This window comes from Hemicordylus capensis, chromosome 1 (assembly GCF_027244095.1).
Source record: "Hemicordylus capensis ecotype Gifberg chromosome 1, rHemCap1.1.pri, whole genome shotgun sequence".
Classification (NCBI taxonomy): Eukaryota; Metazoa; Chordata; class Lepidosauria; order Squamata; family Cordylidae; genus Hemicordylus; species Hemicordylus capensis.
This window is the reverse complement of record NC_069657.1, coordinates 344212259-344446485: the sequence shown is the minus strand read 5'-3', so window position 1 is coordinate 344446485 and position 234227 is coordinate 344212259. Positions and strand designations below refer to the sequence as shown.

General features: G+C 43.8%; 1 long non-coding RNA gene across 1 annotated transcript; it reads left to right on the top strand.

The window, feature by feature from the left end:
- The first annotated feature begins 19964 nt into the window (after positions 1-19964).
- Positions 19965-148915, top strand: LOC128340505 (uncharacterized). The gene is made up of 5 exons (XR_008313762.1): positions 19965-20347; positions 117253-117348; positions 125583-125651; positions 127695-127762; positions 148203-148915. It is a non-coding gene; the product is annotated as an uncharacterized LOC128340505 (long non-coding RNA).
- The last annotated feature ends 85312 nt before the right edge of the window (positions 148916-234227 follow it).

Below are 234227 nucleotides of genomic sequence, written 5' to 3'. Positions count from 1 at the left end.
GATTCTGAATGGACTAACTCCATCTTTTTATGCATCTCTCTCTCTCTCTCTCTCTCTCTCTCTCTCTCTCTCTCTTTCACTCACTCACACACACACACACACACACACACACAACACATTTTGCTTCCACATGATAGGCTGTTGAAAAAGAAAAACGTTCCCTTTACACAGAAAACTAGTATGAAATTCATGCTAGCTTTCTGTATATAGAGATATTCAGATAATTTAAACAATTTTTTGTTTTTTTAAAATGCTGCAAATTAACAGCATCTCCCAAGAAGCCTTCAATAAAGATGATGAATTGAACCATGATACTAACCCTAACCCTAACCAGTGCCCCTGCATTGCTAACTGGGCAAAGAGGCACATTTTAAAAGTGGTGATTCTCTTTCTTTAGCGGGGGAGAGCAATTGGCCCTATCCCTCTCTGGTGGATGTTGCTGGTATCTACAGGGAGCCTTCTTTCTTTCTTTCTTTCTTTCTCTCTCTCTCTCTCTCTCTCTCCCCTCCCTCCCTCCCTCCCTCCCTTATCTATATAAACTGCTTTGGACACTTTTGTTGAAAAGCAGTATATAAATATTTGTTGCTGTTGAAATCATATGGGCAGCTGGCAGCTTGTGGCCATAATCCAGCAAAGGTTAATTATGACATGCAGCCTGCTCCTATGCATATTTTCCTGAAAGTAAGTCCCAGAGGTAAGCAAGCATAGGATTACATCCTAAAGCCTTTTAAAAGCAACAGATGAGGTTGCCATTCATCTGTCCTTTTTATTTCAGTGAAATCTAGGCACAAATAACTTTTGTAAGGTTATTTCTGCTTTCAGTAAACTTTGTTTAGCAATAAGGATTTTAATTGCCCTCCAGCCTTGTCACATGGGGGTACTTCATCTAATTGATTTCATTTTCAAGAATACCTAACCAAAGATCATTGTGTTTGTTTTCAAATTTAATATCCATAGGTTGCTTTATACTTTTCCTTACAAAAATTACCAGCAATTCCCGGTCCCTTCATGTTGCCTCATATGTACATGCAATTTTCTTCCAGATAAAAAGAAAGCACAGGTCCTTCTGAATCACACAAGACAAGAAGACTGAGAGAAGGACTGGCCCATTAAAAATTCAGACTCATTGCATTCAGTAAATACACAAAATCAGAACTGAACGGTTGCTTTATAAATGTTGCTTTATATAGAAGGTTGCTTTATAAATGACTGATATTAGGGCTTCCTTGTTCTTGAGACAGTATCCAAGTGCACAAAAACCCTTACCCCTAATACATGCATATAGAAGTCAAATTCATTTTAATCTATTTTCTTACTTGCCAGACTAATAACCTTCCCCTCTCACCATCACAGGAATTGTTTTGTAAGAAAAAAATGTTGCTGTGGCAGCAGTGAAGGAAAGCAAAATCACCCACTTTATTTTACATATTATCAACATATATTTTTAAAAAAATGAAAATACCTAAAACGACCCATTCTAGAGTATTGACTCAGGAACGGTAAAGTAATAGTCAGTTAAAAATGCTTATTCAGAGTTTTGCTTTCCCTTCTCAAACATCAGTATCAGAAAATGTGGGGGATTAAAGGTCTGTGGGAGGCTTCCTTTGAAAAGAACTCCAAGGACAACTTTTCTAATCCAGGATACTTGAGCCAGATGGGATGAAACTGCTACAAAGACATAAAATAAGAGGCAATTTAGCCTTCAGTTTTAAGGATACACTCATATACAGAAGAAGTCTGCAATTTTGGGGAGGGTGGAGTATTAGGGTGGGGTAAGGGGATGCAGCTTTCTTCAGTGGCAGCACCAGGGAAAAAAAAGGGGGGGGGGGTGGAACCTGAAGGGGCATAGAAGGGACAAAGTGCATTTATGTCTGGGCAAGCTGTGTCCCACATATTAGATTCTTGAAACAGAAATAGGGTGTTGGGGGGAGCCACTTTTTGGGAGGCAGACTTGCCCACTCATGCTTCCCGCTCTGGAGCTGCCCATGGGTGGGGTGAAGATCCTGATGAAACAAAAGGAAAAACTACACAAACAGCACAAATACATGCTCTCCAGTGATGAGGTGTTCCAAGCTAACCTTTGCCTACAGCAGAATGGACACATTCCACTATATTACTGGTAGATATACCTTCTAGTTATTATATAGATCAAAGAAAAGTTATCCTTCTGAGCTACTATCTATAATCACAGAACTGTCTAAAGCAGAGTACAAAGTAACTGCATTCTCCAGAGATATCAAAAGCGTTTCCTTCATTGGCTCCTCCTAGAATTCTAAGATGCCAAGAACTGTCTTTCTTTGTCATGTTGCTGATATAATTGGGGGTGGGGGGGATGGGTGCTAAAATTGGTGCTAGAAGTATTCAAAATCAGAGAAAAAGAAGGAGAAGGAACAGAAGACACCTAAACAAACTGGGTAACATCCAGACTAAGTTAGTTATAGCTAATTCCCATTGAAATTAATGGGAGTTGAATTAGTCATGACTAATTTGTCCCACTGATTTCTGTGGTGCTTAGTCATGATTAATTATTAGTCTGGATGTTGCCCATTGTTTCCAAACACTATAATTCCCAAACACTATAATTATAATTCACTGATTTCAAGATTTGGGAGGTCTTATATTTTGGTGCCAACATTAATGCTAATTTACAGAAGAAATGCAACAGTAACTTGGTGCAGACTTTGACATCCATGTATGTAACTGAAGTATGTAACATAGCTTTTGTTTTTTCATTTATGCCATGGATGCTGAACAAATTGCTCATCTTGCTCTGTAAATATCAAAGAAAAGCCAATTGATAGTGGCAGGAGTATGAGTGAACAGGGTTAATTGGGCTTTAATTTCTACAAGCAAAAAAATAAATTTAAATAAAATCTTGTGTTATATGACACCTAATATAACTACCTGTCTGAAAATCAGTAAGCCTTCTGCATTCATACTCCTTCAGTTCTCAGGCCTTAAAGTTTTTTTCTCTATAGAGGGTTTTTTAAAAGTATGGTAAGGAAAGAAGCTGGGTTTTGAGACATTGATTTATCAAGGAGAAGGTATATTACATTGAGAGGCTGATAAGGGAACTTTTGAACAAAACCAATTTTCCTGTACTGAAGAAGCTGTTCAACAAAGATCCATAATGTTGTTCAATGGTAAAGCGAGCAAGGACGTCCATTACTGTCCCTGTTAAATGTAAAAGTGAGAAGTTGAAGTTCAATATAGTCGTAGCCAGGCTATGGCATGTAAAAAGCTTGTTGCAGTAATCTGGTATGGGATCTGAGCTTTATGTCAGTTATTGTGATAAGATGCCAGTGACTTCTGTAATTTTCTTGGAGGACAAAGCTAAAAACTTTTAATTAGCTGACAACTACAGCCAGTACATAGCTTCAAGTCCTATATACTCTAAATAGCCATTAAAACTAGTTATGAAGGTAGAATGCCAGCAGGAGATGGGATGCTTCCCATGTATTGCACAGAGTGTCGCATGTATGACTATCTGCCTGAGGTACAGAAGTCATGGGTGTGTTCTCAGTGCAAAGAGCTCCTGGCTCTCAGAGAACAAGTCTGTTGCCACAAAGCTAAAGTGGCTGACCTGGAGAAGCTGAGAGGTGTGTGAATGAGACCCTCAGGAATGTGATATATGCATCTGACTCCGAGGCTGATGGCACTTCCACTATCGTGGAGAATGAGGGTCTCAGGGAAGGAGGACATTGGTCTGAGGAAGCAGGGACCCATATCCTCTTGCACAGGGGAAACTCCTCCGGGGGGGGGGGCTCCTAGTAGTGGGTGATTCCATCAGAGGCATAGAGAGATGGATCTGTGACCCACATGTAGACTGCACAGTGACTTGTCTGCCTGCTGTGAAGGTTGTGGGTGTCACGCTGCATCTAGGTAAACTGTTAAGCCATGCTGGGGAGGAGTCAGCTGTCGTGGTGCACATTGGCACCAATGATGCTGGGAAATGCAGTTGGGAGGTCCTGGAAGCCATATTTAGGCTGCTAGGTAGTATACTAAAGTTCAGGACCCCCAGGGTAGTGTTCTCTAAGTGCTGCATGTTCCACAAACATGGACAACAAGACAGGCGGAACTGAGGGGTCTCAATGCATGGATGCCAGGAGAAAGAGTTGAGATTTATTAGGCACTGGGATACATTTTGGGGAAAGTAAAGCCTGTACAAAAGGGACGGGCTCCACTTGAACCAAGATGGAACCAGACTGCTGTGCTTAAAATCAAGAAGGTCACAGAGCAGCTTTTAAAATGACGCCTGGGGATTGCCAACAGGAACTGGGTGGTATCTGCTTCGGCCAGCAAAAGTCCCTAAGGTGTGAGGATGAACATGTTTTGGATAAACCAGAAGGGAACAGAGTAGAGCCAGGAGTTGAGCAGAAGGAAACACAAGATAGCTTGCCAAATAGGTCAAATGATGGTAGGGGGGATAGCGCATGCCAACACCAGGTGAGGGACTTGGCATATAGTTGTCTATAATACCAATGCCAAGAGCCATCAAGCCAGGATGAGTGAGCTGGAATACTTGGTTACTAATGAAAACATAGATTTAGCGGGTGTAACAGAAACCTGGTGGAATGGTGAGAAGCAGTGGGACACGATTATTCCTGGATATAAATTCTATAGAAGGGACAGGGAGGGGAGGGTTGGGGGAGGAGTGGCGCTGTATATCAAAGAAGGGATCGATTCCAATAAGCTAGCAAACCTAGGTGGACCAGAGTCCTCCACAGAATGAGGGAGGGAGGGAGGGAGGGCCCCCCAGGGATTGGGACTGAAACCAGTGTACTTTAACTTATTCATAAATGATCTGGAAGTTGGGGTAAATAGCAAGGTAGCCAAATTTGCAGATGACACTAAACTATTTACTGTAGTGAAATCCACAACAGATTGTGAGGAGCTGCAAAAAGATCTCTCCAACCTGGGGGAGTGGTCAACAATATGGCATATGTGGTTCAATGTAAGCAAGTGTAAAGTGATGCACATTGGCCCCAACCACATATAGGCTGATGGGATCTGAGCAGTTGGTGACTGACCAGGAGAGAGATCTTGGGGTCGTGGTGGACAGCTCATTGAAACTGTGTGTGTGGCAGGTGTGGAAAAGGTTGATTCCATGCTAGGAGTAATTAAGGAAGAGATTTTATTATTTTTTAATCTCCCCCACTTTATTAAAATAAAATTTACAGTGCAGAACAAATTTAATCGAAGCTTAAACAGCAAAACATCATACAAAAAACCCTGATTCATCAATCTGTCCACATTCTAATATTATCTGGGGTAAGAAGACAACCATAATTCTCCCAATTGGTCAGAATGAAATCTGACCATATTACATAAAAAGAGTTATTTGCAGTCTGGTTTGCACGGGACCAAATAATATGGCTTAACCTTTCTGAGATTGCGATATGCCATAGATGCTTATACCAGATCCATCAACATGGTTTGATTTTTCCAGTGCTTGGCTATAGCTAACCTGGCAGCAGTTACCATAAACACCATTAATTTTTTTGATGACACATCTGCATTGACCCCAGAAAATATATTTACTAACACCAGCTGGGGCGTTAATTGTATTTTCTGATTTGTGATCTTGCTCATCTCCATGAATACCTCTGACCAAAAGTGAAAGACCCTTAGACAGGTCCACCAAAGATGAAAATAGGTTCCCTTCATCCCACAACCATTTCAGCAAAGCGGGGAACAGTCTTTATGAATGTGTGCTAATTTTACTGGGGTCAAGTATCATTGATGAAAGACTTCGAGAAAGTTCTCCTTAATTTGGGCAGATGAGGAAGTGACTGGCTTGCATTTCCAAATGTTCAACAACTCCTGGTCTTTGATTTCCTGTTGGAAGTCATTTTCTCAAAATACTTTGAGGCCAGATAGAGGGTTAAACATGTGGTTTGTAATCAGCTCATATAATTTTGAAACCACACCTTTAAGGGAGTCCGAGACTCCCAAAAGCAATACTTCATATTTAGGGAGGGGATTGAAAATAAAAATGCTAATATTATAATGCCCTCTACAAATCTATGGTGTGGCCACACCTGGAGTACTGCCTACAGTTTTGGTCACCTTATCTTAAGAAGGATATTGTAGAACTGGAAAAGGTGCAGAAGAGGACAACCAAGATGATCAGGGGCCTGGAGCACCTTCCTTATGAGGCAAAACTACAGCACCTGGGGCTATTTAGTTTAGAAAAGAGGAGACTAAAGGGAGACATGATAGAGGTGTATAAAATTATGCATGGTGTGGAGAGGTGGAGAGAGAGAAATTTTCTCCCTCCCTCACAACACTAGAACCAGGGGTCACCCCATTAAACTGAAGGTTGGGAAATTTAGGACTGACAAGAGGAAGTACTTTTTCACACAGTGCATAATTAATCAACGGAATTCCTTGCCATGGGATGTGGTGATGACCACCAGCTTGGAGGGCTTTAAAAGGAGCTTAGACAGATTCATGGTGGACAGGTCTATCAACAGCTACTAGTCTGGTGGCTGTGGGCCACCTCCAGCCTCAGAGGCATGATGCCTCTCAATATCAGCTATAGGGGAGCAATAGCAGGGGAGATGGCACGCACATATGCCTTGCCTGTGGGCTCCCCAGAGGCATCTGATGGGCCATTGTGTGAAACAGGATGCCGGACTAGATGGGCCTTGTGCCTAATCCAGCAGGGCTGTTCTTATGTTCTTGAGACACTTAAATTACTTCAGAAAACCATATAATTATCACCTAGTTGAGAGATATTTCACACATTACATAGTGACAAATGTATTTTATGTCACATATACATGCTATGGGAAGCCACACACAATCTGAGCTCTTGGCATCTGTACCTGTACAATGCAATCATAGAAAACACACATTTGTCACACAGAGTAGTTAGTGTAAAGTTAGGCATGCTTTGGTTCAAGTTCATTGGTCCTTCTGTGGTCCAGTGTTGGACTGTTGAAGTTTAGTGGTTCATAAGTGTGCATAAAACTATGCAGTGATTAGTAGAAACTTGCATGGATTTGTCAATGATAAATCCTGCAGTCTAATGCTTTTATTGAGTCACTAGCCTTTGTGGATTGTGGGGATGTGGTGGATCCAATTTATATGGATTTCGGTGAAGCATCTGACAACATTTCCAATGATATTTTGGTTAGCAAACAGGTCAACTGTGGATTGGATAATAATACCATGAGGTGGATTCACAGCTGGTTGGCAATACTCAAAGGGGCCAGCTTGTCACTGGCTCCTCATCAATTGCTCCTTGGGAGATTTCAAGTGGGTTGCCAAAGGTTTTGTCCTGGGCCTGGTACTCTTCAACATTTTTATCAATGATTTATATGAAGGAGTGGTGGGAATCCTCATCAAATTTGCAGATGACACAAAACCGAGAAGACCAGAGCTTTGACTTTTGCCATCCTCTGCCGGATGGCTGGGAGATTTACAGCAGCCTCCCCCACCCCCACCCCCCTTCATTTGCTGGCCGGGACAGCTTAGACCAGCACAGCTCTGCTGCCTTGACTGGGAGCCTTCCCTTCCCAAGTGCCTGACTTTTACCACCTGCAGGTGCTGATTGAAGTTAGTTTTGTAATGTGCTTGGGTTTGTCTAGAGATGGGGAGACAGGAGGTGCCTTCGTTGACTGTGGGGCAGCTCTTCTGGTGGTGGAAGGGAACAGAAGTAGTAACATTGGCAGGTCAGCAGGCAGTTCCAGGGGAAGGGGATCCATAAATTTAATAGCTGTCTTCCCCTCCGGTTGCCCAGCCAGGTCTTTGACCTTGGAGAGCACTGCCAACAACCACATAGCCTCACCTTGCTCCTTTGTAATGCCAGGCTGGTCCAGAATAAACCCGGACTCATCCATGATTTTATTGTGAATGAAGGGGCCAACTTGGTGTGCATCACCGAGACTTGGTTGGGGGAGGCTAGTGGCCCAGTTTGGTCCCAGCTTCTCCCTCCACGGTATTTTGTAGAGGAGCTGGGCCGGGAGGTGGAGTGGCTGTGGTCTATAAGGATAACATCGCCCTTACCAGGGCCCCTGTTGGAGTATCTGACCATATTGAATGTGTGTACTTAAGTTTGGGGACCAGGGATAGACTGGGATTGATGTACTGATCACCCCACTGTAGAACAGAATCCCTTATTGAGTTCATGCACTTGGTTGCAGAACTCGCGTTGGAGTCTCCCAGACTTTTGGTGCTGGGGGACTTCAGTGTTCATTTTGGGACCAATTTGTCTGGGGCAGCTCAGGAGTTCATAGTGGCCATGACAACTATGGGCCGATCCCAAGTGGTCTCTGGACTGACAGACATTGCTGGTCACATGCTTGATTTGGTCTTTTACTTTGATCAGGGTGGTGTTCCATGGGTGGGACTCCTGTGATTTCACCATTGTCATGGACAGACCACCATCTGGTTAAAGTTAAGCTTACAACCACTTCACATCTCCGCAGGGTTGAGGGGCCTATTAGAATGGTCTGCCTGAAGAGGTTATTGGATCCAATAGAATTCCAAAAAAACCTTGGAGAGATTTATTTTTGGCTCTGCTGGTGATCCTGTTGATCCCTGGTGGAGAATTGGAACAACATGCTCACCAGGGCAGTAGACACGATTGCTCCTAAGCGTCCCTTCCAACCTGCTTCAAAACTGGCCCCTTGGTGTATGGAAGATCTATGGGGGCAGAAGCAGCAAGGTAGGCGACCGGAGAGCAAGTGGAGAAACTCAAATCTGACAGATTCCAACTCAAATCTGACAGATTCCAACATAGAGCACATTTAAAGATCTATGCTCAGGCAATACGTGCAGCAAAGGAACATTTCTTTTCTGCCCATATTACATCTGTAAGCTCATATCCAGCAGAGTTGTTCAGGGTTGTGAGGGGGCTAGTACATGCCCCCCTTCCTTGAATCAGAATTTGGAGCCATCAGTTACCCACTGTGATGTTTTTAATTAGTTCTTTGCAGACAAAGTATCTTGGATTCGGGCCGACTTAGATGGAGACTCCACAATTACTGTGGTGTCTGAATCAGAGGTGTCCAGCAACTCCTCTTATGTGGTTTGACTGGATTGGTTTCAGTTTGTGACTCCTGAGGATATAGACAAGCTACTTGGAGCAATGAGGCCTACCACTTGTTCTCTTGAACCTTGTCCAACATGGCTTGTTCTACTGTATGTGAAGGACTTTCTCATAAAAGAGGGCAAAGACTTTTGTTTTCTCTAAAGGCAGGATTAGACCTAATAGGGTGTATATTTCATCTGAACATTTGACTTCTGAGTTGTAACTTCAAGTAAATTAGTTAACTTCTTAATTGTAAGGGCAGTTCAACAATGGAACCAATTACAAAGAGTGGTGATAGGCTGTCCCTCACTAGAGGTAACAAAGCCTTGGCAGCTAACTGTTGATGATGTTCTTGCTCGAGGTTTCCTGAACTGATCAGGGGGTTAGACTAGATTGTCTACAGCCTCCACCCCGCCCCACAAAATCTAGCCATAATTTTCTTAGGTGTACCTGTTTTACTACTAAGCAGTAAAAGCATATGAGGCATGATCCCATCAAAGTTAAGCAATTTTAAGGCCTATTGATTTAAATGGAAAGGAATTATACATATATTTAACTCTTCCACTGAAATGAATGAGATTTAAATATGCTTAACCTTGACTGGCTTGTGTCCCAAGTGAGACATAGCTAGGAGATTCTGGTCAATCATTAAAAGCAGCCACATATTCTAAGAACTTTGCATTATTTTCCAAAACAAAAATAAAACTATCAGGCAAAAAATATGTTGTGCCTCTTATGCATATGTATATGCATATCCTTTGATAAGGTTAAGACATCACATATCTAGAATAGGTTCTTGGTCCATGTCTTGCCACTGTGACTGAGAGGTAGAAATGCAATATTTGAACAATTATTTTGCTTATTGCTCCTGATAGTGGTACTCAATGCTCTACACTTTCCACATTTGCAGCTGCATTACTACTACTATTTTAGTACTATTATTATTACTACTACATTACTACCACCACCACCACCAACCCATTGCATTATTCTATATAACTGAGTTCCATGTTTTCATGCAATGCTACTATGATAAGATTTCCAAAAACACAAATAAGCTGGAAAGTATAAGCACTAGTATAAATACTAAATAAGAATTTGACATGTACCCTAATTCATTTTTAATAATACATTTCTCCACATTTCCCAGATTGCAATAAATGGTCTTATTTTTTAATACATGTCATCAATAAGAGTTGAGTTTATCATCTTAATGGTCATTAGGATAACTGTTTTGGTTTTTCCATGAAGCTAGACAAACATAAAAGTATTCTGATTATTCCTTATGACTAATCCTAACAGGACAAAAGCACCAAGTCCTTTCACTTTCAGGTGTTGCTAATGGTCAACATATGTCTCAGTTCTTACTCACAGAGTAGCTGATACATGGGAAGAAAGATGTTTGCCAGCCCGAGAATACGTTGCCCAGTCCACCACATCTATTTCCTGTAGGCAAGCATTCAGGGGAGTATCTAGGGTGGGGCAGGCAGGGCATGTGCCCCGGGCGCCACTTGAAGGGGGGCGCCATTTTCTAAAATTAAAAAAAATTGAAAAATGGCTGCCAAAAACAAAATGGCCACTGCACATGCTCAAATGGCCTCTGTGAGGCCCTAGGCCAGGCCAGGCCTCTCAGAGGCCATTTGAGCATGCACGGTGGCCATTTTGTTTTTAGCGGCCATTTAAAATATATATATATATTTAAAAATAGCCACGACACATGCTCAAATGGTCCCTGTGAGGCCCTAGAGGCCAGTGCGGGGAGGGGGAACCTTTGCTGACCTCCCCCAGCCTTTAGGAAGCCCCCCAAAGGGGCTACAGGTTAAAAAAAATAATATAATATAAGTCACTGTACACATATTTAGTTTGGAACTATGTACAGAGAATCAGGGCTTGTGAATACTGAGCTGAAGCTTATGAGCTAGGATTGTATTTATTTGCTATTACTTTGTTTCTTGTGATAAGTGAGTTAAATGTGATGTCTTAATAATATGGCTATTAATAGTGAGTTTGTCTTTGAATCAGTGTGAAATTCTTAGTATTAAGGCCCAGTGGGAGTTTCTTGCTCTCTTTCTCTCATTTTAACTGTCTTTCTGAAATACTAGAATATATTCCAAGCAGTGACACAGTTTACTCTGCATATCCTTTAATTATTTTTAGAGTATCTGGGAAAAGCCAAATTCTTCATTTATTTTTAAAACTTATGTAATAGTGATGCTACAATGCATAGTAGAGAATTAGACAGGCACTTCTGTTTAGTTTTCCAAGTACACCTCCACATAGTATTTGGGTATTTCATGAGCCTCAGCATCCTGAAATTGGTAGTTTTCCAGCATTTTTTGGTCTGGCTACGTCCACTGCTAAAATAGTTTTTGAAATATTAAAAGATTAACGAGCCTGACTTGTATTTTTCAGCTGACATTAAGGTAAAGTTATCTGAAAGATGGGTGTCAGATGTTTGGTCTGGGGGCGCAATTTCAGTGCTTGCCCTAGGCGCTATTTTCCCTAGATACGCCTCTGCAAGCATTACATTTCAAGTTAAACACTGATAATTCATGCCAATTCACAAAATACAAAATAATAATAAAGTTCTCTGATTTTTAAGAGACAAGACAACAACTATCAAATCTTAACTTAAGTCAGTGGGGAAACTGCTGAAATTCAGTATTGGCATCAAGATTTCTACGTGACATGTTAGCACAAGCTGAGGATAAGTAGGAAAGGTGCATTCTTCATAATATATACTCAGATTGCAAGTACTTAGACATCTGAAGAAGTTTGGAAGACAAATACAGACTTGTAGTTGTCCCACAACAGAAATATAGCTACTGAAGGACATGGTATAAGCCCAGAATTCTGAAAAGTCAGAAATATCTTCAGAATGGCTAATATACTGAAGAAATTTACTCAAAGTAGTTCTATTGAAATTAAAAGGAAAAGTTAGGCATTGCCTAACATTCTTTCAATTTCAGTGGAACTACTTTGAGTAACTTTCCTCAATATGTCAGTCACTATATTTTTATTTTATTTTATTTATATTTGTATCCCACCTTGAAGAAATTTTCAAGCTTGCATAATAAAAAATGAAGCCCCAACATGAATAATAATAATAAAAATAATAATAATTATTATTAATAATAATAAGTTAAATCACATTTTGCAAGGAGGTGATATTGAACAATGGCTAACAACTGGGAAAACTCATCTCATAATGAAAGACCCAGCAAAAGGTGCAGTTCCAAGTAATTATAGACTGATCACCTGCCTGCCAACCATGTTCAAATTATTAACTGGAATAATAGCAGATGAAGTGATGCAACACTTATTAACTAACAAACAGCTTCCAGTTGAACAGAAAGGAAATTGCCTGAACACCAGAGGCACAAAAGACCAGCTGCTGATTGACAAAATGATTTTAGAAAATTGTAAGAGAAGAAAAACCAATCTAAGTGTTGAATGGATTGACTACAAGAAAGCGTTCGACTCATTGCCTCATACATGGATACTAAAATGTTTAGAAGCAACTGGTGTCAGCAAAAACATTCAGATATTTATTTTAAAAAAGCAATGAGCATGTGGAGTACACAGTTAACAATCAATGGCGAGACACTTGGACAGGTTAGCATTAGAAGAGGCATTTTCCAAGGGGACTCACTATCCCCTCTGTTGTTTGTAATCACCATGATTCCACTTCCACAAATACTAAACAAAACAGGCCTTGGATACCAAACATCTAAAACATCAAGTAAAATCAACCACCTGCTGGACATGGTCGATCTGGAGTTGTATGGAAAGTCCCAGTCAGAAATCGAATCACTGCTAAACACTGTCCGTATCTTCAGTAGCAATATAGCAATGGAGTTTGGACTAGACAAGTGTGCTGCAATAATAATGAACAGAGGGAAAATAACAAAAACAGAAGGAATAGAACTGCCTAATGGAAGCAACATCAAGAACCTGGAAAAGAAAGAACATTACAAATACTTGGGCATTCTCCAGGCTGATAACATTGCACACGCTGAAGTTAAAAGAAAAATTGGAAGTGAATACATCAGGAGCATTAGAAAAATCCTCAAGTCCCAACTCAATGGCGGGAACACCATACAAGCCATAAACACCTGGGCTATACCTGTTATAAGATACACTGCAGGAATAATAGACTGGACCCAGGCAGAGCTAGAGACGCTAGATCGTAAGACCAGGAAAATCATGACCATCAATCATGCTCTGCACCCCCGCAGTGATGTAGATAGGCTATACCTCCCTCACAGCTCAGGTGGAAGAGGAATGCTGCAAGTCCATCAAACAGTAGAGGAGGAGAAAAGAGGCCTTGAAGAATATATAAAGGACAGTGAAGAAGATGCACTTAAAATGGTCAAGAACGAGAAACTATTCAACACCAATGAAAGAAAGCAGGCCTACAAGAAAGAACAAGTCAAGAACCGAGCAGAAAAATGGAAAAATAAGCCACTGCCACTGGTCAATATTTAAACAATGTAAGTGGAAAATCAGACATCACCAAGACCTGGTAATGGCTAAAGAATGGCAACTTGAAGAAAGAAACAGAGGGTTTAATACTGGCTGCACAAGAACAGGCACTAAGAACAAATGCAATAAGAGCAAAATTAGAAAAGTCAACAACAAACAGCAAGTGCCGCCTTTGTAAGGAAGCAGATGAAACAGTGGACTACCTAATCAGCTGTTGTAAAGATCGCACAGACTGACTACAAACAAAGGCATGACAAGGTAGCCAATGATACACTGGAACATCTGTAAAAAATACAAGCTACCTGTAGCCAACAATTGATGGGACCATAAAATTGAAAAAGTTGTAGAAAATGAAGATGCAAAAATATTAAGGGGCTCCCGACTACAAACAGACAAACATCTGCCACACAATACACCAGATATAATTGTAGTCAAGAAGAAAGAAAAACAAGTTAAAATAATCGACATAGCAATACCAGGGGATAGCAGAATAGAAGAAAAAGAAATAGAAAAAATCACCAAATACAAAGATCTACAAATTGAATTTGAAAGGCTGTGGCAGAAAAAGACCAAAATAATTCCAGTGGTAATTGGCACCCTAGGTGCAATTCCAAAACAACTTGAAGAGCAACTCAACACCATAGGGGCCACAGAAATCATCATCAGCCGATTACAAAAAGCAGCTTTACTGGGAACAGCCTATATTTTGTGACGATATCTATAATAACCAACAGTATTGATGATAAAATTCAGCCATCCCAGGCCCTTGGGAAGGACTCGATGTCTGTGCAAAACAAACCAGTCAATAACACTTGTCTGACTGTGTAAACAAGAAATAAATAATAATAATAAAAGAACAAAATGAAAAAAGCAACACAAACTAAAAGCGTACAAAACAATAACCACACTACAGTGCATGCAGCTAAAATTCCCTCAAACAGGAGATATAAATCGATAAAATGCAAAATACAGGCTGATATCCTGACTAAATTTCTCAATATTCCTACTCAGGGAGTAGTCTGAATTTCAGCAGGACTTCCTCTAGTAAATTTAGTCAGGATGTCAGTCACCAACTTTAAATGCCTGGACAAATAAACTGGTTCTTAAAGTGAATTATTGTGGGGTATACAGACCTATGATAAGAATTTGCAAGGCAGGACACAGTTGTGAAGAAAACCTGTTCTCCCATCCTCATCTTCCCTAACTTTGGTGGGAAAACCCAGAGAGGGGCCTTCCCAGAAGATCTCAAAACCTAGACAGGTTAGAATCATAGCTCAGGGTGGGTTCACATGACCCACCATAAGGCAGTAAGAAGTCCAGGAGAGGGAACTTAAGATTCATGTGGCACGCACTCTCCCATGCAATGTGTCATCCAAACCTGCTCAGGTCCAATGGGCAAGTGGACAACATGACTTGTAACTGACTATCAAGCTGACTTCAGCTTGAACCAGACCTCAAGTTCAAGGCAGTAACCAGTCAGGTTGGCCAGCTGCCAACTGGATTTGGGGACACTGGACTTGGGTGCATGATATTCCACATGGGAGTGCATGCACCGAGGGAGCTTCTGGTTCCCTCTCCTGGACTTCTTACCAACTTTCAGCAGGTTATGTGAGCCCATTCATTGAATCATAGAATTTCAGAGTTGGAAGGGACCTTGAAAATCCTCTAATCCAGTGTTTCTCAACCACCGGTCCATGGACCAGCGACAGTCTGTGAGGCATTGGGTACCGGTCCATAAGGCATCACTAATAAAAATCACACACCCCGCAAAAAATTTGGGCTGGTGGGGGCCACCAGAAGCTCTCTGGAGCCAGCTGCCCAAAATTGTTTTTTGGGGGGTGCCTAGGGGTGGGGTTGGGGTGAGGGGGGCAACCCCCTTACTAACTGCTGGTCCAGGAAACTGTACATGAATAATGTACCGGTCCATGACTCAAAAACATTGAGAAACAAGTCTAATCCAATGCCCTTCTCAGTGCAGAAAACTGCCACCATATCTCCGACAGTCATCTACCCAGCCTCTGTTTGAAAACCTCCAGCAAAGGAAAGCCTACCACTATGTTTCTATTATTGCAGCCTAAGATTGTATTCACTTGTTTAACAGCTGCACCACACTGCTCGCTCATGTCCAACTTATTATCTGCAAAGACACCTCCTAGGCCACCATGTGCTGCTGCCAAGCCAGGTTTCCCCCACCCAATACTTGTTCAGTCCTCCCAAATGCAGGACTTTATATTTCTATCTGCCAAACTTCATCTTGTTGGTTTTGGCCCAAATTTCTAGCTTGTCCAGATCGGACTGAATCTGAATTCTAAGGTGTTAGCTATCCCCACTCCCAAATTTTGTGTCATCTGAAAATTTGATTATCATCTGAAATAATCATCGGAATATTTCTCCTCTACACCTTCTTTCAAGTCATTCATTAAAATGTTGAAAGGTCCAGGGCCCAGGAAAGCCATGTGGCACTCTACTTGATACCTCCCTTGAGGAAGATGTGGAGCCATTAACAAGAGGGTATGGTCGTTCAACCAGCTGTAAATCTACTTAACAATAGCAACAGTAGCATTCACATTTTACTAACTTGTCAACAAAGATATCATGGGAGACTTTGTTAAATGTGTTTCTGAAATCAAGACACACTATGTCCACAGCATTCCCATGATCTACTCAACTAGTAACTCTCTCAAAAAAGGAGATGAAGTTAGTCTTTATTCTTGACAAATCCATGTTGGCGCCTACTAATTACAAGATTCTTTTCTAAGTGTATTAAGTAAAGTTAGTACAGAAGGAGGTAGTCTTTGAAATTTCCCGGTCCCAAGTTGTATTAGAGCTTTATAGACATATCAGAACATGATGGCTATGACAAAAGGTCAATTTATTGCTGCATTCTGTTTTGAGCTGTGCCAGCCAAGATGTCTTGGGAAGCTGAGAAGCCAGACATGAAGGTAACAGCTCTCTCCTATTGTTTGTCCCTAACATCTGGTGTTCAGAGGCATTTCATCTATGAACAGATTTCATCTATCCATTATGGGCTAACTGCTGTCTTTGAACTCTTAGATATCCTAGGTGTCATTATTTAGATCTAGATCTAGATCTGACATTTATTTTTCTACATTTTCGATATCCTGCTGCATTCCCACATGTTTCTGAATGTAGATGTTTGTTCCTGACATCCCGCATTTGAAATTAATCTTCTGTAATGTTAGAATAAATCTCAATAGATGTTAATTTAACAGCACAGAGGATTATGGTATGAATGATATCACAGTCTGAATAAGCTAGAAGAAATGGGCTATGTTTAACTTGCAGGGAATGCAAATGATGACATTTTGTCTGGTGTCCTTTTTAGATATAACTGCCTTTGAGTTATCTTAAATGATCTTGTGGTCATTAGTAAGCAGCTTATTCTTTAGATCTTTAACAATAGAATCATGTGATGTTAAAACATGCAAAACAATTTACGGAGGGAGAACAAGCATTTCTCATTTCTTACTCAGTAGATTTTATAAATGTATTCTAAGGTAATTGAAGAAAAGGAAATTTTGTCCAAAGATACTTGTAAAATCTGGTCCACACATCTAGCACAATGAGGTGGTAATAATCTGGGAGAAAACTGGAGTGACAGAATGGGTGATGCCTTTTTTTAATGTTTTCCTTCATTTAAACAAAAACAAACAAACAAAACCCCTCTCTCCCAGCAGAAAACGAATACTGTAGAGCAGGAAGTTTTCCACATAGGGCTTTTAAAGTCTTTTAGCTCACATCTGCTCCAGAATGGAGGGGATGCATTCACATATTGGGCTGATTTACCCTGAAGTTCCTGTGAGTTATCGGGGAGCAGTTCACACACAATTTGGGTTTTTCACTGCACATTAGAGTATAGCCTGACTTGGTCTTGAGAGCTGGTCTTGTGGTAGCAAGCATGCCTTGTCCCTTAGCTAAGAAGTGTCCACCCTGGTTGTATATGAAAGGGAGACTAGAAGTGTGAGCACTGTAAGATAATCTCCTTAAGGGATGGAGCTGCTCTAGGAAGAGCATCTAGGCTCCAAGTTCCTTCCCTGGCATCTCCAAGATAAGGCTGAGAGCAGGGCTGGATTAAGGGCAACTGATGCCCTATGCACAGCCCAACAATGGTGCCCTCCCTTGGCCCCCTCCATTGCTTAACTGACAAGACATTAAGATTCAAGCAAATTATTTACTTATACCTTAATATTTATTTAAATTTTAAAAAGTTTTCATCTAGATTTTTTGAGGTAAAACAAAACAGTTCCACTGCCTATAATTTATTATAAAGAGCCGCAACAGAAGGAATGATTGAGAAAAAAATTTCATCTTCAAGACATCATAACATACGACCATCTTTTACATGAAGTTTTATCAATATTTTGTACTGCTCGTTACAGTAATCTTTTGTAAATCCATGACTTTTTACTTCAGATACATAGTTTAGTAGTTTCTCAAAACTTTAGTCGCTCACCGAGCCAAAGAAAACGTTTTTTTAACAATGCAGAGTAAAGTCAAACATGGCAGATAAAAACAATTACAAAAAATCGACTAAAGTTGAGTCTGGCAGTGAAATGCAAGGTGGCAAAAGAAATGCAAGGTGACAATAAGGGAGGAGAAAAGAGAGTTTGAGGAACATTTAGCTAAAAGTATCAAGGAGAATAACAAGAACTTCTTTAAATACATCAGAAGCAGGAAACCTGCCAGGGAGGCGGTTGGATCATTAGACAATGAGGGAGTGAAAGGGATTATTAAGGTTGCAGAGAGGCTCAATGAGTTCTTTGTGTCATCTTCACAGCAGAGGATACAGAGCATATACCTGTTCCTGAACCAGACCTTTCAGGGATGGAGGCTAAACAACTGAGTCAGATAGAAATGACAAGAGATGATGTTCTCAACTGTCTGGAAAAACTGAAAACACACAAATTAACAGGGCCAGATGGCATCCATCCAAGAGTCCTCGAAGAACTCAAATGTGAAATTGCCGACCTCCTTGCCAAAATATATAATTTATCCCTGCAATCAGGCTCTGTACCAGAGGACTGGAAGGTAGAAAATGTAACACCTATTTTCAAAAAGGGATCCAGGGGCAATCCGGGAAATTACAGGCTGGTTAGCCTAACGTCCGTTCCAGGCAAATTGATGGAAAGCATCCTCAAGGATAAAAATGTAAAACACCTAGAAGAACAGGCCCTGCTGTGGGAGAACCAGCATGGCTTCTGCAAAGATAGATCTTGCCTCACAAACCTTTTGGAGTTCTTTGAGAGTGTCAACAAGTGTGCGGATCAAGGTGATCCAGTTGACATAGTCTACCTGGACTTCCAAAAAGCTTTTGACAAAGTTCCTCATCAAAGTCTCCTGAGGAAACTTAGCAGTCATGCGATAAGGGGACAAGTACATGTGTGGATTGCAAACTGGTTGAAAGACAGGGAAGAGAGGGTAGGGATAAATGAGTTTTCACAATGGAGAGAAGTAAGAAGTGGGGTCCCCCAGAGATCTGTACTGGGACCAGTGCTTATTAATTTATTAATAAATGATCTAGAAGTAGGGGTAAGCAGTGATGTGGCCAAATTTGCAGATGATACCAAACTCTTTCTGGTAGTGAAATCCAAAACAGATTGTGAGAAACTCCAAAAGGATCTCTCCAAACTGGGGGAGTGGGCAACAAAATGGCAAATGCAGATCAATGTTGGCAAGTGTAAAGTGATACGCATTGGGACAAAAAACCCCAACTTCAAGTATACACTGATGGGGATCTGAGCTGTCAGTGACTGACCAGGAGAGGGATCTTGGGGTCATGGTGGACAGCTCATTCAAAGTGTCGACTCAATGTGCAGCAGCTGTGAAAAAGGCCAATTCCATGCTAGGGATCATTAGGAAGGGGATTGAAAATAAAACTGCTAATATTATAATGCCCTTATACAAAACTATGGTGCAGCCACACCTGTAGTAGTGGTGCTGCTGCTAGGGGTAGAACTGGAAAAGGTACAGTAGAGGGCAACCAAGATGATCAGGAGCCCAGAGCACCTTTCTTATGAGACAAGGCTACAACACCTGGGGCTATTTAGTTTAGAAAAAAAGATGACTATGGGGAGACATGACAGAGGTCTATAAAATCATGCATGGTGTGGACAAAAGGGATAGAAAGAAATTCTTCTCCTTCTCACATAACACTAGAACCAGGGGTCATCCCATGAAATTGATTGCAAGGAAATCGAGGACCAACAAACAGAAGTACTTTTTTATACAACACTTAATCAACTTGTGGAATTCTCTGCCACAAGATGTGGTGGCAGCCAACAACATGGATGGCTTCAAGAGGGATTTGGATAACTTCATGGAGGAGAGGTCTATCAATGGCTACTAGTTGGAGGGCTGTAGGCCACCTCCAGCCTCAAAGGCAGGATGCCTCTGAGTACCAGTTGCAGGGGAGCAGGCGCGTAACAATGATAGGGCAAGGGGAGACAGTTGTCTGGGGGCCCCACTGCCTGGAGGGGCACCCCAGAGGCACCTCATGTGACTCCCCATTGCCCCCTGCCCAGCCCCATAGCCTCTCAGCCACTTGCCCTCTTCGCCGTCTCTCCTGCTTGTTCTGCTGGCCGCAATCGAAGCAGCAGGCAAGCTGCAAAGAGCTCCTTTTCTCCCGCCTCTCAGCTGATCGGCGGGTGGGCGGGGCTTCCACGGAGGCCTCCGTGTAGGCCGCAGTGAAGCCTGAACTCGAGTAGGGCCCAAGCAAGCCAGGAAGGAGGAGGCAGCCAGAGTGTCCTCTGCAGCAGAAGACCCCAGACCAGCATCTGCTTAACCCAGACCAGCATTTGCCAGGTAGAGTGTGAACTCCTTTTTGTGGTTACCTTTCCCGCCCCCCCCCCATATATAGGGATCTGCTTGCCATAGGGCTTGGATATGGGGGGGGGGGGAGAGACCGAGAAGTCTCTGAATATTTATTTTGAAAGAGCTTAGAAAATTTGCTGACTTAAAAAAACTATCTAAAAAGTCCTATAAGTGGTTTGTTTCATGGCAGAAAATTGCAGAAACTTCTGGAACAGTATTTTATTAATTTTATTTATTCATTCATTCATTTATAAATGCACTTATGTTCAAGTTGTTTTGCAACCCAGAAGGTCTGAGTGAGAACTGTGAAGCATGTGTGGTGCTTTTATTTTATTTTTCTTGTGTGTGAACTGCTCCCCAATAACTTGCAGGGACTTCAGGGTAAATCTGGCCAACATGTGAATGCAGCACCTCTATTCCAGAGGAGATGTGTGTTAAAGCGCTTTAAAAGTCTCCTGTGAAAAACCTCCTGCAATCAAACTTGACTGAATTTGTTCAGAATTCTGAGAAAACAAACATAGGTTCACCCTGTAGGGATGTGCACGGTCCGGAGAAGTCCGGACCGGCACCGAAGGGGGGCCTTGTTTTTAGGGCGGGGAGGGCTTGCTTAGCCCTCCCGCCTCCTTGCCCCCGCCAGCGCCCGTATTTAACATTATAGGGGCGCTGGAAACCAGCGGCCCCCCCCCCCCGCCGCCGCCACCGCCGCGAAATCACTCTTAAAAACATCCAGCCCTCCCTCCCTCCCAGCTAGCTGCCCGCCCACCCCCCCAGCCACCCACCCCCCCAGTCGCTCACCCGGTCGGTAGATACTAAGCGAGAGGAGCTCCGGCACAGAGCTCCTCTCGCTAGGAAGGCCTCCGGGAGAATGGTGGCTTGCGCGCGCATGCGCGCGACGCAAACCACACCGTTCTCCGGAGGCCCGGTCTACCCGCCGGGAAAGGGCCGGGTAGACCGGGCCTCCGATCGCTGGGTAGACCGGGCCTCCGGCGATCGGAGGCCCGGTCTACCCAGAGATCGGAGGCCCGGTCTACCCGGCCCTTTCCCGGCGGGTAGACCGGGCCTCCGGAGAACGGTGTGGTTTGCGGCGCGCGCATGCGCGCGCGCGCAAGCCACCATTCTCCCGGAGGCCTTCCTAGCGAGAGGAGCTCTGTGCCGGAGCTCCTCTCGCTTAGTATCTACCGACCGGGTGAGCGACTGGGTGGGTGGGTGGGGGGGCGGGCGGGCAGCTAGCTGGGAGGGAGGGAGGGCTGGATGTTTTTAAGAGTGATTTCGCGGCGGCGGCGGGGGGGGGGGCGCTGGTTTCCAGCGCCCCTATAATGTTAAATACGGGCGCTGGCGGGGGCAAGGAGGCGGGAGGGCTAAGCAAGCCCTCCCCGCCCTTAAAGATATACCCCCCACCCGGACCCGAACCAGCCCAGTCCGAACCGGTCCGGCAGTTCGGCCATTCTTTGGAATGGCCGCCGGACCGGTTCGGGCACACCACTATCACCCTGCATGGTTGAAAGTCTCCTTTGCTAATCTGCAGCGAGGGGCCCATTTTAATCATTCATCTTTCTAGTGTGTTCTAGGCATTAAAAGTAAAACAAATGTATAGTACTCGATGTATATCACTATATATTGTGACGTGTGTGTGTATTCAGTGAAATGTATTTGCAGGCAGCATACTTATTTTGGAATATCAGACTTAAATCCTTGGGGGCCTGGGGTGTGCGGAGGCCCTGGACTTGGGGGGGGGCATTTTAAAATCTTGTCTCTGGGCCCACTCCAACCTTGCTACGCCCCTGCAGGGGAGTAACAGCAGGAGAGAGGGCATGCCCTCAACTCCTGCCTGTAGGCTTCCAGTGGCATCTGGTGGCCCATTTTGTGAAACAGGATGCTGGACTAAAAGGGCCATGGGCCTGATCTAGCAGGGCTGTTCTTATGTTCTTAGGTTCAGTGAAAGAGTTAAGGGCATTATAGTTAGGAGGAAAATTCTGTGGTGCCCCCCCCTTCCTTTGATGCCCTAAGCACATGCTTGTTTTGCCTTATGGTTAATCCAGGTTTGGCTGAAAGAGATTCCTGCCTTGGCGAAGCTGCTGCCAGTCTGTGTAGACAATACTGAGTGAGATGGACCAATGGTCTGACTCAGTGTATGGCAGCTTCCTCTGTTCCTATGAGTTATATCTGGGGTTTAAAATTGTGTCGGATTTTTGGGACAACTTTGAGTTCACAGTAAAGCCTCGCAGAGAACAAACAGTAAAACCTGTTGTGTGGAGAACTCCCAGGGAACAGATTGGGCTAGAGCCCCCTCCCCCCACCATTCCCCATTTTTGTATGAGGATGCATAGAAATAAAAAGGCACCCCCCACCTGCCATCTAAACTGGTACAGTCCACTCTACCACCTCAGGAGTCTATCATACCATTTTGCTGCAGGTGGGGACCAGACCTGATCTAGAATTTTATGGCTGCAAATCTGTTTAACTTAGAAGGGAGCAAGTTCCACTTAGTTTTTTGTGGAACTCTTTACTGGTAAACATGGATGAGCTTCAGTTGCACATTACTTAATTATATTGTTTGCAAGAATTGTAGTTCAGTGTGCATATGCTTTGCACAGTAGGACTTAATGTTTGTTACCTGTAGAAGGAAAAAATAAATCTGAACACAATATGACAGGGTTCTCAACCAAAGGATCAAAGGCCATTGTGGTGGGGATGATGCATGTTATAGCTCAACATCTTCTGGGGACCAAAAGCTGGGAAACCCTGCAAGATAAGTTTGTACAGCCCCTAATGCTGTCTCTTAGCAGGTGGCAGATATTTCAGAAGGAAATGGAGCCAATAAGTTAATGACTTGGACATCCGAGAAATATGTCATACAGATGTGACAGTTGTTGCACACACAGTGCTTGCCTCCCAACACAGAACAACACATTTTGCCAAACACACAATCAAGAAATGGCCAAAAAAGAATGCCTGACCCAGAATCTACTGCCAGCCACACTGCCTGCACTAGTAGCATCACTGGCACAAGTTCTCTCTCACACAGTTATTACTCCTTACTCCAGCATTGGAACAGCTGCCACAGCAGCAGCACCCTTCGCAGCCAGCAAGCATAGGCATAAGCTCAACTAGAATGTTTTCAGCCACATTTTGACTGAGTGAGTAGACCTTGCAATGGAGATTGCAGAGTAGCCTAGAGCAGTGATTGTGAAGCACAAGTTAGTCTCAAGCCCAGACATGGATCTCATCATAGCAATCACCAAGAAATATTACACACACACACACACACACACACACACACACACACACACATGCGCACAGGGAGAACTGCCACTGTCCATTTGTTGCCACAACACTATCTCACAAGCAAAGCAAACCACAACTCACTGAAAGCAGACACCCAAGTTCTTTGCCTTTGTCTATTTGAGATCCAGCAAAACCAGATAGTTAACCACAAGCAATAGCACAGCAAGCATATTGTACTTACTCAGTGCTGAGAAAACCCCAAATTCAAACCTTCCTTCCTTCTTTACTGCCTGCTTGCCACAGAGAGACAGGAGGACAAAGCAGTCATGGCCTGATGGACCAATGGATTGAAGAGGGGGGAAACTTGCACTTTTGCTTGTACTCTTATAGTCTTCTTTCTTTTCTTCTTCTCCAGTGTACACCTTGCCTGCCTGCCTGTATCTGGATAACACCATGGCCTCAGATTCAGGGGTGTAGGGACTATAGAGTAAATGAATGTCCCCTGGCCACCAGGATTTGGGGGAGATGCCAAGGCTTCCACTCACCCTTGGCCAGGGTGCCCCTTGGTGCCTTCCACACCCAGTCGGTGAACAAAGTGCTTGCCAGCTTGGAGCGCTTGGCACACCCCTCTCCTCTCCAGCCAGTGTTTCACTGAAATGCTGGCTGTGCTGGGCACAGGGGGTGGTGGTGGTGGTGAGCCCAGCCAACCAGGGTTTCAATGAAATGCTGACTGGGAAGGGATGGGAGAGAGTCCAAATTGACCCTCTCCTGGGTATTCTCCCAGCCCTGTGTCTGATGTCTGATGCAAGGGACTGGGCCAATGATGAGAGTGGGGCTGGTCAGCCCCGGTAGAGTTTCCCTTCCCTAGTCAGTGGTTTGTGGAACTGCTGATTAGAAGCTCCTTTCCCTGCCTCCCTGACAAGGCAGGGAAAGGAGCTCCCAGTCAGTGATTCCATGAACTGCTGACTGGGGAAGGGAAGTTCTGTCAGGGCTGATGGATGCCGTTCTAGGCACTGGCCCTACCCCTTTGCATCTGATGTCAGATGCAGGGAGTGTGGCTTGGGGTGCACACACGGTTTGCATGCATGATGATAAAGCCTAGGGGACAGGGAAGCCACCAGAGGACTTTGTCCTCTGGATGCGGCCAAGTTCCCTATGCCTTTGCTCAGATTAGTGCTAAGTCCATGTGAATGACTCATGGCTCCGGCTGACAGCCTGACACATGGGTCAGAGCAGCAGTACATCATCTCATTATTGGCCATGGCAGTGGTGTGCATGCACCTCTGCATGTATTAGCAGCACTAACTGGCAGACTGTGACACATCTGGGTTTGGAGTTGGCCAGGGTGGGATGAGATACCAAGGGTGTTGCAGTTGGTGGGGGTGACTGTGAGTCATTCACACTCCATGGCCAGCTTGGGATCGCCCAGCAGATGGAGGCTGGCCTTTAGAAAGATCAGCCATTCCACCATGTCAGCATCCATGCATGTGTGATGGGGTGTCACCATGCCCCCAGTAATGGAGAACATCCTCTCGCTCTGGACGCTGGTCGGAGGGCACGAGAGGAACTGTCTGGCAACTACTGCCAGCCAAGTCCAGCCAGATTTGGTAAGGTGTTGCCCAAAACTGGATTGGCTCCATCTCCTTGGTGCCTTGCCAGGAGATCAGGAGAAGCCTGACCGGGAGAAGCCTGTCATCGGGAGAAGCCTGTCATCTGCTCCTGCAGGTACTGCAGCACACACTGCTCAAAACTGCTGCAGGGCTTGGTGGGCTTCTTCCGATCCCCTGGCAAGGCACCAAGAAACCTCTCCATGAACCACCAAGTGGAACACAGAGGCAGAACCAATGGCTCACTTGGCCCTGCCAGGAATACCACACTGCTGGACTGGGAAGTAGTAGTGCTGCTGCTGCTAGGGGTGGACTCCACACTATCAGTAGGTGCTCCAGCACCTTCCTCCTGTTTGCAGCCCAGCCTCCTCTCCTCTTCTTGCCTAACCTATGAAACCAAGAGCTCCCTCCCCCTGGGCAGCTGGTCAGGGGTGACTGCTTTGCCCTTCATTCTTGGGCAGGACAGAACATGTTCTGCCAATGCACCCAGTCCAATCCAACACTCCAGTTCTCAGCCGACCTGCCAAAGTGATTGCTTCCCGAGTGGTCAGCATGGTCTGGAGCTCACTAATCATCTTCTTGAGGAAAAAAGCAGCAGGCAAAGCCTGACTCTGCATTTCTTTCTTGGCATACAAACAAAAGAATAGGTTGCACACTTCCAAGCCATGCCTCATTTCCAGGGCATGGATGGCTGCCTCGTGCTCCTGCAGGCACCTGGAGCAACAAATAGGTGGAGTTCCACCAGATCAGAATATTCTGAAGAATCAGGTGTTCAGGTAGGTGGAGCTCTAGCTGCCTCTCCTTGAGCATCTGCCTATGCTTTTTGCTCTGGTGGAAGAATGCTGCTATCTTGTGGCACCTTTCCACAAGAGCAGCCGTGGCAGCAGCAGGATGGTGTCCAGTGCCTGCAGCTGGGATGTCTTACCTGGCCGTAGCCCTAGAAGGGCCAAGAGCATCCTGCATGACCAGGTTCATAATGTGTGCCATACAATGGATAGACACAAACTGACCCTGCTCGGTTGCCTTCATTATGTTGGCAGCATTGTCAGTGACCATGAACCCCTAGAGAAGGTTTGGCTGCCTGGACAGCCATCCCCCCACCTGGAGAGCCATGGCAGTTCATCTGTCCAGCACCTCCACATGCAACACAGCCCACCTGTGTTTTGCTGCATGGGAGGGGCTGTCCACACCACCAGCATCAGATGTCCTTTCACTCTCCTGCCCCCACCAGTGTGCTGAGAGGGACAGGAAAGCAACACACTTCCCATTGGGACCTGTCCACAAATCCACAGTGAAGTGCATGCTGGTGTCAGGGGCTGCTGAGCACAGAAACTCCAACATGGCATCCCTGCACACTCAGAACAGAGAGGGCACCACCCACCTACTGAAGGTGGTGCATGAGGGGATGTTGTAGTCGGGGGCAAGCAGCCCGAGCAGCTGGTGGAAGCCAGCATTCTCCACTTCCTGGAATGGCTGGTTGTCCAAAGTGATCATCTCCCCAATGGCCTGGGTGTTGAGATGAGGTTCTGGATGACCAGACCGCTTGCTCACCAATTACACCCACTACACAGGCAATTTCCCCTGCTTGGGAGCAGGAGCAGGTGCCTTGCCGCTAACCAAGGACAAACCAGGCCTATTGCTGTAACATCCTTGATGTCATAAGATGCTTGGAGTTCTTTCCCCTGCTCTCCTGTGTCTTTATTTGGGGATGGGTGGGGTTTTATTTTGGTTGGGGTGAGGCTTTGTTTTAGGGCACTGAGCAACATTAGGGTAAGGCTAAGGATGAGAAGGCAAAGGGCAGGGGATTACTGTGGCCTGTCTATCCCAAACCCACCCCTCCTGTCCTACGCTCCTGCCACTACTCACCTCCCCTTCCTCAAACTAATTTTTAATATCAGCCTCTGATCAGCCCCTTCTTTCCCCTAAAGAGTGAACTGGAAGTGAACGCTGTCCTGACTGACAGGCTGGTAAAGTCCAGGGATCAGCAATCCACACACCAGGTGGGTGGGACCTAGGGGACCATGAGAAGGAAGAGAAGGGTCCTTTGTTAGTAAGATGCTAGGCTGGGCTTGCTGCAGGATGTGTGGCCATGGAGTATGGCTGAAGAAACAACTGCAGATCCTTGAGACATAGGATTGTAGGAAGCTTGATTCTCATCGGGTGATGGGTGAGTTTTCAAGGAAAAGGGGATTCAGCCTAGGGAACCATTTGTTGGTCAGTTTGCATTAGACATTTATTTTCCTTTCATGTACTTTGCATATCCCTGATATTGTTCTAGGACTGTCTATCTGTAATGCAACTATGCTAAGAAAACGCTAGCCTGTGCCCATCCATCCAGTAACCACGATTTTTAAAGTGTGTTGCCCCAAATATCATCTGCGGGTGCTTTTTGAAATATTCTTGCAACTACAGAGCATTTCTTTTACCAGTAACTAAAAGCTGTGGGAGCCTCAGACCGAAGCTGTCTGTAGTATTTTGAAAAAAGTTTATTTTTCCTTTTGTTCTTTGCAATTTTAACTAGCCTCTAAGGGCAAAAGGGGGCTGGAGAGGGGTTTTCTCTGAGATGCAAAACACGTCTCAGATCATTCAGCAACCTACCAGTTTTCTCATCATACGTAAGCTTGCACGTGGAAGGCTTTTATACTTTTCCAATAGCAGAGGAAAGAGTTTCCCTGGGAATTCCACTGAAGCCCAGTGGGTGTGTGTGTGTGTGTGTGTCAAACTCTGTTCATGCTTCGGGTGGTGGTAGCAGTGAATAAACTATCAGAAGTACAGGAACGTTTTTGAGGAGCAGCCTTTGTTCTGGAAAGCATGGAGGGGATGATTCTCCATATTTCTTCCCCTCACATGGGCTTGCTCTGAGACAAAGGTTTAGTCATTCTGCTACATAAGTCCTATTTAAATAATTTTGAGTGCTAGTAACTTAACCATGGGGGCTCTCACCTTCCAGCATCTACAGCTCGGGGCTTCCATTCCAGCGCCTTTGGCTGGAGTCTGCCAGGTGCTGCTCTTGGAGGCAGTCAGGGCTGAGCAGACAGACACCAGGACTCAATAGCTGGGGAGGTGGGTGCCAGCAGGTGGCTGAAACCCATCCAAACAATCAAAACAAACAACCCACCACCCAAAAGGGAAACAGAGAGAGAGTGGAAGACTGGGTACCAGACAGAACACACCAGCCTACAAAAACCAAACATTAATCCCCAGTAGCAGCAAAGGTGCAGCTTGGGGCTGAAAAAAACAAACATACAAAAAACCAAAAAACAACATCCCCCCACACACAAAACCACACACACACACACACACACACACACACCAGTTATTAAACCACTGGGGGCTGGCTACAAGCAAGAATAAGAAATCCAAATAAAATAAAATTCCAAGCAGCACCCAGTTAAGGCCACTAAGGCTGGTACAATTTAAAGAAAAGTAGAAAAAGAAAGAAACAACTGTATATCAAAAGGAGAAAAAAGGAGGGAGGGAAGGAGGGAGGGAAGCCAAGTTGACAGGCACTCTCTGTCTCTCCACTCAGTGGGGCAGGTAGGCAGGCTCAGGCCACCTTTGCTCTCAGTGCTGCTGCTGCACTCTCACTGATCCTTCTCTCCTGAAGTACAAATAGCTCTCTGTCTGCCTCCAGGCAGCCCCTTAAATACATTTTGGAACTCCCCCATTTGGCCTCCCCACTCCCTGCTCCTTCCCCCATCCAATGGGGGCACAGTTGCCCATTACACTTGATTTGAATTATAACAAGCCAACCAAGAAGCAAGAAGATCTCAAGCCAATGGGAAGCCAGTGCCAGTAAAACAAACAGCAAGGGAAAAACAGCCCTCCAAAATGGCGCTCACCACTCAAACCACTCCAATAGATTCAAGCTCAAATTGGGGGTGATTCAATTTGAACTCGAATCAGGCTCTTTACTCTCAGAGGTGATTCAATTCAAGTTTGAATCACTTGAATTAAATCACCCCAATTCAAGTTCAAATCAATTCAACTCAAATCGATTTGCACATCTCTAGTATTTAGTCCCAAGCCACCTAATGGTGCAGCTGGGAAATAACTTGACTCGCAAGCATGAGGTTGCCAATTCAAATCCCCACTGGTATGTTTCCCAGATTTGGGGAAACACCTATATCAGGCAGCAGTGATATAGGAAGATGCCGAAAGGCATCATCTCATACTGCATGGGAGATGGCAATGGTATACCCCTCCTGTATTCTACCAAAGACAAGCACAAGGTTCTGTGGTTGCCAGGAGTTGACACCGACTTGACGGCACACTTTAGTATTTAGTCCCTATTGTGTCATATCGGTTGTCATCTTTTTGTCACATAAGACCAGATAACGTGGTTGTACAATTTTTATTTTTATTTTTATTTTGCCCATAAACAGAACAAGGGTGGGGAAATTTTTTTTCAAAGGTGTGTAATTCTGTGAGACCAACTTTAGTATTGGGAGTATCTATGCCATTGCTTCATATTTTCTAAGGGTAAGAATCAGGATGATCACATAAGCTGTATGCAGGCATTGTACTGGATGTGCATACAGGTTTCTGTGCAGATGTACATGTTCTTCTGTGATAGACTACACATGCATCCATCTGAAAAGTGAGGCTGATTACAGGCCCCCTCAAATGCAAGGAACACATGAGAACTGTACTACTATATGCCCATTGTATGTTCAATGAACAGAGTCAGCTGGTTTGGATGATACTTTTCCCCCAGGTCCTAGCACACATGATCAGGATATGCACACAACATGAGTGCGCATCTCCCGCCTCCTCCCGGTGAGTCAGAGCACCTTTTCCTCTACAAGTGCCACAAATATAGAAACACAAATGTAGCATATGCAGAGGGGTGGTTTGGATGAACCAACCCCCTCCCCATCATTAGGGAAACATGTCCCAGGAAGAAGTAAAGGACTGCGTATTCATGGGACATGCACAACCGTATCATGTACATTAGGACAGTGGACAAAGTATCACCTGAACCAACCAAATAATTATATGGACTATATGTGTGTAATGCACAGGGCTATTATGTTCACATTCCAGAGTCAGAACATTTTGATCACTGATTTCTATAAACTGATCTTTTTCATGGGCACAATCACAAAACTTGACTTTCATTCCTATATTTTAAAAAAAACACATACAAAAACATCTCACCAGAGATGTACAAATGAAATACTTTAGAATTCACTCTAATTTACTCCCATAAGTATTTCTTTTAATCAAGCTTCCTTTCAAAATCTAGTTCTGGTCTCCAAATTACTAATTACAGTCTTGCGAGATTCAAACAGTACAAATTCATAGAAGTCAACTGACTAATTTAAAAACAATACTGCTTACTAATTGGCTCCACTTAGTGAATGGCAAGAGAATGACAAAACAAATATTTTTACTTTAAACAAGGACCACACATCATTAATTACTAAAGGATCTGCAATAAGTTCAATCCTTATCCTGGTTAGAGTTAGATACTTTCCCTCTCCATTGTGGAGAGGTTATAGAGAGGCTTGGGATAAGATGGTGGTCTTGACCTATCATTTGCATGTCTGGGCAATGTTACCCTGGCAAGACCTTCAAGCAGTTGCAAGTTCCACTCTTTACTTCTCAAAGCACCACACATTCCAAAGACGGGCAGAGAGAGAGGCCTGGCCAAGTTACCCTCACCATGAGCCAATAATTATTGGGTAGATGAGAGAGGCAGTCCCCATGGGAGTTTTAGTCCCAGTTTCCCCAAGCTGCATAGGCTGTCTAGGAAGCTAATTAGGCTGGTCTTGGTGAAAATCCCTTCACACTCCCTTCTGAAATGAGACATCGGATTTCTTATCAAGACCATTGCCACGGTGGGCTCCCTTTCACTGGAGGTTTTCAAACAGAGGTTAGACAGCCATCTTGTAACTGATGGCTGTCTGCGAAGGGGGATTGGATTGCTTGCACTGAGAAGGGGGATTGGAATAGAAGATTTCCAAGGTCCCTCCCAACTTCAAAATTATATGATTCTATAGCCCTATTCAGACATTATGTTGTATATGGGTACAGATGTCTGTACACTTGTACATGTGCTTGTGTGTACAATGTACAATGGCTGTGCCTATGTTCCTTTTAAAAGTGTACCTGGGCATTTCAAATACCGTATTTTATGGACTATAAGACTCACTTTTTTCCTTGAAAAATATCCACCAAAATTCAGGTGCGTCTTATATGTTTTAACAGTTTAATATGTTAAAACTCTGAAAAACTGGATTAAAATTAAGATGCGTCTTATAGTCCGTAGCGTCTTATAGTCCGTAAAATACGGTACATGGTACAGTTAAAAAGTGTACTGTTGTACCCAGGGGCGTACCTATAATTGAACGAAAGGGTTCAAAGAACATGGGCCCCTAGCTCCTGAGGGCCCTCCAGCTCCACCCCTCCCTATTTTATTCATTATCTCCCTCACTCTGGAGGGGCCGCCAGAGAGAGGGATGAACACAGGCCCCCTCTCCCCTAGCTACGCCCCTGGTTGTACCTGTGTTCAACACCAGAGGTACACCTAGGTAATTTTGGAGCCTGGACCTAAAGGCCTTTAGAGCCCCCCCCCTTGGAAATTAAGCATAATTATGCACCACTGGGTGACCAAAACACCCTGGACAGACTAAAGAGGATTTGGGGGGCCCCAGTAGCTGTGGAGGCCCTAGACTTCAGCCCCAAAGTCCAGGTGTAACAGCACCTCTGTTCAACATAACATATGAATAACTGTACCTGTGTACAGATCTGTGCCTGCATACACTGTATATACACTGGACACATGTTCAACATAATGAGCCATTCACATGATCCCTGCTGGGGCAGGAAAGGCAGCAAGGGAGGTCGGGGGAGAGGCAGGGTTTTACCTACCTTCTGTCCAGATGATCCTTTGCCGAGTCTTTGGCGTGCCATCGTGTGCCCAGACAAGCCGTGCTGCTCCATGCAGTGCAGATTATTTGAGGGTGGGACTTGTTTCCCCATATTGTGTACACAATACGTACACAAGTTGGCAATTTTTTTAAAAAAGTTTTATTGTGCAACAAATGTACATTTGGCTGTCCTTTGTTGTTCAGACTCTTCACATCATATCACAAAGCATTATACTTGCTTGCTGGGAAAATGTAGAGCTTTTGCCAGACAGTACAAGATGTTGCAGTTCTGATGGCTGGGTAGAATGTGTGTGGGGTGGGGTGGGGGGAGCACAGGAAACTAAAGTGTGTGTGTGGATATAATTTATAATAAAAGGTACAACTCTGACTCCTCTCATGCACTATTTTGTGAACCTTCTTAAAGAAAAAATATATATTTAGCTCCAAAAGCTCTGCATGTTGTGCAGCTCCAGTGTGGGTTCACTTACCTAGAGACTTTTGGTAACTGTAATTGATTTATTTTTTTAACTTAAAAAAACTACTTTGGGGACTGTGCAATCTCCCTTCTACTAGTAGTCTTCTGCTGAAGCAGGCTTTTATCCATCTTTTTCTCTTTTTAAAATATCAACACAAGGATATAGCAAGGCTGAAGTGGGTCCTGGGATAAGAAGTGAAGATGGGTCCCGGACCGCCCCCTGCCCCCATTATCTTTGCTGCAGAAGAACCATAAGGACTGAGTGATCAACAACACATTCTGGACATGCCCTTTCTTTTGCTCCTCCGCAAATAATTTCACACACTCAGGTCCGTTGCACCCCACTGCTCTCAGGGCCCAGGGCCATTTGTCCCACCTGGTTCAATTATCACTTTGGCCCTGGATAGGCAGTATGGCTATCTCCCACTGCATAATTACCTCTAGGGGGTTGTTTGTTTATTTATTAGTTTTATATCCTGTTCTGTCCCATGGGTTCAGAAGGGGGTGCTATGCTTCCATCTACTAGGGATGAGTAGGTAAGGAACTTGTGGTATTGCACTGAAAGGGGACTTTGGTGATAGTGCACAAAGATTAAAATGCAGCTGGGCCCCCCCATGGACTGAGGTGGGTACAAAAGTTCTTGGTGCATTTGTGTTTCTGTTTACAGGGATTGAAAAGCCTGCTGTGTTTCGTGGAACCAAACAGGGCATATGGCAGCTAATCATCCCCTTTAACACTCTAACACAGGATTGTGATCTCTTAACAAAGACACTAGAATTGCAGAACAGCTTGACTTCGCTTCAGTTGGTAATTAATGAGGTGCTAAGAAGGGCTAAGCAAAGCATCCCAGGCAGAGACTGCTTGACTCAAGAGGAGAAAGAAACCCCTCATCATTTCAAACAACAGTGTCATTTAAATAAACAGAAAAGACAAGCCACTGAGACTGGGGTGGGTGCGGAGGATCTATTAGCATTAGTAGACACCACACAGCTCCGAAAGTATTCAGCATAATAGCATTTACATTATGTTAGCACATTCTGTAATTTGTGGATGCAGACCGATGCTTCCTCCGAAAAATGCCAAAAGCAGAGGCTGTTCTAATCTTTGAATGAAGTCGCAACTCTAGAAATATGTACTATGTTGGGTGGTGGGGGGAGTATAAACATTGTATTACACCCAGTTACTTAGAATAGGGATGATGACCAACTTCTCTAGTCTTGAGGGCTGTTCTGGTCTCCAGACGGTGGCCCGGCAGCCAGGAATGGTCAGCTCTGCAATAATGTATCACAGGGGAGGCAGATTGCGAGAGGGAGCAGACCCTGGCCTGTTGCGCTTACAAGGGTGTGACAGGGTCTGAATTGAACTCAGAATGGGCTTGGAATGAACGGAACCATTTCCCCAAGATTTTGGAAACTTAGAAACATATTGCTCTTCAGAGTGGTCAAAGCACTTCATGTACACAATCTTGTATTCTTACAATAACCCTGTAAGGTAGGCTCATGTTATTACATATAGAGGCTGTTCACACAACCGAAAACTGGGTAAGAGAAGTGTCCTACCCAGGTGTGGGAGTTGTGTGCACTCCCAATTTTCAGTTATCAATCAATCAATCTTTATTACAGTCACAAACCAGCATAAAGTACATTTTAAAACCTAACTAGCAATAGATTTTATACTCTAAGACTATCATAAGATGATTTAAAATATACAATAAGAAATAAAATATACAATAAGAAATAAGAAATATAAAAGATGCTAAAATACATTACTGACATAAAATGATTTAAAATACTGTATAAAAAATAGGCATGTGACTGCACTAAAAATCTAGCTATGACTCTAATAAGAGACATAGTAGACTCTGGGCTACATTTTGATTTAACTACAGCTGCAATAAGAAGCATAGGAATAAGATCGTGTTGCATGCTTATAAAGTAAGAAAAGGTTTTAAAAGATTTAAAACATATAAAATCATGACAGTCATCATTTAAAATAATAAGAGCTAATATGCATTCAAAGGTTAACATATAATATACACAAAAATATAAGTAAGGAAGTTGTGGGTCTATAGGTTGTTGGGTTGCCACACTAAGGCAGCAGCCATGGCTGTCCTCTAGTTCATAGATGTGGGCTCTGGGCATGCGTGATCATCGTCCGCTGGATATTAATTGCTGCCACACACAACCTGGCAACACTGTAGGTGGCAGAAGGGCTGCTATCGGGGAGCAGAAAAGAGGTGTAAAACTGGTCCGTTCACCCAGGATAGCCATGTAACAGTGGTAAGATGAGGGAGGCATGGATGTCCCTGTAGAACAGGCACTGCAGAAAAATATGTCCTGCTGTTTCTGACTGCCCTGAGCCGCAGGGGCACTCGCGCTCTGAGACTGGGATCTTCCTATAGCGACTTTCAGCCACGACTGAGGGGAGCACATGGGAGTGTGCCAGTGTAATGGCCCTCCTATGCTTTGGGACCTCCAATTGCATTAGGTAAGGCAAGGGCATGCTGACAAACCTGAGTCCTTCACTTACAGGGAAGTTAGGGACCTTGCCTATATCAGATTGGCGCTCTATATCCGTAATATGTTGTTTGATGAGTGCCTTGGCCGGGTCGTACCCCAAGTTAACTAAGTGAAGTGGAGATAGGCCCAGGAACTTTATTTTATTCATAGATGTCTGTTTCCAACTGGATTGGAAGTCATCACATAGCGTTAGGGGGGCTAGGCCTGAGAGGGAAAGGGAGAGCTTTAGCCACTAGTTCAGTATGGTCATCCATACCCTTGCCTCCACTTTCATTAGGCCTGTCTCTAGTCACAGGATAGCGTTAGATACACATCTTGGTACTTGAAGAACTACTCTTAGGAACTTTGATTGCACGTGTTCCAGCATGGAAAAGTTGGGGAAGGGGCCGAGCTGGGCACCATAGAGTAACTGCGCTATTGACTTGGCTTCATACAGTTTTAGCACTGTGAGTATATAGTGGCCACCTCTTGTTCGGAGGAACTTAAGAATAGTAGAGGAGCTCCTCTGTGCATTTAGTGCTACATATTCCCCATGTGTCTCCTAGAGCCAGAGGAATGCAGGACTACCCCCAGATATTTAAAGCAAGGGACCTGTTCTATCTTGTGCCCATCTATAAACCAGGAGTGGGTTTGGGGCCTTTTTGCAAAGGCCATGGTTTTGGTTTTGTGGTCAATAAGCTCCAGCAGATCCTTGCAATACTGGGCCCAATGCCTTCAGTGCTCGTTTAAGGCCAGTTGGGGGTCCTTGAGAGTATTGCATCATCATCCACACATAATAGGGTGGAGATGTGGGCTCCTGCAAGTTTAGGGGGCTGGAAGTCTAAGTTGCTAATTTGCCTCATCATTGTATTGATATGGAAGTTGAATAGTAACGGTGCCAGATGCAGCCTTGTTTTACACCCTTTCGTGTAATGATGGCACTAGTGAGATGTCCCTGTTGGTTGCACCTTACCTTGAGTGATGTGTCAGTATGTAGCATATGTATTAAGTATAACAATCGCTGGTCTATCGAGGAGGCCTCTAGCTTCTCCCATAATTTATCTGTCAAGATGGAATCAAAAGTCACTTTAAAGTCAATGAAGGCTACATACAAGGAGGATATGTTGGAGGAAGAGTACTTTTCAGAAAGGTGCTGGAGTCCTAGGCACTGGTCGATAGTAGATCGGCCCTCATGGAAGCCAGCCTGCTCCTCCCCTAGCAGATTTTCTTGCTCCAACCAGTCTCATAATTTCCAGTGCAGGTGTCTCACATAAAGTTTGCTGATTGTGTTGAGCAGGCTAATAGGCCTGTAGTTGGCTGGGTTGTTTTTGCTGCCCCTTTTAAAGAGGGAGACAATTATTGCTGTCCCCCAGTCCTTGGGGATGCAGTCATGTGTATCAATGAAGGTAAATAGTGAGGGCAGAACGGGGGCCCACCATTCCAGGCTGTTTTTAATGGCCTCAGGTGGAATCAAGTCCTCCGCAGGGGCCTTCCCGGCTCTCAGTTGGGAGACTAGGTTCTTGATCTCAGTTGTTGTCACTGGTGTCCACGCAGCCGTGTCCTTTAGATCTTGTCCAGAGTGTCCACTTAATGCAGAGAAGTCCTCATAGAGCTCCTGGAAATGTTTTTCCCAGTTCCGTATGGCAATCTAGTAGATTCGTGCTGTTGCTATAGTTGCACGTGGTGATGCTCCAGAAGGCAGCTGAGTCATTTGAATGGGCTGCCTGGATGAGTCATGACCAGTTGTCTTTCATGGCTTCTTTTTTCTTATGCACCACTAGTCATTTGTAATGACTCTTCTTCTGCAGTATGTCCATCACTGCCTTTGGTTCACTTCTGGCTTTGTATTCCTGATAGGAGGAAGTGAGGGCTTTCTTGGCATTTATGCAGTCCTTGTCAAACCATGATTTGGAGTGATGATGTTGCTGCTGTACTATTAAACTACTTTCCCTCTTTAGGTGCTGTTGTAGCTCCCCGACCAAAGAGTTGTAGGCCTCCAGGAGTGTTCCAGGGTGCTTGACTGTTACTAGGGCCCATTGGAGATGTTGAAATCACTCCGGGGCAAGCAGTCCAGGTATAGCATAGTCTAATTGGGGAGCCCATTCGGCGTGGCAGTGGGTTCTCTCTGTCGTGGATATTGGAGGTTGGTAGCAATCGTCAATGTGGGTTGGGTAGGGAAGAGACTTTAGAATGAGGAAGATCGGTAGATGATCACTATCAAATTTTGGGACAACTCTAGGCTCTCTACAAGAGCACCAATTTTTGGTTGTGTGGGAGCAAACAACTAGGTAGGAGGAGGGAGAAGTGATTGTGTGGGAGACAGGAGCTGGGTTGGACAGCTTTTGGCCCTACATTGGTAAAATGCTGGGCATGATAGCTGGGTAGGACAGTGCTATGCTGCCCAGCTCTTGTCTCCCACACAATCCCTCCTCCCTCCTCCTACCTAGTTGTTTGCTCCCACACAACTGAAAATTGGGAGCGTACACAGCTCCCACACTTGGGTAGGATACTTGTCCTATCCAGTTTTCAACAGCTTCACAGTATTGCAGATGACAGCTAACAGATGAGAAAGAGTTGCTCATATAAGGCTATCATGACAGAAGTGAGACTGAAGCGAGGGACTTTATGATTTGTAGGTCTTTTATCCAGCACATTTCCTCAGGTGTGCAGACAGAGGGAAAGTAAGAGCAACTGCTCACTTAAACTTTTTGGGGGGGGCAGGGGGAGTTAGGGGTTATTAGGTTTGGTGGGGGAGTTAAGTAAAATGAAGGGAGAATTCACCACATGTATAATGGGGGATCTGCATTTCTAAAGCTGTCCTCTTGGGCAGTCAGGATAATAAACAAATGTGCCAACATTGTCACCCTGGTTATTAACCAGTTTCATGAATCAAACACCAAACCCTCCAAAATAAGGGGTACTATTGCCCCAACAAACAATAGAATATTAGGCTTTTGTTTATAAACGATGGTTTCTATTTTGTAGAAATGCTATCATTTCTAGAAACTACTTCAAGAAATGCTATCATTCTGCTGTTTGTGCCAAGTCTATTTCCCCTGAAAAATATTGCTTCCCGCTTCAGCATTGAATAAAAGTTGCTGCTTGTTACACACTGTTTATCTTATCTTTTAACTTCACATTTATAATTTTTAATGAAAAATAGCATATTTCCAAATAGCTGCAGTTAATAAATGACCAGATGAAAAAAACATTTAAACATAAAATCAACATTTGTTTCCTTGGAAACATGAATTCAGCTAGTCCTAGGAGTCATAATCAGACTAAACACTGTTGGAGGAGTTATGTGATTTGGTTATTGACTGGTCTTGTCGCACAGCCACTGCAACCTGAATACTCTGCCAATTTTCCTGAGGGTTTTCCCCATTATAATTCTTAGGGGGAAATTGGAGGGATATTTCTGAGATGGTATGTAACAGAGGACCACCCCTCTATTATTGCCTGCTTTTCCCTCTGAACTTTCCAATGGCAGAGCTCCTGCCTACTGCCTAAATGTATTCAGGTAAACAAACAGGATGACATTTGCTTGCAGGTATTAGGAACATTATGCAGAAATTATTTCAGTTCCTCACAACTGCACTTAAAAAGAAAGTTTTAAAGAATTGTGACTTGGATGCACTTGCCACATTGTTTGCAGAGCATAAAAACCTCTTCTAAACTACCTTTGTGCACACACAGGCTGCAGTCACATGTAACACAAAACCAGAGTTGAAGGGGCCTCTGGCTGAAATTTTGTACAGCTGAATGCTTGCAACCGCAGTTCGGACGGAAAATGTACCTGTGGTTTCTCTCCCCAGACTATGGTTTGTACCTTCGGTTTATAGTACATTTCATCACCTGTACCTCCAGTTTTGAGGTGCCAGCATTACATCCTAACACGGCATCGCAGTCTCACTCTTCGGTAACTGGAGTTTAGAGAGGAAGCTCCTCCCTGACACTGGCTGTAATTGGCTGCCAGGGCTGTCCTTCAGTCAAGAAGAAAGTCCATGCAGCCAGTTTCCCCTCCTCTCTGCAATCTTGCTGATTGTAGAGAAGGTGCTCTCCATTACGTCCAAATTCGGGTGGGAGAGCAGGGGGAAGGGGAGCAGAACCACCGTCCATTGGACCCATGGTTTTATTTATTTATTATTTATTTATTCAATTTTTATACCGCACTTCCGAAATGGCTCAGGGCAGTTTAAAATTAAAGTTTTGAGTTTCATGTGAATGCATCGTAGAATGTTAGGGTGCTATCCCAATCATATACTTTTGTTGAAGGTTGAGAATAGTTGGGTGCCCAGCACAGCTATGCATTCATCCAGTCAGGCATTGACCATTCAGCCAATCAACTTATAGAGTGTTTGCCAAACAAAAGACATGTCTGACCATTCCCATGCTATGAAGACACACATCTTCCAGTCACTTTCCTACTTATGCTTATGTTTCAGTATGGTATAGTGGTTAAACTAGGACCAGGGAACCCACAACTGAGCTATGAAGCTCATTGTGATGTTGCATTGGTCACAGTCTCCCAGTCTACCTCACAGAGCTGTTGCAAGGATACAATGAGGCTTTGGAGACCATATATGCTGCTCTGAACTCCTTTGAGGAAAGGCAGGATAAACATGAAATTAATACTAAAATATTCATTAAGGGACCATATAGAGAAGAGAAATGTGACAAGCGATCCTTGGTGACAGAATCAGACAGTTTCTGTGGGATCTCAGGTAGTTATGTACTGCACTGTTACTTATGTCCCTAATCTAATGTAGAGCTAATTGCCCTTAATTGATTTCAGTGGACTTAAACATGGCTCACTCTGTGCTGGACTGTGGATCAACTCAACTGCTTACACGTATCCTTTCAAAATAGCATCATTACCATAGTGTGTGTATTGTTTTTTTGCAGATTATTGTTGAAATTATCAGTTAGGGCTGTCTATGCAGAATTTGAATGACAGTGAATAAAAATAATCTTATGGGAGAAAATCACAAGAGGAACATTTTTGTGCATTGCTGCTAAAATGTTCCTGTAATGAAAATGAAACCTTTGTTATGAAACTTTTCCCTTAAAAAGACTCTAGAGGGAGTCAAATCTTAGAAAGTTTATTTATGTTTCATGCATTTCATTTCTAAAACATTCTATGTGCTTCCTGTTTATCTATTTTATCCCTGCCTATTAATAAGTAGCCTTTGTTTGTACATACTTGTACATGTTCAGATTGGACAAGTACTAATGACACTCAAAAAGGCATTTATTTAAATGTGTCTTTGTTGCAAGATTAAATAGCCTTTGGAAAAAAGAAAGGATTGGTCTTAACTTTTAACTAAACAGAGACATTGCTAGCTAAGGACTGAGAGTAAAAAGGTTTTATAAACCAAACAAACTGAGGGGAGTACAGTTTTCAAGTTGGGTCATTTCCTTGGGTACTTCGAACAATTTTAGGATGTCATGAAGATCATGTTTAGATCTATTAGGTGCTTGAAAAGAGACTTTAGATATTTTTTTTAATAGTTAGAATTCTCCCTGTGCTGCCAAAACTAACTGATGTAGATTTCAAGAGATCAATGGGCCATCCAATGGTCTTCCTACACCTTTTGCGAAAGTTATCAGGTGTATGTTACAATGTGAGAACAGTATTGCTGATTCAGACCCAAGAGCATCTAGTCCAGCATTCTGTTTTCAGCACTAACTGGGCAGGTGGCTCAGGCCAGAGAAAGGGTATGATGGCTCTTTGAATGTCTTCTGTATTTGGTATTCAGAAGTCTATTTTCTCTAAACATGGAATGAATTGGTGGATATTATTAGGTGCATAGCTATTAGGCATGGCCTCTTCTTTTTTAAAGGCCATCTAAGCTAAAGGCCATTCTCCAAACATGAGCTATGTTTCCTTTTCCCCCCATTCACCTAGTAACTTTTTCAAAAGATTAAGGTAAGAGGCTATGGTGATGAATTCTACAAGTCATGAGTTGCATGAAGAAAGATATCCTTTTGTCTGCCCTAAGCCTACAACTGCCAATTAAGTTAATTGGGTGACCTTCAATCTACTGGTAGCATTATAAAAGGGGTTTATGAACTTCTTTCTGTTCACTCTTCACACACTTCATAATTGTATAAATCTGTAGTGTGGAATCAGACTGGTTAATAGTGGAAGAGATCAACAAGGCATCGGCAAGAGTCCAAACACTGATCTCTGGGCAGGTTCCAGCTGGATGAGGCATCCACAAGCAGAAAGGATGTTGCTCTAGCCATGATTTGGATCCCACTGAGTTCAGTTCTTTTAAAGACTCTGAGAAGCCTGGGGGGCAGAATGTTCATTTGACTCACCCTCCACTTTCCTTTCTCTGGTTGACATACTGTGAAACATTACGCATGCAATGGAATATAATGTTTGTGCAGTCGCACACAAGTGCAAATCAAGTATCATGCCAGTGTGGCCATTGTATATAATAGCCACTGTCACACAACTCCATTTGCACTTGTGCAACAGCAGTCTTGCGCAAGTGCACAAACATTATGCGCCACCATGTGCATAGTACTGTATAGATTGTCAGCATTCTGCCTCAATGTAATAACCCCAAAAGTACTGAAATAACTCTTGATCCTGGGTTTATATTATAACTGGTCACTTTCACTGCCTTGAATGAAAAGGATTGCTCTGGTCATTTCAAATACTGAACCATACCCTTTGGATGGGGACTCTCCATGTGTGAGGCCTGGGGAAATTGCCCCTCTTGCCACCCTAAAAAAGGCCATGCATTGAGTGCTGCTCATTCCAGCACTGATTCTGGTGGATCTTCTTGCACTGCTGGAAATTCTGAGGAATTGTCCTTGGAGTCAGCAGAAGGCAGCAGTGCAAGAGGCTCCACCAGCTTGCCACCCTCTGAGGTTATCCTGGAGTGGCTCCAGAGTCTACCTACCTAAGGCAGTAGATTCTGAGACTCTTCCGGTGATTGTTTCCTATCTCTTCCCCATCCTCTGTGTTCTCAGACCACTCCTTTGATAAAAGGAGGCCGCCTAACTCCTGGTCCATGGCACCGACCTTTTCTTAGCCATTATCTCCTACCTTTGTATTAATTAATTTGGGGAGAGAAGCTATTGGGAATGATAAAGCCAAAGATAAGCATTTTTAAGCCTCATTGACTTTGGTGAGGGAGTTAAATGTGTGTTTATACCTTTCCTAACTTTGCCTGGAACTGCACCCAAGTTTGGCTGAATCATGCCTTTCATGTCATGTTAAAGACACTTGTGTGTGAATTTCCTGAATGGCTGCATGATTTCACATTGATCAATATAAATCCTTCAGAGGCAAAGAAATGTAGTGTTCTAGAAAGCTTCTTTGTCACTTTAAATAAATAAATAAAAGGAGGAACTAAGCTCTCACAAAGGAAGTGAATACTATGAGAAAAAGGAAGAAGATGTTGCTTAATGGACTTTGCGGTTAATTCCAGTGCATGAATTAAAGAAGCAGGGGTGGAAGAGGTCCAGATATTCTGTGATGGCTCCTGAGTACTTGTTTTTACAAGCCAACCATGATTTGGTTAAACCTGGGAGAGTTATAGGATGGGCTATAGGAGAGTTATAGGACAGGGCTTGTGAATTTTATTAAGGGCTTCATTACTTCCCCCCACCATAACCTGAACACAAATTTACACAATAAAGTTACATTTGAAGCACTGGATTGCATCAGCTGGTACATCCTCTCAGAATCTCATATAATTGTCTAATAAGCCTCAGAATAAATAGCTCCTTTTCAAGGGGGGGAAATGGGGTGGGGATAGCATTCTAGTTACATTTCAGCACAATATTTTGATTGCATATAAACACAGTGATGGTGAGAAGTCAAGTGCACAATACATACGAGTGGCATAATGTGTATGTGTGTGTGCACATGCACGTGAATGTGCATCTTACAAATGTACCAGAATCAAAATCAACTGAGAGCAGGCACTCACTAGAGTAATTTTTACTCAGATTCCAAAGTGCATTAGATGGTGATAATAGTTTTTCTTCCTTTTTCCATAATATTTGGAAATCGAATTTTATTAAAAATGATTATGCTTCAAGTGCCTGACACCCATGTATTTTTTCAGTTGCAAATTATGAATTGCATGTGACCACCATGGTAGCCATGAATCTAAAAATTTAGAAAAGCAACAAAGAGTCACCTTAAAGACAAACAATGTATGGCATAAGCTTCTGTAGACTAGAGTCCACTTCATCAGCTGCTTAAAGCAGTATCCTTAGTTTGTAGCTAGTAAGGCTAAATGGCCATGAAATAAAGAGGTACTGTCTGTGGCAATTCTATAAATGCTTAAATGTATGCAATGGGAGTGGCCAACCTAAGGCTTTCCAATTGTTGTTGCACTACAATACCCATAATCCCCAGTTATAATACATTGCACCTAGCGATAATGGGAGGTGTAGTCAAACAACAGCTAGAGAGTCTCAGGTTGGTCATCTCTGGCATACAGGATAAGTCCTGTGACATTCACAACAGCAGTCATAGTCATAGGTAACACAATAATCCTAGCTTTGCTATGTTAATTGACACCTTTAGGAAACACACTGGCTGACATTCAGAGCAAGGAAGCACTAGTACAGTGACAGAGCAGCACTTCCCAACTAACTGCACCAGTGCACCCGGAAAGCAGCAATTTTTGACAACTTCCCCTATGCCAGCCAAAAATATGTCCCCAAGAGCCATACAACCCTCAGGGACATATTTCTGAGTGATGTTGAGGGCTTCAAAAATTGCTGCTTCCCTCATGCACCACTACAGCTAGTTAGGAAGTGCTGTTAGGCTGCTCTCTTGCTGCACTGGCATTTCCTTGCTCTGAGTGCCAGCCGTTATTAAACCATGTGGATGGCTGCAGCTCCCGCAGAAGCAACAATTGTGCTCTTTTCAACTGTGATGGGTAATCTTCAAATGTTAACAAAAATTTCCTGGAAAACAGATATTATTCACCTTGGATCACATTATTTCCCTTGCCCCCCAGAGTAATATTAAGAAACATGGGGCATGATGCAGATGATAAAGTTTTGTTTTCTCATTCGGCAAAAGATATGCACATGCTTAACTTTCCCATCGATATCAGTGGGTTTAATAGTACTTAACTTCAGTTGGATTGCTTCCAGTGGGCCAAGGTTATTTCATTTGCCCGGTTAATGAAAAGGCTCTCAAGAAATGTACTCACATTGGCAGTAACAGCAGCTATGCTAATGCAGGCAGGTACCATAAGAATCAGGTCAGTGTGCACTCTGTGCTTTAAGAAAACAGCCAGTTCACCATGGAAACCTAATTCCTGTGCTTGAGTTGGCAAACATGTCTGTGTGGTTCTGGCCCCTTTCAAGTAGCAATTACTGTGGGAAGAGCCAGTGTGGCCCAGGATTCCAATTCCCATATCAACCTTGTGTTCACTGGGTGGCCCTGGGCAGGTCATTCTCCTGGCCTCACTTCTACACCTGCAGCATGAGAATAACAACCAGTACCTCATAATCTTTTTGTGATTCTGGATGACTTGAGGATTGTAAAACACGAGGAAATTCCTACTGGCATGATGATAAAGGCTCCTGACAGGATTTAATAACAACAGTGGTCTTTTAACTACTGTAAAAAAAAATGTGTTGTTGAATTGTTAATTAAAATTCATCATCATTCTAGACATAATATGCCATGCTTTAAAGATCAGCAGCTTCTGAGTCACTATAGCTGTCTCCAACACCCTATTTATGAATGCGGTGCTTTGAAAATGTCTGTTGTAATTGTTTTGTAATCCAGCTCTGCAAATAATCCAGTGGCTGACATACTGAGCAAACCTCCATGCAAATTGTAACACATTGGACATAATGGCCATACTGTTGTGCAATTGCAGTTGCATAATTTGTGCATGTGCACAAGAGCATACTTGCGCGACTGCACGGCATGCACACTGCAATGTGCATGGACGTTCTTGCATTAGGTCAGCCAATATCAATAAGATAACTTTCTTCACTTTTGTAGTGCAAATGCCGTTTGTCAGCCACTTGTGAGTGTGCTCTCTGTTCTCTGGACATTTTGCTGCCCTTACATTTTGCCTAATGCAGATTTCTGTGGCACCAGGAATTTGCAAATCCCTACACCAACGTAAATTGGCTTTCTGGATCTTAAAAATTATTACTGCATATGGGTTCAAACTGTTGTCTGCTAATAGTTGTTAAAGCTGAATATATTCAGGACAAAAATAGGCACTCAGTTCTAACATTTCAGCATCAATACACAGTTTTAAGAACATAAGAACAGTCCTGTTGGATCAGGCCCCAGGCCTATTAAGCTGAGCACCCTGTTTCACACAGTGGCCCACCAGGTGTCTCTGGGAAGCCAGCAACGTAGGGAGGCTGGCGGTGGACCGTGTGCAGCTGCAGCAATGGCCCCTTGGCCCCACGCCTGATGTCAGACTCAGGGGCCGGCTAGCCACACCCCCGCATCTGACATCAGATGCAGGTGACATGGTCTCCCTCCCCAATGGGGCTGTGCGGCCCTGTTTGGAAGGGAGATCGGCCCACGTTGTGTTGGGCACTGTGTCCCGGAGCGACTCTCCCTGACTTAAAGGCAGGGAAAGCTGTTCCAGCCGCGCTGCAAATGCAGTGTGGGTTGATCTCGCTTCCAAATAGGGCCACACATCCCTGTTTGGGAGGGAGATCTATTGGCCCCGCTGCATTGGCAGCAAGACCAGGAGTGGCTTTCCCTGCCTTTAAGGCTGCACACTGCCAATGCAATGCGCGCCAATTTCGGCTCCAAACGGGGCCACACGGCCCCGTTTGGGACCAAAATAATGCCCCCCGTGTCTGATGTCAGAGGGCGTGTCTGGGGTGTACCCGTTCACCCAATGGTGGCTCCACCCCTGTGGGAAGCCCACAAGCAAGAGGTGAGGGCATGCCTTCTCTCGTACTATTGCTCCCCTGCAACTGGTATTTAGAGGCATCTTGCCTCTGAGGCTAGAGGTGGCCTCACATATTAGCTCATGGTGTATATGGAACTGTAACCAATGAAGGTTTCTCCATTTGTTTCACTGGAGAACACAGCTCATTCTTTTGCATGCACAAATCTGTTTCTTCATTTTGTTGAAAAGCAATGAGGAAGGATTTCTGCATATATAGCCAAGAACATTTGTGAAGCAAGGAGTCTATTAAAGTATTGTTACTATTGTTAATGATACAACGAGCTGCATTCACCATATTGCTGTGAAAGAGCACAAGGCAGAGTAGAACACAGACCTTATGGGGGCCAGCAGGTTTTGCCCAGTACATTCCCATATGGGGAAGGTAGTCCATAGTGCTGTCCTTCAGCCGCAATACTTTGCCACTCCTTCTGCTCCTAGCTTAAAACAGCTAATTCTGTCCTGCAATGGGGCAGTGGGACTGGTGCCACTGGACTGCTACTGCTATGTGACAATGAATACGAATACAACAAATATTTATATTCCGCTTTTCAACCAAAGTCTCCAAAGTGGTATACAGAGATACAAATGAATTTTAAAAATGGTGGATACTGATACTGAATGTGTAGTTGGGACCAGGACCAAATGTTCCCTGCTCAGTATTAGTTCTAGGAAGATATCAGGTTTACAGTGGAACCAGCTGATAAGCTAGATTGGCCCTCTAGCCTCATTTTGCATGAATCTGACTTTATTAGTTAGCAGGAGGCAGGCAGGCAGGAAGGCATCAACAACAACACTTCTGAACTAATTGTGACAGGGAAGGAGATGCTGATGAAACTGATGAAAGCATTTGTTTAGACTGGTTTAGACTGAAGGATCTTTTACAAGACTTTCTTTTTCTTGTCTTAACCAAACATAAGATGATAAATTCAGAATAGTGAAAGTGAGGATGACATGAATGAGATGCTACACTGAAATAAAGCTAAATTATTTGAATTATTTTTGTGGTTGCATACATAAAGTATTTCTCTGTAATTAAGTCACACTGGATGTGTCTTAAATTACATTGGTTGTAATCTTCATTAATGGCCTCACCTCCACTGAATTTTATGGACAAGGCTTGCATGCATGGAATTCAAAGGGATTTACTCTAATGTAATTTTGCATGAACCTGACTTTATGAGTTAACAGGAGGCAGACCAGCATCAGCAATAACAATTCTGAACTCAATGTGAAAGGGAATGAGAATCAGAAACTGATGAAAGCATTTCTTTTGAGGGAAGCTCACTTAAAATGTTCTATAGCTTGTGCATAAGTAGAATCCTGCTGGGGTGAGCATAGCAGGTTAATGTTTTAACCTTTAACCTCAGAAAACTAGTTTAAATTTTGCGTAAGGGTAATAAAGGGAAATTGAGTTTGATGGTGTCAAATTAGTCTCTAGTGAATGTCTCTCCACATCACAAAACCTACCACACATGTGGTTGAATTTATTTTGGAAAGTTCTAGGGTGGGTTTAGAAGGGGTATTGGAGGCTAAGGTAGTTGTGCATTGATTTTAATTGTTTAATTGATTTAATGTTTTAAATGATTTTAATTGTAAACTGCCCAGAGATTCAAGTTTTGGGTGTCATAAAATATATGAAAGAAAGAAAGAAAGAAAGAAAGAAAGAAAGAAAGAAAGAAAGAAAGAAAGAAATCCATAAATACTATTAGATTTGCACTAGCATCAAAAATAGCAAGTGATTCTTACTAATTGAAACAGAAAGAAAGGTTACAAAATAAATAAGCTTGACTGCTGTTCTATGAGGTTCTTTTATTCTGGGAGTTTTAAGGTTTGAGTTTGGTCAACATTTGAACAGTGCAAGTTAAGGCTTCTGTTTATTTATTACGCTGAAACTACTCAAGCTTTGGAATGTCATAGACTCTTTGGATTTGTAATAAAATTTGAAAACAGGATTCCCCCCACATTTATATCTTTCACATTTTACAAAAAATGAGAACATTATTAAATATGCTTACTACAATTGTGAATCTTTATATGGAAATACATTATTTTCCTTTGTTTTGGCCATTGGCCGTAAATAAAGTATCTATCTATCAATCATAAAGAATAGTTCACCTTTGAATTATTCTTCTAAAGCTAATTCTATATTATTGCTCTTGTACCTCTTATTATTTACATGCATAATTACAAACATAAAATAACTGGCCAGAATAACAAGAAAGAAAGTCCAATACATAATTACTTTTACAATTCTGTGAATATGATTTGACCTACATTCTACAAAATTGCATTATTGTACTGTATCCAATAAAGAGCAACATTGTTAAAGCAACAGATAGACAAAGTACTCTAAAATGGTCCATCCTGAAGAGTAGGGATGTGCAAAACCAGTTTGAGTGCAAACTGGACTGCAGCAAACCGGGCTGGTTTGAATGGTTCGATCGCGAACCACTTCTAACCGGTTTGTGCTGGTCATCAAACTGACTAGCCCAGCTGATTGATCTGACCAGTCCGCAAACCCACAGTTTGGTCCACATTCTGTTCAAATTTGGACTGAACCACTCCAACCAGACTGTGCACACTCCTACTGAAGAGCAAAGATGGCAAAAAAAAACAAAAACCAACCCCAAAACCCCAACCATTAAAGGGGCAGTACATATTACAACAATAATCCACACAAGAGAGATAAACAAGTTGATAAACCATTTATTTAGCATATTGAAACTGGGCATGCCTGTTGTGGATAGCAGCAAATTTGTCAACAACTCTCTTTATATTCAGATAATTTGACCACTTTTAGCAAGGATAGGAAGAGTGCTTTAACTGGCTACTTGTCATGTGGTTCCTCAAATATTCCTCATAATGGACTGCTATAACTATTTAAAAAGTGGGAAATCCTGATCATGGATCTTCTGTGCCAAATCTAGTTACTCCCCCAAAGTAACCTCTGATGTGGCTCCAACAGCTGCCTAGGTGGAGAAACCAGTTAAAGTGCAAATGGTCTCAGACTAGGAACTGAACTATCTTCCTTGTGCTCTTACTCATCCCAAATCAATCCTTATAGTTAATCAAACCTGATCAGTGATTTCCATTTATCTGGGGCATGCAACAGGCCATATAATACCACAGTAGATCTCTGTGAAACTCACAGGTGAGTCAGCAGTCTAATTATCACATGTCCTCAAGTTGCCCCTGGATCCATTGTTCGGATGCTTGTGATGTCAACTAGTATCTTGCAAGACCTGGGCCTCGAAACTAACTGCTCAGGAAAAAGTGGCTACTACCAGATTCCATACTGCAAGGTCTGTATGCAACTTTGGGCTAAACTAAAAAATGCTGCAGGAAATTTAGACCAAGCACTGAATGACTCTCTTACTCTGCTTATATAACTAAAATGTCTTTCCTCTCACTCCTTTTCTTCTTCCTAGACTAGTTCTTTATATTCCTCCCCTCCCCCTCCCCTTCTCCAACTTCTACTACTAGCATTTATACTTTTCTCTCATTGATATACCAGATGACTAAATAGTAATTGAGCAGAAATATAATGCAAACAGTAAAATCAAAATAGCATCCTTACAATTAATTTAAGAACAACCCAATAATTATATAGAGAAATGAAAACAGCAGGAATCAGAAGAACTCATGAATCATTTAAGAAGCTGCTTCAGCAGTCTCTAAAAAAGCTGCTGAAACAGGAACAGAGCAGTAGCTTTTTTGAGATGCTCCTTCTACGTGATTAAGTTATCCAATATATTCTATTATTATTCTCTAGTACTCTCAGGTTAGCTCTTCAACTTAGAGGTGCCAGCACTCCCCCCACCCCCGCTGCAACAAAACAGAGAGCCATTTTGTGATGGATTGAGGCAGCAATCAGAATGAACAATTTAAAATCCTAACTTCAAAGCAAGCTGAAGGCTATTACGTACGCAATATGTATAACAATTCAAAATGAAAATCAGCCACGGCAGACTGCAGTTATGAGTGAGGGAATGGTGACAGTGGGTGGGCTTCTTAACCTTTCCCCCACTGGCCTTTTTTTCTGCTCAGAAATCACACCCTCCTATTTGGTGGTCCCGAGAAGAAAGAGTTAGGAACATAAGAACAGCGCTGCTGGATCAGGCCCAAGGCCTATCTAGTCCAGCATCCTGTTTCTCACAGTGGCCCACCAGCTGCCTCTCAGAAGCCCACAGGCAATTGGGAAAGGCATGCCCTCTCTCCTGCTGTTGCTCCCCTGCAACTGGCATTTAGAGGCATTTTGTCTCTCTGGCTGGGGGTGGCCTATAGCCACCTACTGGTAGCCATTGATAGACCTGTCCTCCATGAATCTGTCCAAGCCCTTTTTAAAGCCATTCAAGTTAGTGGCTATCACCACATCCCATGGCAGAGAATTCCATAGATTAATAATGTGTTATGTGAAAAAGCATTTCCTTTTGTCAGTCCTAAATTTCTTGGCAATCAGTTTCATGGGATGACCCCTGGTTCTAGTGTTATGAAAAACAGAGAGAGAAAATTTTCTCTCTCCACTCTCTCCACACCATGCAAAATTTTATAGACCTCTATCATGTTGTCCCTCAGTCATCTTTTTTTCTAAACTAAAAAGCTCCAGATGCTGTAGCCTTGCCTCTTAAGGAAGGTGCTCTAGGCCCCTGATCATCTTGGTTGCCCTCTTCTGCACTTGACCAGAACTGTACACAGTACTCCAAATGTGGCCACACCACAGATTTGTATAAGGTCATTATTAGTAGTTTTAGGGAAGGGAAGGGAAAGGAAGGGAAAAATCAGGTCAAGGTGCTGTTACATCATTTGGTCCCTAAAACAACTGAGATTCTTTCAAAGCTAGAATGTAAATAATATCCTGGGTAGAAATGTGTTCTGGCTGCTGAGTGTCTCCTAACAGTTTGTGATGGAAGTGAATGGGTTTAGACTTCAGGGGAGGAAAAATGAGTTATCCAACTTACTACTGCCACATTGTTGCTGCTTGCAAGCTTGCTGCAAAATACATTCAGCTAGGTGGAAAACATGTCATCTCTAGCATTCAAGCAGCCACAAAAAAGGATGCTCATAAAAGAACATGAAAAATATGCATATAGTAGATATGCCAAAGGGGAACAATATCACACGGGCAAACCAACAAAACAAAACAAACAAACAAACAAGCAATCCAGTAGCAAAGCAATGGAGTGAAATCCAAATTCCTGCTGCACAGAATAATACAAGGTTTCTATGAGTTCAAATTCTCATCAAACATGATGCTCCATAAATGTGCTCTATATATGCTCCAAAGATGCTCCAGCCTCAGAGGTATGATGCCTCCAGCCTTAGATAGATAGATAAACTTTATTATGATCCTAGATCAGACTGTACAGCAAAAAAAATTACAAAGAAATAGAGCATATAATACAAACAATGTAGCAAAACCTATCTACCTTGAAAGTGATCTCTTTACAAAAGTAAGATAACAAAAATTCTAAATAAAATTCATCCGAGTGACCTGGAAACTTCCCCAAAAGGGGAGTAATTCTCCAGCCTCAGAGGCATGATGCCTCTCAATACCAGCTGCAGGGCAGCAACAGCAAGAGAGCAGGTGGGTCCTCACCTCATGCCTGTGAGGCATCTGATGGGCCACTGTGTGAAACAGGATGCTGGGCGAGTTAGGCCTTGGGCCTGACCCAGCTCAGCTGTTCTTTTGTTCTGTTCTTATGGACTTTCTGTCTTTTTCTTTCATTAAAGGCAACTGTGGAAGACCCAGTTTGGGTCAGAGCCAGGGCAAAGAGGAAGAAGGGTTTTAGCCCTCCCCCCGCTATCATTTCCCTAGCTTAAATCATTCCCCAAAGCTGCTGCCATTCCCCAGTAGAAAAAGAGAGATACCTTTATTGTACCTCTCTTTCTTACCATTTGTGGTTAATAGCAGTTTTGGAGATGTGGGGGGAGCGGGGAAGGTTAATCGTCTCCCGAGCTCCGGAACCGTGATTCAAATCAACATTTTCCTCTTGGCTGCTTTAAATGATAGAAAACCCCCTGCTAACTGAGCAAAGAGGCCTCTTTTTAAAGTGGTGATTCTCTTTATTTAGCAGGGGGAGAGCAACTGGCCCTATCCATCCCCAGCACAGCATCTCTCCAGTGGCTGTTGATGGTGCAGAGGAGAGCTGGTCTTGTGGTAGCAAGCATGACTTGTCCCCATAGCTAAGCAGGGTCTGCCCTGGTTGCATCTGAATGGGAGACTTGATGTGTGAGCACTGCAAGATATTCCCCTCAGGGGATGAAGCCGCTCTGGGAAGAGCAGAAGGTTTCAAGTTCCTTCCCTGGCTTCTCCAAGATAGGGCTGAGAGAGATTCCTGCCTGCAACCTTGGAGAAGCCGCTGCCAGTCTGTGAAGACAATACTGAGCTAGATAGACCAATGGTCTGACTCAGTATATGGCAGTTTCCTGTGTTCCTATCTTATGTTTCTTTTTTAGATTGTGAGCCCTTTGGGGACAGGGGACCATCTTATTTATGCATTTATTTTTCTATGTAAACCTCTTTGGGAATTTTGGTTGATGAGTGGTATATAAATATTTGTTATCGTCATCGTAATAGAAAAAGATTTTGAGAGATCTGATCTCCACTTTACCTGCCATTTGGTCCTAAAATGCTGTTCTGAGCACTTGAGAGGAAGGGACAGGATACAAAATAAGTAAAAGATCATTTAGATTTTAATCAGTGGAATGAAGAAAGGATTTTCCTCATACTTTTTTTTTCTTTTGAAAAACATTAATCAGTAGCTTATGAACTTGGAGTGTTTATGCAAGCAGCCTCATTGAAATCTTTACAAAAATATAAAGGAAGTCAAGTGAAAGGCTTATATCTTGCACACTTCTCACTTACAGGGAGAGAAGACAAACCACTGTTTTATTGAAGCCTAGGAAAATGTGAGCTACACACAGTGTCCAACTACACTAATTAGAAAACTTAAATGCCATCAGGAATGACCCACAGAGAGGACAATTTGTTGCTTAAGACCATATGGCACTGACTGACTCCAGGAAATATTTTAAGAGTGCATACATATTTCTCCAAGATGTTTAACTTCCCAGGGGAGGGGGAGAAATAAAAACATGACAGAAAGTAATTTAAAATGGCAGGTACTGCATTTTTCTGTTTCTTCAATGGAAATCTGATACCTGATATTAATACAGACCATTTTCTCATTATTATGTAAAGAAATTGCTACCACCAGCCATCTTTCAGTTTGTGGATTTTTAAAAGTATCCCCCCCACCTTTTAATTTATTTTATGTTTTGTTAAATTGCTTATGCTGTGAGAAATTATTTGAAGCATGTGTTTTTCAACCCCACAATTAAAGAACAATTCAGTGGAGATTTTACACAACAAACAAAAGTACAAGTTACTTCATTAACACAAAGAGTTTTCAGATATTTGGAACGGACTTAGTTTAATGGTTTGGGAAATGTGGCCTGAGATCTCAGTTTTAGCAATGACTCTTTGGGCTGATGCACACAGTATGGACTAGCAAACCCGAGTACACAATAGAAAGCTGTAGATAATTCTGTCTTTTTGAAGAGGAGACCTGTATGATACACAAGTTTGCAAAATGCATGTTTGTTGCAGTCTCATATTATCTATATCTATATAAGCCTCACCCTCGACTCGCAACCAATGTAAATGTGGTGGCGGGGCTTTCACATACAACCTGGCGGGCCCATGGATGGAGTTTTCACTGTCCTCTCCACTGCCAGTGCCCTGTCATCACCCCTCTTCTCTGCTGCCATGGGGCAGGTTAAGGTGGGAGAGGCGGGGCAGGGGGCTGAATCAGCCGGGGGGGGGGAGGAGGTTTTGTTGCCTCCGCTGCCATCCCGAATGGCAGAGGGTGGCTGGGGTGGGGGGAAGCAGGTGGCAAAAGGAGCTGGACCAATGGGAGGGGGCAGGGAGGAATGTTGAGACAGAGAGAACAAGAGTGCAGATGTTCTGCACAGGGCCAGCTAGTATTTATTATTATATTAACACCCAGAAAAATCTTAGGGGTATACCTAAAAATATGCACGAAGCCCAGGTTGTTAAAATACCTGGGCACATGTCTGCCTTTATTCTGTATCTCTAACTGGAATAATAATAACCTGTCTCAAAGGATATTTTGCAATGGTGAATGAAACAGAATGTATACAAGACTTTGCAAAGCAAAATTATTGTCTTAATGATAAGCTAGAAAGTCTTGCTTAAGAACTATAAGTCCAAAGGTTTTATCAATGGAAATACATTATAATAAAGTCAACCTTATTTTGGTATTCAAACAGAATTTTTGATGTAATTAATTCCCCATATTCATCTGCATCCTTGTATTTGCTACATGCTCCTGCCCTATGCACTATCACAGGGGTTTCCACACTTTTTAAACAAGTGTACTTGTTTAAAAAAGTACACCTTCTGTTGCAAACCTGCTGCTCAGGTGCCCCAGAGAGAGAGAGAGAGAGAGAGAGAGAGAGAGATGCACACACACACATTTAAATCTTACGGTTATGAGACAGGTTACTCCAGTAACTGGCTTACCTCCAGACTAAGTTACAAGTAAGCAGTCTTATTGAAATTAATAGGACAAGTTTACTTGTCCTACTAATGCCAATGGGTACTCAGTGCTAATTTTCTGAAGCTTGTCAGTCAGGTTGAGGGGGGCGGGTACTCTGAGCTTCAGTATGCAGCCAGCCAAACAGGAGCCGAGGGAAAGGGTCTTCACCCTCCTCCCACCCCTTTTGCAATGGATGCTGCCAGGTGTATGTGAGAATTCTCATATGTGAACTGGGACCATCTCTCCATGGTTTGCAGCCTTTTTGCACGGTCATATGCAGTGTTCAGTGTAGCAACAATCTGGACAACACAGTAATAGTTCCTAGAGTCACTGACATGTATGTAGAACAGAACAAGTGGAAGAATGTAGCAGATGGCTGGGGAGTGGGAAGATTCTCTCTCCTTTACTGCTGTTTTGTATCCAACCAAATGTGGTTTGTTGTGCAGAAGGAGAATTCTGGTCATATATTCTCTCACCCATTCCCTCACAGCAGCACCTACTACAGAAGAGTTCAGGGGCAGCTTGAGGGTTTTTGTTTTTGTTTTGGCAACAGCTCAAATTGAATACTGTACAATCTCTTCCATGTGTCCTTTCCTGTTGAGCAAAGCTCATTTGGCCCCTTGGTTTATCGGAGAGTTGGGGGCTATGAAGCAAGTTAAGAGAAAACTCAAGCACATGTGGTGGAAAACTCAACATGAATCTGATGAACTCAGGTAAGTGTGCATTATGCAGCCTGCTCTGTGGTGGTGAGGGCAGCAAAGAAGCTATAATTCTTCACAACCATTAGGGCTACACAGTGCCACTAAAGGACAGTGGAGCTGCAAAATACAATGAGACCAGTTGCCTGACACAACAGCACTGAACATTCCAGTGTCTTTATGCAAGTATTTGTACACTTGGGCTAACTGGTATCCTGGGAGATCTTGCCTTGGAGCCGTTCAAGTGACTGCTTGCTGTTGAAACAAAAAGAGTTAGGCAGAAGGGTTGTTACTTACCAAAGAAGGAAGAACACATTTGAATGTCCAGCAAACACCTTGGAGCTACAAACATTTATACATACATACACACATATACTGCCCTGAGCCAATGGTGGCTAGAGGAAGAGTAATCTTTCTCCCCATAAACATGTACATGATATTTGAAATTATAAGGATCTCTATAGATCTTTTTGAGTGCTTAAAGCACATCACATATATTATTGTGATATAATCCTTACAAAAACCCTATGCACTGAGCAAGCAATATTATCATCACCCTTATATTGCAGCTGGAGAAAGTGACTGGTTTGCAGAAGGCTACCTGGTGAGTGCATAGCAGAGATGAGATTCAAGATGGGAAAATTCTGAGTCACATCTTAGTCACTACAATACAACAGCTGTCAATAGACTCTGTAGCATCAAACATGTCTGGACAATTATAATTGTGACAGCTGTGGACTACTTTATCTCTGCAAATGAAAGAATGGCCTTTGAACTATGTATATAAGAGCCACCTTGCAATATTCTGTTCAGTCATCCCAACATTCTGTTGCATGTTGAGTGTGACCTAGAAACAGAACCTGGATGGGACTGTACAGATAAGAGCACACTTGATTCCCAGTGGCTGGGGTCATCCCCCAAGGGCACCTTCTTACTTTCCCCTAAGTAAATGAATGGGTGCTATTGGATTTATTTATTCATTCATACATACATACCCACCCCATCACTTCAGTATACTACTGCTCGGGATGGCTCACAACATTAATAAAAGAGATACAATGTAAAATAAGACAAATAAAGTTAAATAAGTTAAGCTAAAATACCACTCAAACTACATTTAAAATAACATTTTTTTTAAAAAAAGTTTCAAATTAAAAAATATTTTAAAATCTAAAAACTGACAACTATAAAAACTATTAGAAAAGTGTTGCATGTGAGGACACTGTTTCAGTGAGGGCAAAATGGTGCTCTATTCCTGATGCTGAGTGTCCCATTCCTCACTGGCTGACAATACTAAAATTGAGCACGGGACTTGCTGAATCACACAGCCATTATTCCCAGTGGCCATGTGATCACGCAAGTCCTCTTGCGCAATTTCAGCATTTCTTCCACAAGTGTGCACTTTCATAACTTGCCTTAGGAAGATTGTAGATGCAGCAACATTCACATTGTGCTAAAGGCATTGCATAGTATGCCTCCCACTAACAGGGATCATGCAGTATGTCTCCCGGAGTTCTCATAATTTATCAGAAGAAAAGAAAAAGTAGAGGAGGGAGAAGAAAGGAGGAGACACTATTTGGTGTTCTGCTTTAGACAACAAAATGTCATGGGTTTGCACTGAGTATGCTCAAGTAGTTCCATGCTTACATAGGAACATAGGAAGCTGCCAAGTCTTACCATTGGTCCAACTAGCTCAGTATTATCTACACTGACTGGCAGCAGCTCTCCAAAGTTTCAGGCAGAGATCTTTCCCAGCTCTACCTGGAGATTGAACCTGGGAGCTTCTGCATACCAGCAGATACTCTATCATTGAGCTATGGCCCCATTCCCTAAGGGGAATATCTTACAGACGACAGTGCTTACAGACGACAGTGTAGTCACCCATCCAAATGCAAACCATGATAAAGCCTGCCTAGCAAAGGGGACAATTCATGCTCGCTACCACAAGACTGCCTCTCCACCCCCATCAAGGCAATTCCTTTAGCTGCGTTAGGGCAAGCTGGTTGATTTTGTCCAACTTGTCTGGAAATCCTTCCCATGCCATGGCACCAGTGGTTCAACAAGGCCATAGACTTGCCTTTGGGGCAGAATACAAATGTGTTACATAATAAGAAAAAATAATAATGGCCTGGGATAGGATGGGATGGGATGGTTTCTTTTTCGGCTGTGATTTATTTCCCTTCTATTTCAAAGCTCTTTTGAAAGGGTGGTGACACTGACTTAGAAGCCCTGCTTATATGTCATGACCATTTGCATTGTTGCCTTGATTGGAAAATTCATCTATGCCTATGCATATGCATCTGACTCTATTTGGGATGTACTAAAATCTACTGAATGACCAGCTATGTTCATATGTCATCTGTCTGAGGACCAGCTATGGAAAAGATAGAGAGCAAAAGGTTCCTTTGGCTCTTATGGGGACCCCTTCCTGATACACTGCTTTCAGAGCTACATGTAGAGGAGGTGATAGATCATATCCTCAGTCACATAAATATGCAATTTAATTGAATCAGATGCATTGTGGACAACAATCTATGATGCAATACATAAGCAAAATATGGTGGAACTGCATATACACCAAAGACATGAGGGTTTTGTATGTTCCCTACTATGTACTGTATGCATACAGGCACATGCAAAATAAGTTAAATGCAATTATAAAAGCCTCACTACATAGCATTCCGAAACATAAGTTTTGGGTAGGATATAAATATGTCAAATACATAAAATAAAATAAAAGCTTCTGCTCTTGCATTATTTAATGAGATAATTCTCTTTTGTCCTACTGTGCTCCTAAAAAATGTGGCATATATTTTGAAACTGCCAGTAAAGCAAATTGAAATGTTCAGTAAACTCCTTATTACAGTTGGGGGGAGACCCCCGTGCAGCTAGAGCAGTATCACATATGTTTAAAATGGCAACGGAGACTTTGAAAGCATTTGTTGTCTAATGACCATGGTGCTAAATCATGTGTCAAAGTGAAAGGGTCTGGTTCGCTCGGAAATGTGCTCATGTTTTTGATGCCAAGTAGAAGCTGCGTGTAAAAGAAATGATCAGAGAACACAAGCTAGTTTATGAGAGCATTAGTTCTTCAGATGTGGTCTACATGCTAGCAGCAAACCCAGTCTAAAACAAACAAGATTTGGAACATGTGAATCTCATCATTCTATCTGCACAAGAACATCACATCACACTTTACTTCAGTAGTAAAATTGTTACAAGACCAAAGCTGGTGAAAGCTACAACACTTTATTATATATCAGTCAGGACGTAGGCTGAAGTGTAAATAGACATTTTTTCCTCAGACAACTGAATTTTTACTAGGAAACGTTTTTTGTTTTAGGTTGAAAATGATCAAGAAATTATTTTAATTTATTTAATTGCCATTAAAGATGCTACTGCTTCATGGTGGCATATTTTATCAGGAACCCACATGTACTTATATAAGGAATTTCTGCACCTTCATATGTTTCAAAGTGTGTCTTCATATGTTTCAATGGAAGGAATCCATAACATTTATTTATTTATTCGATTTCTATACTGCCCTTGGCTCAGGGTGGTTTACACAGAGAAATAACAAATAAATAAGATGGATCCCTGTCCCCAAAGGGCTCACAATCTATAAAGAAACATAAGATAGACATCAGCAACAGTCACTGGAGGTACAGTGCTGGGGGTGGATAGGGCCAGTTACTCTCCCCCTGCTAAATAAAGAGAATCACCACGTTAAAAGGTGCCTCTTTGCCAAGTTAGCAGGGATATACTGTATAATACCACAAAGGGATATACTGTATGTAGAAAGCTGCCCCTCCGCTGAACCAGAAGGGGAACCTGTGACCAGTATACATGGATCAGTTCCAAAATATTTGGGGAAGTAGGTTCAAATGCACATTTTAAAGATGCGCTTACACCAGTTTTTAAAAATGAATACCTTGTACACATCTTCTCTGTGTTGATTTGCTGGTCTCACCTTCCTCATCATCCCTATAGGAGAAGGGGAAGGCAACACATCTGCCATGCACATCTTATTCTAGTCATTTAAAATCCCTCCAGCCATCCCCTCCACCAACTATGCATATGAGTATGGATGGGTCAGAAGGTAAAAGGATCCCCTTCTTTGCCCTGCCCCTTTCACCTCTGGGGATGATATTCATACTAATGTTGCACATGCTGCAAAACATTTTGTATGCACAACAGAGCAGGGGCAATTGTAGCTAAAAACCAGCCTGTGTATTTGTGTGCAAACCTGTGTTCACATGTATTGTACACACATATATGGCATGTCTGTGTCAGAGAATAGTGCAAGAGTATATGCATGGAGTTCATGGTGGATAGAGGGACAAATATAGATGCATCCCTTTGCCACTTCTCCTGGGGATCACCCATGCCTATTTGTATAATAATAATGTTGGCAAGTCAGTAGACTGTTACAGAGGAAGAGAAATCAGAAACTGTTTCCCCTCCAGCTGTCCTGCCAGCTCTTTAAACTTGGGGAGTAGTACCAACCACCCACAGAGCCTCACTTTGCTCTTTTGGTCCAGGTTGGTCCAGAATAAACCAGAAATCATTCATGATTTGATTATGGATGAAGGGGCTGACCTGGTATGTATCACAGAGACTTGGTTGGGGGAGGCTGGTGGCCCAATCTGCTCTTAGTTTCTCCCTCCAGGGTAGTCTATTGAGGAGCAGGTGAGGGAAAGAGGGCTGTGGTCTACAGGAACATCTGCCTTACCAGGATCCCTGTTGAAGTGTCTGACCATATCAAATGTATGTACTTAAGTTTGGGGACCAGGGATAGACTGGGTCATCTGTTGGTGTACCAATCACCCTGCTACCCAACAGAGGACCTAACTGAGCTGATGGACTTGATCTCGGGCTTGGTGTTGGAGTCCCCCAGGCTTGTGGTGGTGAAGGACTTCAACGTTCACTTCAGGACCAATTTGTCTGGGGTGGCTCAGGAATTCATAGTAGCCGTGACCACTATGGGCCTATCCCAAGTGGGACTGACACACATTGCAGATCACATGCTTGATTTGGTATTTTACTCTGATCAGTGTGGTGTTCCATGGGTGGGGACTCCTCTGATTTCCCCATTGTCCTGGACAGACCACATCTGGTTAAGGTTGGACTTACAAACATGTCCCACCTCCGTAGGAGTGAGGGGCCTATTATGATGGTCTGCCTGAGAAAGTTATTTGATCCAATAGGATTCCAAGAAGCCTTAGAAGGATTTAGTGTTGGCTCTGTCAATGATTCTGTGGATGCTTTGGTGGAGAACTGGAACAGAAAAACTCAGCAGGGCAGTAGACACAATTGCTTCTAAGCATCCTCACTGACCCACTTCAAAATTGGCCCCTGGTATACAGAAGAACTATGGGGGCTCAAGTGGCAGAGTAGAGGACTGGAGCACAAGAGGAAAAAGACTCGACTAGAATCCATCAGATTACAACATAAAGCATACTTGAAGATCTATGCTCAAATGATATGTGAGGAAAAGACATTATTCTTTTCTGGCCGTATTGCATCCACAAGCTCAAGTCCAGCACAGTTGTTCAGAGTTGTGAGATGACTAGTACGTTCCTCTCCTCCCTTGAATCAGAATTTGGAACCATCAGTTACCCACAGTGATGTTTTAAATGAGTTATTTGTGGATAAAATCTCTCATATTTGGGTCAACTTAGACTCAGACTCAGGGGCGCAGGGAGCTTGGCCACGTCCAGAGGACAAAGTTCTCCACTGTTTCTCCACCCACTAGGCTTTATAACTTTTCACCCAAGTTTTTTTTTGCTGGACTGTAGTTTTAAATTGTTTTAAACTTTTCATTTTAAATCTGTTTTATGTAGGTGTGAACCACCCAGAGATAGAAGTTTGGGCAGTCTACAAATTAGATAGATAGATAGATAAATAGATAACATTCTATAAGTCGGGCATGAAGGTGAGAGACAGAAGTTGTCAGAGGTGATTCCAGGATTTTCCTACTCTGTCCAGTGGAGCTAATCAGTGTTCCCTAGCAAGTGAAACACTACTGTACTTTACTTCTTTCTATGAAATGCTCTGCTCTCAACTTGTAATATGTAAATCTTGTTAAACATTAAAATGAAGATGACAATGCTGTTTAATTTTTAAGACACCAGACAATAAAAGTAATCTCAGGCAGTGAGCAAAAAACAGAGTGCTGTTTGATTTGAAAACTGGATTATTATGAGGCATTTTCTGTTTAGAAAAATGGTTCTAGTCTAATAAGACCTGTCAATAGAGTTGTGATGAATTAGAAAACAATGCAATGAACTGGCTTTTGTATGGATCTTTGACTTTCTTTCATGCATCCCCACCACTCATCCATCTTCCATCCACTCATTATTCCAACTCTCTAAGCAGCTTCAAAAAGCTGACATATTTAAAATAATAAACACTGCAAAGCAATATTTCATTTCCTACCCTCATTTACCTCCCAAAATACCACTGGTTTGACAGGAAAGATAAATGATATTTAGTTCTGCTCTAGTGGCAAGTTGTAAAGGTTCACTATCTAGCAGATTATTATAGCAAGACCAAAAATAAAGGAGAATTGTATGCCACTGAGCGAGAGGAAAATCCCACATTTTCAGGTGGAGGTTTCCGCATTTGTTAGCAACCCTAAAATGCCCTTAGGGAAGAGAACTAAGAATCATCATTGTATTTGTTACACATAGAAGCCCTTCTCACGATTGGTGAGAAGGGCTACCCTCTTTTGTGGGGAGGAAGTCTGAAAGCACTTACCTCCCTGCCGATGATCACAGCACAGTCTCTGGGTGGGTGGATCGCCCATCCAGATGACAGCGGCTCCCCTTGCCACTCCATGCCAGGCTGCTCCAGGGGTCGGGTTCAGGGAAGCGCACCCCACGCCCCAATAATGCACTTCGCAAGTGTGCAGTGCGTTACTGGGAGCCCTCTACCCCCGAGTGTGTCCGCCGTGGCTATAAGCAGCCATGGCAGACAAATGATCAAGTAACCCATTGTCCCCAAACCTGGGTTATACGGTGGGTTACCTAAGAGGGCTCACTGACGCTGGGAGCCATGCAGCTCCCTGTGGTTCTCATGGGCGGCAAAAAACTGGGCTGGGCTTCCCTAGCCTGGTTTTTGCGCTTGTCCGAATAGCTTCGTAAACATTTACTTCAAATACTTTATAGTAATGTCACAAACGGTAAATTATAGCCCCATTCTCTCAGGGAGAACCAACAATTCAACTGAAAGTACTAGTAGAGTTGCTAGGTCTCTTCAGGATTCAGTAAGGGAAGCCCTCTTGGCAGGGTTACCCAATGGGGCTATTCTTATGATCACAAAAATCGGGCTAGGAAAATTCTAGCCCGATTTTTGTGATCATAAGAACCACCGGGCTCGCAGCTGAGCCCGGTGGTTCTGGAGCGGCTAACCCGCTCCTGTAGCCCGCCCCTTAGCCCGGGTTTGCAGAGTGAGCACTCCGCAAACCCGGGCTATCTGCTCATGAGTAACTGCGGTGCGGCTCTGCGCTGCAGCTACTCGCGAATAGACCCCCAGCCGGGAGGTGGCTCGGGGGTCTCCCCAGTACTGGGGCTTCCAGGGGTCCCACAGCCCCCGAGCTCCCCAGCCCCTGCCGGCTCCATCTCGGAGCCGGCCATCGTGTGGGCAGCTGATCTGGCCGCCCAGGGCTCCCTGCCCGCTTGTGAGCGGGCAGAGCAGGCTTAGCCTGCTCTTCCTGCTCACGGCTAGGAACTGGGTCACACTGATCGTGAGACCCGGTCCAATGTGTTTGAGGCAGTAGAGCAAATGGGGGCTACATGAAATGCAGTGCCTCAGCAACACTGCAAACCACATCAGGACTGCCACAGACATGTAAGGCAGTCATATGTAATGTGATTATTACAATTAAAAATGGGTCTCCACAGTTTTCACAGAATGTGCTGATTCCAGCCCTATTCAGACATTATGCTGTAGTGAACAGGTGTTCAGATGTTTGTGCATATGTTCATGTTTTTGGTGTGAATTACTGTACATGCATTCATTTTAAAAGTGAACCTGGATAAAAGCCCCTCAAATACATGGTACAGATCTAGTACAGCAGGAAGTGTATTGCTGTACATGCATTGACTATAATATCATAATAAATGAATGTACAAGCATGAGGATTTGTACCTGTATGCACTATACACAGATTGTACATATGTTGGGGGGGGGGGAAATGTGTGAATAGGGCTAACCTTTTCTGTAATAGTTGAAGGTTTGCATACATGTGTATACTTCCGATATCAAAGATGCAGACAGCACACTGCAGAAAGCTTGGGGACCCATCACCCCCCATAACATATACACAGAAGCACAGAATGGTACAGTTCCGAAATCACACAAATTATGATTTTTTATGACAAGAAGACATTTGCTCACCCCCTGCCCCCTCTCCTTCCCATGCAAGATAATATTTGAAGCATCTTTTTGTTGCTTGTAACAAACCATCATTTTCTTTTCATCTGAATATGAGAAAACAACAGGTTACTCACCTGTAACTTTGGTTCTTCTAGTGGTCATCTGTACTGCTACACAAATGGGCTATGCACCTGCACAGAGACCTCATTGGAACCTAACAAGTTCGATTCTCCTGCTTTGGGTGGGAACCCCGCCCCCAGCCGCTATATGTGGCTGCGCCACTCCTCATCCCCTCAGTCACAGTCCAGCTTCAGTGAACCCCACGGGGAGAATGGGGGTGTGTGTAGAAGTACAGATGACCACTAGAAGAACCAAAGTTACTAGTGAGTAACCTGTTGTTCTTCGATGTGGTCTCTGTCTTCTACACAAATGGGTGCATAACAAGCTAGCACCCAAGGAGGAGGGATGGACAGAAACAAATATAATCTGCCAGAAATTTTTATTTCAGAAAGTACATCAAGCAGTGTCCTGAAAATGGATTGCAGGACACTGCTGCCAAACACAGCATCATTCCATGCCCTGGTATCAATTGCATAATGACGAATACATGAATGGGGTGAAGCCCAAGTAGTTGCTTGACATATAGTGTCCAACAGGACCACCTGATCAAAGGCCACAGAAGCTGATACGGACCTAACAGAGTGTGCCTTAACCGTAGCAGGCAACTGCTTATGGGCCAATTGATAACAAAGTTCAATAGTGGAAACTATCCATCTAGACATGGACTGGGCCGAAACTTGTAGAACTTTACACGGCTCATCATATAGAACGAACAAGGAAGGAGATTTCCCCCAGTCAGCAGACCTCTGAACACAGAAGGCTAACGCCCTTTGAACATCCAAACAGTGTAACCTTCTTTCCGCATCCGATGAAGGATTTGGAAAAAACACGTGCAAAGTGAGCGGGGATGAATGGTGAAACATGGACACCACTTTGGGCAGGAACTGGACATCCGGCCCGAGTATGACCTTGTCCTTATGGAACTGAAGGTATGGTTGGTCAACCCTCAGGGCCCTCAACTCACTGACCCTCCTGGTGGAGGTCACGGCCACCAAAAAGGCAACCTTCCAGGTCAGAAGACAAGAATCAATTGAAGCCAAGGGCTCAAATGGTGGCCATAGCAGGCTAGCCAATACCACTGACAGGTCCCAGGTCAGTGACATGACAGGATTGTCTGGGAACATGAGTCAAACCATTCAGAAAACATTTTACCACTGGATCTTTAAACCATGAAGCCCGGTCAGTGGGGGAATGTGCCTCAATGGCAGCCAAATACACCTTAAGGGATGAAAGCTTTAAACCAGATTCCTTAAGAGACAACAGATAATTACATATATCTTGAACGGATGGATTAAAGGCATCAAAGTTATGCAGTACAGTGAAGGAACAGAAATGAGTCCCCTTGTGATCATATGATTTCTGTGTGGACTGCTTTCTGGCAGCAACCAGAACTTCCCTAAGTCTCAATGGGAAGTCAGCACGACCTTCCATACCGTCATATGGAGGGACCGAACATCTGGGTGATGCATCCATTCCTTCTCCTGCGACAGCAGGTCCGGCAGGGCAGTCAGGCATTTCCAATCCACCGCCAAGTGCCTCAGGACTGGAAACTAAGGCCTCATGGGCCACCACGGGGCTATCCGGATTGCCTCGGCCCGATCCACCCTCAGTTTGCGCAGGACCTTCGGAAAGAGGGGAAACAGGGGAAACACATACAGAAGGAGGCCCATCCAGGATAAACCAAAGGCATCACCCAGAAATCCCTCGCCCTCCCCTCCCCTGGATCCATCGAGGGCACATTGTGCATTGTCCCAAGAAGCAAATAGGCCCAGTGATGGGGCTCCCCAGTTTACAAATATGTGCCTGATAACACCTTGGTGTAAAGCTCACTCATGGGAGACCACCGTCAATCTGCTAAAGTGTCATCTTGGACATTCAGCGCACCCTGTATATGAACTGCCTGAGGCGATACCGCATGTGCCACGCACCAATGTCAAAGGTCCAGAGCCAGAAACAGAAGGCTCTTCGAGGAAGTGCCGCCCTGTCGATTGACATAGGCTTTTGCCGTTGTATTCTCTGTTTGTATTATCACTGAATGACTCCCAATCAGGGGCAGGAAGCCTTTGAGAGAATTGAAAATGGCCAACAGCTCCAGATAATTGATGTATTGTCCTCTCTTTGGGGGACCAATGTCCACTCAGACGAAGCTCTTCTAGGTGTGTCCCCCAACTGAGCTCCGATGCATCTGTTGTGACTACCCATCGGGCTCGAGGGAACTGAAAGGGAGTACTGACACTCAAGTGCCGAAACTCCATCCACCACTCGGCCGTCACCCGTACCCATCAAGGGGGCTTGCATTCTAGATGGCCTGGATCCTGAAGGGGATCAAACACGTCTAAAAGCCACCTCTGAATGACGTGCATTCGAAGACACACTTGAGGTAGCACGTATGTACTTGTGGCCATGTGACCCAGCAGGCACTGTATGGAGTGCATAGTCTGTGGGCCACTGGCTAGGAAAGCGGCTGCCAGTCTCTGGAGAGTAACTATGTGGCCCATCAGAAGGAAGACATTTTCCAAGGTCGTGTCAAATATCAGTCCAATGAACTGAATTTGATGGGTGGGTTCCAACTGAGATGTTTTGAAGTTTATTTGGAAACCCAGCTCCTGCAGGGTATCTATCATGATCTTGAGGGCATCCAGGACCGCACGCCTGGTGCTCACCAAGATGAGCCAATCGTCTAGATACGGTAGCACCTGCAAACCTTGCTCCCGCAGAAACGCCACCACCGGGGCCAGACATTTCATAAAGACCCTCAGTGCAGTCATGAGGACAAACGGCAAGGCCTTGAATTGATAGGGGATCCCCCTGATCTGAAACCACAGGAAGCATAGATGCTGAGGGCGTATTGAAATGTGATAGTATGCATCTTTTAAATCGAGAGAAATCATTCACATTTTTTTTTTCCAAGGATGGTCATAATGGTCAGTACCGACAGCATTCGGAACCTTTTGGTACCATTCCAAAGGCGACTATTGCTGGGAAGAGGCCCTCTGTGTCTGGTAAGGTGACTACCTGGCAGTCTTCTGCAGTTTGGTAGTCAGTGAAACATACAACATAGAACATGCTGTGCTCCTCAACTTCTGAACTTTCTGGAGCATGTCATCCATCTGTTCTGAAAAGAGACTAGAGCCCTCAAAGGGCAGGTCCTTGACCCTAGCACGGGCCTCATAGTTAAGTCCAGACAAGCACTGCCAAGTGTGTCATCTGAGTGCCACAGATGTGGCCATCACCTTGGCCACATATTCCACCGAAAGTTGGGCTGAATAAAGTTCCTGTTTTGCCAGCTGAATGGCCTCACGGAAAAACGCTTTTGCTGGATCCCTCTTATCCTCTGGGAGGAGATCCAAGAAAGGACTCACCTTCTCCCACGAAAAGTGGTTGTATTGGGCATTATAAACCTGATAATTGGCCACCCTCAAGTGGAGGGCTGAGGCCGAATACAGCCTCCTCTGGAAGGAATCCAATTTTCTGCCTTCCTTGTCACTTGGTGCAGACTGGCTGTGACCCCTGGTCCTTTGCAAGGAAGCCTCCAAGACAATTGAATTTGGGGTGGGATTATTTTTCAAAAAGGCCGTATTATCCTGCAGTTGCACCCTGTAGAAGTTCTCTAAATGCCTGTTAGGCTGAGAAAGCATTGTTGGCTTTTTCCAGTGAGCTTGCATGACCTTCAGCAATGCCGAATTCAAGGGCAGAGCGGCTGGTACCTTGGCCTCTGAGTCGATAAGGCTGAACAAAGGATCCAGTTCTCCTTTTTGCTGGCTACTGAGGTTCACTCCCAAGGCTGATGCCATTCGGGTCACATAAGCAGAGTATAGTTTGAGGTCCTCTGATGGGAAGACAGGCTTTGAGTCAGACTGTATGTCGAGCAGGGACGAGCCCAGGGAAATTACTTCAGAGTCCTGGGAGCTAGCATCACTTTCATATTCGGGCTCTGGGGGAGCCAGAGGGTCTTGTGTCACGGGTATTGAAATGGAATGTTCTGCCTGCAAACTTTGGACAGGCACGGTAGCCTGATTCAGCACTGGAACTGAAGGTGGCAGTTTGCGACGCTCATTATGATCCCTCGGGGAGCGTTGCAGTGAGTGGGAACGTGGCCTCCCTTCTGAGTATGAGGGGGGTTCATTCCAACCCCTCATCATTATGGGTTTCCCATACATGGGACATCCAAGTAATGGGACCCATAACGAGGTCGAGCATAGTCCGAGTAGTCAGTCCACTTGGTATTGATTGCACGACCCAGAGTCCCGGTGACACACGCTGTAAGAAGTCTCAGCGTCCACCAAGGGTGAGCGATATTCCAGCGTCTGGTATTGATCTTGATATGATTGATCACGACGGTCCCAGGACTGATCCTGTCTGTAAGTTGAGGAGCATTCTTCTGAGTCCCAATGGATACCACGGTCCCTAGGAGGGATGCCCTCTTGGTACCTTCGAGGGGGAGACCACCATCTAGGCAGCCATGATGCATCTTCTGCTGGCTTGGTTGGAGAATAAGCTTCCTCCTCCAAAGAAGCACACCCCAGTTCATCCGTCACCACCAAACGTTCTCTACTCAATCTAGCCTGATCATGGGCTAAGTCCACAGACTCCGCAACCACAGGTGAGCAAGGTCTTGTTGATACCGACGACTTCTGCGCTAAACAATCCAAAGCCACTTTAGTTTTTTTGGCCACAGGGGCCTGTGGTGTAGGAACTTCCTCTGCTTTCTTCTTCTTGGGTATAGGAGGGAGGTATTGACCTGCTGGTAAATGATGATGCAGCTTCTTCCTTTTTATCTTTGGTACCGACCCCGAGGTATTCGGGGAGGACTTCGGTACCACAGGCACCTGATGCTAAGGGAGGACCTCCGAGTGCACCGGCTCACTTGAAGCCGTCGGAGGCCGAGTGGTAAAGGATGCCGAGACCAGTACTGGAGTTGGGTTTTCATCCTCTACAGGAGCTGATACCACGTGCTCCAATTGTACCGATGAAGCCATTTTTATGGACCGCTTCAACAATAGGGCTTCCAAGGAATGGAGAGCCAGGTTCCACAGGGCTGCGCGTAGGTGATAAGCCCTATTTTTGTGAGCCTGCTTCATGAACTTCTGGCAGTGAAGACAAGTCTTGACAATGTGGGATTCCCCCAAGCACAAGAGACACTCAGTATGAGTATCAGGGGAAGGGATCTTAGATCCGCAGCAGATACATTTTTAAAAGTTTGTCGTGCCCAGCATAAATGCTGAAGGCCGGCCGGCCACCACGCTCCATCCCAACCAGGATCGAAGCTCCAAGGAAGGGAGAAACCTGCAAGAAACAAAACACCAAAGAAAAAAAATGCAAATATGTAAAATAATTAAAGAAACAAAGAAAGAAAAACTGAGAAACTAAAGAAGCAGGGAGAAAAAACAATAAGGAGATACAGTACCTTGATACTACTCGTTGCCGAGCTGTAGACTCCACGATGTTCACTAAAATGCGGATGAAGAAAGACTGAGGGGATGAGGAGTGGGGCAGCTCAGGAGTTCATAGCGGCCATGACAACTATGGGCCTATCCCAAGCGGTCTCTGGATCGACACATATTGCAGGTCACACGCTTGGTTTGGTCTTTTACTCTGATCAGGGTGGTGTTCTGTGGGTGGGGACTCCTGTGATTTCCCCATTTGTCACGGATGGACCACCATCTGGTTAAAGTTGGACTTACGACCACTTCCCACCTCACAGGGGTGAGGGGCCTATTAGAATGGTCCGCCCGAAGAGGTTATTGGATCCGGCAGAATTCCAAGAAGCCTTGGAGGGATTTAGTATTGGCTTTGCCAGTGAACCTGTTGATATTCTGGTTGAGAATTGGAACAACTTGCTCACCAGGGCAGTAGACACGATTGCTCCCAAGCGTCTCCGCTGACCCACTTCAAACCTGGCCCCTTGGTATATGGAAGATCTATAGGGGCTGAAGCAGCAAGGTAGGCGACTGGAGCACAAGTGGAGAAAGACTCAACTCAAATCTGACAGATTACGACATACAGGTGAAACTCGGAAAATTAGAATATCATGCAAAAGTCCATTAATTTCAGTAATGCAAATTAAAAGGTGAAACTGATATATGAGACAGACGCATTACATGCAAAGCAAGATAAGTCAAGCCTTAATTTGTTATAATTGTGATGATCATGGCGTACAGCTCATGAAAACCCCAAATCCACAATCCCAGAAAATTAGAATATTACATGGAACCAATAAGACAAGGATTGAAGAATAGAACAATATCGGACCTCTGAAAAGTATAAGCATGCATATGTATTCAGTACTTGGTTTGGGCCCCTTTTGCAGCAATTACTGCCTCAATGCGGCGTGGCATGGATGCTATCAGCCTGTGGCACTGATGAGGTATTATGGAAGACCAGGATGCTTCATTAGCGGCCTTAGGCAATTCTGCATTGTTTGGTCTCATGTCTCTCATCCTTCTCTTGGCAATGCCCCATAGATTCTCTATGGGGTCAGGTCAGGCGAGTTTGCAATCCTTGTCTTCTTGGTTCCATGTAATATTCTAATTTTCTGAGATTGTGGATTTGGGGTTTTCATGAGCTGTACGCCATGATCATCACAATTATAACAAATTAAGGCTTGACTTACCTCGCTTTGCATGTAATGCGTCTGTCTCATATATCAGTTTCACCTTTTAATTTGCATTACTGAAATTAATGGACTTTTGCACGATATTCTAATTTTCCGAGTTTCACCTGTAGAGCACATTTAAAGATCTATGCTCAGGTGACATGTGTGGCAAAGAAATGGTTCTTTTCTGCTCGTATTGCCTCTGCGAGTTCAAGTCCAGTGGAGTTGTTCAGGGTTGTGAGGGAACTAGTATCTGCCCCCCCTCCCTTGAACCAGAATTTGGAGTCATCAGTTACCCACTGCGATGTGTTTACAGAATTTTTCGCAGATAAAATATCTTGGATTCGGGCCAACTTAGATGGAGACTCCACAATTAATTTGATGTCTGAACTGGAGGTGTCCGTCAACTCCTCTTATGTGATTTGACTGAATCGGTTTCAGTTTGTGACTCGTGAGGATGTGGACATACTGCTTGGAGCGGTGAGGCCTACCACTTGCTCTCTTGACCCTTGTCCAACATGGCTTGTTCTATCTAGCAGGGAGGCTGTTGTAGGCGGCCTGGTGGAAATCATAAATCTCTTTGAGGGAGGGCAGGATGCCTCCTTGTCTTAAGGAGGCAATCATTAGACCTCTTCTAAAGAAGCCTGCGTTAGATTCCGGAGAGTTGAGCAATTATAGGCCTGTTTCCAACCTCCCTTGGCTGGGCAAGGTAATTGAGAGGGTGGTGGCCTCCCAGCTCCAGGCTGTCTTGGAGGAAACTGATTATCTAGACCCATTTCAAACTGGTTTTCGGGTGGGCTATGGGGTGGAGACTGCCTTGATCTCCAATTGGGGAATTGACAGAGGAAGTGTGAATCTGTTGGTCCTTTTGGATCTCTCGGCAGCTTTCGATACTATCAACCATAGTATCCTTCTGGAACATATGAGGGTGTTGGGGGTAGGAGGCACTGTTTTACAGTTGCTCTGTTCCTACCTCTCGGAGAGATTTCAGATGGTGTTGATTGGAGACTGTTGCTCTTCGAGATCTGAGCTTAAGCATGGTGTCCCTCAAGGCTCCGTACTTTATCCAATGCTTTTTAACATCTACATGAAACCACTGGGAGAGATCATCAGAGGATTTGGAGCTGGGTGTTACCAGTACGCTGATGACACCCAGATCTATTTCTCTATGTCAACTTCTTCAGGAGCTGGCATATCCTCCCTAAATGCCTGCTTGGAAGCAGTAATGGGCTGGATGAGGGAGAATAAACTGAAGCTGAATCCAGATAAGACGGAGGTACTTATTGTGTTGGGGCAGAACTCCAGAAATGATTTTGATCTACCTGTTCTAGATGGGGTCACACTTCTCCAAAAGGAACAGGTTTGCAGTCTGGGAGTACTTCTGGATACACACCTCAGGTTTCTCAGGTGGAGGCGGTGGCCAGAAGTGCCTTCTATCAGCTTCGGCTGATATGCCAGCTGTGCCCATTTCTTGAGATAAAGACCTCAAAATAGTGGTACATTTGTTGGTAACCTTCAGACTTGACTTTTGTAATTCACTCTACATGGGGCTGCCTTTGTATGTAGTCCGGAAACTTCAGCTGGTTCAGAATGCGGCAGCCAGGTTGGTCTCTGGGTCATCTCGGAGAGACCATGTTACACGTCTGTTGATGGAGTTACACTGGCTGCCTATAGGTTTCCGGGCAAAATACAAAGTGCTAGTTATACCTTACAAAGCCCTAAATGGCTTAGGCCCTGGGTATTTGAGAGAACATCTTCTTCATTATGAGCCCCACTGTCCATTGCGGTCATCCATGGAGGTCCATCTCCAGTTGCCGCCGGTTCATCTGGTGGCCACACGGAGACAAGCCTTCTCAGTTGCTGCCCCAGGATTATGGAATGTGCTCCCTATTGAGATACGATCCTCCCCATCTCTGACAATTTTTTAAAAATACTTAAAAACCCATCTTTTTACTCGGGCTTTTTCAGCTTTTTAACAGGTTTTTAATTCTGTGATTGACTTTTAAATTGTTAGTTTTTAATTGTTTTTATGTGTTTTTATATGCATTTTTAACTGTTTTATCATTGTGAACTACCCAGAGACACTGGTTGAGGTGGTATAAAAGTGTAAACAAACAAACAAACAAACAAACAAACAAACAAACAAATAATATAGCAGCTGGGGGCGGGGTGCCCACCCAAAGCAGGAGAATTGAGCTTGTTAATTGAGCTTGTTTTGATGAGGTCTCTGCACAGGCGCATAGCCCATTTGTGTAGAAGACAGAAACCACATTGAAAAATGTGGTTTGTACAAAACATACTCAAGAAACTAGAATATTCACTGTTAACTAATAATCAGCATAACTAATTATGATTTATGCAAACCACAGTTTTCTGTATTAGGACAACATGGGGAAATTCCAGTTTGCGATAAACCTGAATGGAAAATTTCCAATTTTCTGAAAAGTATACAGTGTACTGTGCTTGATTGGCCAGCAAACTCTCCTGACCTGACCCCATAGAGAATCTATGGGGCATTGCCAAGAGAAGGATGAGAGACATGAGACCAAAGAATGCAGAAGAGCTGAAGGCCGCTAATGAAGCATCCTGGTCTTCCATAACACCTCATCAGTGCCACAGGCTGATAGCATCCATGCCACGCCGCATTGAGGCAGTAATTGCTGCAAAAGGGGCCCAAACCAAGTACTGAATACATATGCATGGTTATACTTTTCAGAGGTCCGATATTGTTCTATTCTACAATCCTTGTCTTCTTGGTTCCATGTAATATTCTAATTTTCTGGGATTGTGGATTTGGGGTTTTCATGAGCTGTACGCCATGATCATCACAATTATAACAAATTAAGGCTTGACTTATCTCGCTTTGCATGTAATGCGTCTGTCTCATATATCAGTTTCACCTTTTAATTTGCATTACTGAAATTAATGGACTTTTGCACGATATTCTAATTTTCCGAGTTTCACCTGTATTTGGAGGACTCAGTTCCTTTTTTTAAAGAATGGATCCCACAGCTGCGTGGAATGTCTGAGTGGTATGTTCACAGAGCCAAATGGAGGCTCTGATTGCCTGTATGATTCAGGATTGATATTCTTCCCTCCCACAACTACCCCCAGATGATTGTGTGTATGACCTTATTGTGTCTCACACAACCTAATTTAACTCACAGAATTGTTGCAAGGATAAAATGGGATAACCCAAGATACACTACGCCAAACAGTAAGAAGGAAACCAAGGAGAACTGCAGCTGTAACAGAACAAAGTTGTTTATTCCATTCCTAGCTCCTTTTACACTATAAAAAGACTTTTACAGAACATGGCAAGAACAGGAATAGCTACATACTTACATGATAGCAAATGCAACAAACAATTGTAGCAAATGGCTTTGCAAATCATATGAGGTCTCTCTTTTTTCCAGTTAAATGGACTGCTGCAAGGAAACATTTCAATAAACAGAGGCACATGGACTATTTGGCAAATTGCCTAAACACAGCCATTGCCAGAGAACAACACAGTGAACGATCATGCATCTGCCAGCCACAACCGAGCTATGCTGTGCTGCTACCTTGTACACAAAGTTCAAAATCAGATTGTTTTGCTTGGCTGCTGAAGGGAGTAACTCATTTTGGTTCTGGATGCACTAAAGCACTGTGTGTTCCAGATAAACTATACATATAAGCAAGTATAGTCCAATAATAAATAGAGGGTGATTGGAAAAGATCAAAGCAACAAACCTTATGTGCATCCTGCTCAATTTCTGTTGATAGCAACCCATCACATACAGGCAGGGTCCAAGCATGGGAGTGGGGGTGGGTACTAGTCCTGGGCTGAGAGGTTTCAGGAGAGCCTGGACTGGGCTGCAAACCCATTAACTGTGAGAATAAAATTGTAGATCATGCCTGAGAATGTCTTTGCCTACTTATTTGCAAACTTAACAGTCATGGGATAAGGGGACAAGTACATGTGTGGATTGCTAACTGGTTGAAGGACAGGAAACAGATGGTAGGTCTAAATGGAGAATTTCCACAATGGAGGGAAGTAAGAAGTGAGGTCCCCCAGGGATCTGTACTGGGACCGGTGCTTTTTAATTTATTCATAAATGATCTAGAAGTAGGGGTAAGCAGCGAGGTGGCCAAATTTGCAGATATCAAACTCTTTCAGGTCGTGAAATGCAAAATGGATTGTGAGCAGCTCCAAAAGGATCTCTCCAAACTGGGTGTGTGGGTGACAAAATGTTAAATGTGGTTCAATGTTGACAAGTGTAAAGTGATGCACATTTGGACGAAAACCCCCAACTTCAAGTATACACTGATGGGGATCTGAGCTCCCAGTGACTGACCAGGAGAGGGATCTTGGGGTCTTGGTGGACAACTAATTGAAAATGTCGACTCAATGTGCGGCAGCTGTGAAAAAGGCCAATACCATGCTAGGGATCATTAGTAAGGGGATTGAAAATAAAACTGCTAATATTATAATGCCCTTATACAAAACTATGATGCAGCCACACTTGAAGTACTGCATACAATTCTGGTCACCACATCTAAAAAAGACCATTGTACAACTGGGAAAGGTGCAGAAGAGGGAAACCAATATGATCAGGGGCTTAGAACACCTTTCTTATGAGGCAAGGCTACAACATCTGAGGCTATTTAGTTTAGGAAAAAAGATGACTATGGGAAGACATGAGAGAGGTTTATAAAATCGTGCATGGTGTGGAGAAAGTGGAAAGAGAGAAATTCTTCTCCCTCTCACATAACACTAGGGGTCATCCCATGAAATTGATTGCCAGGAAATTTAGGACCAGCAAACAGAGGTACTTTTTCACACAATGCATAATCAACTTGTGGAATTCTCTGCCACAAGATGTGGTGACAGCCAGCAACCTGGATGGCTTTAAGAGGGGTTTGGATAACTTCATGGAGGAAATGTCTATCAATGGCTACTAGTCGGAGGGCTATAGGCCACCTCCAGCCTCAAAGGCAGGATGCCTCTGAGTACCAGCAGGGCTGTTCTTATGTTCTTATGAATCTTCATGGGGTGTCCAGATTTTGTAAAATTTGCTGTAGCCAATCAGAAGAAATGTTAGAACAGAACAAGCAACATTCTGAACAGTGAGCTACTGGCCCTGGTCTTCATATAGCCGTTTGCCCCTGCTAACTGGGCAAAGAGGCACCTTTTAACATGGTGATTCTCTTTATTTAGCAGGGGGAGAGTAACTGGCCCTATTCACCCCCAGCACAGTACCTCCAGTGACCGTTGCTGGTGTCTATCTTGCATTTTTTTTTTTTTTAGAATGTGAGCCCTTTGGGGACAGGGATCCATCTTATTTATTTTTTATTTCTCTGTGTAAACTGCCCTGAGCCATTTTTGGAAGGGCGGTATAGAAATTGAATCAATAATAATGATGATGATGATATATGCCCAGTGAGGCACTACCTTGGCGTGGTTGTGGGGCTTGTGTGCTCTGAGGAAGGTGAGAGCTATGCCAGAGGTCCAACCATACTGGACAGGTCTCACCAGAGGAGCCGGACAAAGAGTGCCTCTCCCATCAACAATATGGTGAGACGTAACTTTAATAAATCTATACCGGATCGGTCGTCGCCCGGGTCAACAAGGACTGCGCCAGACGCTATAGTCCCTGGACATCTGGTGGCAAGTGGGCAACAGGACTCAGGATCTTCAGTTGAGCAACCAGGGCTGAAGACAGCAAAGTTACTGGAAGAAACGTCGCTTAACCAAAAAAAATATACGAAAAATGCCAACAAGGAAATAATGATCTGCTATTACAAGTCTAGTCCAACTAGAAGAGGTTATTTAAAAAGAATGTACCAGATTTGGAAAGAGAAGCATCCAGATACAGAAATAACCGAACAAAGGCTAGCAGACCAGAGAAGATTCATAATAAGAAATAAAGTATTCATAGGAGTAGAGCTGGAAGAACTGCAAAGAGCAACACAGGCTCAAGATATGGAAGAAGAATTACCACCAATTGAAGAAGTTGCTCAGGCGCAGGTGGAGGAGGTGTTGGAAATCGAGGATGCCACTGTTACTGAACTATTTCAAAATCAAAACCAGGCAAAGGGGCGGCCCTTTGCCTTCACCTCAAAAACCCAAATGCCGTTTAACAGAAAAGCAACAAGAACTAAAGCAAAAAATAACTGAGCACATGAACCAAACAACCACTAGGGTTCGACTTCGAGCTCTAAAAACAGTTGCCAAAAAACAACTCGCACAGGTATTAAGTCTGCAAGTCCATCAAACAGTAGAGGAGGAGAAAAGAGGCCTTGAAGAATATATCAAGGACAGTGAAGAAGATGCACTTCAAATGGTCAATAATGCGAAACTATTCAACACCAATGAAACAAAGCAGGCCTACAAGAAAGAACAAGTCAAGAACCGAGCAGAAAAATGGAGAAATAAGCCCCTGCATGGTCAATATTTGCACAATATAATTGGAAAACCAGACATCACCAAGACCTGGCAATGGCTTAAGAATGGCAACTTGAAGAAAGAAACAGAGGGTTTAATACTGGCTGCACAAGAACAGGCACTAAGAACAAATGCAATAAGAGCAAAAGTAGAAAAGTCAACAACAAACAGCAAGTGCTGCCTTTGTAAAGAAGCATATGAAACCGTGGACCACCTAATCAGCTGTTGTAAAAAGATCGCACAGACTGACTACAAACAAAGGCATGACAAAGTAGCAGGGATGATACACTGGAACATCTGCAAAAAATACAAGCTACCTGTAGCCAAACATTGGTGGGACCATCAAATTGAAAAAGTTGAAGAAAATGAAGATGTAAAAATATTATGGGACTTCTGACTACAAACAGACAAACATCTGCCACACAATACACCAGATATAACTGTAGTTGAGAAGAAAGAAAAACAAGTCAAAATAATCGACATAGCAATACCAGGGGATAGCAGAATAGAAGAAAAAGAAATAGAAAAAAATCACCAAGTACAAAGATCTACAAATTGAAATTGAAAGGCTGTGGCAGAAAAAGACCCAAATAATCCCAGTGGTAATTGGCGCCTTTTTCTGCCACAGCCTTTCAATTTCAATGCAAGGTTTCTTGCAGTTTCTCCTTCTATGCTTTGGTAGAAACGTCTCTGATTCGACTGGAATTGAAGATTCTGCCTGTGTTGGGTAATTCTTGCTTCATACCTGCTAATCTTCTTTGACACTGCTATTTGCTGCTTTATTATTTCCAGGACTTCTCTAATTTTCCTTGAATCTAGGTGGTATTTTTGGATCAGATACTGTTTGGTGTTTTCATTCTTCATCTTATAATAATCAGTATTATTACTGTTGTTGTCGTCATCATCATCATCATCATCCTAAATTTACCGTTAGGGGAATAATGCTTTTTCATACACATACCTGAACTATGCACACTGAATACACACTATATCTTGCTCTTGCTTTAGCACTCAATTCTGAGCTCCTATGTAACATTCCCCATTCACTTCCATATGTGTGTCTGATCTTCCGTAAATATTTTTGTCATCAACATATTAGTTAATGCATTTTAAAATACTAAAATCTCAGTGAACTTTCTGGTTGTTGCTCAAATAGTTAAGGAATGGCTTCTTTTCATCTCATACTGGAAACGGGCCAAATACATCACAGAAACAGTAGAATATGTTAGTAGTAATGGCCTGATGCCCTTGTATCCTAACTGCAGAGACATAAAAATATGCTGATTGATTACGTACTTCCAGGAAAACAATTTCAGTATGATTCTCAAGACACAATACGGTACATTTTACTCCAGACATATTAGAGTTTGGGAGAATCTATGGATGGATTTCTTGGATGGAGGTGAAGAGAGAGCGAGAGAGAGAGATGCACATAAGCTGCCAGTACAGTGATGCCAATACTCTGTTTTATGCAGAAGCATAAACTATTTTCTGGTGGACTCTTGCCATGTGGTCATGAGCAGGTGAAACATATGAACAGTGGGCATTTCAGGTTCCCTCCATCTCTTTTATTATTCTTTAAATTTTTTGTGATTTATAAAAATGTGTTTGTTTGCTTATAGGGAATTGTGGTCCTGTTCACATCTGTTGTTCTTATATCCTTGAAGTCTTGTTTGAGAGCGAATCTAGTCATTCCAAATCGATTACACAAATGCTATAGATATTTAATTTCCAGGGTGTTTATAATATGTGGTGTAGCTGATTGGGCCCTTGATTTTGTGGTTGACCCACCCGTTTATAATTCAGCAGGTCGTAAACTTTTAGATGCATAACATGTCCCATAAACAGAATGGTATGGTTATTATTGTAAGTTCAATTAAATCTTTCCATCGTTGCTTTTTCTCAAAAGTCTCTGAGACATACTTCATCTGGAATCAGCTGTTTCCCAGTTTTGTTTTTATAGAAAGTATTTATTCTGTAGCCTTGCCATCATTTTAAAAGCAGAACATTAATGGTTGTAGTGCATTTCAGAATGAAGGGAATTAAAAGTATAACCTCCCAAGAAAAGAGAAACTCATACCAAGATACACACACACACACACACACACACCCAAGCAACTTTGCAAATGTAACTAAAACTGAAAAGATAATGAAAAATTGGAGAAATTCTATACGGCACTTCAAGTCTTCAGCAAGCTGAAAATTGAAAGTGCATGAGAAGTAGGCCAGAAATTCTTCTAAGAGCTCGGCCATATTTCCCCTTCTTCTTCTTCTTCTTCTTCTTCTTATTACATTTATATCCCACTCTTCTTCCAAGGAGCCCAGAGTGGTGTACTACATACTTAAGTTTCTTTTTCACAACAACCCTGTGAAGTAGGCTCGGCCGAGAGAGAAGTGACTGGCCCAGAGTCACCCAGCTAGTATCATGGCTGAATGGGGATTTGAACTCAGGTCTCCCCTGTCCTAGTCCGGCACTCTAACCACTACACCACGCTGGCTCTCTCCCATCTCATGAGTCAGATGCATTTGACTCAGTGTATGATTCCTTCTTCATGCCACTCCAGTGGCACCAATATGCCAGTTGTCTTCATTGAACACTGAAAGACTCATAGAAGAATTGCAGGGTCAGTGCAGGAGGTGCACAGTGAAACACGGTACCTTTCTATTATGGGTGCTGCTTCCCACTCCTTCAGTTTTGCTTTCACTTATGAAACTGGAGCATTGGAGACTGAGGCAGGCAAACACTAAGGGCATTTTCACTTATGCCACCACAAGCACCCTTCTACTTCACTTGGCTATTTGCATATATGTGCAAATGTTGTTAATAAAAGAGAGGAAGCAAACGTGCCTTTTAAAAAGCGGAGTGTGTGATGTACCAAGGTTATTTCTGAGCCATTTCTACATCAGTTTTGGCCATATGTGACAAGCATACATTCTAGACATGTAGGCTTCACAATTATATTGCAGAAACAAGAAATGTGTGCGCATGCACGCACACACACGCATTTGGAATCAGTCATGATGGCACCCTAAGAAATGACAGCAAGAGATCACTGCATTTGGGAACAACCCTCATTCAATTTCTATGCTGCGTAATGTTTGGAAAGAGCAGAAGCACTTTCCATATTTAAGCATGAAAGCCCCTAGTCCCTATAAACTGATTCATGAAATGATTCCCACTAGCTGGATGGATCACACTGATGAACCATCAGTATTTGGCCAAAATGTAATCTGAGAATTAAAATGTGGCACTGTCGGTGTTATATCTGTTGACGACAATTTGGACTTGGCTGGTAAGAGTTCCACTGGGTATGAGTTCTCCAGGGTGTCAGAAGTTCTCATCACCAGGGTGTCAGAAGTCTTTCTCATGACCTGCCATCTAACCCTTTCAACCGGTGGGACCGAACCTGGGCCCTTCTGCATGCAAACCTTGTATTCTACACTGATCTATTTCCCCTCCCCAAACATCATTACTGAAACAGAGCATCCTTATTAAGAAAATAGCTCGTAACATGCTGGAAGAGGGCAAGAAGCAGCCATTTCATGCATGAAATGCTGAAAGGGAGAAACCAATGTAATTTGTGAGTAGCTATACTGACAGTATGTATATGAAACAGATGTAGAGTACTAACTATACTACAACGGTAAATTTCCATTTACCACAGAAATTACCATGGAAGCAGAATCAGATATAGTTGCTTTTTGGAAAATGGTTGTGTAAGAATATACCTCTGCATTTCATTTATGAACTTCTGCAAAATGAAGCAGTGGTTCCATTCTGTTTGTTTGTACAGAGGTTCCAACTGGTGTGTTGACATTGTCTTTCATTAGCGAACACTCCTTTTGTGTCACAGTTAATTTAATCTTAGTTGCCATTATTTCAGCCTTTAAAGAGAAGCATCAACATTCAATGGAAAACTGAATATACTTGATCCAGAAGAGAAAGTTTGAATGGGCATAAAATGCATTGGAGTTACAAACATAAGATGAAACAAGTATTTAAAAGCATATGTTCAAAATAACAATTTTAAAATAGCTTTAAAAATGTTTATGATTCTTTTGTGTATTACAAGAAGTCTTCCTTAAGTGCAACTAATCTAGATGCACGTTGCACCCAGACCCAAGGAGACATGGGCACACGTTATTTTGGTGAAATTGTCCACTTTATTCGGGGTTTTAAATCAAACAGTGCCCACAAGGCACTCAGCTGGGATTGGCGCTCTACTCAGTAACAGTGCAGTCCCTAGCAAGTTGGCCAGTCCCGAGGCTGCCCCGGCCTAAAAGCCCGTGGCGCTAGCACCTTGGCTCCAGGTGCCTCACCGTTACCAAGTGGGGGCGCCCTTCTTCACTGACCTAATGTCAGGACTCTGTCATTAATGCCACCCCTCCGATGCTGTCTAGCCATATGGAAGGATGCCATTTGCAGAGAGGTAGGAGCTAAGCAGCATCCCTGATCTGACAAGCCTGAAGGGATCTGCCCCTCCTCCTTAAAGCCAAATGCTTGCCTAAGGTGCTGCACCGATTTTCTCGCTGTTCACTGCCGCACTGCACCTGCCATGGTGGGCGATAGCCTCACTTAATGCCCCGCATGCCTCACAAACCCCTCAAGACCAGAGCCAATCATAGCGGCAAGTCATCGACAAACAGCCTCATGCCCGTGGGTGACAGATGAACCCCATCACCCCGGTACAGGAGGGGCTGTGAGAACCTGATGTTGTCGTGCGGTATGCAACCGCCACCTTTAGTGGCCAAGAAACATGCAATTGCTGTGTTAACCCCCTGCCTGGCCCTATCCACCTTGTTCTGTTTAATGGCTCCCCTCCACACTCTATGCTGAGTGATATCGGACCAAATTAAGATCAGACCAGGGCTCCAAGTTAGCATGACCTCCAGGTCCTGTATTATCTGCTGAGAAAGTGAAATGCCTGACTGGCTAACTAAGTCGTTCCCCCCCAAATGTAGCAATAGGATATCTGGTGTTGTATTTTCCTCCAGGAATTCACGCAGCATTGGCAATAGCTGGGTTCTCCTCATGCCCCACCGTCCGTGCCAATCCACCGAGGCCCAACGCCCCACGCCCAGCTGCGTTCCAGGCTCTGCGCCCTGCACCCACTTGAATGCCCCCCCAATTGAAAGAGAGACCCCAGACAAGGACTCTGGCACGTCCCACCATCGACTGTGCCCCTGCACAAGAGAAAGAAACGTGGTGAGGGAGGTGTAAGGAGGAAGAGCGGTTAGGAAGCGGTGACTGGGGAGGGAGTGTGTATGTGTGGGGTGGGGGGCCACTCCCCACTCCCAACCTAGCACACATATTTGCAGTAAACCCCAGACTGCCACCTGTCCAGATGCTGAATTGCAGTGCCTGAGTAGCCCATGCGTGCAGCCGCCGAGGCTGTGCCAATATGGAATGAATGGGAGCATAAATGATGCATGGGCACACCAGCAACAACAAAAGCTTTCTTCATTACCACCCAGAATTGATACTGTGTCAGGTGGCGACCATCGGCATGGACGAAGAGGCACCCCCTTGCCTCTCACCTGACAGACAGGTAGGTTCCCATTGCCCATTGTAGTGGGCACATGCACTGGTCATCCACCCTGTGCAGGGTAACCATTTGGCCTCTGCCCCTCTGGTCCCTTTTGGAAAAATGGAGGTGGGGCACTGTGGAGGAAGACCGCAGGATGAGCTTGTGCATCTGCAAGACCCTGTCCACCGGACTGCGCGCGCCCTTAGGGAACATCTCACCCACCCTGAAGCCCCCGAAAAAGGCCACCAGGGCTGCTGCCTGAAACAGGGCCTCTTTGTAGGGGGACCAACAAGCCCGCCCCAGTTGCTGTAGGGCGTGCTGCAGCGCCCCTGGTGTGATTGGCTGATGCTGGTCGGTTTGAGTTGGTGTCTCCCTTGCTCAGCCCTCCAGCATGGGTCTCACCCTGAAGTCACCCAAGTGGTCTGGAAGCCCCCTGGCCTTCCCAAAGAAGGCCAGCACAGCCAGATGGCTGGCCATGGTGCTTACCGCCAACCCATTCGCTCGAAGATGCACCAGGTACTGCATAAGGTGCTCAGGCGGGACCGGCCACACATGTTCAATTCCTACCTGTGACCTAAAGTGTAGAAAGGCCCTAACCCTTTTGTCATAGGCTAACCGAGTCCTGGGCGCTATCAAAGCCTCAATGGCCCTGAAAGCCTCTATGCTCCAAGGCTCCACAGCCATTCAGGCAGATTGGCCGCATCGGGGGCCAGTTGCCAGAAACACTGCATCTGAAAACGAGATAGGGCGTCCGCCACTTCGTTCTGCACTCCGGGCATGTGCTGGGCAGTAAATAGTATATTATGGCGTAGACAAGTTAATACCAGGGCACGGACCAACCCCATGACGCACTGTGACCTGGAGGTTTGGCTGTTGACAATCTGGACAACCACCACATTATCGCACCAGAAACGCACCACGGAGTTGCTGAAAAGCTCCGCCCAGATGTGAGCTGCCACCACTATGGAAAAGGTTTCAAGGAACGTGAGGTCCCTCATGATTCCCTTCTCAGCCCACCCGCACAGCCAGCGCTCAGCACACCACTGCCCTCTCAAGTACAGTCCAAAGCTGGGGCCGACGGCCACGTCTGACTGTACCTGGAAATCTGCCTCTAACAGCTGTAATGAGTGCCAGAATGATACTCTGTTAAATGAGTCCAGGAAGCTCTGCCAGAGCCTTATGTCTTCCCTCATAGCCGCAGTCACTATAATCAAAAAGTGTGGCTGCCTGCACCTGACCATGGCATCACACAGATGGCTCAGGAAAGGGCGGCCAGGGGCCACCACCTGGCAGGCGAAGTTAAGGTGGCCAATCAGTGACTGCAGCTGGCACAGGGAGATCTTCCTGGCCCCACCGCACACCCTCAATAGCTCCTTCAGGGCGTTGAGCTTGCTGGTGGGGACATGTGAGAGCTGGCCCAAAGTGTCCAGCTCTATACCCAAGATGGTTAGCCTGGTGGATGGCCCGTCAGTTTTGTCCTTTCCCAGGGGCACCCCCAGCTCATTACAGAGGGCCACAAATGTGTGCAACAACCATGCATACTGGTTAGATTCAGCCCTTCCTCCGAAAAGGAAGTCATCAAGTAATTAGCCGAGGACCTGAGCTGGGCCTTGCGATGCCACACCCATTCCAGCATCATGCTGAGAGCTTCAAATGCTGCCCAAGAGACCGAGCACCCATGGGTAAGGCCCTATCGATGTAATACCCCCCACTGAACGTGAAGCCCAATAGACTGAAGTCATCCAGGTGGACAGGCAGCAGCTGGAAAGCCGACTCAATGTCTCATTTCACCAAGAGAGCCCCTGGTCTGCACACCCGAACCACGGCTACTGCCTCATCAAAGGAGGTATACCAGACCGAGCAGAGTTCGGACGGTATGCCAGTGTTGACTGAGCTGCCCTTGGGGTAGGACATATGGTGAATGAGCCTGTATTCCCTGGGAGCCTTCTTGAGTACCACGCCCAAAGGGGATACCCTCAGAGTTGGCAGAGGGAGCTGAGCGAATGGCCCTAGGACCCGGCCCAGCACTACCTCCTTAGCAATTTTCTTAGCCACTATATGCCCCAACCCCTCAACCAATTTTAAATTGTGAGCAAAACTGTGCATATGCATGAATTGACATGGTATCCTAAATCCCTTCATGAAACCAGCCTCTAGGTACCGTGCACGTTCCCTATCAGAGTAATTGCGCAGCAGCAGCTGGAGTATCGTAATCTTAATTGGGCTGGGGCCCTTTTCCCACACCGCCCCCCTGGGTGGTTGCGGGCCCTCCCCCTGGGTATTGGTAGCCCCCCCTTCCCCTGAAAGCTTTTGTTCGTGGGCAATTGAGGCCTGTGTGCCGGCCTCCACAGAACCTGCAGTCATGTCTGTATTTGCATGGGGAGCGTGCGCACTTCCCACTCCTATTGAACTCCCAGCAGACCAGGGGACTTTGAACCCCCGGGCACCCACAGCAGAGGCTGCCGACGCCACTGGTGTCCTGGAGATTAAATGGCCACTCTCTGCGTGCTCCCCAGCCATAGGCCTGGCAGCTGTCATGATCTGGAGTCAAAGCTCCAGATGTTGCTTATTCCATTATATAGCTGTGTTATTCGAGGCATGTTCCCTGAAGGCCTGGTCATAGCGTTCCCAGGCATTGCCTGTGAAGATCCTAACCCTATGAATGATGTCAAAGTACTTCATGAGCGCAGGGCCCTTCTCAGGGTATTTTTAGGTGACCACTCCCATGTATACTGTGAAACCTGACACTCGGTTGGCACAGTTATGCTCAATGGGTTTCCTCTTAGTCTTCTCCTTGTCCTTCCCCTGGGCCCCATCTTTATCTACCAGCTCTGGCTCTTTAAAGAGCAGCTGGAATATGTCCATGCATTTGCCCTTCCAAATGCGTTCCTTGACTGCTAGCAGCAGGTGATCACCCAATGGTACTGGAACGTCGTCTGCGTGTCCATTGGGGCACGCTTGCGAAGCTGCCCCCTGGGGAGCAGTGGCTGCACCATCAGATGCAACCCCGTGGCCTGGCCCGCCTTGCCAGACCTGATTGCAGGTGGCATGTGGTGATGCCCAGTTCATAGGGCCAGGATACCAACCATAGGGCCCAAAGGGGGTACTGTAAGGCAGCCCCCATGGCCAGACCCCTTGCGAAGACTCACCTGTGCCAGCTCCATCACCACAGGGGTCCTCACCACTGCCGCCCAGTGCGGGCTCAGGTCAGGGTGTCCCGCTTCCTCCAGGGTCAGGTGCAGGTGGCCTGGCCGCCTCAAGTGCTGCCAAATGTTCCGCAAAGCCCTGCATTAGTTTAGCCTTTTTTGCCGCCCTAGAGAGTCTCTGGTGGTGTGTCAGGACCCCAGACGGCCTGCCCCCCGCCCCATCCCCCCTGGGAGTTGCGCGCTGCTTCTCCAGGGCCTGCAGGCGCACAATGAGTGCTCTGATGGCCCCTAATTCAAGGTCTCTCTCATTGTTGGAGGAAGAGTCCACCGGGATGAGTCGCCTCTTAGGGGGCCAAACAGACTTATCACCTTTCTTAATTGGGGCCTTCTTTGGGCCCATGGCCAATGCCCCATAAGACCAGACCACATGCTAAGGGGGGGGAGGGGGATTCAGGACGGCTATGCGAGTGTACAATGAGGGGTGTCAGTGCAGTCCCCGCTAATCCCAGGGCCACCCACCAGTCCTGGGTCTTGCGTTGGCTGTTGCTATTGACCCAAAACAGATCAGAACCCAGCTTAGAACCGTGCCTGTGGCTCCTCCCAACCCCGGCCTGCCCCTTGCGTGCCTGGAAAGCCCGGCCCCCCCACTTGCCAGGGCTCTCCCCGCTTCAAACCCCACATGCCTGCAGGGCCCCCCACCCTAGCCCGTACTCCAAACCATGGGCCGGGTTGAACCGGCCTGCTATGTCCTTGGAACGCCGCTGCTGTTGTACTGCTGCTGATCAAGTAAAGAGCGTGGACAGGAGATAGATGGTGCTGATGAATCAAGGCCCCATCCAGGGCCACCCCAGGCCCCTGCTGGGCAGTTGAGGCCCCCTCTGGGCCAGCAGGCCAAACGGCCGGGACAACCGCTGATCGGGCCTGCATCCGGGCCCACAGTAACCAAGGCTGCACTACCTTGGGACCGTGAGGTCTACTGGGGTCTAGCCACAGCCGGCCAAGATGGCGCTGTGGCCCAAGCAACAACAACAAAAGGAGGAGGGGGAGGGCGGCCAAGGATCGGGCTTACAAACCCGCCCGTGTGGCGGCTGGCCGTCGTGGCGGCCATCCTATCAGGCCCTACTGGCCCGGGCCGGCTTGTGCTACCCAGTGTCACCTGTGGCCCGTGAGGCCTGCTTGGGCCTAGCTGCAGGCAGCCAAAATGGTGCTGTGTCCGTGGCGATGGAAAGGAGGTGGCCAAGGGGCGAGCTTAGAAGCCCGCCCATGGAGTGGCTGACTGTCCCGCCAGCCATCATATCAGGCGCTACTGGCCCAGGCTGGCTTGTGCCGCCCTGCATCACCCTGCATCACCTGCAGGGTGATCACCACAAGATCACAAGATCACCACAAGATCACCACAAGACCTGCTCAGGCCTAGCCGCGGGGGGCCAAAATGGTGCTGCGTCTGCGGCGATCGAAGGGAGGCGGCCAAGGGCCGAGCTTAAAAGCCCGCCCGTGGAGCTGACAACCATCCCATTGCCCCCCTTGGTGGAAGAGCTCGGGAGCCCACAGTCGCCGCTACAGCCCCCGGCAGAGCCCCACTCCACCAGGCCTGGCCACATGTTCGTGACCGGCCTTGGAGCTCACTGGCACATGTCCGCTTTCTGTGTTGGCGAGAGATGGACTGAGCCAGTGCAGGTGTGCTGCCGGCTAGCTCACCCCAGCCCCGCCCAGGAGCCACGCTGGGGCCAGTGGGAACAGGCTCCCAGTGTCACATACTCCTCCTAGGTGGGGGCCGGGGCAAACGAGCTGCGCTGCCAAGATGGACGGCGAGTGGCCCACTTATCTCAGACATAAGTCGCATTGAGATGTAGCTTAAGAACTTCCTCTGTTCATAAAACAAGTTCCATGTTTGTACAAGAGGGAGGTATAATTTTTGCCAGTTCTCACCTTCCATCTGCAGCACCCTGTGCCTGTTTTATTGGGAAACACTTATTTATTTATTTTATTTATTATTACATTTATATCCTGCTGTTCCTCCGAGGAGCCCAGAGTGGTGTCCTACATACTTGAGTTTCTCCTCACAACAACCCTGTGAAGTAGGTTAGGCTGAGAGAGAAGTGACTGGCTCAGAGTCACCCAGCTAGTATCATGGGTGAATGGGGATTTGAACTCCGGTCTCCCCAGTCCTAGTCCAGCACTCTAACCACTACACCACTCTGGCTCTCACTTGGGAATCAATTTGTGTGGGGGCACAAAAAGAAGGCAGGATCAGCTAAAATCGCTCCCTCTCCTTGCAAAAACAACATTCTTCTGAGAATAGAAGACGTTCTTAGGAAAGAATACAGTTATGAAGCTTACTTTTGAGTAAGCATGGCTAAAAGTAAGTTAGAAACAATATATTTGAACAATCTCACATGCAATTCACAATGTAATGGGAGAGAGAGAGAGAGGGAGAGAGAGAGAAAGAAGCTATTTCCACCACCAGGAGAGATTGGGATAAGGGAGACCAGCCCGATTTCCTCTGGCCATCTGCTGCCACGGGAGCCACGCGGCTCCTAGCAGCAAACTACCCCAATTAGCCCTCCACTTAAATGAAGTTAGTGGAGTGAGCACTCTGCTAACCCCGTTTACTGGATCGTGTGCTGCCGCGGCACAGCTCCACACCAAGGCATCACACGAGGAGACCCCTGCTGGGAGGCTAAAACAAGCCTCCTGGCCCTGGGGGTCTCTCCAGAAACTTACCTCCTGGAACTTCTGGGATGGAGCCGGCAATTGTGTTGGTGGCCGATCTGGCCGCCCAGGGATGGCATCCTGCCTGTGTGCGGGGAGAGCAGGCTAAGCCTGCTCTCCCTGCACTAACCCTAACGGCAATTGTGTGAAGCACCTCATTATCTGGTAATGCATATTGTCATTCCGACCTTGATGGTAAGAAGATCAAATACAATTAATGCAATCCAGAGTGAATAGTTAATTAATGCAATCCAGAGTGAATAGTTCTGATTCTAGAAAGGCACCCATTCAAGAGGTACAATATTAGGCTGATGTGGTGCACAAAAAAGCTCATACCTCACAGCAACAGCTTAGTTTGATTTCTGGTATTTAGCCACCAACATTCAATGTGCAACTGAACGCCAGTGCCTGTTAGTACTGAGCTCAGTATATAGTAGGCTGGTTCTCATGATGGTAAACTGGGTAGGACAAGCATCCCACCCACTTTCAGGAGCTGTGAACACTCCCAGTTTTGGTCATCTGTCAGCAAAAACCTCTGACGCTGCCGTCCTACCCAGTACTTTTACTCGGCATGTTATCGAGGGCAGATGAAGCACCACCAGAGCCTTCATTTGCCTCCCACATGATCATTCCCTCCTCCTCCTCCTCCTCCTCCTCCTCCGACCTCGGTTTTTGCTGACAGATGACCAAAAATCAGGATTGTGTTCATAGCTCTCAAAGCTGGGGAGCTCCCAGAGCTTGTCCAACCCGTTTACCATCATGAGAATCTAGTATTTGGCATTCACACATCCAGCTCAAACCATGGCAGTGTGGCTAAAAGACATTCTAGGCTGATTCAGAACTATGGCTTACATGGACTAATGTCGTATGAAAAAGCCCTGTGAATTAAGCATGTATCATAGCTGTATTCAAAAAATTAGTCATACCAAAAAAGGAGCAATCTCTTGTAGTGATGTGCACAGGGCCAGGTCGAAGTTTGACGGGGGAGGGGGTTCCGCTTTAAGGGCGGGGGAGGGTGCACTTACCCCTCCCACTGCTTTCCCCCTGCTGGCGCTCATTGCTGTTAAAAGCCTTTGAGGTGGCAGTGTACCTCCCTGCCACCCCGCTGTTCTCCTCGGCTAGAAGTGGCCGGAAGTACTGAGTGCGTGTGCGCCTGTCGCATGCATGCATGTGCATAGCAGACAGGTGTGCGCACATGCGGCAGGCACACGCGCACCCGGTACTTCCGGCCACTTCTGGTCGAGGAGGGCAACGGGGCGGCAGGGAGGTACGCTGCTGACCCGAAGGCTTTTAACAGCAACGAGTGCTGGCGAGGGGAAAGCAGCGGGAGGGGTAAGTGCACTGTCCCCCGCCCTTAAAGCGGCACCCCCGCCACCTCCGAACCGCCCAGCCGCAGTTCCGTGCACATCCCTAATCTCTTTAGCTTTATCGCATTGCTTATTTGTTATCATAGTAGCTGGTATTTATTAGCATAGTGTCTGACATTCAGAACTAGGAAGTGCCAGTGCAGTGAGAGAGCAGCCTAACAGAACCTCCGTGTTACCTGATAATAAGTCCTTGAGGGTTGCACATCCCTTGGGGACATATTTTCAGGTGGCTCGCATAGAAGGCTATCTGGGGAAGAAGTAAGTGTCAAAAATTGCTGCTTCTCCATTGCACCAGTGAAGTTAGTAGAGAAGTTCTGTTAGGGTGCTCTCTCATTGCACCCGTACTTCCTTGCTCTGAATGACATAAGAACAGCCCTGCTGGATCAAGCCCAAAGCCTATCTGTTCTAGCATCCTGTTTCACACAGTGGCCCACTAGATGCCTCCGAGCTGGAACTGATAAAATGGTTGACAAAGGGGACACCAGTATTATTTGTGGGGATTCTGCAATACCCCCCAAAGGCAGGAATCACCATAATCAAGTCTGATTATAAAGTCTGCGTGTATAAAAATTATTTCAGCCTTGAGAACTCTGTACAGATAATGTTTTTCAAATTTATGTAGTTTATTTTTATTTATTCAACATATTTCTATACTGCCCAAAACTTGCATCTCTTCAAAAAACTGAAGTTAAGATACACCTATCATTGCATCCAGTTCAGCTCTGTTTGCATACAGTAATGTTTTTATTTTATGTTTATATTTATACCTTGACCTTCCTACAAGGAGCCGAGAGCAGTGTACATGGTTATGTTTATCCCTACAGCAACCCTGTTAGGCAGGTTAGGCTGAGTGAGAATTGACTGGCCCAGAGTTGTCCAGTGAGTTTCATGGCTGAATGGGGATTGGAAAGTTAACTGCATGGACTAGGTGCTGGATGGGGATGTGACTCCCCACCTGCATCAACAGATCCATCCATCAAGTTCAATGGGGCCCACAGGAGTATCACAATGTAGATGTGCATCAGCATAGGCTGCACACAGGATGCCTCATCCAGCAAGGGATCCATACGTGCTTCTGTGCATATGTGTTCATTGCTGGAATGGGGCAAGGAATGATATGTATCACATTTCCAAATTCAATACTTTTACACACCATTATTTCTGTATCCCTACATTCAACAATTTCCATAAATGGAAATATTGGGGGTGGGGATTTGAATTAGGAAAATACAAATGCAAGCTTTTGTTAACATATTTGAATTAGAAGAACTGTTTTGAGAATTAAACCCCTCCCTGCGCCCTCTTACACACACACACACACACACACGATTCATCTGGAGCCAAGGCCATGCCATGATCCAGGACATATCAATATGGAACATCCATGTAACTTACCCAATATTTTCCCTTTCCTCTCAGCAGATTCCGTCACAGAATTTCCACACTTTATCTAAGTATGGAGGGTGGGGGACAGACCGTTTGGGGATTCAGCACAGAAGTATAACCTCCAGAGAAAGCCTTAAATGGTGTTTGGCTTTATGTTTTTTAAACTTGTTGTGCACTGCCCAGAGCCTTTGGATGGGGTGGTCTAGAGATGTAATAAATAATACTAATACTAATAATATCTAGAGAATAACTGCATGAACGGGATTTTTTCCAAATCTCTCTTTAAAAATCCACTGTGGTGCCAAATCCCTAAATTGCCTTTTAAAATCAGATGACTTTGAGAAGCAATTTGGGGGTTCTTTGGCAGCGGCTCCTGAGAAGAAAAACTATTGAAAAAATACAGAGCACAAATGGATATTATGCACCCCTTCTGGACTGAGGCCTGTCTATTTCCAGTACCAGATGAATAAATATATGAAAATCATGAAAGACATTTTTTGTTTCGAAGACTGAATATTTGGAGAAGAGAACATCATTAATATTCCTTTATGTCTTTGGGGCCTTGATTAATGTCTTTCCACACTCCCCATGACTTTCTCCCCCCACCTTTAAAACATGCTTGGCATTTAGGAGTTTTAAAGCAATTTCCTCCTTTGCCCTCACCTGGGATCTCTGCTGTCCCAAAACCTCCCCCTGACCTCAGTATTGTGTTTTTGTTTAAAACAGGGGTATGTCTATAAATGTCAGCCGTACAGAGCAATTAGAAGTCTGAAAAGAGCTGTAACATAAACCAGCATTATGGTGAAATGGATACCATCTTAAGCTGCCTGCAACTCACTTGCTCTTGGAAAGACAATATCCTGCCATTCTCCCATGGTGGCCTTGAATGGAACACATTTGACTGAGACTTGACCCATAATTCAGATAAGTCTCTGCATGGCCTGAAACAAAAGAGAAACACAGCAAGAGAGAAGCCCAGCAAATTGGACTTGTGGCTTGCCAGCACTAGGCAGAAATGTGACACTGGATTAGGCCTTAATAGCTGTCTCTGGTGCGATCAGTGAAACCCAATGCTATTGCTTGTTTCTCAGCCTTGGTGGAGCAGGAGCATGCAGTTTGGTCTTGCATGACATTCCCACATTATCTGTGAGTGGGTATCAATAGCTTCGAAAATCAACCTCCTATGACTACAACAATAAACATTTATTGCGATAACGGTTGGGTTTTTTTGCAGGTTTGCTGACAGATTGCCTTTCTTTTTAGAAGTGTATATCTCATCGTTGCTAGTTCTGAGATGATATTCTGAGGGAGTGTGTCCTGTCTCTCAGTGGACACATCACACTTTTCTTCATTATTCCTTCATAGTTGCCTTTTTAAAGGTATCATATGAACACAGGGATGGGGGAAGGAAAGATTGTACATGCCTGACTGCTTTTTCACTTGGAGAAAGCCCTAAATGTGTACATGCTTTTTCAGACCTTGTAATGAATGTGTGGTCAGGCACATGAACAGGCAGTTCTATAAATGTAGCTGCAACTGCAGAAACTGCTCTGAGTATATTCATGTACTATCGTACTTAGTTGTACACTGCCACTAGAATTATTGTCACTAAGGGAAGTGGAGAACACACAATGAGCCCTTTCTCATGAGGAGTGAGAAAGGGAAAGATGGTTAGTAGGGAGGAAGCCCTAAAGGGTTTACCTCTCCACAGATGAGCATCAGGCTTCTCTTCAATGGGCGGATCACCCGTCCAGACAACTACTGCCTACTGCCAGTAGGTCCAAGGGCTGGGGTGCAGGGATGCGTCACCCTGCCTCACGGAGCTCCAATAATGCCCTGCACAAGTGCACAGTGTATTATGGGGATCCACCTTCCCCAAGCAGCCGTGGCTGGCAGATGATTAGTGAAATGGGGTTAGGAGAGTGCTCACTCTCCTAACCTCATTTTGGAGGGTGGCTCTGTAGGCGGGTTTGCCTCTGTGGTGCTGCCGGGATCGATCCCAATCCCAGCAGTACACATGTGTGTGCAAAACTGGGTTGGGCTTCCTTAGACCAGTTTTGCACATGGGTGTGAATAGCTTCACTATGTATGATTAATCATAGACTGCATCCCAGGAAAGGCAAGATTCCTAAATTCTATTGAAATTAACAGGACTTTAGTTAGTGATGTCTAACTTGTCTCATTGATTTATAATTTCTATAGAGATAATCCATTATTTTTGTTGCCGTTGTTGTTTAGAAACCCAGATGTTGTTTAGAAACCCATCTTACCCAATGATGGCCTAGAAGTAGTAATGATTTATAGTTCTAGATGATAAACAGAGCTGGTAGAGTTCCAGCTAAAATTGTGTTGCTTTTTTCTTTTTAAAAAAATATCAGTTCTACAGGGCCATCTGTGGTTTCAGGTTTTTCCACTTCAATATCACAGAATGCCATAAGTAATTCTCTCTCAGGCACCCATCTGCAATGTGGGGATAACAACACCAGGCTACATGGTGTGACTGTCAGAGACTACTTTCTTTCAGCCACACTCAGTAATATGGCAGCAAATGGGAGGGGATGAAGGAAGCAATCTTCTTCTTGTATGGCTCAACCCCAGATTTAATACTGGGGCTCAAGTGTGGGAATGCGGGGAGCAACAATAAAGCAGACCACTGATCATGCACATAAGAACAGCCCTGCTGGATCATGCCCAAGGCCCATCTAGTCCAGCATCCGGTTTCACACAGTGGCCCATCAGATGCCACTGGAAGCCTACAGGCAGAAGTTGAGGGCATGCCCTCTCTCCTGTTGTTACTCCCCTGTAGCTGGTATTCAGAGGCATCCTGCCTCTGAAGCTGGAGGTGGCCTATAGCCCTATGACTAGTAGCCATTGATAGACTTCTCCTCCATGAAGTTATCCATACTATTACAAAACACCTTTACTTCATTAATGAGCAATCATGACTGAGCATGTGTGAAGGCTGGCGCTCGCTCGCTCTCTCTCTCTCTCTCTCTCTCTCTCTCTCTCTCTCTCTCTCACACACACACACACACACACACACACACACACACACTTCAGGGATTTTAAACTAGGAACAGGCACTGCATCCCAGGGGTCTGAGCCCCAGCACACATTCATTTCAAGATATGAAGCATAGCTTTCTTCCATGAAGAGAAAAGTAGCCTTCTGTTCTTTGCCTTTAATTAAGAGTTGGTGCTCTGCTGCTGGGAGGGTTAGTCCAATAGCCCTCCTAGCCCAGGAGAGAAAACCCTGAGCATGAATTCTGGAGTGGTGTGCTTGTTTCCAATAGGAGTAAGAGGAGGCCAATGTGAAGGCTGCTTGTTTCTAAAGGGAGTGGGGAGATATTGAAAAGGCTGCTTTCCTTTCTGCCAAGAGCAGGAGGAAGCTGGAGGAGAGCCAGTCATCTAAGGCAGAAACTGCCTGGCTGTGGGGAAACAGAGCCCAAACTGAGAGGGGGGCACACCCATAATCCCTTGAATGTCCTTGGGCTGTTGACCAGTGCCTCAACTGGCCAACCACTGCCGCTGGCCCTGAGTTCCCTACTCCACTGCCCAAAGGGAATAGAAAGGTGCTAGGCAGCATGAGGCTTCTAATCAGGTCTGGAAAGTCTTTTTAGAACACAGGATGCTGTTCTTCCATAGGACTCTTCTGATTCTGGGTTACGGTTCAACCATAGAATTAGCTAACATTATGTGGGTGTTCTTGAGGCTTTCCAGCCATTTCCAAATGTATTGCACACTTTAGGTTAATCTAACCGCATGTGCTTCATAAGCAGATTTCTTTGGTGGCCGAAATGATCCAAAGCCCACTGGAAGTCCATGAAAGATTCCTATTGTCTTTAAAAGGGACCTACATCAGGCCTTATATGTCTGGGAATTAATGAGCTGGCAAAGTGCTTCTCTTTAGCCTTGACACCGCAGTCCCTTGGCTGCAATTGTACTGTGTTTCAGAGCTGTGAAGAGAGGTGTGCTATTTGAGAGCGGATGTCCCTGGATACACACATGCCACAGGGCACTGGAAAGCATAGCAACAGGGCTATAGAAAGCAAGGGTCTCAAATATTAGACACTTGCTCAGATGTCCTTCTAAGAAGGAAGCAGTGCCAAGATATGGCATAAATATACTCTGAGGTAGAGAAACCTCAACAAGCATGAACTTGTAAATGGTGGTTTGAAAAAACACAAGGAAAATGAGAGAGAACCAAACCAGGGAGGGAAGAATGTTCCTGGTGTCCCACTTCCTTGCACAGAGAATTCTGCTTCAGACAAAATTTTTGTATATGGGCTTAAATGATCAATAGAAATGTTTTGGAAATATTATTAATTTGCATGTAACATATTGATTACAATATTGGAGTGTCCAAAAATTCTTGGAACAGATAAGGCAACAAGGAAACTCCCTGCAACTAGAACACTAGCACATCAGGGGAAAGGTTCTGGTACACCTTTGCCTACTGTGCTAATATGATTCACTATTACACTATGAAGGGGTGCAGCCAGATTACCCCAGGATCTCTTTCCTGCCCATCGCCATCAATTCATACCCCCTCAGTGTATTCTGACTCTGTCAAAATATGTAGGAAATCTGGTCCATATTGAAGGGGAGCCCTGCAGCAAAAGCAAAGCAAGGGTCAAGTAAAACTACAGCGAAAGCTCACAAAACAGCCCCCCCCCATTTCCACCCTTTAAAACAAGAATAAGTAAAAATAAACACGCTGAAGCAGGTCTCACAATCAGTGAGACTTGCTTTGAAAGGGTTTTCGGGGAGAGTGGGCTAAGCAGACAATCAGAAAGCCCTGCCTAGGCGGCCGGATTGCCCACCCACACGACTGCCAGCTCCATCACGGAGCCGGCAGGGGCTTGGGAGTTCAGGGGCCAAGAGGCCCCCAGAAGTTCCAGCATGCCCTGCACCAGCACGCAGAGCATGCTGGAGAGACCCCTGAGCCGGGAGGCTGCATTTTAGCCTCCCGGTCGAGGGTCTCCTCATGCGTTGCTGTGGCGTGGAGCTGCACCGCAGCAGCATACGATCCGTTAAGCCCAGTTAGCGGAGTGCTCGCTCCGCTAACCTGGGCTAAGGGGAGGGCTCCTCAAGCGGGTTAGCTGCTTGTAAACCACCGGGCTCGCCTGCGAGCCCGGTGGTTTCCACGAGCAGCAAAAATCGGGCTAGGCTCTCCTAGTCCAATTTTTGCTGGTCGTGAGAATAGCCTCTGTATGTTTTAAAGCAAATGACATTCTGTGTCATTTGCCTGTGTTGGGACATATGTGGGTTCCCTAGCCTTCCAGTCATGGAAAGAATCTCTTCACTGTTTGTCTCTGTAAGCAGACTGCATCAGCGCCAGGGAGGAGCTTGCGGGTGTGCTCTCCAGACTCTGTACGCCAGAGCAGTGTAAAACATTTTTTTAAAAAAATGTCTGAATAGGGCTGTAGTAACAATTTGTAACAGAGCAGGATTTCTTATCACAAGACAGGGAGGAATTTATTCTCTCTCACTCCAAGTCCCTATATTTAGCCCCCTTCTTTTTAAAAGGATGGTATATTTGTGTACATCATCCAAAGAGGGTCCGGAAGTCCCGTTCAAGGCTGCCAGTCATGGAAATGTCCACCATCGTACCAGGTCTATCAATGGCTACTAGTCGGAGGGCTGTGGGCCACCTCCAGCCTCAAAGGCAGGATGCCTCTGAGTACCAGTTGCAGGGGAGTAATGGCAAGTGAGAGGGCATACCCTCAACTCCTGTCTGTGGCTTCCAGCAGCATCTGGTGGGCCACTGTGCGAAACAGGATGCTGGACTAGATGGGCCTGATCCAGCAGGGCTGTTCTTATGTTCTTATGTTCTTATGTGATGATTTCAACTATCCACACATAGACTGGGTAAATTCACATTCAGGTAATGAAAGAGAGGCCAAATTTCTAGGTGTGCTAATTGACTGTGCCTTAGAACAGTTAGTCGCAGAAACAACTGGAGAGATGGCGACATTGGATTTAGTCCGGAGTAGTGCCCAGGACCTGGTGCGAGATGTCAGAGTTGTCAAGCCATTGGGTAGCAGTGACAATAGTGTGATCCAATTCAGCATATATGCAAGTGGAGAATTGTCAAGGAAGTCCAACACAGATGTGCTGGACTTCAGAAGAGGAAACTTCTCAAACATGAAGGGACTGGTAAGGAGGAAACTGAAAGGGAAGGTCAGGAAGGTCAAATCACTCCAGAAAGCATTACTTAAAACCCCAATACTAGAAGCACAGTTGGAATGTATACCAAGAAGAAGGAAAGGTACCACCAAGTTCAGGAGGACGCCAGCATGGCTAACAAGTAGAGTCAGGGGAGCTATAAAAGGGAAGAAGACTTTCTTCAGAAAGTGGAAGTCCTGCCCAAATGAAGAGAACAGGAAGGAACATAAACTCTGGCAAAAGAAATGCAAGGAGACAATAAGGGATGCAAAGAGAGAATTTGAGGAGCATATAGCTAGAAGTGTCAAAAGGAATAACAAAAACTTCTTTAAATATATCAAAAGTAGAAAACCTGCCAAGGAGGCGGTTGGCCCCTTAGATGATGTGGATGTGACAGAGATTTCAGAAAAGGTGAATTAGTTCTTTGCATCTGTCTGACCATATACCCTCTCCAGAATTGAGCTTTTCAGGTTTAGTGGCTGAAGAACTGGGCCAATTTGAGGTGACAAGGGAAGATGTTTTAAACTGTCTTGAAAAACTAAAAACTAACAAATCGCCAGGGCAAGATGGCATCCACCCATGAGTTCTGTAGGAAATGTGAAATTGCCAATCTCCTAGCAAAAATATGTAACTTGTCCCTACAATCAAACTCTGTACCAGAGGACTGGAAAGTAGCCAACGTGACTCCAGTTTTCAAAAAGGTATGCAGTGGGGATCCAGGAAATTACAGGTCAGTCAGCTTAACTTCGATGGGTAAATTAATGGAAAGCATAGTTTAGGAAAAACTGTTAAGCATTCAGAAGAACAGGCTTTGCTGAAGGAGAACCAGCATGGCTTCTGCAAGGGCCAGTCTTGACTCACTAACCTTTTGGTGTTGAGAGTGTCAACAAGTGTGTGGATACAGGTATACAAATCTACATTTGGAATACTATGTACAGTTCTGGTCACCATATATTAAGAAGGAGATTATAGAACTGGAAAAAGTGCAGAAGAGGGAAAGGAGGCGGCAAAAGGCAGACTTGATTGAACAGTATAAAATTATGCCTGGAGTAGAGAGGGTGGACAGAGAAATTTTCTCCTTCTCTCACAACACAAGAACCAGGGTTCATCACATGAAACTGAAGGCCAGGAAATTTAGGACTGACAAAAAGGAAGTACTTTTCCACACAGCACATAATTAATCTATGGAATTCTATGCCACGGGATGTGGTGATGACCAATAGCTTGGATGACTAAGACAAATTCATGGAGGACAGGTCTATCAATGGCTGCTAGTGTGGTGGCTACAGACCATCTCCAGCTTCAGAAGCAAGATGCCTCTAAATATCAGTTGCAGGGGAGCAACAGCAAGAGAGGACATGCTCTCACCTATGTTCCCTCTGATTTTTATTATCAGTGAGTGGAAAGAGTTTTGTTCTGGGCGGCAGTATCAAGGCAGTGTGTGCACATAACTGTCACACACACACACATATGCACACATCGAAAGAATTGTGTGGTGCACATTTTTAAAAAATAAACTTTATATAATTTAAAAAATACTTTTAAATAAATTTTATAAATTTTTATAAAATATATAATTTTAAATAACGTTTATAAACAGTTTTCAACTGGTTTTTTTTAAAAAAAAAACAATAAACCACCTTGAGATGTTACAATTTGGTGGTAAATAAATAAAGCGAGTAGGTAGTAGTCCTTCAAAAAAGTGCTTAGGGCCAAGTTAAGGACTTTAAATGTCAAAACGAGTGCCTGAGAGATTTGTGCACAACCTACAGGCTTCTTTTAGCATCCACAAAATCTACCACCACCACCTGCCCCAGGTTTCAAAATGATATATGTACATTTGAGAATTTGAAAGGCTCAGAACTAAAGCAGCTGAAGAACGCCATAATTCCATGTGTTTTAGCTATTTCTACAGAACCCACCCACAGGAGTATGATGACCAACTTTGTTATCATCCAATACAGGGGAGAGAGAAAGCATTTTAACCCCAAACAACACCTTTTCTTCCTTTCACAGCCCCATCCCTGAACAATTTCCATCACCCCCAACTTATCAGTGGCAGACATGGGACTCCCTCCGCCCCCAGCTTGACAGGTTTTAATTATTGTTTTAAAAACCACACACACCATGGCAGTAGCTGTGGGGAGGAGGGGGTGAGGGGAAAACGAAAGGTCGCTGCTGCCGGTGGCAGGATGGGGTGTGGTGGTGGTGGCTGGCTACAGGGGGGGGGGAAGATGGGGAGAGTGCCCACTTTCTTAACATCTGAAAGCCCGTTGCTGCGCAGTGTGGCAGGATGGCAGGCGGCAAGCTGCTTCTACCTGCCCACCCCTCAAGTGACTGCAAGGGCTCTGCTCTCTGCAGCCTGCTTCCCACTTTTCTTCGTGTGGAGGAAAGCCAGAAACAGGCTACAGAGAGCAGAGCCCTTGCAGTCCCTTGAGAGGAGGGGAGGCCGAAGCAGCTCGCTGCCCACCATCCCACCGCACTGCACGGCAGCGAGCTTTCAGACATTAAAAAAAGCAGGCAAAGCCTGCTGTACCTGGCTGGGGGTGGGGAGGGAGGAGGCGGCAGCGGCCTGGCCGGGGAGAGGGGGAAATGGGGTGCCAGGCAGTTGGGCAACAGGGCTGTTCTTATATGGTCTGCTTGATTGTTCTTATCCCTCAGCCCCTCCCCGATATGGTATCTTATATGAATGCTATAAAGATTTCTAAGATCATGTTACTGAAGTGCTTTTTACACTCAGAAAGGCTACACAAATAACAAGTTTTATGACTGGACCTGTAATCTCCATGCTTCTGCTACCCGGACACACCTCTCACGTTGCATTTCGGTAATAAAAGAACTTTGTGAATTTGACTTCGACTTCAGTAGTATAACTGAAAATGGATTCGACCTTTTATAAATGATGATTAGGCTTTTGGCTTTTTTCTCAGCAGAGCTCCAAAATACCAAGTCTAAGCCTTGGCTACATGACTTTATACCGCAAATGAATGATGAATACACGCCAACCCCCGAAATATGTGTAAAGCAAGCAAGCCACAAGCTCATCAAGCCCAGCACCAGGACTTTCGAAGTCAAAACCAGAATAAAATGCTTGAGCGACAAGGGATCACCTGATATGTTTTGGGCAATGATAAATGTCACAAGCCCCCTTGTGCTATGTGAAATGAAGCACATGCCTAGTGTAGGCCAAGGACACTCCCTCAAGTTACTCTGTCACTTTTATCCATGGGAAAACGTGCAAAGCGTTAATTATATGGCCCATATGTACTCCAGAGACACAGCTCTGGTGAACTCAATGGACCTCAGTAAAAATGCACCAGTAGAGGATGTGGCCTACATTAGCCACAAATGTATATAAGCATAGTATTTTCCCCCCACAATAATGGGCAAGATTAAAGAGGAAAGGTCTTGAAAAGTAAAGAGAGCCAGCCCACTGATGAGACAGGACCACCACATGGTGGACCACAGTGGCTTTGTGGGTGGGCCTCAGTGCAAAATGCACAAGGGGAAAGAAAGCAACATGTGGACTTGAGATAAAGGAACGAGCCATGTTAGTGCTTAGTGGGAGACATCTGCTATGAATGCCAAAGGTCCCAGGTTCAATCTCTGACATCTCCAGGTAGGACTGAAAAAGACTCTAGTTTGACACCTGCAGCTGCTAGTGAGCATGACTCTGTAAAAGGTAGCTTCATATGTTCATATGAATGACTGATGCCACCCATGTAAGACCAATATTATACTTTTAAAAATCTGTTTGGGTTTGTGCGGTTGATACATTTCATGGAGACTGTAACAACGAAAGCTGACAGCTCATCTACTCCCTGCCACTCCACAGTTTCATGGCTGAGTAGGGCTCTGCCCACCCCAGTGTGTTCCAAAGCACTTTCATGATAGTTCCAAATTTTCATTGTGCTAAATATTGTCCTTGGGGTGTGGGAGTTCAAATGAAGGGTGGCAGGTGACAAGGAGAAATTACCCCTGCTCTGTATCAGGAGGTCATATTCTCAGAAGGATAGAGAGTATAAATATATTTTATTGTACTTTCATTCTTGGCCAAGGTCAAGGGAAGGAGTATAAGGGTTTATTCTCATGTTTGTGGTGTGGGAGCTTCCCAAACCATGAAGGTAAGGTCAGAAGCCCCAGGTTACAAGATATTACTTGTAACAGTAATAGTAATTGTAATACCAGATCTTACTATACTATCAGTCTATTCTCAGGTGCCCTTGAAACCTCCTTCCAACCACATGGAAGTCACATCCACAAGCAGATCCCAGGTGGCTGGGCGAAGGGCCATTCTAGCTGACACATTAAGAACAAGCACAAGGAAAAACAGGAGTGGGGCCTCCATTAACATCAAAGGATGCTGAAGATCTGGTTATAACAGCTGTGTATGGGTGCTTGGCAACTGTGGCCAGATTATAGACAGAAACCCTGTCCTCAAAATCCTTATATTTTGTTCAGAACTCTTGTATATGTAAAATAATACACAATGAAACCTGCTTATCAAGGTGAAAGTGTGTGCTTGCATGCACAGATAGTGATCCCTCTTTGAAACTACCTTCAACCATCTGAAAAAAAAACTGATTGTTGGTCCCCAGAGTGAGGAGGGTGGTGTTAGCACTTGAACCCTGGTGCCAGTTTCACTGTTCCAGTGTTCCACCTCACCCCCACAGGTCCTATGCATTTCTTTTAGCTTACAGGAGGTTGGGGGCCCATACCCAGCTCTATATGTCCACAGCCCAGAGACAGGACTGCTCTTCAGCTTCTTCACTGACGGTGTCACTTGTTCCATGGCTGCTTAAACTGGGCATAGACCCCAGGTCTAACTTGTACTTTGATTGGAGGTATTGCAGTCTAACTTGTACGTTGATTGATGGCAATTACAGTCAAAATGGTCTCCATGTGTTCCAAAACAGCGAATGAAGAAACCTTTCAGAGTCAGTGTAGCTATATTTTTAATCTCTCCCAGTCCCCGCCATATTAAAGTTCAAAACTAGCTGAGCCTGCATCTATGCGGTTCAGATTCACTTACTTCGTTGGCTTTCCTTTCCTAAATTGGAAAGGTTACATTAACCAACTAGCATATAATGTGAGTCTGGAGCAGTGTGTGTGTGTTTAAACAAAGCTTGAGGAGGTGATTTACATGCTGGCTATAATCTATGCTCCCAGAACACAGATTGCTTGCACTCAAGTATGCAAGGTAAAATGAATAAGGGGAGCTGGGAACCTTGGGGAAATTCCTTGCACACCACTCTGGCACTTTATAGCAAAGCTCAATTTATAGCCAAGGCACTAAATCTTCATTATACATGACAACCTTACTTCCCCCCCACCCTGCAGTCCTGTCCTTTAGATTTTATTACTTACCTTTTAAAATTCAGAAGTCTTCCTTATTCATTCTCAAACACCCAGCATCCCCAACAACCTTTCCAGACAATGAATAAAAACACATTTTACTGCATGATACTTCCATAAGCAGCTGTTCAGTGACGGACCCGAGTTCAAATCCCCATTCAGCCATGATATTTGCTGGGTGACTCTGGGCCAGTCTCTCAGGCTAACCTACTTCACAGAGTTGTTGTGAGGAGAAACTTAAGAATGAACTACACCACTCTGGGTTCCTTGGAGGAAGAGCTGGATATAAAATGTAAAAATAATAAATAAATAAAAATCTGCATGGTGTGTGTGTGTGTGGAGAGAGAGAGAGAGAGAGAGAGAGAGAGAGAGAGACTTCCTCAAACTGGGGCATGGAATAGATGTTTGTTGCTTGCCCTCTTTAAAAACAACACCAAAACATGAGTAGTGAATGCTCCCATACAGGGATTGTATCAATGTGTGTGGAACTAAGTAGCAGTGGTGGAGGTAGCAGGCAGGAACAATAAGTCAGTAACACAAAGGGAAAGTTCAGTTAGGGAGAACAGCTACTAGTAAGTGTTTGTGATTACAATATGGCAGCCCTGGATTAACCATAAGGCAAAACAAGCACATGCTTAGGGCAACAAGGGAAGGGGGGCACCACAGAGTTTCCCCCCAGCTACTGTGCCTTTAACTTTGACTGCACATAAGAACGTAAGAACAGCCCTGCTCGATCAGGCCCAAGGTCAATCTAGTCCAGCATCCTGTTTCACACAGTGGCCCACCAGATGCCAGATGCAGGAGGTAGCCTACAGCCCTCCAACTAGTAGCTGATGATAGACCTCTCCTTCATGAAGTTATCCAAACCCCTCTTAAAGCCATCCAGGTTGTTGGCTGTCACCACATCTTGTGGCAGAGAATTCTACAAGTTGATTAGGCGTTGTGTGAAAAAGTACTTCCGTTTGTTGGTCCTAGATTTCCCAGCAATCAATATCATGGGACGACCCGTGGTTCTAGTGTTATGGGAGAGGGAGAAGAATTTCTCTCTCTCCACTTTCTCCACACCATGCATGTTTTATAGACCTCTATCATGTCTCCCCGCAGTCGTCTTTTTTCCTAAACTAAATAGCCCCAGATGTTGTAGCCTAGCCTCATAAGAAAGGTGCTCTAGGCCCCTGATCATCTTGGTTGCCCTCTTCTGCACCTTTTCCAGTTCTACAATGTCCATTTTTAGATGTGGTGACCAGAATTGTAAGCGGTACTCCAGGTGTGGCCACACCATCATTTTGTATAAGGGGATTTTAATATTAGCAGTTTTATTTTCAATCCCCTTCCTAATGCTCCCTAGCATGGAATTGGCCTTTTTCACAGCTGCCACACATTGAGTCGACACTTTCAACGAGCTGGCCACCACTACCCCAAGATCCCTCTCCTGGTCAGTCACCAACAGCTCAGATCCCATCAGCGTATACGTGAAGTTGGGGTTTTTTGTCCCAGTGTGCATCACTTTACAATTGCCAACATTGAAGCGCATTTGCCATTTTGTTGCCCACTCACCCAGTTTGGGGAGATCCTTTTGGAGCTGCTTGAGGCTCTGCTTTGGATAAGCTTGAGGCATGGATTTCAGAAAATCAAATTCTCGGGATTGAACAAGCAGTCTTTAGAGCAGGCTGTTCTACTCTCGATCACTGTATGATCCTGCACCATCTAGCAAAGAAATACTCTAGTGGCCCCAAATGCAATTTTTTTGTTGCCTTTATTGACTTAAAATCTGCATTTGATTCTCCTGGAAACTGTCACCCATGTATTGCTATATTGCTCTTTATATCGGGATGCTAGAGAAGAACTTATATCCCCTCTGTTAGTCAAATTTCCCAGAAGGTGTGAGCTCTTTTATACATATTACTGCCTTGCGGATTCAAGCCCCGGGATTACAACAATTGTAGCTAAATTTTTCTACATTGCCATCAGGTTAAGGTCCCTATTAAGTGCTTAATTGCGAGAGTTGTCTATTGTTTTAAAGTAATTTATTATGAGTGATTGTATTCTGTTTTATTGTGTTTTAGCATTGTTTTATTGATCGTTGTATTGAGTATATTTGTTACTCCTATTTCTGCTGGCCAATTGCCATAATAAAATTGATGATGATGATTGTCACTTCTATCTGACTCAGTTCTTTAGCCTCCGTCCCTGAAAGGTCTGGGCCAGGAACTGGTATATGCTCTGTATCCTCTTCCGTGACGATGGACACAAATAACTCATTTAGCTTCTCCCAAACCTCCATATCCTCCTTAATAATTCCTTTCACTCGCTCATTCTCTAATGGGCCAACTGCCTCCCTGGCAGGTTTCCTGCTTCTGATGTATTTAAAGAAGTTTTTATTATTCCCCTTGATACATTTAGCTAAAGGTTCCTCAAACTCTCTTTTCGCCTCCCTTATTGTCACCTTGCTTTTTTTTTTTTTTGCGACCTTGCATTTTACTGCCACATTCAACTTTAGTCAATTTTTTGTAATTGTTTTTATCTGCCATGTTTGACTTTACTCTGCATTGTTAAAAAAACGTTTTCTTTGGCTCGGTGAGTGACTAAAGTTTTGAGAAACTATTAAACTATGTATCTGAAGTAAAAAGTCATGGATTTGTGAAATTACTGTAAAGAGAAGTACAAAATATTGATAAAACTTCAAGTAAAAGATGGTTGTATGTTGTGATGTCTGACCTTGAAGGTGAAATATTTTTCTCAGTCATTCCTTCTGTTGCTGCTATTTATATGAAATTATAGGCAGTGGAACTATTTTGTTTTATCTTTAAAAATCTAGAAGAAAACTTAAAAATAAATAAATAAATATTAAGGCATAAGTAAATAATTTACTTGAGTCCTAATGTCTTGTCAGTTAAGCAATGGAGGGGGCCGAGGCGGGGGCACCATTGTTGGGCTGTGCTTAGGGCATCAGGTGCCCTCAATCCGGCCCTGCCATATGGAGTAATAGGAGCAGGAGGGACTCAGGAGGATGTTGAAGCTGAGCTCCAATAAAGAGCTTTTATTATGCAACTCTCATATAATTGAATCTGGACTGAGAGCAAACTCCAACATTTAAAATTCCAGTGTCTGAGTAATAAAGTGTGCATGTGAGAAGGCTGTCCAGTGACATGCTGGGTGTATCAATGTATGTGAATATTTCAAATCCCCATTCAGCCATGAAACTAGCTGGGTGACTCTGGGCCATTCCCGTCTCTCTCAGCCGAACCTACTTCACAGGGTTGTTGTGAAAGAGAAACTCAAGTATGTAGTACACCGCTCTGGGCTCCTTGGAGGAAGAGCGGGATATAAATGTAAAAATAACAACAACAACAACAACAACAACTAAGAATGAGAGCTGAGGCAGCAGTCAGGAACAATAACACAGCATCACAGGGGAAGATACAGATAGAGGGAACAGCTACTAGGAAGTGCTTGGAATAGGAGCAGGAGAGACTCAGATGTATGTTGTGGAAGCTGACCTTAGTTATATATGCCTGCTTGATCCTTTAATGAGTGCAAACCCTACTTGAAACACTTGGAGCCCATGTCCTACTACATGTGTGCTGTTGCACTAGAGGGCTAAAACTTCCAAGGGTACTGCCCACACTTGTCGGAAATAGTTCCAGGAGCATCAACTCTTTACACCTTCTATTCTACTGACCACTAGGGGCATTGGGAATAGTAAGCAAGAGTCTTCATCTTTGTTTCCCTGCACTAGTTGTTTCTCTCTCTCTCTGCTCTGACTTCTGATTGGTAGACTAAAGATTGCCATCTCCCCTGGATTTCCGGGTATTTACCCAGTTTTAAGCATGTCCCCTGGTACCTGGTTAGCCTATTAGCTTGCCTGGATTCCTAGCTTTCTTTCTTTTCTTTTTAAAAAAGCTAATCTCTAGCCTTTGTAGAAGCGGAATTAAGGAACAAAACTGCTTAATTGGCTGAGAGAGGTTCACACAATAAGTAATCCCCTTGAGGAATGTGTTTTGGGGTTTTTTTTTCAGTGGGGGATCTCTATAGGGCAGTTGAGAGGACAGTTTGATTTTGTTGTAAATCACTGCCTACCTGTGTATTGTAATGTTTAAGGTTTTTGGCTTTATAGTGCCATCCATTCTATGCATGCCTACTTAGAAATAAGTACTATTGGTTTCAATCAGATTTTCTCCCAAGTAGAGCCACCTAAAGGTGCAGCAGGGAAATGACTTGATTAGCAAGCCAGAGGTTGCCGGTTTGAATCCCCGCTGGTATGTTTCCCAGACTGTGGGGAACACCTATATCGGGCAGCAGCAATATAGGAAAGATGCTGAAAGGTATCATCTCATACTGTGTGGGAACTGGCAATGGTAAACCCCTCCTGTATTCTACCAAAGACAACCACAGGGCTCTGTGGTCACCAGGAGTCGACTCCGACTCAACAGCATACTTTACCTTTAAGGGTGTATAAGATTGCAGGCTTAACTGAAAACCTCAGTGCATTTTTTGTTCTATTGCAGATCTTAATATCTTCAACTTAGTATAGTCCATTTATGTTCTACAGATTTTGTGTGTGTGTGTGTGTGTGTTTACTTTGCTTTAAGCCACCATGAATTATTTCTGCCCCATGCTTTTTTCCAGCCTATACCAGTATTCTAAATCAGAAGGAGTCATTTTGGTGTCACATTTTATGCACTTATCTCAGGATGTAAATGGTGACCATGACAAGGCTTACACATGTAAGCCTTAACAGTGCTGGTTTTGTAGGGTTGATTGTAGAATTTAGTGGTGATGAAAATGCACTCAGCTGTTTCTCAGCATGAGTTTTGATTGGATATCTTCACCAATCTTTATCTGATATCTTCACCTTCACCAATAAGAACATAAGAATAGCCCTGCTGTATTAGGCCCAGCATCCTGTTTCACACAGTGGCCACTCACCAGATGCCACTGGGAAGCCCACAGGAATGAGCTGAGGGCATGCCCGCTCTCCTGCTGTTACTACCCTCAGTACTGCATACTATTCTGGTCACCATACTGAAAGAAAGATATTGCAGACCTGGAAAAGGTGCAGAAGAGGGCACCCAAGCACCTTCCTTATCAGGAAAGGCTACAACACCTGGGTGTTTTTCGTTTAGGAAAAAGATTACTATGAGGAGACATGATAGAGGTCTATAAAATCATTCATGGTTGGAGAAAATTGATAGAAAATTTTCTCCTTCTTGTATAGCTCTAGAACCAGTGGTCAACCCATGAAATTTATTGCCAAGGAATTTAGGAGCAACAAAAGGAAGTACTTTTTCACACAATGCATAATCAACATGTGGAATCTGCCACAAGATGTGGTGACAGCCAACACTGTGGATGACTTTAAGAGGGATTTGGATAACTTCATGGAGGAGAGGTCTATCAGCGGCTACTAGTCGGAAGGCTATAGGTCACCATCAGCGTATATGTGAAGTTGGGGGTTTTCTGCCCCAATATGCATCACTTTACACTTTGCATAATATGATAATTATTTGCAAGCTAATTTGCACATTATGCAAATTAGCTTGCAAATAATTATCACATTGTGCACATTATTCAAATTAACGGATGCACTGTTCAGTTGACATTTATTTGTATATTATTTGCATACTATGCAAATTAGGGTGCCCGGATATGGAATGCTTGAATATAGCAACCCTAGATATTCTCAGATCTCTTCCCCTCCTCCTATCTGTTTAAAAACATTACCTTCTTCTGTTCTCACATTATGAGGACATAAATAAATCAGGGACACTTACTTGATAAACCTTTATAAGTACTTGGACCTTAAATGTCTGTCTCAAGAAACTCTTAATCGGCTTGGTTCCTCTCACACATTCTTGCTCTGTTATAATTGGGATCAATGAAATTCCTTCCCTACAACTCAAGGCACTCTGCAGAATTGGAAATACATCACAGAGTGCTTCCCATTTTGCAGAGCACTTCCAGAGCATGAGCAGCACTCAGAAGTATTAGCCCTCTGAGTGTAGACTAAGGGAAACAGAATCCAATGCATGCTGTGGGCCTTGAAACTTCTCACTGCTTGAGAAAGTGGGGCAACCAGTGGCAGCAAGCATCACAATATTTTAAAAGTCACCTTAAATTGGACCTGACAAATGGACTGGGAATGATGGTAGTAAAGAGCTGAGTTGCCCATCATTTGTTGTTTCACCAGATACATCTAATATGTGTCCATTACACTCAAACAGTTTGCATCTGTCAATCACAATGGTAATGAATGCACAGTCAAGAGAAGAGTATTACATTTTCCCCAACATGAAAACATTACATGTTGAGTGCTCAGAAAATTCAATAGCCCCAAAAGCAAAAGAGTGCTTTGAAGGGAAATGATCAGACTGTTGTTGGTTGTGCCGTCGAGTCTTGTCGATTCCTGGCGACCAGAGAGCCATGTGGTTTTCTTGGTAGAATACAGGAGGGGTTTACCATTGCCTTCTCCCACGCAGTATGGGATGATGAGGTTATTCACACGATTGTAGAAAATTGGGCTAGCCTTCGCGAGCGCTCCGCAAACCCAGTTTTTGGGATCATGAGTAGCCGTGGCGCGGCTCCGCACCATGGCTACTCACAAGTAGACCCCTGGCAGGAGGCTGAAAAGCAGCCTCCAGGCTCAGGGGTCTCCCCAGTATGCCCTGCACGCTCACGCAGGGCATACTGGAGCTTCCAGGGGCTGCGCAGCCCCCGATCCTCCCAGCCCCCTCCGGCTCCGTCAGTGCCCTATTTGTCTGCGGGGAGAGCGGGCTTAGCTCGATGCCTTTCAGCACCTTCCTATATTGCTGCTGCCCGATATATGTGTTTTCCCCCCATAGTCTGGGAAACATACCAGTGAGAATTCGAACCAGCAACCTCTTGCTCCCTAGGCAAATTACTTCCCCACTGCACCATTAGGTGGCTTCTCAGACTTGTACAAGTGTGCGATTATGGCATTAAAAGTGAGTTATGTAGAAATGCTCCATATTTTTGTAAAGTATTGTGTGAAACTGAAACAGACCAAGAACATATTCTTAGGGTTATGCATTTCTCCTAACAGCATCACAGAACAGTGTAATTAACAGTTCAGCTTCCAAGCCCTGCATATTCACTCTGCCTCTCCTAGTTTGGCCCTTTGGCCAGATGGTTGCATTGGCTACATCATCAAAACTAGCTGCAATGCAGCAGCATCCAGCATTCTGCATGCTTTTACAGAGGAATTACTTCAAAATCCAGCAAATACTACCTAATTTTTGGTCTTGCTTCACTCATACCACACCATTAGCACAAATCACAGAAGCATCTAAGCCACTTTAATAGTCCTTGTGCATATGATTCAAGTGTTAACCTAGTAGGGATGGCTACACTTACTGCCATACTTCACTGAACAGTGTCTTCAAGAAGAGAGAGTCTGCTTGCTATTCTTAGAGTGACCTTCCCTTACAATCTTTGATGACAGATGGTTCCCTGCTCCCCCGCACACGAACCTCACTTTTCGCTCCCTTCTTTCTGCATATTTCACCACCATATATTTTTGTTACACTGAAAATTTGGGGGCGGGAGGTAGAGAATGTAGCAGATGGTTAAGAAAAATGGAAGTAAGAACACCTTGATATCTCATGCAAAGATAAATTAATCTTAATAATAAATGCTTGGGGGGGGATTTTCCCATCACCATAAAACCACATAAAAACACAATAAAGTCATATTAAAATCTATTGTAGACTCTGTTGTAGATCTATTAGAAACAGAGGAGGAGGAGGACACAAGAAAAGGAAGGTTGATTGACCATTGATCTTCTACACTCACATGGATACTTTCTTAAAAACAAACAAACCCTTTCAGGTATTTTTTAAGCTTCAGGAGAAACCCTGTGATTGGCTGTTTCTGAATGCAGACAGTCACCCACATGATGAATGAATAGCACTCTGTGAGGTGGGTCTCATGATCGATGAGACCCACCATAATGGGGTTAGCGCGGAGAGTGGGCTTAGCCCGCTCTCCCCGCAGATGATCGTCCAGTCTGCCCGGGGCGGCCGGATTGGCCGCTCACATGACTGCCGGCTCCGTTACGGATCTGGCGGGGGCTTGGGAGTTCAGGGGTGTGCAGGGCCCCTGAAAGTTCCAGCATGCTCTGCATGACTGTGCAGAGCATGCTGGAGCAACCCCGAGCCAGGAGGCTACTTTTTAGCCTCCCAGTCGGGGGTCTCCTCCTGAGTTGCCACGGTGCGGAGCCGTGCTACAGCAACACATGATCCGGAAGCCCCGGTTAGCAGAGCACTCGCTCCCTCCCCCCTCCCCGGTCTCCAAAGGGCTGGTTTGGTCTTTTAAGAGCATGCAGTAGCCATTTTTGGCTAGCATGCATGTGCAGCTGCATCAAAAATGATTGCTGCATGCTCTTAAAGGCCCAAACTGGCCCTTCAGAGACTGGGAGGAGTCCATCTGGGGGAGGGGAAGCCACTGGAGGACCCCCCTGGGGCCACAACCACACCCCCTGGGGCTGCCGAACCCGGTGGTAGTGGTGACAAGAAAGAAAGGCCATAATGGACTGCAGATGGGCCATGCAGTCATTTGGGAAGGAGGAGGGGAGCTGGAAAGAGCTCTCCCTTGCTGCCCCACCGCGCAGTGGCATTGCCTTAAAAGTAAAAGGGGGAACTTTCCCCTCGTCCCACCACCATTGTCCCAGCTGCAGCCACTGCTGCCCCATCCCTGTCACGCAGCAGTATTTTAAAGCAAAAGGCGGCACTTTCACCTCACCCCCCCCTCCCCACAGCCGCCACTGTGTGGCCTTCGCTGCCCCCTTCCTGCCGTGCAGCAGTCGCTTTTAGAAGAAAAGTGGGGGATATTTCCCTCATCCCCAGAGAGGGATGCCAAAATTTGAGGAGCAGCTTGCCACTCCTCAAATTTTGCTGCCATAGGCAAGTGCCTACTTTGCATCTCCTTAAATCCGCTGCTGGGTGGTAGTGCCCAATCAACCTTCACCTTTGGTGCCCAAAACCCTGGTGCTGGCCCTGGAAGAGCATCTTATACTGGTTAAGCCTGTAGGTTGCTAAGACATGTTTAATGCTAGCATGGTTACCCTTCTCTAGGAATGGCTGTAACTTGCAAATCAACCTAAGCAGATACCCCAAAGACTCAGCATATACACAGCAAATATGTGTGTGTTCATGTTAAGATTCTTTAGCACTACACAGTCAGTACTCTTCTACAATCAGATAGAAGCTGAGTTATAGTAATAATGGTGGTTCCACACACTGAGCTATTTTCCTTGACTGCAACCCCCAATGCCTGTCAACACAACAAATGCATAAGTGAGTAGAGCAGTACTGATGGATGCAACTTCTGCATAGGTGATAAAGGTTGCATATTTGAAGCAGCCTATAGCAATAGAGTTAAACTGGTACATCTGATGGGAGTCTAGGGAACAGCTGGTGGGAACTGGACCCAAGCCGGTCCATTTAGATCTTGATCAGTTCCATGTAAGCAAGTCATACAGACAAAGCCCAAGTTAAAAGTGCTTACAACGAATATGTGGAGGATGAGCCAAAAAATATTAAAGAAAAACATCAGTGAAGCAGATGATAACAATTAGAAGCTGAACACATTGTGCTACCTTTATTCTATACTGTGCACAAACATCTTAGTGACCATACTAGTATGTGGCTAGTAAGGTTGTCCTTACATTGACTCTGTTGCAAACCATGTTAGTAGCCTCCTTTCCCGCATGAAAATGAAAATTCACTTATCCTGAATTTGAATGAATTTACCAACAGATTTTTTTTCCTGCACAAAATGTTTCAGATCACCTGTACCTTTCTTTGGTTCTTTGTGATTACTTACATTAAAGAAATAAGGACACAGCATTTGCTACACTAGCAGTGCATTGTAGACTAAGCTGAAATACAGTCATTCATCAAATATCTTAACTGGTGGAGAGGAGCAATCAAGGAATTCAGCAGAGACTTAACTTGATATGGGAGTCAATCGAAAAATGACAAGAGCAGCTGTCTTGTATTGATGCGACTTTAATAACTCTTCCAGTATGAATTCTGGTTAATTGTTTCAGGGCCACTTTATCTATGTGGAGTCAATTGCAAATGCTAGTAAGAATGTCAAAGCATGCAGAGATGAAGCACAATGACTGATTACATACCAACTCTCCTCCCTTCCAAGCTATCAAAGGCTAGCAAAGATTATTTTTAAAAACAAAACAAAAAAACTTATAGGATAATTATTTATGTTGCTATTGTAAATAAATACAGGTTCCAGAAATGGTGTTGTTACAACACAGCTGTACTATTAAAAGTGCAGGGACACCGGGACTATAGACCCCCAAGAGCTATACTGGATGCTGAGGCCATTTGTACTGGATGCTGAGGCCATTTGCTGGATTTTCTTTTCCTTGTGTAGTAGCCCAGGGGTTCCCGCAACGGTTGCTGAACTACAGCTGTCATCATCCCAAGCCACAATGGCTGGCCCAGGTTTGAGACCCTGGTTTGATAACCCCTGCAGTTGCCAATTGTCCAGCAAATCCATACTCACTGATGGATTACAGCTGCAATACAGAATATAAGAAAGAGCCACATGCATACCTGAAGATTTGGTGTCCTTTGATTCAGTAGCACACCCCAATACCAATCACCAAGTCTTGCTTTAAATCTTACCAGATAGGAGGCAGTTGAATCAGAAAGGGCACTCTCACTCCTTTTCCAGGGAAGCACTCTCTCCATATACAGTAAACCCTTGATATCAGGGCTGAAGCCCCAATGGATGTTGAACTGGTGACTTGAGGGATGTCAGCGTGGATTTAGCCTTGATACCACCACCCAGCTCTGTCTTTCATGGGGACCAGCCACACCAACTAAGGGTGCTTCTAGACATGCCAAAGTGAGTGAAATGATACTTTCTGACCCCTATGAAAGCTTTCAGCTCATGCATAATTCCTAGCAGTTGAGAGACCCACTCTTGCTTTACCTCTCTTCCCCTCCCTGCCTTTGTCTTGCCCTGAACTTTACAGGAGCTAGTGTGATAGCACAAAGCTATGCATCATTTTAAAACTCACCAATAAAGGATATTGGTTACACCCATCCCCACACAAACAATATCTCATTTTCTTCATTGTGCACTCTGGGCCTGACCTTTTACCAGTTGAAGTGATGGGAGTTTTGCCATTAGCTCGAGAGGGATCAGTTCCTTGTGGAATGGATTCAAACTAGTCTGGATAAAACAAATTGCTGTTCTGTTTCCTCTGTGGGCCCGTCACTGAGATCTGTGCTCACATCTGAGATTGACCACAGATACTCCTGATTGTGTGCCTTGGCAAACCTGAACACATAGGAAACTATCAACCATTTAGGGGAATTTGTTGACAATTTCCAGTCACTGCTAATTGCTCAGGGCTTACTTGGGCCTATGCCATATCTATACCTTTGTGTCCTTAATCACTAGGCACCCTTTGGACAATATGTCACACCTGGGACAGGAGATAATTTATGGCTTGCAGATGGATTAGCATCGCAGCTCACTTGGATAAATTTTACTTTAGCCCTTGTCCCAAGGGTCTCTCTTTTATAGTGCAGTTATATCCATTAAAATTATGACTTCCAAAATTCTGTTGTGTTTTATGGCTAACATGAAATATTTATGACCCTTTCTGCTTAAGTGGACATTTCTAGAGATTTACTGCAGAAATAATTCAGGCAAATAGCTTAACAGTCAGAGGTACTGCCAATTTGTACACAAACTTAAGTGCTGTAAAGGCAAGGGGACAATACACAGGCATGCACACATATAGATATATACTAATATTAATAAGCTATATAGTTATTTCATTCATTTCACTATTAATGTATTTAGAAAACATGTTGCCAACATTTTATATGAACAAACATGTATTTTAATGGAACAACCAGCCAAAAACACAAATAAAACAACAAACAAAATCTTGGCCCAAGTATTGTCTAGTGCTAAATTTTCTAGTAAGTTTTTTTTAAAAAAAGTGAAACTAGAGGCCAGTTTCAAAGAAATTTTAGAATCAGAGGGGAGAAAATAAATACTGTTATAATGAGGTGATGGCATAACATTTTAGTTTTATGCCAGCAATTACAATAAAGCCTGGATTTTTGCTCCTAGCAAATTCAAGCTTGGCTATTGAAAGAGGAGACTGAATGAAGTTAGGGGGTGGGGGAGATAGCTCTTAGTTGCCAGTATCAATTTTTGAGCTCACATCAGCAGGTTTTTAGGTATCAGTTCTGCACAGGATAACTGGAACACTGAAATTCATCAAAGGTTACAGGGTTCAGTCTCTGGCAATAGTCTCTAGCCTATATATTGTTGTTTTGAAAAGAACAGGACAAACCAGAGCAATCCAGGGAAAATCCAGCTTTCTGGTAATCATACTTGGCACATCACTTACTGACATTAGGAATGCTTCTGCTGTTACATTTCAAATTCTAAAAATGTAGATTTTAAAATGGAGAAATAAAATGCCTGAAGATTCCTGAAGAGGAAAGCATGAGGTATGTGAACTGTTGATAAAGTCCTCACTGTTTTACAAGATGCATTTCATACTCACTGTTGATATGACAAGAATCTTCATATCTCTTCTTCCAACTTGGCTGTGTGCAGTTTTAAAATGTGAGCAGGGAAATGAAAAGTTGAACACACACAGTCCTTAGATTTTCCTCTAGTGAATGATTTCCCAGAACTGAGGTCTTATTTCAAATTTATATATGTAGCAATCTCTAAGGACATGTTTGACTAAACATTTTTGTTGCACTTTGGAAGGATGTTGGAAATTTATGAAGGCAAAAGAAAATCACGAGCCTCCCTCCCCAAACTTCCTTCCCCAATGTTCAATTAATATTTGAATTAACACACTACCACGACCACCACCACACCACTCTTATTGAACTTTAAAGGCTGAATATTTCTGATGATGTCTGTGTAGTGATCAGCCACACCCCGCTAAAGAGTTAACAGGGAGTGAACCCTTGTCTTGACTGACATGCTGGTGAACTCCAGGGCGGCCAATCAGTACACCAGATGAGTGGGACCTAGAGAGAGAGAGCAGTTGTGGGGAATTCTCGGAAGGGCAGGCCTTTGTTAGAAGAGAAGAACATGTGGGCATGGAGAATGGCTACAGGAAAATGACTCTGTGGATCTTTGAAAGATAGGAGGGCAGAAAGCTTGAATTCTCCTCCTGAGTTTGGTGAGTTCATGGAAAGGAAGCCTGGGATTTGGCTTTGGGAAGTTTAGTCTAGGGAAAAGTTTGTTTAGTCAGACTTTGTGTTAGAATTTCTGTTTATTTGGTGTGTGCTTTTGTATATTCCTGATACTATTCTGTTATAGTTTACCTGCAACGTAATTGAAATAAGAAACACTAGCTTATGCCCATTCTGCCTAGGGCATTGCAAAATACTCTATAAACATTGAAATGTGCCTAAGACAACCTATTTTTGTAATCTACTAAGAATTCTTAACTGTATCTAAGAAAGCTAGAAAGCCTCAGATGGAAGAAGTCTGCAGAAATTGAATAAAACCGTTTTTTTAAAGTATTTTCTTAATCCCCTTCGAGTTGGTTTTTAACTCAGGAAAAGCGGGGCCGAAGGGGGATTTTCTCTGGTGCAAACACATCCTCAGACGTTCAGCAGCTATCAGTTTTCTCATCCCAAGCTTACACATGGAAGGGGTTTTTTTTATTTGCCCAATACCAGTTACAGAGAGGGACCTTGGATTACAGTACCCAGTCCACTGGTCTGGTTCTTAGCAATTTTTCGGGTGCTTGGTGGCAGCATTTTGAACCTACCGATAATTACAGAATAGTTTTAGTAGAAGCCTAGCCAGACAGCTCAGCAGGGATGATTCAGCATTTTATTTCCCTCATGTGAGGTTGCTCTGAGACAAAGGCTTTAATCCGCTACAATGCCATTTAAAAACTATATTCCCCACATGTGGTGGCATACTCCCAGATTTTTTGAATATCTTCTTCCATATTCACATTCATTTAAACCGACCACCCATGTCTTGTGTAAAGCTTCTCAGGGAAATTGATGTAATAAAAACATTGTTTGGGGTCTATTACCCCCACTCCCGCTCAAAATTAAATATTTCCAGTGGTTTTGCTTTCCCCGTTACTATGGGTGGTGAAAATAGAATTGTTTTAAATTTCTTCTTCCTAGCTTGCCTGGAAGATGATTATAATATATGTTATCTCCCTTCTTTATAAATGAAAGAAAGTAGACTTGCTCAACATTTCTCAAGTTATTTTGTGACTTTCTCTCACTGTTTAGTCAAACAGGGACTCTGCAGCACTTCCTAATGATCTTTGGAGTGGTCTACAAATGGAGCATTTGAGCTGATAAGTCACCACATTCTCTTCAATGGAAAGAGCAGAGCCACTCTCTCCACAATGGAAAGAGCTATATTCCAAAAGAATATAGGGCCTGCCATATTAGTGGGGAAGCTCAGTGAGCACTTTCAGAGCTCCCATATTACAAAGAAATCACTGGATTGAGGTGATTATTTGTCACAGTGTAAAAGACAACCTAAGGCTCAGTTGATGGGGAATAAAGAAGAACATGACAGGTAGGTATAGAACATAACCAGCAGCTCCTAGACTGCCATGTGGCGCTACCTGTATAGTGCCACATGGCAGTCTAGGAGCTGCTGGTTTAAACAAATGTATTGGTACCTGAAGTTCTAAACCTATAATTTGAGTTTGGAACAAAATGTCTGCTAAACTATTGTGGATGGAATGCTGAAAGTAATACAAGATTTAAGAGTTGATCTTTTCTCTAGTCTACCACATGCTTACTTTGGCTTTTTCTGAAGACTTCTTCCTTCATTGTACAGAACCTGCATTTGGAACTGGTGGAAGCTGAGAGAGGAATGCCAGAGACTGTGCCTCAGTCGGTATAACATGGGAACCATTACCTTTATAATTGCATGGTAAGCCTCGTGCAGTATGATGTAATGACAGGTTAAATAAATGCAATCCAATCCATGTTTCAAAAAGAAGAACCCTAGCGCATTAAAACATTACTTTTGCCAGCACTAAACATATAGCTATCAAAGTAGAATTCCCTTTGCGCGTTGCAAAGAACTATTACTATCATTATCTAGTTGTGTAATATTATTTCAGTTTATAGATGATTGATGATTAGTTTAATCTATTCAAAATTCACTTGAACCTATTCAAAATTCAATTTAAGAACTCTTTGTTCCTTCCAGCAAAATAGTTAAAAAATAACAAAAATCCTTGTGTTAATAAAAAGCAGAAACAAATTCATATTTGTCAGGGAGGAAAGAAGGAGCACTGAAACAAAGCCAAAATATTATTATTGAGATTCTCCCTCACCCCAAGTATCTATCATGCTGTAATGGCTGTTTCTTAGGACATATTCCATAGGGAATCCTGGGAGCTGGGATGTGGGATTTGTAGAGAATTCTCAGCAGTCTCATCAAACTACAATTCTTAGGATTCCTAGGATATTTCGGGAAGGTATTACTGTTAAATTAGTATAAAACTAGTATATGTTTGTAGTGTAAATATATCTTTGGGACTTCTTTATTTAGGAAGGCTTTGCTTATCTTTCTCCAGGAGAGCAGGAACTACATTTCAGTTATTAACAAGTTGTTCTAGTAAAACTAACCAGCATACTTTCCTTTCACTTTCTCTAAAACTGGACTAAACTTGGTTCAAATCGAGGTCCACCGGTTAGATCTTTTGCATCTCAAATGTTCATGCGTCCGCCATCTTTGATTGGGGAGAATGACATCATTACAAACTATACCATTGAGGTGTCCCTGTGTGTCACTCACTACAACTGTACCAAATTTAGTTCAAATCAGTTAGAGTTAGACAGACCTCAAATTAGCGCATTTGCGCCTCAAACATTCACACGTCTGCCATCTTGGATTGAGGTAGATGACATTGAGGTCATTGACATAGTGCCCCTCATGTGCCCCTACAGCTGTAGCAAATTAGGTTTAAATTGGTTAGGCAGTTCACAAGTTAGCCTGTTTGCGCCTCAAATATTTACACATCTGGCACCTTGAATTGGAGTGGATGACATCATCACAAACTATGCCATTGGGGCATCCCTGTGATCATGCCTCTGCCATCTTGGATTGGGGTAGATGACATCATAACAAACTATGTAATTGAGGTTTTTCCATGTGCCCCTACATCTCAAATTTCATGCGTCCGCCATCTTTGATTGGGGGGGATGACATCATTACAAACTACACCATTGAGGTGTCCCTGTGTGTCACTCACTACAACTGTACCAAATTTGGTTCAATTCGGTTAGACAGTTCACAAGTTAGCCGACTTGCACCTTAAATGTTCATGCATCCGCCATCTTGAATTGGGTTGGATGACATCATCACAAACTACATCATTGAGGTGTTCCTGTGTGTCACTACAACTGTACATAATTTGGTTCAATCCGGTTATACAGCCCACAAATTAGCCCACTTGTGCCTCAAACGTTCACGCATCCGCCATCTTGAATCAGGGTGGATGAAATCATCACAAGCTATGCTGTTGAGGTGTCCCTATGTGTCCCTAGAACTGTACCCAGTTTGGTTCATATTGGTCCAGGCATTGCGAAGTTGATAGGGGGAGTTGATAGGGGGAATGCCAGGTGATCTCATAAGCCTACTGGAAAGTAGGCTTATAAAAATAGGGACATGCCATGAATGGGTAGGAGATGTGGCAAAGTAACCTGGGAGGTGTGGCATATAATGTACTTGCAAGGCATACAAGTCTGACTACAAGCATGCCACAAATGGAAAGCACAAAACAACAAACCATGTAAGTACAGAAAAATATCCAATAGTAATTACAAAACTTCCAAAAGTAATAAATATGCTTATAAATATGAAATTAGTGATGATGCATATATCTAGGATCTAAATCCAAAGACTGTACCACACACCACCAAAACGCTCTTGCAAAGAAGTTTGTTGTTTTGTGTGCACAGTACCTATTCTCATACCCATTCAAGAGCTTTTGGGTGGTGTATGGCATAGTCCTTGAATGTATAATTATTAATTTCATATTTATAAACATATTTATTACTTTTGAAAGTTTTGTAATTACTATTGGATATTTTTCTGAACTCACACGGTTTGTTGTTTTGTGTCCTCAGTACACGTGTGGCCCTATTTTTCTTTTGTGACAAATGGAAAGCAGGCAATACAGTGCATGCAGATCACATTGTCCCAGATTACGAAAGCAGATGATCCAAGCCTATACCCTCCAACACTGTGCAGATAAAAATAGGGATACATTTGTAACAACTCATGCAAAGGATTACTTCCAAGATCCTCCCCCCCCCCCCGCCACACACACTACTGCTCAATTCTACTCACTATGTGCAGTGCAGTGCATCATACCTTAGTACTGTGCACCTATTTACATGCAGATGCATTAGGGGCATGATGCATCTACCCACCCACTTGAAGATTTAATTATTAGAGAAGCCAAGAGGAAGCTGAATCCTGAAGGATGACAACCCCAGTAACTCACTTTTTTGGGGGGGGGGATAAAAATCATTGCCTTTCCAAAAGGGGAAAAAAGCAGGGACCAAACAGAGGCAGTGATCTACCAGGGACATATTCCAGAAAGTAGGGAGAGTCTCTGGTAAGCAGGGACAGTTGTCGATCACAACAGATGTAACATGACAGTTTGTGTGAAGTCAGTCCTAATGCCATTTCTTGTGAGAAGACCAATGTATAAACTGTGCTAAGAACACGTGGAATGGAACACAGCCATACAGAAGGAGTAACCATAATTGCCCCTAATTAATGATCATAGGAAATTATACACATTCACCTCTTTAAAAAAAAGTTGTTAAACATATGGTTAAAATGTACCATGGATGTAAATGAATAACACAAACTGTCAACAGGATTGTAAAAGAAAAGATACTATAGTAGAAAGATGACACTGACAATTTGGGAATGAGATCATGGAATTATGGGTTGAAAAAAACACAAAACCCTTCAGTATAAACAAAGTATAAGGAAATGGTACAAAGCTCATGTTCTTATAGTAGGAACGTGCAGCCCAGGATCTGGGAATCTTCCAGCTGCCTGATTGTCCCCTGCCCTGCTTCGCAGGCATAAAGTGCAACTTGAAGCTCCTCTCCTTGGTCAAATGTCTCTTCTGGTGTGGCCACAGTCACAGTCATTTTTCACTGCTAGAGTTGCAGTGGGAGTATCATGGAGTGAAATCAAGAGAACCTCTCAACTACAGAGATCTTGGCAGAGACTGACCTACACATTTGCTCCAAGGCTGATGATTGAGCTGCATCAAGAGGAAAGGGTTTTCCTTGGTTTCTTGGCTTTTCTATATTACCCTGAGCTTTCTGCTTCTGGCACAACTATTGAGTTTTTGGGAACAAGTTTTTGTTTTTCAGGCTCAACTTGTCAATAGCTTCAGACAATATATATACTAAGTAAAATTTTATTTTGCAGAAGTGACTGAGAGCTCTATCAGTGATTATACTCAGGAAATCACAAAAGATTTAGAGCTCATGCTATTTATTCACGTTCAGGGTACAATCAGAGTCAGATCTAATCAGGAAATACTGTATCCCTGGAACCTATTTTCATGCCAGCATTCAGCTCTGTACCATGGGAAATAACAACAAAGGAGTGCCTCTAAACATATGCAAAGTGCCTTTCCCTCCTCAATGTGGGGCTAAACTAGTCCACACAATACTGAATTTCTAGGGAAACCTTTCACCCTGGAAAATAAGCACTGCTTAGAGCAGATCCTGTCATAAAGCTTAGTTATCATCTGTTTCATTGGTTTTATCCATACACTCTTTATTCCCTACACATTGTGAATGTTTAATCTGAGAACAGCTCACAAAGTTTTAAAAAGTTCTCTAAGTAGATAAATAATTAATTACAATCCTTATATTAAATTTGAATGTGTATCTGACATTCAAAGTTCTGCAGCAGAAAAACTGATTTTATATCATGCCTGTTTTAGAATAACTAATCTAACTTGAACATTTCTACAGAAACCAGCCCCCTAATTGTCGCTTTACAAGCAGTCTGTGTTTTCTATCATTGCCACATCCTCAAGTAAATCACTGGAGAATAAAACTAAAGTGAGCTACTGCTCTCTATTCTGTTACTGATCTGCAGAGGTTGGGGCAAGAGACTGACAGACTAGTAATTCATTCTAATCATTTTAAAACAGCCTGTGAAATACACTGCAATATTATTCAGGAACAAATTTTAAAAGACTATATAGAAGGTAATTGTCCCTCACAAACTGAAATATAAAAACTGTCCTTAAAGTAAAATATTTTCCAAGAATATTGATAGGGCTACCATATTTTCAACTTGAAAAATGAGGATGCCCTTCCCACTACCTTAAAAAAATAATAATCGGTGACCAGATCTTCCAGTTGACTTGAATGGGGCAGCTGTTGGGGTAGTAGTAGACCTGGCCACTTATGCAACAGAAGACCAATCTACCATTTGACATGAGTGGACCAGCAGTGGCAGTAGACTATTGTTTTGGGCAGGGATTCACCCTGCCCCCAGTTTTTGATCTAGTAGACTGGGACCGGCCACTAGAGCAACAGAGACCAGGTCTACCCAGAGCTCTTTTCTGCCTGTATTGCATCCACAAGTTCACGTCAAGCTGAGTTGTTTAGGTTTGTGAGAAGGCTAGTATGTGCCCCTCTTCCTTTGAATCAGAATTGGGAGCCATCAATTACCCACTGTGACACTTTTAATGAGTTTTTATGTGGATATAATCTCTCATATTCAGGCTGACTTAGACTCAGACCCCACCATTATTGCAGAATCTAATGTGGAGGCGTCCAGCAACTCCTCTTATGTCACTAGGCTGGATCAGTTTCCGTTTGTGGCTCTTGATGATGTGGACAAGCTGTTTGGAATGGTGTAGCCTACTACCTGTTCTCTTGAACCTTGTCCGACATGACTTGTACTATCTGGCAGGAGGGTTGTTGTAGAACTCTGGGTAGAGATATAAATGCTTCTCTGAGGGAGGGCAGGATGCCTTCCAGAATTAAGGAAGCAATTATTAGACCCCCTCTGAAGAAACCTGCATTGGATCCCTCAGAGTTAAGAAACTATAGACCTGTCTGCAATCTTCCTTGGCTTGGCAAGGTAATTGAGAAGGTGGTGGCCTCCCAGCTCCAGGCAGTCTTGGAGGAAAGTGATTATCATTCTAGACCCATTTCAAACTGGCTTTTGGGTGGGCTGTGAGAGGAAGACTGCCTTGGTACAAAAAGAGCCCCTGGTGGCGCAGTGGTAAAACTGCTGCCCTGTAACCAGAAGGTTGCAAGTTCAATCCTGACCAGGGGCTCAAGGTTGACTCAGCCTTCCATCCTTCCGAGGTCGGTAAAATGAGTACCCAGAATGTTGGGGGCAATATGCTGAAATCATTGTAAACCGCTTAGAGAGCTCCGGCTATAGAGCGGTATATAAATGTAAGTGCTATTGCTATTGCTGTTGCTATTGGTCAGCCTGATGGATGAACTCTAACAGGGAATTAAAGGAGGAAGTGTGATTCTGTTGGTCCTTTTGGATCTCTCAGCGGCTTTCAGTACTGTCAGCAATAGTATCCTTCAGGAGCGTCTGAGGGTTTGGGAGTGGAAGGCACTGCTTTGCAGTGTTTCCGTTCCTACCTCTTAGGCAGATTCCAGATGGTGTCCATTGAAGACTGTTGCTCTTCAAAATGTGAACTTTTATATGGTGGACCCAAAGGGCTCCATACTATCTCCAATGCTTTTTAACATCTACATGAAACCACTTGGAGAGATCATCAGGAGATTTGGTGCAGGGTGCTATCACTATGTTGATGACAAGCAAATCTATTTCTCCACGTCAACATCATCTGGAGAAGGCATAAACTCCCTAAATGCTTGCCTGGAGGCAGTGATGGGTTGGATGAGGGATAACAAACTGAGACTGAATCCAGATAAGACAGAGGTGCTTATTGTGTGAAGTCAAAACTCGGGAGACAATTTTGATCTGCTGGTTCTGGATGGGGTCACAGTTCCCCAGAAGGAACAGGTACACAGTCTGGGGATGCTTCTGGATCCAAACCTCTCCCTGGTGTCTCAAGTCAAGGCAGTGGCCAGAGGTGTTTTCTATCAGCTTAGGCTGATGTGACAGCTACTTCCATTTCTTGAGATAAATTACATCAAAAAAGTACTACATATGCTGCTAACCTCCAGACTTGACTACTGCAATGTGCTCTATTTGGGGCTGGCTTTGTATGTAGTCCAGAGACTGTAGTTGGTACAAAATGCAGCAGCCAGGTTGGTCCCTGGGTCATCTCGAAGAAACCATATTACTCCTGTATTGAAAGAACAACACTGGCTACCAAAACTGGCTACCTTGTAAAATACAAGGTGCTGGTTATAACCTGTACAGCCCTAAACAGCTTAGGTCCTGGGTATTTAAGGGTACATCTTTTTTGCCATGAGCTCCACTGCCCATTGAGATCATCTGGAAAGGTTCGTCTGCAGTTGCCACCAGTTCATCTGCTGACTATACAGGGATGGGCCTTCTCTGTTGTTGCCCCAAGACTTTGGGATGGATTCCCTGCTGAAATAAGAGCCTCCCCATCTCTGACTACTTTTAAGAAATCATTAAAGACACATTTTTTCACCCAAGCTTTTGAATAGACTTGTGGCTTTAAATCATTTTAAGGTTTTTATGTCTGTTTTAATTTGTTTTATGTTGTTGTAAACTGTCCAGAGGTGGATGTTTGGGGTGGTATACAAATATAATAACAAACAAACAAACAAACAAATAAACTGTATTTATGCCATAATACCAGTATACATGCAAGGAGCCATTTCTTTCAGTCAGTACAACACTACTGAATAACAGCTCGACACTACTTTTTGGTTTTGGTGAAACCACATTGATAAGCCTATGATCAGAATTGACCCTCTTGCATGGTGCTGTCCACACAGTCAAAATCATTGTGCTAAGGGTGGTAAGCATATGTATGAATATAATCCTGAATCAGACCTGTATGAAAATATCATCAGAAGGAACTGCACAACATTTCCTAATCAATTACAAAAATCACCAGGTAGGGGGACAAGCTGGAGATTCACATCACAAAACTCCATCGTTAAGCAAAAGAATCTGATCCCCAATTGCATCACGAAGGCAAAATATCTCTAGACACTCTGCACAGTGATGAAAGGATATTAAATGGACATTGGTTTGATTCTAATTCTTTTTCTGTTTTAGCAGTGTGTGTTTTTTAGAAGTCTTCTGATTTATTTGTGCTTAGTGTGGAAAGCAACAGATGTTTATTAAACAATCATTGTGAATATTCTGCACCATTTGCCGTCACTGCAGCTGTTGCCGTTGGCACATGTTTCCTTGCTGCTTCCAGTTGTTGTCTCTTTCAGGATGCTATTTTGTAACACCAAAAGCCCTCCTCTCTCTCACACTTGCCACTGGAATAGCATGTGCCACCAGCACAGCTGGTGTGCTCCTTTGTGCTTGTGTTCCATGTGCTCCTGGCATCACATGTTCTTTTGCTACCACCACAACTGTGGCCAGTGCTCCTTCAGTCTTTTTTACTGAGTTAACATCTGCTGTCATTTAGGTGCCATTGATTTAACATCTGTTACTCCTGCCATTGCAATGTCAGCCACCCACACCACTGACTTTCCACTGCTGCAATTTCAAGTCTGATATTTAGGTCAAAGAACCATATGCAACTTCCCTGTGTGGCTTCCTAACCCAGGAATCTACCAGTGAGTCAGAAACCATCTTCCCTCAAACCACTGCTCTGCACCCTCCAGTTCTTAGTATTGCTTGGATATTTTTCAGAGAGGAAATGTGTAGAATTCTATTTCTCCATTATCTTAAAGCTAGTTAGAGGAACACTTTTCTCCATTCAGTACTATTAAATGGATCTTCATTTAAAGATAATTATAGCAGAAGAGGAGAAAGTTACCTTGTGAAAATATAAAGGGGTGTGTGTGTGTGTGTGTGTGTGTGTGTGTGTATACAATCAGTAAATAGAAGAAGAATCAAGGAATATATTTTAATTCTCTTTTCAAGAAAAGACATTGTGGTTACCTATCACAGAGTGGGTTGTAGAAAGGTTGAGGTCTACCAAAAAGCTAATATTCATCATACAACTGTCTTAGTTCCTCTAACAGATGCAGGTCCATTCAGCTGAGGGAGCACTTTACTATGCGAAGAGGCATGGAAAAACAGTAAGAGAACAGCTTCATTTTGACTGGGAATTTTGGATTATTGAGTGTGCTGAAATCATATGTAAAGGCTTATACCCAATCACTAAAACCTCAAAGGATCTTAAATTAATAAATGGAGAATATGTTCTGTAACTAAACAGGATTTGACTAACATTTTCTATTATTAATCATTTTTCTTGTTCTGTGACATTGATTAGTGACTGCCCTTGCTCAGCCTCCCTCTCTGGCCTGCCTGTTAGCCACAAGGCAGGAGCGCTGGGGGTAGGACTAGGAGCGCCGGTGGGGACGACGACAATGGGGTGGGGGAATGGGGGAGAACTAGAGCCCCACCCAGTGGGGCTTCAAGACTGATTAGTGATTTAGAGCCACGTCTCCCCTTTGGGTCAAGTGCATCAGTGTGCATAGAATACTGTCTTAGCACTGAGCCACAGTTCATGTTTCTAACGCAGAGGCAATTCAAGAACCATGGCAAAAGCTTTATTTGGCAGAAAACGTGTGTTTTACCTTACATGGAAGATAGTTGTGGGTAAGGTGGTGAAGTTGGTTTTTAACTGGAATTGAAAAGTCCACGGAGCTTTTAGATGTCGGGTTTCACTCATCAAAACGAAAATGTCATGAAAAGGGCCTGTGAAGGCTCCTATGTTGTATATGGGCAAGGGCATGACCATGTAGCACAAGGTGTTTCTTAGCTATGGCAATCCTGGTCTAGAACAATGAGTTGGAGGAATTGCTTCTGCCTATCCTTTCTACTGGATTGTGTTCTCAGCTTGTTCCTGCACATTTCTCAAATAGGAACCATAGGGCAGGTTTGCCTGATCACCAGAAAGTCAGTAAGCCAGGAACCAGAGGTTCCCAGTGAGAGAGCACACCCAGTGGGCACGTTGTCTGATGAACACGCCTAAGTCTGGTTCCTGAGCTCCCCACCTAACTTTCTCCCGAATTCTGGAACTGAGATTTGAATTTATTTATTTATTTATTTATTACATTTATATCCCGCTCTTTCCTCCAAGGAGCCCAGAGCGGTGTACTACATACTTGAGTTTCTCTTTCACAACAACCCTGTGAAGTAGGTTAGGCTGAGAGAGAAGTGACTGGCCCAGAGTCACCCAGCAAGTTTCATGGCTGAATGGGGATCTGAACTCGGGTCTTCCGAGTTCGGTGAAGAATGACAGGAAAAAGTCAAGTAGAAGGCTTGGGAACCAGACTTGGGCAGGTTTGGACAACATGACTGTAGAGAGTGTGTGCTCACCAGGAACCTTCAGTCCCTGGCTTACCAACTTCCCAGCGATCTTGCACACTCACCCATAATACTTCCCTTTCTTCCAGAGGAGTTAGGAGGGTAAAGGTTGCAAGGAACTGATATTCTGAAGCCAGGTCAGTATGTGAAAATAGCCAAATTCTGAAAGTACTGATCCCATTTGTACGAAATGGGGCCAGAAGTTCCCAAACCTGAATGTCCAGATGCGTGCAACTTTAGACCCATATGGAAAGCAACCTGAGGTTTTGCTTACCAAACTCCAGTTTGAAACCTATGATTGTAGTGTGTTTCGATGCTTTTACCCAAGGTTTCCAGCTGCCTGCAGTATGTCTGGATGTGGAACTGCAGTGCAGACTGGGCTGGCTGAAACCAGATTTGAGGGAGGAAGCTCCTCCCTCTCTCCAGCTGTGATTGGCTGTCCAAGCTGTCCTTCATGCAAGAAGGGAGCTCACATAGCCAGTTCCTCCTCCTCTCTGCAGTCTTCCGTGGTCCATTACATGCAAATATGACCAATGTCTTACAGGAAACCCATTCAGGTTCATGTATATCTATGATCCAGCAGATAGTTTTGGAAAACATTTTGATCCTTTTTGGTAACACAGTTAGATTAATTGTAGACTGAATCGAAATATATAAATAATATCAAAAGCTATATAGTATTGGGACTTTGAATATCAGACCTCTTGAAATTTACATTATTAACCAAATGTGGTTTTTAAATTGCATTGCTTATTGTTATTTTAACAGCTTTTTGGCAGCAAATTCTGTTGTTTTCCCCCCTCCAGTTATCCTATAAGGCTCAGATAAGAGAGGTCAAAAAACCTAACAACTGCAAAGAAAACCTCGTTCCAAAGTAAGTTCAACAGTGGCCAATAACCACTTTGACTATTTTGTAACTTTAGTAGCTTGAATGCCATAATAAGAAGGGAGAGCGATTAAAAACACAAAGTTATTGCTCCATCCTCTCCAAAAATAATTATTAGTAAAGGCAGGAAATGTTCTGGCTAAATGCAAACAGACTTATATCAAAGCATGCCAGAAAGGGTTCATTAGTTGGCGGTCACTAGCTACCTAGGAGGTGGCTGCTGCAGCCAGAAGTGGGATGATGGCTTCCTTAATGGGAGACAGTTTCTGTATAGTATGTATCAGAGATGTTTATGACAGGCTGGCAGCAAGGAGTCCCCAGGAAAAACTGTTTCAGAAGAGGATATTAGAAAATACTGTTTGAATTACAATTACAGTATGTAATGAAATGTTTGTTGCTACATTCTAATGATTGACTATTGCTGGAGGGGAAATAGTGATTTGCTAAGAGTTCTACACTGCAATGATCATGCATATTTGCGTGAATTTATCAAGCTGCAAATGCCATAAAAACCACATGGGCATCTGGAGTGGAGGGGCAAGAAGGAGCAGCTAACTCCCTGGATTGAGCCAGTTCCCACTGAATTCAATGGGGCATACTCCTGGAAGGGTATTGGATTGCTGGCTTTGCTCTCCCCCTGCCCTGAAAAAGTCCTGCAGACGCCCATGATGTTGCCGTGCTGGCATAATGTCGTGTTTTGAGACTAGATGTATCTACTCCATCTGAAGCATGCACTTGTGCTTAGTTAGGATCAGGTACTGGTGCAAAACTTATCTTATTGTAGGACCCACATATATTATTTCAGCAGATCTGGGCTCCATAGTAAAAATCCTGAGGATAGCTCAGCTTGTGTTGGTCTCCCAGCTGTCACCAAGACTCAGTATAGTCTGCATGTTTGGCTTCCTCCTTTCAGTGTGGAGTGTCTTGGGCTGAGTAAGTTATCTGTCTTCTCTATGGAAGCTTCCCACATTCCTGGTCAGGCACCCAGCACAGATAATCATGGGGAGGATCTCTTTCAGAGTACAAATGTTGTATCTGTGAAAAGTGGAGTTAAGGAGAATGTCACCACAGGGTGACCACAGGGACATGTTAGTGTGCTTCCACGGGCACTGTACTTGAGTGCAGCATCCAGGAAGGTTGTGCACACGATCAAATCATGGGCAGCGAGGTCAGGTGAGGGGAAGGCAGGGTTTCACCTACTTTCTCCCCATGTGACCAATGGAGCTCTCCTTTGGTGCACTGGCTTGTGTCCACACAATCCATGCTGCTCCATGTAGCACAGATCGCAGGAGGCCAGGACTCAAAGAATCCCACAATGCACTGCGCGATGAGTGCAATGCATTGGGGGATTCCCCTGGGAGTCGGGTGCTCTAGGCACCTGACTCTGTGTCTGCTCAGGCTGTGTGCATATGCTCAGGCTACATGCCTGATTGTGCCCTTAAATCCTGGCTAAAGGCCAGGGTAAAAAGTCAGGCTACCTGTGAGAGCAGTGCTGAGATTGGGCTGGATCCCAGTGGTGCCCAGGGGCAGCCAAACCCAGGCTGGGCTGCCCTCGCCTGGGTTTGGCTGCTCGTGGACACCACCTCATGGACTGAGAACACCTGAACAGGGTTATTGGTTTTTGTTCTTCATCCATAGCAAGCAGAGCTACAATATGTGAATGGCTGATGAGCTTGGCGGAGTGACAGTTCCTCCTAGTGCGATTGCATCAGGATATAAATTCACAATCCTCCTTTGTGCTTCTCCAAGTATGAAATAGAAATGTTGAAATTAGACCAAATGGCTGTGTGGTGGCGTAACTGGTAACGAGGGGATATGAATTGCAGGAATTCCAGATCCTAAAGCATTGGAGGAATGTGGAGGTTACTTGTGCGGTCTGTCTTCAAAAAAGTGAGGCATACATGTGCAAGGCTTGTTGGGCTCCCCAGAGCTTATGCGATTTTATGGAACTTAAACAAGAAAATTCTCTCAGCTATACAGTCCGAAATGAAACAAAACAAAACACAGAACCACTGACTTTGGATGAGGTTGTGCATATTTTTGTTTCTGGACCGCAGATGTCAGGACAGCAGATTTCCATCGTCAGTGGAAATTCACACATAATCTGTGCTCACAGGCTGTGCTCACATAATATAAGATCTTATGGTCTCAGGGGATGTGGATGTAAAAGTGGGATTAAAATGTGATTGATGCATTGACGTAAGAAAATAGTTAGTCCACCCAAATAACGTGTACCCTATCTTATAGAAATAATATTCACCAGTTATGATCTTTTAAAAACAATAATCAACCTTTACATATTATACCATATGCCAGTTTGGACATCATCACAGTATGCCTTCAAGCTGTGTCCTGAGGGAGGAGTGAATGAATAGACAGGGGTCCAAAAATTCTTTCATTTTCACATAGCAAGTTACCAGCTGTTCATTTCTGAAGGCACTCTTCAGAACTCCACTCTTCGTTACTGCCACTGCTCATCCTTAACAAATGTGGTTCTGGGCAACTTACTACTTACCATTTATCAAGTGGTAACTTACAAAGAGCAAGACAGTGTGTCTACCAAGTGGTGAATAGAATCTTACAGAGTTCCTGCTTTTCCCAAAATTTTTGATCAGAAATGGAAGTGTGCTACGATTCTTTTCATCACTTGGCAGGATGATGCAGATGACCAGCTTTCCAAGTGGTTACATGGTAAATTAATCCTTGACAAAGTTATTTGTATACACCATTTCTGTCTACTATGGTTACTGCACTTCTTTGGGTCAGTGCCAGTATTACTTCCATGTTTTCCTCAGCACCTGGGACATTGTTAGATGTATTAACAAGCAAAAAAAAAATTCATCAAGGCATTTGATTTTGATCACTACATGTCAGATATTGTGCAATGTAATTTGATTGACTGATTAAGTGCCATCAAGCCGGTGTCGAATCTTAGCAACCACATAGATAGATTCTCTCCAGGATGATCTGTCTTCAACTTGGCCTTTAATGTCTCTCACTGGTGCATTCATTGCTGTCATAATCAAGTCCAATCGAGTCGTAATCAGTATGGTATTCTGAATGAAAATGTCCCATTCCAGTCCACTTTAATTCACTGATGCCCAAGATGTCAATCTGTGGTTGATTCATTTCATCTTTCACTGTGTCGAGCTTTCCCATATTCATGCTTCTTATGTTCCACGTTCCCATTGTAATTCTGTCTTTGCAGCTTCGGATTTTCTTTTCCCACATGGCCACATCAGCCGCTAGACATCCAAAAAGCTTTAATCTAACCACAACATAAACACCATTGGTGCTCTGAGAGATCCTCAGCTCCTCCTCAGTAGCATGTTGAGTGCCATCTGACCTGAGGGGCCCATCATCTGGCACTATATCGACAATCATTCCATTTTGTCTATCCATGTGGTTTTCTTGGTAAAATACAGGAGTGATTTACCATTGCCTTCTCCCATGCAGTCTGAAATGATGCCTTTGTCATTCTCACTGAAGTGATCGTCCACCTCCAGCACATTCCTATATCACTTCTGCCCAAAATTCGTGCCTGCTTGCTTTAGCCGGGCATCTGGGAAGACCATTGCACTTTGGGTGACCCTACTGTGAGTATACTTCCAAGCATGAATAATTTTACATAAGAACATAAGAACAGCCCTGCTGGATCAGGCCCAAGGCCCATCTAGTCCAGCATCTGGTTTCATACAGTGGCCCACCAGATGCCGCTGGAAGCCACAGGCAGGAGTTGAGGGCATGCCCCCTCTCCTGCTGTTACTCCCCTGCAACTGGTACTCAGAGGCATCCTGCCTTTGAGGCTGGAGGTGGCCCACAGCCCTCCGACTCCGACTAGTAGCCATTGATAGACCTCTCAACCATGAAGTTATCCAAACCCTTCTAAAAGCCATCCAGGTTATTGGCTGTCACCACATCTTGTGGCAGAGAATTCCACAAGTTAATAATTATGCGTTGTATGAAAAAGTACTTCCGTTTGTTGGTCCTAAATTTCCTGGCAATCAATTTCCTGGGATGACCCCTGGTTCTAGTGTTATGGGAGAGAGAGAAGAATTTCTCTCTATCCACTTTGTCCACACCATGCATGATTTTATAGACCTCTATCATGTCTGCCCGCAGTCGTCTTTTTTCTAAACTAAATAGCCCCAGGTGTTGTAGCCTTGCATCATAAGAAAGGTGCTCTAGCCCCTGATCGTCCTGGTTGCCCTCTTCCTTTTCCAGTTCAACAATGTCCTTTTTTAGATGTGGTGACCAGAATTGTACGCAGTACTCCAAGTGTGGTCGCACCATAGTTTTGTATAAGGGCATTATAATATTAGCCGTTTTATTTTCAATCCTCTTCCTAATGATCCGTAGCGTGGAATTGGCCTTTTTCACAGCTGCTGCACTTTGAGTCAACACTTTCAATGAGCTGTCCACCACAACCCCAAGTTCTCTCTCCTGGTCAGTCACTGACAGCGTATACCTGAAGCTGGGATTTTTCGTCCCAATGGGCATCACTTTACACTTGCCAAAACTGAAGCGCATTTGCCACTTTGTCGCCCACTCCCCAGTTTGTAGAGATCCTTTTGGAACACCTCACAATCAGTTTTGGATTTTACTACCTGAAAGAGTTTGGTATCATCTGCAAATTTGACCACCTCGTTGCTTACCCCTACTTCTAGATCATTTATGAATAAATTAAAAAGCACAGGTCCCAGAACAGATCCCTGGGGGACTCCACTTCTTACTCCCTACCATTGTGAAAACTCTCCATTTATACCTACCCTCTGTTTCCTGTCCTTCAACCAGTTAGCAATCCACACATGTACTTGTCCCTTTATCCCATGACAGCTAAGTTTCCTCAAGAGTCTTTGATAAGGAACTTTGTCAAAAGCTTTTTGGAAGTCCAGGTAGACTATGTCAACTGGATCACCTTGATCCACATACTTGTTGGCACTCTCAAAGAAGTCCAAAAGGTTGGTGAGGCAAGATTTACCTTTGCGGAAGCCATGCTGGCTCACTCCCAGCAGGGCCTGTTCTTCTAGGTGCTTTACAATTTTATCCTTGAGGATGCTTTCCATCAATTTGCCTGGAACAGATGTTAAGCTAACCGGCCTATAATTTCCAGGATCACCCCTGGATTCCTTTTTGAAAATCGGTGTTACATTTGCTACTCTCCAGTCCTCTGCTACAGAGCCCGATTTCAGAGATAAGCAAGGAGGGTATCATATGTCTCACCAGACACCTTTTGCCCCCATAATTCATGTACCCCCAAGGTTTTATATATTTATTTTATTTATTGTTAAATTTATACCCAGCCTTTCATTAAGAAAATCCCAAGGCGGCTCACAAATTTTAAAAACAAGATTAGAAAAAAGACACATTAAAATATTGAACTAAAAATATAAAAACAAACCTGGTTTTTAAAAAAAATTAAATTAAAACACTAGCATAAAAAATAACCCAAGGTTGTTCTAACTGAGAGTATATTCATGCATTTTCTTTGTATTGGTGTGCTTACTTCACTGCAATCAGTCTTCCCTAAGATGTGCAATACTGGCAGGCAAGGGCCCGTTACACTTTACATACATAGGGCCAGTTCACATACTCACCTGGATCAGATACTCATACAGATCACATACTCACAAGGATCATGGTTCTGTAATGGCAGGAGAGGGTGTATGCATTCCTCTCCACTATATATAAAAGTCTCTGCAAATCATTGGAAGGGCTGCTTCTATGGGTTGGCATTATCAGCCTGCCCAGAATCCATCTGCAGCTCCTTCTGTCCCTATTCTCTGAATATTTAATTGTTTAATGATCAAATATCTCCCCCTCCCCGACAACATGGGGCCATATTTTGTTATTGTAAGGGGTGTACACAGTATAGTGCATAGTGAAGTGTTTAAATAAATGGAAATATTCCATCACTCTCTCCAAAACCTATATAGAATCAGAGGGGGATAGAAAGAGAGAAAGCACAGAAATTGTCCATAATCAAAGTAATATGTTTTTAGATCTAAGCTTGGATAAGGTTGTGGTCATCATGCCTTATGACTTTCTGAGCACAATTATTAGTATGCATGGGCAAAAATGCAATTTCTCATTGCTCTTGATAAAGAACAATGTCTTATTTGTGCAGGTGCAAAGAGGTATGAGTGTGTCTGCTGACTTACATAAATGCAAGTCTCCTTTTTGGAAATCGTACGAAAAATCCACTGTTTTCTCTAACTCGCCTGCAAGGTCCTGTCACAGGGTCAACATATGGAATTGATTTGAAGCATTATTCAAATAAGAGTGCAGTGCCACTGGTTTCTTACGTTCTCCCAGCTAAGTAATAAAACATTACTGGCACAATCTACCAGGGAGTTCTCTATTTCGAGCCCCACTTAAGCAAAATGGGGTTCTGCAAGAGACAGCAATCAGTTATGAAGGTCAGCGAATGTTGCCTTCCCTGTTATATCTGGATTGGAAAACAAGTTTTTCTGTTTCCTTAAAATCTAACTAGCTTGTTTGTTAAAAGAGTATATAACCACAAAACATTCTTTTAAATGAATTACAGTTCGTGCCTGTAATTTATTTATTTAACATATATTTATACTTACGTCTCTGGGTGGTTTACAACAAAGCAAAATAAATGACAACAGAAAAGTGTAAACATTAGTTAAAACAAAACAAATGATAACAGAAAAAGTTAAAACGTAACAATTTTAAAAATTAAAACAATGTTAAAACTATTAAAACAATATTTAATTAATGTAATTTAATGTAATATTCAATAATGTAATCAAGTTTCTTCAAAAATAGAGAATAAGCAGTAGTTGCAGTGGTGGATCTACAACTGAGCAACCATGTGCACATGAGCCGCCACTAGGAGGGCATGAGCCGTGCCTGAATTTCGACTTAAATCATAACTTCACTATAACGATCAATGGGAAACTCAAAAAGATAATTCCAGAATGGCTGGACAGAAAGCTATGAAATTTTGCATGGCATTCCTACATGATGATAGCATTAAATATGTGGATGTTCAAGATCAATCTACCCATTGATTTTTAATGAATTAAAGAAAGTTTTAAAGCTTTTGAAAAATACATTAAAAATCAATGGATGGACTGATCACCCTGATTGTCCGCACATATTTCGGTCTTTGTCCAGCATAGGATAAAACATGACAACAGTGGCATTGAAAACAGGCTATGCCTGTGGAGACAGTAACTAAAATTAATGCTTACATCTTATTGTTTCAGATTAAAATATGTGCTGTTATAAAATTGATTAAAATATTAGTATATTATAAAGTAAATGCATAGAGGCTAAGAAGAATGCTACAATCATGCGCTACCACCTTATGAATTTTGAGAACTTTCTGCCCAGCCATTCTGGAGTTACAAAATGGGGTGCAAAAACAAAACAAAAATTGGAGTTCTACTCTTTTTATATGGAGGCAAGGGGCAGAATGATGGACAGAGTGGGGGCTTCAATTCCAGAACTTTTTGTAAGTTTCTGTCATCAAGCAAAAGCAGAGGCATATTACCAAATTCTTTTTAAAAGTTGCTGTAACCCTAGTCCACAGCTTTTGCTGTTGCCACCAGCCTACATAGGTAGTAAACTGAAGCATGGTGGACCTAACCAAATAGTGTCCCAATGGTTATGATTCTGTGGTACAGTAAAATACATCAGATCTCATGCTCTCATTACATGAACATCATGGGCCATCAAATTTACTCATTGCCACACCCACAACTATCCCTGTAAACCAAAGGTCCCCCCCACCTTCCCCTATAACTGTCATGCATGGTGTGGAGAAAGTGGATAGAGAGAAATTTTTCTCCCTCTCACATATCACTAGAACCAGGGGTCATTCCATGAAATTGATTGCCAGGAGATCTAGAACCAACAGATGGAAGTACTTCCTCACCCAAGCATAATTATTAACTTGTGGAATTCTCTGCCACAAGATGTGGTGACAGCCAACAACCTAGATGGCTTTAAGAGGGGTTTGGATCACTTCATGGAGGAGAGGTCTGTCAATAGCTACTAGCTGAAGACCTATAGGCCACCTCCAGCCTCAAAGGCAGGATGCCTCTGAGTACCAGTTGCAGGGGAGTAACAGCAGGAGAGAGGGCAGCCCTCAATTTCTGCCTGTGGTTTCCAGTGGCATCTGGTGGGCCACTGTGTGAAACAGGATGCTGGACTAGATGGGCCTTGGGCCTGATCTAGCAGGGCTGTTCTTATGTTCTGAAATGAAAATGAAACCCTCCATTTTGAGTACTGAGATTCTGCAGCCAGTTACAGGATTTGAGAAACTAATTTTACTCCCCCCACTAAAATTATACAGGTTTTTCTAAAAAGAAAAAAAGAAAAAAGCATAGCCTCTTCTTAAAACTGATGTTGTAAGCTGTCAATCAACGTTTCAAACTGGTCAATCAATGTGAAGGACTCAGTGCCCAGGACCTGCTATTCCAACAAAATGAGCTGGGATTGCAGGTGGTGTTATGAAAAGGAATTGAAACCTAGGTGTTTCCTGTTGCTGCCAATTACAGGAGAGAGGGATGTAGAGTATGTCTTCTTCTCACCATAATTACACATTTCTGTATGTGTGGAGTTACACTTAACAGCTCTGGAGTTACTCCTTTTTTTTTTTTTTACACAGTTATAACTAAGAGCCAAAATAGGCTTCGAGTCATAATATTCTCCAATTCCATTTCTGATCATAAATTACATAGAAACTTCTTTCATTGTTGTTATAACAATTCATATCAACAAGTCTGTTCTAGTGAGCAATTTCAGCCTTTAAATATAGCTACATTATAGTGCTACACAGTCCCAATATAATTATAGGCGTCTGTAATGCAATACCTTATTCTTGCAGAGAAGGAAATGTGCAGATGTGATGTAGTCTCGATTGCACAGTACCTTTTGGGTCATTTAGGGGGAAAATAAAAGTTCTTTGATATCTGGAAAGCAGCCTGTAGAATATTAATGCATCTTCAGAAATTGATACAGGCATGCAAAGATGGCTATATATTCCTACATTAGATATGAACTTGAACTACCTATAAAAGCTTTTAATGTGCTTTCTGTTGAGTGTCCATAGCCTCCAACATTTGGCTGATGAAAACAGAGACTTGCCTGTGAATGTGTACATGTTGCAACCTGGGAGGCATGGCATACAATTCTGACCACAGGTAGGGATGTGCACAAAACCAGTTTTGCTGGTTTGGTTCAAATCTGAATTGGATTCGAACTGACCTGGCTCGGTTTTCATTCTGGTTGAACCAGACCTGGTCCTGAACCAATTCAAACTAGTTCGGAACTCTACTGGAAAAGGGGAATCTGGTGAGGGGCAGGGGGACTTGTGGGGCAGTAAAGGGTCAAGGGAGTCAGTTACTACTTACAAGTTCCATTGGCGGTGGCCGCTTTGGGGGTGGGTGGTGGCAGTGGGGGACATGCGAATGTGGTCTCGCAAATGTGGTCATGCAAATGGCCTCTGCACATGCACAGAGGTTACTAAAATGGCCTCCACACATGTGCAGAGGCCCAAACCAGGCTGCCGCCAGCCCTGGCTACTCAGGGGAAGGCTGGTGGGGGGGGGCAATTGCCATCTCCACCAATGGGACCTATAAGTAGTAATTGACTACCCTTCCGCTTGCTCTACCCTTAGGGAAGTCCCCCTGCCCCTTTACTGGTGAAGGGGTATCCTTACCGGGAATCCTCTGACCTCTGAATCATTACTGGATTCCCCTTTACTAGTAGAGCTCTTAACCAGTTCAGTTTGAACTGGACCTGGTTTAGTTCAGACATGGACCAGCAAAAGCCAGTCTGGTTCTACCCCGAACCTGTCGAGCCGAGCTGGTTTGACATGAAGCCCGGCTCAAACTAACTGGGCAAAGAGGCACCTTTTTAACATGGTGATTCTCTTTATTTAGCAGGGGGAGAGTAACTGGCCCTATCCACCCTCAGCACAGTACGTCCAGTGTCTGTTGCTGGTGTCTGTCTTATGTTTCTTTTTCGATTGTGAGCCCTTTGGGGACAGGGATCCATCTTATTTATGTATTATTTCTCTTAACCACCCTGAGCCATTTTTCGAAGGGTGGTATAGAAATCAAATAAATAAATAAATAAACTGAGCCCGCTCCCACACCCCTAGCCACAAGCATGCTGCAAATGGAAAGCAGATCATCAAGTGCATGCAAAGCACATTGTTCCAGCCTACCAAAGCAAGTGAACCAAGCCCATCCCTCCCAAATGTTACAGACAAAAATAGGGAGGACAGTTATTAACAACAAATTCTCGTAACAAGGATAAGAGCCCAAGTACCCCACCCACTACTGCACATTGATGGCTTGCACCTACCATATGCTGCACACTGCACAGTGCCTTGGTATTTTGCACCTATTCACATGCAGATAAATGCATCTACCCACCTACTTCAAGATTTAATGTCTGGAGATTCTGGAGAGGGAGCTGAATCCTAAAGAATGATAACTCCGTGCACGTTTGGCAGCTTAGCAGTGCTCTGGCTGAGCTCTGAAGCAGCCTCCTGTTCTGCCCTTCCAACAGTGCAGAACATGTGAGCCACTATCATTTTTTGACAAAAAATGATCAAGCACCCCAATTTACAGGGCCAGTGTTCCCTCTAAGGCATGTGCATTTGTGCGTGCTCACATGGTTTTTGATGTCTGCTCAGTTAATTTTAGATCCCGCTCAGGTTTAATCAGGAAGGTCCATGAACCTCGTGCACGAACAGTGCTTTGAACACCACCCAGAACAAAACTCATTTTGCACACAGATGGAACAAATTAGAAAGGACACTGAACAGGGCTCTCACCTTTCCTGTTAAGGTTCTGTGCTTAGGCATGTGATAGGCAGAAATTCAGCAGGTGAAGGGCATAGCTTTGCAATGATGGAGAAAGATTCATGTGCTGAAATTGTGCTCGCCATGCAGCTGTGAAGGTAACAGATGAACTGTCTCCATAAAATGTTTTCACATTTCACTTGCTGTAGTGGTCTTTGTTTTTTCTTTGCATTGCACTTCCTCCACCCACCATCACCACCACTCATACACATTTTATAGACAAATGAGCTGAAAGTGCTCTGGAATTTACAGAGCGTTACCGAGAAAAGGTATGATCAAAGCTCTCCCCACCCCCCACCGACCTCTCTCCTTACTTCTCAAATTCCACAACTTTCTTACTTTGGGGGTTCCCAACCTTAGGGCCATCAGCCACCATGGCTGCAAATGATGGAAGTTGTAGTCCAATCATATCTGGGGACAAAAGTTTGGGAACCCCTGTATTACTGCACTCAAAACAAGTTGGGGTGGAGATTATTGCATAACATTTCAGAAAACCAGGTTTAGACATTGATGTCGTATATCTTCATGGGCAATGGGAGGAGCTATAGCTTAATGGCAGGGCACACGCTTTGCATTCAGAAGATCTGGTCATCTCCAGTTTTAGAAGGAACAGGTAGTATGTGCTGGGGAAAGACCTCTGCCAAAGATCCTGGAGAGCAACTGAGTCAATGTAGACTGTATAGTCCACTATAGTCCAACAGTGGACTAGATGGAGCAATAGTCTGATTCACTGTAAGGCAGCTCCATGTCTTCTTTTCCAGAAAATGAGCATGCTGGGACAAATTGTTTGATATCCACTAGTTCTACAGTGACCAAATGGCAACAGCACATTTACCTTTTAAGTCCTATGGTCTTCTGAATCAGGACTAACTCTCAGCCTTTCAGTGATGCTGCTAGAGCTGAAGAACTGGCTTCAGTTATAATGTTAGTTTACTTGCCTGTTTCTGAAAATATTTTCCTCAGTTCCCAGTGTAATTATGATATGAACTATGAAGTGCTTGAGTTGCTCGCCTTCTGAAGATAAACAGACCAAGGAAGTGGTTGCAACCATATCCTTCCACAGTTGCTGCAACCATGTGAAAGGTCTCCAAACAAATCGCCTCCCGTCCCTAGACTCAATTATCCCATTCACTGAAGTGATTTCTGAAGTCATGAGGGACGTCCCAGTTCCCACTGCACAGGGCTCATTTATCAGGTGAAATGAGGCAAAGAAATCAGGTCACTGAATGTCCACATTGCCTTGCAAGCTGCTGAACCATTCAGCCTTACTGCAGCCCCAGATTACTTTAGACTTTCTCTGCACACAATCACCTTTCATTGGCCATAGCTCATTGGTAATGAACAATACTATGCATGCTAGTGTTTGTCATCCGTTTGGGATGAATTTGGACAGAGGAGGCATGGTGTATTTGGCCTAGCTCTACCTTGCCTATTAGAGACAGCTACTCTTTGGAGCTAAGTAGTGTGAGCAAGGGATGGATGCCAGCACTTCCTTTGAGATTGCAAGGGATAAGTGTGTGCAAAGTTCGCTTCTTCCACCATTGAATAGGCACAGACAGTTCCCTCATATCTGAGGTTAAGGAGCAAGTCTTTCCTGTCAAGGAACTAGCTTCTAGGCAGAACTAAATCTGGAATTAGTATCAAGGTTTACTGGAACATGTGCGGACACCATCTTACATACATGTGCGGACACAATCTTGAGTGGTCAGTGTTGCTGAGCACTCGATGGCTTCCGCACATACTCAGATGCCATTTCCTGCGTGTCAGTGCCCAAAGGCTGCTGGGAACAGGGAACTTCCTATTTCTAAGCAAATGCAGCCAGGCAAACAGAGAGACTGGTAAGATCTGCCTTCCTCCTTTAAAAGTGCCTGCTCTCTCCTCCCCCGGATGTTCATGAAATGCTTTGTGCACATCCCTCTTATTCAGACCATGTCAAGCAGATCATGTTTCTCTCTTCTTCAATATGATATTCAGTATATAAAGGTAAAGTGTGTCATCAAGTTGGTGTCGACTCCTGATGACCACAGAGCCCTGTGGTTGTGTGGTAGAATACAGGAGGGGGTTACCATTGCCATCTCCCACACAGTATGAGATGATGCCTTTCAGCACCTTCCTATATTGCTGCTGCCCGATATGATACCAGCGGGGATTCAAACCGGCAATCTCTGGCTTGCTAGTCAAGTCATTTCCCTGATGCACCAGTAGGTCAATATATGGTGATCCCTAAAACTGCTGCTGACTGGGCAAAGAAGATGTGCCTTTTAAAGTGGTGGCTTTCTTACATTTTGCCGGGTCTGAGCAACCGTCCCTGTTCAGCCCAGCATGCCATCCCGTCCCGTGGCTGTTGCTGGTGTGTACTTTGAGTATTGTTTTCATTATCAGTGCTTTGTGGACAGAGAACCATCTTTGTATATTATTCTTTTCCCCATGTAAATCACTTTGAAAAATATTTTGGTTGAAAAGTGGAATAATAATAATTTGAATCTGCTGGTTTGGGTTTTTTTTTTTAAGTGCCTAAGTAAATACTGTCTGAGTGAGTACATTTAAATAATTTTAAAGTAAATTTTAAATAAAGTAAGTAAATTTTAAGTAAAATTTCTTTCATTTTAAATTCAAATTTTAAGTAAATTTTAATATCTGGGTAATTTTTAATGTGTCTAAATAAATACTGAATCCAGCTTCAGATAAACTGTTTTCTAGCCTGCAAGCACAGAAGGGAGACAATGCTGACAAAGCAGCTGTCATCCATTCCTCCAAACCCTATCATCACTAAAAGAGTTTACAAATATAGAGAGCATTTTTAATAACCAGTGAATAAATGACATAAATCAGTGGGTTACAGTTATTTCAGCACCTTAAATCTATAGGAAAGGCAGGCTGATTTTACTGTTTATACAGTAAATTTATGTAGCATTAGTGCTCATGCACCGGTGTGGGTGGGAGTTGCTTTGCTTTGCTAGCTTTAGCTGTGGGTATGATTTGGGAGTGGGGATTGGAAACTTCATGTGTTGGGGAGCTGTGCTGCTCTCCGTGCTGTTCTAGTACCTGCAGTTTTACTACCTTCTCTCTTGGGTATTAGGAGCACAGTGCTGTGGCAATTCTATGCTCACAATTTCTGACCTTCACCTGGTGGTCATTATACACTCACCTTTTCTGCCTTCTCCTGTCAGATATTTTAGGCTCACCTTTCCACCTTCAACTGGTAGCATGCTAAGAAATGGGTACATTGCACCCCATCTCCATGCAACTATCCCTATGCATCCCCAGGGAAAACGGGGAAAGGACTGCAGAGGTGTGCCCAGGTGTGGAAGTGAGGGGCATGCCGGGTGGATATGTTACAGCTGTAGAAGATGGGAATGTTAAGCAATTGAAGTTGGTTTGCTGGCGTGTACAAAGGTACATTAGTGCAAATACTGTGTAAAACATTTTTTTTAAGAATAAAAGGGAAAATTAGGCAGTTTGTGGAAACGACCCATAGTGACTCCCATTAGCATTTATCACACTTACTCCCACGATAAACCTCCCTGTCTGGAAAATCTCATTTTGTCTGGATAACTTTTATAAGTCAGTGCAGATCATAATGTGTCCCTGACCTCCAGGTGGAGGTGAGCTGTTGTGTTCTGTACTTTCTACAGGTGTCTTTGAGGTTCGCCATAGCTAACACATTGCACTAGAAGGCATTAACAAATGCTAGGCATGTACTTAACCTTCTATGAAAGAATAGCTGCCTGTCCCACCGCTTGCCCCCACATATGGAGTATCCACTCTCCTGCTAACATGAGACACAGATCTCCCTGACAATTTCCAGTTTAACCGCTGCCACCAAGTAGACTTTTGTCCTCTAGGCTTTTTGTCCTTTCAGACCTCTGAAAAGTATAAGCATGCATATATATTCAGTACTTGGTTTGGGCCCCTTTTGCAGCAATTACTGCCTCAATGCGGCGTGGCATGGATGCTATCAGCCTGTGGCACTGATGAGGTGTTATGGAAGACCAGGATGCTCCATTAGCGGCCTTCAGCTCTTCTGCATTGTTTGGTCTCATGTCTCTCATCCTTCTCTTGGCAATGCCCCATAGATTCTCTATGGGGTCAGGTCAGGCGAGTTTGCTGGCCAGCCAAGCACAGTACACTGTATACTTTTCAGAGGTCCGATATTGTTCTATTCTACAATTCTTGTCTTCTTGGATCCATGTAATATTCTAATTTTCTGGGATTGTGGATTTGGGGTTTTCATGAGCTGTACACCATGATCATCACAATTATAACAAATTAAGGCTTGACTTATCTCGCTTTGCATGTAATGCGTCTGTCTCATATATCAGTTTCACCTTTTAATTTGCATTACTGAAATTAATGGACTTTTGCACGATATTCTAATTTTCCGAGTTTCACCTGTATATACACACAATTTTTCTCTTAACCATTTTTTAAAACGACCCAATCTGTACAAGTTCCCTCCATTTCACAAAATGCAACCAATAAAATCAAAGTTCTCTTTCCCTCCAAAATTAACTCAGTGCATTGTATCATCTTTAAATGAATCTTTCTTGAGCAGAAGCCTTGATCTTTTGACCCTGCCAGCTTTTCTCTAACACAGGGAGGCTCTTCACATGATTCGTGTGAAGAGCCTCTAGGGGGTTTGTGGGGAGAGTGGGCTTAGCCTGCTCTCCCCGCAGATGACCAGCCAGTCTGCTCTGGGCGGCCGCAGCAGTCGCTCACATGACTGCCGGCTCTGTCACGGAGCCGGCCGGGGCTGGGGAGTTTGGGGGCCATGCGGCCCCCAGAAGCTCCAGTATGCCCTGCACAAGCTCAGTATCTCTCAGAGCGCAGTATCTTTTATTTACTGGAGAAATACTGGAGAGACCCCCAAGCCGGGAGGCTGCTTTTAAGCCTCCAGGCTGGGGTTTACTCCTGAGTAGCCGTGGTGCAGAGCCGCGCCGCGGCTACTCACGATTTTAAAAACCGGGTCTGCGGAGTGCTCACTCCGCAAACCCTGTTTAAGGGGAGGGTTAGTTTGGCGGGTTAACCGCCAGGAACCCAGTGGCTCCCATGATCAGGCGAAATCGGGCTAGGCTCCCCTAGTCCGATTTCGCCTGATTGTGGGAATAGCTCAAAGGACTTTGCAAGCATTTTGTAATCACAATCTACTTACAATAATGATGTTTTAGGAATTTCAGTGAAAGAATAATACAATTCATTTACAAGAGCTTATTTACAAAAAATAAAAATAAAAATAAAAAAAATCCAAGAGGTCTAAGCCTCGCTCCTCCACACCTTCCCATTGACATCCATGCTTAGCTCTGCAAAACATGTGTCCAAGAGGCCATAAATGTTTGATTGTGGCTGGAATGTGAGACAGTAGCTTGTTTAATCCATACCTAACTAAGCTCATTCTTTCTACTGACTAGAGCTGCAAGCTTGTGCATTATTAGACTGTAAAAATCCAATGAGATTTACACAGTCTGACTGTGTGTAGGATTGCAGCCTAAATTATTTGCTTACAGATTTCTTAGCACAGACGTTAGTATCTCATAAAAGTACCTTTACTGCAATGTCTGTGGCTTTAGGGAGACATATTTTGCAATGCCTTTCGTTTGCCTCTCTTCTTCTATACAGTCAGAGCTCTTCTCCTTTTTGACAAATGCAACTGATTTTGTGCACATACACCCATTCACCAATCTACTGTTTTTGTTTGAATCTCCTCTTGCATTATCACTGGCTTTTTACAACCTACAGAATTGTTTCAGTGTTATTCATTTTGCACAACTCAGCAAGCCATCAGGATTTTAACACGTTTGGCATCTTGCGGGGGGTGGGGAGGGGGGACCAGTATCCAGACTAATGCTTTCCCCTCATTAGAACATTGCACAGTTATTTTCCCCAATGGCCCCTGAAAATATGGCAGGGGGACTCTCATGGACATACAGCAGAGGGAAGGGAAAATGAGTAAAAATCATTGTATGCCAGCAGTGTTCTAGCCCAAGGGCAGCATTAGTCTGGATGCTGCCCACCATATTCATTAGATTTTAGGAACTTAGAAAGCTGCCTTATACCAAGTCAGAACACTGGTCCATTAGTTCATTATTTTCCACACTGACTGGCAGAGGCTCTCTAAGGAAGAGGCAGGAGTCTTCCTTAGCCCTACCTGGAGATGCCAGAGATTGAACTCAGGACCTTCTGCAAGTAAGCAGGTGGTTTACCACTGAGCTGTGGCCCCATCCCCTAAGGCAGGGGTTCCAAACTGGGAGTATTAGTACCCCTAGGGGTACTTGAAGGGCTCCTATGGCATACTCAGAGCTCTCCTGCCTCCCCACACTGTAGCCATTCTATTTGTTTCCCATCTGAGGGTCACCTGCTTGAAGCTGATGTCTCAGCAATGTGTCGACTGAAGAAGGGGAGGGAACATAGGAACATAGGAAGCTGCCATATACTGAGTCAGACCATTGGTCCATCTAGCTCAGTATTGTCTTCACAGACCGGCAGTGGCTTCTCCAAGGTTGCAGGCAGGAATCTCTCTCAGCCCTATCTTGGAGATGCCAGGGAGGGAACTTGGAGCCTAGATGCTCTTCCCAGAGCAGCTCCATCCCCGAAGGGGAATATCTTATAGTGCTCACACATCAAGTCTCCCATTCATATGCAACCAGGGCAGACCCTGCTTAGCTAAGGGGACAAGTCATGCTTGCTACCACAAGACCAGCTCTCCTCCCTGAAAATGAATATCCTCCTCCTCTGCTCCTGATTGACTGGCTACATGCTAAAGTTCAGCACAGCCCTCCCCTCAGCCTGACTGACAGCCTTCAGAACATTAGCACTGAGTACACCCAGTGAAATTAAAATGACAAGTAAACTTGTCCCATTAACTTCAATAAGACTGCTTATGAGTAATTTAGTAGGGATGTGCTTCAGTGACTGGAGTAGCCTGTCTCATGACTATAACATTTAGATTTGTGTTTTTATGAATACAAGTGTATTCTCTCTCTCTCTCTCTCTCTCTCTCTCTCTCTCTCTCTCTCTCTCTCTCTCTCTCAAAATCTCTGAGGGGTACCTGACCAAAAGGGTATATCTGACAGCAGACAGTGCTCACATGTAGTTACCCATCCAAATTCAAACCAAGGTGAACCTTGCTTAGCAAAGGATAAAATTCATACTTATTTATATACCACTTTTCAACAAAAGTTCCCTAAGTGGTTTACATAGAGAAATTAAAAAAAAAAAATAAAGTTGGCTCCCTATCCCCAAAGGGCTCACAATCTCAAAGGAGACACAAGACAGACACCAGCAATGGCCACAGGGATGCTGTGCTGGGGTTGGGTAGGGCCAGTTGCTCTCCCTGCTCAATAAAGAAAATCTCCACTTTAAAAAGGTGCCTCTTTGTTCAGTTAGCAGAGACTGGCTCTCCACCGTCAAATATGTTATTTGTTTGCTGCCCAAATATAGGCGTAACTATAGGGGGGCAGGGGGGCACGTGCCCAGGCACCACTTGGCAGGGGGCGCCAAAAAGTGCCCCTGCCGATTTGCCAGGAAATTTTTTTTTATTTTATTTTTTTATTTTTTTGCAGAGCAGTCCCCCTCCCCCGGTCCCGGCGCGCGCCCCCCCCATTGGCATTGCTCATCCAGCACTGGGTGCCGTGGCGTCTTCATAGTCTAAGTCTCTGACTCTCACTCCCCGGCGCGCCCCGCCGCCCCGCCACCAGTCGCGCATGCGTCGAGAGGAGGACACGCACCAGAGCAAACTTCCTGAACAACTCCCTCTTCTGAACAACTTCCTGAACGCCCGAACCAGTTCCCCCTTTTGCTCATTCAAGCCCTTCCTCCCCTATAATCTAACCACGTTTTAACTGAAAAGGTTCAGGGAGGGGGAGATGGGGGGATGTGGAACCTTGGGTTCCACATCCCCCCATCTCTCCCTTCCTGGACTTTTTCACTATGTAATGCAAGCTAATTTAATTATATGTCATCATCAAAATGGATTAGCTGTTTCAGCCCAGCAGGAAAGTCTAAACCTCCACCGATTTAATTAACCAGACTGAAAATCAGATGAACAGAGAATGTTTTAATGAAAGGTGGTATATAAATTTAACAATAAGTAAAACTATCATTAGGAGCAATTAGCGATTACTTAAACATTGGTGCTGCCAAGCAATTTGTAAATAAAACTTGAAGCCCTTTGAAAATAAGCTGGAATTAATTGTAGGTTGGGCAGGGGGTGAAAGTATATACTTCTAAACATTTATTGTTAAATTTATATACCACCTTTCATTAAAAACAACCCCAAAGTGGTTTGGTTTTAGTCATGGATTTTAATTTTAATTGCTCTTTTTGTCAATGTGATGAAGATTAGTTAAATCTGAGTGGTCTTAGGCAACCAATGTTGCATCTGAAATGCCGTTTCATTTTTTATTGTCATAAATACTCTCCAACCAATTTAAATAGCAAAGGTGTATATTATCGCTTTATTCAATTGCAGGGACTCTCAAAAAAGCAGGATTTGCAACTAAGGCAGTGCATATCTTCTCTAAAATGGCCCTTTTATAGTTTTTCTAACTTTGAAATCGTAACATAAAACAAAGCATAAATGCATAAATGCTTCCCCCTCCATTTGAAACCTTTTCTGGTGTAAACAGCACACGGTTTTGGAAAAGGGGAGTCTTTCTTTAACAGCGGGAGAATAAGGAGTCTTTAGCACTATCACCCTAGTCCCTTGAATTACTTTGGAGTCCTTGGTTTTCGTTTTGTTAAAATACAGTCACTCACAAGGGAAAGTCAGGAACAGAACCAGGGCGTGAGGGAGGAGCATCATAATCATAATAATCATCATTGCATCATAATTCTGATGTTTGAGATACAAGCCAACTTCACAGGGTTGTTGTGAGGAAAAACCTAAGTATGTAGTGCATTTTTAAATTTTTGGTAATTTTTGTAATTTTTTAAATTTTTAAAATAAAAGTTTTCTGAAACATGTGTGTCAGTCAGATGTATGTTGAGGGGGCGGTGGGGGGGACGCGGCGGGGGGGCGCAATTTCAGTGCTTGCCCCGGGCACCGTTTTCCCCTGTTACGCCTCTGAATATAATATTACCAAAATGCAGGAAAGTTTGCTGCCAGATTTGCTCCTATTTTGATAAATGATAGGACTGCCCACTAGTACAAAGCTTTTGAGGGGGGAAATGTGGAGAAATAATAGATCAAATAATAGATAGTCAAAGACCCAAACTGATCCAACTTCGCATCAAAACTAGTTCAGTATCATACCATAAGGAACTTACTTTTAACTTGCTACTACTAGCAGAAAAAACTATCTTGGCTGGTAAATTGAAACAGCCATTCCACCAACATACTAAAACTGGACAAATAAGACCTAGAAACTGGTGATCATGTCCACATTTACCTGTTAAATAACAGAAAACCGAAATCAAAGTGAGCCAGCTGAAGACTTCTCTGAAGAAAATAAAATGAAATCCAATTAAATAAAATGCCTTTCTTTATATTGTCTTCAAAGAACACAATGAGCTCTCATCTAAAATGCATTGCTAAGATTTTATGTTAATTCAGGTAGTTTTTCTTTCTTTCTTTCTTTTTAACAGAGTCCTCTACTAGAAGACAACACGAGCACTGTGCAAATAGCTGGAGGAGCACATTAAGAAAGTGCAGGAGTCCTATTCAGATATTGTATTGTACTTGCTTACAGGTATCTGTAGACATGTACATGTTTTATGTGAATTTTTGCACATGTGTTCATTGAAAAGTGAACCTGGGTACAGGCCTTCTCAATGTGGAGTACAGATAGGACATGTTCAATTGTGTATGTGCTGAACAAGAGGTGTGAATAACTGTACATGTGCACAGATCTGTACGTGTGTACACTGTATATAGATTGTACAAATGTGGAATGTAACTTGTGAATGGGGCTAGGTAAGATGCTGAAACCATTGGGGTTGGGTACCAACATACTAATACACTGCAACAGAGATCTCTGTCCTTGAGATAATAAAGATATGTATAATCATAAGATTGGAATCTTAAAGATAAAGTTCACACAGCCTTCTCATCAGACAGAGCTGGATTCTAAAGTTTCATTGAGCATCCTCCTCATGGCAGCTTCCAACATAGGCAGCCACTAGTGGTGCACAGAGCCCTCTGTGTGGTCAAACTGTAACCAGTGATTTCCTTCTATTGGGCAGATGTTATTTATAGTGCCTTTGGCTTCTCAGTGATTTCAGAATATCTTGCTTGAGCAACTGTCTCTTTATTCAATTATTTGCTGCACAGCATGCACTGACATCACGAAACAATTCCTCTCATTGGTCCCGTCTGAATTAAAATGTTGCAAATAATTTCTTTTCAGTCTTCGTCTCTATGGAATTAACCACCTCCTGACATAAGATCCATTTTTTCTGCTGTCTGCGTGGAAGAGTAAACATGTTGCATTTTTGTCTCTCCGTCTTGAAATAAAGATCAACTTCTGTCCTTAGTTTCACTCACCAAACCACATATACCTCAGTGGCATTACATGGCTGCAACTGAGAACGGAATTTTACCCACTATGTTTGTTTTTTATAGGAATATGCATGAGATAACACTGCCTTTTCATTTCTTATAATTCCACAGGGAAATTTGGAAAAATGAAATGCTGAATATTAAGAGGTTCTTCCCTTGTGAAATATTCTAAAAATGTAAGATTATAATGTCTTGTTTTTCACTTCAGGGTTGCTGCTGAACTCACTCAGCTGGCTTAGAAGGCCTGAGACATACTAATGTGTGTGTGTGTGCGTGTGTGTGTGTGTGTGTGTGTGTGTGTGTGTGTATAATTCTCATAGATGTACCCATCACTAATCCCATGTGTGGCAGCTCTCGCAAGAGTTGGCGAGCAAGGGGAGGGGGAGAGGAAAGCGACAGTGGCGGGGAACATAAGACCAATGGACAGGCCAGCGAATGGGCAGGCAGGTGGGCAGGGAGAGAGAAAGCAGTGGTGGCGGGAAGAGAAAGTGGCGGCAGGGGAGAAAAAGAAAGCAGTGAGGGGAGAGGAAAGTGACGATGGCAGGGAACATAAGACCAAAAGACAGGCCAACTAATGGGCGGGCAGGCAGGTGGGCGGGGAGAGAAAGCGGTGGCTGGGGGTGGGGAGCAGCAGTCAGCTGGAAAAAGTGGCTAGCCAGGTGGCCGGCCAGAGAGAAAAAAACATTGGAAGGGGAAAGAGGGAAGAGGAGGGGGAGGGCTGAGGGGCCGAGAACGATGGAGAACTAAAGGCACAGATGCTGTGCACCCGGATCAGCTAGTTTACTTTTATATTTCCAACATTGTGCTAGTAGCCATTATGGTACATTAAGCTCCCATGATCTCTGCCCACTGACATAGGAACATAGAAAGCTGCCATGTACTGAGTCAGACCATTGGTCTATCTAGCTCAGTATTGTCTACACAGACTGGCAGCAGCTTCTCCAAGTTTGCAGGCAGGAATCTCAGCCCTATCCTGGAGATTCCAGGGAGGGAACTTGGAACCTTCTCTTCTCAGAGCGGCTCCATCCCCTAAGAGGAATATCTTAGAGTGCTCACACATGTAGTCTCTCATTCAAATGCAACCAAGGTGGACCCTGATTGACAAATGAGACCATTCATGCTTGCTACCACAAAGACCAGCTCTCTTCTCAAAGCAGATGTTCTTCCACTGAGCTAAGAACTTCCCAAAGAAACTGTCATATACAGAGTTAGACCACTGGTCCATCTAGTTCAGTATTGTCCACACTGACTGGCAACGGCTCTCCAAGATTTCAGGAAGGGGTCTTGCCCAAGCCTCCCTGGAGATGCTGCCAGGGATTGAACCTGGGACCTTCTGAAGAGAAGCAGATGCTCTACCACTGAGCTACAGCCCTGTCTCCCAAGGCAGGGCTGCACATCTCTGCCCTTCCAGCTGCTGTTGGACTACAACTCCCATCATCCCAGTGATGGTAATCCCATCATCCCTCACATCATCCCACTGTGGCTAGGGATGAAGAAAGATGTAATACAACAACTGCTGGAGGACTGAAGTTGTGCAGCCTTGCCTTGGATTCATGCAGTGCACTTCCAGGGACATAGCTGTGCCCCCCCCCCACCATTTCCTCAAACATGTATGTTACCTTGGTGGCCGAATCACTCATTTTGCTGCAAAATGAATGGTGAACAAAGATTATTATATGGCACTGGTGGCAAATTTGAGATAAAACTTTACTGTCCTCCCACCCCAAACATTTTTTATTTCAGCCTCTTGGTCTCCTTGTTACCAAGATAGCTTGTTTGAGGGGCTTCCAAGAGCACCCCTACACCTGGTTTGGAGCTACAGGCTTGTAGTTTCCAATTTTTGCCTTTCAGAACTTTGGTTCTCATGAGCTAACTCATGGTTATGTCACCTGGCACATAGCCTGGGGAAAGTTGGCTCTAGGTCCAAGTCTAACCTGAGACTGCAGGAGGACTATTCCTGTGCTTAATTAATTGCTATTCTTCTCAAGAACTAGCCAGATACTTGCCCCCTATGTTGGCACATCGGATCAGCTCAATCCTATCACCTTCACAGAAAGGAATAGATAAGAGAAAAGAAGCTCATCTCCTTCTCTAACAAAGTGCTAATGGCTGGCTCGAGGTCACAGGAAGCAAGCTTGTTAAAACATTCTTAGACACTCCCAATTTCTCCTGAAAATATGAGATAAGCTCTGATGCAGCCATTTCATTTCACCCCACACAGGTTTCTCCTATTTGTCCTGACCGAGCACACCCAGCAAAGTTGCACAGGACAAGGATGAACTCCTTTGTCCATCCCTATTGTCACCTTTGTCAACAGAAACAGAAACAAAACTTTGCCTGGTTCCCGGACCCTTGTTTGGCACTTGGGTCCCCACTTCTGCCTTTTGCCTTCCTGCCTGTCCTGGAGAGAGGTCTCTCAACATCTGTTGAGCTACAAGGGTCCATATGCCCCACTGGACGGACTTAGGTTTCATGAATATCTGTTCCAAAACCTCTTGCTGCCCTCCTCCCTTGCTCTCTCTCTCTCTCTTAAATCCAAAGCTGTTCTCTAAGACTGTTTCTCTGGTCAGCCTTAATTAAGCCAGACTTAATTCAGATCTCAAGCCAAATTGCCTCTTCATGAGCTGTAACTTAGTCCTTTTGATTTGTTAGTCTTGTCTAGTCTAGCCAACAACCTGGATGGCTTTAAGAGGGGTTTGGATAACTTCATGTAGGAGAGGTCTATCATCAGCTACTAGTCGGAGGGCTACAAGCCACCTCCAGGCTCAAAGGCAGGATGCCTCTGAGTACCAGTTGCAGGGGAGTAACAGCAGGAGAGAGGGTATGCCCTCAACTCCTGCCTGTGGCTTTCAGCAGCATCTGGTGGGCCACTGTGCAAAACAGAATGCTGGACTAGATGGGCCTTGGGCCTGATCCAGCAGGGCTGTTCTTATGTTAGCTTTGCTAGTTAATATCGTGTTGCTTATTAACCCCTATTTCACTCCCTATACCCCTAAACCTGAAAATAATCCGATTCTATTTTTGAATTCCAAACTCTGTCAGTTCTTTCCGAGACCGAAGCTTTGCACAAATTTATTCTGAGGTGGGCTGATCCATTCACGCTTGCTAGTTCTCCAGAAAAGCCCCAAAAGTAGCCGGGGTGTTTGCCAGTTCCCCAGGAACAGCACCATTAGCACCCTCCTTTTCTGATAAAGTGGAATCCTGACCAGATTCCCCCTTACCAGTATGCTCCAAGCTGGTTTGAACCAAACTGGGCCCAGTTTGGCTCAACCCAAACCCTGTCAAGACGGCCAGCTTGATGTCAAGCTGGCTCGATGTCAAATCAGTTTGCATATCCCTAATGTCCTCTCTCCTGCTTTTGCTCTCCTGCAATTGGTATTTAGAGGCATCTTGCCTCTGAGGCTGCAGGTGGCCTATAGCCATCAGACTAGATGGCATTGATAGAACTGTCTTCTTATCCATGAAATTGTCTAAGCCCCTTTTAAAGTCATCCAAGCTAGTGGCCATCACCATCTCTCATGGCAGAGAATTCCATTGATTAATTATGCCCTGTGTGAAAAAGTACTTCTTTTTGTTGGTCCTACATATCCTGGCAATAAATTTCATAAGATGACACTAGGTTCTAGTGTTGTGAGAGAGGGAGGAAAAATTATCTCTATCCACTCTCTCCATATCATGCATAATATTATAAACCACTATCAAGTCTCCCCATAGTTGCCTCTTTTCCAAACGAAAAAGCCCCAGATGTTGTAGCCTTGGCTCATAAGGAAAGTGCTCCAAGCCCATGATCATCTTGGTTGTCCTTTTCTGCACCTTTTCCAGTTCTACAATGTCCTCCTTAAGATATGGTGACCATACACAGTACTCCAAATGTGGCTGCACTATAGATTTGTAAAAGGGCATAATAATATTAGCATGTTAATTTTCAGTCCTCTTCCTAATGATCCCCAACAAAGGATTTGCTTTTTTTTTTACAGCTGCCGTGCACTGAGTTGATGCTTTCAATGAGCTGTCCACCACAACCCCAAGATCTTTCTCTTGATTGATCACTGACAGTTCAGACCCCGTCAGTGTATATGTGAAGTTGTGTGTGTGTGTGTGGTGGGGGGGGGTGTTGCCTTAATATGCATCTCTTTACATTTGCTTACATTGAACCACGTTTGCCATTGTCTCCCACTCAGATTGGAAAGCTCCTTTTGGAGCTCCTCACAATCTGTTTTGGATTTTGCTGCCCTAAATAGTTTAGTGTCATCTGCAAATTTGGCCACTTTGCTGCTTACCCCAACTTCTAGATCATTTATGAACAAGTTAAAGAGCACTGGTCTGAGTCCCAATCCCTGGGGGACCCCACTTCTTACTTCCCTCCACTGTGAAAACTGCCCACTTATTTCTACTCCCTGTTTCCTGTCCTTCAACTAGTTACCAATCTGCAATTGAACTTGTCCCATGACTGCTAAGTTTATTCAAGAGCCTTCGATGAGGAACTTTGTCAAAAGCTTTTTGGAAGTCGAGGTATACTGTGTCAACTGGATCACCTCTATCGCTCCGTTAACCTCATTTAAAGAGGGGGGGGCTCCATAAGTGGGCTTGCCACCAAGCTGCTGCTGGAAGCTGCGTGGCTCCTGGCGGTTCTTACAACCAGCAGAAACTGGGCTGGGCTCCCTTAGCCCGATTTCTGCTGGTTGTGAGAATAGCTTCAGTGTGTGTGTGTGTGTGTGTGATGCTTAACTTGTAACAGTGGGGTGGTGGTGCCGCCAAAGGCCTTTAGGTCCATGCTCCAAAATTACCTAGGTGCACTTACATAAGATCATAAGAACAGCCCTGCTGGATCAGGCCCAAGGCCCATCTAGTCCAGCATCCTGTTTCTCACAGTGGCCCACCAGATGCTGCTGGAAGCCACAGACAGGAGTTGAGGGCGTGCCCTCTCTCCTGCCATTACTCCCCTGCAACTGGTACTCAGAGGCACCCTGCCCTTGAGGCTGGAGGTGGCCCACAGCCCTCCGACTAGTAGCCATTGATAGACCTCTCCTCCATGAAGTCATCCAAACCCCTCTTAAAGCCATCCAGGTTGTTGGCTGTCACCACATCCTGTGGCAGAGAGTTCCACAAGCGGATCACGCATTGTGTGAAAAAGTACTTCCGTTTGTTGGTCCTAGACCTCCTGGCAATCAATTTCATGGAGTGACCCCTGGTTCTAGTTTTGTGTGAGAGGGAAAAGAATCTCTCGCTCTCCACTTTCTCCACGCCATGCATGATTTTATAGACCTCTATCACTTCTGGGAACGCCATATGAAAATTCAAAGCTTTCAGTCAAGCCATTTGGGAGTTTTTAATATTTTTTATTTTCCAATTGATGTGGGAAACTATTATTTAAGATGGAAATTTGGCCACAGGTCCCCTAGTGGTGGCCCATGTTCATTGCACATATATGCTCAGTTGCAGATCAGCCCCTGAACCAGAGCTCTTCTTCCATTCTCATGAGATGCACATGCTCATTTGATGGACTGAGGAAAATGACTTGCCCAAGGCCACCCAGTATGTCAATGGCTGAGCTATTATTTGAATCTAGATATCCCAGGGGCAAGCCCAACATTCAGCCCAGTAGACCACACTGGCTATCCAAACATCCTCGATCTTATGAAAAAGCTCATTTGCTTCCTGCTTCAAACACTTCTAAAACATTAACTTGAAGTGTAAACTTCCCTGCCTTTCATTTCCCTGAGAATGACAGGAGAGAGGCAGACTAATTGCAAAATCTGTAGAGCTTGTCTGAAGTTTTTAGCCTAACTCTGGTCAGGCCCCAGCTGTGAGGCTAATGAAAATAATTCAGATTGTACCCAAACAAGAGCAATTTATAATGTGGAAATTCTAGTCAGACAGCTTTATAAAGCCTTGGGAATTAGCTTGGTGATAAATCTCAATGAGAGGGAAGGAAAGACTCCCAATGGCTTCCAAGAAGGTAAATCCTAATTCTGAGCAACATTGTGGGCTTTGCTTCCTAGATAAATGATGGGGGGGGGGGGAGAGAATCAAAATGTCTGAGTAAATATTTCTTTCAGCAAATCATATTATTCTGCTTGTTTCCCTAACACCAAGTTGGGCAGCGCTAAAATAGCATGATCTGACTTTCTTTGTTAGGCTGGAAATATCTGAGAAAGTGTAACACCATTAAAACATTTTGTTGCTACACACGCATGCACTGCAGGTAATCCTTGTATTTTTAATGTATCTGCTTTTATCCTATGGAAATCTCACTTAGCCCTTCTCTGTTACTACAAGAGAAAACAAAAAAGCCATTCACACAATCAAAAACTGTGTTCTACCTGGGTTTGGGAGCTGTGTGCTCTCCCAACTTTTGGTTGTGTGGAAGCAAAGTAAGAGGAAAGCCTGGGGAGAAGTGATTGTGTGTGGAAGCAAGGTAAGAGGAAAAGCTACCCAGGTGATTGTGTGAATGACCTCAAAGTGTCATTTCTGTTATTATGGGGTGGGTAGCCCTAGCCAGGTCTGCTTTTCTACTCAAATGAATGCATGGGAGGGGGCTGACATGCCCAGTGGATCTGCCTCAATCTCTGTGTTCAAGGGTCACTTTTTTATGGAGTCTATAGGTGCACATCAGCTCCTATTTATATGTTACAGTATTCTGGAAAATGAGGATTCCTCCTGCACATGTACAGTTCCAAATGAATGCCTGAACAAGGCTTTAGCCTCCACAGACTAATCTTACAGTATCCCTTTATTTAATTTTTTACTTTTTAAAAAAGGTTGATTTGGCAAGCCCGGCTTTCCCGCAATATTTCAACTGCACAAAAAAACTGCCACAGTATTCATCTTTGAATTGTTTCCAGTTGTAATACCACAAAAATGCCTTTTCTATGGGGCATTTAGACTATGAAATTCTGACAAATTACATGTATCAACATACCTCAAACTGGCACTGCATTTTATTTTATTTTTTTGAAAAAGACAAATACATTACTCGTGGTTTGTGGTATGTGTTTTTTCTCAGTTATGAGAACACATCATCAAATAGGGGCTGATTCTGGGAAACAGATTCAAATTGGAAACTATGATGAAAAAATGTTGCTTTTAAATTTAAAAAATCTGACAAATAAAAATATTAAACACACTTGCCACTAATATTAGACCGCCCATCTCCCTCTGTCCCCAGATTTTTTGTCACCTATAATCTTGTACCATTTCATTCCACTTATAGAAACAAAATGAATGGAATAATGACTTTATTAACCACTTTATAAATGCATAATAATAACTCTCATAGACATACCTAACAGAATTATGCCTCTACTAACATTGAGTATGTCTATGTAGATGTTCTTGTAAGTCAAAATAAGGTTTTTGTGAGATATGGCCTGAAGAACCTAGCAATATAGTCCTCCTTTGAGAGCTGTATTAACTTCAAGCATCCTTGGGCCACACAGTTCTAAGTCTGGCCCTAAAAGCCTTCAGTTGCCTCTCTGACTGCCTGCCTGTACTGTAGACCTTGTGCTGTTGATTCTGGGGCTTCCCTCAGTGACTGATTCCTGAAAGGGAATTCTCCACTGGGGGTGTGGGGGAGCTGAGATAGCCAGTGGTGAGCACCATGAGTACTACGCTGAGGCTTGCCTTACCTCCACTTGGCACTGTGCTTTGTCATCTTCCCAGCAATGAGGCAGGAGTTTATTTTACCTTCTACCCTCTGCCTCTTTCTTTTCCTACCTGTCTCTCCAGATAAAATTTGGAAATATCTGGGCTAAGAAGAATTCGTTGCCTGACACGCAGGTTCCATGGCACTGAGGCCCACATGACCGCTTACCAGGCAGGACAAGCTGCAGAGGCACCCAGATAGAGGCACCTGATAGAGGAACATAAAGGGTCATTTCAAGGCCATATAAGAGACAACTGGGTACCACATAAGGCATGTAGTGGCTAAGATAGCAAACAAACAAACAAACAAACAAACAAAAACCACAAAGAAAATGTTTGGGAACTTACAATGTAAAGGTCAATATTATTAAATGATGTTTAGGCCAAAGGATGTGTATGCATATGTCAACCAAAAGAGAGAAAGATGTCAAAACAAACTGATCCAAAGGGGATCAATAGCTGGCCCTCTTACATGCATACCTGCAGCATCTTGGAAAACCAGATGGAATTGTTGTTTTCAGCTGAAAGCAAGCAGAGTACATTGGAATTATAGTAGTTATAGGGTGATGCTCAATGGATTCAGCAACAGCCTTGATAGCAGATAAAACCATAGTTGGGGTGTCTGAAATCCTCTTTTGAGAGCAAACTCCCTTTTCATTAAGTGAGCAAAGAGAATTGTTTCCTCTCATCGAGAATGTGGTGGGGGGAATTTCCACTGGGTCAATGAGTGATTGTTAAACTCTCACAAGAATCTGCAAGAGGTGGGAAGGTGGATTATATCAGAGTCCAACCACACTGAGTGGCCATTCCTTCTGTAAACAAGTTTGGGTGCAGCTGCAAACTCTTAAGCAAGGCTGGTCTATTTCAAGCAATGGCACTGAAAAAGTATAAGTCTTTGGGGCATTTCCCTCCTTAGCAGATTTGCCAAGGCCTAGCAGGTTAGAGTAGGATCAGCTCCCTCACTGCTACCTTTCCGAACAGTTTCTGCCAGATCTACCACTGCTAATGCATTAGCTTTCACAGCACTCAGCAGCCTAACAGATCTCTTATAGCTCTCCTCTCCCACTTCCAGCAGCCTCCTCCTTGGCTGTTATACTCTCTCTTATATTCCATTCCAAAGGGATACATTGTCCAATCACAGTTCCCCCCCCCCCCCCACTCAGGCAGCCAGAACCTTCTGGCAAGTAGCAACCAATAGCAACACTTTATACTTTCCCTCCAGAACTCTGCTGCTGACAATATTTTTACCTCAGACAAGGCTGTAAGAGGTTGTGTTACATTTAACCCTTGCAGAGCCTGGAGTGGACAAAGAACAAGGCAAGTATAAAATAAACTGCAAACCATAAAACAAAGTGGAAAGGGGTCATTCCTTCTCAGGGGGAAATGCCTTCAGTGACTGAGTCTGGCCAGCTTCTATCTTTCCTGGTCAAGATTAGCCTATGTACTGGGGCTTGAGAGAGGAGGTCCAGGAATGGAGCAGCTCATCATCTTCCTGCTGCATGTTCATCACAGATTGGCACTGGGTAAGCACAAATGCTGGGGCTTCCACTGTGGGATGAAAACTGAATAGGGAGGGTTTGCAGAAGGACAGGGTCTTCATCTCTGTCTCTGCATCCCCAGTTCCATCAGGGACAGCTCCCATACGCCTTCCACCAGGGCTGGCTTCCTCCACTTTTCATTTCAGACACCTACAGTACATCCATCCTGAGGATGCTAGGAGCCACGATGTCTATTGAGACTCTCAGATCCTGGATCCCAATTGTGCAGCCCTTCCCGCTCGGTGCTCTGAATGTGGCCTCGAGTGTTGTTGACCTGGCTGGCCATGCAGTTGAAGTGAACTCAACATCATCAGTTGGGAGGGATTGGAGATCAGGCACAGCGGCTGGGTGCATCTGGCCAGGATGGGAGCAGGCACACCAGTATGGGAATGACCACATCGGTGTCTCAAGGCCAATGAGTCAGAGGGCTATCTGGGCATAATGCAAGTGGCCAGAACCCAACTCTTGACACATGTACTTCAGACCTCAAAATTGGGTGGGGGGTGGCAGCACAATTGGCTTTCCAACCACATTATATTTATTAGGACTGTGCATGAATGTGAAAATTGGGATTGAGTCCAACCTGATCCAATCCAACCCCCCAAAATGTTGGTTTGGGGTCCACTCACTCTTGGCCACCCCAGCACCCCCCAAGTGTCTTTAAGGGTTTTCTCCATAGGGAAGAATGGAGGTTTCAGCAGCCCCATAACTGCACTTGGGGGGTGCTGGGGTGGCCCAGAGTGAGTGGTGGTGTAGTGCACAGAGGGTGCCAACTACCCCCATGGGTTGCTAACCCATGGGGTACTGGGTTTTGTTGTTTCTGAAGTGTTCTGAGTGTAGATTCTTTGGTAGCATATGAGATTTTCAATGACAAACCATGAATCCACTCTCATTTGCTAACCTTAAAGACACGTAAACTTCAAAAATCACTTAAAAACCAGCCCTTTGCCCAATTCCTTTCAAATAATCCTGGTAGCTTCCTTGCCCCCCTTGGGCACTACCACCCACCACACTCTACTCTAGGCCACTCCTTTGCCCCCAACATGAAGCTATACATTTGCTGCAACCCTCATTCCCTATGAGGAATTCAAAAATACTTTAAAATTCACCAATAATCAGAGGAGTGTCCGATTGCCTTGGGGTTTTGTGGGTGGTAGGCACCCCTGGGTGCCTACCACTCACCCCACTTTTGTGCCCCTAGGTGCTCCACAATAGGGGCTAATGGGCTGGTTCAGCCCATTATACCCCATGAGGAAAATAAGTAAAAATATTTCAGATATTCATTAAAAATTGTAGGAGTGTCTGATTGCTTCAGGGTCTGGCTGGTTGCTGGCACCGATGGGTGCTCCACAGTAGGGAATAATGGGTTGGTTCAAGTCCCATTATACCCTATGAGGGGGAAAAATAAATTTCAAAAATTCATTAAAAATCGTACGATGGCTTTGGGATTTGGGTGGTAGCTACCCATGGGTGCCAGCTACTACCCCATCCACTTCTGGAGGTTTGAACCAGTTCTAAATGGTTCAAATCAAAACACCCCCAGTTTGGTTCGAATTTGAACCTCCAGCTCGAACCTGATGAACCGTGTGCTGTCTGTACTTCATACTCTGCTAGCACACCCAGTATAAAATGAAGCACAAGGTAGATACTAGCAGCAGCCACTGCAAAGATGCTGTGTTAGAGTTGGACAGGGACAGTTACTCTCCCCCAGCCAAATATATGGGAGTCACCACTTTAAAAGGTACCTTTTTGCCCAGTTAGCAGAGGCTAAAGATTTTTGATTTGTGGTCAGGATGGGAGCATCGATGTGAAATACGCCATTATTTTTTCTTTTAGAAATCTCACATGTGCAATGAAGTCCACCCCTATGAATGCACTTTGTCCCTTCTGTCCCTCCCCCACAATATGTCTTTTGGTGCCACAACTGCTGGACTATTGCCATCTCTTAGCCTAGCCTGGTGTTGTGGTGAGGATAATCCTCATTTTTCCAGTCCTGAGCTCCTTGGAGGAAGGGCTGGATACAAATACAAAGCAACTTTATAAGATCCTTATCAGCTAAAATGGTCAGATTTTCTAAATAGTATGGAATCACACCTATTTGGAATCATACCTTAAACATAATAGTCGAGAAAACCTAATGCTTTTCATGCTAGAAGGTTTGCTGTATAAATCTGGGATCAAAAGGAGAAGCGTCTTTTCCCTCTAAGCTGTCTGGAAGCCTCTACCACAACTGCAGCTTTGTAATCTGTGCAAAGTGCATTTCCTACAGTGTGCCCCAAGTATATTTGACTGTTCATAGCATGCCCTCAGGAAATGCTCTCCTGCAGAAGCAATTGTGGTTGCTGTTTTTACTTCTAAAGCCCCCCTGGTTTAGTCTCTGCCAAGATGGCACCCTTTTGACAAGGGAAAACTTGCTCACTACTGGAACAATGGCTTGCTTTATATTCTTGGCTCACATTTCCAAAGTGTGGAAGGGAAATATGTAAACCACATGAAGTGTTGGCTCTGCATTCTCCTCTGTGCCCAATCCACAGAGCATATGTGATTTGATTAATAGCTCTACAGGCAGGGTCCTAGCTTGAACAGGAGACACATGTGTTTCGCTCCAGAAGCTCTGGTTCAGTTTCTGAAATGTTTCTGCCAATATGGTGGCCATTAGAGGTGTAGATCCCCAGCAGAGCAAGAATAATCCATGCCAGACTTTGTGGTTACTCCTTCCACCAGGCATTATCACCACTGTCTTGTCTGGATAAAACACTAATCTGTTTACAGATACAGAAGCACACAACTGGATACTGCTGAACAATGCACTGTTTTAGGTACTCTGCTTTGAATGCTGTAAATAAAAATTCTGATTTATTGAGGTGGTGTTATGTAGTAAAGACAATGGGTTATTGTTGACTTCATGAATCTAAGGCAGTCGTAACTATATAACTGGTGCCCCCCCCGCCCCCTTTTGCTCTGTTTAGTATCAAATATTCCCCTGAAGAAAGTCTACTGAGGATTAGCAAAATTTCTGTGTACCCTTTTAAAGAAAAATAAACTATAAAAGGAGGTAGGGACACTAAGACTGGTGAAGACATCATGGAAACTCATACAAAAGGTGCAAAAAGGCAGATTTCACCCCTGCTTTCAAGAGAAAGAGAGTAGTTGTGGTTATTGGAGATTTGCTCCTGAGAGGAACTGAGGCGTCTATATACTAATCTGGCCAACATCTAAGAAGCTGACATATCTGGCTACATCACACAGAAAGGATGCTGACAGTCATTAAATCTACTAAACACTTCCCCCCAACATACTGTTATACATATTAGGCCCATTCACACATTATGCTCAACACTCATACGAGTGTACAGTGTTCACAGGTACAGATCTATACACAGTTCCAATTATTCACATGTTATGCTGAATGCAGGTACAGATGTACATTTTCTACTTGTACCATGCATTTGAGGGGGCCTGTACCTAGATTCACTTTTAACATAAACATAGGTACAGTCATTTACACAAACACATGTGCGAGTGTACAGACTTCTGTCCACTCATACAGCATAATATCTGAAGTGGGCTATTGTAACCAATAAAATAATCAGGAATAACGCACTTGAAATTATTTTTAGTGGTATTTATTATTTAAATATTTCTACCCTGCGCTCTCCAGTACACAGCTGCTTAGGGCAGCTTTAAGATTTAAGACTATGGAGCTCTGATGGGCATTGGCACTGCACTGTATTTGGGGCATCATAATGGTGCAGTGGGGAAATGGCTTGACTACCAAGCCAGAGGCTGCCGGTTCGAATCCCCGCTGGTATGTTTCCCAGACTATGGGAAACACCTATATTGGGCAGCAGCGATATAAGAAGATGCTGAAAGGCATCACCCCATACGATGCGAGAGGAAGCAATGGTAAACCCCTCCTGTATTCTACCAAAGACAACCACAGGGCTCTGTGGTTACCAGGAGTTGACACTGACTCAACGGCACACTTTACCCTTAATATGTTCCATTTAGCGCATGCAGTGTGTTGGAAGTGAAGGACTCTGTGCTGTCTCATGTCTCAATGACAGAGGGGACAGATTAGTGAGTCAGAGGGCTAGAGGGGTCAAGACATTGGTCATCCCTTCTCTACTGCTCTGACACTATCCCTTTGATATGTAGATTGCTACTCTCAGGGACTTCCTTCCTTCCTGCCTTGCCACTTCCTCTTCTCCTTTTCTTCTCTCTTGCAACACACATGATCCTCTCTCCCTGCACCATGTGTGCAGAGATGCAGAAACCATCCCTCTGCATCCAGCTAGCTAGCTAGATTAGAGAACCTATCTCTCCACTTTCCTATCTAGAATGGAGTTCTCCAATAAAGACTCCTTATATTGATTTGAAACTATGAACTGGCTCCAAGTTTCTTTTGCTCTCAGCATACACGCATGCCTAGGCAGACTCCGCTGTGTTTTGCCTCTGTGCACTCTGCTGTAATAGAAGGGTATCTCTTACCAGAGAGAATTCCCAACACAGTCTTTAGGCTTGCAGCTCGTGCCAGTCACCTGCATGTGTTCATACAAGACAGAGATGGTAGGTGGACCAGTATTGCTGTCATCACATCCCAAGTATGATCAATGCCAACCCAAGACATTCTGCTGCCTGAAATGGAGTGCCAAAGAACGCCTTCTCTTTGTTGTCTTCTCTTCTATGCCCTTTCTCTTTCCCCTGCTTTCTTTCTTCTTTCCAATCTCTTCCCTTCCTTCCATTTAAAAAAAAAATCAAATTACCCCTTTCCTTTATATCTGCTTAGGGATCAAATGTGGAATTAAAGATTCCCGTTTAGATATCTGTGTATACACAGACTTCTCAGTAAGTTCAGTAAGTAAGCAAGTGTGATCAAGGCCCCAAAACCTGCTGCCTGGAGTGACCTCCTTCACTTGGCTTTATGACAAGCTGAATACGATTGTGATGGCTTAGTTTCCATGTCACTGATAGTGTCTTTTACGGGAGACATCAGGTGATATTCAGGAGAAGCTCCCATATGCAAGTCCAGGTAATTACTTGGTGAAGCAGAAAGAATTTGGTGTTCTAGGAAGCATTCTTGGATTTTTAAATCATCCAGTAAAGATTTAAGTGGAGAGAAAGGAAGGTGGAAGCAGACGGGAAAAGATATATTTTTACTCATTCCTCTACAGCTGTGCATTCATCCAAGGCCAGGCATAACTTCAAATCCAAGAAAAATACTACTTCCATTAACTAAAAGAGGAACAGTTTTAAGAATTCCCACAGTGGTGCTGAACCTTAGACTGTATAAGCAAGGCTCATTTCACTGCATAGTCCTCGCAGGACAAAGGAAGAATGTGAGGTGGGTTGGGTTAACAACAGCAGGATGTTCCTCACCACTACCCCCTCTAGTGGCCTAAATGATTAATTTAATCCCACAATTCCCTGGTGCAAATATCAAATTAGTGTCACACTGGGGGAACTATGTCTGAGCACTTCAACACCTACTGAAGTTTCTTCATGATTGCCATCACCATGTACAGTTAGTCCTACTGAGAGTAAAAGCAGGTTAGGGGAGAAGATTTCATGAAACCACGAGCCCCACACAGCAGTGCTGGCCCATGACATTTTGCTTCCTGAAGTGGAAGAACAAATGGCCACCCCTCCCTTCTCTTTCCCTTCTCTTTTCAAGTCTCTCCCCTTCCCTAATAGAAAAGGAAGGAAGCTGTTTAAATAAAAGAAGTGTGATGCCATTTTGCCTCCCTCCCTCCATAGGTCATCCATAGGCCACAGGGGGAGGCAGAGATGACAGGTGGGTTGCGGTGCTGGTCCTGAGAACTGGCCCACACTTTGCCACCTGACAGGGTCCAATTTAGGGCTGCTAAATTGGCATCATGGTAGGGCCAACTCTGCCACCCACTTAAATGCCCACTGCTATGCTACGTGTTCATATGGCCCTGGCAATGGCAATCATTCTCCCAGCTTCTGAGTCCTGGCAGCAGCAGCAGCAGCTGGACACTGTTGTCTTCAATATTTCCTACCAGAATGTGCCAGAGTGAGGACACGAAGTATTTGCTCCTCCTGCCTGTGGTGTAAGCATTAAGGCCGCTAAGTGGCAATGTACTTGGAGTCTAGAGGTTGGAAGAAGGGGGAGGGAGTCTTAGTTTAACTTTTACCTCAACATGTTGTCCAGATTGTGTTAATTCTACATATTGTTAAGAGTGAAGACTAATTAAAGCCTCTACAGCAGGGCTGTAGCAAGGTTGGAGGCAGCCCTGGGACAAGATTTGAAGATGCCCACTGCTTTGCTGGGCAGCAGTGGGAGGTAGTGTCTGTCTTCAAGACATGAGCACTTCTGGCCACTTTGCTGACTGTGCTCAGTCTCAGCTCTGCACCAGCCACTCTCTGGTTGAGCTGATGTGGCCTGATGATGTCACTGAGCTGACACAGCCATGACAACTAGTTGAGGAAAAACTGCCCCAATCCTGGGGGCTGGGGGGGGGGACTGTCCTGCCTTAAAGGGGCCACCTGTTCTCCTGGGACCAAGGCAGCTCTACCTCACTGAACCGTTATGACCGCAGTAGCTCGATGATATTCTCAGGCCACATCAGCTCAAGTGGAGACTGGCCTGCATGAGTTGGGGCCAATCATGGCCATCTAGGTGGCCAGAAGCACTCACATCCCAAAGATAAGCATTGTGAAAGGAGGCTTCCATGGCAGTGGTGCAAGAACCCCCACCCTAAGGGGGGCAGGGGAAGGGGTGGGAAGTCCCCAGGCACCTGCACAGATATTTGTCCCCCGTCAGTGGAAGCTACACTCCTGCACTACAGGGTATGCAGAACCTGATAAGGCAGTTTGGGGAATATAATAAATGGAAGGGGGATGGGGGATGTTCAAGGCTTAGCAGCTACATCCACAATCTGTATACTGCTACAGTAACACCTGACAAAGCAGCGACCTAGACCTGAGAGAACCAACCCTGCGGAGAATGAAGGGTGACATCAGGTCAGCTCCAAATACGTTGAACTGCAGCCATAGCCACTCCAGCCTGCTTCCAAGTTGCAACCCAAACACAATTTGATTTTTTGCTCTGGGGACTCACAGAACTCCAGATGAAACAGTTAAGAACAGTCAAAGAGGAGCGAGATAAGCACTTGTTATAATATACTTTTTCACACTGTAATGCAGTCAGATGCTGACTCCCCTTGCTTTTGCTTACAAAAGCAAAGAGAGTAAGTACCTGATTTATTACAGCTCTATGCCTTAATTCAATATTATGGATATGGAGTGATGACTGAGGAACTCATTACAGACAGACTTTCAGCAGAGCTTCAAGACACCGCCTTGCCAAAATGTGCCTGAGACTGCAAAATGACCCTAATCTCAGCTATCATCCAAGGTCTTCCAGAGTACTTACATAAAATAAGCAGCTGTTCTCCGGAACAACTTCACACAGAGGACCACAGCTAAAGCTATTGATTATGGGAGCAAGACATCCTGACAGCAAGAAGGCACCACCTACCCAGACTTTCACAAACATCTGGAAAGGAAAGCAAAGGAAACAAGCAAACAGAGATTGTAGAAGGATGTCAATGGTGTGTTAGATCACACCAAAGGAAAGAGAATGCCCAGTTTGAGACAGTATGCATGGAATGCCAAAGAAAGGAATTGGCATGCTGCAGTGTGCAGCTCCAAACATTTGGCGGCAATAGTTTCTCCAAGAAGAACAACCCAGTGGTATAAAAATTATCTGCCTGGGAGCAATTGTCAGAGATGATCAGAATGAATCACCATGTCCCTGCCCCTACAATTACCACTGGAGATCACTAAGCTGAATTAGTGATTCAGAGACAGAGACAGATGTCATCATGATTTCAGCCTCACTGTATAGAAGGATGAAGGCATAACACACCTCAAATTATATTAAAAAGCCCAGGACAATGCAAGTAGAGAAGAGGAAGAGGAAGAGGAAGAGGAAGAAGAAGAAGAAGAAGAAGAAGAAGAAGAAGAAGAAGAAGAAGAAGAAGAAGAAGAAGAAGAAGAAGCTTCCTCTGGAGGAAAGAGTCTGCCTCAGAAAGGACTCCTTGCTTTGAAGCAAGAGTCCTTGTTTGAAATGAAGGAAATTTTAAGATTCAGTGCATATATATTGTGTCGAGACATGACACAATACATGTTTTGCTATACATTCTGGAGGCTGGAACTCAAATCAGGGCAGCCATTTTTGGCAACAGTCCTTTGTTTCTAAACAAATTTAGTTCTACCCTGAAAAAGAAATCCTAGAATACAACATTTAGGAGTTGAAATCCTAAGTATCCAGACTAAATTGAAATTAATGGGATTTGTTAGGCATGAGTAACTTGACTCATGTATTTCAATGTCATTCAGTCCTGACTAACTATCTAGATCCTGTCCACTACCAGAAAGTAAACATCATATCCCCTGCTAACTGGGCAAAGAGGCACCTTTTACTGTGGTGATTCTCTTTATTTAGCAGGGGGAGAGTAACTGGCCCTATCCACCCCCAGCACAGTACCTCCAGTGACCGTTGCTGGTGTCTATCTTGCGTTTTTTTTAGAATGTGAGCCCTTTGAGGACAGGGAGCCATCTTATTTATTTATTATTTCTCTGTGTAAACCGCCCTGAGCCATTTTTGGAAGGGCGGTATAGAAATCGAATTAAAAATCATCATCATCATCATCATCATCATCATCATCATCATCATCATCATCCCCCAGTGAGGCACTACCTTGGTGTGGTTGTGGGGCTTGCGTGCTCTGAGGAAGGTGAGAGCTATGCCAAAGGTCCAACCATACTGGACAGGTTTCACCAGAGGAGCCAGACAAAGAGTGCCTATACCATCAACAATATGATGAGACGTAACTTTAATAAATCTATACCGGATCGGTCGTCGCCCAGGTCAACAAGGACCGCACCAGGTGCTGGAGTCCCTGGACATCTGGTGGCAGGTGGGCAACAGGACTCAGGATCTTCAGTTGAGCAACCAGGGCTGAAGACAGCAAAGTTACTGGAAGAAATGTCGCTTAACCGAAAAATATATACGAAAAATGCCAACAAGGAAATAATGATCTGCTATTACAAGTCTAGTCCAACTAGAAGAGGTTATTTAAAAAGAATGTACCAAATTTGGAAAGAGAAGAGAAGCATCCAGATACAGAAATAATGGAACAAAGGCTAGCAGACCAGAGAAGATTCATAATAAGAAATAAAGTATTCACAGGAGTAGAGCTGGAAGAACTGCAAAGAGCAACACAGGCTCAAGATATGGAAGAAGAATTACCACCAACTGAAGAAGTTGCTCAGGTGCAGGTGGAGAAGGTGTTGGAAATAGAGGATGCCACTGTTGCTGAACTGTTTCAAAATCAAAACCAGGCAACCGCCCCTTTGCCTTCACCTCAAAAACCCAAATGCCATTTAACAGAAAAGCAACAAGAACTAAAGCAAAAAATAACTGAGCACATGAACCAAACAACCACCAGGGTTCGACTTCCAGCTCTAAAAACAGTTGCCAAAAAACAACTCGATCAGGTATTAAAAGATGTCAATGCTGCACTTGCAGAAATAACAACCAATAATTTGCAAGAAACAAACCAACTAATGTACAGTGCAGCAACAATAACAACACAAGAGCTCGGATATAAGATCAATGGACCTGTCAAAAAAGAAAGTAGTACATCACCTAAATGGAAGATTCGATTAGAAAATAAAATCTCCAGGCTTAGATCAGATGCTAGTAAATTGAAAGATATGAAAGACAAGAAGCTGAAGAATGAAAACACCAAACAGTATCTGATCCAAAAATACCACCTAGATTCAAGGAAAATTAGAGAAGTCCTGGAAATAATAAAGCAGTAAATAACAGCAGTGTCAAAGAAGATTAGCAGATATGAAGCCAGAATTACACAACACAGGCAGAATCTCCAATTCCAGTCGAATCAGAGACGTTTCTACCAAAGCATAGAAGGAGAAACTGCAAGAAACATAGAAAGACCAAATAAAGAAGAAACAGTGCAATTCTGGGGGAAATTATGGGACAATCCAATAGATTATAATAACAAAGCAGGCTGGATGAAAGAGGTCAAAAAATGTAACCAACAAATGCAAGATCTAATAATAACACCAGAATTAATAAGTGAAAGAGCAAAGACAATTAAAAATTGGACTGCTCCAGGTGACGATGAACTGCATGGCTTTTGGCTTAAATGCCTAACAAGCCTTCATAAACAACTATCAAAACAGTTCAATCACATTTTGCTAGGAGGTGATATTGAACAATGGCTAACAACTGGGAAAACTCATCTCATCATGAAAGACCCAGCAAAAGGTGCAGTTCCAAGTAATTATAGACCGATCACCTGCCTGCCAACCATGTTCAAATTATTAACTGGAATAATAGCAGATGAAGTCATGCAACACTTATTAACTAACAAACAGCTTCCAGTTGAACAGAAAGGAAATTGCCCGAACACCAGAGGCACAAAAGACCAGCTGCTGATTGACAAAATGATTTTAGAAAATTGCAAGAGAAGAAAAAGAAATCTCAGTTTTGCATGGATTGACTACAAGAAAGCCTTTGTTTCCTTGCCTCACACATGGATACTAAAATGTTTAGAAGCAACTGATGTCAGCAAAAACATTCAGGTATTTATTTAAAAAAGCAATGAGCATGTGGAGTACACAGTTAACAATCAATGGCGAGACACTTGGACAGGTTAGCATTAGATGAGGCATTTTCCAAGGGGACTCACTATCCCCTCTGTTGTTTGTAATCGCCATGACTCCACTTTCACAAATACTCAACAAAACAGGCCTCGGATACCAAACATCTAAAACATCAAGTAAAATCAACCATCTGCTGTACATGGACGATCAGAAGTTGTATGGAAAGTCCCAGTCAGAAATCGAATCACTGCTAAACACTGTCCGTATATTCAGTAGCGATATAGCAATGGAGTTTGGTCTAGACAAGTGTGCTGCATTAATAATGAAAAGAGGAAAAATAACAAAAACAGAAGGAATAGAACTGCCCAATGGAAGCAACATCAAGAACCTGGAAGAGAAAGAACATTACAAATACTTGGGCATTCTCCAGGTTGATAACATCGCACACACTGAAGTTAAAAGAAAAATTGGAAGTGAATACGTCAGGAGAGTTAGAAAAATCCTCAAGTCCAAACTCAATGGCGGGAACACCATACAAGCCATAAACACCTGGGCTATACCTGTTATCAGATATACTGCAGGAATAATAGACTGGACCCAGGCAGAGCTAGAGACGCTGGATCATAAGACGAGGAAAATAATGACCATCAATCATGCTCTGTACCCCCGCAGTGATGTAGATAGGCTATACCTCCCTTGTAGCTCAGATGGAAGAGGAATTCTGCAAGTCCATCAAACAGTAGAGGAGGAGAAGAGAGGCCTTGAAAAATATATCAAGGACAGTGAAGAAGATGCACTTCAAATGGTCAATAATGCGAAACTATTCAACACCAATGAAACAAAGCAGGCCTACAAGAAAGAACAAGTCAAGAACCGAGCAGAAAAATGGAGAAATAAGCCACTGCATGTCAATATTTGCACAATATAAGTGGAAAATCAGACATCACCAAGACCTGGAAATGGCTTAAGAATGGCAACTTGAAGAAAAAAACAGAGGGTTTAATACTGGCTGCACAAGAACAGGCACTAAGAACAAATGCAATAAGAGCAAAAGTGGAAAAATCCACAACAAACAGCAAGTGCCGCCTTTGTCAAGAAGCAGATGAAACCGTGTACCAACTAATCAGCTGTTGTGAAAAGATTGCACAGACTGACTACAAACAAAGGCATGACAAAGTAGCAGGGATGATACACTGGAACATCTGCAAAAAATACAAGCAACCTGTAGCCAAAAATTGGTGGGACCATAACATTGAAAAAGTTGAAGAAAATGAAGATGTAAAAATATTATGGGACTTCTAACTACAGACAAACATCTGCCACACAATACACCAGATATAACTGTAGTCGAGAAGAAAGAAAAACAAGTTAAAATAATCGACATAGCAATACCAGGGGATAGCAGAAGAAAAAGAAATAGAAAAAAATCACCAAATACAAAGATCTACAAATTGAAATTGAAAGGCTGTGGCAGATAAAGACCAAAATAATCCCAGTGGTAATTGGTGCCCTGGGTGCAGTTCCAAAAGACCTTGAAGAGCACCTCAACACCATAGGGGCCACAGAAATCACCATCAGCCAATTACAAAAAGAAACATTACTGGGAACAGCCTATATTCTATGACGATATCTCTAGTAATAACAGCAACAATATTGACAATGAAATTCTGGCATCCCAGGTCCCTGGGAAGGACTCGATGTCTGGATAAAACAAACCAGTCAATAACACCTGTCTGACTGTGTAAAATAATAATAGTAATTAATAATAATAATAATAATAATAATAATAATAATAATAATAATAATGATAATAGGATTTATTTCAGAGTAAACTTGCATAGACTCACACTGTTAAAGGATCTCATTGCAGTTAAGCAGTTGCTGGAAGAGACTGTCCGCAGTGTATAGAAAGAGTTAACAACAGACTTCTGAATAGACAGTATTTCCCCTATAGTATTGGAATGTGTGGGAGCATCTCGGGTGAAGAGTTGCTTTTCTTAAACAAAAAAAAGCACCCAACATTTATTTTAGAGCCTTTAACAAAACAGAGTTGTTTTTAGAGAACTTAGCACGTACAAAAGTCAAAGAAGAACTTATAATATACTACTGGAGAGATAAACCAATGCTCTAGGTCTGCCTGCTGGAACACCACTTTTCCGGTTTTGCCAGATAACACAGGGCAGATATGTGTCGTAACACCATGCCAAGCTATTATAGGGTTGCCGAACCGGCATCTTCTGAAGAAGTAAAGTTTAATTAGCTAAAAAGGAAGTGTACAAAGGGGTGATAACTGAGAGTTGGTCACTGTGTCTCTCTTATGAGATTATCCTCTGTACCTCTGAACTTTATTATCCAAACAACAAATCCATAGCGTGACTTGGAGTCTCCAACAATCATGGGTTTCCCCCGCCCCCTTCTTTTACTCATGCAAGTTGTCAGGAGGCCTACAGCTTTTAACAGAGCCACTCTAGAGAATTGAATATGCTGCATTTGCAAACAGATGAGCAGCTCAAAAAAAGACAAATAAAATACAATTCTAGACACTGAGGAAATGGATCCAGAGATGGCTACATTCAATGGCAGTTTGTCCACTGAATTTGGGGGTGGGGGTCGGTGGTGGGGTTAAGATGAAACTCTGGTTGCTTGTGCTAAATACTTTTGAGGGCTGCATTTTCATTATGAACTTAGAGGCGTTTGTCATTCTGATCCTTTGGCTCTTCCAAGATGAGATGATGCGTGCCCCAGATGACATATGCATGGAAACACATGGATATGGATATATTTCAAAAGAGTACATTTTCAAAAGAGTGAAGAAGAAGAAGAAGAAGAAGAAGAAGAAGAAGAAGAAGAAGAAGAAGAAGAAGAAGAAGAAGAAGATTTATTTATTTATTTGCACTGAGCCACACAGCACAGCTGAATTTGCTGAACATCTTTAAAAAGCTAGACTTCATTAAATTTATAATTGGAGGTGACTAGAAAGAGGCATTAGATGCATTTATCCACATGAACTCAGCCCCAGGAAAATTTAAGATGGAAGTCCTGGACCATATATGCAGGAAGATGGCCTCAGTGATATTTGGAGATTGTTACTTACTACAGAAAGGGAAGGGTCTCTTCTCTCTTTTGTTTAGACAGTTTCCTTTTATGTAACACCTTAGTACAAGTGACTGAGGAGTGTAACTTTGACTCTAAAGATATATCAGCTCACTGACCAATACAGCTAACACTGACTTGATCATAGAAATCGTCTCCTAAACCAACTTGGAAATTGACAGTGGCCACCTTCAGACATAACACCAAACCAGAGGCAACTGTGCCAGAGGTTTGGTTTTGTGGATATTTGAATGCGTGAAACTGCGGTTTCATCACAAAAGCAACTCAAGGTCCCCCCCCCCCCAAAAAAAACTGTAATCTGAACTTTGGTTTGTAGAGCGTTTCACTGCCAAAACTTCAGGTTTGAAGGTGGCTTTGTGTTGTCCAAATTTTGCCATAACCTTGCCATAACCTGGGTTTTGTGCTGTGGCTGCTCCTGAAACCATAGAGAGGGTGGCTCAGACCAGCCCAGAAATGTGTCAGCTCTGTGCCAGCCATGCTTCTAATTGGCTGCCTCTCCGATCAATTGCCTAGCCCTCTGCAGTCTCTGCACTCCTCCTGCTGTGACCAGCAACAAGGACTCTCCATTGACATGTCCCAAGCTCCAATGCATGCAAAGGGAAAAAACCACATTGAGAAAATCCCATTTTCCACTCTGTCTTGTGGTCCCACCTTTGTCAATCTGAACAAAAAGTATTATGACAAGAAGGGCATAGCAGGAGAGGTCTCCAGCAATATAGGTCTGTGAATGGGAAATGGGAAATGATGTAATGGATAAAAGGTTGCATATTCAAATGCTGATGTAAAAAATTGAATGTTTATATTGCTGAGAATAGCAGTTGCTGTTCTGGTGCTCCATAACTGAGTGAGGATCTGTAGATCTACCATCCTGGAACCAATAGAGCTTAATGGCCCTAACAATAAGAGACACAGATGATCACTGAAAGAGGTGAGGTGGGGTTTGTAGCAAATAATGGCTGCTTAAGGCCAAACTAATGAGGCAAAGGAGACATGCATCTCTGGCCTCTATTCATTTGTACAAATAGCAGCCAGGGTGTGTATGTGATCCAGATCATGACTACAGCATGGGAGTGGTGGGGTTTAATCCTTCCCTCTGCATATGTTTTCTGATGAAAATCCCTTCTCCAAAAGCCTATATTTATCTTATCAGGACAAATAGCTTTTGGGCAGGGGTAATTTTCATTGGGAATATTATTATTATTATTATTATTATTATTATTATTATTATTATTATTATTAATTCAATTTCTATACCGCCCTTCCAAAAATGGCTCAGGGCGGTTTACACAGAAAAATAATAAATAAATAAGATGGATCTCTAACATGACATGAAGGAAGAGTTAGAGCCTTCTCCTCAACTCTGTGCTGTGGTCACTAATCCAGGTTGGGCTTCCTGTAGTGCTTGCTTGCAGAAATTTGAAGAGATGCAGAAGGTTGTACGTATCTCTGTTGTGATGTCTAGTTTGGTCTAGTAAGGCCTGGAGACCTTACTTTGACCAGGGGCGTAGCTATAAATGAGCGAAAGGGTTCAAAGAACACAAGCCCAGCTCCTGAGGGCCCTCCAGATCCATCCCTCCCTATTTTCTTCATTATCTCCCTCACTCTGGGGGGCCACCAGAGAAAAGAACATAGGAACATAGGAAACTGCCATATACTGAGTCAGACCATTGGTCTATCTAGCTCAGTATTGTCTTCACAGACTGGCAGCGGCTTCTCCAAGGTTGCAGGCAGGAATCCCTCTCAGCCCTATCTTGGAGAAGCCAGGGAGGGAACTTGAAACCTTCTGCTCTTCCCAGAGTGGCTTCATCCCCTGAGGGGAATATCTTGCAGTGCTCACACATCAAGTCTCCCATTCATATGCAACCAGGGCAGACCCTGCTTAGCTATGGGGACAAGTCATGCTTGAACACGGGCCCCCTCTCCCCTAGCTATACCTCTGACTTTGACCCAAGATGTAATGTTTTGAATGATATAAAATGGAAGATTTTCAATATCAGATCTGAATATACTCTCTCTGTGCAGTGTAGAAAAGGACACAGAAGAACCTCAGTAGGAGAAGCCTGTGGCAAAGCTTAGTCCCCATCATGGCCATGGGGCAAAATTACAGTGCCAAACAGATGTGGCAGTGTTAACAGGCTTGTTCATATTAATTTTTTTACTATGTGGTTTAGCATAGTTGCAACACAAGTACTAAATCACCCCAACAAGATGAGGGTATTAGAGAGATTCTTCAACTAGCAGTTTGAATCTGAATAAGATTATCTGCTGACAAATGCTTCCATGGCACAATATGAGAAAACCTATCTATGGTTAATTCTAGCTATGCACCCCATTTTCCTTCACTCTGCACATTCATTTTCTGCCATAGGAGAAAGGGTTACTCCCCACCCCACTCAGACTATGATTTATTTATTTTTTTAAAGAGACACATCCAATCCTGGATCTGTCTAGGTGTGCCTAGAGGACATTGCATTAGGATGTCACAATAGCCCTCATCGTACTTCATGATCAACACTCATACAATCTCAGTATCGTGTACGCAGGTACAGCTCTGTACACAGGTACAGTTATTCACAAGTTAAGTTGAATGTAGGTACAGCAGTACACTTCCTATCTGTATACTGCATTTCAAGGAGCCTGTACCCAGGTTCACTTTGAAAACGAGCACAGCTACAGTCATTCCCATAAAAGATATGTACAAGTGTACATACATCTGATTGCAGGTATAACTTTGGGCTGGTTCAGATGAACACAGCTCTCTACATGGGATAATGTGAGAGCCAATTGAGAACACCCACTCTGACAACACTAAAGAATGTGCTGACACATTCTTGACATGTCATGTAATGTTGTGTAAGGAGTGCTGCTCGGAATCGCCCCTCTACATACATTACAAAAAGCTGTTTCAACAGGGTTTTTCAATAGTCTGACTCTCTGGAAGAAATAGTATCTCCATTCCCCCCCCCCCACCTTCTACAGATTTAAATACAGAGCTGCGGCTGTATGGTTTCAGCCACAGCTTAACAACTTTGTAATCAGAAAATCAGATGAAGATTTTAAAGGTACCAAAAGCTCCTTTCTGGCAACAATTAAGAAACTGGCTGAAAGTGGGTCTTGAAAGAAAAAGGTCGGCTGGAAACTCCTTTACAAATCAATTCTTCACACATATGCTTTTGGGTGTAAAGATACACATTTTTATTACATGACAAGATGTCTCTATAATGTATATAATGCATCCATGGTTATAATACTGTGCTATATTGTACACATGGCCATTTCCTTTAGAGAAAAGCCCCTTCAAGAGAGTACAATCTGAACTTCAAAAGTGACATGGAATCCACACGAGAACTGCTGAATGGGGAAGGGACGCTCTGCCAGGGCTGACAGGTCCCGTCCTCGGAATTGGCCCCGCCCCTTTGCATCAGAGGTCAGATGGAGGGGCAAGGCCACTGCCTGGGAGAGGATCTATTTTGTTTGGCCCCTCTCCCATTCTTCCCCAGTCAGCATTTCAGTGAAACACTGGCTGGGGAGCAGAGGGGCGTGCCTCATGCTCCTAGCTGGTGAGCACTTCGTTCACCAGCTGGGTGTGGGAAGGGGCAAAGAGGCACCCTGGCTAAAGCTGAGAGGGTGCCTTGGCAACCCCCTCCAGATGCTGGTGGCCAGGTCCATGGTCCCTACACTGCTGCCTTGGGTTGTAGTGAGTTTCGCCACTCCAACCTAAGGTTTCTGTTCCCCAGCGTGATGCGCAAATGCAGAACTGGAAGCAGCATTTGCAGTAACCACAATTGAGGGAGAAAGCTCCTCCCTCTTCCCAGCCATGATTAGCTGTGTGGGCTGTCCTTCATACAAGGAAGCCCACACAGGTAGTTCCCCCTCCTCTCTGCAGTCTTCCTGAGTGCAGAGAGCTTGCTCTCCATTATGCCCGAATTCGTACAGGAGAGTGGGGTGGGGTGGGGAGCGGAACCATGGGGTCTATTGGACACGCGGTTCCATATTACGTGTGAGTGTGTCCAGAGACTTCCCAGACAGCCCTAATTTATCAGTTCCTCCTCCCATTATTAACCTTTCATTCCCCTTACACTGTTAAATGCGCTTTTACTACACAGTCTCAGGCATGTTCTGAGATAAATCTGATTGAAATAGGCCTTACTTCATGTAAGTATGCACAGGATTAGAACCTAAGTGTGTGTGTTGTATATTAATGTGAATTTAAGATATGACATAACATATGAACAGTCACCCAAATTTAATCATTTAGATAGTGTCTTCTGGCGTGGACTTGAGATAGAACCTATTTTAGGGAAAAAATCTATTTTACATGCCTGAAATCTTGGAAGCCATGGGGTAAAAGGAAAGGCCATTAATTTACAAATAATGGTTTGCTTACATGGTCACAGGGATGGAGAAAGACTGTAGTACAGTGACAAACGATTGCAGATTTGGGCATAAATCCAAACATAGATTGCTTTTGTCAGGAAAACAATGGTATGAATGATCTTGACTGTTTTGTTGCTTCTTCACTTCGAAGTCTAGGAAGTAAACATAACCAAAATTAGTTTAAAAAACAGAGGAGAGGAACTGGGTAGGATTTATGTTCCTCAGGATGGGGAATTTCTTAATTCAGCTTAAATACCAGTCTCTCTACACAGCCCAGACTCCAGACCTCCTTTTCCACTCCATTGATTTTAAAAAATGGAAATTTCAAAACAAACCAGAAAGAGGCCCACCCCAAACAAACCAAGTTGAAGAGTGGAATTTAATCCATTTTATTCATATTTTGTCTGATTTGCAGAATGTATTTCAACTGGAAAAATATCAGTGGTAAGACACCCTGATTTCCTTCTTGTCTAGAAAGGTAGCACCAGACTTTAGCAATGCAGCTGCAGAGAAATCTCATCTTTTTGGCAGCATGTAAAACAGCAGACAATCTCAAATGAGTTTAATTGATAATGGCAGCCAGTCTAATTCAATCATATGTGAAATTCTCTCTCCTCTCAGATGTCAGTGGATGAGTGTTGGCATGAATTTCTTCCCTGCAAACACTTCAGATACTGTTTCTTGCTTTTGGGCAGGACCTCTCACTAGTACTTGGACAAAGCCCAAGATATATCATGGGTTTGCCTTTTTAAAACAAAACAAAACAAAACCCTGACTTCCCTCAAACAACACACTGCTTGATTCACTTTTTTTTTTTTTTAAGCCCTCATCTTGTCACTTCCAGTTCTCACTGGGATCTGGAGTTATTACCAGAAACTCTTGTTAAGTGGCACCCATAGAAAAGACACATTGAGAAAAGGGTCAGATTTGCTTCAGTCACACCTTCACTAATGGGCTTTTTACTGACACTTTGGGTATGCACACTTCTCCTCTGCTTCTTTCAAAGCACCTATAAAGTTTTCTCCATGTATTAGGCCTGTGCAAATATTAGGCTCTGGATATCCAAAACAGAATAATCTTACTTATCTTAAGCACATAATGCCCTCCGACACTGTGTGATGGTGACTGTTCATATCACCCGCCTCCATGCAATGTTGTGCTTTTTCGTGCTGGTGGGGCCCAAGAGAAACACTGCCCTGAAATGAAGCCTCGGAGACTTCTGAGGCACATAAAGAGCAGGGCTGGATGATGCCATGATGAAGCCCTAAGCTATGTCAAGTTTAAAAGGCTCCATAGTATTACAAAAACATTTAGTATTCTAACAAAAAGGATATTGAAAATAGAAATAATAGCATTTTCTTTTTACTTGGCAAAGTTGCAACAAAAAACTAATAATCTAGCAAAAGCAGTTATCTTGTAATAAACCTATCTGCCTTATAAATATATTTAAATGAAAATACATTATGTAAAACTTGAAATTTAGTCCCTTTTCTGTATTCAGAAGCCCCTGGAAGAGCTGGAATCCTTTCCAACGTTTTCCCTCTAGAGCTCTGTGGGGTTCTGTCAGTGTAATTAAGTATAAACTGATATACATTGGGGCAAATATTTGAACTTCACTCATATGGAAGGGCGGTATATAAATCAAATAAATAAGTAAGTAAGTAAGTAAGTAAGGTCTGAAGTGGCGGTGACTAATGAGGAACGAAATTTGAAGTCATAGGTCCTAGCTCCCTTAAAATGGTGGCTTAGTATGCTGTGGCAGTGAAGAACAGTGCACATTTCATCTGATGACTACTAGGGAAAGGATGGAAGTAAAATAAGCAATGCAATAATATTCTTATATTTGGGTTGCCATATTCTGGCTTTCCAAATCCAGATGCCTAATTTGTATATTCTGTAAATTGGCTTGGGAATTTTTTTTTAGCAGAATTGTAGTGACTGCACATTTTGCTCCATAACTCTACTTCTACAAGGGCTAGAGCTTAACTTTAAAAAAAAAGAAGAAGAAGAAGAAAGAAAGCTGAAATCTGGGTGAATCTGAGTGGGCTAAGCAATCTGGGTGAGTTGCTTAAAATCTGGGTGAAACCCAAAATGGGGAGGGGGGCATGGCAACTCTATCTTATACAAATTAATGGTGTGACCACATCTGCAATGGAATGTGAAGTTCTGGTCTTCCCATGCCCAAAAGGCCACTGTAGAGCTAGAAAAGCTGTAGATGAGTGCAACTAAAATAATTACAGGCCAGAGGACCTTCCTTATGGGGAAAACCTGGAGTGTTTGAGAATATTTTGCTCAAAAAATAAAAAAGGCAATTGAAAAGGGTATGATGGAGGTTTATATAATTATGCCTGATAATAGACAGAGAGGATAATTTGTTCTCCCTCACTCATCATATTAGAACTCCAGGTCACCCAATGAAATCAATTAGCTGTAGGTTCAGGACAGGCAAAAGGAAATGCTTCTTCACACAATGCATTATCAATTCATGGAATTCGCAACCTAAGATGTGGTGATGGCCACAGACGTAATAGCTGACATGGAGGCGAGTCTCACAATCGGTGAGACTCACTGAAATGGGGTTTGCGGGGAGAGCGAGCTTAGCCCGCTCTCCCCGCAGACGATCAAGGCTGCAGCCCTGGGCGGCTGGATCAGCCGCCCACATGACTGCCAGCTGCGTCACGGAGCCAGTGGGGGCTGTGGGGATTGGGGGCTGCGTGGCCCCTGGAAGTTCCAGGATGCCCCACGTAAGTGCGGCATCCTGGAGAGACCCCCCAGGGCCAGGAGGCTTGTTTCAGCCTCCCGGCAGGGGTCTCCTCATGTGTTGCCACAGCAATACACGATCAAATAGATGGGGTTAGCAAAGCACTCACTCTGCTAACCTCATCTAAGGGGAAGGGGAATTAGGAGAGTTTTCTGCTGGGAGCCACACAGCTCCCGTGGCAGCAGATGATCGGGCAAAAGCGGACTAGTCAGCATGCTTTTGCCCAATCATGAGAATCTCCTCATGATCTGCTGCCCTCCAGTAATAGAAGGAGGGTCCACAAATAGTCTTCAGCATCCCTGCACTGAAGGTTTCTTGTGCAGCAGAACGGGTGTGGAGGTGAGGAGCGATTTTTGTGTCTCTCCCCTCCCTCCAAAACCCCTTTCCACTTGTATATATCTGTTTCTGAGGGCTGCACAGCACTCAGGATTGATTTATGTATGCAGAAAGGGCTTTTGCAGGGAGAGAAGAGATGTGGAAATCACTCTCCCCTCCATGCCCAGTCCACTGTGCAAGAAGCCTTCAGTGGAAAGATATTGAAGGCTCTTTGAAAACCCGAGCCCTCCTTCCATCACCTAAGGGCTGCAGATCATGTCAGCCATTGGTTCTCAATGGGATGAAATGAGTTGTTCTCAAATTTCAGAAGGTAGGTATTCCCCTTCTCCCCTCCTTTGGGGAGATGTACAAACAGCAGGGAAGGATTGCTGCCTTCATGCCTTGTGATGGGCTTCCCAGAAACATCTGGCTGTCCCCTATTGGAAACAAGATGCTGGACTATATGGACCTTTGGTCTGATTGAGCAGGATTCTTCATATACTCTTGCCATGGTAGAAGGAAAAAGTTTTCGTTCTAGATCTGAACAGTTCCGTTTTTTTAAAAAAATCCAGTTAGGCAGATATTCTCCATCTGTTTTATTTGCTTCCCCATTTTCAAGAGTGTGTCACATGTTTTCACATGTTTTTGCCACACAGAAGAAGCCACACAAAGTATTATTCAAATGATCACTTTGTAGCACTGTTTTCCATCACTGGTGATTTTAAAAAAAACAAAACAGTTCAGATTGATTGCTGATATCGAATTAATGAGATTTAAGTCTAACGTACACATGCACAGAATTGTGTCCTTAGCAGAATCGAGATTCAAAATTATATTCTGTCTAACATGGGCAATCTAGTTTCCCCCAAAAAACCTGATTCCCTTGACGGTCATAATCTATAATATCACATACAATTACAAACATTATTTCTTAGCTCATCATATTTGCTGCTTTACTTGTCCCTTTGACATTCTTGAAAACCCATTCTCCATATCAGAAAGCAATTCTTCAGTCACAATATTATTGAACTGTTTAAATATGTTGATGCTTGTAATAAAACACAGGAGAAAACCATGCAAAGAACCCATAATTGCTTGAATGGAAATAATTCCCTCATTAGGATAGCCATTTTCCTAATGGCTTGGTGGATAGGAGCCAACTGACTGTTTCCTCCTGCTGAAAGATCAGGTTAATCAAAATTATGACAGTCATGCAGGAAGAAAGCAAGTTTAATCTTAATAGCCTTGCTTTAACTCCATATGGATTTAAAAACTGGGGCAGGAACATAAAGAACATTGAGACCCATATGATCAAACCCTCATGTGACAGGCGGGTTCCAAAAAAAATGTTAGCGTTAATTTATCATGCCCATCAATCAGTTATTACGAAACTGGTTTGTGAGTATTTTCCTCCCCATCTCCCATTTCTTAAACATCAGAAAATTATGGAATTTGCTCTTGATTAATAAAGACTACAGCACAGCTAACACAATGGTACATTATGTCATAAAACGAATGAAGTCAAGACTGAAAGAAATGTCCATCTGTAGCTTCCTAATTCTGACACTGGATGAATAGTCTTCATTAACTTGTACTTGAAGCAAATCTTGAAGCACCAATAAAACCTTGCAGAAATTTCTTTGGACATTAAAAAAAAAAAGTATCCATTGACTCCATAATGTTCTACAAAATGTTCCACATGGATCATGTCTTCTGATTAAAAGAAGTGTTTGGAAAATGCTGACTAGCTTTTGCCAAAACATTTCTTGAGGAAGAGATTTGAGACCTTGTTACTTTATAGACCTTTAAATTTATGCAGAAAATCAAAAACAAGAATGGGTGGGTATGGTATAGATTTCACACACAAAAACACACTCACTGAAGTAGCTGATTATGTTTATGTAAACCATTTTACTGACAACTCTCCATCCATGGAATTCTTGGAATTCTTTGTTTAAAAAACTCAGAAATACACAAGACATGCCCCAAGCATCATTTTGAAACCAGCACAATCTCATAGTTGCGTTAAATATTAACCATTCTGCTCATCATCATGATATTGACCACCTCCTATCTTATTTATATTTAAAATCAACTTAGTTTTTCATTCTGCAGTTGGGGAAAAAAACATGTTGGCTACACCTGTTCACCTTCTTTCACTGGTTTCATTTTCTAAAATGTTTCACACTTCATATATAGGGCATAGCCAAAATGCTACCACAGTTCCATTTTTTCTAAGTCCTTGGTCAAATTAAATTAAAACTGAATTGTTAAATTTGACAGTTATACTTCTAAACTGATGTATCTTGAAATACAGGCACAGAGAATTAAGACTAACAGTGTTCTTACAGTATAAAACGACAGCTGATGGAGGTGTTGCTTGAAGCCTTTGAGTATCCTAAGGTGCAGGAGCAAAGGACATTGCAGTAAGGGAACTTTCCCATCCATCCTCCCCACAGAAGCCCCCTGTGGTTTCCCACCCACCCACCCAATTCAGCGGGGAGCTTCTGGAGCAGAATAGCATGCAGCACTGGAGGCTTTTGAAGAAAGGCTGAATCAAGCTAAAATTGCCACCCTTCCCTTGCACAAATAGAATTGCCATTCACACAAAATCAATGCAGGATACAATCCATTATTACTGAAGATCTCAGTCTATCAGATCACTCTTCCTTGAGCCGCTCTGAACTGTTTGAATTAAATTTGAAATGATATCAGGACTAGAGAAAGCACCAAGGTTCTTATATGGGATCACCTAAAGAATTAACCTTGGGTGGCTTTAGGGTATTTTTTTCCTGTCAAGTAACTTTTGGAAACACTGTGCAATAGGATCCTTCTAAGGACTTGGATGATCACAAACGGACAGAAAAATTACCTTGCTGTATTGGCTAAGTTCATCTAGTCCAGCATCTAGTCCTCCAATGCTTTTTAAAATCTACATGAAACTGCTGGAGGGGCTCTTCTCTCCTGGAACTTGAGGTTGCCGGACTGCGGTTGGATAAATGTTTGCAAAGCAATTTACAGTTTAAAACTGAAACCACGAGTTCGCCAACCTCCAGTTTCACGTTACATGTGAATGTGGCCTATGTAATGTTGCTAATGAATTTTGCCTAAAGTAAAATTTGAGGGTGAATCTGGAGATTCCTGATTTACTTAAACATCAGAACCATTTCAAGGGAAGAAGAAGAAGAAAAAGGAGGGGGGCTTTAAAAAGACCCTTGCTTCAGATTTGTTTCAAATTTCACTTTAGGTAAAATCAAGTGACAACCTGGGATTGTGTGAAAGTTCCCTGAAACATTTTGTTAGTCTTCAGAACTTCCCTCCTTCTCTATCAGGTGGTTCAACTGAGAGAGACCCCAAATTTGTTTTCCCTATAGGTATATTTTGCTAGCAAATCTATTGTAGCTACTCTTCCAACAAGGAGTTGGATGATAAAAGACAGAAAATTCACTTTATTAAAAGAGGGTGGAACAAGATACTTTGGGGGGAATGCAATTGTTTCTATACTAAGGAATGGACTCCTTGTAAAAGAATTGGGTCAATAGCCACCTGGGTCTACTTCATGCTTAACTAAAAAAAAAATTCTCTGGGAGGCCAGGGTTGGCTCGCTCTCATAACTGCAGTTTATTGGTCCATCGGTTCAAGCGAGCCTAAACACAAGAGAAAGTCAACACTGTATCACAGCGCTCCATAGCGAACACCTGGAATATATTCTCCAGAGTGAAAACAGCAGGGAACTGACCAGAAATAACCTTGCTCATATTATTGCTTCAATTAGACCAAAACAACTTTCCCTTTGAAAACTTAATAATAAACACTGCAGGTCATTCACTTGTTCAGAGTCCCATTGGGAGAGCACAGCAGATGGAGCCCCTTAGCCAGACCTTTGGCTGTCATAGAGACAAGAGCACAAATCAGGAGAGCGATATTGATTTTAATTAGAACCAACAGCACCTACATGCTGCCTTAATATCCATGTCATCTTATAAAAAAAACCTACTTCCCGCCCCCATCTTGTCTGCCAGGATGAATGAAAGAAGTCCCTTTGCCATTAATAAGTGTATATTTTTCAGGTTCATTGCTTACTCTGGCATGCCTTCCCAAGTATAGGTAAATTTCCCATGTAGCAGAAGTACAGCAAATACTATCTAAACACAGTTTGTAATATTTCTGAGCAGTCGGTGAATGCACAGCTAGGGTTCATTTAACAGCATTCAGTGAGGCATTGGGAGTTGACTCTATGCATTCCTGGCTAGGAAGAGAACTGGTAGCAACACTTGAATCCCTATACTTAAAATCAAATTACCTGGCATATTTTCCCACCCTCAGGGTGTACTTGGTTGCTCAAAACGTTTCATAGCTTCATTGGATTAGACTCCCTTTTCTTTGGCCAAGTAAAGTAGTGGTGCCATTCCCTTTGCCACATGCAGAAATCTTTTCCCAGATGTTTTCCCCCTCATGCTGCTTACCAATTGCTAAAAAGGAGTGGGGGGGAAGCAAGGAAGATGAACCTGAAGTACTAAAACAGAACTTTTTCACTAGAGGTAAACAAAACAAGTTCCTTTATGCTATAAACATTAACCTGCTGACTTTGTTTTGGACATCTGAAAAAGCCAAGGAGGATGGCAGATCCACTCTGATTGGCTGGCTCAGATTCTTGGGTTGGGAGAGAAGTGGAAGGAACAGCAAAGAGCATTAGTTGGAAGGCTACATGGAGGGATCATGCAGTCCAGAATAGCAGTACCTGGATCAGTAAGGCAGCCCCTGAAACAGCAGATTTCAAATGTGATACTGTATATATGGAAATGTCCCTCCAATGAGACTGTATCAGAAAAATAGCTTTTCTGTTTTATTTACTTCTTTTTTATTTATTACAAAATTAAATGTGTCATCAGAAAAGTAAAAAATGCTAAGCCTATTCACACAACACGAACAGCCTGGGTTACTCCCGGCAGCTCGTGGCGTCTGGAGCACCGGGAGCCTTCTGCTCCTGGCTGCTCCAGAATTGGGTAGCCCAGTTTTTCTACCCAGGGTTTTACCAAGGTGAAACAAACCTACAGTTCATTTTACCCCAGTAGGCAATCATGTGCACGATTACCTGCAGTTTACGAGGCTCCCTACTGGCCCACCAACATTTCCAGCAGCGAATTGAAGGGAAAGGCCTCGCAGAGTGGAGCATTTGCAATACTAAGAGCAGCTGCTCTGCTGTACATGCTGCATTCTGGGTCTATGGAGGACCCAGCGCAAGCATTCCTCCTTCAGCCAGCACTTTGCCAATCACCGGCCTGGCGCGTGTGTGGGCACACAACTGGCAAATATTTCTTTCCTAGCTGGAGGCAGGTAAGAGCCAGCCTCACTGCTCACCCTCCCACTGCCCAGGTCAGAAGTCATGTGTATGGCCTTACTGTGTTGTTGGGTAGTACTCATTGTGTATAGTATTCAGTTTAGTCTGTTGGCTTCACATACTTACTATGCAGCAGAGCTAAGGAGGCAGATATATTTGCTCGATATTCCTGACTGTCATGTAATATTATCAGTTTTCTATGGCCACATAATGCAGAACTGTGGATCCAATGGGCTCGCGGTTCCACTCTCCCCCCTTCCCCCACTTTCCTTTTTGAATTTGGACATAACAAAGAGTTTCTTCTCTGCAGTCATCGAGATTGCAGTGAGGAGGGGTATCTGGCTGTGTGGGCGTCCTTCTTGGCTGAAAGACAGCCCACATAGTCAATCATGGCCAGAGTTGAGGGAGAAGCTTCCTCCTTCGACTCCAGTTGAAGGACATGCATTTTCTCATTCGGATGTACTTCAAGCTGCATCCAAACTTGGCTTGTGGCGATGAAACTCACTACAACCCGAAGGTTCAGACTGGAGTTCCAAATCTGAAACCTCAGGTTCATCGCTGTGCCAAACTTCGCATTCACACTTAACGCTCACAGAACCTCTGGCCCCTTCAACTGTGGTTCCGCATTACATGCGAATGGGGCCACTGTATGCTTTTACTTTCATTCTTTTTTGCTTTGTATTTTTGTATTCATTCTTTTTTGCTTTATATTTTTGCATTTGGCAAAATTTGAAAAAGTGAATGCATGAAGGCATGACAATAAGAGAAACTTTTAAAAGCACCTAACAATCCAAACCTAAAAACATGTGCACACACATGAAAATGTGAGATGGTGTTTTTTCTTTTCTACATAGAATGTCATATTGGAATAATCCTTTTATAACATTCCTTTGACATGTTTATTTATTATATTATTCATGTATTTATTTATTACATTTCTATACCTCCCTATCCAAAGGCTCTGGGTGGTATAGAACAACAACAAACAACAAACAACAAACAACCATTTAAAATGGCTTAAAACAATATAAAAACAAATTTAAAAACAGTTGAAAATCATTTGAAAACATTTAAGAACAATTTTAAAACCTTGGAAGGCCAGACCAAACAAATAGGTTTTTAGGGCTCTCTTGAAGGCCAACCATGAGCCCAAACCACGAATTTCTCCTGGAAATGCATTCCATAGCCTAGGAGCAGCTACAGAGAAGGCCTGGTTCTAAGTCACCACCAGATGTACTGGTGGTAACTGGAGACAGACCTCTCCAGATGACCTCAACATGAGATGGGGATCATACAGAAGAAGGCACTCTCTATGGTAAGCCAGACACAAGCCATTCAGGGCTTTAAAGGTAATAACCAGCACTTTGTATTTTGCCTGGAAACATATCGGCAGCCAATACAACTGGGTTTAAACAGGATTTTGTAGTGTATGTAGAGGGGCAATTTAAATTATCACTCCCTTTACTTGATTAAAAGATATCCAAACAGCATGTTGGATGTCCTTTAGTGACATCAGGGTGGGTGCATTCTTTGTGCATCCACATCCTGCACATGTGAGCCATCAAATGCTCATCTGAACCGGCTCTACAATGGTACCATTAAGTCCCTCAAAACTGTTGATTGTTTGGCTGTCTGACAACTGTGAATCATAAGTAGGTCCTTCAGTGTGAGAATCAGTCTGTTAGATTTTTGCCACCACTAATTTTTTATGATATGATGAGATGAAAGAAGATGAGATGAGAGGTCTTTCCATTCCTATCCCCAGTGGTGTAGCTATAATTGAGCAGATAGGTTCAAAGAACCCCAGCCCCCTACCTCCTGAGGGGCCCCCAGTTCCACCCCTCCCAATTTTCTTCATTATCTCCCTCAAGAGACTGCCATGGAGGGGTGAACATGCATCCCCTTTTCCCTAGCGACACCCCTGCCTATCCCTGTTGATTTTGTTTGGCAAGATGTGCTTATTCGAAAACACCATTATTTGTGAAGCAGTTTTCTCTCCAGCTCTTACTTCTCCAGTTACAAGAACCTGTGGAGATAAAGTACAAGGCTTATACTAACTGACACAACAATTTATGACTGTGTTGCTTTGATTTTCTTTCACCTATCCAGTTGGCTATGCTCTGGTCTGTCTCCAGAAGTGTTAGATGTGATTACACAAGTAATTAACACCCTGATTGCATTTTAAAGGCATATGACAATAACTGAGTCATAAAGTGTTCTCCTGAGCAATTAACAAGCAGACAGTTTTATCACTTTCAAAGAAATGCAAATGAGGCTAATTATTGCCAGCTATGCAACTAAATATCCCATGGTAATGGGATTGACATATTACACTAATCAAAACAACTGCTGTGACTTTAACAATTATTGCAGAGTGCATTGCAGGTGATTAATAAAGTTGTTTCTCATTTAACTTGTTTCTCATTCAGGTCTGCAAACAAGCTCATATATTTTAAAGAATTTCCCTTAATTTCAATGATCATCACTCTATAGGAGGCCATGGCTACCCCATATTTAAGCATTGCATGAGCATCTCATTTTCAGTGTTTAATCTCGTGAGCCTGTACAATAATTATTTTTCTCATATAATTATTAATAATAATTATAATAACAATTAACCTATTGTTTTGCCCCAGATTGCTATGGGAAGCAAATTTACAAAAGAAAATAAATGTAGTCTGCAGCGCTCTCGCTCAGCTGCTTTAACAGCTGCCTTAACAAAAATCATTTTAATCAAGCACAGTTCACATTATTGTACAGTGGAGTAAGCAGTTCCCCATGAAAGCCTAGTACTACTTTTTGAAAGAAAGAGAGAAATAAAAAGAATTCTAAATGGCATTCGGGACAATAAGATTTATTAATTATTATTTCTTGTTTACACAGAGACAGGTGTTATTGACTGGTTTGTTTTATCCAGACATCGAGTCCTTCCCAAGGACCTGGGATGCCAGAATTTAATCATCAATAGTGTTGGTTATTATAGATATCGTCGCAAAATATAGGCTGTTACCAGTAAAGTTGCTTTTTGTAATTGGCTGATGGTGATTTCTGTGGCCCCTATGGTGTTGAGGTGCTCTTCAAGTTGTTTTGGAATTGCACCTAGGGCACCAATTACCACTGGGATTATTTTGGTCTTTTTCTGCCACAACCCTTCAATTTCAATTTGTAGATCTTTTGTATTTTCTGATTTTTTCTATTTCTTTTTCTTCTATTCTGCTATCCCCTGGTATTGCTATGTCGATTATTTTAACTAGTTTTTCTTTCTTCTCAACTACAGTGATATCTGGTGTATTGTGTGGCAGATGTTTGTCTGTTTGTAGTCGGAAGTCCCATAATATTTTTGCATCTTCATTTTCTTCAACTTTTTCAATTTTATGGTCCCACCAATGTTTGGCTACAGGTAGCTTGTATTTATTGCAGATGTTCCAGTGTATCATCCCTGCTACCTTGTCATGCCTTTGTTTGTAGTCAGTCTGTGCAATCTTTTTACAACAGCTGATTAGGTGGTCTACTGTTTCATCTGCTTCTTTGCACATTCTACTAGAGTAGCAGCAGCATCAGTGGCGTTTTCCACTAATGCACTGGTTGAAGAGATCTGCAAGGCGGCCACCTGGGCATCACCTTCCACTTCCACCAAACTTTACAAGATCGAGGATTTCGCGTCTGCCCGGGCAACCCTTGGCAGATGGATCTTGCAACAAGTTCTTCCTCGCTAGTAGACCAGAGTGCTCCCACCCGAGTTGGACAGCTGTGGTATGTCGCATGAGATGTCCCTGGCCTCAGCAACCGAGAACGGAGCATTGGTTTCACTTACCGTGAAGGCTTCTTCTGGTTGCTGGGGCCAGGGACATCTCGGCCCACCCAGTTGTGATTTTGCGCTCTGGTCTACTTTTGTTGAAATGGTGGAGACTGACATTTAGTTTCTACAGTTGGTTGCTACACTCTGTTATTCTGGAATGTTTAAAACTGTTTATTCTGACCTGCTGTTTTCTACTGTTTTGTATTGCCTTTGTCCTCTTATGTCTCGGCACACTAGGGATGTGCGAAACGTTTCGGATACAAAACGTTTTGTACCCAAAACAGCCTGTTTCAGGTGTTTTGTAGACAAAACAAAACACCCATTTTCCAGATCCAAATGTTTTGTATACAAAACAAAACATCCCTGTTTTGGCTACAAAACATTTTGTTGTTTCGGACCTCCATTTTGTGGTGATCTCTGAGTCAGTCTCCATTTTGTGTTTGACATCTCTTTGAATTTCCCACCCTTCCAGCCTTCTGATCAGTGACCTAAATCATGGGCTGACCTGCTGACAATTCCCTCCTTGTTCCCCATTGGCTCTTTTGCTTCTTCCCACTCTTTACTGACCCCACATTGGCCAGGGGAAGGGTTGCTAACCCATGGGGTGCTGGGTTCTGCTGTTTCTGTGGTGTTCTGAGTGTAGATTCTCTGGTAGCATATGAGAGTGGATTCTTGTTTTTCACTGAAAATCTCATATGCTACCAGAGAATCTACAATGAACACCTCAGAAACAACAAAACCCAGTACCCCACAAGCTTGTGGGTATGGGGGTGGTTGGCACCCTATGTGCACTACACAACCCCTCACTCTGGGCAAACCAGTGCCCCCCAAGTGGAATTATGGGGCTGCTGAAACCTCCATTATTCCCTATGGGAGAAATCTTAAAGACACGTAAACTTCAACAAACCACAAAAGATCAGCCCTTTGCCCAATTCCTTTGAAATAATTCTGGAAGTTTCCTTGCCCCCATTGGGCACTACCACCCACCACACTCTGCTCTGGGTCATCCCTTTCCCCTTGATTTGAAGTGATACATTTGCTGGAATCTCCATTATTCCCTATGGGAAAATTCTTAAAGATGTGTAAACTTAAAAAAAATTCACACAAAAAAACCAGCCCTTTGCCTAAGTCCCTTGAAATTTGGGTGGTAGCTTCCACCCATTGGGCACTACCACCACCACCCACTATTTTTGCCCTGGGACCCTTTTTAAAAATCCAAATCGATTCGGATTCAGATTTGCTAAATTTGGCTACAAAACAAAACAGGGCTGATTTGGATTCAGAAAGTTTGGGTACAAAACAAAATGGGGATGTTTAGATTCGGATACAAATCGAAACAAGAAAATTCCAAAATGCACACCCCTATACCCAGCAAGTATCATGGCTGAATGTGGATTTGAACTCGGGTGTCCCCGCTCCTAGTCCAGCACTCAAACAGAAACCATTTTATTCATATTGGAACAAGCCAATTTGAGTAAATGAGCATTTTAAGAGATAATGACTTTGAATAACTAAAGCTATTGCTATTTTGTCCAGATATTATACTCTTTATATACAAAGCAAAACTGATGCATGTGTGATGATCATCAGACATAATGATGCATATGCAGTTTACATGCTTTTTTCTACATGGAAGTGCTATCCTGTTGGAAATCTGTGTGCCAGATCTTGCTGCTGGCTAGTGTGCCATTTTTAAAACCACTCCATCTGAGTGGTTATATCACATGATCATCAAGTGACTTAATCCTGCAGGATTTCAGCTATGAAATGCTTCTGCACACCATAGCATAATTCTAACACTAGTTGAGGAAGAGGTAAGTAGTGGTAAATTTTTACACATTTTCCTTGCCCCTTCCAGAATAATTGTCATATTCAATAGACAGAAGAGAATGGGCAGTTTTGCTCTGCCCTCTCCAGGCTGTGCACACGCTACCTTGATACTGCTGCCCAGAACAAAACTCATTCTGCACACAGATGAAAAAAATTAAAGAGAACACTACAGAGCACAGATCCCTCAAATGCATGGTACAGATATGAAGTGTCTGCTGTAACTGTGTTCAACATAACGTGTGAATAATTGTATCCATGTACTGTAGAATCCAAGGGAAAGAGTTGTGGTATACAAGGACAAGGCAGTGGAATGGAATCAGGAATATGAATAGTTTAATAAAATAGATATTATGTACAGAAAGGCACGCACAGACTGCTTTTCTGTGCTCTTGCTGATGGCTGGGGATGTGTATGAATCGATTTTTTTAAAAAATTGATTTGTACCCAGATTGAATCACCCTGATTTGTTTTGGGTCTGAATCTGCCCCCCCCACTCGAATCACCCCAGATCCAATTTGTACCCAAATTATCTGAATCTGAATAGATTCAGGGCAAAAAAAGGGTTCTGTGGGTAAAAGAGTGGGGTGGTTGGTAGTGCCCAATGGGTGGAAGGAAGCGACCATCCAGATTTCAAAGGAATTGGGCAAAGGGGTAATTTTTAGCAATTCTTTGAAGTCAGCATCTCTTTGTGGCGGATTTGGGGCAGAAAAGGGGTTCTGGGAGCAGAAGAGTGGGTGGGTGGTAGTGCCCCAATGGTACCTGCTACTACCCAGATTTCAAAGAAATTGGTGAAAGGGGTGATTTTTAGGTTTTTTTCCTGAAGTTAGCTCATCTTTAAGCTTTCCCCCCCTAGGGAATAATGAGGATTTCAGCTAGGGATGTGCACGGTCCGGAGAAGTCTGGACCGGCACCGAAGGGGGGCCTTGTTTTTAGGGCGGGGAGGGCTTGCTTAGCCCTCCCGCCTCCTTGCCCCCGCCAGCGCCCGTATTGAACACTATAGGGGCGCTGGAAACCAGCCGCCCCCCCCCGCGGCGGCGGCGGCGAAATAACCCCTAAAACCAGCCAGCCCTCCCTCCCTCCCAGCTAGCTGCCCGCCCGCCCCCCACCCACTCACCCACCCACCCGGTCGCTCACCCGGTCGCTGGATAAAAAGCGAGAGGAGCTCCGGCACAGAGCTCCTCTCGCTTGGAAGGCCTCCAGCAGAATGGTGGCTTGCGCGCGCGCGCATGCGCGCGCCGCAAACCACGCCGTTCTCCGGAGGCCCGGTCTACCCGCCGGGAAAGGGCCGGGTAGACCGGGCCTCCGATCGCTGGGTAGACCGGGCCTCCGATCGCTGGGTAGACCGGGCCTCCGATCGTCGGAGGCCTGGTCTACCCAGCGATCGGAGGCCCGGTCTACCCGCCGGGAAAGGGCCGGGTAGACCGGGCCTCCGATCGCTGGGTAGACCGGGCCTCCGGTGATCGGAGGCCCGGTCTACCCAGCGATCGGAGGCCCGGTCTACCCGGCCCTTTCCCGGCGGGTAGACCGGGCCTCCGGAGAACGGCGTGGTTTGCGGTGCGCGCATGCGCGCGCGCGCAAGCCACCATTCTGCTGGAGGCCTTCCAAGCGAGAGGAGCTCTGTGCCGGAGCTCCTCTCGCTTTTTATCCAGCGACCGGGTGAGCGACCGGGTGGGTGGGTGAGTGGGTGGGGGGCGGGCGGGCAGCTAGCTGGGAGGGAGGGAGGGCTGGCTGGTTTTAGGGGTTATTTCGCCGCCGCCGCCGCGGCGGGGGGGTGCGGCTGGTTTCCAGCACCCCATAGTGTTCAATACGGGCGCTGGCGGGGGCAAGGAGGCGGGAGGGCTAAGCAAGCCCTCCCCGCCCTTAAAGACATACCCCCCACCCGGACCCGAACCTGGCAGGGCCGGACCGGTCCGGCAGTTCGGCCATTCTTTGGAATGGCTGCCGGACCGGTTCGGGCACACCATTAATTTCAGCAGCCCTATAACTCCACTTGGGGGGCACCAGGGTGGTCCAGAGTGGATTGTGGTATAGTGCACATAGAGTGCCAACCACTCCAAAACTTACAAGCCCATGGGGCACTGGGTTTTGTTGTTTTCAATGTCTGAGGTGTTCTGAGAGTAGATTCTCTGGTAGGAAATGAGAGTGGATTCTCTCATTTCCTACCAGAGAATCTACTCTCAGAACACCTTTGCCCAATTTCTTTGAAATCTGGGTGGTAGCTTCCTTGCACCTGCTGTGCACTACCACCTACCACAACCCATTCTGAGCCACCCTGGTGCCCCTCACGTGTAGTTGTAAGCCTGCTGAAATAGCCATTATTCCCTATGGGGAAAAGCTTAAAGATGCATGCAATTCAAAAATGCTTTAAAAATGACTCCTTTGCCCAATTTCTTTGAAATTTGGGTGGTAGTTTCCACCCATTGGGCACTACCACCCAACCTATCTTGGCCACAAAATGGTGGTCCGAATCTCCAAATTTTTCAGGTCTTCATCTGGGATGATTTGTTTTGTACCTGAATCTGGGCAACTAGGGATGATTTGTTCTGTCTACAAATCACCCGAATCAGCTAGATTTGGGTACAAATCATTTTGTACCCGAATCAATTCACACATCCCTACTGCTGGCTGTTTTGTTAGCCCCACCTCTACTCCAGGACTGAAAAACAAGTAACTAAAGCCTCATTCAAAACCTGGCCTGGATGAAAGGATGGCTTAATCTGAAACACCACATGTACAAATCTGTGTTGTGTATACTGTACATGGATTGTACTAGTGTTGAGCATAATGTGTGAAGAGGGCTAAGGTGCCTGGGCTTTCTGGGCTTAAACCATTCATTGAAGCTTTTGCACAGCTCTCATGCCAGCTGAGGCCAATTAAGGACAAATGTGACAGTGCCACAGAGAATGAACAGCCAATATTTTCATCACAGCATCTTAAAAAAAAGTCCCATGGTGGGATCCTGAATATTATCTGAAGATGATGAATGCATTATCCAATCTCCCTTCCTTCAGCAAATCAGAGCTTTGAAGTTCCTAGATGACCTCAGCTGATTGACTGACTCTTTTAAATAGCAAGTTCCCTGTCACTCCCATGGTTCAGTGGCAAAATTCATAATTCAAAAGTGTCTGAAATGCTGGTGGGAAACAGTTCCAGGAAGAAATGATCTCTGGGATTCTTAGTGTTCTAAATACATTAAAAAGGAAATAGGTCTGTCTTCAGTTATTGTGCAAGACTCTTAAAGCAATGACATTACGCATTATTTTAAGGATATAGAGGATGCTCATCGGGAAAATGTTCTGATGTTACCATAACTGCTCCAAGGTGCTGGCTAGACACTTTGACTATGCTTTTGGCTTAAAAGTGGGGAAATTAGCTTGGCTTGGGGAGTAGTTTGGCTTCATTCTCAATTTAAGAAAGTTTGGTGCATTTGGAAAAATGAAGAGACGTAGTTACAGTTTCAAAGCTTTATTAAAGGTTAAAATGGGAATACAGAAGGAAAAGAGAGAGTTTGGTTGGGCAAGGCAATATAAACAATTTAGCTAAAGTTCTAAGTGAGAGTCATGGAGTCCTTTCTCATGATCATGAGAAAGGGCTCCAAGGGGCGAGGGGAGGAATCCTTTAAAGGCTTACCTCCCCCACAGACAATCCATTCCACTTTGCTGGGTGTGTGGATCACGCACCCAGACAATCCTCCACCACTGCCAGTAGCAGGGAGGTTTGGGGTCCGGGAGGCCCTCGGAACTCCCACAATGCACTGCATGAGTGTGCAGTGTATTATGGGGATTCCCTGGCACCAGTAGGGAGCCCTGCTGTCTCCCAGGCCTGTCTGCAAGCAGCTAGGGCTGCCAGACAATGGAAAAAAATGAAGTTAAAGGAGCACTTGCTCCTCTAACCTCGTTTTGAAGGCAGGCTCCAGAGGCAAATTGGCTGCCCTGCTGCCACCAGGAGCCTTGGGGCTCCTGGCAGTTCCCAAACGCAGGCAAAACTGGGCTGGGCTTCCTTAGCCTGGTTTTGCCTGCGTATGAGAATAGCCCCTTAGTATAGGTTTGGAGCAATTAGGCTTGACTTCCAAATCAGAGCCTGCTTTGAGGCTTGGAAAGCAAAAGTGTCATAAGAGTGGGGAATGGAAAGCAGAAAGAGAAGCAAAGGGCGAGCTTTGAGGGAGGCGAGGAGTTAGTTATCACCAATTCTTCCTACGTGCTGGAAGCATGTTGATGTGCGCTGGCCGGACAAATGTGCCTCTTTCTGGGGTGAAGTGTGGAGTAGAATTGGGAGAAAGAGCAAGGCGAGCAGCAGCAACCACGGCTCACTTGTGGGACTCTGTAGAGTCCAGGCAAAGTTAAAGCAGCATCTTTCAGCAGCCAGCTGTCTAGGCCCCCAAGTTCTCTCTGCTCATGGAATCCGAAGTCTCCTAGCTACTGTGGCTTGGCTGGAGTATTTGTACTCAAAAATGTGTCCTGAAGCCAGTATTGGCTCACTCAGGAGGCTTCTCACGCCCTGGAGGGCAAGGAGTCCCTGTGCATAACAAAAGTGTCTACTGCTGGCTGGCAATGGCACACCCAGGTCATTTGGGAGCCCGGACCTGAAGGGCTTCAGAGGTCTGCCCCCCCCCATCATGATGGTGAGAGGGCAGTGTGAGGATAAAGTCTCCCCCCCCTTTTGCACACTGTTTTTTTTTGGGGGGGGGAATGTGCTGTGAGGCGGCAGTGGCACTACCTTCGGGGAGGGTGGGGGGAGAGTTTTCTGTTAAGAATCTGTTTACCTGGGGGGGGAGTAGGATGGGGCATGGTGGTTGTGGTTGCAGGGGGTGGGAAAGGAGCAGAGATTTCCTCTTGTTACCCTCCATCCGGGATGGCAGGCAGCAAGCTATATCCAGCTCCGCTCCCGCCTGCCACCCCAGAGTCGCCGGAGGGTAGCAGGGGGGACTGTCCCCTCTGTGTCCCCCACCCTCCCTGCAACCGCAACTGCTGTGCCCCATCCCACCCTCCCCCCAGACAAACATCTCCTTAAAGGGAACTCTCCCCTCCCCCACCTCCCCATAGCTAGTGCCACTGCCACACAGCAGCATTTGAGTTTGGGTTTTGTAAAGGTGCACTGGAGCCACCCAGCAGGGCAGTTGCAGGTGAAATGGTGGGGCAGTGCAGAGTGGCTGCAGGAGCCCCCTCCCCACCAGACCTAGGAGGCCACGGGCCAGAGCCCCAAAGTCCGGGGGTAAGAGCACCTCTGCTGGCTGGAGGCAATCACTCTAAAAGTGTCTCGCGGTACAAAGAAAAGAGTAGAAATGTGAATGTGGACGTGAGCTTGTGAGATGGGCTAGTATTTGCTTGCCTATCTTGAACCTCTGACATTTTCCAGGTGCAAAGATATGCTCCTATAGTTTGCTAATGACTGACCTTTCCTTGTCTTCACCAGCCAATTTATTAACATGGAATTATTAGGAAATGTGCCACATATCTTTCTCTTGCTTGAGAACTGTTCAGGTTATTTCTTAAGTGGGAAGATTCCTCTCTTGATTGGATTACTTCTATTCCAGTGGGTCAACACACCTCTTTACCAAGGCATGGGCACATCTGGTTTCAGTCTGTCTGGCAGCTGGACCTAGGGGCAGCATACCAGCATAGCCGGTGCTAATGACCAGTATTAAGTCAAGTCCTCTTGACTGGGCACAGAGGATCAGGATTCCATGATCCAGTGCTGTTGGGGCATCTGATAGAGGGTTGCTTTGCAGCGTGACCCCAAAGCATAGCTTTCTGGCAACACTGAGCAGTTGTATATAATTTTTGTTGTTACTATTTCTCTCTCTCTTAATTTGTGCTATATATTAGCAGTTACACACAAGTACAAGGAGGATCTGCCCATTCTGTAGTCTGAATAACATGAACTGAGTTTTAAAAGGAGAAGAAAAACAACTGATAGGAAAGAAATAGGAGGTTCGGGTCGGGGGGGTGGACTTTGCAGGATAAATGAGTTTTGACATGGGTCTATAAAGAAAGAGTTAACCTGACAGATAGTTATCATCTTATTTTGCTTCCCCACCCCCTCCAGCAGTGTTCTATGAAATGCCAATAAGTCAATGAGCTCTGTTTTGCCATTTTCTCTTGAACACTTCAAGAGAGTCCTAGGTCTTAGCCCTGCATACTGATTCAAAGCCTCTTGGATGATGAATTACTACTAGGCTGGGCAATTTATCATCAGATCTGACTTGCTTACCACGATAATCAAGTGGCCAAGGCTTTCAACCATTTTAGCATTCAGTGGGATCATAAGACATGCATTTGCCATGCCACAGAGGATGGCTGGTTAATTTGAGGTTCATTCAGTTTAAACAAACAGTTTGCAAACTCTGTACTGTGAAGACAAAATCTTCCTGGGCTCACATTCTGTGTAAGACCAATAAATGAATGAAAATTGTGCAACTACCATAAAATCATTCTCTTGTACAACTCCCATTTGCTGAGGATTTGCAGAGGGACATTCTTTCATTGTGGACTATGTCCAAAATCTACTGTGGCAAAATATAAATCATAATTTAAAATAATACATATCTAACTTGATATGAAGAAAAAATGTGGTGTTGATTTCATAGGATGTACAGTGCCAGTTTTTAAACTATTGAATGCTGTTGAAGTTCCCATCAATATTCAAATTTCCTTTTTGAGAATTTAATGTTAGATGTTAAAAGAGATGCATGGCTATGACCAAAATGGTAGCCCCTTGTCTCTTCCCCAGCCCTTGCTTCTATGGCATAGGAAGTAAAAATGTGGGGCATTCTTAGCATTCTGAATATGTAAAAAGACAAGTTGTTCTAGTAAGAACTAATCAGCCTACTTTCCTTGCACTGTCTCTTTGGTTCAGATAGAGGTCCACAAATTAGATCTCTTGCACCTCAAATGTTCATGCATCCACCATCTTGGATCGGGGTAGATGACATCATTACAAACTACACCACTGAGGTGTCCCTCAATGGGACACCTCACTCAGTACAATTGTACCAAATTTGGTTCAGATCAGTTAGACGGTGGTCAAGTTAGTGCACTTGCGCCTCAAAAGTTCATACATCCATCATCTTGAACTGGGGTGGATGATATCATCACAAACTTCACCATTGGGGCATTCCTATGTATCCTTACAGCTGTAACAAATTTGGTTGAAATCACTTAAGTGGTTCACAAGTTAGCCCACTTGTGCCTCCAAAGTTTACACATCCACCATTTTGAATCAGTGTGGATAACATCATCACAAACTATGCCACTGAGGTGTCCCTGTGGGTCACTCACTGCAACTGTACCCAATTTGGTTCAAATGGGTTAGACAATCCACAAATCAGTGCACTTGTGCCTCAAACATTCACACGACCACCATCTTTGATTTGGATGGATAACATAATCACAAACTACGCCGTTGAGGTGTCCTTATGTGTCACTTACCACAGCTTTTCCAAATTTGGTTCAAATGGGTTGGACAGTCCTCAAGTTAGTGCAATTGTACCTAAAAAGTTTATGCATCTGCCATCTTGGATCAGAGTGGGTGACATAATCACAAACTACACCAATGGGGCATCCTTATGTGTCCATTCAGCTGTAGCAAATTTGTTTCAAATCGGTTAGACTATCCAGTTAGTGCACTTGTGCCTCAAAAGTTTATGTGTCCACCATCTTGAACTGGGGTGGATGAAATTGTCACAATCTTCGCCGTTGAGTTGTCCTTATGTGTCCCTACAGCTGTAGCAAATTTAGTTCAAATTGGTTAAGCTGTTCACAAGTTAGCCTACTTGCACCTCAAAAGTTTATGCATCCACCATCTTGGATAAGGATGGATGACATTATGACAAACTATGCCATTGAGGTGTCCCTATGTGTCACTCACTACAACTGTACAAAATTTGCTTTATATTGGTCCAGGGATTGAGAAGTTGATAGTGGGGGACACACGGATGGACACACGGGCACACACACAGAATGCTGGGTGATCTCATAAGCCTACTGGAAAGTAAGCTAAAAATGGGCTTGTCTTTAGTTATCGTTGGACTCTGAAAAACTCAGCTGACAACTCAGTTTTCCAAGTCCAGTAAGTAGAGACAAATGAAGTGGTATCAGGGAGCAGAGACTTATAGCACAATGATATCACTGTAACAATTTACAAGTTACTTACTATACATTACTGAGGAGAAGACGAAAAAAACAAACATATAGGCTGCTGTTTTAAGTGACAGCTATACATCTCTTGAAATGTTTAGTACCATCCTCAGATCCCTCAGATCCCTTATGAAGAAAGTGCAACACTTAGCACTTATTAGCAACACTTTATTTATTATTATATTGTGTCTGAACCCTGACTTTAAAAAAAACAACTAACTGAAACACATTTGGGGAGAAAAATTTAAGCAATTGCTCATAACCGTTGCAGGAATTTGAATGCACATATCAATCAACAGTAGCTTGAAAATTAAATCTTATATTTTTGTTGGGTACAGCTTTCTATAAATAATAATTTTAATGAAATCTGTATATATAGGATTTGCATGACTCTCAACATGTAGGGACTGGACATAAATCTATTTTATTTGCTTATTCTGTACATTTTTGAATCAATTTCACAGATGCCAATTTAACTGCACATGCTTGAGCAAGGGAGACCATATGGTCAAATGAATACTAAAGGGTCACATTTTATGTGACAGAAAATGTATGAGGGTCACTGTTCCTGATAAGAAGTTAATATGTTCTTTTTATTAAATATAAAAATGTAAGTTCTTGAGCTCCTACTTTCTTAGGAGAAAAAGAAGAAGAAATCCTGCATAAAGCAAGTGATCAAGTGTATATAGGTAGTATTCATTAAAAACATGTCCTTCATCCTTCTGCTCCTGGAAATGTGAAAGGTTAGCCTTTTCAGAAATACCACCTGTGAGACACTGGGATGACTAGCTCCTTCTTTCTCCTGGGAACCCAAAACGTTCATTCTTGCTGTAATGAACAAGTTGATTGATGGATGTCATCCTCCAACCTCTTGACATCCTTATCTTGCTCTGCATTTCAGTAACAGGCCTGACCTCCTCTTACCAGTTGGTTCCTGAGTGATCCATCCATCATTCCATTCTACAACCCCCTCTGCACCCTCAGCATCAGCACACATGCCCATTGGCAGCAACCAATATTTCTGTCTGTCAGTAGCTCTGTAATGAGGCCAGTTTAGCAAATTACATTATCCTGTCTCTTTGAGAAGAAGGGGAGGGATTGCACTATGCATTCAGGAGATTCTTCTGGGGCTGCTAATGACTGTGGGAGGTCATGTTTTATCCAAGAAGTGTGCTCATCTGAAATCTTATAGTATACCTAGAGAAAGTTTGCAGCAAAAACACTACTTTATGCTTAAACTGAAAGTCTTCTGACCATAGGTTAAAGGGCGGGGTGGTCATACAATCAGGGGTGTCCTTAGAGAGCCCTGGCAAGGTGTGGGGCCTGGGGCAAATCAGCGAGTGTGGCGGGCCCCTTCCAGTTAATTCTAATGGGGGTTAAAAGAGTGGGGCCCGGGGCAGTCACCCTACTTGCCATGCCCTAAGGACAGCCCAGCAGACCATCACAAATTTATAGAAATTGAAGGTCATTCTGTCCAAAGATTGTGGTCAAATACCTAAACCTATGGTTTATGTGATTACATAATAACAGGAAGCTACAAGTATTGTTATTTTTATATGAATTATAATAGGTACTCAAGGGTGCTAACAACATTCCTAACAAAACAACCAAAATACAAAATCAAATTATGTGAACATGAAAGAGGCTCAGATAAACAGAACAGCTAAGAGTACTTTAACACCATCAACCCACCAGCAACTGGGTCAGAGATGGCTTCCCCATAGGCTCGCTGGGAAAGTTCATCATTGTCCACACGTGGGCAAGACGGTTAATGACTGAGCCATGTAGGCTTCCCTAGGGATTAAGTTTCACAACTGCAATGCAGTGAGAGGGAAAGCCATATCTTGGCAAGAGGGTCATGAAGGTCATATTGGAAGTGGGGTCCTTGAAGTTTCACTTTCAGTTCCTTACTGTAGAGTACCAACCATGTAGAAATTATTAATTAACAGTTCTCCCCTGTGAGTCACAGTGCCAAGAAAATTTCACACTTTCAGTTATCCCATTCATGTGACTATCTTTTGGGGACTTATGAAAATACATGTTGTCTAATGACTATCAATGGTCCTACAATCAGCTTAAAGAGCTCTTAACATCTTTGTTCAAACCTAGTGCATATGCCATCTGTGAAATGCCTCAGCTGATTAATGTCTTGGGAACATTATCCATTTTCTCAAAATGTGATGATACAGTATTCCCACTGTATCATCACTTAATGGAGAGTAAAGCACCAGATGCCTAGTGTTGATTGCAGAATCAGGGCACACCATCCTCCCAGTGTGGTAGAAACAGATTCTTGATTTAATCATTTATTTCATGCTTGATTCAAACAGATTTGACTCAAACCATCCTCTGCTACCTGGGAGGAGAGCTGGTTTTGTGATAGGAAGCATGACTTGTCTCCTTTGCTAGGCAGGGTCCATCCTGGTTTCATATGAATGGAAGATTACATGTGTGAGTATTGTAAGATATTCTCCTTAGGGGTTGCAGCCGCTCTGGGAAGTGCATCTGCCTGTTCACATGCAGAAGGTTCCAGGTTCCCTCCCTGGCTTCTCCAAGATAGGGCTGAGAGAGATTCCTGCCTGCAACCTTGAGAAGCTGCTGCCGGTCTGTGTAGACAATACTGAGCTAGATAGACCAATGGTCTGACCAGATATGCTGTGACCCCTGGACCCTCGAAGGCCTGGTGTGTGTGTCTCAAAATGTCCGGGGGGGGGAGCCTCCGGCAACCACCCCATGCCTGCCACACCACGCTGAACCTCTGTTTCTTATTTCAGTTGCACGGCTGAGGGGTGGCAGCCAAGGGGTGGCTACTGGGGGTGGGTGAGCCCAGCAGTCCTTCTCCCTCCACCCGGCAGTGGCGGCAGGAGCAGTGCTGAGCCTCTCTGTTCAGCGCAACACCTCTTTCTAACTGGAGGGGGCGCCTGCAAAGTTGCAAGAGATCGTCGCAAGCCCATGACATCGCGGTCTTGTGATGATCTTTCTCTACTGCGCAGGCACACCCTGCAGTTAGAAAGAGATGCTGGGCCAAATGGACAGGCCCAGCATTGCTTCGGCTGCCACTGCCACGGCGGAGGGCGGGGGGAGGACTACCGGGCTCATCTCCCAGCAGCCACCCCTCAGCTGTGCTGTGGCTGACATTAAAAAATGGCCAAAATTGCCTAGGTGCGTCCCTGGTTCTGACTCGGTATATGGGAGCTTCCTATGTCCCTAGACTAGTACAACAAAGTGTTACTGCGAATTCATTGGTCTCCTTCCATGCTGGCCAAGCTAAATTATTCTAATTGCTCTGCTTGATGGCAATATGGGAAACTATAGCTATGTTTAAACACATGAATAGGAGCTGTAAGGTCATGTATGGGTCAAGGCTGGAGTGGGCCCAGAGACAAAATTTTAAAATGGGCCCCTCGCTGATACAGACACACACACACTTCACAATATATAGTCATGTGACTGGCCTCTGGGGGGCCCCTCGAGGCGTGGGGGCCCCCAGGCAGCCGCCTCCCCTTGCCTAATAGTAGTTACGCCCCAGTATGGGTTCTGGAAAGATGTCAACGAAAAAATTAACCTCACAATCGGCACTGGCCAACAGTCTAACCAATGTTGTCCGTGTGCAGCCAAAAGAAGCACACATGCTGTGGATGTGCTCCTGCTTCTAAAGCACAACCACAGGAACATAGGGAGCTGCCTTATACTGAGTCAGAACATTGGGCCATCTAACTTAGTATTGATTACACTGACTGTCAGCGGCTTCTCCAAAGTTTCAGGCAGGAGCCTTTCCAAGCCCTACCTGGGGGATTGAACCTGGGGCCTTCTTCATGAAAGCAGATGCTCTACCACTCTGCTACGGGCCCATCCACTAAGAGGAATATCATACAATAGACAGCACTCACATGTAGTCACCCATGCAAATGCAGACTACAGGGAACCCTGCTGAACAATGGGGACATTTGATGTTAACTCATTGCCACAAGACCAGATTTCCTTGCTGATGAGCTCTCCTCCATTAACTCTTGTGGGACTTGTGGAGTTACTTCCAGGGGTAGGGAAATTGTAGCAAAAATTGTTTTCACGCACACACACACACACACAGTCTGACTCTGGATTGCTAAACACTGCAGAGGCGCTTTGACACTGCACCTCCGTGCCATTAGTGGGGGTATCCAGCATTCTTGCTGTCCCACAACACCAGCATGGAAGGTTTAGCACTGGTATGATGTTGTGCTTTCAGTGACCTTGATAGAACACTTTGGTGTAAATGGGGGGTGGGGAGGATTTTGCTGCTTCATCTGTTCAGATGCAGGGTTACACTGAAATTCTGTTACAGCTAATCTCTGCTGGCTGCTACCCAGAGAAATGTTTATGTTGCTAATAGGGCTTCCTCCCTTGGCACTGTAAAGCTCTCTCTTATTACAAATCCACAATCTCTTTGAATTTTGCATTGTCACCATTTTAAGCTACCTCTTTAAAAACAGCGATACTTGCCAGGTAAGGGGTAGCATTTCCTAATGAGACCTGGAGCAAGCATGCAGGAGACCATTTCCAGCTTATCAGGTTTTTAAAAACTGAGACACAACATAGCCACCACAAAAAAGAAAACAAGGCAAAATATAATGTATCAGTTAATATATACTGATTGTATTGTTATAATGTAAATCATATACAGATGCAAATGCATAAGGGCCAAAAAGCAGGAAGGGCTGAGCATGAAAAAAAGGACATCTGGTACTGGGTGCCCCACCAGACATGACTAATACCATTGGTATTGTGCAGGCTAATATAACACTGAAATGCAAAGATTAGGACTCCAGACAACATTATAATATCATGAGATATACTGTTAACCATGTAAAATCTTCTATAATCTGTAGAATGGGTTGGTTTTGGATTAGTGGTGACCTCAATTTTTGCATGACATAATGAGAAACAAGCCTTGAAACTTCACCCATAACTTTCTAAATTGCCTCACTAAATGCCATCAATTTGTGAAGCTTGCAACTGCTATTTTATTATCCACATATAGATCTTTATGATAGCTGCTGTCTCAACCCATTTGTATACCACTGGCTATACAAATGGGCTGCTCCAACTACTCCAGCGCCTCTTGGCTTAAACTGCAGGGCCGGCTTTCAAGCTGGGTAAGCCAGGCAGTCTCTCAGGGTGCATACCTGATGGGCACACCGAGCTGAGTTTGGCTGCATGCTGTTATGCGTGAACCAGCATGGTGGGAGCACTGAAGGCACTCTTCGTTGTGGGCACTATTTGCCCTAGGCCGGCCCGGTAGCAGTGCAATGTCATCTTATTCCTTTGTGTTCTGCTCCCAATCCGAATCAGGCCCCCATGCAGCTGCTATTTTTACTTTAAGGCAAACAAAGGTAGACAGTGATACATTTAACAACACCTCAGGTTTCACAGTGAGCCTGAGAACATAGCAGAGCATCAGCATCTTTGGGAGAGATGTGGCAGGCTCCTATGTCCTGACTCTGTTTTTGCTGCTCTAAGAATACATGGCTCTGTGCCTCAGTTATACAAAAGCAGACATTCTAACTATAAGTGTGGAGGCGAGTTCTTTGTTTTTGATGTGGAACAGTCACAAGCAAAGGTGTTATTTTGTACCCTTTCTGTAAGCAAAGCCAACAAAGGTCTTGTGAAGGTCTTTGGAAATGTGGATCAGTGTCTATCAAAATGCTCTTTTGAAGAAATTGGCATGTTCCTCGTTCATTGGTTTATATTTGTGCTGAGCATTTACACCTCTTTGTTTTCAGAGAAAAAGATATTGTTCCAACATTTTACAGATGTAAGTAGGGATACTCTTGTGCACTTGTAATATGGCTGTGTTGCAATACAACAATACAATACAACAAATATTTATACAGGAGGACCTTGATATTCACAGGGGTTCCATTCCCAGCTGCAGCCACAGATATGGAAATTATGAATATCAAGGCATTAAAGTCAATGGGATTATGGGATTAAGTTTCTGGCCGCAGATCGGCCAGAAATTGCTCAAAAATGGCTGAAAGTCAGCCAGATTTGAGGGGGGGGCGTGGTGGTTGCTCTTTACCATGCTTTGCTGCTGCCCCCCGAGTTGCATAGTGGCCTGGAATGCCCCCCAATTAACCAAAAGTCACCAGGTGTTTTTTAAGAAAACTTTCCCTAAACTGAGCCATTTTAAAACAAAATGGCAGCCAAAAATGATCTCCACGGTCATTTCCGGCCACCCTGACCAACAGATATGCGAGGTCAACGTGGGATTTGTTACCCCACGTATGCCAAGGTTGGGTGTCTTTCCCAGCCACAGATATACGAATCCGCAGATAATAAATCAGTGGATAACAGGATTTCCCTGTATACTGCTTTTCAACAAAAGTTTCCAAAGTGGTTTACATAGATAGATAGATAGATAGATAGATAGATAGATAGATAGATAGATAGATTTGTTCACACTGCATGAGCCTCCCATTTCCATTTGTTTATTTATTTTGGCTAACTGCTGTGTGCTGTATCCTTTTACTGTGTGATAGTGTGTCCTGCTCTGATTTCTGAAGACGTATTACTGAGCCAAAATGGTTTGGATCATAAAAGCAACCCTGTTGGTAATATTTTGGCAAAAATGTATCTGTGAACAAAGGTGAATAATAATCTTGGCATCATATAACAACACTGTCTACTAGATCCTTGATTGGTTGGATCCTGCATTCAGGCAGAAGAAGGGGGAGGAAGCCCTGTGTGTTATAGCTGCTTCCCTTGTAAACACAATAAATAAACTAAGATTTATTCAGAAACTTAACTAAGGTTTATTCAGAAACAACTCAATTTTTCTCTTTCCCTGTCCCTCCCTTTTCTTTCTGACTCCACCTCCCACACTCTCTACAGGATTCCCACAGGGACAAACTTTTAATTAACAAAACATAAAAGATTGTTAGATAGAATACAACACCCTGGTTTAAAATAATGGCACTAAAGCAGCTGCTGATTAGGCAGGCATCAATCAGCAGTGGAAAAGGTGAGCAAGAACATTGTGGGAAACATTTCTGTAATCAGTTCCCAAACAGAAAAGAAAGTGCAAGGACTAGTGAACAATAAATCCTTTTCTATGTCTCATGTTGTAGGTTTTGATCCCTCCTTTTGTCTGTGGAATATTTGAGTTCATCCCCAAGTTCTAATTTTGCACTGAAAATAGTTTCATGTGACCATTCATTGCAGTCCTAAAAGTTGTCATGACATCTTACTGTTTTACTGTCCATAGAATACGTAATAGAAAATCACAACAGATTTGATTACACTTATTGTGGAATAGCCATGTTTATTATGGAACAGCAACATTCAACAACACTTACTAGTGGGTGGGGGATGAAGGTGAAGCACCACAACAGCATGTTTTAGCCATGTGTTCACATGTACATACATTAGGGGTGTGCATGGAGCTGATTTCAGCAGTTTGGTTTGCGTTTGAGCTGAATTCAGACCGGACCGCAGAACCATGAGTCTGTTCTACTCAAACCAGTCCTCGTTTCAGTACAAGTGTCAAACCAGGCTAAACTGGTTCAGAATCCGTTCAGAACTGATTCAGCAGTTCGTGGGGGCTTTCTTGTAAAGAGGAATCTAGTGAGGATTCCCCTTTATAAGCAAAGGAGGGAACCCGGCCTACCTTTAAAAAACCCCTAATTTAATTTAGTTTAATTTAAACCCTAATTTAATTTAAATCCTAATTGAAAAACCCCTATAGGATCATTGAGAGGGCACATGTACTGGAGCTGATGGCAGCGGCAGAGGCATGGCTTCTCTAAATTCTCTGGTCCGGGCCTGGTGCAACCTGGTGGGGTCTGGTTCGGTCTGATTTCATACCAGTTGAATTGGGCCAGTTCTGTTTGAACCAGGTTGAAACAGAACTGGTTATGCACACCCCTAACATACATATTTTATTATGTATATGTTTGCATATTTATTTGAAAATATTTATATAGATTTACCAACTGAAGCTCTCAAGGAAGTTTACTTAAGTGGATTTAAAATATGTTAAAACAGATCTTAGAGTTACTCAATTCCTCTATTAGGCTGTGCCAATGATGTCTTCTTCACTTCCTGATTGTCAGTAGTAGATGACACCAGACTAGACCATGAGAGGAGAGGGACAGGGATGTTGGCAAGCTTTCCTCCACTCTACAGATGTGGCATATGCCCTTTGTTGCTGCTGCTAAAACTCTGGGCCATGACGGATCTTACAGGAAACAGCCCTGGCCTAGATATGGCATATGAAGCATCAGATACCAAGAGTCCCTCAGCAGGTGTCCCCCTACTCAGACACTTAACTTGGAAGTGAGCTAAAGTATGGCAACTCTAGCAACTAAGGTTAAGAAGATATTTAGAAGTTATCTACCAAGGCTGCACAAAACAGGGACAAGACTGAAATGATGACTTGCCAGGGAGATGTAAAAGGAAATAGGTGCTGTCCCTTGAAAATAGGAACCATTGGAGCAAATTAACAAGGGGACACTTTTCTTGTTCCCCATTTCTTGCCAGCACTAGTTGGCTGGTGACTGGTGTGGGCTTGTTCTTTGTAACACCGGTTGATTGTATAATAAGGAACATGTGAGGCAATTTTAGTTTATTAGTTCTCCAATTGCCAACCTCGCTTTCTTGCAGCTAATAAAATTTTAAAAAAAATTCCTCATATGCCCTTTACTGTAGAATAAAATTTAAAAATACCCTTGGTATGTCAAAATGTAAATTCACACTCTTTGCTGGCCAAAATGGCACACACTGAGATGTCTTCCTGCTTCTGATTTTAATAGAAAGAACAACAAACACATTTGTTTCATAGTAATTTGAGTGCCTTCCAGGCCAAGACTGGCCTTTGCTGCAGTGACTAATCCTTAAGTATCTGTAGTGTTTATTTAAGGGAGGCGGTTAAGTTGCAAGACTTGAGTTGTCCAGTACAAAGGCCATATTCGGTTATCCTTGAAAAGACATTAAGGAGGAACCGGTGCTGCTAAAGCAGCTAAAATGTCAAAGCCAAGTGGCCTCCTAGTGATGAAGATCAACAACCAGTCCTGATCTTCTGGTTGCTGATCTTCATTGCTGTGTAGGCACTGTGTAGTGTGCACACTGAACTATTCACATTCAAAAGAGAGGGATTCCCTTGAGTGCAAAAGAACACAGGGATATAGAGCTGTTTCATCTGCTGAAATGGATGAGAATGCCTTCATGGTTGGAACTTGTGCCTTCACAACCCCAGAGAAAAGAATGGTCGCTTAGGATCACACTAGATGGTCAATGTGACACCATCTAGTCTGGGACTTACTTTCACTTTCAATAGTCATGAGGAATCCCGATTGGAACTGTGAATATAAAGTTCTTTAACTTTTTTATTCTGTGACATTTTCCACTGAAAATCCCTCCCTGAAGTTGCTACAGGCCCCCTAGGTGGCCTTCCTTCCTGCAGTGTCACCTTTAGAGAGGATTTTCAGCATGAAAATGGTGTGAAATTAAATGATTAACTGCCTCTAGCTCTGCACCATGGTTTCTGTCTGGATCAGGCACCTGCTGCTTTCTGAAACTAAAGTAAACTTCAGACTAAGCAATTATGTGTTTTCACATCTACTTTGGCCCGTTACCTTGCTGAGGAACCAAAAGAAGACTGGACCCCCACCAGTACCACCTTTGGCAGATCTATGGCCTATCACGATCCTCACACTATCTCGGATTTGACCAGCCACCCGACTCAGGGAACTAAAGAAGACATAGACCACACCATCAGCAACCCGGAGTTTTAGCAGGGCCATCTTGAGCGTTCTGCTTTCCTGCCGAATACATTTTTGTGAGAGTTTTTCTTAAGTTGTGATTAACCTCTGCAAAATGAGCCAAAATGCACCTTTTAAGTAGTGTTTCTCTCTTAGATTTCGCACGGGGAGAGTCACTATCCCCATTTGGAGGATAATGCCACAAGGAGGCAACCACAAGGAGGCAATCTGACTTGAGTTTCCAAACTGAGTTCACTCGAGGCTGACAAGAGAAAAATGGACAGTTTGGGGTTTTAGGAGAAATGAGAAAGGAAAGGAGAGTGTTGAGAACGGAGCCGGCACAACACAGTAAGCACAGACCGCCCAACACGGGGGTGTTGAGGTTGGGGGGTGCCTGCAGCATGGGCAGCCATGGCGGGCAGGGGCCTCCAAGACCTGCGGGGGGGGGCCTCCAAGTGTCCCCTACCAGTTCCCACTGCGGCAGCAACCAACCCTCGATCTCTCTTGGCGCAGGTGGGGGGGCATGCAGCCCCAGCCATGGCAGGCAGCTGCCTGCCTGCCTCCAAGTCCCAGGCAGTCTGGTTGCTCCTGGCCAGGGTCTGCTATGCACTGGGCACAGAATTGCTCCAGTTTCTCATGTGATGAGAGGAGCAACTATGCAGCCAGCCCTGCTGAAAAACACACACAAGGCAGGCAGTGGGGTGAGTGAGTGAGAGGGTGTGGTTGGCTGCCTGGCTCCAGCTGGAGTGCTGCATGCATGAACTGCTCACTACTACGGAGGAGGAATGGGGAAGGAAGGCAGGAAGGCAAAAGAAACAACATAAACTTAAAGTAAGCAAGAGTGCTGAGAAATCAAATGAAAAATGACACGGGAGGGAGAAATGGGGAGAATGAAAGGGGTGGGGGCAGGCTGATGGCTGGCGGACTCTCACCAAAAAAGGGATGAAGATAAAATAAAATAAAATTGGATTTTTTAAAAGCAAGCATGCAGGAGAGAATAAGTGTGATGTGTGTGAACTGAGAAATTAAATGTGTGTGGCAGGGGGACCAACAGAGACGACAAATAAAGAGGTGGGGTGGGGTATGTTGTGTGCTACTGACTGACTCCCACCAAAAAGGGGGTGAAGATAACAAACTGCAATTTGTAAAAGCAAGCATGCATCCAGAAGAGAGAACAAGTGCAATGTATGTGAACTGAGAAAACCAGTGGAAAAAAGAGGGGGAGATCATGAGAAAGGGGATGGGGTGGGAGCTGGGGGAAGAAAGGTATGAAATGGTGAATAGAGGAGAGGAAGGAGGGAAAGTAGGATGAAGAAGGAACTAGCAAATAAAGAGGGATCTAGCCAGGCACAACAAGAAAGGCGGGAGAGCGGGGGAGAACATGACAGAGGCAGGTAGCAGTTCAGTGGAGTGGTGATGTTAAACATTAGGATTTTGCAGGCTGAGTAATGCATTCAATAAGGGGCTAAAGCTGCTTGATAAATGTTTTTTCTTTTTAAGACTTGCGTCAAAATAAGACTGTGCAAATCAGTTGTTGGGGATTTTTTAAAAAAAGCTGCCTTTCTCTCCTGCAGTATTCCATCGAGGTTTTTTTCATCTGTGTGTGGAGAAGTTTAGTTTAGTTTAGTTTAGTTTAGTTTAGTTTAGTTTAGTTTAGTTTAGTACTATCAATGATCAGCAAAGTGTGGAGAAGAGTTTTGTTCTGGCCGGCAGTATCAAGGCAGTGTGTACACACACACATTGAGAGTGGGGCCTTCCTGATTCAACCTGGAAGGAATCTAAAATTAGATGAGCAGACCTCAAAAAACGTGTGTGCATAGTTTAGGTATAGCCTGTCATTGATGAGGGAGTGGGGCACCAATTTCAAGGTTGCAGGGGCACACATGAACCCCTAGCACTGGCACTGGTTGAGAACAGGGGTTACATACTACCTCTCTCCTTCCCAGAGGAATGCTGGGAACCCTTGCAGCTCAGTTGTGGCCAAGAGGCTTCTCTCCTCTGAGGCAGGCAGGAAGGCAGGCCAGCCAGGCAAAAGCCCAAAATGAACCAAAATCTTGCAGCCAGGAGTACTGCACAGCCTAGGTTAGGAGGAATGCCAGTCTGGAGACGAAAGGTAAAGCAGGAGTCGAGGCAGGGCAGAATGGAGGTGCCTGTGCCAAGACGGTTGACCTGTTAATTGGTAATCAAATGGATGGCTATGAAGGATGACCCTTCAGAGTTACCATCTTTACTTTTAATACGGGCCAAGGAAATAGTCTGACAATGGTGAACTTTAGTGATGTGGCAGGAGACACATAACCTTCATGTATTTCCCTGACATTAGGGCAACCTTGGCAAATTCAAACAAGCCAAATAACCCGGACTCATTCCTCATGATCAAACCTATTGGGAAATCTCCTTTTTATAGTCATAGGAACATAGGAAGCTGTCTTATAATGAGTCAGACCATTGGTTCCTCTAGCTTAGCATATCAATGCTCTCTAGTAGCAAAGGATGTGTGAATGGGTTCAACTTCAAACCCTTTCAACATTGAACATGGCCGGTTCGATGGTTCAATATCGAACCACCCCTGAACTAACAGGCCACTATTTGGCCTGATCTCGGACTGAACAACCACCAGTTCGACTTTGGGGGTTTGTTTACATTTTTAAAAAAACTTTTAAAAGTAATAACTCACTGTCGCTGCTCTGGCCACGCAGAGGCCCATTGGGCATGCGTGGTGGTCTCCAATATGGCCACCGCCATAGAGGAGAGGTCCAGAACAGGCCAAAAACCACGCCAACTGGGCAATTTTTTACTCAGTGGAGGCTGGTGGGGGAGGGGGGTCCGCCAAGAAACTCCCCATGGCCGCAGACAAGCCCTGCAGACAAGAGTGGCGGCAGTGAATTTTATTACTTTAAAAATTAATTAATTAATTAATTAATTAATTAATTAACAACCCCCCTGAACCAAACTGGGGTTTGTTTGTGGTTGTTCAGGAGTGCACAAAACTGAACATGCCCAGTCTGGTTTGAACACGAACCAAACTGGGGAAACTGGTTTTGTGCACACCCCTATTAGCAGCAACTCTTCAAAGAGTCTTTTGCAGCCCTATCTGGAACTGACAGGGAGTGAACCTGGGGGTTTCTGCATGCAAGCCCAATGCTCTACCACTGTACTACAGCACCATCTCCTAAGAGGAATATCTTACAGCAGGCAGTGTTCACATGTAGTCACCCATCCAAATGCAAACCAGGGCATACTCTGCCTAGCAAAGGGGACAATTCATGCTTGCTACTACAACACCAGCTCTTCTCCCTTCTCTTTTCCCTAGGTTTTAATACAAAAGTCATCTCTATGCCCTGTTTTCCAAAGGGATACAAATATCCTTTCCCAGCATTCATTGCTGATGTGTGCTTTTGTTCATGGCATTTTCAGTATTGTTAATTGCACAACACTCTATGTGATCTGCCTGTTGAATAACAATAAACTGCTTGATTTCTTCAGACTGGATTTCCTGGCACCAAATGCTCCATGTGGGACTGCCAGTGTTGAATCCAGTCTTTAGAAGTCTAAGATCATGAAAGTTGCACTTTAGTGCAGTCCTATAATTACTACATTTTCCATTCCGCATGAAATTATCAGCCCCACAGGTGCCCGTCACAGAGGCTCCTCCACTTTGCCCATCAGGAAACATATAATGTTTGTCCTCTCTGTTTTGGCTTTGTGGCAGTCGTCAAATATGAAAATGCAGCCTATTTGGTGACAATGGTGAAACCGAAAAGGAAATGAAACTCCATAGACAATAACAGTGAATTTTTTTTACTGTTGGTATGAGCACAAATTCTTAATCTAAATTTCCCAATGTCAGGCACAGAAATACTGTTGTGTTGATGGGGCCACAAATAACGAGGACAGGATATTATATCAATCCAAAGATTTCTCAGTAGTAACATCTTATCCGATGTTGCAGTCAAATACATTGACCAATCTGATACAAATGCAGAGGACTAGTGGATCCTGCTTGCCTGCATAGACATATAACGCCTAGCTCTAGCTCATCAATCCTCCTCAGCATTTTCTGAGAGGTATACATTAATTTGCATGCTTTATTCCAATTTGCCATATTCCAATTCCCCACACTTTGGGAAACAGTAGCTGACATGCATACTAAATGGCCTATTTTTGTCAGACGCAGCAGGCTGCAGAGGAAAGGAGACATTCGTAAAAATCATCTTCCCTGTTGTGTATGCAAAATGGTTTTGGGTGCGTACAACATTAGCTGACAACATCCAGACTAACGCTGACAGTTAGTCAGTGCTGATAGTTAGTAAATGATGGTTGCCCTGGTGTGATATAGAACAAGAAGGGGAAAGAGCTCTAGGGAAAAGCATTATACAGCATAAAGAAAGGTCTGAGAAGCAACAGGACAGAGCCATAGAGAATGGCAGGGAAATGTTCAATTATATCGTTGCATGCACTTAGCGGAGGTGGAACACCCCAACCCATTTTTAATAACTGTAGGTACTCTGATTAATCTTTCCCACCTGCAAGTTCTGCTACATTCATTTTAACACGGGAAGGGAATGTCCATGCTGCCAAAATGTATATACTGCCATGACCTGTAGGGAGCCTACCTTGAAGAGGATGACAGTCGTTACATCTCCAAATGAAAGGACCTAAGATGAGGAGGAGGAGGAGGAGGAGGAGGAGGAGGAGGAGGAGGAGGAACAACAACAACAACAACAATAATAATAATATACAGCTTTTCAACAAAATATCTCCAAGCAGTTTACAGAGCAAAAGGAATAAAAATAAGACAATGATTCTCTGTCCGAAAGGGACTCATAATTTAAAAATAAACTCATGGTGGACACACGCAGAAGCCACTGGAAGGACACTGGGCTGGCTGTGACTAGGGACATGCTATAGAGGCACCACTTTAAAAGATGCCTCTTAGAAGCCCGTTAGCAGGAATCCGCAGAAGACGGCTGACACAGAGGCTGTTCTCATAAGCAGCTAAGCCCAGGCTTGGCTGCCTGTGGGAACCACTGGGAGCCGCTCGGTTCCCGGCGGTGCCTTGGCGGCAAACCTGGCTAAGAAGCCAGGGTCTTAAAAGAGGCTCTTAATCCCATTCAATTGACCATGTGTCTGCGCCGGCTGCTTTCAGCCAGCGCTGAAGCACTGACGGGTGCCCGCCCATTGTGGGGGGATCCCCACAATGCACCACACACTCTCACGGTGCATTGTGGGATTCCCAGGGGCCAGGACTATGCATCCTGAGCCCTGCACCTCCAAGCTGCCCATGGCAGTTGCAGACCATCTGGGTGCCCAAATCGTGCACACAGCAACTTCACGTTGCTCGTTTGCAGGGAAGACTAGCTTCTGCTGCCTTCCCTACGGCCTGCCCTCAAGCGCTCTCCCTCAGTCGTGAGAAAGGGCTCATTGTCTTGGACAACAGAGAAGCATCAAACCTGCAGACAATCCAAAACCATTGACTTAAAAGTTTTCCAATGCTATCACCACAGCATTGAGAGTCTGCATATGAAACCTAATAGAACATCAGGTATTCGGTTAGTTATCGGATAGCAGATATTACTGCCTAGACTCTTGCGTGGATGGAATCACTGAAGACAAACAGCCTCAGAAACGTACATTGCTCAGCATGTCCAACAAATACATTCCTTCCATGTTGACACATGCTTCCCATCACTAGAATGATAAAATGGGAATGATTGTGCATTGAAATTAGATTCCTACTGTGCATGCATCCTACGTCCAAAACCATTGAATTCAACAGAAATCTTTCCAGTGACTTGAGTACGGTTGTAACATAAGCTTCACATTAGAGATTCTGTCAAAGCAAAGAACAAAAGTTAAGCACAGCCATATAATATATTCACTATTATATATCTATATAGCCCTAATGTCTAATCATTTCCCCCTAAAGAGAAAATATCTAGAAATAAATGCATAAATGTCTAGATATCAATTAATGATTATTTTGGGGTGTAATCAACTTGAGTGTCTCAGCGATGCTGTTATTCTTTTCAAGCCCGATCTTCCTTTATTTTCCTTCCTTCTCTGAAAAAGCTACATTATTGTCTACTGGGCTCTTTCACTCGCCAGCAGATCATGTTGGGCAACAGCATATCAATCAGCCTGAAGTGCCAAAAAATCTCATTCCTTTCAACAGCTCTGTGTTGAGATATTTATGTGGTTGGTTCTAAAAGGGTTCTCTGAAGAAACAGCTAACTTGACAGGAATGTAAATAAATAATTTGGAAGAATAAAAGGTGAATACATTCTATCTGTAGTTGAACTGGGTATCATCCAGTACTGCCATTGCCAATATGATCTTCATTAGACTACATCACTCGGGTTTCATTTGTCCGTGGAGGCATTTGAGGACTTGTCAGCTAGATGCACACGAGACTGTTTAGCAAAGGAGAATTGTTACTCCAGCAAGGTTGCTGCATGTACAATTCTGACAGATGAAATAAAATTAAAAAAAATCGGAGCCATTATGGTTACATTTAAATTCAGGATGTGTCTCAGGGTTGTTTTATTTGTCTTGCATGGCAGCTATATTATATTTGAAGAAAGAAGCAAGTATTTTCCACTTTGGACTCCAGAATCACATTGATTTAACTTGGCACCTTTCTCTACCTTTTCCAGTTCTATGATTTCCTTTTTGAGATGGGGCAACCAGAACTGTATGAAGTTTTCCAAACCATACTTTTATGTATTGGCATTATGATACTTGCCATTTGATTTCTTAATATTTTTTTAAATAGCACGGAATTTGCCTTTTTCACTGCTGCTGCATAATATTTTGAGTGAGTTACCGGCACAATCCCAAATTTCTGTCTTGGGAGTCTCAGCCAGGACTCATCACCATACATGTGATGTTATAATAATTATTACTATTATGATTATTATTATTTTGCCACAACATAAATCACTTTTAAAGTACTTTTGGAGCTCTTCAGGCTGCTTAGGAATTCACCATTCGGAATATTTTAGTGTCATGTATGAACTTTGTTACTTCATGGACATGGTTCACTCATTATTCTGGACTATTTAAAATGTGGTGTCACAAGGATCCTTAAAGGACCCCAATAATTATTTCCTTCTGCTATGAAAACAGAAAACTTATTCCTATTTTCTGCTCATCTCTCCTGTTTATTATTTGTTTCATATATGCTCATAAAAATTCCAAGCCACTTTATTGATTTGTTTGTTTGTTTAAACATATTTCTATACTTCACAAAACTCATGCCTCTGGGCAGTTCACAACAAGCAAACAAACAAAAAGTTAAAACATTAGTTAGTATAAATGACAACAGAAAACTTAAAACAGTAGTTAAAACAAAATAAATGATGTTTAAATAAATGATGTTTAAATAAATAAATAAATGTTTTAAAACAACATTTTAAAACAATGTTATAACTGTTAAAACAATATTTAATTTAAAGCCTGGGTGAATAGGTGTATTCTTAAAGACCTTTTAAAAGTTGTCAGAGATGGGGAGGCTCTTATTTCAGCAGGGAGCACGTTCCAAAGCTTTGGGGCAGCAAGGAGAAGGCCCATCCCCGAGTAGCCACCAGACGAGCTGGTGGCAACTGCAGACGAACCCTCCTGATGACCTCAGTGGGTGGTGGGGTTCATAATGAAGAAGGTGCTCTCTTAAATACCCAGGGTCCAAGCTATTTAGGGCTTTATAGGTTAGAACCAGCACCTTATATTTTGCCCAGAAACCTATCTGCAGCCAGTGTAGATCTTTCAAGGTGGGAGTAATATGGTCTCTCCGAGATAACCCAGAGACCAACCTGGCTGCCGCATTCTGAACCAGCTGTAGTTTCCGGACTACACACAAGGGCAGCTCCACACAGAGCGCATTGCAGTAATTCAGTCTGGAGGTTACCAGCATATGCACCTCTGTTCTGAGGTTGTTTATCTCAAGAAACAGACACAGCTGGCATATCAGCCAAAGCTGATAGAAGGCACCCCTGGCCACTGCCTCAACCTGGGACACCAGGAAGAGGCTTGGATCCAGAAGCACCTCCAGACAGCATACCTGTTTCTTCCAGGGAATTGTGACCCCATCCAGAACAGGCAGATCAAACTCATATACCCACATGGATCTGGTTTTTTGCCGACCAGGAAATAAATTATCTGGAGGTGGGGAAGTTTGAGATAACTCCCTTTTCATGGACAGATCATCATCTGTGGGGTTTAGTTTGACTGCTCCATCTGCCCTCTGCAGGGGTGGTGGACCAATTAGAATGATCCATCCCCGGAGGCTTATGGATACACTTGGTTTCCAGACAGTCCTCGGGGAGTTTCCAGTGTCCAGAGCTGGAGACCCTGTCAAGGCCCTAGTGAATCTCTGGAACGGAGAGACAGCCTGGGCTGTTGACACGGTTGCCCCTAAATGCCCTCTCTGGCTTGGTGGGGCCTGTTCTGCTCCTTGGTCTTCCTCGGAGCTTAGGACAATGAAACAACTCGGGCGACAGCTGGAACGATGGTGGAGGAAGAGTTGTGATGAATCTGACTGAACACAGGTTTGAGTCCATTTTAGGGAATACTCAGTGGTGGTGAGGGTGGCGAAGAAATGCTTTTTCTCCACCTCCATTGCATCTGCTCAGTACAGACCAGCAGAGCTGTTTCATGTAGCAAAGACATTGCTCCACACATCCACCCAGGTAATGAGGGAGAAATCATCTACAACCCATTGTGATCAGTTTGTGTGTCACTTTGCAGATAAAGTCACTCACATCCATGCTGATTTGGACTCCAGAGTTTTGGCAGTTCCGGCAGACGTGCCTCTGGTACCATCTGGTCCTACTGTGTTGGATTCTTTTCAGTTGGTTTAGCCTGAGTATGTAGACAAGATCCTGGGCAGTGTGCAGGCAACATCGTGTGCTCTTGAACCTTGCCCTTCATAGCTAATAAAAGCTGCCAGGAAGGGGGCAGGTAGGTGGTTGGAGGTGATCATTAATGCTCCATTAAGGGAGGGCAGGATGCCATTGTGCCTCAAGGAGGCAGTGGTAAGACCACTATTAAAAAAGCCCTCCCTTGATCCCTCCAACCCGGACAACTATAGACCTGTCTCTAACCTTCCCTTTTTGGACAAGGTGATAGAGCGTGTGGTGGCGTCCCAGCTGCAAAAGGGTCTTGGATGATACGGATTATCTGGACCCTTTTCAATCTGGCTTCTGCCCCAGATATGGGACTGAAACTGCCTTGGTCACTCAAGTGGATGACCTACACCAGGAACTAGACAGGAGGAGTGCATCCCTGTTGGTTCTGCTGGACCTCTCAGTGGCATTCGATACCATCAACCATGGTATCCTGCTGGACCGCATCTTGAGTATGGGAATTGGAAGTACTCTATTGGAGTGGCTCTGGTCCTTTCTTGGGAGGAAGGTCCAGAAGGTGGTGCTGAGGACTATTGTTCGGCTCCATGGCCATTGGCCTGTGGGGTCCCACAGGGTTCGGTTTTGTCCTCCACACTGTTTAACATCTACATGAAACTGCTGCGAGAGGTCATTTGGGGACTTGGACTGAGTTGTCAGCAATATGCAGATGACACTCAGCTCTATCTCTCCTTGTCACCTGATCCTAGGGAGGCAGTGGATGTCCTGAATCGGTGGTTGGAGGCCATGATGGGTTGGATTTGGGCTAATAAACTGAGACTGAATCTGGACAAGATGGAAGTAATGTTGGTCAGTAGGAGAGCCAATTGGGATGAGGAGATTTTACCAGTTCTGGATGGGGTTGCACTCCCCTTGAAGGAGCAAGTACACAACTTGGGGATATTAATGGACCTGGCTCATGCTGTCAGGTGGAGGCGGTGGCCACGGGTGCCTTTGCACGGCTTCGGCTAGTGCGCCAGCTGCATCCCTTTTTTGAGAAAGCAGATCTGGCCACAGTTACCCATGCCTTAATCATGTCACGGCTGGATTACTGTAACACACTCTACATGGGGCTGCACTTGAAGAATATCTGGAAACTAAAGCTAGTGCAAAATGCAGCAGATAGGGTTTTATCTAGAGCTGCCCATTGGGATCACATCACACCCATTTTGAAAGAGCTGCACTAGTTACCAGTTTGTTTCTGGGTCCAATTCAGGGTGCTGGTTTTGACCTTTAAAGCCCTTAATGGTTTAGGCCCGGGATACCTGAGGGATACCTTAATGGTTTAGGCCCGGGATACCGCCTGTTCCCAAAGGTTGCTGCCCACTTGATGAGGTCATCTGAGGGGGCTCTGCTCAAGGTGCCAACAATGAGTGAGGCTCGGTTGTCATGCATGCGGGACAGGGCCTTCTCAGTTGATGCCCACGGACTCTGGAATGTTCTCCCAGTTGCTATTCGCTCCTCGGTCTCCATCACAGTTTTTAGAAAGCGTGTTAAATCTTGGCTTTTTAACCAGGAGATTTTGAAGAACAACAGTCTCCGAGGGACACCATCTGGAACCTGCCCGAGAGGTAGGAGAGGAACCACCGCAAAGCAGTGCCTCCCACTCCCAACACCCTCAGACGCTCCAGAAGGATACTATGGTCGATAGTGTCGAAAGCCATTGAGAGGTCCAAAAGGACCAACAGAGTCACACTTCCTCTGTCAATTCCAAATTGAGGATCATCCATTAGGCCGACCAATGCAATCTCCACCCCATGGCCCAGCCGAAAACCAGTTTGAAATGGGTCTAGATAATTAGTTTCCTCCAAGACTGTTTGGAGCTGGGAGGCCACCACCCTCTCAATTACCTTGCCCAGCCACTGAAGGTTGGAAACAGGCCTGTAGTTGCTTAACTCGGAGGTATCCAAGGTAGGCTTCTTCAAAAGCGGTTTAATGATTGCCTCCTTAAAACAAGGAGGCATCCTGCCTTCCCTCAGAGACATATTTATAATCTCTACCAGGCCTTCTACATCAACCCCCCCTGCTAGATAGTATAAGTCATGACAGGCAAAGGTCAAGAGGTGGTAGGCCACACCATTCCAATCAACTCATCCACATCCTCAGGAGTCACAAACTGGAACTGATCCAACTTAGCCACACAAGAGGAGTCACTGGACATCTTCACATCAGACACTGAAGTAACTATGGAGACAGAATCTAAGTCAGCCCAAATACGAGAGATTTCCCCCCACAGATAATTCATTCAACACATCACAGCAGGTAATTAATGGTTCCAGATTCTGATTCATGGGAGGAGGGGCACATAATAGCCCTCTCACAGCCCTAAACAACTCCGTCAGACGTGAATTTGCAGGTGCAATGCAGGCAGAAAAGAATAGCTTCTTTGCCGCACGTATCACCTGAGCATAGATCTACAAATGTGCTCTATGTTGTAATCTATTGGATTTGAGTAGAGTCTTTCTCCACTTGCGCTTGTTGTCTACGTTGCTGCTTCAGCCCCCGTAGTTCTTCCATATACCAAGGGGCCAATTTTGAAGTGGGTCGGAGAGATAATGTCTACTGCCCCAATGAGTTTGCTGTTCCAATTTTCCACCAGGACATCGACAGGATCGCCGACATAGCCAACACTAAATTCCGCCAAGGCTTCTTGAAATCCTATTGGATCCCATAACATTCTTGGGCGGACCATCCTAATAGGTCCCTCACCCTTGCGAAGGTGGGAAGTGACTGTGAGTCCAACCTTAACCAGATGGAGGTCCGTCCATGACCATGGGGAAATCACAGGAGTCCCCACCCACAAAACACAACACCCTGATCAGAGTGAAAGACCAAATCAAGTGTGTGACCAGCAATGTGTTTCGGTCCTGAGACCACTTGGGATAGGTCTATAGTTGACATGGCCTCTATGAACTCCTGAGCTGCCCCGGACAAATTGGTTCCAAAATGTACATTGAAGTCCCCCAGCACCACAAGCCTGGGGGACTCCAACACCAAGCCCGAGACCAAGTCCATCAGCTCAGTTAGGGACGCTGTTGAGAAGTGGGGTGATTGATACACCAACAGAAGTCCCAGTCTATCCCTGGTCCCCAAAGTTAAGTACACACATTTTATTTGGTCCAACACTTCAACAGGGATCCTGGTTAGGGAGATATTCTTATAGACCACAGCTACTCCACCTCCCCACCCACGGTCCCTCACCCGCTCCTCAACAGAGTACCCTGGAGGGAGAAACTGGGATCAGACTGGACCACCGGCCTCCCCCAATCAAGTCTCTGTAAAACATACCAGGTCGGTGCCTTCATCTAGAATCAGATCATGGATGCTTTCTGATTTGTTCTGGACTGACCTGTCATTACAGAGGAACAAGGTGAGGTTCCAAGAGTGGTTGGCATTGCTCCCCAAGTTCAAAGAGCTGGCAGGACAGCCAGAAGGGGGAACAGCTATTAGATTTCCAATTCCCCTTCCCCTGTAATGGCCCACTGACCTGCCACCATTACTTCTTCTGTTCCCCACCACCACCAGAATTGCCATCCCACAGTCAGTGGGCACACCCCCTGTCTCCCCATGTCCAGTTAAGCTCAGACACATTCTAAAACAATCTCACCCAGGACTAATTAAAACAGAAGCCCGACTATTAAATGCCCCCACATGCAAATACCTGGGCGAGACTCTCAGTTTAAATTCAAGTCGCTCTATACAGAACTGCTGCAGACTGCAGTTTCCTCTGTGCCACCTTTCTCACTCAGATCAAAACTCCTCCTTCTGTCTCTTTCTCCTCACTTCCTGTTCCTTCTTCATAGCCTGCCTCCCTGCTAATGCTGATATTCTATACACTTTTCTGTTTGGTCAAGTTGTAGTTTATCATTTACCACTCTTCAACATGATTTCAGCTGCACAAATTCAATGAAAGGATTGCAGTACTGTGCGGAGGTCAGCACAGTGGGAAATAGTGGGAATAAGCCACACAGAAGGTTTATTGCCAAAGCAGCCCCTGCTTAAAGAATAGTGAAGCTCACAGTTCTAAGCCATTTGGAAATCTTTCTTTTGCATTGAAAAAGAACAGGAAACATGACCCATGTCACTTCCTGTCATACTGAATGTTTGTTTAATGAAAAGCTTTTTTTTTTTTAACATGCAGCATGCTTTTTAGGCATGTTAAAAATGTCTTCAAGAATTCTGTTTCTTTTTGTGATGAAAAGCATGTAAATTGCTAGTACATAACATCTGTTCTAGGAAAAATCTGATTGCCAATGCCAGCTGATTTCACTGTGTGGCTACATTTAAAACACTGTTCATTTGGGTCAGCACTTTGCTGAAGTGTTAATGGTAACTGAAGCACCTCTGATTTTAAAGTAATCTTCCAGTGCTTGAAACCAAATCTGCCCGGAGCCCTGGGTCATTGAAATGTCTTTCTTTGAGCACAGGATTCACCTTTGAAGCTCAGAAACTTTCACTGACCATGACGCTGATATGTGCTCTGGCTGAAATACGTTCAGGCTGATCTGCCAATAGGCCTGTGTGGGAAGGCCTCTGGTTTCTCTTTGTTTATAGTATGGGTTGAAGGGCCTTTCCAGTTCATGGAACATGTGCCTGATGAATATGCTGCGAGCTCTTAGGAGCTATAGACCACATACATAATTTTCTTGGGCTCCATTGCACACATCTCCCTTCAGTTATTTACCAAAGTGCCTGTTGGCTTTGACACACAAGATGTTAAAAGCACACTACCTAAGCTGGTGAATATCAAATAATCCCTTTTGTCGTATCAATTATTAACATAACTATCTACCCTTTGAAACAGTAGTACTCTTCCCCAAATCATGTAGGGTGCTGTACATTCACATGATTAGTTCCAGTGTGCAAAATAAAAATTAGTAGAGTGTGCATGCCAAAAACAAAACAAAGAACAAAAACATGTTTTAGAGCCCTGGACACTTGCAGGGCTGCTGTTGCTATTCATTTCAGGCCCATTCAGAGCCTTCCCTGTTTGTTTTGAGATCCATCTGGAAGTTCCTGATTTGTTTTTGAAAGCCTATTTAAAAGAAAGAGGTCACCCCAGCTCACAAAAAGGCTGCCTACAGTCCTGTTTGTGAGATGAGAGTGTGGCATAGAACATGCGCAACCCTTTTTGCTTTATAGTTTTGCTTTGTAGGGAAACAAACCGCTCTTGAAGAGGCCTGGATTGGATCTCTCAGAATTGGGCAATTATAGGTCTGTCTCCAACCTTCCATGGTTGTGCAAGGTGATCGAGACGGTAGTGGTGTCTCAACTCCAGGCTGTCTCGGAGGAAGTGGATTATTTGGACCCATTTCAAACTGGCTTTCGGGCAGGCAACCTTGAGACAACCTTGACAGCCTGTTGGATGACCTCCAATTAGGAATTAATAGGGGGTATGTGACTCTGTTGATCCTTTTGGATCTCTCAGCGGTTTTCGATACCATCAACCATGGTATCCTTCTGGGGCACCTGACGGAGTTGGGTGTGGGAGGCATGGCTTTGCAGTGGTTCCACTCCTACCTCTTGGGTAGGTTCTAGATGGTGTTGCTTGGAGACTGTTGTTCTTCAAAACAAGAGCTCTGGTATGAAGTCACGCATACTGTCTCCAATGCTTTTTAACATCTACATGAAACCGCTGGGAGAGATGATCAGGGGATTTGGTGCAGGGTGTTATCAGTATGCTGATGATACCCAAATCTATTTCTCCATGTCAGCTTCATCAGGAAATGGCCTAACTTCCCTAAATGCCTGCCTGGAGGTGGTAATGGGCTGGATGAGGGAGAACAAACTCAGGCTGAATCCAAGCGAGACAGAGGTACTCACTGTGGGAGGTCGAGACTTAGGAAGTGGGTTAGATCTGCCTGTTCTGGATGGGGTTGCACTCCCGTGGAAAGAGCAAGTATGTAGTCTGAGAGTACTTCTGGACCCAAATCTCCCTGATATCTCAGGTTGAGGCAGTGGCCAGGGGTGCTTTCTATCAGCTTGGGCTGATTCGCCAGCTACATCCTTTTCTGGAGATGAATGACCTTAAAACGGTGGTGCATATGCTGGTAACCTCCAGGCTTGACTACTGCAATATGCTCTTAGTACATAGTTGCCTTAGTACATAGTTCAGGAACTGCAGTTAGTACAGAATGCAGCAGCCAGGTTGGTCTCTAGGGTTGCCCGAAGAGATCATATTACACCCAATTTAAAAGAACTACACTGGCTGCCAATAAGTTTCCAGGTGAAATACAAAGTGCTGGTTATTACCTATAAAGCCCTAAATGGCTTGGGTCCAAGGTATTTAAGAGAACACCTTCTTCTTCATCAACCCTACCGCCTATTAAAATCATCTGGGGAAGTCCGGCTGTGGTTGCCACTGGCTCGCACAGCTGGTGGCAACTCAAAATCGGGCCTTTTCTAGAGTTGCCCTAGGACTCTGCAACGTGCTTTCTAATTAAATTAGTTTCCCCTTCTCTGAATGTTTTTAAGAAGTAGGGGTGTGCACGGAACCGCAGAGCTGCGGTCCGGCACTGTGTGTGGGGTTCCTTTAAGGATGGGGGAGGGTTTACTTACGCCTCCCGATGCTTTCCCCCCTCCAGCGCGCGTATTCTTTGTAGTAATTGGGATGGCAGGATACCTCCCTGCCGCCCCTTCTCCCACTTGAGTGCAAAAGGCTGGATGGAGCCTTTTGTGCACGCGCACATTGCACGCACGCTTCATGTCTCCCTGACATGCGTGCTCACGTGGCCACACACACGCATGCACATCGGGGAGACGTGAAACTCGCACGCGACGTGCGCATGTACAAAAGGCTCCATGCAGCCTTTTGCACTCAAGTGGGAGAAGGGACGGCAGGGAGGTATCCTGCCGCCCCAATTACTACATAGAATACGTGCGCTGGAGGGGGGAAAGCGGTGGGAGGGGTAAGTAAACCCTCCCCCGCCCTTAAAGGAAACCCCCCCACCCAAACCAAACCGGCCAGGTCCGGACCGGTCTGGAACAGTCCGGAGGCCTTTAGAATGGCTTCGGACCAGTCCGGGCCCATCCCTATTAAGAAGGTCCTAAAAATATACCTGTTTAGTCAGGCTTTTAGCTTATAGTTTCAAAGCTTCGGTTTTCAAGTTTTTATTGTATTTGAAATTGTTTTAATTATGTTAATGTTTTAATGGTTTTATATTGTGAACCGCCCAGGGACTATATCATGGTTGTACAATTTTAAAATCTTTACTCTTTTATCTTTTACATATGAGTAAATCGTATCTCTTTCTCTGTCCCAGAACTGCTTCCCATCTGATTCATGCAGGGGCGTATCTAGGGTAGGGCAGGCAGCGCACATGCCCTGGGCACCACTTGAAGGGGGGTGCAAATTCCTAAAATTAATTTTAAAAAAAATGGCCACCAAAAACAAAATGGCCACTGCACATGCTCAAATGGCCTCTGTGAGGCCCTAGGCCATGCTAGGCCTCACAGAGGCCATTTGAGCATGCTTGGTGGCCATGTTGTTTTCAGCGGTCATTTAAAAAATTATTTTTAAAAATGGCCACTGCACATGCTCAAATGGTCTCTGCGAGGCCCTAGAGGCCAGCAGTGGGAGGGGTAACCTTTGCAGACGCCCCCCTCCCACGGCCTATAGGAAGTGCCCCGAAGGGGCTACAGGTTTAAAAAAATTAATATAATATAAGTCACTGTACACATATTCAGTTTAGTACTATGTACAGAGAATCAGGGCTTGTGAATACTGAGCTAAAGCTTATGAGCTAAGACTGTATTCATTTGCTCTTACTTTGCTTCTTATGATAAGTGAGTTAAATGTGGTGTCTTAATAATATGGCTATTAATGGCGAGTTTGTCTTTGAATCAGTGTGAAATCCTTAGTATTAAGACCCACTGGGAGTTTCTTGCTCTCTTTCTCTCATTTTAACTATCTTTCTGAAATACTAGAATATATTCCAAGCAATGACAGTTTACTCTGCATAGCCTTTAATTATTTTCAGAGTATCTGGGAAAAGCCAAATTCTCCACTGATTTTTAAAACTTATGTAATAGTGATGATACAATACATAGTAAAGAATTAGATAGGCACTTCTGTTTAGTTTTCCAAGAACACCTCCACATAGTATTTGGGTATTTCATGAGCCCCAGCATACTGAAATTTGTAGCTTTCAAGCATTTTTTGGTCTGGCTACATCCACTGCTAAATAGTTTTTGAAATTTTAAAAGATTAACGAGCTTGACTTATATTTTTCAGCTGATATTATAGTAAAGTTATCTGAAAGATGGCTGTCAGATGTTTCGACAGGGGGCGCAATTTCAGTGCTTGCCCTAGGAGCTATTTTCCCTAGATGGATTCATGCACATGTTTTATACAGAGGGCAAGAATGTGTGCTGTAGAACAGCCTTAGTCTCATTCACCAAACACAAAACGGGATTATTTTGCTCTGAGCTCAAAACAGGCCTTTTATTTAAAGGGCATTTTGTTTCAAGCTGGAAACACAAAAAACGGCCCATTTCATGTTGAAACGTTTTGACGCTGAAACATTCTGCACATCCCTAAAGAGCAAGTGTAAAAGAAACCAGTAGACAGCCTGGGATAACAATTAATGGGATAAATGGACTGATAACAAAGGAGGACAAGGGAGTCAAGAGCAGGAAGATGGTAGAACTGAAGAAGAAGAAAGACAAGAAGGAGACAACAGGAGTAAGGTCAGGAAAAGAGAAGGGGGAAAGGTCAATATATTAAATCACAGAAAATGGTAGAAGTAAGATGAAGCAAATGAAGAAAGTGCCATCGCCATGAAGAAGAATTGACAGTAGGCCTCAGTGCAGTGGCTCATAATGTCAAGTCAACCCCCATGTCAGTGGTGACCAACCTGAGGCTCTCCAACTGGTGTTGAATTACAACTCCATTCATCCCCAGCTGCAATATTGTGGCTAGGGATGATGGGAGTTGTAGTTCAGCATCAGCTTGGAGCCTCAAGTTGGCCAACCCTGCATTAGATAATAATCAGTTGTGGCAAGAGATTAAAGCAAAAACACCATCTACTGAAAGAATAATGTTTATAGTTGCTGTTTGCCAACATTTACATAAGTGGTTGAAAAAGCCCAGCTGATAAAAGTATTGATTCCCATGGTGGTATCATTTTAAAATCTTTACTCTATTTTTTTAAAACATATGACTAAATCCTATATCTTTCTCTGTCCCAGACAGCTGCACAGAGGACTGCTTCCCTTCTGATTCATGCACATGTTTTATACAGAGGATGAGAATGTGTGCTGTGGAACAGCCTTTGTCTCATGCACCAAACACTGCCTGCCTGCAGACTGTATTAGCCAGTATTGGCCCAAGAAGCTCGCCTTTGTGTCTCCTCCTGATATTATTCATCATGGACTCTTGTGCCAGTTTTAAGCTCCGCAGCCTTTTCAGTTTACATTCCTTGTTCAAGGAGATGCCAAGAACCAGGAAAAAGGCATTTATTAAATGAGACAGGGAGACATTACAAAAGAAGAAGGGAGCTGGAGGAATGGATATTTATCTTCACAGGGCCCCCCACAAAAGAACGGCCTGTAGCCTGCTGAAGTGCGTAAGATTTTGCTTTACATTTGGTGCCCCTGTTGCATTTCTCTTAGCTGACAAATCATTGTGCCAAAATGCTTGTGAGCACATATGGATGCTTTATATTTACACAAGGGAAGAATTTGAATGAGTTCACAAGAAAATGTCCTAAACATTTAATATTTACTTTCATATACACAATGACAGAAATCATTGCTCATACCAATAACGAAAACTGTATTCGGGTGCGGGGGGGGCGGGGGGAGCATGCTGTACATTCTGAGCTTCATACCAATCACAGAAATGGCATTCATAGTGAACAAAGCATGCTGTACATTCTGAGTTTCAGCTGAATTAAATGTTGCTGCACTCAAGACTTCTGATGAAATATTGCTTTCTCTTGAGCTAGTTTGTGGGTTCATAACTGTTCCACTGTGGGCTTCCCTGTTTTAACTTCCTCGGAGTCTAAGTGTTAATCAAGAGCCAAGCATTTGTGCACCACACCCTTGAGGCTCAGTCTCTAAATATCTGGCGACAGTTCTTTACTAGCATTGAACAAAGTCACAATATCCCAGAACTTCTATTTAAAGTTACAGTATACTTCATGATTCCGTACAAAAACTAAATTGAAATAAAATGTCAGAGGGTATAACAGCAAATTAGATTTTACACAATCCAGCAATGGTAAATGAATATTAAAAACAAATCTGGAAAATTCGGCCGAGTATGCAAAATATATTAAGGTGTGCAAAATATGCATTTAAGGTAGTCAGAAATCCTTAAACCTTTCTTGTGGTTCTCTATGGTAACTAGGCTGCATGTATTCACAGTTAAAATTTTGTTTGCATTAATATGGACTTAGGTTTGAATATTTATTCTAAGACAACTGAGAAAGAGTCTAGGCATTAGCACCACAGAAGGAAGAGCTATATCTCAAGTAGAGCACATGTTTTGCATGCACAATGTCTCAGATTCGAATTCCACATAGGGCTGGAGATAGCTAAGAACATAAAAGAATTCTTGCTGGATCAAGTCCAAGCCCAATCTAATCCAGCATCCTGTTTTTCATTGTGCCCCACTAGATGCTTGTGGGAGATGAAGGCATGCCTCATTCTCTGCCATTGCTTCCCTGCAACTGGTTTTTTGAGGCATCCTGCCTCTGAATCTGGAAGTAGCCTATAGCTATCAAGACTAGTAACCACTGGTAGACGTGATCTCCCTGAATTTGTCTAAGGCTTGCTTAAAGCCATTCAATCTGGTGGCCATCACCACATTCCGTAGCATAGAATTTCACTTTTTCATACAGATAATTATGTGCTGTATGAAAAAGTACTTGCTTTTGTCATCCTAAATTTCCTAACAGTTTCACAGGATAACCTCTGGTTCTACTGTTGTGAGAGAGGAAGGAGGACTTCTCCATATTTGATCTTTGCACACCATTTTACAAACCTCTATCATTACTCCCCTTATTCACCTTTCTTCAGGGGCGTAACTATAATAGAGCAAGGGGAGACAGTTGTCTGGGGGCCCACTGCCGTGGAGGGGGGCCCCCAGAGGCATGTCACATGACTGATTCCCCCAGCCACGCACCCGCCCGGGCTTCCTTCAGTTGTATTCAACCTCTGAAATTGATGTGAGTGTTAAGACCTGGAGCTACCAGAACAGCATGTCTTTCTCTAGTCCCATTAAATGACTTGCATCGTCCACAATTTACAAAACCTTTAAAAAAATAATTTAGGATGATGTTCTATTGTGGCACATAGGAGATAGAGATATAGATATAGATATAGATATAGATAGATTAGAAATAGATAAATTATACTCTGCTTTTTGTTACCACTATTCAGCCTCATTTAAGATTTCTTTACTTCATGAGCTGAGCTTCAGTGAGGGGCGGTCCATTTTAAGATCTTGTCTCTGGGCCAACTCCAACCTTGCTACACCCCTGCCTTTCTTGTAAATGAAAAAGCACCAAATGTTGTAGTCTTATCACATAAGGGAGGTGCTCTAACTCCCAGTGATTTTAGTTGTTCTCTTCTGTACCTTTTCCAGCACTTTTTAAAAATCCTTTTTGAGATATGGTGACCAAAACTGCACACATTATTCCAAACATTGCTGCACCATAGATTTGTATAAAGGCATTATAATATTAGCAGCTTTCTTTTCAATCCCGTTCCTAATGATCTCTAGCATGTGCTTCGCCTTTTCCACAACTGTTGTACAACACTGGTGTTGTCAACCATCTGTCCAATATGACCTGTTAATACTAAGCAAGTTTTACCAATGGTCTGACTCAGTGCAAGGCATCTTCATGTTTTCATTATAGTCACCATGGAGAAGTGGCATCCACTTACAGGTGTGTTTATCCACTTATACTCTGCTTCAATCAGCCATCCCATTTAATGTAATTCAGCAAGTGAGTGAAGCCTCCACGATATTATGATATTTCCTTTCCATGATCCACATTGGCATGATCATGTAAATGGCCTACAACTCTTGTGCAATGAGATGTATTAACACAACACAGCCTGGGGTGGAAGTAGGAAACTCAACATTGAGATCTAAATCAGTTCTAAGTATCAGCAGCATGTTAGAAGCAATGTTTTAGTTCCAGATTATTGTTAGAAGCAAGGAGGTTTTGCTTGGATGTTGCTTGGCACCAGGTATACAGACTCAGCCTGAAATGTGTAGCTCCAGTAAATTCCATTTACAGCTATGACTTACTGCACCAATTAAAGGTTTACCCACATAAGAACAGCCCTGCTGGATGAGGCCCAAGGCATATCTAGTCCAGCATCCTTTTTCCCACAGTGGCCCACCAGATGCTTCTGAGAAGCCCACAGGCTAGAGGTGAGGGTAACCCATCAAGCAGGATGAATGTAAAAAAACAAACGCAGCTTCTGATTATTTATTTTTATTTAAATTATTTAATTATTACATTTATATCCCACTCTTCCTCCGAGGAGCTCAGAGCAGTGTATATGCTTATTTTCATCCTCACAACAACCCTGTGAGGTAAGTTAGGCCAAGAGTTCAGTCATGTCTAAAATATCCCTGGGTTATTGGAAACTAGTGGGTGAGGTCTGTTTTTGACCAGTCAAAGTCATTTGCGTAGATTATACTTATAGGAAAGTTCATGAAATTAAATCCATGTAATAGAATTTTTTTATTAATGTGCTTGAAAAGGGGATGTAAAAGAACAGTTTGAAGTTTGTGTGATTTCAAACATTATTCATTTTATTAAATAATGACCATATATGGAACATTTGCATCACAGTAAATCTGAATCTGAGAAAGACCTTCTGCTTCTGATAGGCATGATGTTTGAATTTTGAAATTATTGAGCTGATTATTGAGAATATCTGTTGAGAACTATAATAGTTAAAATATGATTATATTCAGAATTTCTTCTTTAAAAATATTTATACCTTTCCCCAGCATAGCCCAGTGTAAAAAGTAGTATATTAAGCTACTTTATGTGGCAGGGTTGTTCATGCAAAATTTTGTATCTGTAGGTAACTGGGAAGTAAAGGTAAAGATAAGGTTGTGCCATCAAGTTGGTGTTGACTCCTGGTGACCACAGAACCATGTGGTTTTCTTTGGTAGAATACAGGGAGGGTTTACCATTGCCATCTCCCATGCACTATGAGATGATGCCTTTCAGCATCTTCCTATATCGCTACTGCCCAATATAGGTGTTTCCCATAGTCTGGGGAACATAGCAGCAGGGATTCGAACTAGCAACCTCTTGCTTGGATTATGAGTAATTTCCCATTGATCCTTCAAGCTGTATAGAATGCCCTTCTGGGGTATACAACTGAAACAAATATTATGAACAAGCATCTCTCAGTGTATTAGGACACTGACAAACAAAAAGTAAAATCCAAAAAATAAGTGGATCAAGAGATGCCATCCAGAAAGGTTGTGCACACAACTGTTGGTTGGGTGGGGAGGGCGGGTGGGGAGGAAGGCAGCATTGAACTGACCTTCCTCGGAGACATCACTGACCTCCTCTTCAGCATGCTGCCACGTGTCCACACAATCCATACTTCTCCAAGCAGTGCTGATCACAAGTCCCAGCCTCCAGGAACCCCAAGATTAGATTCCAGGGATCAAAATGTGTCCTTTAGGCGCCCAACTCTATGTGCGCTCAGACACATTGTTGCTAGCAATACCTCTTTGCTCCCAAGAGCCCCCTTGTTTGTGTTTGAGCCTCCATACTTGGAGATCTCACTTTTGACATGCTCAGGAGCCTCTCAGCATCATGAGTTTTCCATTTATGGCACATGGGGACAGGTCACTTAATGACAATGGGACAGTTGCCCCTAGATTTGGCTCCTAACAAGCAAATTGACGAGAGGAGCAGATGCACCCCCTCCCTATGCTGGAATACTCTAAATAGACCTGAGAAGTTAACTAAAAACAGGTTAACGCTCTGCCAAGGCCATTCTGAACTCAGAGTGAACCGCCTCCCCATCCTCTCCTTTCACAAAGGATAGCAGCCAGCTAATGCACCAATCAACTCAGCAGGAAGAACACAGATAAGGCTTGTGGAGGTAAGACAACTTATTTCTGGGTTGTTACATGTTACAACAATCTGGCTGGATATATGAAGAATCTGTATGAACTGAGGAAGTTTGATGGACTTATGCCTCATTCTCTGACTGCTTTCACACAATCACAAGGATCTTGGTTAAAAATCAGGATCTTGATTAAAAATCAGATGCCCCAAACACTCCTATACAGTTGAAAGTGAGAACTCAGAATTTCCAGGCAATCCAGGTCAAACCACTTCTGTTAACAAGCATTTAATGAAGATAAATAACTAGATTTAATCCAAGTTATCTATCCTGGTTAAATGCTGATTAAACAGACTGGTTTAAGCAGGATTGCTCTGAAAGTTTGCCTCTCACAAGCAACTCTGCAAGACTCACTGATCTTGATTAACTTTTTAAATCAGGATCCTTGTGATTGTGTGAATTCAGCCACTGTATGACAGGCAAGGTGACCTCTATCCATCCCTATAGGTTCTGGATCTTTCTATTTGAAAAGCATGGACAAAAGTTTTATGAAACAAGTCAAGTTGCTCTGTGAAAAACAAGCTACTTTGAGGAAAGCTCACCTATCCCAAACTTCTTTCCTGCTCTTTGGTGTTTGCTTTTTTTTAATGACTCATAAAAAAGTCATTACTTCTCGTAGCATAAAAATATTTCCCATTAAAACAGTGGCCTGCTTTTAATAAATCCCAAAGTTATTGTTGGCACTAAATTGCCTCTGTCTAACCAAATGGATATTTTTGTGCATTTGAGTTGTGTAACTTAATACACTCTGCAAAACTGCTAAAATCCTTCATCCACTCATTTAGTCCAGGCAGATGTCAGGAGACCAGTTATATTAGAAACCACCATATTGTCATGACTGACCTTTCTTTTGTTGCTGTTATCTCAGTAAATAGAAAGGATTGTCCTGGCAGCATTGAACCGAAGTTACTGTGGGAAAGAAAATTTGCCTTCTGTTCTGCAGAAAGCAGAGACTGTTCCAGAGCTTTGCATTAAATGCAAATGCAGCACCTTTTTGAATCCATGCTATTAAAGAGCCTATAGAAAAGAAATATTTGCATTTTGCCTCAGGAAATACTCCATCATTTGAGAGTTTACTTAGGCAGTTTTGAGGCCGGTTTGCACAGGCATCACTTTCTTCCTCATCGCTTGAGGACTGGTAAAAGGTAAAGTGTGCTGTCAAGGTGGTGTCAACTCCTGGCACCCTCAGAGCCCTGTGGTTGTCTTTGGTAGAATACACAAGAGTTTTAGCATTGCCATCTCCCACGCAGTATGAGATTATGCCTTTCTGTATCTTCCTGTATCGCTGCTGCCCGATATAGGTGTTTCCCATAGTCTGGGGAACATACCAGTGGGGATTCGAATCAGGAACCTCTGGCTTGCTAATCAAGTCATTTCCCCTCTGCCCCATTAGGTGGCTGAGGACTGGTAGTCGATGCCATTAAAAAGCTTTAAGGGGAGTGGTGGGGACATGGGATATGAACGTTCTACCTGTAGTATCACATTTGGGAAAGCTCATGTGCATGCAAAGTTAGTCTTCTGATGACAGACATGATGTACACATGTAGTCATCATCAAATGATGAACACAATGAGGCTGTTCTCACGAGCAGCCTAGTCTGGGTTTGGCTGCCCGTGAGAACCACCCGGATCCATGCGCATGATCCAAGCAAATGAGTACGCCCTTAACCCATGCTCCAGGATCGTGGGTCAGTATGGGCTGCTTGCAACCCGTGCTGACACAGAGATGAGTGCCTAGAGCACAAGTCTCCCAGGGGAATCTCCCAATGCACCACACACCTTGTGCAGTATGTTGTGAGATTGCCCTGGCCTCTGGAATGCCACGCTGTCACCACCGTAGAAAACATGGGCACAGCGGTGTGGCATGGGGCCAGTCCAGATCATCTGCAGGGAAGGTAAGCTTAACCCTAGCTCCCCACTGCCCGCCCACCCGTGTGATCATGTAAAAGGCCCCAGTGTGTTAATGAGGCCTAAGAATATGCACACAGCAGAGATGACTCCAAGGGGTAGCAAGGGGTAGTGGGCACTTTCCAGTAATATTTCCCACTCCCATTTCATGTCCCCATCCACCAGACTGGAACTTTACAACTGCTGCACAATATGGTCATCATCGTATATTATGGACTTATGGCTTGAATTAATTATTGTAAAAGACCTTTGTGGTTTAAAGGCGCTTCATCAGACACTTCTCTACCCCAGAACAAGCAGCAGAAGTCAGTGCAGCCAGATAGGTAGGACACTTCTCCAGCCTCCCAGGAGCCAGGCCAACTCCTTAGCTTCTTTCCTGACCAAGAACTGTGCTAGGTGAGACCCTGTGTGCAGGGAAGTGCAGGGTCACTTGCAGATTTCAGCTGGCTGGTACTGACCTCTCTCCTCACCCCAGTCTTTCCTGCCACAAGGAGAGAAAACAAGCCTGGGAAGCAGACTGGAAGGTATGGCCTAATCCAAAATGACACAATTTTCTAAGAGGACTCTGGCCCATTTTCGGAATACATTTGAAAATATCAAGCAAGCAGTCATTGGCAATTTCAGAGCCTTTTATGCAACAAAATGCAAAAACAGAGACTTGGCTATCATGTGTATTGAAAAACTGTTGTCGGGGTTTCTTGATCTGAAGAAAGTTGTAGACAGATCTGCTTCTTGTCACAACAGGTGTATTCCGCTTCCTTAATATGGCAAATATACTAACAACATTAATTACCGTAGCTCTGTAAGTACTGGACACATAGCAAAATCCTTGCTCTCCTAATAATGTTCTTTGCCACCCCTTGGCTCCCGCAAACTAAGTGTTCTAGAGTCACTCCTGACACCCAATAATAGGGTGTGCATGGAACCGATT